General features: G+C 37.1%; 19 protein-coding genes, 1 non-coding gene and 4 pseudogenes across 27 annotated transcripts; 17 read left to right on the top strand and 7 right to left on the bottom strand.

The window, feature by feature from the left end:
- Positions 1-934: 934 nt before the first annotated feature.
- LOC149015286 (WD-40 repeat-containing protein MSI2-like) lies at positions 935-5,877 on the bottom strand. Its single transcript, XM_089156941.1, has 6 exons — positions 5,474-5,877; positions 5,010-5,333; positions 4,760-4,906; positions 3,860-3,984; positions 2,464-2,559; positions 935-1,646 (listed from the first exon to the last, which is right to left on the bottom strand). The coding sequence occupies exons 1-6, from the start codon at positions 5,795-5,797 to the stop codon at positions 1,439-1,441; spliced, it is 1,224 nt and encodes a 407-aa protein (XP_089013067.1). The 5' UTR covers positions 5,798-5,877; the 3' UTR covers positions 935-1,438.
- A 3,696-nt stretch (positions 5,878-9,573) lies between these two features.
- Positions 9,574-10,491, bottom strand: LOC149015285 (heavy metal-associated isoprenylated plant protein 26-like). The gene is made up of 2 exons (XM_089156901.1): positions 10,330-10,491; positions 9,574-10,225 (listed from the first exon to the last, which is right to left on the bottom strand). Exons 1-2 carry the CDS (start codon positions 10,405-10,407, stop codon positions 9,839-9,841), a joined length of 465 nt encoding a protein of 154 aa, XP_089013027.1. The 5' UTR covers positions 10,408-10,491; the 3' UTR covers positions 9,574-9,838.
- Positions 10,492-18,453: 7,962 nt separating this feature from the next.
- Positions 18,454-19,767, top strand: LOC149015284 (putative BOI-related E3 ubiquitin-protein ligase 3). Its single transcript, XM_089156390.1, has 2 exons — positions 18,454-19,022; positions 19,131-19,767. The coding sequence occupies exons 1-2, from the start codon at positions 18,702-18,704 to the stop codon at positions 19,659-19,661; spliced, it is 852 nt and encodes a 283-aa protein (XP_089012516.1). The 5' UTR covers positions 18,454-18,701; the 3' UTR covers positions 19,662-19,767.
- Positions 19,768-29,970: 10,203 nt separating this feature from the next.
- On the top strand, positions 29,971-31,415 carry LOC149015283 (putative BOI-related E3 ubiquitin-protein ligase 3). The gene is made up of 2 exons (XM_089156228.1): positions 29,971-30,412; positions 30,598-31,415. The coding sequence occupies exons 1-2, from the start codon at positions 30,107-30,109 to the stop codon at positions 31,132-31,134; spliced, it is 843 nt and encodes a 280-aa protein (XP_089012354.1). The 5' UTR covers positions 29,971-30,106; the 3' UTR covers positions 31,135-31,415.
- An 8,299-nt stretch (positions 31,416-39,714) lies between these two features.
- Positions 39,715-40,621, top strand: LOC149015282 (putative BOI-related E3 ubiquitin-protein ligase 3). Its single transcript, XM_089157324.1, has 2 exons — positions 39,715-39,987; positions 40,097-40,621. The coding sequence occupies exons 1-2, from the start codon at positions 39,715-39,717 to the stop codon at positions 40,619-40,621; spliced, it is 798 nt and encodes a 265-aa protein (XP_089013450.1).
- Positions 40,622-50,086: 9,465 nt separating this feature from the next.
- On the top strand, positions 50,087-51,358 carry LOC149015281 (putative BOI-related E3 ubiquitin-protein ligase 3). The gene is made up of 2 exons (XM_089156842.1): positions 50,087-50,570; positions 50,702-51,358. The coding sequence occupies exons 1-2, from the start codon at positions 50,301-50,303 to the stop codon at positions 51,236-51,238; spliced, it is 807 nt and encodes a 268-aa protein (XP_089012968.1). The 5' UTR covers positions 50,087-50,300; the 3' UTR covers positions 51,239-51,358.
- Positions 51,359-57,197: 5,839 nt separating this feature from the next.
- On the top strand, positions 57,198-59,275 carry LOC149015280 (putative BOI-related E3 ubiquitin-protein ligase 3). The gene is made up of 2 exons (XM_089156009.1): positions 57,198-57,875; positions 57,997-59,275. Exons 1-2 carry the CDS (start codon positions 57,591-57,593, stop codon positions 58,531-58,533), a joined length of 822 nt encoding a protein of 273 aa, XP_089012135.1. The 5' UTR covers positions 57,198-57,590; the 3' UTR covers positions 58,534-59,275.
- Positions 59,276-66,383: 7,108 nt separating this feature from the next.
- Positions 66,384-78,062, top strand: LOC149015279 (RING/FYVE/PHD zinc finger superfamily protein). Its single transcript, XM_089155012.1, has 10 exons — positions 66,384-67,584; positions 70,292-70,378; positions 70,471-70,599; positions 71,721-71,852; positions 72,447-72,512; positions 72,605-72,715; positions 74,742-74,834; positions 76,872-76,905; positions 77,357-77,427; positions 77,531-78,062. The coding sequence occupies exons 1-10, from the start codon at positions 66,595-66,597 to the stop codon at positions 77,606-77,608; spliced, it is 1,791 nt and encodes a 596-aa protein (XP_089011138.1). The 5' UTR covers positions 66,384-66,594; the 3' UTR covers positions 77,609-78,062.
- A 2,940-nt stretch (positions 78,063-81,002) lies between these two features.
- Positions 81,003-86,765, top strand: LOC149015278 (uncharacterized). The gene is given in 11 exon segments (XM_089156513.1): positions 81,003-81,303; positions 81,942-82,072; positions 82,444-82,677; positions 82,790-83,045; positions 83,171-83,354; positions 85,150-85,378; positions 85,380-85,473; positions 85,548-85,678; positions 85,795-86,028; positions 86,202-86,457; positions 86,575-86,765. Coding segments are annotated over 11 exon segments (2,241 nt in total).
- Positions 86,766-91,697: 4,932 nt separating this feature from the next.
- LOC149015277 (GDSL esterase/lipase At3g14820-like) lies at positions 91,698-93,704 on the top strand. The gene is made up of 5 exons (XM_089155063.1): positions 91,698-92,275; positions 92,351-92,481; positions 92,600-92,833; positions 93,008-93,263; positions 93,374-93,704. The coding sequence occupies exons 1-5, from the start codon at positions 91,972-91,974 to the stop codon at positions 93,562-93,564; spliced, it is 1,116 nt and encodes a 371-aa protein (XP_089011189.1). The 5' UTR covers positions 91,698-91,971; the 3' UTR covers positions 93,565-93,704.
- Positions 93,705-101,311: 7,607 nt separating this feature from the next.
- Positions 101,312-102,166, top strand: LOC149015276 (GDSL esterase/lipase At3g43550-like). Its single transcript, XM_089156511.1, is given in 3 exon segments — positions 101,312-101,568; positions 101,571-101,653; positions 102,053-102,166. Coding segments are annotated over 3 exon segments (234 nt in total). The 5' UTR covers positions 101,312-101,531.
- Positions 102,167-104,075: 1,909 nt separating this feature from the next.
- LOC149015275 (chloroplast protein FOR GROWTH AND FERTILITY 2-like) lies at positions 104,076-113,811 on the bottom strand. The gene is made up of 2 exons (XM_089155062.1): positions 112,904-113,811; positions 104,076-105,197 (listed from the first exon to the last, which is right to left on the bottom strand). Exons 1-2 carry the CDS (start codon positions 113,210-113,212, stop codon positions 104,358-104,360), a joined length of 1,149 nt encoding a protein of 382 aa, XP_089011188.1. The 5' UTR covers positions 113,213-113,811; the 3' UTR covers positions 104,076-104,357.
- Positions 113,812-115,147: 1,336 nt separating this feature from the next.
- FBS4 (F-box family protein) lies at positions 115,148-119,197 on the bottom strand. 6 transcript variants are annotated; one of them, XM_089157147.1, is made up of 6 exons: positions 119,027-119,197; positions 118,813-118,893; positions 118,212-118,693; positions 116,376-116,450; positions 116,144-116,253; positions 115,153-116,027 (listed from the first exon to the last, which is right to left on the bottom strand). In XM_089157147.1, exons 3-6 carry the CDS (start codon positions 118,596-118,598, stop codon positions 115,766-115,768), a joined length of 834 nt encoding a protein of 277 aa, XP_089013273.1. In that variant the 5' UTR covers positions 118,599-118,693; positions 118,813-118,893; positions 119,027-119,197; the 3' UTR covers positions 115,153-115,765. The 6 variants fall into 6 exon arrangements, with proteins under 6 accessions (XP_089013275.1, XP_089013273.1, XP_089013272.1 ...); XM_089157146.1 differs by having other exon boundaries at positions 118,813-118,862; XM_089157148.1 differs by having other exon boundaries at positions 118,212-118,671; positions 118,813-118,862.
- Positions 119,198-125,421: 6,224 nt separating this feature from the next.
- Positions 125,422-125,493, bottom strand: TRNAE-UUC (transfer RNA glutamic acid (anticodon UUC)). Its single transcript has one exon. It is a non-coding gene; the product is annotated as a tRNA-Glu (tRNA).
- An 8,251-nt stretch (positions 125,494-133,744) lies between these two features.
- LOC149015272 (putative aquaporin PIP2-8) lies at positions 133,745-135,448 on the top strand (annotated as a pseudogene). Its single transcript, XR_016173405.1, has 4 exons — positions 133,745-134,293; positions 134,395-134,690; positions 134,774-134,914; positions 135,043-135,448. The product of XR_016173405.1 is annotated as a putative aquaporin PIP2-8 (transcript).
- Positions 135,449-147,782: 12,334 nt separating this feature from the next.
- On the top strand, positions 147,783-163,175 carry LOC149015271 (la-related protein 1C-like). The gene is made up of 6 exons (XM_089154992.1): positions 147,783-148,538; positions 148,650-149,139; positions 149,225-149,372; positions 149,493-149,583; positions 161,079-161,168; positions 161,712-163,175. The coding sequence occupies exons 1-6, from the start codon at positions 148,074-148,076 to the stop codon at positions 161,769-161,771; spliced, it is 1,344 nt and encodes a 447-aa protein (XP_089011118.1). The 5' UTR covers positions 147,783-148,073; the 3' UTR covers positions 161,772-163,175.
- A 6,557-nt stretch (positions 163,176-169,732) lies between these two features.
- LOC149015270 (uncharacterized) lies at positions 169,733-196,677 on the bottom strand. 2 transcript variants are annotated; one of them, XM_089154959.1, is made up of 13 exons: positions 196,382-196,677; positions 195,387-195,524; positions 195,086-195,167; positions 193,528-193,604; positions 189,619-189,716; positions 188,388-188,520; positions 177,508-177,624; positions 177,241-177,326; positions 175,736-175,802; positions 174,742-174,820; positions 174,538-174,629; positions 171,795-171,938; positions 169,733-169,920 (listed from the first exon to the last, which is right to left on the bottom strand). In XM_089154959.1, exons 1-13 carry the CDS (start codon positions 196,508-196,510, stop codon positions 169,885-169,887), a joined length of 1,278 nt encoding a protein of 425 aa, XP_089011085.1. In that variant the 5' UTR covers positions 196,511-196,677; the 3' UTR covers positions 169,733-169,884. The 2 variants fall into 2 exon arrangements, with proteins under 2 accessions (XP_089011085.1, XP_089011086.1); XM_089154960.1 differs by lacking the exon at positions 196,382-196,677 and adding an exon at positions 195,637-196,019.
- A 4,947-nt stretch (positions 196,678-201,624) lies between these two features.
- LOC149015269 (CO(2)-response secreted protease-like) lies at positions 201,625-205,194 on the top strand. The gene is given in 9 exon segments (XM_089155397.1): positions 201,625-201,875; positions 201,960-202,222; positions 202,310-202,421; positions 202,493-202,988; positions 203,518-203,618; positions 203,715-203,957; positions 204,044-204,155; positions 204,237-204,450; positions 204,544-205,194. Coding segments are annotated over 9 exon segments (2,310 nt in total). The 5' UTR covers positions 201,625-201,672; the 3' UTR covers positions 205,110-205,194.
- A 5,293-nt stretch (positions 205,195-210,487) lies between these two features.
- Positions 210,488-210,852, bottom strand: LOC149015268 (SKP1-like protein 1B pseudogene; annotated as a pseudogene).
- Positions 210,853-217,034: 6,182 nt separating this feature from the next.
- LOC149015267 (CO(2)-response secreted protease-like) lies at positions 217,035-220,809 on the top strand. Its single transcript, XM_089155395.1, has 9 exons — positions 217,035-217,247; positions 217,334-217,596; positions 217,684-217,795; positions 217,867-218,401; positions 218,971-219,071; positions 219,168-219,407; positions 219,494-219,605; positions 219,787-220,000; positions 220,092-220,809. The coding sequence occupies exons 1-9, from the start codon at positions 217,042-217,044 to the stop codon at positions 220,655-220,657; spliced, it is 2,349 nt and encodes a 782-aa protein (XP_089011521.1). The 5' UTR covers positions 217,035-217,041; the 3' UTR covers positions 220,658-220,809.
- A 5,397-nt stretch (positions 220,810-226,206) lies between these two features.
- LOC149015266 (exopolygalacturonase-like) lies at positions 226,207-228,014 on the top strand. Its single transcript, XM_089156510.1, has 6 exons — positions 226,207-226,398; positions 226,569-226,706; positions 226,795-226,971; positions 227,064-227,353; positions 227,443-227,671; positions 227,778-228,014. The coding sequence occupies exons 1-6, from the start codon at positions 226,207-226,209 to the stop codon at positions 228,012-228,014; spliced, it is 1,263 nt and encodes a 420-aa protein (XP_089012636.1).
- Positions 228,015-232,354: 4,340 nt separating this feature from the next.
- LOC149015265 (exopolygalacturonase-like) lies at positions 232,355-234,081 on the top strand. The gene is made up of 6 exons (XM_089156509.1): positions 232,355-232,492; positions 232,636-232,773; positions 232,862-233,038; positions 233,131-233,420; positions 233,510-233,738; positions 233,845-234,081. Exons 1-6 carry the CDS (start codon positions 232,355-232,357, stop codon positions 234,079-234,081), a joined length of 1,209 nt encoding a protein of 402 aa, XP_089012635.1.
- Positions 234,082-243,728: 9,647 nt separating this feature from the next.
- On the top strand, positions 243,729-245,782 carry LOC149015264 (exopolygalacturonase-like; annotated as a pseudogene).
- A 4,120-nt stretch (positions 245,783-249,902) lies between these two features.
- Positions 249,903-250,982, top strand: part of LOC149015263 (exopolygalacturonase-like) — a 5,100-nt pseudogene continuing 4,020 nt past the window's right edge.

Here is a 250,982-nt window from a genome sequence, read left to right as displayed (position 1 = left end):
GGAAGATGGTATATATCTTCCCAATTGGAGATGTTTTCCCCTGTACCTACGATCCATATCAAACCCAAACTTAAAGCACATTCCTTCCTTTAACAAGACTCCTCCAACGACATGAAGGGTTTTTGCCCACTTTTGCCTTAAAAAAAAACCGCATTGTGCAGAGTAGATACTCTTCATTGCACGAGCCCAAGTAGACTCTGGTGATTTCAATAATCTCCAAGGATTTTTTTTGCTAACAATGCCTGATTAAACTCCAAGCCCACATTTTCTTTGGAGTTGTAAAGTTTCTTCTAAGATATCCAATGGATTTTACGCTTCTCGGACTCATCTACCCAGAAAAATTTGTTGCTGCTTTTCTGATTTCTTCTTGTTTGGATTTTGGAACTTCGAAATAAGAACAAGCAAAGTTCACTGCAGGAAGAGCTGAAGCCTTGAGAAGAGTTTCCTTTCCAGCGATAAACAATTGATTTTTTTTCCATCCTTGAATTTTTTGTCTTTTCCTTGGTATCTTGAAACAACTTCTTTGATATGCCAAAACCCATATGGAGACTTAAAGCCTAAAGGTACTTGGCTGGACCATCAACATAGAGCATCTTGAGAATCCTGGAAAACAACTTCTTGAATTTTTTTATGAATATTTTAGCAGAAAGTCATTGAGGACATTTTCAAATTAATACAGGTAGACTCCATGATTTGGCTGTGAATGTTATGCAAGTGAGATCATTACATATCCGTAGGAGTTTTCTCAGGGACATTCTTCCTGCAAATGGCCAACGAAATAACGATTTTGTTGACAAGTAACTTGAGACCAACCAAAATTGGACTAATCAGCCTTTAGCTCCCCCTGGTGTTCTCCTGTTCGTCCTTGTAGACGACGCCAAGCCCAGGTCTGTCAAGATTTACAAGATATTCCCATCATTTGAACTGGAAATCTTGTGTAAAATAGTGCCTAGTTACTTGCTTGTAGCTTCTGCTTGAAGAACAGACATCAGGAATGTTAGGGAGGTTGTAACCTTTTAGGATTGCCCAACAACATGTAATTTGTGGAATTTACTGAACAAATGAAGTCAAATTGATCAACAGAAACAAGATAACATGGGAGAATTGTATTTACGTAGTTAACACATTAGTTGTGACATGAATGCAATACACTGTTTGTAACTAAAAATCATCTTTAGTTGTCACTGACCATAAAGAAGAGTCAACAATTCAACATCACAAGATTCACAACACAGCTTCGAATAACCACACCTACTCATCACTTTCAAAATTTTGATTAGTAAAAAACAGGACAGATTATGAATCTAGTACCCTCTGATCATGCCACAAACTAAAAGGCATCTAAACTTGAACTATTAGGACATCCACTTCTATAAAAGGTCAAATCACTGCTCAAATGGAGGATCATGGCCATTTGTCTAATGCAGATTCATATAACCTATTCATCATTAAGTACGTCATCACGATAAATGCTCTGTGCCATCTGCCAGATCTGAAGAATGTTGTCCTCTGCCACACTTGCAATGACCCATGGTTCATTTTCATTCCATGAAAAATCTGATATCCTGGCACAGTGTCCCCCATGAGAAAAAAGAAGCTCAGGAGGCCCATCCTCAGCATCTTCTTCAGACTGCTCATCACCAATCCTGAATGTATCATCAATAAATGAGACATAAACATAATATATTAGATTAAAATGAAAAATAGGAAATGAACTAATGCTCAAGAAATTGTGAAATAATGCTCTTAACGGAAATCATGTAATCACATTTTAAGTCTTTCAACCATTTTTAGGTTTTCTCAATACCATAGCACCAAGCCTTAGTGAAATTTTGCCAACTGTGACAAACGATATGCAAGTTGATATGAAGAAAAAAGAAAATCCAATATTTCAGAAATCATTCATTTCAGCCCTTAAATGCACCATTTTGTTACTAGCTTAGGACACTTCATTTTGTATCTGCTCATTTTAACATCTTGTTTCTTAAGGTGGCTAAACATAACTCAGAAAAAACACAATTTTGGCTACTTCAGATCTTGGTCAAAGCTGAAATGACCTGCCTAAATGAGATTTATACCATGCTCATTACTTGAAATGGTTTGTGTACAGATTAACCGAGCAAGCTATGATAAAAATGGTGGTCCACTTCCCTTCGGAAATTTCATGCATTGATCATTTGATTCATCACCTCTTAAGAACCATTCAACCAGATCCCATTAGAGTTGCAAATTTCAATTCAGGGAAACTATTGGCATCGAATGTCTTAAAACAAATTTCTAGTGTTATAAATGCATATGGCAACAGAAGATGTAAACTATTCTTTTTAGTTCTTTTTGGTCGATTGGGGGAACACACGCATACAATATGAGAGGGACAGAGAGAGAGAGAGAGAGAGAGCCGTGGCCTGGGGGGTCTCCAAGACAAGGCTGTACCCCTAAAAGATATTTGTTAGTGAGACATACCTGCTGAGGTCCCAAATTATTATCCTTCTGTCACTAGCAGAAGATGCCAATACTGTTTCATGCTTAGGACTCCATTCTACCTGGAATGCCTCCTCTCTGTTAAGAAGTGAGAGCAAGAAAAATTATTAAGATTAGCATCATCATCAGGAAGAACCAAAAAAGGCAGCGAATTAACAAAGCATTGAAGATAATAAATTTTAGAAAAGAAACTCTATTTCAATGGAAATCAGTAATGGACAAACTCCATCTCCAAGAATTGCCATACCATATTTTCATGTGAATCAATAGGATTAGACATTCTAGTGAAGGACATTAAAACGAGGTATGGACTGACCCCCTAGAAAGTTACTTACAAGCCAATACCTTTAAAACTGATGACAATTAAGGGCAACAACTTATTAACTTGACATATTAAAATTAAGACCATTGAAAAAAATATAATATTGTGAATCAATGACTGCAAAACCATAACATGAAAAAAAGTTTCATCTAAAATTATAAAGGCAACAATACACAAAAAATTAAGTCAATAAAAAATAGATGTACGCAATCCAAACCAGTTCACCTCTTTTAGGAGAAGACATCATAAACGCTGACAAACTGAGCCCAACTAATCAGAAGATGTGATTCCTGATATAAGAAACACAATACAGATCTGACTACTACACAAGTAGGACAAGCTACCAACATTCCCCAGGAATTGATGCCTCCAAACAACAAATCCACATCATTCAGTGGTATATACCTCATTTTCTGATTGCCATTTTCTAGGTTACATGATACTGGCTTATAAATAGTCCATCATTGTCATAAGCTAAGAAATCCATGTGGGCAAGTTGATTGTAAGTTCATTTCCTTGCTCTATTCCATCCTTTTTTTCTGCAAATAAAGTTCAATCCATTCAAAATTTCTGGATTTTCAGTCACTCCAAAGTTGAAATGGATCCCCTGTTTGACTCTCAGCTCTGTAACTAATTAAAGCTTTGGTCATAAATCACAGCCATTTGTAGCCTTACCAAATCAATTATTTTAACCAGGACACTCCCTTGCAGAGATGTGAGACATTCAAGTGAACAAGTCTGAAACATTCAAGATCTAAGTTCTGTCGCAAATAGCACCACACTGATGAAAAGGGGAATACAGTGTAACATCAGAAAGTTCACTCACAGCCATGGACAGCCCCACACACACACTCTGCAGCACACTCACAGGAAGACTTTAATGATGATATCTTACAAGCACACAAAGAAAATAGTCTCATGCAGTTTTAAGGCACCCCAAAGAAAACCATAATGTAGCACAGACTTTCACTAAGACAGTAGGTTCCACTGAGAAAGAGTAGCTGATCATGTGTATTGAAGATCTAAAAGAACTATCAAACAGATAAAAAGTCATACGTGTGGCCAGAAAAGCTATGCAATGCAGTTGTTAGCTTCCGTAGATCGAACAGATTAACGGTCGTATCTGAAGATGCTGTGGCCAGAATCCACTCATTAAATGGATTGAAAGAGAGATAATTCACCTGGGACAAGAGAACAATCTATTAAATGAGGTACTTTTGCAAGCATACCAGGAAACATAAGATCATATTGAAAGAGGGTGGAGGGGAGGAGACTATGAACACAACCCATTAAGTATAAAATGTTAAGTTAAGAAATTACATTAAGCAAAAGACAGCTCAAATTATATAAAGTGATGACACAATTTTCCCTTTCGTAGAAGGGACTGAGACACTATTATTTAGACAATTGATACACATAATCCATCCATTACCAAATTGCCCCATACAAGAACTTTACCATGTTTTTATATTGGTAGCTTTGAAGGTAGAGCCGGTCCACACAAATAAAGGATCCATTTACCGAAAGGATTATCAGCGGAAGGAGAAATTAAAGAACAGACACAAAAAATTAACAAGAAGAAAACTTGGGCCGAGATACATAATATTGAACAAGATTATGAAATTGGAGATATGCATCAATACACAACACCTAGAAAAAGGTGCAACAGTGTGATCTCTGAAACCAAATGTACAGTTTTAGGTCACGTGTCAGTGGAAACAAGTGCCCCACATCTCAATATGAAGAATTTAATGTGGGACTGTCTTGTAGAATTGTTACCATTTTTTATAACCCTTCCATTCTATCACTAGACGATCCCATCAATATCATGTTAGAATATGCAACTTAATCCATTCCTTTGTGATAGCTAATATTCCTATATTGTCTCTCTATAATGGTTAAAATCTATAGAAAGATACTATTTAAATTAACTGAATCACTTCAGGATTGATTCACCTCTCTCTCATGAGCAGTAATTGAGTGGTGTGGCTTATTTGATGAACGAAAGTCCCAAATCATCAATTGCCTGTCATCCCCAACAGAACCAAATAAATTTTCATTCTTTGAATGCCACGACACATGTTCCACGACATCTGTATGGGCCTGAAACAAAACAAACGTAATTCAGCCAATCTATCAATGACTTTTAGTAGATGAAATAGATGAAATAAGGAGAACATTCAAAATAAGAACAGCACTAGATCACCTGAAATACAGTCATGGGCTCGAGTATTTTATCTTGTGGCGAAGCAGATATATCCCACAAGCATATTTTGGAATCATTGGAGCCACTGAGAAGGTAACCCTGCTTGAAGAGGCTCCACGATAGACCGTACCCTTCTTTAACATGGCCTTTCAGTCGCAAATCGGGACGGCAAGAACAACTCTGATTTTTCAGAGGGTGCTTGGAGGAATCAAAGACATAGACATCAGAACCATTAGTCTTGGCAGCAATTATAGAAGGGTTTTGGGGCATGTATCGAGCACGATTAACTTCCCCATCAACGATTATATCTTGTGTTATGTCCACCTGCATAATAACCAAAAATGAAACAAATAAGAAACACATACACGCATTCTTGTTATAATCCGGCAGTTGGTAATTTCTTCGAACAGGTTGTGTGCTGTAACAGCCGAAACAGCACGAATGGAAGAAATGAAGAAACTAACCCTAGGAATGGTGGAAGGATCGGAGGAAGAGGGTTCGACGATACTATTTTGTTGAGAAACAGGGAGATGTGCGTCGGCGATCATAAGGAAGTTAGGGACGTCATCATAGGTATGGGTTCCGAGGATGAGTTTGTGGGCGGCGAAAGGTGATGTTGTATCGCTGGAGGTTGAGGTGGATGGCGTAGGAAGCCATTGAACGGTGAGAGAAGGCCATTGAAGGGCGTGGGAGATCACAAGATCGTATAAGAAAGGTGTGTTCTTCTTCCACACTGAAAACTCCTCCGCCAGCTGCTCTTCGTCTCCCTTTTCTCCTTCTTCCGCCATTTCTCTCTCTCTCTCTCTCTCTCGTCTCGTCTTTCTTGAGTTCTTCTTTCCTTTTGTTTCCCGCCCAAATGTGGTCGCTCACTAATACTTGAACCTCTCCCGCCAAAACTTAGTAAGACCTTGGCTTTGATAGCGGGAATCTGTAACCCTCCCCGTTTTACATAGTGGTCAAACCGGACGATCCAAATGCGGTCGAACCATTTAGGTTTTGACCCTTTTGATAAATTGAACGAGTTCGAATTCTCTCAGGGCCAAGGGCGAAGCCTCTTTTTATATTAATTATATAAAAAGCTCTTTTGAGGATATAGTCGTGATGCGTGCAAGCTGGCTCGGATGAACCTCTGAAAAAAAAAAAATTCTCCATTGACGTGGCCTAGCTGATACACCCTGTTCTTATACTTTTTGAATAGTAAATGTAACTTACGGTGGTAGAAGCCAGAGGCTCAAGCACTTGCAATTTGGCTTGACACAAGGGAGCCCTCTCTAGTTCCTTGGAATTTTTACAGTATCTTAAAGGTTTAGTATTGTCCATCATCTTTGTTAGCTGATAATGAAGCTTGGCAATAGCTCAAATTTTACCACTTCATGTTGGAATTTTAAAATAATATTAAAACATGAGATTCAAAATATTTTTATGTGTTTTATAATTAAGATTAAGGTGTGCTTACATACCTAAATAGCAAATGGGTATTCTATAAAAATCATTGTTTGACCGACTAACAAACAAAACTTAAGGAAAAAGACATGGTTTAAGAGATCTCTTTTGGGCATAACCATTTATAGGTGTTTCTTCCTCTTCTGTATAAAGAGAGGAGTTGGACCCAGGGTAAAACACATCACCGAAAATCGGTAGTTTCATTGAGGAGCGATCTAGAAAGATGATCGAAAGCAACAATTTCGCTCTTTCTCCCCTTCTTTGTGCTTTTATATATGGGGAAATTGGGGATGAAAATATCACGTATGCCGTAGACAAGGGTTGAACCCACTGCCTTTCCACTGAGAAGTTAGGTTCTTATCGTTCTACTAGCCTTCCAATGGCACAATTTCAATCTTAAGTTTTAATGGTTGGATGTTTGAATTTCAACCCTTGATTTATCACACCTAATTATATAACCAGTGAATTTTTCTTTTAACTTGATTTATGAAAATTAACTGTCCCCCATTTTTAATTAATGGATTCAAACTTATTTTTTTCCTATAATTTCTCCCACAATTTCTCTCATCTCATTTGAGTATTTTATCTCTCTTTATTTCTTCCTCTACTTTCATGTTCTTATACATTGGGATTTTTCGATCTTTATGGTGCCATTCTTTGTCTTTGGTCTTACTTTTTTTATGATTTTTATTTACATTTAATTGTCTTGCTACCCTTTTTTATTACTTAAAATTAATTTTTTTCATTAATTTATTCCTAAATTTAGTGACCACTATTCGTGAATTGTTAAAGTTTTAAAGGTTACCAAATGTAATAGTACAATTATCTCCTCTGCCTTATTTTAACATATTTTTAATAATTTACGTAAATTGTGTTACCTATATTTGATCCTCCTAATAATTTAATTATAGATTTTTTTAAAGTGGTACCCATCCATGAATATGATAAAATAATTCAAAGACTTTAGTGCTTATTACAATACATGTAAACATTAGTGCTCCACACAATACATGTAGTGCAAAAACTTTAGTACTTGCCTGATGGAGAAGTGATCCATCAAAACTCTCATTATTTGCCACCCCCCTTCTATTAAAAAAAAAAACCCAAATGTTCAATTCTTAACTATACCTCTAGTTGTTGTATCTTGGAGATAATGACGCTAAGGTCAAACCCAACCTACATGATAAAGAGCATTCGAATATCTTAAGAGAAAAAAATGCTATTCTGTACTCATCAACTCACCCTGCTTGAGTTCATGTTGGGAGCAGTAGGGCAACAGTCAGAACGAGTGGTCGACATTTTATAGTTGAATATAGTCTAAAGAGTGTAATTAAAAAACAAATGTGAAATGACAGGTCGAAAATGGCTAAGGTTTCAACTTCGACCACTCATTTCCATCATCAACGTTCTCAGCCAAAATTTCAAATATCTTAAGAGAAAACAATACTATTTTGTACTCATCAACTCACCTTGTTTGACTTATTTGGGAGCAGCGTAAGGCAACAGTCAAAACGAGTGGTCGAGAATAAAAAACAATATGAAACGACCAGCCGAAAATGGCGAAAATTTCAACATCGACCACTCATTCCATCCTCAATGTTCTTGGCCAAGATTTCAACCTCGATCACTCGTTTCCATCGTCAACTAAGGGTGTCAATCGGTACGGTTTCGATATGGTACCAACTTTGAATACCGAAAACCAGAACCGTACCATACTGAATTTACACGGTAAGTTATGGTTTCGGTATTTGCCAAAATGGTTCGGTAATATTTCAGTATTAAATCGGTATGGAAAAATGGTTTAAATACAACATCTAATGCGATATACTTTTAGTACGAACAAACCCATGCCACTGTTGTTATTAGCTCATTAAGATCCCAATAAAATTGCGACCAAATAATTGATAGAATTTGATATTAATAAAGACCAAGCAAACAAATCTAATCAATAGAGACAAAAACAAGTAAATCTGAGAAGAAGAGTGAAGGACGAAACGAAAGTTGAAATAGGGTAAAGGTAAAATGTTTTCAATGTAAAATTACAATTATATCTCTTAATTTGATATGGTACCAATTCGGTAAGATTTCAGTACATACCAACGGTATGAAACCTAAAACCGGAACAGTACCCAAAAAAATTCAATTTCAGTACGTACCCTACCAAATTTTGAACGGTACAATTTTAGACAGTACGATTCGATACAGTTAAACAGTTTCATTACGCAATTGACACCCTTATCTTCAAGGTCGGCTGCCCAATGCAAGCAATTCGCGTTATTAGCTGTTTCCTGATTAGGTAGGCGACTATGACATGATAAAATCTTACTGATTTGCTTCTCTTTGGTCTGTCTCGTATGGTGCCCATAATACAATCTGATTGTAACACTTCATAAAAACACCGGTTCAACTTTGATAGCCAGAAAATTCAGTCCCCAGAGAATCTTTGAATCTAACAGAAAAAGAAAAAACACAAAACACCAAATGGAAAACCACTTTAAATTAAAGCCGTAAGTTTAACTCAAGTAGGAAACATCCATCACTGCAACTTCCCAGAAATTCTCGCTTCACATTTATGATATTTATAGGTTGGTAGGACGAGAATTTCATACTCCTCTGAAACAGGAAGAAGCATGCGAAAAAGAAAAAGCCTTCGATAAATTTCCGGTTAAGTGACAAAACATACCGCCTTTTTCAAAGAGTTACTTTAACTGCTCTGCTTCTGAGAGAGCGAAAATGGGCAATAGATGAACCGCTGCAACTATTTGGCAAGTGAAGGAGGTCACCGGAGACGAAGAAGGAGACGAATCGCTTTCAATTTTTCAAAATTCAGTAACCAACCTAGCAAATGCTTGACACACGATAATCAAACCACAATTTCCAAATAATAGAGAATCAAGGATGTCAACTGTGATTGAGATACCTTGTTTATCTGGCAGATTTGGAATTGGGAAGCAAGACATTCACAAAACAAGCAAACGAGCCTTCCGTATTCACAGACTATTTCTTCTGCAAAATGATTTTACATCATACTTTTAATTTTTATTTTGGCAGTTACAAGTCTACAACATCACATAACTCATTTCCTCCCATTATCTTATCACTACTGCATCACACCCTTACAAATAGAAAAAAAATGTACATTTCAAAAAAAATCTATGGAGAACCAGAGATTCAGGTACAAAGGAAGGTAGACATAGCAGCTAAAGCTTCCCTAAAACAAGCACAAAAGCCGCGACCAAATAAGCAAATAGATCGCAGAGACAGAAATTGCTTGGTGATAGATCTGAGATCAAATCACTTGAACAGCTACAGCTAAATAATAAAACAAGCGCAGCAGCCACAAGCAAGTAATCGATAGGGTAATAGATGGTGAGATCGAACAGATCTCACATGACGGAACAGGCGTTAGGGTTTTCATCGCTGAAAGTGTTGGAATACTTTTCCTCCATGGTACTAGCACGAGCCAACCTCGAAGCTTCGGGATTCTCCATGGTGTTCCTGACATAACCAGCTGGTGCCTTCTTATCATAAGAACCTGCAGCATAAGGATGAGCCACCACATCGTAAGGGACGTAAGGCCAGAACTCCACCTTCTTCCCTGTTCGATGTTGAACTCGTTTCAACACTTTCTTTGGATCTACATACCCTGTCACAGTAACCTTGTGGTGTTTCGCATCGATCTCCACCTGCGAAACTCCTTCCATCCCTCTCAACGCCTTCTCCACTTTCCTCTCACACCCTTCACAGTCCATCTTCACCTTCAACTCCACCGTCTGTTCACAAAAACCGTTTTCAGAAAAACACACTCACTAAATCTGAAATAAAAAAAAAAATTAAACTGAAAACAACAGATCTAATGGATCGAAAGCTTAATTACCTCGACCTGGTTGCGCTTCTTACTTTTCTTGTGCGATGAAAAAGAAAACATCTCGGATAGATGATCTAGAGCACCCATTTTGATCGAAAAACTAGCTTTTCTTGGCGGCTGAATCGAATTCACGAGTATCTGAAGAAACTCGAGCTTTGAAACTTAAGAGCTTCGAGCTACTCTTATATACAAAGGGAGAAGCTCGGCGACAAAACTTGGCTGCTGAACGCGTTCCAACTATGTTTTTACAGGACCAACCATAAGTGCATATTTGGAATCTTGAAGTGTATTTTGGAACTGTGGACCCTACGATCGTGGATGACACTACCAAAGTTCCCACACGAATAAGGCGCTTGAACGTAGCTTCCTGAATATTCACACGTGGCTAGTTTCGGTGAGATATTTCAGGGAAGATTCATAATTCATATATTATTCAGAAATCATTAGCGCAATAAAAAAAAATAAAAAAAGAGAAAAAGGTAGTGTGGAATGTGGATCATGTATTCATGTCCCTTCTGTGCTCCCGTTTTTTTTTTTTGTTCTAGTGCCTTGCAGTTTACGGTAGAGATTGAAACTTAGGTTGAGATTTTAATCTGGATCGTTGGTTTAGTAAAAGTTATTACTACACTTATGACCTAATCGAAAACTGTGTGTACTGTATATTAATTACGTAACACCTAAGTAAAACTCCTGTGGTCCCCACGATAGTCTACAAATAAAAAAATTAAAAAAATAAAGATCCATTATCGATATCCTGTTGCGGCGTTGTCGATACACGACGGAGAGCACAACCGGTAGGGAGAGGGGTCCACTCTTTAAAAATTAAAAAAACCTGAGAATTCTATTTCATGGTTGTTGCATGTTGGACGCGCAGATCAAGTGGAGTTCGTGAGTGGCTGTGCAGATTCCACGTGCCTTATGATTTTTGGATATGCAGAGGGGATGGGACAAATTGTCGGCCCCAACTCTAGATATTTTCTGGAGACGATGGGGTGGGCTCCACCGTCGAGACTTGATGGGCAAACAATGGTCAAAAGGTTCATTATCAGGGGCCAGGGGTACGGGAGGAAGCGTGATCGTTCACACTTCACATCGGCTGGTGGGCGAGTGGGATTTAGTGGGGAGCGAAGGAAAGAAACCCAGCAATTTCATGACCACACAAATTTACAGGGCTTACAAGAAAGATAAAAAAGAAAAAAAAAATGTCAATAATAGCCCTTTTAGATAAGATAGGAGGAGCACTGTAAAGTGAATCTTATAGTATCCGTGTGGGTATTTCCATATTAGAATACCCTGACGGTTTTTTCTTTTTGATAAAGCATACCCTTGATTCTTCATTTGGAGACGGCTAATGTGGACCCCATTTGGAGTACCCTACATTGGTTCACTTGGACGATAATGCTTCAGATCTGTGCCATAATGCCACAGGATGGTACTTGCTGGCTGTCGGATTAGGATCTGGTCGAGATTTTGACCGACATTTGGATCTCGACCATTGATTTTCAATGGCAGAGGTTGAAATCTCGATTCGACGGTCGATATGTAAAGCATGACCGTCATGCGCAGGAATGAAGCAAAGTCGCCACTTGGAAGACGTTGAATTTAATTAGACCAATTTGGAAGTGTTGAACTATTATTGCATACCACAATGCATTCATTTCGAACTCTTCTTAGTGAAATTCAGCATTATTGTTCATCAATTCATGGTAATATAATGGAAGAGGGAACTATACTTATCATTATCTTCTCATGAGCTTCATTTCTCAGGTATATGTTGACAGATCATAAGACAAGAACAATAAACAAAGAGGTAAAGAGTACATCTTGTGGGACGGATAAGGCAAGTTTTTTGTCATCAAGTCTTCAGCTGGTAGAGGTCATTTGGCTTTGGTGTAAGAGTTTGAGGCAATAAAAGATGTATCGTTGGGCAAGTTGTAGCCTGTCATTTGAGATTTTGAAACTTAGGCTGCGTTTGTTTGCAAAGGTGGGGTGGGAAAAAAAAACATGTGGGTCCTACATGTAGTGGGGTGAGGGAGAAGAAAAAGAAAGGAAAGGGTTTTGTGGAAAAGTGATTGGGTGGGTCCCACTTTTTACTTTTCCCAACTTTCCCACAAAATCCCATCAAATATGTGGGGTTTTAAAATAACATGGAGTGGGAAAGTTGAACTGCCACATCAGCAGACAAGGTTCCTTGATTCAAGGAACCTTGTCTCCCACTTTCCCACCCCAAGCAACTAAACACTCTACCATTTTAGGATTTAAAGGAAAAATAAGAAATTTACACATTTTTCAAGAATTTTCCCACCCCTTTTTTCCCACCCCACCTTTATTCCAGCAAACAAACGCGGCCTTAGGGTTGGGTTTGAGTCTTTAGCTTACAAATTTGTGAATAGGCCCAATAATGTTTTTGTGGATTATGGTACAAGATTCTTCTCTTTAACTGGGGAATGGTGGGGGAAACCTTCTTCTCTTTGAAGAATGCTTGGGCTTAGAGGGTGGTCCCCCTTTCTCTTCAGAATTCAAACACGCCGCGTTTTATTGGGAAGGATCAAACCATGGGAACGAACAGACAGGGCTATCGTCTTCTTCGGCCAGATCTTCCAACATTTTCACAATTACAGTTCACTACACGCGTCGGCTGTGAAGCCAGTTGAAAAAAGGCTAACACGCATAGCAAATAAAATGGATACACTAACGCGCAATAGCTTTTGCATGTCGCGATCAAGCGCTTGACATTAAAGTGGGTTCATTTTTTCATGATCAAACTTGCAACTTGTTTGATAAAATTAATCACTACCTTAAAAAAAAAAAAAAATCATAAAATAAATATGTTACAATATCAACATCACATCGATTATGAAATTGACCAGACATGCATTTTTTTTTTTGAAGATTCTTTGGCCAATCAGACTATGCTACTTTATCAATATTTTCAAAATTTTGGTAGAAAAAAGACAGATTATATTGCACCTCCTTTAGCCTGACATGTCTCTTTTTAGTCCCCTGGCCCAATTAGTATCCTTTATGCTTTAGCTAAGCCAAAGCATATACCCTAACCCAGGCCCAATTCCCCAGGCCCAGCCCATCCCAGTCCCAGAGCCTGACTCAAGGTATAAAAGGCTTGAGCCTCACTATGATGGGCTCACCCAATTCGGGCCCACCTTGATTAGTCTTAATTTTGTCAAGGACACCTTAATCATTTTTGCTCCTGATTTTGTCTAAAAAAAGAAAAAAACTGCAAAATTTTCCCTTGTGCCTAAGGTGATTAGTTTTAAATACAAATAGGAAGAATCTTCTCATAATAGAAAATGAAGTCCCCAAAAATAACATAGTACACTATATGGCATGTACAAAATGCTGTATTTGCTTGATTCAATCTGAAAAAAAGAAAGATCCAAAGGTTTGTTTGTTTTGGGCTTGAATGCTCTTCTTGGGCTTGAGACTAAATATTAGTTTTTGTTGGTCGTCATCAAACTAGTCACACAGACCAAGGGCCGTAGGCCCCAGGAGATGGGAAGGGGGACCCTCCGGGCCAACTTATGCGTATTTTGACCACATTCTCTGGGGTAGTTTTGCCCTTGGTCCCAATGAAATTCGAACTCTTGACCTATACTATGAAGCATTGGTCGTTTGCCAACTAAACGAACCCCTTGAGGTTACTAACGGTGTCAAGTTTCAGTAAAGGATCATTATGAAATTACATTTGTTCCTTTGTTCTTGAGGTTGTTTTATTTTGAAAATTGATCGACACATATATCCATTTGCTATTAAACAACCTTGAAGAGAATTATATTTATTCTAGCACAAGTTCAATGTTCTTCTAATGCGCTGTAAACTTTATGAATAAGCGTTTCCAACACATCATTAGGTGAATATTATTACAATGTTTAGCTTAATCTACAATTCCATCATAGACGTGTGAAAGTCGAATTTTCTTCAATTTCCCGATTGCACAAGTTGTACCTTAGAAGGAAGAAAATGTTCATCAAATTAATTATATCAAAAAATTAATGGTTGTTATCTGAATTAGTTATAAGTCATTTCACCAGAGATGACTATAAATATCCATATTAATGACTCAAACCTTCTTCCTTATTCCATTAATCAAACATAATTGCATTATTGAAGAGAAAGAAATGTAGAATTTTGTTAATTCAAACCTTAAACAATCAAGGTCAAACCTATCAATCTTTTGAGCAACTTTGTTTTTGTTGAATTGAGAAGGGAAGATAAGGTAGATAGTGACAGGAGTTATTTAAAAACTATAAGTTTATGTCTTTCATGAAAAAAAAGTCATTACCATCCAAGAAAAATTGTCATTATAAAGGGTCAAGGTTCAATGTCCAAGTATTTTTTTTTATATTAACGTAAGCCAAACGATATCAAACACAAAAAATATGAAATAAAAATTTTGTTTTCTGTGTTCTATATTTAAAGCCAAACCCATGGTCTGTTCCATTATTTCTTGGTTGCTGTTCTTGACCATAAGCATCTCTTAAATCTGATATTTATTTTGAAGTTTGGCAGACAAGCCACCAACCGTGTTTGGTAGATGGAGAAGTGTATCTTGTCTTTCTATATAGATGTCAATCAAGATATATCTTCAGCTGTCGACTTGGAGTTGGAAAAAGAAAGGTCTTGAAAATGAATTCTCCAGTCCAACGACCAAACCGATTCTCTGGAGATGGCTGGAAACTTCATGATGAATTCCTAACCAAATGACAAACTCTGATCTCTGAAGGCGTTCACATGGAAGAAAGGATAATCATGACTCAGGTCGACCATAAGTTCAGGAAGTGAAGCAACCAAGGTGGTGGGGCTGATTTTCTTTTTGGGTGATTAAAAGAGGGAGGTTTAGTAGCGGCGATCCTGTGTTGTCTGCTACGTTATGTTTAGATGTTCGAGTTCAACCTATGCAAGCATTAGCCCTGTGAACTATCAACACAAGCACGCTAGTCTATTAGCATAGTCTATCGAAGGCCTAATATAGTTTACATAAGCAGATAGTGATCCCATGCTCAGGCCAAAGAACACACAACTATCAAATGTAAAAAAGAGCAGAAAAGTCGTTTCGAATTTGAGATATGAGAACTACCAAACCGCTAGAGAGTGAGCTTGAAACCGGAGCTGAACATGGTGATTACAGGATTGATGATGCCTTTACATGGGCCCCTTTGATCTGGAAAACAGCATCTTTGTAATGAAGTAGATGCGTGAGACCTGCAACCATGCCAAAAACCAAAGCTTGGAAGCAACAATAAAGAGCTCACCTAGGGAACTGTAACCAGGAACCGTAACCCCACACCTGAATACATGTCTGATGGTGCCATCATCTTTGTCCACATTTGGGTTTTCCAAAACACATCTGTTTAGCAATGCCTGCAGCCTCTAATCTTGTCCTTGTTTGATCCATCTAGCTGGGCTTAGACCTATACAGATTGAACACAGGCAGTGAAAGAGAAGTAGAGAGAATACAGGAAAGCCAAGGACCCTTTCTTTCTTTCTTCTGTATGGTCTGTACAAGTCATTCACGCCACCCAATTCATTGAACAAATGTGGTGTTTGCAGTTTGTACTGTTAACCCAGAAATGGTTATCTGCTACTGCTAGTAGGGCCAACCGGCCAACCTTATCGTGCTTGCTTTATATGGGCCAACCCAGGACATTATCATCTTCAATGGCTTTTCTCTGTAAACAAGTACATTAATTAACAATGAATGAATGAATGAATGAATGAATGAAGGATGGGTCTTTCTTAACTGTTCAGATAATCTTCTTACTGCTTCCCCAGTAATTTATCGTCTTCAAGTCTCCTTTGACAGAAATGAATGACGGGTCTTCTTGGCCTCCTGAGCTAGGCATTTGATATTTATTATTTATAGTTGAAAACAGCAAGACTGGTTCTTGCATCAAAGTGTCTCCGTAGATTCTTTTCTTGATGGATCGAGTTGATCATACAAAATTTCAGGTCCCAACCTGCTAACCTCTCTCTCTCTCTCTCTCTCTCTGTGTCTCTGTAAACTGTGATTCACACACTATAGCGAGGTCAAAATTCCAACGTCCAAGCCTTAAATCCCCATAGATTCATTGTTTTGGAGGCGCAGCAGAGCAGACCAGTAGGGTAAACGAACAGTCCAGGCTACTGGCTAGAAAAGCAAGATAGGCTTCCCCAGTTTCTAGAGTCCCAAATTTTGGATAAAAACCCTCTCGGATCTTTAAACAAAGATACTATGTATAGCTGACAAAATTGGTACGATCAAAGTGAAGAAAGAAAATTGTGTATTATATTCTATAATAAAAAAAGAAAAAGGAAAAGAAAAGGGTTAAAGTTAGCTTATAGTCTTAGACTCTTAATGCATCTCTCAATGACTCCAATATCATATATATCATTGCACCTTAAATAAATAAAATAAATAAAATAAAAATCATATATGTTGCTAAACATAAAAATCTAGATTTCAAATATCTAGAGATTTCAAATCTATGGAGTCATGTGGAAATCTGTGGATTTATCCTAAAAAATATTTGATCGATATGATTTTTGTGAATGTGCAAATGTATAACTTTTTTGAAATCTCTTGATTTCACCCTTTACCCATAAATCTACAGCACATTTTTAGTGTAAAAAAGTGAATCTCTAGATTTCATGAATTTATAGATTTTTACAACCAAATAGGTATAATTCTCAGATTCATGAAATCTCTGGATTCATGTAACCAAACAGGCCCTTAAATTATTCTTTTGAGTTTGAAAAAAATAATCTTAAGGTAGTTGTGAAGCTCAAGTCTTTTAGATAGACCTATAAATGGATAGTCGAAATTTACCTCCAAATTTGCATGAAGGTATACATATCAGGAATTTTTTTTATCAAAAAATATCTGTATCCGTCTATTAAGCAATCAGATTCGGATAATTACTTATATAATATCGGGATAAAAATGTACCCAACTAGAGAAAAATATTCAACATTTTTTTCTAAAATGAGCTAATATCGGATTTGGAAACCAATAATAGGTAATCGAAAATTGAAAATTAGAAATCAAAAATAAAAAAAAATGACAATCACCAATCGGATTATTATTGGATATCCGATAAAGTTTCGGATTCAAATTCCAATGCCTTCTCTAAATTTATACGGGATTTGGATAGTGGTTTTGCTAATTGGATTCAAAGCCTCAAAAATAGTTTGCAACAGTTGAATTTTATATTTTTTTTGGGAAGGAAAATTGGTAGCTTTATATTAACGGGTTGGAAACTACTATATATATCAAAGGAAGTTTTGAATTTGTGACTTCTTTATTAAGAGGTGCTGATCATTACCAATAGAATAACTCTTCAATGGTCTATTCTGTTAATACTAAGAGATGGTTCCTTACTATAAATGTGGTAAAAGGATGTGAGAGGAGTATAATAGACGGATACAGAATCTGGATTGAAAATTTCGCCCTCTATTTGCCTAGAAGCTGCTTGAAAATTAAAAGAAGTTAAAACAATTTAGAAGAAACAATTTTTTGCGTGTGTATTGTAGTGACTGTCATTGAATAAACCTACGTAGATTGTATTAAATCTCAATTACACAAAAGAGAATATGCAAATTGTATCAATTTAAGTGAATTAAATTGATTTTTTTTCCAAACTGAATCATTTTTTTATGTGGCCGAAATTTAATAGAATCCACGTGACATCCATCAAGTAGTGGCACCGTAGGCTCCACCGCGTCGAACACACCAGCCTAGCAAGATCCAAAGAAACAGTAGTAGAATGAATAGAATAGTAAATTAAGGGATGAAAATTCTGGGGTCAAAGTCAAAGATGCTTGGTCTTCAATTATGTACCATAGCTTCCGTACCCGTCATTGTCTCCGATGATGTGGTGTTTTGGATGCGTTTGCCTATCCAAATTCCGAATTCCAAATCTGGGAAAAGTAGGAAACAAACAAACAGATTCCCATTCTCAAAATTCAAAATAAACAAACACTCCCACTCAAAACCTCTCAATTCCCATCTCTCCAACTCCCACGCGGCCACGCCAGAGAAATTCTGAAAATCGAGAAATTTTATATACCACTCCCTCTAATTCTTCAACTGTTCCCACTTCCCAGTGATCAGATAAAAACTGCCATATCTGACTCTTTCACGCCTCTCTCTCCTCTCCTCTCCTCTCTATAATTAAATTCAATTGAACATGTCTCTCTGACCGAGAGTTGTGTCACAATTTCTGCATCTCATAAGTTGTTGCTTTCACAGAGAAAAGAAAGAATCCAAATTAGCCCTTCCATCCATAGAACAGCACCGCACCGCCTTTAAATTCTTCCCCACAATCAACCAACCCAATACTGGAAGCAAAAAGAGATCAGGAGAAAAGGAACAAGGATTTTGGTTTATGATCATGGGTATTCAAGCTCAACAGTATCAAGAGAATCTGGGTTGTCCTTTGTTTAGTTCGCAGGAATTGATGGATTATTGTGGTGGGTTTTGTGATAGTTATGTCAATATTCCAGAGCAAGAACAGATGCCTCTGTTACAAGATATCAATCTCTTGAAGAATCACAATCTGGGTTTTGCAAATAGTCCCCTGTTTTCTTCTTCTTCTTTTGCTTCCTCATTATCTCAAAGCAATCCTGCGTCAATGGCGTCTTCAGAGTCTTTAGCTGCTCAGATTGATAAACAGACATTGGAGATGGATCAATATATTCTATTACAGGTACTGGGATGGATTAATCTCAAATGTGTTTCTTTCTTCTCCTTTCTTTTGATGATTAGTTGATGCTAAGTTGTTCTCTGATTGGATTTTTATGTCTTGTGAAAACAGAGCGAGACACTCAGACTAGCTGTGCAGGAGAAAGTGAAGTATCAAGTGGAACTGCTTCTAAAGGGGATGGAATGGAAGACCATGAGTTTACTGAGACAGAAGGATGAAGACATTGCAAGAGCAACTAAAAAAACAATGGAGCTACAAGAATGCTTGAAGAGGGTGGAGATGGAGAACCAAACATGGCAGAAAGTGAATAAAGAGAATGAAATCATGCTTATGACCCTCAACACCACCTTAGAACAGGTGAATAAGAACTTTTGTTCGTTTCCATATGCAGGAGCAGAAGAAGTGGAATCTTGTTGTGACATCTCTCCGGAGTATTACAGAGAAGAAGAAGAAGAAGAAGAAGAGAACGAGGAGGAACCAATGAGAAACATGGCTTGCAAGGCCTGCAGTTCTGAAAAATCGAGCTTTCTTTTCCTTCCCTGCAGGCATCTCTGTTCGTGCAGGTCTTGTGAAACCTTTCTCGATTGTTGCCCTGTCTGTAATTCTCCAAAAAAGGCGAGCGTGGAAGTTCTTATGGTGTAGAAAAATTAAAAAAGAAAATGAAGAAAAATATAGAAATTACAACTTTTTTTTCTTTTGTTTTCCTTCTTCAAATCCTCTGTACTCCGGGAAATGGATATGTTTTCCATTTTTAGTGGTTATTTTACTTTTTCTATTCATTTATTCATTTAATTCTTTTTAGAGTACAGTTTATACAATTTTTTCTCTTTAAATTAGAGCTATCTCCATTTTCTTATTGTCTCTACATGTAAATCTTCATTCATCATTGGCCATTTTCAACAAAAATCTTCATTCATCATTGGCCATGTTAATGAGGATTGAGTAATTTTGTTCAGGCGTTTTGGTGCTTTATATTTTTATCATATTCCATTTCTTCAACATTGCATTGAAGATGCTTAATAACATGTATAGGAGTAACATTTTCTGTTGTATGAACGTATATGCAACTGTTGGTTTTGGTTTCTTGTATTTGTATTTTGTGGGTTTATATAATTATAATAATATTGTATTTATAATTAGATCAAGGTTTGGAATAATTGTAATTATATGGGAATTAAAGTTTTAAGTTTTTTTATAAATAGTTTATGTGAGATTAACTTAAATGAACGAATCATCTTTGTAAGGGATTGGGATTGGGATGAAACAAATGGTTGTACTTTCTAAGGTGTGAGATTAATGAAACTTATTTTCTCTCTGGTGGATATAAGTAGGATTTTATCGAACTACGTTAAATTATTCATGTGTATTTTGTTTATATCTCCAACAGCGACTCTATGCTTCATATGAAAAGCCATGTTTATAGCAATGTTTGTAGGGTGGTTGTTACTTTCATCCATCCTATGCCCCAGAAGGCATTATTCTTGTTTGCAAAACAATTTTGCCATATTATATTTCGTGGTGTTTGGTAATATACCCAACTCATGTGTAATCCACGTCTTCTTAGTTGGATAATATTACTTACCTCCCCTCTTACCTAGCAAAGTTATCAAACGCCTCTTTTCTGTCAATTTTTTTGTTAAGTTCTAACTGTTAGGGTTAGAGTTTAAGCACGAGGTTGCTTAAAGCATTACACCCTGAGTGTCTAGATTGGAATACCAAGACCGTTGCTTCCAGCAGTATTTATAAACCAACACTAGGTTCTACAGTTAGTTGGACTCTCACATAGAGGCTCATTACACCGTTTGATAGTAACTAATCCAATGACCTATATTAGAACATACGTTGTGTATAACTCAAATACCTCAACCATATTTGAGTATGACTTAGATACTTCAACAATCTCCTCCTATGTTCTACATATGGCTTTAGCGTTAGTCCTATAAATGTAATGTTTAAACTCAATATAGAATCATTCATAACTTTCCAAAAGAGAATAATATTCAATAAAATCTAAAAGAATATTTTGAATCAAAACATGAGATTTAGAACAAATCTAAACCCAATCTAATTAGAAGTTTTTCTTGGGATTGAATTACTTATTCTCACAAAAAACAATACAACTATTCCTTGCATCCTTGAAAGATTTACTCATAAAGTAAATCATCCTTGTCAATATCTATCGATTCTATCCTGACAGCTTTGAGTGGTTTTACTTGTCAAATAAATCTTTCCATCAAGCCAGAGGATTGGATTCGCTCCTCCATTTTCGCCATCCATTGCAAATTTACCAAATATGAATTTCATAATATATGAATTCAATCATTTGCATAAGTATTTAGTTCAATCAAAAGAACTTAATACAACCCACATGATGATTGAAAATACCATTCGCATTCTCATCAAGTTTCTATACAAGAACAAGATCTAAATGGTTACTTTTACAAAGAATCATTCTATGTTTCTATTTGAAATGTTAGAATTATCATGTTCAACATAATTTGCATTCTCATTAAGTTTCTATATAAGAACAAGATCTAAAAATAACAATTCAATGTTTTTATTACAAAGAATCATTCCATGTTTCTATTTGGAATGTTAGAGTTATCATGTCCAATATAGTTTATTAGTTATATCATCAAATTTGGAATGATAAACTTTTCTATGGAAGACATATCATCAGATGTTGAATGATATAAAGATAACAATAACATCATCGAAACATATTAATAATTTTCATATTCCTTGAATGAAATAATAAGGTAATCAAGCTTATATCATCAATGTGGAATGATTTCACAAACCTCCATACTCCACAATCCTGCTAAATTATCTGAAATATGAAAATTGTCATGAATGCTAACTATGGCTAGATGAAATTCGAACAATTCAAATAAAATATAATTGGATTAAGACCTATCTATCTAAATGGTCTTTAACCCCATCTCCTCCACAATTTTGAATGTTCGATTTATATTTCAATCTCTTTGTAAGGGCATCTGCCATGTTCTATATTGATCACACATCAACTAAAATGATCAATTCAGCACAACCTGCATTAGCTTAATTTGTCTCCTCTTACTATTAAAGAGTGAGGTATTAGCTATTATCGCTGTTGTTTGATTATCACAAAACAAATCTGTAATTTAATCAAAGGAATATCTTGGATTAGATCTTTTATCTACTCTCCATCTTATCTCCTCTTGAGGCTAGAGAATATAATTCTGATTCCATAAAAGATAGAACTTAAAATAATATAGGTTCATCTTGGATTTCCTTTCAATAGTCACTTCACCTAGTGTAAAAATAGTCACTAGTAGATTTATTGTTTCTATTCTCTGAGCAATATAATGCATCATAATTATTCTTCCAAAATTTGAGGAGGTCAAATTTAGAGAAGATCAAAGTTTAAAGTACTCTTAAGGTATCTCATTAGCCTTGTAAACGCAAATCAATGCTTTATATTAGGATTACTAATGAATCAACTCAATATGCCTACTGTATAGGCTATGTCTGGTTTAATACAACTTATTGTATATAAGAGACTACCAATCAGTTTTGAATGATTTAACTAATTCACAGTTTTACCATTATTTGATACAAGCTTTTGTTATAATTATATGGCATATATACTGTTTGCATCAACTGTATTCCTATCTTGAAAATAGTTTTTCAATATAGCTAGATTGGCTAAAGGTTAGTTGCATCAACTATATATATCCCCATCTTGAAAAGCATTTATAGACCAATACTAGGTTCTACAGTTAATTGAACTCTCACATAAAGGCCTATTACACCATTGGATTGTAACTGATCCAATGGCATATATTAGAACATACGTTGGGTATAACTCAAATACCTCAACGGCTCAACCATATTTGAGTATGACTTATATACCTCAACACTAACTTTACTGTTAAATATTTTCCTAAAATCCCAAATACCCTGAATTAAAAATATATTTTAGTTTAAATTCTCAATTACTCGCAAGTAATATTATCATTGAAGTCCCAAAATACTCTTAATTGCCTTAGTAGTTAAAACATTAAATTACCCTAAATTAATTTTATTCCAAGACCCAAAAATACCCCCATGTCTTTTAATTTAGATGCATTTCTAAGAAAGACGATTAAATTTTTTTTGATTGATTTTTTAATTTTCATTTAGTTCTAATGAAAAAGAAACATATAGATAAAGAATATATGAGCATTTTGAAATTTTAATAATAAAACTAATTTATAGGGCCTGTTTGGCTACATGAATCCAGAGATTTCAAATCTCTGGATTCACAAATGGGAGATTTATACCTGTTTGGTTGTGTGAATCCCTGGATTCATGAAATCTAGAGATTCACATTTTTATACTAAAAACGTGAATCAGTAGATTTATGGGTATTAGGTGAAATCCAGAGATTTCAGCTCTACTATAAAAGCATTAAATATTTGAACCATGACTCCATAAATGATTTTTTATGATGAATTTATAGATTTCATTCCAAAGATTCACGCTAACCAAACAGTTAATTTTATGAACCATGACTCCATAAATTTGAAATCTCTAGACTCAAGTAACCAAACAGGCCCTTAGAGTTTTAACTATTAAATAATTGAGGGAATTTTAGGTTTTAACAATAATATTAATTGAAGATCGTTTAAGATTTTAACTACTGCAGTAATTGAAGGTCATTTAAATTGTAAAGTAAAACATATTTTCAACTGAGGGTAATTTGGGGTTTTCAAAAATATTTAATGATAAAAAAACAGTTAAAGGAAAAAGTTAATAGAAGGGAGATGTTTAATAACTTTGTCAACTAAGAAGGGAGGTCAATGATGGGTTAGTAAAGCGGTTAAAGACTCTACCTCCCACGGGGAGGTTTTGGGTTTGCACCCATTCGGCGGAATTAATTTGAGGATGTAATCGTGTGCGCAAACTGGCCCGGATGAACCTCATAAAAAAAATCAAAAAAAAAAACAAAAAAAAAGAAGAAGTTAAATTTGGCCAAAAAAAAAACTAAGAAGGGAGGTAAATGATATTATTTAACTAAGAGGGGGTCCAAGTGTTATTTGGCCAATTAAAAGAGGAGGTAAGTGATAGGATAAACTTATTGAGATAAAACAACTCAAAAGATAATCTATATGGAACGTAAGTTATCTAAATGATATTATTAAACTAAGAGGGGTCCAAGTGTTATTTGGCCAATTAAAAGAGGAGGTAAGTGATAGGATAAACTTATTGAGATAAAACAACTCAAAAGTTATCTATTCTTACTTTAAGTCGCCTTGGATATTAAGAGTCAAATTAAAGATCTCACAGGTCCTTATACAATGATGAATTTGAATAATCTCTTTGGAGGGGCTTCCCAATAAGTTATAAGATTTAGCTCTGCGTTTTGTTTGCTGGAATAAAGGTGGGGTGAGAAAATTCTTGAAAAAAACAAATTTTTTCTTCTTTTCCTAAAAGTATATATTGTTTGGTTGCTTAGGGTAGGAAAAGTGAGAGACAAGCTTTTTGAATCATCTTTTGAGAGATGGACCTCACCTCCCTTTGATACACCACTTCCCAAGCACTCATCCCAAACCTTCTCCCCTGCGGCGTCTAATAAGCGCGTTCTTTCACATCTTCACAAGCGCAACCCCTCTGCCTACCCAGCTCGGGCTAGCTCAGCTCTCCGCTCTTGCTTGATATGGCAATAGCTCTTGGCTTGTCGGCAGGTAGCAAGCAAGAGCTCAGTGTTCTCGTGTAAGCCCTTCGAAGACCTCTAAAAGCCCAACACCCCAAGGAGGTCTGGAAGGGTAGGAAGACAGAGTAGCAATCCATAGGGAACAAGGCCAGGGAAATTGCGAACATAGGTCCCAGTCCAACTTTCCCACCCCAAGGCTTTTTAAAACTCCACAAATTTGGTGGGATTTTGTGGAAAAGTTTGGAAAAGTAAAAAGTGGGACCCACCACTATCATTTTTCCACAAAACCCTTTTATTTCTTTTCCTTTCCTTTCCTTTTCTTTCCTTCTCCCTCACCCCAACTACACATAGGGACTCCTTTTTGCCCCACCCCACCTTTGCAAACAAATGCAACCTAATTTATTACTCAATGCATTGAGAGATTCCTTCCAATAAGAAGAACTAAATAAATACAGAGATCTCTTACCAAATTGACCACCCTAAATTGAGATTTCTACAATCTCTTCCTTAATTTTCATATTGAAAATTCAAAAGAGCTAACCTCATTGAAAGGGTGGAAGAACCCTTCAATCCAAGTCCTCTGATTGCAGCAAGAATCTTTGACATGCCATTGATAGAGTAAATTGATGAGATGGTGAAATAATTTATTGATAACCTCTCCATATCTATATGCATTTTAATATTCTGATCACAAATTATCTCAAAAAAAAAATTTCTTCACATTGGTGGCAGGTATAGGAGTCGACATCTAATGTATGAGATGACATAGAGGGAAGATATATATGAGTTTTCATTCATTATTAATTCATTTATGGTTTGAAATGAACTAATCTGAATGTCATCGATATCTCAATCGATTTAGGAAGCAAGTTTATCTATAACATAAACAAACTGTTCACCCCAAGAAGAAGGAAAAAAACAAAATTAATCCTCGTAATTAGGTTGTTCACTTCATTAAGTTGATGTGATTAACTAGTCCACTCCATTGCTCAACAACCAAAACCTTAAAAATCGCAACATCAATTAATTTTGTTTGCTAATAATCCTTATCTCTGATATAATATATAGTTTCTTATGCAATTGCGTTACGTAAACTCCATGCATAGGGAGATGCAAAAACACCAACAAACGACATTGACTGTTTGTCTGTTTATGTTTATCTTTGTTGGTGATTAATGACTTAAAAGTGATTAATCATATATGCATGGATGGAGATTAGAATCTAGATTATCAATTATGTATGCATACGTTAAGTGAAATTGACCCCAAATGCCATGCATACGTTGCATGATGCGACTCTTAATTATGTATGTATTGTTTTATTGGGAAACACTCTTAGATGAGAATTGAAAATTCTCTAAGTAGAGGTATCGATCAAGTCTTGTCTACCTAACAAGGTTGGGTAGGTTAACTTTAACCCTCAAACCAGCCCAACTTGACCTATCAAATCTTGTGTTAATCAATGAAGTTAAAACCTATTTAAATTGAGTCTATTGTGAATTTGAATAATGTTATCTAACTTCATAAATGTTGATTATGACGTATTGTTTTTGACAATCTCCTTCCATATGTTTATATTTAATAATTTTCTGGATTATAAGTACGTTGGGAAATTCAAAATTAGGGTTTCGTAAATTAGGGCTAGTTAAACCCTATCCAACCCTAATAAGTCAAATCAAGGTAGGCCGGGTTTAGTTATCCCTGACAAGATAGGATTTGGGTTGAGGATTCTTAAGCCATGGTAGGGCAAGAAAATTATAAGTAGTTGGGAAATTCAAAATTAGGGTTTGTAAATTAGGGCTAGTTAAACCCTATCAAACCCTAATAAGTCAAATCTTGGTAGGCCGGGTTTAGTTATCCCTGACAAGATAGGATTTGGGTTGAGGATACTTAAGCCATGGTAGGGCTGGTTAGGGTTAGGGTTTGGGTTTGGATTTGGGTTGGGGATACTTGAGCCATGGTAGGACTGGTTAGGGTTAAGGTTTGGGTTGAGGATACTTAAGCCATGGTAAGACTGGTTAGGGTTAGGGTTTAGGTTTAAATTTCTAAGATAGCCTTTGGGCTTAAATTGGTTATATCCAACTCGAACCATTGACACCCCTATTTTTGTTGCGTAAGATATATATATACATTGATAACTTATATTTGGTTATACAGGAAAAAAAAATGACTAATTTTATTTGGGCTTCCAGCATATGATACCATCAAATGGCTACTAAAATAAAGACTGTATAAAGCCACTAATTCTGGAAGAGAGGGAAAAAAAGGATTCTTAGTTCAAGTAATGTGGTTAAAGATCTGTTCAAGTTACTTTTTGGAAAGAAAATGAGAAAAGCTTACAAGCTGATCATGTATATACTTTATACAAAAGAATAAAGGCATGCAGAAGTCTGATCAGGTAAATATGAGTTCACATTCATAGGGAAGAGAGTAAACATGAGAAGCCGAGGGAATCATCGATCACTCGTTTTCTTCATGAAGGTGTTCACATGGAAAGCATAATGATAATGGGTCAGAACCAGATAAGTCAGGCATGGAAGAAGCAGCCAAGAAAGGAAGGAAGCAAGTGGGGGCAGAACATGGTGACAAACAGCCTTTGAAGGCTAACCAAAACTCTATTATTATATATAATATTCTCCAGCACAACTACATTGAGTTTTTACAGATACGTGTAACAGCCACTCACAAGCTGATTGAAACTTGTTAAAAGCTAAGGTTGGAAGGAAAGACGAAAGACCTTGGGAACAGCAATGAATGATCTTGAGCTCAACCCTTCTTCGTCCATATTTGGATTTTCTAGCATATCTGCCATATTATATGGGACCGCAGCCTGCCATTTTGCTCCTGTTTGATACTCTTTAGTTGAAGATTTATTAAAGATTGATGCAGAGAGCTTTCACTTATGTTGGACTTTTGTTCTCCATACATAGTGATTCTGTGACCCACCTCAAAATTCGACTCACCCACGCCACTAAGGTCTTTCACACATTTCATCAAACAGATGTACTACAGCAGTTGGTCTTTCACACATTTCATCGAACAGATGTACTACAGCAGTTGTGGTAGTAATCTATCTAGTCTTGTTTTTTTTTCCTAGGATTGGAAGTAATGAGTCATGACATGCTATTATTACCCAAAAAAAAGTCATGACATGCTAATTCCTATTTAAAAACTGTGAATGGGTCCAATAACATTCGGGTCCTTTTCATGCTCCTTTCATATTACTTTACCTGGGCCAGCAAACCTCATCATCAGTTTTCATGGTAGCTATATTGGTGGTAGGCCTTACTAGTTTTTACTTCAACTTGTTGAAGAACAGCATCGATAATCAATGAATTGGTGGGGTTGATTCAACTCTCAATTGCTCTCAAATTCATTGTTTCATGATTCAAACACATTGTACAGATGGTTGGTTGGTGGTTTTGCAGCTTTGATCAACCCAAGACCTTACACAATTCCATCAGACTTGACTAGGATTTGAATTTGAGGGTCATTGTTATTGGATCACCTCTCACCAACTGCATTTTGATAAAGACTTTACGACCCACTAAATTAAAGCCCTTCTCCTTTCCAAACCAAATCAGATTTTTTTTTCATGTTTGGTGGCATTTGGGTCTCAAACATATTAACTTAAAACAACAAGCTTGGCTGATTTTAGTGTTATATTTCTTCATCTGATTTTGGATCTGGGTCCCCATCTATACCATGCTTCATGCCCAACTAACAATCTTTACCTTACCTAACCAATTTATTTCTCTTGAATAATTACATGATGCAAGTCAAGAGGCACTCCTAATGAATGGTCTTGTCTTCTCACTTTATACAGAATGGTCTTGTCTTCCCACTTTCTACTGTATAGAAATTGGATCATCACATCTCCTTGATTGTCAAATTTCATTATCATCTCTAGTCTTTAGTTGCAAAACCACTAAAAAAAGCTAAGTATACTTTAATTATGAGAAGGGTGAATAATTACTATAACATAAGGCAAAATTAACCTAGTAGCCTTCTTTCTATCAAGAAACAGAGGAAACCATGCAAGGGTTTTGCCAGATTTGCTCAAATACTACCAAAGCTCTAGTAATTTGGGTTTGGTTCAAATTAGGGTAGGGGAATCCAACAAAGCTAAACATGCTTGATCGATTTGCACTCTTGCAAGTGGAGAACACAAATATCAAACAAAAAAAAAAAAGATATGTTCCCCACTTTTCCAGATTCTGAAATATATATATAGACTGACATAAAATAAAACCTGATGAAAATCTCTTTATCTCAAATCTCACTACAGAAGATTACACCTAAACAGCTTTTTACTTCTGCTACTGCTGCTGTGTGGAGCAGCAACACTTTATAAAACCTGGGTTTGAGCAAGTCTTGATGGGTCAAGGCCAGAGATGAGGTGCCCTAGTAATGTGATCAGAAGTGGGTCACTGTCAGTATGCTCACTTTCCTTCCAACTACCGACACAGTTGATCTGTATGATGATGATAATCCATGGATCTCACTTTCCAAAACCCTATTTAATTAAATATGTTTCAGTTTTCCACAACACTGCTCTGTTTATCTTTACTCACCTCTTCCTCTGTAACTACTGTTGTTATTTTTGTTACACACAGTAATTGTACATCACCCACTACCTAACACAGATCTGTCAGCACGGAATTCTACTCATCTGAAACCAGAGTTTGATTATTAAAAAATCCACCTATAATTATTTAAATTGTCTTATCAATGCAGCCCAGCTGCCACCATCCGAAGATGAGGATTTTCCAAGTTATTTCTTTGTCCCCGGCTTTATCGTTTTTCAATGCCCATCAAAAATTGAGAATCAAACAAAATGTTCATTAATAAAGGAAGAGAAACTTCCCAAACCTCACGCCAGGGAAGATTTAAACGGGTTTCCAAGAACACTTACAAAGAAAATAATGTTCGGTGTTCAAAACTGACAAATCTGACTCTTTCACACCGTTCCATTTTTTTTTCTCTTTCTCTGTTTCTTTCTTGGCAAACGTTTCTCTCTGACCGATAGTTTTGTCACAGTATCTGCATGTGTACGTTGCTGTTTGACCCCACCACGACACCCCATTAACAAGATAGAGAAACATCAGATTGGACCTTCTGGCTTCTTGAGATTGGACCCCATTGCCTAATCTTTCCATTTTTGAAAAAAATAATTGGGAAACAGCCACCAGGGAGAGAGAGAGGATGAGTTTTGATTTCTTATATAAGGCTGCCACCACCTTTTATTTTGATTTACTTTCTTCCCTACCATCACACCAGTGCTGAAAGCAAACAGAGGAGATAACAGGTGAGTTGGGATAGTGAAATTCAACTGCCAGTGATCGATTTGTATTCACAAAGTAAAGAAAAAGCTGCAAAGTTTGGTGATATATAGTTGGGAATTCTTTTTATGATGATGGCTGTTCAAGCGCAGCAGTATCCGGAGAATCTGGGTTTTACTTTGTGCGGTTCACAGGAATGGATGGATACCTATGGTGGCTTTTCTGATTTATATCTTAATCCTTTACAGCAAGATCAGATGCAGCTGTTGCAGAATATCAATATGTTGAGAAATCAGAATCTGGGTTTTCCTTCTACTCTCCAGGCTTCTGCTTCTTGCTCCTATTCATCTGAAAGCAACCCTCTGTCAATGGAGTCTTTAGCGGCTCAGATGGATAAGCATACATTGGAGATTGATCAGTTTCTTCTATTCCAGGTAAGAAGAATGGATTAATTTCAAATGGGCTTACAAAAATGGATTCAAAAATGATTATAGGAGTTGGGTATTTATAATATAGTTCTCAATAGAGTTTTAGTTGCTTCAGAGTTTGAATGAAACCCTTCTTTTATTAGTTGATTCTGATTTGAATTTTTCCCCTTGAACTGACGGATATTAAACAGAATGAGAGACTCAGACTAGCTCTCCAAGAGCATTGGAAGCACCAATTGGCTACTCTTGTCAGGGCGATGGAATCAAAGGCAAAGAGCTTACTGATACAGAAAGATGAATATATTGCAAGAGCAGCAAAAAGAAGAATGGAATTGGAAGAATACTTGTATAAGATAGAAATGGTGTGTCAAAAATGGCAGAGTATTGCAAAAGAGAAAGAAGCCATGGTTATGACCCTCAAAAATGCTTTTGAACAGAGCAAAGAGAATGCTTGTGGCTTTACATCTGCCCCAGCAGAAGATGCGGTTTCCTGCTGCGACATTTCTCAGGGACATTTCAGAGAAGAGAAGATCAGTAAAGATGGAGAAGAAGAAGAAGAGGAACCAATGAGAAAGATAGCTTGCAAGGTCTGCAATTCTCGAAGATCGAGTATTCTTTTCCTTCCTTGCAGACATCTCTGTTTGTGCAACTTTTGTGCACCCTTCCTCGATTCTTGCCCTGTCTGTAATTCTCCAAAAAAGGCGAGCATGGAGGTCTTACTGTCTTGAGAAAATCCTAAAACAGAAAAAAAATTAAGACTTTCTCTCTCTTTCCCTTATTCCGTTTCTCCAACTCCTCTTCTTCTGATCTTGTGTTGGGGAACTCTTGAAGTACAAATCAAACTTCATCAACAACGGATCAATGTTGAACATAAATGCTAGCAGAGAGCATCTTTTTCCTTTTATTAAAGGGTGAAGGCAATTTAAATTTTTTTCTTCAAACAATTTCCCCTCCTTCGCCATGGATGAATCCCATATCTTCTTAGTAAATAGTAAATGGTTGGTTCTGAGATACTATTGTTTTCAGCCATTGCAAGCATCACTGCTATGGATTTAAATCAAAATCTAATCTTGATAATCTAGATATGTCAAGAATGCTCTGGTTAGAACTTGGATTAAAGAGTTAAATCTTATAATTAGATTAGTTTGATGAGACAGTTCCAGAATCCTAGCCCAGCAAGAATGAAAGGAGGTCCCCCACCCATCATCAGCTAGCAATGCCCGTGAAAAAATCTTGAAAAAGTATAAGAACAGTGGGAAGCATATATTGGAATATCTTGTCTTTCTTTCTACAGATCCCAACACGAATCGTCGGTTGCAGAATGGGAAAAGTAGAAGTTGAAAATGAATTCTTGGAATGACCTAAAGAAAGCTGAAAAGTTGTGGTGTGAGAAACCCATTTATTGGAAAATGATACTCTTCACATCACAGAGCCAAGAAACTTCATTATGAAAGCCCTTACCAGATGACAACTTTCTTGGGATTTTTCTGAGCAGAAGCTTTAGTGCCTTGAACAACCCTTGCTTTCACACGCCATCTAAGCCCTAAACCTGCTGTCCACAGTGGCTTGTGGCCAAGCTCTGTGGTTACATATGAGAAAAATAATTGTGGGGTTGTGGGGATCATTAGTTAATTATTTTGGCAATTTGAGCCATGGTTCTTAGTATCAGTAGTGATACTTTTGGGGGTAAAATAAAAATAAAAATATGGGGCATGTGTGACATTGTAAATTCACATTGATGTCAATTCAAATGTCATATAGATTTATGGATTGATTTATAAGAATCCAAATCAAGAAATTAGTCTTGTAATTATAGAATTTAAATGTAAATTCAAATTAGTGATTGGGTTGTGAGAATTTCACGGGCAACTATAGTACAGTTGATACAATTATATGTCTCTCTGCTTTATTAAAAGACGTATTAGATACATCAAAATGTATTAATCAATATGATATAATACTTAGTACGAGACAATATCTCTTAAAATCACCTAAGCGATGCAATACTCAGTACCGATAATTTAAACCTTGCTCATAAAGGCAAACCATCTTTTCCCAACCCCCAACACTCAATTTAAATATCCAACCCATCTTAATCATTTATTGACATCATTCAAAATTAATCCTCATCAACTTCACAAATCCATCCAACCTTCTCAATCCTAGATTCTAAATTATCCTCATAAAATATTTTTAGACCCAAATCTCCCTTGGCATTGGGAATCATTGTAAGCATAAAAAAAAACTTCACACGAATGGATTCTCCACAAAACCTAGAATACCAAGGCATCAAAACCTAATCCTATCCCTAACACTATCTTTGACCTTAAACTTGAATATATGACTTGAACAACAAGCATAGGTTAGGGTTCAACCTTCCTTATGGAGATTGACTTGAGAGTATACCTCGATTCAGATCAAACACTCAACCTTGATCCATTTTTGATATACTCTCAAGGTGATGATTTTGAACTTAAACCTTATTTGGGTCTTTGGTGAAGCTATTCTCAGGCCAAGGGGGCCATAGCATTCCTCCTCTGAGTCTCTTTTTAGAATTTATGGCTCTGAACACATAAGTTACCATTTCATTAAAAACTTATACCTTAGAAAAGACCAGCTCAAAGATATACACACCAACAAAATAGTTGAATTAATTCAATGCAAATCAAGTAACCTTTACCATTTATCAGGAAAGCATGAGTTTAAACCAATATTGGTCATGCGTTTAGGGTTTTGTTCCTTAGGTTTAAGGATATTTTTAGTACCATATATACCAGTATTGACTTTGCGATGAATTATTGTGCTGTATCGTTTCATCTTCTATCTTCTGATAAATTGATCATGCATTATGATAGATGCTTTTGTTTTGCCGCTCAGTTACATGACTATTCATTTTGATGGTTTTATCAATGCATGGAGAGATATGACAGATTGGAGTTTTGCTTTGTATTTGCATTTCCCTTCACTAACCTTGTGCTGAAGAGCTTATCCATTGGCAAATATTTGAATTATCACAATGTTACAAGTATTACTTTAGCATTGTAGTAGTATTATTGAATGATGCAAGAAGAGACATATGCCCCTTGTTATGCATATGATGATGTGGGCACTAGAAAAGTTAATTATCCTTCTCACTTTGATCATAGATATAATTGACCTGTTCATTTGTGGCACCATCTAACAATGCTTTGAATGTAATAAGACACTAGATAGTACTCTTATAAACCTCAAAGGATTGGTTTAGTTGGCAGAGACCAATGCCTCATAGTTATCCCTTGAAAATGTAGTTCAAGTGCATGTAAAATGGCTGGACGTACCTCACTTTCTAAAAGAAAAATAACCCTTATATATTAGTTGTGAGCACCTTTAGATATTAGTTGTGAGAACCTTAATAATTCATTTATTGTAGTTTAATTCCTTTATGCTACTAGTGATTAACGAATTATCTTTATGCCATTAATATTGAGATCAATAGTGTTGATGTGAGATTGGCTCCAAAGCTATATGATATTGGATTGTGTGATCATATGGAGTGGTATACTACTCATGGCTTGAACCTATCAATTCAAGTGAAGTGTGACATAAGCAACCATTTATTATGAAAACAAAAGTTAAAAATAATGTAAAAAGAAAATGAACCAAAAAAAAAGGAAAAAAAGAAAAAGAGAAGGAAAGCTAGGGTTCACTGGGATCTACAGGAGTGTTTGGTTGTGAGAATCTTGATCATCTATTAGTGTATTTTTGCTAAGTCAGGTAAGGTACAATTACATATATTGCTGAATTATTTGATATGCTAATCTGATTACCATTCTAAGCATATCTAAAAATCCTTTAACTTAATTATTGTTATGCATGGTTAACTACTAATTGTGGATTATGAATGATATTTGTTGTGTGCTTTACTTCAGTGTATGATAAGGCTAGTGTGGTTTGACTTGGTGAATACGTGGATTGGTATCCTTATCCTTGAACATTATGGTTTGTGGTCTAGACCATTGTTCTTGGTGCGTTATGCATTTTTCTTAGTTGTTGTCCTTCATAATTAGGATGTCTAGATGCATAGTTAGGTTATCCATAAGTACTACTATCATTTTGGCAGAGTTATTAAAGCTAAATGACTTGTGATGGTAGTAACGTGGTTCTCTGGGAGTGTAATAGAGGAAATCAATCAGTGAGGAGACACAATGGCCGAGTATTTATCATGTAGTGGTAGGGTTGTATATGTTGAGGGTTGGACTCATGGGTGTCCAAGGACTGCTTCGGTGTTGTGAAGAGACATGAAAGACATCCATCTTAATATATGTGGATGACCATAGGGTTAAGGAATGTTGTTCAAAAGAGGTAATTAGTTCGTACGGATTAACATTCATAGGTGGAAAATGATATTTGACCAAATGGGCACTAGGCACTAGAAAAGGTATTTGGATCACATGTAGTGTGTGATCATATGATCTTACATTGGATTTATAATCCCCGACATGTGCCAGTACTCAGACCAATGGTTGATGATATGAATCATACTCTTTACCCCGGATCCCAATAGAGGTAGCTAGTCCGTGAGGGATCAGAGTGATGAGACATTTTTAGAGGAGTGTTGGTGTATATCTTAAATGCATGTCTACCTAACTAGAGACCTGCATAGTTAAATTTCTTTGATGCATACATAGCTTATCATTTCATTACTCATCTCTTTATAATTTTTTTATATGATTGTGACAACATGACTCAGCCACTACCTATCAGGGGTAACTCGGTTTCAATACCCATGCCAAATGGGTAGTAACGCTCATTAGGGTTTACTAGTCAATGCATCTAGACACCTATTGACTATGCACCTAATGAATCTAAATAGATGCATAGATGCCAAGGGTAATCGGCGAACCCACAACCCTGGGTTAGTTTATAATTACATAGTACATAACTAGTACCATACCACTCAACTTCATTACATTTGACATTTTCAAACATCAATTTAATAAAATTGAATTATAACATAAACATGAAATAACACATTACCTTATGTTTGTGAAGTCTCACAACAATTCATAAGATCATGTATACAATATTTTCAATTATAATAAATAGAATGAACTCAAATACACAATACATGATAATGTTTTTCCTCACCTGTCAACGATAATTCAGTGTTCAAGAGCCCAAGAAATCTGCAATCAAGAGTGCAAACTATTCATAGGAACTCTAGAAATCATGAAGACTAAATTATGTTTTAATTGAGAATCAAACCAAGTATCAAACAGACACGACTTGGGTTCCGGATAGGGGGCGGCATGTAAAGCCTACTAGGGCCGGTAGAACCCCCCTGGCTGCAACAAAAAACTCTAGTTTGAGTTTATTTTGAAATCAAATCGATTGGAGGTTTTTGGGACTTAAAAGGAACAATAGTATTGTCCAAAAAAACACCTTCCATCATCTTGATTAGTCCCAAGTCAAAAAGGTCCAAATTGGTTCTTAGAGAATCACCCGCGAGCATCTCAGAGATAAATCAATTTCAAAATGAAAAGATAGCATGATTCATCTCTTAATGGGATTGTGAAACATGAAGGGGGATAAGAATAAGCATTCATTACAACCCAACTTTTACAACTACCACCATTATTGCAATATCCATCAAAATACCATGAAAAAGTAGTTGGAATAAAGGGTTTCTAGAGTCCTCTTACCTCAACATACAATTATCCTCCCAAATTTTACTTCGGCACTACCTCACGTACAAAAATCTCTCCAAATTGCAAGCTCTTCTCCTCTCACACTTTCTTAGCCTCCCACTAACATAAACAATTTGTTTATGAGGTGAGTAAACCATAAAATAGGTTTTTTTTTTTACTCCAATTCTCCAAAATGCCCATTTCTTGGCAGGGGGCGGTCGGTCAAACTGGGCACCCACTCCAATCAACCGGCTCTATATATCTTTCACATGCTAAAATATATTTTGACGGGCTTCGAAGGGTAGCATTTTCCAAATGCTTCTGAATCAATGGTATAATTTACCTTGGCATTGAAGTCCTCTAGTATTGGTATTTGTACATGCCAAAATCTCATTTTTATATCTTTCGGACTAATTTTATCTCTCCTCATGATATCAATTAGGGTGGCAGGGTTTTTTTCTAGTTCATCCAAGTTCATAGGTTTGATTTTTGAACTTCCGGGTTCAACATGAATGATCCAAAGTTATTTTCTACTAGCACTCTGGTTTCGTGGACCTGAAATGACAAGTTATTAGATTAAGATATTAGGGGATTTTACAAAAGAGGGTCTTATGAATCATTTCACAAAGAAATTTGAAGAGAAAACCCTTAAAATGATGAAAGATGATTGTAAACAATAATAGGACATTTTTTATTCTTGCTTCTGCTTGTACATTCCTAGTATTCATTTTGAAATTTTGGAACTTTATTTCTTTTATTAATCAATGAACTAATTTTATTATTCTTGATTATGAAATTGTGTGTTTTATGTATTACTGATAGTGTAATTGAGATCTTGAGGCTGTGGATTACATTCATGAATTGTTAGGGCGGATCTGATACAGTTGTGTGGGGTGTGACACTATGACCTTTGCCAATAAGGGTTTAGGTCTTGGATGATTCTTAAAATACAATTATTGTTGATGAGATAATTGTCCCCAGTACTTGTCTTGGACAATGATTTTAATTCCCTTTTTCATAAACAAGTAGGCTTGTTGTGAGTGTGTTCAATGTGAGGCAATAGCACATGATTATCTTGGGGATTGCCAAGTGTCGACCTATATTGCTTCCTAGGGTTCACAATTTATGATTTGCTATGCCTCCTTATACGTGGAGAGATAGGTGTGATCTTAGTTAACCTATCATAGTGATGAATTGTTGGGTTGTATTATTTATACTGATACTTAGTGATGAATTGCTGGGTTGTATTGTTTCATCTTCTAATAAATTGATCATGCATTATGATAGACTATGTGATTTTGTTTTTTATGCTCAATTACATGGCTATTCATTTTGATGGTTTTATTGATGCATGTAAAGATACGATGGATTGGAGTTTTGCATTGCATTAGCATTTTCCTTCACTAACCTTGTGTTGTGGAGAGCTTATCTCTCGGCACATATTTGATTTATACAATGTTACGATTTTTACTTTAGCATTGGGGGAGTATTCTTGAATGATGCAAGAAGAAGAGATGTACACCCCTTGTAATGCATGTGATGATTGTGCATATAGCACTAGAAAGTTATCTTTATTACTCTGATCATAAATATTATTGACTTATTCAATTGTGGCCAAGGTTTAATGTATCCTACGATACTATATCAATACTAGTCGTATCAGTATTTGACCCAACGGTTAAGACGTTTGATACCCTCCATTGAAGTACACTAAAAACATTAGTTAGTATATTCAAATTATATAGGGCGACCCAAAAAAACACCCGAACAAAAAACGCCCACAAACCTGATGTGGCACCAATAACAATGCTTTGGATGAAAAAAGACATAAAAAAGAACACAAAAAAACCAAAGGGCTAGCTTAGTTTGCATAAATTAACGCCTCATAGTATAAGGTTAAGAGTTTGATTCTCCTTGAGACTAGAGGTGAAGCCCTATAGCATATTTAAATTATATAAAATATTACCTTTGAGGATGTAATCTAGGTGCATGTAAATTAGTTGGACCAACCTCACTTTCTAAACGAAAATAATACATCAATTTAGTTGTGAAAACCTTAATAATCCATTTATTGTAATTTAATTTCTTTGCTGCTAATAATTAATGAGTTATCTTTTGTACCATTGATATTGAGATCTTTGGTGTTGATGTGAGATTGGCCCCAAAGCTGAATGATTTGAATTGTGTGACTAATCATGGCTTGACCCTCTGTGACCATATGGTATAGCATACTAGTCATTGAATCTATCAATTCAAGCAAAGTGTGACATCGACAACCATTTCATTAAGAAGAAGAAGAAGTTAAAGAGAAAAGAAAAATGAAAACGAAAATGAAAAAAAAAATAAATATGATAAATTAAATGAGCATATAAAAGTACCTCGGATCTTGACCAAAAAGAAAAAGAAAAAAAAAGCAGGACCTAGGATTTTAATTGGTAAGAAATAATTAATGTTAGAGGCTGGCTTAATGCAGACACTAATATTTATTATTAACATTTATTAGGAATGAAACTAAAAAAAATAAAAATCACTAAGATGGAAAGCAAAGGAACATAAATCTATATAAGCATAATAAATAGGACACCAGGAATTGATTCTTGGGAAGAAATAACAAATAGAACAGGAGTGGATTTTTTTCTTTTTTCATCATCAAACTAGTTACAAGACTGGGGTCTTAGGCCCAAAGGATGAAAAAAGATGGGGGAGGGGAAGGTGTAGGGTATGGAAGCACAACAGTTTGAACCCAAGACCTACCTTTACATACGAAGCTTTCATCATTGTGCCAGAAGCATATTCACTAAAAACGAGATTCACAACAATACTAGTCCATAGAATTGACTAAATGACATCCGGGTTTAAACTGGTTTGGATTTAAAGCGTGCGTCGCTTTAAACATTTATTAGGAAAGCAATACAAAGACTAGTTTTGGTAAGAGATAATAAATGTGACAGACGATACACGGTTTTAAACCTGGATTCCTGTTGTTCAACGTACTTCCACATTATTTTCATGGAGTATCCTTTTATGAAGAAGCGGTTTAATCCAAATTTAAGGAATTAAATTTTTTTTAGGGTAGACCTATGATAATCTGATGAGAATTGGTGCAAAAAGATACTCATAGCTTAGATCTTGTATCTAATAGTGTCTCAAATCAATCGAATTAAAATACAAAATCTATATAACTGACCCTACTAGTTTAGCAAAAGCTTATTTTTTTTGTTGTCATATATATTCTTCTTTATGTTTACCTTCACATCCATACCATCGTGTGATCTTGTTTTTCAATGAGGCAAGGCTCACCAAACTAATTAAGAATCTAAAGGAAATCTCTGAAAATTAAAGAAAGTGAAACTTCCACAAGAGAAGATTTAAATAGATTCAAGGATGCAGAGAAAGAAATGAAAATTTAAATCTTATTGCCAGTCATGCACCAAAACTAACTTATTTGACACATTGCTTGTATTTCTATTTTCAAATATATTAGTGACAGTACCATGTACGTGTGTCATCCATTATCAAATTGGAAAACAGCGACGAAGTAGAGAGATTGGATTACTTATAAAAGGCTGCCCACCATCTTCTAATTCTCTTTGATCTTCTATTTCTTTTCCAACAAGCAAACCAACCCAAGAACAGAAGAAGATGCAGCAGCAGCAGTATCCGGAAACTCTGAGCTTTACTCTGAGTGGTTCACAGGAATGGATCAACCCCAATGATGGGTTCTATGATTTTCATCTCAATCCTCCACTGCAAGGACAGATGAACCAGTTTCAGAATGTCAATATATTGGGAAATCAGAATCTGAGTTTTGCAAATAAACCCCTTGTGTCTTCTTCTTCAATGGCATTATCTGATCCCTTAGCTGCTCAGATTCATAAACAGGCAATGGAGACTGATCAGTACATTCAATTTCAGGTACTAGAATATAGATCAATCTCTAATGGGTTCTCTTTATTTTTTTACATTTTTTAATAGATTTAGAGTTATTAATTTGTTTTTTCTGATATGGGTTGGTGAAAAACAGAACGAGAGACTCAGATTAGGCCTGCATGAATTAAGGAAGCATCAAATGGCTGAACTTGTGAGGGGCATGGAATCAATGACCATGAGTTTACTGAGGCAGAAAAACGAAGACATCGCAAGAGCAAATGAGAGAATAATGGAGTTGGAAGAACGATTGCGGAAGGAGCAGATAGAGAAACAAGCATGGAAGAGACAGGCCCAAGAGAATGAAGCCATGATTATGGTTCTCAACAACACTCTGGAAAACTTAAAAGAGAATGTTTGTTTCCTTCCCTATGGCGACGCAGAGGATGAAGAGTCATGTTTCGATATCCCTCAGGAACATCTAATAGGAGAGAAGATTGAAGAAATGAAAGACGAAGGAATGAAAGAGCTGACATGCAAAGCCTGCAATTCTAAAAATTCCTGCGTTCTTTTCCTTCCATGCAGGCATCTTTGTTCGTGCAAGTCCTGTGGAGCCTCTGTCGATGCTTGCCCTGTATGTGATTCTCCAAAAAATGCTACCATGGAGGTCCTCATGTCGTAGAGGAAAGCTTAAATAGGAGAAACTATACTGTTGTTCGTTCCTTCCTTCGTATTCCGACTTCTCTTTTACTTTAGGAAATGGGGTACTGTTGTGTTAATTTGTTAATTCTCCTTCACCATGGATGATCCTCAATTGATTTAATTTTGCAATTTTTTTTTTTCTTCAAGTTTTTGCCAAATTGTTGGCTCTGATATAGGATAATTCCATCTTTGCTTTTCGAAAAATTGTGATCCTGGATTATTTTCCTTTTCCTTCCTCTTTGATATAATAAGGTGATCTTAGATTGACCTGATAAGAAAGACTCAAGATGCTCCTCTATAAATGTTTTCTTAACCTTTGATTATTTGATGATTCTGGATGTGCTTCTAGTACACTGGTGGCAGCTTTTTATGTATAGACAATAAAACTATAGAGTTCTTGGGTTTGAATGTCTTTCTTTCCACAGCTTCCCCCTTCCCCTCCCCATCGCTGGACTTGTGGGCCCTAGTTCTTGCGATTGGCCAAATGATGACCTAAAGAAAAAAAAGATTACCTTTATGATTTAGTTGAAGCGTTGGGTGTGGGTTTTTCTTTGATGAGCTAGGGTTTTCAACACACAACGGGTGCATTATGTGGGGTTTGGGTGAGATTTATATTATATGGGTCCATTAGGGGTTGACTGTAATGGTAATTGGAACGGATTTTGAAGTGGAGATCTTCTCCACCTAAGCAAATTATCCTTTCATATTCACATAATGCTTAACATAAGGCCTGTGCTTGTACCATAGACATGCCCTATATAAATGTGGGGGGATGGCTTGCTTGGGTGTAGAGGAGCTGGACTCCAAATTTTGAATAAATTACCTATACATGATACAATTATATATGGAGATTAATGTATTGAGTTTTCCTAAATATGCTATATTCGTCAAATAATTCAAGTAAGATACAAGCAAAGGGTAGCATTTTGTATGGTGGAGAATGTTGTAAAGAAGTCCTCAAGAAATAGTGGAATCTCAAATTCTCTCTAGTGGACACAGACTATTTTGTTGAACTACGATAATTCCTTGTTATTGTGTGTTTGTTTTCTTTGTGTTCTTCTTTGTTGTTTGTCATCTGTCTTCAACATTTTACGGGTGTTGCAATGTAGTTAGCCCAACACATGAGAAGTACATGTAACCGTATACCAGGGCTAGTAGGATTGTCTAATGAATCTTCCAAGCTAGTTGGATAGAATTTTCTTGCCAGAGTTGGATGATATACATATTGTCACTCTCAATGATGATGTGATTCAATTTTGCTGATATGCCAAGAGTAGGGTTTTCAATACTGCTAGAGCTTCTGCAATTAAGGCCTAGAGCATCCTACCCAAATGATCTCTAATTACTATGCCTTCATAACCTGCACTATTGTGTTCATGGTCATGAGCTCCATCTATATTCATTTTTATCCATTGTTGTTAGGGGGTTTGCTACTTGATATGCTGATTCCTTTCCACATGTTGTCTATTAGATTTGTGTATTTTGAACTTCTTTTGTATGGAAGAAAGCTGCTTTCTAAAATTGTTGTGGAATTTTTGGATTTCTTTTCCATGTGTTACAATTGTGTGATTCATCCAAAGGAAATTTATCCAGTTCAATGGGTCATCCATTTCCTTATAGATGTGTGACGCGTTCCAACAACGGTCACATCCCGAATTCCTTTCCTACAACCGATTCCTCATAGGATTGTGCCATGTGGCATTTAAGGAATCCAATGGTTATCCAATTTAAACTAAATTTAAATTTTATTTAAACCCACCCATAACTTTGAATTTTATTTAAACTCTAGTTTGTTGGATAACCATTGGATTACTTAAATCCCCCAAATAAACCATAATAGGAATTGTGGGAATTACGAGGATATGATCAAATGGTTGAAGTCCATTTATAAGTCACATCAATCAGGGACACATGTCACACATCTACAAGAAAATAGATGGTCCATTTCTTGTCAGAAATGAGCATGATACTGGTCCCCCAAATAGACCATAATAAATTTTGAGCATATGTAAAAAACGGGAAAACATCCTCTGTGCACATCTCTCTGTTGTACATAATTAAAAGACTATTGAGAATTTTTTTCAATTTAAAATCAAGTCTTTAATCACAGTCTTCTATTTGGCATATAAGTGCACAGGACCAGGACCATTAAATCTGGTAATGGGAGCACTTTCTAGTACTGGGAAATGGCAGAAAATGGAGATTTACCTGGGATCTAATGATTCAGCCAAGCATTAGTGGATCTATCATCCCTAGTTACCTTTATCGATCACTTCAACAATAGTGATCCTGCAAAAACTAAGAGATTTCCATCTCTATGATGCACTTGTTGAAGTTTTTGCAGAAGGAATATCTCCATGTTTAAGGTATTACTTCTTCAATGATTCTTTTCTGAAGAGATTTATTGGGATTGAGGAGTTTACATTGCCTTCGAGACAAAAGAGCAATGTTCACATTTTCCATTTTCTTGATGTTGACACCATCACTTTTTCTTGAAAAGCAAATTTGGTTTAACTTATAATTGGAAGTAAATAATTGTTACTATTAGACTTTTTTAAAAAAAATTGGTCACTTTGAATCAGAGTTTCAGTGTTTTTGCTTTGATTTACCACTAATAAATGGTATATATATATACCCAATTTCATATCTAATATCCCTAAAACAACTCATGCTTAGGAGTGTCAATTAGTCCGATCCCTTAGTCGTTCTACTTCCATGACATCAATTTAAGCATGCCGGTTCTAATTCTAAGATTCAGAATCATTAATGTACATTTTAATTCCTTTTGGGATCCAACTTACCCGAGGCGGAACCAGAATTCAACATTTGGAGGGTTGAAGAATGAAAAATCATATCACCTTCATATTGGGAAGGCATTAATGTTTTTTCGTTACACATATTGTGTGGGCCCTTATAAAACCCACTGGGGTCCCAACTTTAAATTATTTTATTATATTAGGGCATAGTCCCCATATATATCTTGTGAGACCCACACGTATTTGAAAAAAATAGATAAATTATTGATAATGACCTTTTGTTTTCGAACAAAATATAAGTAAATTAAAACAATAATACAAAAAAAAAAAAAATGACCCATGACTTCAACCTAAAAAGTTAGACGCAAACTTTTTATTTTATTATATTAGGGCATAGACCCACATATATCTTGTGAGACCCACACATATTTGAAAAAAAATAGGTAAATTATTAATAATGATATTTTGTTTTCAAAAAAAATATAGGTAAACTAAAACAATAAAACAATAATACAAAAAAAAAAATGGCACATGACTTCAACCTAAATAGTTAGACGCAAATTTTTTTTTTTTTTTTTCTGAGGTTCATTCGGACCAGCTTGCTGGTGCCTCGATTACATCCTCAGAGGGAGCTTTGTCGTTCACAAAGGTCGAATCCATGACCTCTCCACTGAAAAGTATGGATCTTACCACTCTACAAACCTTACAAATCACAAATTTTCTTTGGTAGGAGATACAAACCAATGGTAATTAGTTACCTACTAGCTAACTATAGACATATTTTTTACCAAAAAAAACCTATAAACATTTTACTCACAATATAAAATTAAATAAAAAAATTGTAGAAAAAATAAAGATACAGAGAATATAAAATCAAATAAAAAGAATAACAAAAAAAAAAAATGAGAGAAAAGAAAGAATACCTAATTGTGAACAATATTTTTTCTAAAATTTTCTTCATCCATGCTTATAAAAGAGAAGAGAATAATGAAGAAAAGAGGAAAGAGGAGAGAAGAGAGAAGAGAATTTGATACGGGAAAAATCATTGTTGAACCGGGTCCGCCCGGTTCGACCCTTGACTCTAGTGTGGAAGAAACGGACCGACTCTCATCTAAGCGGGCCGGGTTTAAAGACAGTTTGCTGAGGAAGAAACTTGACTCAGTCAATAGACACGCCCGAATCCGTAATTATCGGAGTGGACGAATCGTCAAGGAGACGGCTAACGGCACTTACGGGAGCAAACGATCGTGCAATTATCCATTATCCCACCAACGAACGGTTCAATTATCAACGGATCTAATCGTTAAGATCGGACGGCCGCCCAAAGAAAGCTCAAGTAAATCCAACGAAGGAGATTCAAAAGTAAATACTATATAAGACATGACCTACGTATAAGAGAGGTATTTGAATCGTATTCTATACATTCGTATTCATACTTTTGCTCTGTACTCAAGCAGAGCCTTTTAATGATCAATTCATCAACTGACTTAGCCTTCGGAGGTGGACTCCCGACCCCCGCGGTCGGGCCACATCTAACGATTGTTTTTTGCAGGTCATTCATCCATGATCTAAGGGTTGAGAAGGTTTTGGATGCATCAGAATTACTAGGGATTGATGAGTTAGTTTCTAATTAGGAATGACATTTTGAATACTTAATAAGATGTTTTTTTTAAATTTTCTTAACCCACCTATATAGAAAGAGAAGAGAATAAATAGAAAGAAAATATGAGAGAAACGTGGAGAGAATAAATAGGGATGAGTTAGTTTTTAATTAGGAATGACATTTATACTTATTATTTTACATTTAAAATTTATTCTTAATATTCCATGGGGGCCAAATAGTGATATTTCACATTTGGAAAGAAAAAAATTAAAAAATTAAAGAAATTAATCAAAAATTTCAAGAAACAAGGTCATAGCCTCCTCCGGCTCTAATGTAGGTCTGCCTCTGAACTTACCTAAGAATAGACAGTTCCAAAGCTTCTCAAATAATCTTCTTTTAACATTCTGATAGTTGCAACTCATTAGAGAACATATGATCTCACCGGTCTTAGTTCTCATTGCAATACAAATGAAACCCACAAAGTTGCTCTTCATTATGCATTTGTCAATCGGTTCTATACTATGATCAGTTTGATCACTAGGAACACTTCCATCCCATTAACAACTCATTAAGGCTACATCTGTCCCAATAAACTATCAGGCTGTCTAATTCCTGTTCCTAGTGGGAGGATTCTAATATTGTTATTAGTTTGATACAAAATTGACACCTTAACTCTCAAGAAATATCAGGGGAGCATGCATTGGTTTTGCTTGATGTGTAGGTGCTCCATGTTGAGGTATTTGAGTCATACTCAAATGTGATTGAGGTATTTAAGTTATACCTAACGTATGGTCTTTATGGCAGAGTCCAACTAACCGTAGAACCTAGTGTTGGTCTATAGAAACTAGTTAAAAGCAACGGTTTGAATATTCCAATCTAGATATTCAGGGTGTAATACTTTAAGTAATCTTATGCTTAAACCCTAATCCTAACACTCCAAACTTGTGAAAACCCAACTTGACCTAACAAATCAAAGTCCAGATGAGTTTATCCGATCCACCATCAGTTTCTTGAACCTTAATATGAAGTAGTCTCCAGCCATCAGTTGGACTTTGGAAGGCAGGCGATACATACTATATATATAGTAGTAGTAGGTGGTCAGAGGCGAAACTCAAACCTCCAACAACAACTACAACAAGAAAGCCAAAGGTTTCCATCTCTCTTTTCTAAGGTTTTCAGGCTTGAGAATACAAAAAGAAAAAGCAGAAAGCGAATGAGGGAACTTCTTAGCAAAGGAAACAATACTAATTTTAAACAAGTCATGTGGAAAGTCATTAATTAGGAAAAGAGAAACATCAAAGTCAAGTTTGAATCCTGAAATCTTTCTGAAATAACAAAAAGAGATAGAAAAGCAAGAGATGGATCCAGATGCTTCACATGATCTCTATCTATCCTCCCTTACCACTTGACAAGAAGTAATAGAAAACAATGTCAAATTGACAGGTTACCAACCCTATAAGCACTATCGATGGCAATCTCATATGAGCTTTAATTAAATCCATATAATTTAGAATCATATGGAGATTCGTAGTTATAAGGACAAGTGAAGTTGACCATTTTGTCGAGCAATTAAGCATATTCCCATGCATTGCACGATAAAATTCTTCAAATTTTTATACTCTATCGATCAATTCATGCATTGCTTTGACCCTTATACCTATCTCTTTTTTGGAAATTAAAAATTCCCAGTGCAGAAACTTGATTACGAAATTGACAATCTATTGGAGTTATCTGACCAGAAACTGTTCACAGTGCATGAATTCATGCAGTGAGACCTGAACCCTATTTTAATTATCCACGTGTTCCGCTGCGAAGCTGTGAAAGTTACCTTCAGGTCATGGGTTTTCCAGAGATCAAAAAACTGTATAAAGCCGGCCATTATTGGGCACTGGAACTATGCCAGGAATGTAGTTGAAACTGAAATCAACAGAGAGACAAGAAAACCCAGAAGGGTGTTCACATGGAAGGCACAATGGTAATGACGAATGAGTCGGGCCCAGATGAGTTCTGGAAGGGAAGAAGCCAAAAAGGGCTGCTGGGGGTCAAGTAATGACGCATCTCTCATGTCATATAGGTGTCAATGACATCAAAACCAAGACAAGCAAAAGCAAGGAAAGGAGGAGGAGGAGGAGGAGACCTAGGGAACTGCAACCTTTAACTCATTATAACTCTAACCTGATACATCATATGATGTGATCACTTTCGTCCAGATCTGGTTCTTCTGGTTTATCTTCTACATGAGTCATCTCTATGACTATGGGGCTTTGCTTTGTCCATGGCTGGAAAGTTCCAATGGTGCCATCGGTTTTGCAGCTTCTGGCAACCCACCCAAGAGTCAAGACCCTGATCTTCATTTCCACAAAAGATCAGTTTCCTGAGTTTCTAGGCTGGTTTTTCTTGTTTTTCTTGTTCTGGGTCCCCATCTCTTCCCTTCTCCGTGTGTTCCTTGCTACTCTTCTTGTCTTAATGAATGATTTTGTCTTACCACTTTGATTACTGCATAGAATTTGGACAACCACCTCTTTATGATTAATGCCAATTTTGACCATTAAAAAAAGCTACCATCATTAGAATTTTCTACCTTTGAATTCTTAGTTGCAAAACAATTAGAAAAGGCTAAATGTCCTTCAATCATGATTTCAATGGATAATTACTACTTTTTCTTAATCTACAAGGTAAACTGGATTAAAGAAAGGAAAAATAATGTTACAATATAATTCTCACAAGACAAGGTGTTGCTCTTTGTCAACTGAATCAATTCTTATGATTAATTATCATAAATCTCATCAAACATCATTAGAAAAAATTTGCCCAATCTCATTCAATTTTGTATCTGATCTTACTCGTAAGCCTCCTTTCAAGACCATTGATTGGGACAAATTACTTACCACCTCTCAATGGAAAGCAACAACAATTAAATTATTTTTTGTGAAGAAAAAAAAACTTTTTATTTATTTTTTTAAATTAAAATATTACATATGATTGAATCTTATAATTCATTGGAAGAATTCTTCCAAAAGAGAATCTAATTGCTAAACCCATGAATATATATATGTATAGGTTATATATATATATTCTATGTGGATGCATAAATCTATATATGGAGATTTATATATATATATATATATGTATATATATATATATAACCACCGAATTAAAATTATCAGAGGTTGACTAAATACAAAAAAAAAAACTAATCTAAAAATGATATTTTTTCTGTAAGATACAAAAAAACTTAATTAGCAAGGAGGAAGGACTTCCTATCCATTTCACTGTTTGAGTTTCGACCTTGAGGAATCCAATATATAAAAAATGGTTAAATGAAAATGCTTAATATTCAGATAAAATAAGAAGAATATTATCTCAGCTAGTGAGATCTGCATTATTGTATTCACTTTAAGCTATTATTATATATGGTTGCCATTGGATATTGTCCTATGTCTCATATATTATATATTAATACAATAATACATATGAAATATGACACATGTGACATACATGAATTTAAAAGTGGAGCGGCCAAATAATGGACCATTTTGGATTCTTATTGAGATGCCACATGACATTATTGTTTCATCAACTATTTTCTTTTCTATGAATCATTCTCTTGGTAGGTGATTCACGTAATAAGCTCATCCTTGATAATATACCATCACATGAGGACATGACTTTTATATGTGATCTCATCAAGTTTGAAGCAGCAAAATCATTAAATTCTTCAAGCTTTATCTTCTTAGTTGCCTTACAAGGTTAGACACTTCATTGTTGTACATATTTTCTTCTTAACTCGATTTGGGCTCGAACCGGTGGTTCAACCGGGTCCATACTCTCTGACCAAGAATGTTCGAGTCGATTGGAGGCTCGATCCTTGTACTCGATGGAACATAAAGATGGATTTAGACAAGAGATTAGAACGCTAATCTAACACAAAAGACTGGTATACCCTTCGAGGAAGCATCCCCATGGGGATGAAGTCTAGGAATAAATATTGCCGAGAACATCAAGAGCCATAACTGGAAAGGGTTCGAGAATCTAGCACGATATCTAGCTTACACAAGATAATCGACTTCATATCAGTGTGAATGACGTGCCAACCGAGGAATCCAACTGTGGTAACTAGAATTCAGGCTGAGACCTACACCAATTAGAGTCCTACGTGTGAGGTTAGAAGATCAAGGCTAGCATAGAAGATCCAATAGACATTCGAACCCTGTATACATTATGGATACCCTAGTCGAAGGTAACTGAATACAACTTGAGATCAACTTACTATAATTTATTTTTCCTTTCGACTCTACAATTTTTTAGCTCTGATAAGCCCTTCATTCACAACTAATAGAGTCAATGTTGCTTTCATAGACTTTCCACTGGACAAGTTAGATCAATTCCAAAGGTTCAACCAAAATTCACCGGAAGGGTTAGATTTGGACACAACAAAACCTAACCTAAATAAAACAACAAACTCATTAGATTGAGTCGAATTGAAACTAATATGAGTTTTATCAGATCAGGATTTGAGTTCATATTTGTGACAACGAAAACAATTCGAATCCCACCTAAACTGAATTACAACAAAAGAGTTTACTCAACAGTAACCCTCAAATTCTTGAAGAAACAACTTCTATTTTCATTCTTATCGGTAGACTTATATGGTAAACCCAAAACAAAACTGATAATAAACCAATAAACAAAACCCATAAGAAGTTAAGAACTTAGAAACTAAAACCGAATACAACTCAAATCAGACGAAACAGATCCAAATCTACCCGTACGCTACCCATAACTTACTCTCCACACCATCAATGTCTCTGGAGGCTTCTGGTTTTCTAAATCCATGGAAACAAACAAATCCTAATTAACAGACAAAGAATATAAAAAGCTAGCAGAGAAAATAAATCCTATTTTTCAGCTGTTTCCCAGTGACCAAACTGACGTATCTGACATTTTTTTTTCTTCTTTTTCTCTCTTTTCTCTCTTTGTTGGAGTATCTGACTGTTTCACAATATTTGCATGTGTACGTTGCTGTTTTGACCCCACAAGCACGCCATTAACACAGTGAGAGAGAATCGTTAAAGGCTTATCAAATTGGAAAATTGCGACGAAGAAGCCAAGTAGGAGTTTTGGTTTCTTATAAAAGGCTGCCGCCATATTTCATCTCATGTTTCTGTGTTTCTTCCTCACAATCAATCCCACTACTGAAAGTAAACAGAGACAAGGAAAAGAGCAACAAGTTGAGTTTGGCTTCTGACTTGTGAAATCTGGTGTCGGTGATTTGGTTTGGTTTGCTATATCTCTCTGTAATGATGGCTGTTCAAGCTCAGATGCATCAAGAGAACCCGGGATCTACTTTGTGTGGTTTGCAGAAATTGATGGATTCAAGTGATGGTTTTTATGATTTATATTTCAATTCACAGTTACAGAATATAAATCCATCGAGAAATCACAATCTGGATTTTGCAAATTGTCCCCTGCTTTCTCAAACCAATACTCTGTCAATGGGGTTTTCTGAGTCTTTAGCTGCTCAGATTGATAAACAGACAATGGAGATCGATCGATTTATTCTATTACAGGTACCAGGATGGATTGATCTCTAATGGGTTCTCTTCGTTTTTCAATTTTTCTTATTAATTTATTGGGCTGATAGATTAGTTGTTTCTGATTTGTGTTTTTTTCTTTTTCTTTCTGGGCTGATTGAAAACAGAATGAGAGACTCAGACTAGCTTTGCAAGAACAGAGGAAGCATCACATGGGTTACCTTCTGAGGAGTATGGAATCAAAGATGCTGAGCTTACTGAGACGAAAAGATGAAGACATTGCCAGAGCGACTAAAAGAACAATGGAGTTGCAGGAATACTTGAGAAGGGTAGAGATGGAGAACCAAGCATGGCAGAGGGTAACTAAAGAGAATGAAGCCATGATTTTAGCTTTGAACAACACTCTGGAACAGGTCAAAGAGAACGTTTGTTGGGTTCCATCTGCAGGAGCAGAGGATGAAGAGTCATGTTGCGATAGCTCTGATCAGGGGCATTACAAAAAACAGAAGATTAGAAAAGATGAAAAAGAGGAATTAAAATCAATACGAAAGATGGCTTGCAAGGTTTGTAATTCTAGAAGATCGTGCATTCTTTTCCTTCCCTGTAGGCATCTCTGTTCGTGTAAGTATTGTGAAACTTTCCTTGATTCCTGCCCTGTTTGTAATTCTCCGAAAAAGGCGAGCATGGAGGTCCTCATGTTGTAGTAAAGGAAAAGCAAAAACAGAGTATTTAAAATCTCTTTTTACTTTTGGAATTGGGTTGTCTTGCTCTTTTGGAGATTCATTTGCAGTTGAAATGTTGAAGTACAGCTGCAGCAGCATCAAAATCGAACAGAACTACAGAGCAGAGAATATTTTTTCTTTATCAGATGGTAAAGTTTTTTTTTTTTTTTTTTCAAATTCTTTTCATACTTGTTTATTAAAAAAAACATTGTTTTGGCCTTTTGGGACAATTTCTAATTCTTGAAAATTGTTTTTTATCCCTTAACAAAAAGCACATTAGAAAATTTATTCAAACACATTAATTTTATACGTGTGAAATTTATGAAAGGAAAGTCAATTTTCCGTCCAAACAAACAAGGTTTTCTTTTCTTCAGTTTTTAAATTGTTCGCTCCAGTGTTATATTTTCTCTTACTCTTCGTGCATATAAAATTGGATTATTCTACTGGAAGATAGGGCTGCAATAGGGTCGGATTGAGCTGGGCGGGCTTTTGCAATTTCAAACTCAATCCTATATATTCTAATTTAAGCTCATTTTTGCCCTAACTTTAATTCAAGGCTAAGGATATTATCCCTAATCCTAAGCCCTTACAGGACCAAGCCAAACTCATTCTCTTCCTGATTTGCCATGTTCCTGTCCCTGATTAGCCATGTTTTTTTACCCTTATTGGCCCTATCCTTGGTCATAGCTTTAATTGACCCTATACTTGGTCTTAGCCTTGATTGACCCTATATTTAGTCCTATCACTAACCCTGATTGGCTCTATCTGGCCCTAACCCTGATTGGCCCTATGTTGGGCCTTGCTTGTCCCTAGCCCTGATTGACCCTATATTTATCTCTAGCCTTGATTGACCATATCGTTGTCCCTGTTTCTAATTCATTGAGATCAAGCATCAGGGACAAAATTAGGGCCAGAATCAGGGTTAAAATCAGAGTCAAGGTTAGGGTGAAAAATAGGAACGAGTTAAGACATGCCCGATGCGCCAAAGAGTAATCTCAAGCATGTCCTTGGTCCTAATCCACCCTCAAGGCCAAAATCTTGAGCCCAAACCCTATTTGGGCTTAGTGTGGGCTTAGGGTGGGTCGGGGCGTCAAGGCCAAACTTGCACCATTGATGAAAGATCATATATTGAAGAATAGGCGTTGAATCACTAAGTGGTAAGTATCCACGCACTCATCCAAGACAATTCACAAGTCATCGTAAGTCTTAGAAACCCTCCATTTGGTTTAAACTTGCCCTAAAGTTGGGCAAAATTCAAGCTCAAAATTCTGGCATTAAAGAAGAGTTTAGGTCTATTTCGAATAGCCCTTATTAAGATTAGGGCATGATCAAGATTGAGTGTTTGACACGAGAACAACCCGATTTGACTATCTTTTTTAGATTATTTTTGATAATTTAATTCATTAGGAAAAACTAATCGAAGGAAGGTTGAGATATAATTCAAAATATTTAATGGTATGATTTATTTACATAGCCGTTCAGCCATATTTATGCCTTAATTATTTATAAGATGTGATCTCACACCCCATGAATGATAGAATTCAACCTTAGTTATTAAATATCACCGAATAGAATTCCAATTCTAAAACATGGATCACATGAGGTAGGTGGTGATGAATTGAACCAAATATAATGAAACAATTTGAGATTCCCTTTATAGTTCATACATGATTTGACATTTGAAGTTGAATGGGTTCATCACGGCAGCCTCTTTTTTGGTTTAGAAACTTTGAACTTCAATTGATAGTGTGTTTTGGGAGACATTAATCATTGATTGGATAATTCATATAGATATTAAGAATGTTTTCTTTTTATTATCAATTGTTTATTTTCTTTGGTCAAATAAAAATTTATTTTAGACTCTCTAAAGAAATAATAATAAAGTAATAGTGACGTATCATCAAATTAAATTCATATTCTATTTTGTCAACTCTAATAATGCAATCAATAATTTTAATGATAAGAAATTTTATACAAAAATCTAGTCATCTATACCATCATGAACTCAAGGAGATTTGAACTCTTTATTTTATACTATCAAACGTTGGGTTTTTGTTATTTAATCCAATCCCTTGAGATCTAATACAAAATATTCTTGACCCCAACTGCAATTGAACAACCAAAGATTTAAACTATATTTGGCTTGCGAATCTATAAACTCTATTCCTATTTAAGTAATAGCGCAATTGTACAAAAACTTACGTAAAGCCACCATTGGGACCTTCACAGATCACTATCTCTTTATCTAAATTGTTTCTAGTTGATAGAACTAAATTTGAGAGACAATTTAGACTTGATTGTTCTTCTATGGGGATGACAACTTATGTAAAGATAATAAGACTAAGAAAATTTTAATTTCAAGCCTTTCTAAGGATCTGTTTGGTTATTTGAATCCAGATATTTTAAATCCCTAGATTTATGAATTGGAGATTTATACCTGTTTTTCGTTGTAAAATATCCCTGGCTTCATTAAATCCAAAGATTTCATTTTTTTTTTTTTTTGTTGTCTAAAAATGTGAATAAAGTCATTCTGGGGTATTGGGTGAAATCTATGAAATCTACCATAAATATAGAATTTATGAAATTTGTGGATTCATGCATAGTAACTCAACGGAACTTTATGAACTTGGATAGATTTGAAATTAATCAAATAATTAATTTTTTGAATTATAAATCTGTAGATTTGGTTGAGTCGGGAGATTTCAAATATCTAGAGATTTCAAATCTATAGATTTCAAGTCTATGGAGTTATAATTTATAAAATTAGATGTTTGGTTGTGGAATGAAATTTGTGGATTCATCCTAAAAAATTATTTGATTGACTTGATTTTTATGAATGTAAAATGTCTCTTTGAAATCTCGGATTACCACCCATAAATCTCTGATTCACGTTTTAGTGTAAAAATGTGAGTCTCTGATTTCATGAATTAGATTTTTACAACCAAACGTAATTCATAAACATTGAAATCTCTGATTCTTGACCCTAAATTCTAACTCCATAGACTGATCATAGATTTGAAACCTCTAGATATTTGAAATCTCCGCCATATACTAAACTGCCCCTAAAAATCTCTAGATTCATGTAACCAAGCAAACCTAAGATAATTCAAAAGAGCTCTTGTATCTCTTGTATTTTATACCCTCTACCATGTTCTTGTATCTCTTGTATTTGATACCCTCTACAATGTAAGGTATTTTCTACTGAGAAATCCAAGAATAACATGAAAGTTCAAATTGAGAGGGAGGCGATCATTGGAATTGAAAATCTTCCACAATCATGAGTCAAGAAAGGAGAAGATAGGTGGGGGCAGAAGCAGAACGCGTTGACAAACTCTCTTCTGGCCTTGTAGATTACGCCATTGATTGCAGTTTTCAAGGGTAACTTCTCCTTGGCCTATAAAAGTTGAAGAAGATGACATTGATCACAATTCACAATTCACAATTCACACCACGCGCCTGACTGATGAAGCTTCTTCTGAATCAAAGTCTGGAATAAGGAAAGAAAGACTTGGAGAACCGTGTAACTTGGAGCTCATCAACCTCTTACTTGTCTGGTGCTGTCAACATCTCTTTATCCATATTTGGTGTTTTTCAATGGAAATGGGCCATGAATGCTATGGAGCTTTCTTTGATACTTTCACTTCAAAGACTCTAGAAAGATACAAGCATGCATGGGCGATTACGCGGTGGGTTTGATCAATCATAGTGTGCTCATATACGATTTTGGTGGGTGACTTGAATGACTCGATTCGTGAAATATGTGATAGAAATAAAAGACATGGTCAGACCTTGAAGTCCATCAATGAACTCGTTCTTTGGTGGGTGGTGTAGGACTGCAAATACGCTACAACCCCACTTGATGTGTCAACTATTTTATCCGATTAAATTGTATAAATATATCTAATGCTCTCTTACAAGGTCGTCATGAGTTTTGTAATTTTTACCTCAATTAGGGTTTTGAATGAGAGTTTTGTAACGTGATTTTTGATATTGGTTGAAAGACTCCAATATAATCATCTTCCTACATAGCCTATGGACATAAACACCACATTAGTGTACGAACTATATTAAATCTCTGTATTCTTTCAATTTTATTTTCATGATTTACTACTCATGCTGTTGATACTTTCTCTTATTGTAACCCTATATTTGGATGCCCTCTACCGAGATGGTGGTCAAATTCCTTTCAACTTTTTATGTGGTCCATTTATTGGTCTAGTCTCATTCTTAGGCATCACTCACTTTTTTTTTAAATTTGGTTTCATCATTTTCTGTGATAAGATTCATTTAATCAATCCTATTTAATTGAGATAAAACAAGCTCTTATTGTTGTTATTATTATTAAAAGATGTTGGATTAGATCATTAGAGGTCATATCTCTTCTCCTAAACCTAATCATGTGAAATAATGACAAGATTATCTACAATAATTCTACGTGGGTGTTGTTGAGCTTTTTAAACAACAAAAAGGCTTGTATCTTTTACTTTGATTTTTTTTTAAAAACAAATTATTTTAGATTTTCATTTTGCAACATATGAAAATCTAATTTGTAACAATAACAAGAATATCCTCTCATTTAATAAAATTTAATTTAGACTATCATATCTTTCACATTTAATTTAGAGTATCATATTTTTTATTCACTGAATAAATTATTTTAATAAAATAGAATGGAAGAGTCAACAATCTAAGATAAGGTCCCTTCATGAAGGATTGGAATTCAATGAATTATAAAGCAAATGATATACCGTGCAACTAACGCACTGTCCATGTATCTGAGTATAACTCTGTGGTCTCTGCCCCTCAAGGAGAAGATTGAAATTTTAAACTTCCAACCTTTTATTCTTTGCTTACGTTATGACTGACGTAAGGAGCAACATTTTGGTTTTTGATAAGTTGATAGTTGATAGTTGCCTCATGGAAAAAGTGATGATCAAGTAAAAACACATGAATATAAAGTAGAGTAGCCAAATAATGGACCCCTTTTGGGTTCCTTAGTAGGTGATTCATGTAGTAATACATCACATAGGAAAACAATTATGTGATGCACATTTTTTGTTACATACTAATTATCATACATATAACACCCTCACATAGTTATAAAACTATACTTTCAATTAAATATAACCCCATATAGATTTATAGGTGACAACGATGACAAATCACAATCACCATATTCATCAAGTTTCAGAGCAAAAACGAATACTTTCACCATGACCCCACCCATATAATATTCTTTAGGGGGATGATTTTGGATGGAATTCCTAATGGTACAAGTACACATTAAGTTACATCTTATAAGTAAAGAATACCTTAAATTCGAAAAATAACAAAAATACATACAATACAATACTGATAAAAAAACTATCTTGAAGATGCATTCGAACGATATATAAGTAGCCCAGATTGATTAACCTCAGATCCAAAAAAAAGAATATTGATAAGTCAATCTCATTAACAACCATCAAATTTTCTTTTCTATCTTTACATTACCCATTTCACACCTTTACCCTTAACTTACCCAAAAGATTTGTTAAAGAAAATAATGAATTATATATTAAAAAAAATATGATAAAATTTATTTAATTAGGGTTCTTTATATAAACCATAAATTTTCCGTACTGTCATTGTCTCTTGTGAATTTCTTTTTTCAGTTAAAGATGCAAAACTGGAAAACGAATTTCTAATTAAACAAAGAAACAGAAACCTTCCCCACCTCACGCCAGAGAAGGTAGAGAAACAGATTCTCTTCTCAGAATACAAAAAAGGAAAAAGAGAAATTAAAAAAAATGTCCTATTCTTCAACTCTTTCTGAGTGATCAATCTGGCATTTTTCTCTTTCACAATTCTAATTAAAAATAGAAATTTAAACTCCAGTCTCCATCTCTCATCTTCTCTGTCTTTCTTTCATGGCAATGTTTCTCTCTGGCCGAGAATTTTGTCACAATATCTGCATGTGTACGTTTCTGTTTGACCCCACAACCACGCCATTAACAAAGAGAGAGAATCCTTTGCTCTTTCTTCAGATTGATTGGACCCTTTTGTTTAAGATTTTCGATTTTAATATCGGAATGCTACCCTGAACGTGTCATTAATTATTAAATTGGAAAACAGCGACGAAGTAGGAATTTTCAAATCTTATAAAAGCCACCCTCTACCAGTTTTTCATTTCTTGTTTTTCCTGTTTCTTATCTTCTTCCGCGCCATCGAAATCGATATTGAAAGAAAACAGAGATTAGGAAAAGAGAAGGAAGGTGGGTTTTGGCGTTTGGTTTGTGAGATCGAAGTCAGATAGGAAAGAAATCTGATCTGAGGTGGTTTTGGTTTTATTTTTATGGCTGTTCAAGCGCAGCAGTATCCGGAGAATCTGGGTTTTACTTTGTGCGGTTCGCAGGAATTGATGGATTCATGTGGTGGGTTTTATGATTCATATTTCGTTCCTCAACCACAAACACAGATGCAGCAGTTACAGAATACAAATCTAGTAAGAAATCACAATCTGGGTTTTGCAAATAGTCCCCTGTTATCTTCTTCTTTATCGTCAATGGCGTTTTCAGAGTCCTTGGCTTCTCAGATTGATAAACAGGCATTGGAGACCGATCGGTTTATTCTGTTACAGGTTAGTATTAGGATGGATTAATCTCTCTGATGGGTTTTCTCTGGTTTTCTTTTTTCTTGATTGATTTATAGTTCTTATTTAGTTGTTTCTGATTTTTCGTTTCTGGGTTGGTGGAAAACAGAACGAGAGACTCAGGATAGCTTTGCAAGAGCAAAGGAAGAATCAAATGGCTATCCTTCTAAGAAGTATGGAATCAAAGACGTTGAGTTTACTGAGACAGAAAGATGAAGACATTGCTAGAGCGAATAAAAGAACAATGGAGTTACAAGAATGTTTGAGAAGGGTTGATTTAGAGAATCAAGCATGGCAGAGAGTCACCAAAGAAAATGAAGCCATGATTCAGGCCCTCAATAACACTCTGGAACAGGTGAAAGAGAACAATTGTTGCTTTCCATCTGCAGGAACAGAGGATGCAGAGTCTTGTTGCGACATCTCTCAAGCACAGGCTCATCATCACAGAGAAGATGAAGAAGAAGGTGAAACAGAAGCAGCAATGAGAAAGAAGATGACTTGCAAAGCCTGCAATTCTGAACAATCTTGCATTCTTTTTCTTCCTTGTAGGCATCTCTGTTCGTGCAAGTCTTGTGGAGTCTTCCTCGATTCTTGCCCAGTTTGTAATTCTCCAAAAAAGGGAAGCATAGAGGTCATCATATTGTAAAGAAAAGCTAAAACAGAAATCAAAATCTTTTTCTTTTGCTTCTGGCATTCTGTTTTTTTCTTATTATCTCATCTCCACTTTGGGAAATGGGTTTTCTTTCTTTTCTTGTGGGGATTAAAGTCGAACTGTTCAAGTACAACAGCATCAACATCGAACAGAGTTTACAGACTGAAACAGAACAGAGAGGGCATCTTTTTCCATTATTAAATGGTGAATCCTGAAGGTACTATGTTCTTGACTCTTCTCTTTCATTCATTTTTATGTTTTCTTTTTCCCCCATTCGCCATTGATGACCTTGACTGATTAGATTTTCCTCTGAAACAGCATTGTTCGTTCATACATACTGCTGTTTCAATCGATGACTGAAACGATATAAAGCAAAATTAGATCAATTCAACAAATGGGTAATGATGTAAGGAGTGTAGTTTCCAGATTGGAATCGAACCCATGAGATTATCACGCCATGAAATCTGAAACGAATATGGTTTTTGAAGGAAGATTCCTTTTTTTTTTTTTTCTGTTTTCCCACCCCACATCTTTGCCGCCATGTTTGGGGTGGGGTGGGGAGTTAAAACGTATGAATCCCACTTGGGTCACGGACGGTTGAGAGTCATGTGAATTTGTGTGGATTAAGTGAGTGGTGGGTCCCACGGTCCCACGCCACCTGGGGTTGTGGTGGGCCCCTGGTGGCTAACTTTGTCAAGAGAGCGACTTCAACTACCCTTTTTATTATTTATTTATTTATTTATTTATCCGTTACTTCAATTCACGGGGTTCTAGAGGTTGCTGATGTGGATTGTTGACTTTTCAAACTTTAATTCCTTCTTTAATTTTGAATTTTAATTTGACTCATATTTGTTTCAAAATTTTATGAATAAAATGACCTCCTGGTCCCCATGAACATCAGAAATACCATTCTATGTTTTCTTTGCTAAATGCCTCCCTTTATGTGACAACATAGATACCCAAAAATCAAAAAATATTTTTGAAGCAAAGCATGAGATTTGGTTCTTACTTTATTCTCCATTGATAAGAATTTGCGGACTTCAAAGCTTTCCGTCGATGAAGAAGCAAATTGTGATTCTTCTTGTGATAATGAAATCCATTGCTTTGAAAATGAATCCTCTTTAGGAACCTTTTTCCGAAGAAGACATGAAACTGATGGAGAATCTTTACCATTTTAATTTATTGCACAAGGTTTCTGTCAGTGTGAGGTTTCACGAGAATTATAATACAACCTTATCTCTTGACCTGCGCTTCGGCCCTGTCTACGTACCCAAATAAATAAATAAATAAATAAAACAAAACCTTATCTCCTACCCATTTGGACAAGATGGAGTAACCTTATTAGCCACTGCTGCATGATGTAAACCATATCCTTAATTTGGGTTACTAGTTAAATAATTAGGATTAGTTTGGAACCTTCTCATTTAATTTGTTAGTTTGCTAATTTAGGTAACTTTTTATCATGTCTACTTCATCTTTATGATTAAGCCACTGCATGGGCCTCAATGTTTATTTTAGTTTTGGGGGCCCAGAAGCCTTATGCCCATCTCACATTTGGTCCACAATTAAATCAAAATCTTGCTAATTAGTCAATATGGAATGGGCCCTGCATTTGGTTCTTACGTTTTTCTTTTTCAAATCTTTAATTGTTGTTTTTCTAGGAATAGGATACTGGCACTGGACTCTTCCTTGGATATAATAGTAATTTCAAAGCCTCACCCATCAATCAATTTGGAATGGGCCCTACACTTGGTTCTTGAGTTTTCTTCTGAGTCAGATTTCCATGGTGAGAAAATAAAAAAAATTGACTTTGGATACAATCATCCAAAGCAACCTAAAAAGAGAAGTTGCTACTTGCTTCTGGCTCCCACAAAGCTAATCTCTTATCTTGATAGTAAATCTTCTCTAGTTCCTTTCTATCCCATTACTTTCATATCTTGGAGAAAACACCACCATAAATTAAATCTTTTTTTTTTTTTAGTTTGCCAATCCCTAGTTTCCAAGGCTTTGCCCTGACTAATCCGGTGTTACACCCGAGTCGCAATACCTGGCTGTGGTGGGTGAGTCTCCCAGTGAGAATTTTTTGTATTCACAAGGTTTCGATACCGAACGTTGCTTAAGCCAACCAATCTGCTTACCACTTGGACCAACCCCGTTGGTAAATCAAATCTTTTGTGAAAGGACAAAACTCACTCTTAATCGAGAAATAACATTTTATATTTTCCTCATTTGTAATATTCAAGATCACTGATTAAGGAGACCAAAATGTTCTTGTGCTTTGTTGATTTTCTTTCTCAATTGGTAGTATATTTAATTATTAAATTGTTGGTACTTTATACATTTGTTCAAGATCTAGGTAAGTCTAAGAAAAGAAATCAAACGGGCATGATGATGTGTTTTTAATTGGCATTTTTTGGATGAAAAATGGAAATTACATTGCCAAAAATTGAACCCGGCGCTTCTGGGTGAAGGCTAGATATCCTAACCACTAGACTACAATGGATTCTTGGTTTTTGAAAATTGAATTGGACTAATGCATAGAATACATGTTAAGAGAGGATCACTTAACGAAGCGTGAGGTCTTGTGTTCCATTCCTTGTCCTTGGAAGTAGTCACACGCGGTGTTTACTGCTCTTCATTGCTTTTTCTGAAAACTGATTCATTCTCGTTCAACAACTCATTGGTGATGATTGTGAGGTCAATTTGGACCAATAAGAATGGTTGGGCTAAAGTCGTAGAAACCCTTGTTAGAAGGAAAAAAAAAAAAAAGGTTAGACTTTTTTAGTTATATACATTCTTATCAATAATTGTTCCTGAAAAATAGATGTTTTAGATAAGTGTTTCTATGTTAAAACATGATGTTTTTATGTAGTTTGAAACTACAAATTTTTAATTTTGATTACTTGAGTACATACTAATAGAGAGTAAGTGAAATTGAATAGGCTTTTGAAAAGAAAGAAAAGAAGAAGAAGACTTGGTTGATGAATATAAAACAATGATCGTGATAGTGAGACTACCAAAAATTAAGATTGTGATAGTGACAATTGAACAAGAGCGACACAAAAATATATACATAAAAAGCAAACAACATATTTCGTATTTTAAACATAATTTTCATAGAACCTATTGTATCCAATTAGCATACATCTCTCATTTTTTTAGTCAGATATTATTTTCAATAATACTTTGTTTTCTTAAAAATTAAAATTAAAATAATAAAAGAACCCAAAAAAATTTTAATTTGTTCATTCATTATTCTATAACTAACAAATGAAACGTTACTTTCTTTTGCACAATATCCATAACTAGACAATAAAAAAAAAGTTCATTGACCATATAAAATTTCCACTTCCACAAAGGCACAAAGCAAAATTTCAGGTTTTGTGTGTTTTGTTGTTTTGTTTGCACCCTTTTTCCCTTTTTTTTTCCTTTTTTTTTTTTTTTTTTGTTTCCTAAACTCTTCCAATGAAAGGAATAAGTAAAAGGTTGCTTCAGACATTTAAATCCATTTAAATCCTAAAGCCCTAGTATGGAATCAACCACCTATAGATTGGGTCTTAGTCAATGGTGATGGCTTGATTCAAGGAGATCTAAGCTTTTATAGTGTTCTTGCTAGAGATGCAGATGGAATGGTGATTTTTGCCATTGTATGTGTTTATGGGTTCGATATTCTAGTGATGGAATTAACGATCACTAAAAAGGGATTGTAGCAGGTTTGAACTAGTCAATTGAGAAAAAGCAACTTCATTCTGAAACCCCTATGGCCAACTTGATCATGAGCATCAAGGATTTGAGAAGGATTGGAGATGGAGGAAATAGAAGATTGAACTGTTAAAGTCTCTCTTTAAACTTGAGGAAACTCATGTTGTTCTTAGGCTCCCCATCCAAAATACTTTTACTTGAAATGGTTATGGAGCCCAAACTACAGAGGAACTTTCTCATTAAAGTCTGTTTACAAAACTAGCATTGCCCATGATGGAGAACTAATTGACTAACTTGGCATCCTCCTTCTCTCCAAACAAGTATTGGAGCCTTACTTGGAATTGTTGGAATATGCTCTTTGTGCATTGAATGAATGAAAATCACTCATTAAGGAGTTTGTGGAAATAAGTGCATGAAATAATTATGGACAATTGGGTGTTTCAAATCTCAATGATGGTTCATGCATAAACTTTTGATTTTCTAAGCATTGTTCATTAACGGAGGGTTATGGGACATTAACTTTTGGACTTTTGATTTCCCAAGCATTATTCATAAATGGAGGATTATGGGACTTTTATTTCCCAATGAATTTCTCATTTCCCTAGCTTAATTTTAAATGACCAAAGCTTTCATTTTCAAAGACCTCCACTATAAATTGGGGTCTCCCCTTGATCAAGAGAAGACTTTTTGGTTTTTTCTCTTTTTTGATTGAAGAATTGTGCTAAGAGTTCGTTGAGTCTTCTTAAAATTTTGTGAGTCTTGTCAATGGTTTGAAAAGTTTATCGATTTGAAGTTTATGGTGATAGAAGGAAGACATATATCAAGTTCGTCGTAGCGGTCTGCTTTGTGAAGTATACTGTTGTTCGTTGTTCTATCAAAAGTTCGGCATGTCGGCCCGTGTCGCCGTGTCGGACCTTGGCGACATGGCGACTCGGGCGACATGTCGCCAAAAGTCGAGCAATCAATGGAGATGGAGCGATTTGGAGAAATCACTGTGGAGCGATTAATGCTAAGCGTTCAAGTACTCGGGCGACTCTTTGTTTCTGAGTTTCTCAGTTCTTACTTCTCACTTTCTCGTTTTCTCCTTCTCTCTTCCCTTCTCTGCAATGAAAGAGGCAAAGAGGATGAAGTGGTTAGAGGAGAGGCCGGAGCGCCGGAGTCGGAGGCTGGGTTTTCGGTGGAGAAGACGCTGATCCGGTGAGTGAAGCGTTGGAGGAGGAAATTAACCCTAGATCTCATGCTATGCTATTCATATCCAGGATTTCCAGCCTCCACTTGAAGATCAACTCGCATTAGGGAACAACCAAGGGTCGGAAAAAGAAATGTCACCGTTGTTAGAATCGCTACTCTCTAATTTTTTACTGTTTTTAAATTGATGGATTCCCCAAACGAAGTGTTTTCTCCAGGGTCAGGCGTGTTCTTCTTCTTCCCTTCCTCTTCCTCTTCCTCTGTCTAGCCGCTTGAGATTCATCGCCGCCCTAAAAGTCTCACCGTCCGACCTCCTCCTCCCAGAGATAACTCCATTTCTAAGTTCGGGATCTGAAAACCGACGGTGACGAAATTTGCCCTCAAAGGCCTCCTTCACCTCTCCTCCATCCATGGATGCCCGCAAGAATCGAAAACCAGCATGGTGGATGTCGCGACTTTGACCGTCGGCGATATATGCCGATTTCGCGAATATCGCCGACTTTATGTAAATTCGATGTCGGCAAGTGCGCCCTCCAAAAACGCCACACAAGGTACCTTGGTTGTATCATGGGAGAATAGACGTTCTTTGAGTCCTTAAGCACATTCCGGAGGGGATAAATCTGTTTTAAGGAAAATGTTTAACGCACCTCGACGATATTTTCTTTATTCTTCTCCTTTCGGTTCAGGTTCTGTTTACATATCTTTCCAATTCTTCTCTTTATTTTTTATTTCCCATATTATATATACAATATGTCTAACATGAATGTGGCCATCTCCCAAAATTAAAGACATTAATTTCTTTAGCGCTGTAGGCAAGATATTCTTGATTCTTGTGACAAACAAGGCTCTTTTTTTCATAAGTCCATCTGCTCTTTGTTCTTTGCTATGGAGAAGTAGAATCAGTTGTTCATGCTTTAATCCAATGTGATCATGCAAAAGTTTGCTGGACAGCTTCACCCCTTTGACTTTGAATTGATGTTTTCCATGGAAATTCTATTCAATATTTCATTTGTTTCGTGTTAGAACATTTGTAAGCATGCAGGTAACTGTGATGCGATTAGTAATATAATCTGCAATCTTCTTTGGCAAGCAGGGAAGTCTAGATTGAAGTTGTGCTTCACTGATTGTAATCCTTCACTTGAAGGCACCATGGCAGCACTTCGATTGTCTGTTATTAATGCTAAGAACCTAAAGTTGTTGGTGTTCTTTAGAGGAAAACAAGCACTGGTGGATAGTGGGGGCAGCTCTTCACGGCCCTAATACAAATGGCTTTCCAGAGGTGGCGCCACCACATGCAGTAGCATTAGCACCAACGTCTTTGCTCCTTGGTTTTGAAAATCTCAATTGCCGTTGCTACTCTCCTTTATAATGATCAATGGAATTGAAGTTGTTGTACCACTAAAAAAGAATAACAAATCAAACTTTGAGAAATTGTGATTCTTATCCACATTAAGATGGCTTGGCTTGTGTGTTGTAGTGCTCTACTTGTCACTGGCTTTGTCGATTCAATGAAAGAACCGGAAGTCACAGAGGAGGCTTTATCCAAGTTGGGTAAGCTAACTATGCACTTGACTCAAAAAAGTTGGCCTTGAATCGATGAAGCTGGTGGCAATTTAACTCAAGTACTTGGTTTTGAACAAACAAAGCTAGCTCGTGACAAATTTTGTTGTGGAAGAATCGGTTGTTGCAATTGAAAAGGAAGAAACCACAGAAGCTAAACTTGCATGTGTTGAAGTGAAAATGGCAAATGAAACTCATACGAAAATGGAAACCATGTGATACAGGAAGTTTGTACTTGACTGGGGTTAAACCAGTCGCCCAGCCGGGACTTTAGCTGACCTCCCTAATTGAAGGCTCCACTTACGCTAGACCTACATGACAACATCGCCTTGAATGGAAGGTCAACTATAAAGATGATTAGACGGGGTAATCAACGAGGGAGCCTGACTAAGGGAGATTAGGCAGCCACCGTAGGGGAAGAAGCATTCGAAAAGGCATTCGAAAAGGTAACCCACACACTATTTAAACAAGGATTCACCCCTCCGGTAAGCAATGAATTCATTTTAAGTAAACTCCTGTGTAGCTCTTGCATGGGATATTAACCTGATCATTTTCTAATTTAGCCATCGGAGGCGGTTACTCGACATCCTAACCGGCCCGCGTCTGACCTTTCTTACAGGACTCATCGTCTCAGGACTCGGAAGAGCACTCAATTATTAATGTGACTTAGTTGGAACCACGATCAGAATTGAGACACATCACCATGATAACGCGATATCCGAGATGCTTGAAGCACCTTCCCGTAGGGGAAGTAGAGTTGCTCACAATGAACATCCTCTCTCAGGGATTTTGTCTAATTACAAGGGAGATATTATCTTCAAGGGTAGAAAAATTACAAGGATAGAGAAGGAAATATCTAAAATGAAACCAAGAATCATTATTTTCACTCATTTTCTCCTCTCATCATAGTGCATGACACAAGGATTGTTCTCAATTCATTTGCTTTAAAACCTTTGTGACAAGAAAGCATCTATTTGTCGCTTTCTTTTCTAGGAGAATAAAAAATAAATTTTTCGTAAAAAATTGATGACCTAGAATAAAGGAGCCTAAAGAAAGGTACCTTGATAAATTTAAAAATAATTAAATCCTGAACCATCATTTAATTCCAGTTTTCCAACAATAAGGGCTGCAATTGATATATAATTTAAAATTCAAAAAACTTTAGAAAGTGTAAATATAATAATATTTAATTTGTAAATCCTAGGGTATATGTGTAATTTATCTAAAATTAAATAAAAATAAAAATAACGGATTTTTGGCGGGGTAAAGACGTGAATAGTGAAAGAGCACGAGGTACCGCCAAGTAGTGCCAGACTTCAGGAATCCTCATGACGCTGTTTATTAACGGTTTACACCTTTATCGAGCTTTTTCTTTAACGAGGAAAAGAGACTCCACAAGAAGCTTTAAATCAAAAGCACAAATTCCATCTCTGTCCCCTTCCTCTCTCTCTCTCTCACCTGCTCGCACACACGCAAGCCACGCAGCGACAGTTGAAGCGTTCTGTTCATCTTCAGTCTCTAGGGCGAAAGATTTCCACCGATCTATCAGTTGATCGGCCTTGTTCTCTCTGAAATTGGAAGAAGAAACCCTAAAATTCTGAGAAAATGCAACAGGGAGATTTCAGTTCTGCGTATTACCATCAGTACCATCCACCACCTCATCTCCAGAATCCAAGCCCTAACCCTAGCCCAATCGATCCGCAACCCAATCTTTTGCCGACAACCTACGCTTCTGCACCTCCCTTTGCCCCCAATTACTCATCTTCTGATTACCAAAGCTTTACATCTGGGTATCCTCCATATTCACAGGCTCCCGATCCTATCCCCAATCTCCCTCCCACCGCTCCGACTTACGCACAAACCCCTAATTTGCAATCCTCCTTCAATCCCTCACCTCAGCCTTCTTCTCCTTATCCAGCTTTTCCTCAGGCACCGGCACCGGCACCGGCACCGGAGTCCCAGGTGCCTTACCCAGCTCCGCCACAGCAATCTCCATATTACCCACCATACGATCAGCATCAGGCGGTCCCGAATTATGGTCCTTCTCCACCTTCTTCGGTTCCTCCCATTACCCCGGCTCCAATCTCCAACGCAAATCCCTCGTTTTCGGCGCCGTACTCGAGCTCCTACTCCCAACTTGGTTCATCTTTGCCGCCGCACATGTACGAAAGCTCTTATGACAATAGTGTGAAATTCGATCATGGTGGTGGTTATGTTGATCAAGGCCTATACGGGCGAAGTCGCTCTGATTTGTACGACAAGAGACCCGAAAGCTCGTTCCATTACGATCGAAGTGGCCTTCGTGATGATGGGCCTGGGGATGGTGTTTATCCTTATGATGGTGGGAAGGGGGATCTCTACGGTGCTCGAGGCACTTCCTCCAAGTCTTCGACTTGGGCGGCTTTCGATGATTATGGGAGGTCCCTGAACTTCCCCTCATCTGGGAAGGACCAGGCAAATTCTGCTTCTTCCAAGATTGTGAGAGCTGTTCCGAAGGCAGAGGCACAGTCGGATGTCAAGAATGGAGTTCAAAAATACCGGGTTAAGCTTCTGCCCGAAGGTTCTAGCCAGGGAACCACGGATGTTCTTTGCCAGGTTTGTGAGCAAAAACCAACCTGTAATAGACTCTATCGACCATTTTAAGTTATCATTGATATGATTCACATTTGTATTCCTAAGCATTATTGCCTATTAATTGTCTGTTTTTCTTATAAGTAGAAATTTTGTATTTGCTATTATTACTTTTAATTTTGAGTTTAGCTAATTCATGAATACTATCAATCTTAATCTTTGAGATTGGGATTTTGACTTAGGCTTGCATGTTCATCACTACTTACATAGCTGAGAAACCATGATATTGCAGACTAGAAATGTCAAACATTTTCGAGAAATTATATTAATAGGGCTTTTGGTTCTTTGCATATGCTTTATACCAACATGTAATATGTGAAGTTTTTAGAGATGTGACTGAAGGACTTGATACATATACATGCTAGTTATTCCCGCTCGACTGGCATAATTAGGAAACCACCAAATGGCAGAACGGAAATGTTGAAATTGTTATAGTGATTCACAATAGCTCATTCGATTTCACCTGCATCTGGAACAATGATAATTATAGCTGTAGGATATGAAAAAGACAGCAGAGTATTCTGTAATTTCAAGGCTCAAGTGCCAAATCCCAAGTGAAAGTGATGTTAGCATTGACCGAGTAAAAGTATGTTAAAATATGTCGAGATGCAGCTGCCTGATAGCCGATACTTGGACTGCAAACTGCCGGCAGGTTTTTGGATTGGTGGAAAATAGATCTAGGCTGATGCAGAATGTAGGGTGACATAACAGAGAATACCCCAATTAATGGAGTCTGACTTGTTGGTTCTGCAGAGAAGCATATGAGTGGACTGATAGAAGATATACAGAAGAAATAAGAACAGATATTGGCTGTTATGCGATTGACACCCGGAAATTTTGTTTCGACCAGATATCAAAGTTGTTGTACCAGGTTTCAGTGGGTTTGAAGTGGTTTTTTCACCTTTCTGGTTTTTGGTGTATAACCTAATTTAAGGCTAATAAACACATTCCCAATGTTATTTTTGGCTGAAACATGGCACAAATTGGTCTTCTTGCTTCGCACATACTTGGAAGTATGCAGACAACACTGTATCAGGTATTTTCACGGATCTAAACATGGATATCCAAGAAAACATTGAAACTTTCATCAAAAGTACAAGAACAAATGCAAGAACAATGAGAATACAAAAAGTCATGACCATGGTTCGAAAACTCATAACTGAGTTACAATTATCAAATTACAGGACAACTACTTTGCAACTCAGCAGTCTAGTAGGAACTTATGGTGGTACTACTGAAAAATGGGGGTAATGATGACATTATGGACTTATGTACCTGTGGTATTTAATTATGATTTTGTGATGTATTTTTCTTTGTTTTGTGTTATTAATTGTCCCTATATGTGGAACTTCTGGAACTCCTAGAAGTCAACCAGTTGTGTATTTATATGCACTGTGAATTGGAGTGTTGTTGCTTCTAAGATAATTTGAATATGTATGATGATGTGATGGCATTATACAAAGCTGCTATACAATGTGCATGCATGGTAAGTATCCATTTCTTTGTAAAATGTTTCAAAAGTTGGGGACAACCGGCAATCAGGGCAAAACATATTTTCTTCCGAGAAAGAGGGGTTCCACGAGGTGGATATTCAGTCAGTGGAGTCTCTTTTATGATACCTTGTTCTTTATTATATTTGAGTCTTCAGTTTCTATCAAAAAAGACAACTTTTCATCTCTGAGATCCCCCCTCCCATCTGTCTTGTCAGTTGGTTGGCATCACTCTGTTATGTGCATGTGCCAAATTCATCAACTTTGACCCTGCCTAACTGATTCCCCCAGTTCTAGGACATCTTTCATACAATAAGTGGAACTTCTCGCGACTTCATGGTCTTTTTGAAGGATTTTGTGGTTTACTGATAGGATATTTACTGTTGACTCACGTTCTTTATATGGTGTTGCATCACTTTATGTTCAAGGTGCAGTTACTCGTGCAATACTGGGTAAATATTTGTGTACGAATACATGAAAAGGATGACATGCTAGCATTCATGATCCATACATATGGGATACACTGGCACAGCCAGTGAGCCAGAGTTGTTGGGTGATGTTGGATTTCCCATTCTGAAGGGAATACAATGGGACAGTGGTGGGATGGAGAGAGTCGCCTGGTAAAGGTTTCCCAATTTAAGAAGTTATGTGAAACTACTGTTGATCCATGAGTTCAAAGATAAATAAATAAACCTTCTGCAATATCAGGATCTTTTAAGGGATATTACAGTGAAGTCTTTGACATTTTAGTCTGGTTCTACTAAGACATGATACTGTTGAGTTGGAGTTAAAGTGACTTACTCAGCTTTTAGATTTACCCTTTCAAGGGGCATATGAAGAGCTGCTACCGTAGATTCCTCTTTTGATTATCATATATCTTTATCTACTTTGCTGTCTAATCTATTGTCTGTCTCTCTCTTTTTTTCTTTTTTTTTTTTTTTTTTTTTGGGGGGGGGGGGGGTGGTAAAGTAATCTATTGTCTGTAATTAGGATACTAATATGTATATCAAGTTACACACGATAATGGAAACACAATTAATGATTATGTATTGGGAAGATATAGCTTATTAATTTCTCAGTTAAGTTCTTTTCTTCAGATGTTCTTATGTATGTATTTCCTGTTTCCTTTCCTATACCTTTTTATTGGGACTAATCTTTAATGTGTTTGACTTGTTCTCCAGATTGGTTTGGATGGGATTCGTATGCTTGATCCCAATACTAGTCGTACACTGAGAATATACCCACTTGAGACAGTGACAAAATGGGAAGTAAGTTTTTACTTTAACCCTTCAGGGGATTTGTGATACACATCCTGTGATTTTTCAAATAAAAATGATGAAATTTATTTCTTTACATTCAGGCAAACTCATCAATTTTCACCTTTTGGTCCAAAAACCCTGTTGACATTGAACCAAGACGCATTAGACTGCAGTCAAACAGCTATACGACCAACACTATTCTTGACACTGTGACAGCTGCAACTGTTCAGGTTCGTAGTCATATTTACAGATTGAGTTCTTCCTAAGAAATTTAACCTTATCTTTTCATTGTGTATGTTGGTAGACTGATGCTTTTGGATGCTGTTAGTTTCTGAGGCTTTCCCAAAACTCAATATCTGGCCCCTTTTGTGGGTTGCCACCATTTATCTCTTTCTCCATTAAAGTGGCAAGAAAAGATTTTATTTTGTTATTCCTATACAACCGGGATATTCATCTTAATTTGCAATCATAAAGGAGTATCCTCAACTGTCCGTCATGGAAAGTCCAACAAGGTCAAAGGCATGGCTTTGCTCAGATATGATATCAGTTAATACATAAGAAAAACGGGCATATCTGGTTCAGGGTCTGAGGAGGGTTGTGGTGACAGTCTTAACCTTGTTTACAGAGAGAGTGTTTCTTGACTCAAGTCAGTGACCACTAGGTTTACCAGTGCATCCTGTCCATTGTGTCACAATCTACTCCCTATTTAATAACTAATTCCAATAACGGCACCCCTGGGAAGGCTCAAGCATGTAAAATTTATTCAAACCAATTTGGTTGGGTCTAATGGAATTATTTAATATTTACTTTCTTTACTGGGGTGATGATGTACACTTCTTTATTTTTGGAAGCTTAGCTGCAGAGTGTATCTGGTTTCTCAGTTTGGGTTGTTTTTGGTTTCCTAATTAAGTGTTACTAATTCAAAGAAGTCCTTTTGTTAAGCATAATTGACAGTTGATTGAAATAGCACTTGAACTTGGGTTGGGTGTGGCATATGGCTGTGCTCCCTTCCCTCACTTTCTTTCCCTGTGGATAAGAGCTACTCTGACCCTGCAATAGTGGAAGCTGCAAAGTATTGGTAGTGAAAGAGATTGTTCTTTAAGGGTCTGTGTTGTTTAATTTAAAAGGCTTGCTTCTATTACTCTGGTCTAAAATTCAGTGTGAATTTAGTTCGCCCATTCATCTGTTTTTTTGTTAAATACACCGGGGGGAGGGGGTTCAAGAAACTGATTATGCTACTATAGTTGTTTGCGAATGAAGCTGTTGTAAGTTGCAAAACTCTAAAGAGCTAATATATTCTGGTTTTTTATAATCTTGTCCCTAATGATACCCAACCTTTTATTTTGGTCAGATAAAGGAGATGGGTGGAAGATTTAAACCTTCTGAGACTGTAAAGCCATCTGAACAATCTACTGAGAGGAAAAAAGGTTTTGCTGATTGGATGAACTTGATGAAGCCTGGCAATGAAGAGAAAGATCATTGGGTAAATCCTAAATTTTGTTTGGCCATTTCAAATTATATTAGTCCACAAATTGATTCCTCTTGCTTAATTTTATCACAAATCCTTGATAGGTTAAGCATATCTTTGACTGATTGGCTATAGTCATTCAGTTAATAATTTTGAGCATAATATACCTATGATTTTTTTTCTACGGATTGCTGAGCTGATTTAAAATATAAACTTGCCTGTTGTGCTCTTTCATTTCTCTTTGCTGTATAACCAAAATGAGAAATTGACTTGTAGGTTTTGGTTAAGGAACCCTGTATGTATAATTTCCTCCAGATCCTTCCAAAAGATTTGTCTTGCATCATGAAGAGAATGATGAATCCATAAATTTTGGGAATTGTGCCTGGCATATAATGCAACTAAAACCTAGTAGCTAAGTAGTGATTTTGAAGAGTTTGACGGTAGGTACTTTAGTGAGAACTTGTGTTGAAAGCTAGTTCATTTGAAATTGACTGGTATAAGGTTATAGCTGCTCATTGATTAGGATCTATCTTCAAGTGGGAGTCTGGAAATCGGTCTATTAAGAGCTAACTTCTGTTGTGTCGGCTTTGTTTTTGTTTCTTCCTACAGGTCCCAGATGAGGCGGTTAACAAATGCACAGCTTGTGGGACAGATTTTAATGCTTTTGTGAGGAGGGTATATCTGCTAATCTTACAGGCTTGTTTACAATAAAATGCATTTAGCCCATATTCCATGTGTTAAAACTCTTGTTTTCTTTCAATCTTCAGCATCACTGCCGGAACTGTGGGGATATTTTTTGTGACAAGTGCACCCATGGTAGAATTGCTCTTACTGCAGAGGAAAACGCGCAGCCTGTTAGAGTTTGTGATCGATGCATGGTCTGTACTTTCTACCTCTATATGTTGAGTTTGTTCATGCTTGTTCTATTTGTCAATTATGGTTGAATGCTATTACAAAATCGTCAGAGTGGGACAGAATCTGAGTTGTAAGATTGCAAGATTGATATTTTTCCTTAGAAGTAGGAATAAAAGCAGAAAGGAATAGAAAAACACTACATTACATACAGAGAAGATCATCTTTTCCCTTTAAAGTCATACAATCATCTGTTCTTTTCAAGTTTCAAATACTTGAGAGTTGGAAGAAAAAAAATCAGTTTGACAGGTGATAGAGACCCAAAGTTCTATTTAAGGCACTGCTGTACTAAGAATTGGAAGATAATTTGTTGAAAAATTTGATTGGAATTTAGTAAGAAAACTGGAATTGAAGTATAAAGTTGTAGAACTCACAACCGTAGGTGCAAGTCCTCCCTCTCCGTCAGGAAACCGGGCATCCCAACTCCTCTTGATACTTCATAACTGTCCTCTCTCCCCAGTCCACCTTTCAACAGAATCCTCGTGTGTAACCGTTGTCCCCCCCCCCCCCCTTCCCACTCACCCCAACTATTTCTTACATGTCTTCCACATCTCAGACCCGTGGCCCATTCTTCTTTTACGGGTATAGACATGTTTAACTAAAGGTCTAACAGCAGGTAACAATTTAGGTCAACCTATCATATATTCCAATCCTAATGATCAGTCTGTTTATTGTAGCTTCTTATCTTAAGCATTTTTCTTGCCTATTAATTTGTACCTTTTCTGGGTTTTTTTCTTTACCATCTATACGATGATTTATTCTTTCCGTATGTGGTCTATCACACTTGGACATTTATATAGTTCAGAAAAGGCATGCTCAATTAATTTAATTTGATATGGTTATTAAGATATCTTCTTCCTGAAAAGATTAAGGATTCTGGTGCATGTTAAGTTTTATGTGTACGCAAAAGTTTTGAGTTGCACAGTTTCTTCACAAGAAAATAGTATCTGTGGTTGATGTGACACAATGCAACCCTACTTTTAAGGTTTTCTTTGAGCTTATTATAAACTTCATCATACGAATATTTAGCTTTTCACTGTTAAAAGTTTGTATAGTTTTATACATGGGGTTCAATATGTTCTGGTTGGGATCAGATTAGGAATATGTGACAGTTTAAAAATTAGAATTGTAAATAACAGCTATTTCTGCTGCTGATGGGAATGTTTTGATGAAGGTAGGCAACTTTCTAATTGTATGCATGTCCTCTTTAGGGAGTTTTTGGTCCTTATCTGATTTGCCAACTGTGTTTTACCACTCAGAGTTTGTCTAAATTTTGTAGAATAATTTCTGAGGTGGAGCACAGTGATTGGGCTTTATTAGGTGAAGGAAAATGATTTAAGATGAGTAGCAATTTGTATGCATTTTGATTTAGGCCTGGTTGTAGATTCATCATTGCAGGGTAAAATTTATGAGATGAAAAAGATGGAAAGTCTCGAGGTTGAGCCAATGGCAGTGTGGTTATTGATGATTCAGGCACAACCTTGGACCTTCTTCATCTTCTTTCCTTACTCCCCCCCCCCCCCAAAAAAAAAAAAAAAAAGGGTAAAACACACACACACATACACCATTAATTTGATTTCTCGTTCACTCTGGACACTACGCCTGGTTTGGGTTACTATGGGAACAAAACTTGCAATTTATTAATTGTAGCAGGAAATGGATTTTTAATGATGACAAGCTTTTATACAGTTGTATTGTTTAGGCAAGCCCTCTTACTATGGATGCATCTCTGATATGCAAGAACTGAGTATATTCTGTTAATAGATGATTACAAACTGTTAAAAAAATGTATTGTTGGGAAAAACCTCTTTACTGTGGATGCATCTCTGTTATGCTAGAACCGAATATAATCTGTTCACTTATTTTTCATAGAAGAGCTCGTTGACTTTCATGGCCTTTTTAACAATTTTTTGTCTAAACATGTAAATATGAGTTTGTGATTCCAGATTTTAGCACAGTAAAAAGAGTTAAAAGTTTAATGTTCTTTTATAGGCGGAAGTTACCCAAAGGCTGAGTAGTGCAAAAGAATCAGCCAGCAAGCCTGCTGGATTGCAGAGTCATGAGGATCTTGCGAAGAAGCTTCAGGTGAATTACAAACTCAGAGAAAATGTTCACAATTCTGTGCAGCTTGATTCTGTTTATTTGCACAAGTTTTTGTGATTGTCAACTTTAGGCTTGATAATGTAATCCAAGTTTCAGAAAATATGTCTGCCGAGAATGAGATGCAAATGGCCTGAGACTTACCATTAGAGACTGTTTAGCTATAATAAGAGTAACATTCTTGGTTAGGCGCAAGGGGTGAAATACCATTATCGCAAAATGTCCTTTAACCCATATTACAACTCTCCCTCTCATGTTGAACATGTCCTGTTTGCCAACTGTAGTATTAATGCTCTAATGAATTATTCCAAGTGAGAATGATGGCTATGGTCACAGGAATGACTCGGGATGCAAATGACTCCTAGCTCTAACTACTCCTTGATGCAAATGACTCCTAGCTCTAACTACTCCTTGATGAAGTGGTGATTAATCTCTATATGCTTGGTTCAATCATGTTGAACTGAATTTGTGCTATATTTATTGCTGATTTTGCTATCACAATGAAGTTGCATAAGTAGTTCAACATCGAAGAAGTCCCTTGAGCCATATGGTACATATCCCATGAGCCATTGCTCAAGTTTCACCTTCTGCTCTAAACTGAGCAACAGTGGCCGGCTTCTTGCTATGCTTACTAGATTACCTCCAATGAAAGTAAAACAGCCTGAAGTAGACCTCTTGTCATCTGGAGACCCTACCAAGTCAGCATTGCCTTAACCTTTAACTGTTTCTGAGGAGTGAGGATCCTATATGCAGCCTGCCTTTCTTATTGCAGAATTTTCAGATTCCCGAAGATCCTATGGTGCAACCTCTGGATGAGTGGAATGAGGATAGTGCATGTACTGGCTAACACTACAGTGAGTGCTATGTCAAGCCTGCTTGAGGCAACAAGATATCCAACCTGTTTTGCATGTTAGTATACAGTAGAACTAAGGTTGTATCATTGCCAAACCTGAATTGGGATGGAAGCGTCTGTGAAAAAGTTGTTTTTTCTTCTTCTTCTTCTTCTCCTCGCTCTCTCTCTTTGGGTTTTTTGTGGGGTGGAGGGAGGGGTTGGTTTCAGGGAGTGGTGATCAATAAGATTTCAACTATCATAAGCAGTTCAACCTTACTTCTAGGCCTAGCCATGGCAACATTGGTGACAAAGCTTTTGCAAATGTCAGTTTTATCCAAAAGGGATCCTATATACTAGCCCTCCCTGTTCAAGAGTTAATTGGATTCAAATAAATTAATGATGGGAATGCATGTTAATACTCTTGCCATGACTTCGGTATTTGGGAATCCAATACTTTGTATACAGAGATGACAAACATTCATAGCAGGAAAAGGCCTCATTCCTGATTCAACCAAAATTTAACTAAACACAAAATCAGGCCAGACATGCAATTGGAATTTCTGTAATTATAATTTTCTTTTTATGGGAGTTCTTCCAAGAGTTAGATTCCTGAGTTATTGTTTTTCTACATGTTTCCGTGGTTGCTTTTGCCTCCTTGTTGGGTCAATTTCATAGTGAAGAATAGTTTCTGTTTCATAGGAGTGTCCTTTACTTTTGTAAACGGTACACAGATGTTGAGAATAATGAAATGAATTATTTTTTGGTTGAAGCGTGTCTGTGCTTGTGTGACCATCCTTTTCTTCTCACTTGTCTGCCCTCTTCTTCCTTGTTATTTTCTCTTTCCTCCATCCCTGGTTCATCTCTTTCCTAGTGGGTATCATTTTCCTTCTCTTTTCCCCCCTCTTCTTTCTCCTTCCCTCTTTTGTTAATCTGTTCAGAGACCCTGCCCTTGGTTCCAGCTGTATTTGATAGTCTTGAGTAAGTTAGTCATATGCCAACCAAAGCTTCAAGAGGGTTGGGCAGAACTGTGTTTTGCCTACGGACATATGGGCTCCCCTACGTGTAGAATTGATTCTGTTGCATGTATAAATGCCTCATGATAAATATCTTTTTGCTGATAGTGTAGTAATGTTTTTCATCAATTGTGAGTAATGTTGTCTGATGTATTTCATGGTGGTGATCTTTTACAGGAAGAAATGGAACGAAACCGCAAAGCCTCATCAGGTAATTAACTAATTATCTTTGCTGAAAAGTGTACATTGAAAACTGTAATATTTGATCCATTTTCCCCCCCTTAAGTTGATAATTTATGGAGAAGTGACTATGGAGGTGATTAGATGCTTGCTGCACCCACTCTTCCCCTCACCACCATCCCCCCTGCAAAAAAAAAATCCCTGACTGGAGTAATGCATATGCATATGTTGGGTGCAAGTAATGGTTGTCAAAATTTGCCCCCTGTTAAAAAAATGTCGATGGTACTCCACTGTTTACTAGATCCTATGGCTGGCATCGTAAGGCCTCTGTCAAGGGAGAGTGGCTGGAGGTGAACTCAGTCCTAAAATGTTAGGGCATGAAAATCGTATCAGTTATTTCATTTGTTGGCCCCTTTCTCTTAACACATCTTTCAAAGGGATAAGATAATGTGACTCTATTTCCAATAAATTGAATTTTACAGGTTCGAAATCTGATGGGTCTGGGAAACGCATGAGAGAAGTTGCTTGTCCTACTTGTACTGTACATCTGCAGGTTTGTTATCTCTGCCAATGCACTCGAGTGAATTATCATACTTTTTTGTTTTTCCCTCTCATTCTCAAATAAACCTCTCAAGGCATTTCGGTTATCACTGTAGGTCCAGGTTCCAACCTCTGGTTCTGAGACCATTGAGTGTGGGGTTTGCCAGCACCCATTTCTTGTCAGTGCTCATTGAGTTTCCTCACATAATGCAGCATTTAGTGTCACTGCAACGTCAGTCAAATTAAATCTGAAGCGGTGATATTCATGAATTTAGGTTCCGATTCTAATTTGTTTCGGCTCTGGTTGCTCCTGGTATTCATAAGTTTCTGGATCTCTGGAACTTGTTTATATTTTTGTCTCCAGTCCTGTACATTTCTGTTGAGCTTTCTTGGTTGGTTGATGTATTTACTAATGCAAATTGATGTAGTAAATGAACACCAGTTTTTGTTTATGAAGCAATAATTGTCCAACTCTCTATTATTTGCAGTTGGAGTTTGATTCCTCTTGTCCAAGTAGTGGTGATTCATATAACCTGGCACACATGTGGACTTGACTCTGTTATGTATTCAATCATTCAATTCTCTTTAACTAAAAGATGATATAAGCAAATTATGCTCAAAACATCTGATTCATTCCATTTTGGTAAACCAACACGCTGGACTGACCAGTTTACTAAACATGATTTCAGTTGATTCTGTGCCTAAAATGGATTCGGCCCCCTATGATCGTCTCTTCCATCCGTTCCCCCCCCCCCCCCCCCCCCCCCCCCCCCCCCCCCCCCCCCCCCCCCCAAAATCGCCTCCCTGCGATGATGCGATGGTAAGGTTTCCAAACAATTCCATGGGCTCTGTCCATTGAGGGAAGGTGATTTTTCGCCTTATGAGTCCCTGGTTGACATTATCAATCCGAAGAAAGATTTTACTTGCAGGGACCTTGAAGTCAGGCAAAAAACCAAGAAGATCTTTCAAACCAAAGCTCTAATTAAGTAAATAGCGTGATTCCGGAAACCAAATTGGTAGCTCGAGGTTGGCAACATTGTGGGATCCACATCCTCTGTAATTCCTTTCCCTTCAATTCCCTGTAACCTCATAGGATTGTGCCACGTGGCATTTAAGTAATCAAAAGGTTATCTAATTTAAACTAAATTTGAATTTTATTTAAACCTACCCATAAATTTGAATGTTATTTAAATTCTAGTTTGTTGGTAACCTTTGGATTACTTAAATGCCACATGGCACAATCCTATGAGGGAATTCGACATCGAGAAATTGTGAGGTGAAAAGTGAATCGTCCGAAACATAAGTCTTGAAGGATGCTCATTTGGATCAAACTAGGAAAGGCCCTACCCCCCAAAATTGTGACTATCTCCATTTTTAATACATCTACATGGTCAGATTTACTCTCTATCCCTCATCTTAGCATGTTAAAATAGCCCCCCTGAAAAATTTCTTGTTTTCTAAATGACTTTATCATCAACATCTTTAGTTCTTTGCCATTATGTTTATTCAATGGCAACTTGACCCACTACCCACCACCCGTCTAAGAATGGAGTATTTCGAAATATCCCGTTTGATCAATGTTGATTTTTTGTTGAATGAATGTGCAAATGTATAGCTTTTTTAAAATCTCTGGATTTCACATTTTTTGAAATCTCTGGATTTCACCCCTTACCCATTGAAATCCCCACCTCCAAAACCATATCCTCCATGAACATTCACATATCTTTAGTGAATAAACACAAACCACACAATAAACTTTACCACATATACCCACCCATTTTTTTTTTTTTTTGAAAAGGTAAATTTCTAGATATCATGAATCTAGGAGTTTTACAACCAAACGGGTATAATTCTTAGATTAATGAATCCAAAGATTTAAAATATCTGGATTCATGTAACCAAACAGGCCCTTAACTGATTTGGCATCTTTCACTCTAAACTCCTAGTGGTGGGAGCTTTCTTCATTAGGACTTGGGATATTTTACCCATGAAAGTAAAGGAATATGTTTTCTTCAAATCTTTCCATTTTTTTTAAGAGACGAGGTTTATCTACTTTGTCGGTGCTAAAATTTGATCCCTTAACTAAAAGATTTGAACTCTTCATTAGGTATGTCTTTTTTTTTTTTTTTGGTTTGCCAACCCCAGTTTTTATAAACCGGTGGTTCAACCCGCATCACACACCTGGCTGTGGTGGGTGAGTCTCCCAGCGGGAATTTTTTGCATCCACAAGGATTTGATACCGGAACCTTGCTTAAGGTAACCAAGCTGCTTACCACTTAGACCAACCCCGTTGGTATTAGGTATGTCTTTAATTTGTTAATATGTGAGCATTTTTATTGTTATCTACATTATTTAAGTGTATATGTGAAATGATAGCTTTATCCGTATCATATTAACTAATAACGAAATACTCCAATTTATTTATTTTTAAAATTTTTATTGTATAATATTGTTACATAAAATTATATAAATATTAAATATTCAAAAATCCATAATTTTCCCAATGATTTCTTTATATGCATCTAATTTCATATATGACAAGACACTAACATAGAGTTGCTTGACTGGTAAGATCAACACTTCTTAGTGAAGAAGTCGTAAGATTCAATATTTGCTGATGGCATATGTAATATCCCTCATCCCCTATCAGAAAGACTGGACTCAGTCACTCAATGACAGCAGTAGCATAACTACAAACCAACAAGAATCTGAACCAAATCAATTAATCGAGGCCAAAATTTCGTTATCTGTTCTGCTTACAGATTGGTTCCAGAACAAACAAAAAGTACTGAACCAACCATTTAGTTGGCACCTTACATCAGCTACAGAAAATATCATTATTAGGATATTAATTGGTTGAACTAGTTAAAAATTAAGCAAAATTTTCTCGAAAAACATCTTCTATTGTGCACATCTCTCTTCTGTGCACAACAGTGCACTTTTATACCAAACAAAGTGAATGAGAAAACTTAAAAATTAAAAGAGTATTGGAGATTTTTTTTTTAATTCAAAATCAAGCCTTTAATCACAGCCTTCTATTTGGGATAAAAGTGTACTGCTGTGCACAACAAATGATTTTTTTTTCCAAATTTTCTATATGCGGCTACGTAGGTATGTGATCTTAGATAGGCAATGTGGCATAAATGCAAATAGAAAATGACATAAATACCCTTGCACCGCGTATTTGATGAATTGATGGGAGGATCTCCCGTGTATGAATACCTTCTCCTAAGAATTGACATATCATGCACACATTTTCTATGGGTCATGAGTGTCGAAGAGAAAAAGCCTTGTTTGGACCATAAGCATTCATATTTTTTTCTCTGCAAAGGAAAAAAAACAGAAGCTACCTTTCTAGTGTCTCAACCACCTCACATCCTATTCCTTACCTAAATCTCATTGAGTAATGAGAATTGTAGAGCCATATTTATGGTAATAACTACAAAATAGCAGAAGGCAGACACTGCAGAACTAACTGTACATGATTTCATTCTCTCTACACTCACCAGTACAGTAAGGAGAAGTAGCCAAAGGAGTGCACTTCTCTTCACTTGTCTGGAAAGATTTCTCAGTTTCTGGGGAAAACCAATGCATTCAACCACTCTAAGGCCTGGTGGTGTGTCTTTTGCTTCTGCAAATATGGTTGTTCTCCTTTTCTTCATCGTTGGTTCCTGTTTCCTCTTTGATATCAACCAAGCACACATTGGCTTGCCTAATAACGTTACAATCCCGGCGTTGATTGCGTTCGGAGATTCGATAATAGATCCCGGCAACAATAATAATCTTCACACACTGGTGAAGTGCAACTTCCCTCCCTATGGCCGTGACTTCAAGGGTGGAATTCCTACTGGAAGATTTTCAAATGGAAGAGTTCCTACTGATTTCTTGGGTACGTACGTACTTAATAAGTTCATATTAAAATCAAGTATGTTTGGTATCCCAACATGCTTTTCTGTCTGTGAGAGGGGGTTGGTTAATCATGGGCCCATTTATTTTTCTCATTTTGGTAAGTAAAAGCCCATTAATTACTCTCTTAAGCCTCATAAAAAGTGATAAGAACAACACTATCATCTGTAGAATGAAGATTCAAGAGTAGGGTGTCCATGGGTTTGGTCTGGTTTGGTTCGATTTTGTATTACAAAATATCAAAACCAAATCAGCAATTTTAGGTGTTTGGATAAATTTGTATATATCAATCCGAGAGAGGGAAAATTCCAAATATTAGAAGCAAAGAAATAAAATCGATCATATAAAATGATTGAAATAGTCAAAAAAATTTTGATATTGTTGAAAATAGGCTGCATGATTTTATGCAATGGGCTGAATAAGAGTGAACATATTTGGTCAGATTTTCATCTTATAATTTGTGAGAGAGTTAGAGAGAAGTTTCTACCAAAAGAAAGAGAAAGGAAAATTATTTATTGGTTATCTTGACTGCTTGTGCTTGCTTTTCTTCTACAATTTGAAAAAGATAGAGAAAGAGAAATAATTTGTTGCTTATTTGATTCTGCTTGGTTTTGGTGTCAGCTGAATATTTTGGAGTTAAGGAGCTTTTGCCCCCATATCTGGATCCAACCTTGAAGCCCCCAGACCTCCTCACAGGTGTAAGCTTTGCCTCCGGTGGTGCTGGTTATGATCCACTCACTGCTAAAATGGTGGTATCAATCCATTCTTATTATTTTTTTCTTGAGGGTTTTGTAATTTTCTTCTCTAAAAGCATAAGGGTGGTGGGTGGACCTCGGTGCAGCGATCAGTTGTAGTCCGAGGTCAATATATTGAAATAAACTTTTCAATAAAAATTATTAAGGTAAGACTGCGTAAGAAAAATGCTTCAAAACTCTCATTGTATAGAAACCTTTGACAATGGGTTCACTCTCTGAGACTCTGGATTTCCACCTACCAAAGGAAGTAGGGTAATAATGTCACTCATCTTGTAAATGTATCAGTTGTTGCTACACTCTTGGGTAGACTTTTTTCCATTTTGATTACTGGGTTTCTTTTTTTACATGTTTCTTGTATGCATTGCCAGTCAGTGTTGTCTCTGTCGGATCAATTGAACTTGTTCAAGGAGTACAAAAAGAAGATAAAAGTGTTAGTTGGAGTAGAGAAAGCAAAGAGGATCATTGAAGAAAGCTTCTATGTAATCTGTACAGGGAGTGATGATATCGCCACCACTTATTTCTCTACTCCTTTCAGGAATATAAACTACAATATCCCTGCTTATACTGATTTGATGCTCACTTCAGCTTCCAAATTTATTGAAGTAAGATATATAAACCCTAAACCAAGAGAAAGTTTTGAAGGCATTGCTGTGATACTACATTTTGGCTTTCCTGCACTGTCTTATGCATTTTGGTTGATAATCTAACTGGCAGGATCTGTATGGTTTGGGGGCAAGAAACATTTCTGTATTAGGACTCCCACCAATTGGATGTGTTCCAGCCCAGAGAACACTTGTAGGAGGAGAAGAGAGAAAGTGTGCAGAGAAATACAATGATGCAGCTTGTCTTTTCAACACTAAGCTCTCTTTACTCATCAGCTCCTTCAACCAAAAGCTTCCACAATTAAAACTTGCGTTCATTGATATCTACACACCCTTACTAGATATCATCCAAAACCCTCATGCCTATGGTAATCATTAATCCATCCATACTAATTTATAAAGAAAAGAACACATTTTCCATTTTCCATTTTCCATTCAATTTACCATATTGAATGGACCAATTGATCTTGTTTGGTTTTGTTGCTTGTGTTAGGTTTTGAAGAAGTGAATAATGGATGTTGTGGCACTGGAAAACTGGAGGTTTCAATACTCTGCAACAACTTGGTCCCTCAGACGTGCTCAGATGACTACAAATACCTATTCTGGGACAGCTATCACCCCTCTGAGAGAACCTACAGCTTACTGTCCACCGGCATCTTTAAGGAGCATATCAAGCAGTTCTTCTAAGTTTTAATGTCTAAATTAAGACCTTTAGAGAACATGCTTGATTCTATTTCCCCCCAAACCCCAATTTGTAATTCCATCTGAGATTCGATTCTCTTTGTATCAGTTTGATTTCATTGTGCTTGTTAAGCTAATCTGGAAGACTTGGTAACACAAGTGCTACTATGCACTCAGTAGTCAGTAATGTATCCATTCTCTGACTTCAGTTCTTACGTAAAATCATTTTTATATGTTTTTTTGTTGAGATATTGTTCTTTGCTTGGAAATGGATGTTTGATAAACTCATTCTGCAAAATTTTCTAGTTCACCCATAACATGAAAATTCTAGTTTTCGAGCAAACCCACAATGCATGAGAGCAAGGTAAAAGGGTTTGCGAGTAGGATAGCGGGTGGAGTCTTCAGAGATTTCATCAATAAGACCATTTTATCAAATTTTTGTTTCCAAGTAAAACGCGTGCTTCAGGTTTGTGTTGTTTACACCCCCTCTCCCTTCTCTAATACAACTGAGCAAGCATAGCTCCCCCATTTAATAATGCTCTTCCAAGAGTTCCTTAGTTTTGATGTGAGATGAATCTCTACCCAGTACTCTTCCACTGTTCTTTTGTTCCCAAGAGAGGGGGGGGGGGAAATTCTATTCTCTTAAGATAAACTCTCTCCAACATTGCACATAATTATCTACTTACTATACCTGCACACCATAAATGATGTATCACTTACAAGAGCAGTTGAAGAATTCAGAATTATTCGTTACTTGCTACAACTACTATGAAACAAAGAAACAAAGGATCTCCACTGTATCTTTGATCTTCTGGACCTGACCTGTATCTTCAAGGTAACTCCTCTTTCTTAGTGTCACATTCATTAATTGATTGTATTAAAACCCATATTGTCATGTTTAAATCCCCAACCCTCCAAAAAATTTTTACTGGATAACTACCTTGGCAGTCATAAACTGCAACATGTACGCATGCTGTAATTGCATTTCCTAACTTTTATAAAGGTTTTGAACTATCAAAAAAAAAAAAAAACATTCAATATTTGATACTGGTTCTTGCAGCATTAATAGCTCAACTTTCAAGTTTTCCAAAAACTAAATGCATTCAGAGTTTCTGGACAGTATTCTGAAACAACCCTGCTGCATTTTCCTCCTCTGTTTTGTCCCTGCATCAGCTCATCGACAAGGATAACTCCTCTAATTTAAAAAGTTTAAGTTCATTCAAGGGTAGTGACTATGTGCTAAATCACCACTGGAGCAACCTACACACAGGCCATTACCCATCTCTGTTAAATATGTGGTCAAGTAACCTCATCACTGTCAACTGCACAGAAAATATGAAAGATCATGTGCAGTTCTATCTTTGGTTGAAGAGTATTTACTCTCCAACAGATCTATTGTCTCCCATGAAACTTCTATAAAGGAAATGGTTTGAGAATGGAATCTCAATCATTTGAGAAGCTCTTCATTGAGAGACTCAAGAGACCTATGCTATATGGATCCTAGAATCTCCTAAACTATCATCATTCAGATACATCAGCCAAATGCTGCAATCTTCACAATTCATGAAGATTCTTAGTTCAACCACCCTGACTACAAGAGGGTGACCACGGTGCTGAAGGCATTCCCACAAGCAGAGGCCGAGGGAGCAATCTTCTTACAGAGTCTTCCCGTAGCAATTTTTGCTGAGAGGTTTTTTCAATACATTGACCTCAAACTACAACTGTGGTCGACCAACCACTACGCCAAGGCCTGCCCCTACCATCCTGACTACAAAGGACCCAATTAATTAGTCTGGCACCAAGAATGAAAATGCAGCCACCCACTCTGAAGCTGGCTACTTCTGTATCTTCATGTGAATCTTCTCCCATTTTGGCTCTTCTTCTATCACTGCTTGTCTGTTTCACCTCTCAGATCATTCAAAAAACCATCGCAACACCTGCCCATTCAACAGTGCCAGCCATACTAGTCTTTGGAGATTCAATCGTGGATACTGGTAACAACAACTATTTCCCCACAGTGGCTTAAGGGCAATTTCCCTCCCTATGGCAAAGATTTTATGGGAGGAATCCCAACTGGTAGGTTCAGCAATGGAAAGGTCCCCTCAGACATCATAGGTATTCTTTCCATCTCATCCATGTTCAGTTTCCATACAATTGGTGCACTTAAAGATCCAAGAACTAATTTGCAGCTGAAGGATTGGGGATTAAGGAGCTTCTACCAGCATATTTAGACCCCACTCTCACCCTGCAAGACCTTCTCACTGGCGTAAACTTTGCCTCAGGTGGTGGAGGTTATGATCCTCTCACATCCAACATAGAGGTACAAAGCTCACAGTTACTGTACATATACAACTGTTGTGATCTATTTCAGGCATAAAAATGCGTTCCTTCATTTACTCTGATTCTGTTCGTTTCTTCTGTTTATGAAATAATCAGACAGCCATGGACTTATGGCAGCAATTAAAGCTATTTGAAAAGTACATAGAGAAGGTGAAGAGTGGGATTGGTGAGGAGGAAAGCAAGAACATTATATCAGAGAGTCTATATGTGGTGTGTACAGGGAGCAATGACATTGGAACTACTTACTACCTTACTCCTTTCAGGAAACTGCACTACGACATTGCCTCTTACACTGATCTCTTAGTCCAATTTGCTTCTAGTTTCATTCAGGTAACACTCTTCTTCCTATATATATTACTAGTACTACTACTACCACTATTGGAAATTTAAAACTACAACCTGAAACCCAAGTAGAAGCTTTAGAATTACAAAGTAACACAATGTAAAGGAAAATAAATTTCCTCCAAAGCTTGGGTTGTTTTATACACAGCTTCATCTTGCAGGAACTGTACAGATTAGGAGCACGAAAGGTAATTGTTCTCAGCATGCCACCAATGGGATGTGCGCCAGCCCAGAGAACATTAGCAGGGGGGAAAGCTAGATTGTGTGTGGAAAAGTACAACAAAGCAGCCATTCTCTTCAACTCCAAGCTTTCCTCCCAACTGAATTTGCTAAATAATAAGCTTCAAAAATTCAATTTGCTCTACATTGATATCTACAATCCTGTGCTTGATATCATCCGAAATCCTCACACATACGGTAATCACCACCAATGGATCACCATCATAGATTCAATGTTTAATTATTTTGGATTTTTATCCTTGCTGAACTAGCCATGGATGCTTAGTAAGAACAGCTGACAAGTGTTCTTCACAGGATTTGAACAGGCAAATAAAGGATGCTGTGGCACTGGAAAAATAGAAGCATCAATAGTACTGTGCAATGGAAATCCATTTACATGTACAAATACCTCCAAGTACGTATTCTGGGACAGTTACCATCCCACAGAGAGAGCTTACAAGGTCATCCTTGCTCCAATCCTCAACTACCTGAACAACATCTTCTGAAGCACATCCCGGAACAGGTGTTCCTTGTTATATATGCCGTTTCATAATCTCTATTTTATCAACCATCTCCGAAAACAAGGGTTGACCCTTAACTCAAAGATATCCAAGTCCCAATTTTCTATCTTCCATTTTTTTGTTTTCAAATTATATTGTTGACATGTTTAACACAATCAGGTTTGAGGACATGAGGTGGTCTGGTAAACACCAATCAATCAAAAATTAATCATATGAATCCAGCAGGTTGACAACACCATCATTCTACAAGCACATTATCACCAATGAGTTAGCCTTCTATGCAACATTGTACAAAGTTGTATCAGTTGTTACAAAGAACTTCATTCATTGGATCATTATACAACAGAGAATGTCATTGATTGAATCATTATAATCACTAGCTTGGATAATTTTCAATCCAAATGTCCCTTAAAAAAAGGTCATTCTACTTGTAGAGATATGTCATTCAAGCATCACTACCTACATGAAGTCCAATCTAAAGTAACAAGAAGCGCTTAAAGAGTGCCTATTTAATTTTGAATCTACTGAGCTACCAGGGAAAAACCAGATGCTTTAAATATTCATGACAATATGATTATCATCAAGATATTTGTCTTCATGCAAGACCCCACTCAGGAAACTAGAACATGTAAAAGTATTGAACGAGATGGCCTTAATCTTCAGAATCAACAAGAACCTGCATACCCAGGTTTATTTGACGGAGAGAGAAGATAAAATAGTGAAAGGGTTTTTAATAGTGAAAGGGTTTCTAATGAGGGTTAAGGTGTTAATTGCGTACGGAAACTATCTAACCATACTGAACCGTGCGGTCTAAATCAGTACCGTATTGCACCGTTTAAAATTCAGAAACTGAATTTCTTTGGTAGGATTCCGGTTTCAGGTACTCATATCTTCGGTATGTACCGAAACCGTACCAAATTAAGGAATATAAATATAATTTACAATTATGACACTTTACCTTTACCCTATCCCTAATTTCTTGTTTCAGTTTTTCGTTTCGTCCTTCACTTCTCTTCTTAGATTTACTTGTTTTGTCTCTGTTAATTAGATTTACTTGATTTGTTATTGTTAATATTAGATTCTATCGATTGTTTGATCACAATTTCATTAAGATCTTAATGAACTAATAACACAAATAGCATGGGTTTGTTTGTACCAAAATTGTACCGCACTAGATATCGTGTTTAAACCATTTTTTCGCACCGATTTAATACCAAAATGTAAAACTTTTTGTAAACTACCGAAGCTTGAACTCGTAAATTTAGAATTGAAATTTGGGGCATTCAAAGTTAATACTGTACCGATATCATATATTAATATACATATGAGATAAAAGAATGAATTGTCAGATCAAATCCTTATAAAATACAATCCATCATTTCCAGCTCATTAACGTCCCGGTCCCTATATATATATATATATAATAAAACAAAGGAGTAAAGGGCGAATTCGGACGATGTTATAGGGGAGATACCGCGGCCGGTTCGCCAAGGGGCTAATCAACGAATTTCGTCGAAAGTTTGCACTTTGAATGGAATGATCGAATGTTAAGAGTGTAAAACTTGTTATTTTGGGAGTGTGCAATTTGAAATTTAGGTCACTAAAATATGGTACCTAGAGTTTGAGCCACACTAAAGTGTGCAACCTATAAAAAAAAACTCAAAGATCTATGTTGTATAGACCCCAAAATCTCATAAACTATCACCATGCAGATATACATATATCCTGCCAAACGCTGCAATCTTCACACGATGCAGCAGGCTTTCACACAAGTAGAGCTCAGGGAATAATTTTCCTTTGTGGTCCTATCCCAGTAATTTTTGTTGAGAGGTTGTTTCGATACCTTAACGTCAGCCTACAATTGTGATGCACAAACATGGCACCAAGGCTTGGTGCCTGCCCTCACCGTCCTGACTACAAAGGGCTCAATTAATTAGTCTGGCACCAGGAAAGAAAATGGGGCCAGCCACTCTAAACCTGGCTACTTCTGTTTCTTCTTGTGAATCTTCTCCTTGTATGGCTCTTCTTCTATCATTGCATGTCTGTTTCACCTCCCCGATCATTCAAGAAACCATTGCAGCACCTGCCAATTCAATAGTGCCTGCAATACTAGTCTTTGGAGATTCAATCATAGATACCAGTAACAACTATTTACCCTTGCTAGTTAAGTGCAATTTTCCTCCCTATGGCAAAGATTTTATAAAAGCAATATGTTTGTAAAATAAAAGTAACCGTAAGCGCACGATATCGTGTAGCTAACGGGTTGATATAAGGGAGATATGTCCCTTTAGAATTTAATCTCTCAGTGGGAACAGGAGAGTGGTCAATGATGGGTTATTAAAGCGGTTAAAGGCTCTACCTCCTACGGGGAGGATAAGAAATTTGAAGATGTAATCGTGGTGCGCGCAAGCTGGCCCTGATGAACCTCATAAAAAAAATTTTCAAACATAAACTAACCATTTAAATTGGGGATGGGATATTACATATGTAATGATAAGAAAATAATAAATAAATATTAAAAAGTAAATCATAAGTTAAGAATATGGAAGGAATAGACAAAAGAGGGAATGGAGGGGGGGGGGAGAATATTACTAACGAATGTTACTTACTTGCATCCTCAAATCTCGAATGACAAAAAAAAAAAAACACCTGAACAATCGATTCAAATCTCAACCAACTCGAATTAGATTTATAATGATCCAAATTTGAAATTGATAGACCAGAGAAAGAAAGAGAGAATAAGTGGGGGAAAAAAAGAAAAATATATGTAAATTTTGAGTTTAAACGGGGAGAAGAAAGTGGAGAGGAAAGAGAAAAAGAATATACATATATTTTATTAACAAAAAATGATTTATTAAGAAAATAATAAAGTAAAAAAAATAGAAAGTGTGGAGAGAGAAAAATAATTAGGAAAATAAATGAAATCTAATAAAATAAAATGTCGTAGAAAATCTTAATCTTTGATTACTTGTGGCTCACATATTTTTCGATTATAATAAAGTAAAATAAAATAAAAATCCTAGCCGTATATCAAAATTGGCTTCTTTATTTCTAAGATATTATGGAGTTTGTCCAAAATCGCATACTTAGCCCATCATGCTCCAAATCAGGCCCTTTTCATACTTGAGAATTGAATGGACATCTTGATGTGTAAAATTGCATGTTTTATACCAAAAACTCTAAATATTTGCTCAAATTCTAAAAAAATTTAAAATATGCAAAAACAACATATAAAGTAACTCCACTCTAAGTATGTAAAAGGCATATTTTATGCCCTAAGATTTTACACATAAATGTGTTCACCAAAATCTCAACTAGTAGGTTCAGCAATGGATATTGTGGCATTGGAAAACTGGAGGTTTCAATACTCCGCAACAACTTGGTGCCTCAGACGTGCTCAGATGATTGCAAATACCTATCATGGGACAGCTATCATAGGCCGGAAACGGCCCGGAACACCCCCCCCCGGGGGGGACCCCGAAAAAAAACCCCCCCCCCCATGGGCGAACAACCGCCGGATTTTAAAGGGGGAAAAAAAAAAAAATTAAAAAAAATAAAAAAAAAAAAAACCAAAAAAAAAGGGGGGGGCCCTCCCCCCCCCCCCCCCCCTTATTGTTGCCCTTAATGAGAAAACCTTGTTTTCACAGCCAACATACAATGCATGAGAAGAATGTAAAAAAGGTTTGCAACATTTTTTTTTTTTTTTTTTATTTGGTCCGAGATTCACACGTTAGCTTGGCTGCACACCTTGATTACATCTCTCGAGGAATTCGAGAGTTCTTGACCTCTCCACTGAGAAGTATGGATCTTACCACCATACCAATCCTGCATTGACAATTTGCAACGAAATTACTTCAATATGACTTTCAAACGGAATTTTGAACCGTCAGATCCGAAATCTCGATTGAGATTTCGATCCAACAGCTAAAATTTCTTCACATGATGGTTATGTGCATTAATGTGCAAGAGAGACTTTCATCAGTAACACCATTTTATCAAAAAAAAAAATTCCCCATCGGTAAAACACGTTCTTCAAGCTTGTCTTCTTTACGCCCTCGTCTCCATTATAACTGTTGATGCCTATCTCCCCATTTAATAATTGAGTTCCATAGATATGAAGTGATAGGAATCTCTACCAATTACTCTTTCACTTCTCCATTCTTTTATTCCCAAGAGAGGGAAGAAAAATTCTTTTCTCTTAAAATAAACTCTCTGGAGCATTACACTTAATCATCTAATTAATATACGTGGACACCATTAATGATTTATCACTTCAAGGGCAATTGAAGAATTCAGAGTTCTTTCTTAATTAGTTGTGAACTACTATGTATTAAAAAAAATAAAGGTTCTCCACCACTTTCTTTAATTAAACTTCTCCATACGATCTGTATCTTCAAGGAATCTTCACTTTCCGTGTAACACATTCATTAATTGATATCGGTTCCTGCTGGCATTAATGGCTCAACTTTCAATTTCTCTCAAGAATTAAATGCATTCTGCTGTCAATGTCACTCTATAAGTTTAAGCTGGATTAAAAACAGTCAAGATCAAGATCTCGATCAAGATTTTGATTTTGACTATGACTATATGTTTTTTTTAAATATATAAATATAATTTTCAAAAATAGACAGCCGAGATCTCGACCATTTGTTATAAATGTTGCGCATTATTTTTGTATAATATCATCATCACATGCATCAATCCTCTAATTTAAAAAATCAAATCCTCCATTTTTGTATAAACAGCATTGAAAATATTGAGAAGGGTATTTGATCTCCAACAGATCTATTGTCTCCCATAAACTTCTATTAAAAAAATGGTTTGCGAATGAAACGTGTTATTTGAGAAGCCCTTTATTGAGAGACTCAAGAGATCCTAGAATCTCTTGCTCTTATTATCATACAGATATAAATATATCCTGCCAAATGCTGCTATCTTCACAATTCATGAAGCTTTTGCACTTCAACCAACCTGAATACAAGAGGGTGACCACAGTGTTGAAGGCGGTTCCCACAAGCAGAGGCCGAGGGCGCAATCTTCCTACGCAGTCTTACATTGATTGCTGAGAGGCTTTTTTTTAATGCCTTGACCTCATACTACAACTGTGATCGACCAACCGCTACGCCAAGGCCTGCCCTTGCCATCCTACTAAAAAGGGCCCAATTCACTAGTCTTGACACCAAGAAAGAAAATGCAGCCACCCATTCTGAACCTGGCTACTACTGTTATTTCATGTGAATCTTCTCCCTCTTTGGCTCTGCTTCTATCACTGCTTGTATGTTTCACATCTCAGATCATTCAAAAAACCATTGCAACAGCTGCCCATTCAACCGTGCCTGCCATACTAGTCTTTGGAGACTCAATTGTAGATACTGGTAACAACAACTATTTCCCTTCACTGGCTAAGTGCAATTTCTCTCCCTATGGCAAAGATTTTATAGGAGGAATCCCAACTGGTAGGTTCAGCAATGGAAAGGTCCCCTCAGACTTCATAGGTATTCTTTCCATCTCATCTATGTTCTGTTACCCCATAATTGGTGCATTTAAAGAACTAAATCCTCTTTTTCCAGCTGAAGGATTGGGGATTAAGGAGCTTCTGCCAGCATATTTAGACCCCAATCTCAACCTGCAAGACCTTCTCACTGGCGTAAGCTTTGCCTCAGGTGGTTCAGGTTATGATCCTCTCACATCTAACATAGAGGTACAAAGTTCACAATTACTGTACATAGTTATGATAGTTATGATCTACTTCAGGCATGCAAATGCATTCCTTCATATGCTCTGATTCTGCTTGTTTCTTCTGTTTATGAAATAATCAGACAGCCATGAACTTATCGCAGCAGTTAAAGCAATTTGAAGAGTACATAGAGAAGGTGAAGAGTGGGATTGGTGAGGAGAAAAGCAAGAACATTATTTCAGAGAGTCTATATGTGGTGTGTACAGGGAGCAACGACATTGCAACTACTTACTACCCTACTAATGTCAGGAAACTGCACTATGACATTGCCTCTTACACTGATCTCTTAGTCCAATTTGCTTCTAGTTTCATTCAGGTAACCCTCTTCTTCGTTCCTATATATATTACTAGTACTACTACCACTATTAGAATTTAAAACTACACCTTGAAACCTAAGTAGAAGCTTTAGAATAACAAAGTAATACGATGTAGAGGAAAATAAATTTTCCTCCAAAGCTTGGGTTGTTTCATACACAGCTTCATCTTGCAGGAACTGTACAGATTAGGAGCACGAAAGGTAATTGGTATCAGCATGCCACCAATTGGATGTGTGCCATCCCAGAGAACATTAGCAGGTGGGAGAGCTAGATTGTGTGTGGAAAAGTACAACAACGCAGCCATTCTCTTCAACTCTAAGCTTTCCTCCCAACTGAATTTGCTAAATAATAAGCTTCCAAACTCCACAATGCTCTACATTGATATCTACAATCCTGTGCTTGATCTCATCCGAAATCCTCACACATACGGTAATCACCATCATAGATTCAATACTTAATTATTTTGGATTTTTAAGCTTGCTGAACTAACCATGGTCCATGGATGCTTAGTAAGAACAGCTGACAATTATTCTTCACAGGATTTGAAGAGGCAAATAAAGGATGCTGTGGCACTGGAAATATAGAAGTAGGAATAGTACTGTGCAATGGAAATCCAAATACATGTACAAATACGTCCAAGTACATATTCTGGGACAGTTACCATCCCACAGAGAGAGCTTACAAGGTCATCCTTGCTCCAATCCTCAACTACCTGAACAACATCTTCTGAAGCACATCCGGAACAGGTGTTCCTTGCTATGCCGTTTCATAATCTCTATTTTATCAAGTATCTCGGAAAAAAATGGACACCCCTTAATGTTACCCAAGTCCCAATTTTCTATCCTCCATTTTGGGTTTTCAAATTATGTTGTTGACATGTTTAACACAATAATATGAATAATGTGAAGAGTTTTTTACTTGTCGCCCATTTATGTGGGGTGAAACTCTTGTAAGTGGGAAAAATTACTGGTTGTCTGCTTTCAACCAAACCTAAATTTAATCGTTATCCACGGTTAATTTTTCATTTAATTTGAAATTAAGATGATCATTCTATCCATAGGGAAGTGTTATGACTAAATTACCTTCCCATACCCAACCCTTAGGTGTCTCCCTTCACTCATCTTCTACCTAAACATCGCCTATGGTTCCTGCCACTACCAACCCCTTGTAGGAAATCATCCACCATTGTCCCCTGCCGACATGAGAGAGAGAGAGAGAGAGAGAGAGATTTACAGCATGAATCGATTCCCTTTTTCGATTCGATTGAACATCCAAAACCCAAATAACCCCTAAATCATCACAAACAACTTATAAAAAAGCTTTCTAGCCCTCCTGGAGAAGAAATCTCCACAGATTTTAGGAACAAAGGTTCCAAATCATTTTAATAAATGAAAAAAAGAAAGTCGGGTTTCTAATTTTTTCACTGTTAATCGTAGTGGGTGAGACCCAACCCACTACACTTTGCGCCCAAGGTGCAATGGCAACAAAGTCGTTACGTATTCCTAGGTTATTATTCCTCTATTTGGTTCAGTGTGAGCAGGACTCTAATATTACTTTCCCTCACTTAGTTGAGTCTAAATGAAACTCTAATTAAGGAATTAGGGTTGAGGGAGAAAATATTATAAATAGTGAGATGGAATACGAAATAGATCAGTGAAACGGAAACGTAAAGGAACAAGAACTCTAAAACAATGGAAAAAAAAAACTCTAATTTTGATAAATATGTTGCTTACCTTGATGGGTAAGCCTTATGTGTATATTTATAAATAAACTTGAAAAAATATGGCTGTTATACAAGAAACTTAATTTCAAATTTAAAAAACTTGAACTCAAAAATCATATTCAAACCATAACAAATCCGTTATGATCTTTCGAACTCAAAGAGGCATCTTCTGTGTCTAGATCCATTGCATTCAAGATCTCAAAGGTAAATGATCTTAAACCCATCTTTGAAGAAATTATTTAACATTAGTATCTGAGTCAGGTTATGATTAGGTCGCCAGCAAATAGCTGGCTTGTTATGTAGGTGTTGGTTAATTTATTATGAAATTTGTGGGTGTGAATTTGTTTTTCATTCATTGACTATTGGGAGCAAAATTGCTGCCTAAGACATCGTTGGCATCCTAATGTTGCTGGCCACTAATGTGTTAATTTTTTGTATGAATCTCACATATGAATCTTCAAAGTAATTGATTAATCAATTCAATCAGCAACTGGCTTGAATCGAAATCCTGAATTTATTTAAATTAAGATCTTCTGAACAAATAGAGTATTCACATGCTCCTCTAATTTCGTTTCTTAGTATTTTCTTTATTAAATATAATAATAAAATAAAAAAGAGGAATGATTTTAATCGATAGTCGGTTGAGTTGTTATCAATGACTTCTAGTGGTTTCCTTTTAAAAAAATTAAAAATCAAAAGAGAATTAAATGTGTACATCTCTAATAAGTGGTTCTTGTCACATTCTCCCTTGCCTTGTTGTAGATTAATTTCTAAATAAAATAAATAAATAAAAGAGGAGAAAGGACTTAGAAGTAACAATGGCAGAAATACTAATTTCAAATATTTTATTAGGAAAGAGTGATGTGATGTTCTATATGTCTCCTCTCATATGTGATGATGTCCATATGCTTAACATTAGTTTTATAGTAAAGTCTTTTTTGTTTGCTGATGTCAGCAAAAAGTGATTGACAAAAAAAAGAAAATATAACATCAAATTAAGAAGAAAAAAATCTTAAATTGTGTGTTTGTTTTTTTTACAAGGGGACGCCATTTCGATTGTTTTCTCCGCGCGTCATTTGGAATGGCGTCAAACTTACCAGGATGACTACCTGCTATGTTGACTGCCTGGCTAGGATGGTTGTCTCTGTGCCGAGCAGAGTTCATTGGCCAAGGTCCACTTCTTGGTTATCCAAGCTTTATAACTCAGATGTTTGTGCTATGAATTTGAATTACAAAAAAAAAAATTAAGAAAAAAATATTAAGAGGTTCATATTTGTTTTTGTAGATTGGATCTAACGATTAATATGAATTTTTTATTATTATTAGAAAGAAAAAAAAAGGGGTCTAAATACTAAAAGATAAAAGGAAAATTGACTCTCATCGAATCAATCTATATGCTTATAATTTGTTTGGAACATTTTTTTCTTTTATTTAAATCAATTGCCATTCATGATTTGATGCATAAATTTTTTGCTATAGTGTGTATTTTTTTTTAGAGACAATTGCACCCTTCCGAGGCAATTTAGACCTCTGATTTCGCTTTATCTGTTGAATGCATATCAATCTCTTTCAAATAGACCATAAATATTTATTTTTATTTTTTTTTAACAGATTTTATTTGGTACTTGTAAAATGACACATTCTTATGTATGAAGGTTAGAGTTTGTATTTGAAAGTGATGCGAAGTGTTGTACACCCTAGTAGTATTATAGTATGATTTTATGTGATATAATTAAATGGTTGTAAATTTGTTTTTTTAATCCATGTAAAGGGTTGTCACTACACTACTCATCACAATCTTGTACAAACTCGATATATCATTTCAAATACTAAAATTGTGGGCTCATTTTGTAGGACCTATGCACATTCTATGTATGGCGCAATCCTATGATTATGGAATATTAAATTCCTCTTTTTGTTCAAAACCAATTGAAATTATATGTTTTCAATTCACTCATGTGAGATTTGATTATGAACTTAATGAGTTGTTGGTCTCACTCTATGGGTCTGAAAACTATTAATTTTAATTAAGGTTTCTTAACCAAGATCTAAATGTGTACTAAATGTCCTATTGCACATTGTTGAATGTAATGATGACCAACCTATATGAAGTAGCTAACCTTAAAAGATGTTGTAAATTAGATGAGACCAACTATGACATATGACATCGTATGATTCTATCTATACTCAATGAACAAGGTATCTCAAACCCTTGAGTATATCCCTGTGGACATTGCAAACAATTAATGAGAAGGAAATTTGAAAATTATTTCTTCCCTATAACAAATAATAATAATGTAGTAGGGAATGGAGAAAATTTTCGCTTCTAGATACGTTTAGGATGGTAATGGCACAAGTCAACTTCTCAATATCTTCTTGGGGGGCTCTTTTGTGACTGCATCTAGCTACCATTATAATGTGTCATCACAAACAAAATCTTACGATGTTCATTTTTCTTGAGATTGATTTCCTAACACAAAAAACGCTAGTATAGATCTTGAACTTATGAGAAAAATATTGATGAAAGTATCTCATTTGTTCTAGGTGAGGGTGGGGAATTATAACCCATCATGTAATTGCTAGAGAAGATGAAATTGATCATCAATTTAGTGGGAATGAGCTACCAAGGGGGGCATACAACCAAATACTCAAGATCCTTTTGCGTGTAAAAACACATGAGAATATATTCATATTTCGTCATTTTGAGGTTGAAAAAAATGCTATTAGTCGTGTTTCATGAGATGAAAAGAGCTTGCTTAATTATGTGAAGCGCTCCTTTTAAGATAAAGAAATGGGATAAGCATCTATGGAAGATAAGATCAATCTTCTAGTGCATGCCTAGTAGCATAAGAATATGACTAAAGAGAGGGGATAGACAGTGGTATAGGCTACAATGATGAAAGACATTCTCACTTATTAAGAGAATAATCTCATTTTGAGCTCATGCTCGTCACAAAATTAGATTTGGAAATCTACCGCTAGTTGGACATTCATAATTTTTTCCCTAATGGAGAACTAGACGATGAGTCCTTTATGGCTCAACTAATGAGTTTTGTGATCAACGAATAAGAGCACAAAGCATGTTGTCTCATCCATTCATTCTTTGAACTTAAGCAATTGTCTAGATGGTGATACATGAAGTTTAATCATTCTATCACCTCTATTAAGTAAAAGAATATTTTTTTATCCAATTATGTTGACGATATCCTATATGTTGGGGATTTTTTGTCGCCACTTATAAGTGGTTGTTCGATGTTTTATTGAGATGAAGGACATGGGTGGGGCCAACTTTGTGTTGTGCTTTGAGTTGGTGAGGGAATGCATTAGAAAATTCCTTGGTATGGTAGGTCTTACCAGACTTAATAAGAAAAATCCCTTAAGTGATTCTATATGAGCAACTTAAAACCCATAGGCACTCCAATGGACAAGGCATGTGTTTTGAGCCTAGACCAATGTTCTAAGATTAATAAAAAGAGACAGAAACCACATGTCCAAGGTGCCCAATGCAATATGCAATCTGATGCACATGATGATATGCACACGTACAGGTATAAGTTGTGCAATTGGGATGTTTATTCATCACAGAGCATTCTAGGACTAGATCATTTATGAGCAATAAAGAGAATCCTTTGACATCTTGATAGGGCTATAGACCTTAGGCTTGCCTTCAATGGTTCACATTTGAGACTGAGAGGTTAAAGTATTTTTTCCAGTAAAAGAAATGGTGTAAGTCCACATTAGGATTTACTTTTGATAGATAAGGTTGTTGCTTGATGTGGTAAGAAATGGACCCACATCAGCCTATCTTTGGTTGAGTCAGAGTATTTTGCTAATTAGCAACACTTTATGATGCCATTTTACTTAATAGATGGTCGCTTGAGCGATGCTATATTCATGCATTAAGGAAGCATAGCAATGCTAACATGACATCCCAAAATTCTATAGGACAACCAAACATGTTTGATATCACTACATTTACGATATGGTTGCACAAATATAAAATAGTCCTAATTTATATCTCCAATGACAATGAGTTAGCTAAACCTCTTGATGAAGCTCATTGCTAGAGATATTTTTCCTGTTAATATATAAGAACTTGGGATTGAAGAGGATTAGATAAGTATCTTCTTAATTGGACACTTATATTGAACATATTTAGAGTGATATTGTGTGAACACATTTATTCAAGATGTCACCATGTATAGAATTGACCCACTCACACAGGTGATTTGCCTTAGCGCTTGAGAATAATGAGCAAGAAGAGCTTATGGTTTTGTAAGGCTTTAGGGGGCTTTCAAACCAATGAGAGGCACCTTAATAAGGACTAAGATGAGACCTCTTTGGTCAAACATGGAGACACCACATTTCCATGTTACCTGAGTTGAAGCCAAATGTGAATCTCTTACAATTGGTTGTTAGACAACTAGTTGTAAAATAATCAAGTTAGACGCTTTAGGTAGCAACTAAACCAAGATTTGTATGGTGTTTTTTTTCTTTTGTGACATTGCCCATTTCAGTGGGAGTTACGGCATAGCATGCATGATTGGTCGCATGTGTCGACCAACAATGAGAGTGACAAAATGGATCCCTGCTTTGTCACTGTGTGAGCCATCAGGATCACATTCAGATGATCCTACTTGTACCCTTTACCTTAGACTATGCCATGAAGAGGACACCCAATGATGCTACTTTAGCTTGTTCCTTAGGATCAGGGATGATACGGTCTCGTAGAACAAGACTAGGAAAGCAGTTGGAGATAATCCAAATGGCATGAGTGCTTTGGAAAAACTTTTCATTCTATACCCTACAGTGATGTGACTCATTGCTCGGGCGACTTGTTATCTTGACAAAGTCATGAGTACATCATATGAGATTAGTTCACACTACTCACTATGAGGGATTGAGAGTGTGGAACTAGATATAGTTGAATTGTTTAAGGTATATTGAGATAGTTCCGAATGATGTGCTATGTTGGTCAGATGGAGACTTGTTATAGCACTTCTGCCCTAGATACATCTCTTAGATCGCACGTTTCATTTTCACATTGAAAGGATTAGAATTGATGAAAACATTTGGATATCTCTGCCACTCTGTGGCGAGTGGGAGATGTTAATCGTAGTAAGTGGGACCCACTACACTTTGAGCCCAACATGGCAACAAAGCGGTTACATATTTCTAAATTATTACTCCTCTTTTTAGTTAAGTTTGAGCAGGACTCTAATATTACTTTTACTCACTTAGTTGAGTTTAAATGAAGCTCTAATTAATGAATTAGGGTTGAGGAAAAGAATATTATAAATAGTGAAATGGAATACAAAACAGACTAATTGAAATTTTTGAATGCTCACTATGTTTTTGTGGTTGGAAAGCCGTCGGGGAGCACAAAGACGGGAGATGATCCCGACTAGACATGACTTTTGTGAGGAGCAAACAGTCACGAAAAGCAATGAACTGCTACAACCAGAACAAGTCATAGAGCAAGAAGAGTTGGTAGCAGGATTCGGGGTAAATTCTGAGGATTTGATTACTCCTCTAGACCTTGCAAATGGTGAGAAGTTACAAAAAGTTTCTACTGCAAATCTGGCCAACAAGATCCAAGCAGAGGTACAAGGAATCGATCACAGGTTAAAGAAGGCACAGCATTGTGCCAGACAAGAAGTTGAAGGCTGATTTTATATGCAACAGTCAAGGGATAAATGAAGGAGAAGATCACTTTATAGAGGAGGAAGAAGAGGACGTCGGATCCCGGCGAAATCGCCTTGGAGGGCGGCGGAGACGACAGAGGGGACTTGCAGTCAACACTGAGAGTGGAGGAACCACGTCGCACGGTGGGGGCGGCCAAACCCTGAACTTTGGTCCGGTTGAGTGAATTGGGTCGGTATATTGAAACAGGTAATTGGGCCATAAGAAGCCCATCCACTCAAAAGATCAAAGGCCCATTATTCGGGTTATGGGCTGAACAATTACATCACAAGTCATGGACACTTGAAATGATATAATTTTTAGGCCCAGCCCAGATGGTGGGCTAGCAATCATACAGTTAGCCAAGAATCCATGCAGCCCACATGATATGCTAAATAAGAAAGGGCAATTAGGGAAAGTCACTATTCACTTACCTCTTAGCCTCGTCAGTCTTACCTTAACTCTCAACCAAGAAGTACCTTTGCTGTTCTTATGGACCGAGGGCTTGTGCAGTTCATATTCAAATGTTGGCTCAGCTTTTCCTGCTGGAACCAGACGAAAGTTAAAAGAAGAGGACCATCAAAAACAGGAAGCTGTAATCATATTTGAAGCTTGTAGGCCAGCATTTGAATTTGGAGATTCAAATCTTGGTGATCTGCATTTATACAGTTCAACGAGTATCTCCAAAAATACAGAAGAAAAAAAAGCTTCTTTCAGTGGGTAGCTTTAGCTGTTGCTCAATGAAGAAAATTTGTTTTCGAGGACTCCAAATTGGCATGGTTGTGCGACAAACATGTGAAATCCCTCACCTTTAACACTAGGTCACACAAATATTAGGACCATGGGAGGATGCCACATGAAAGAGAGATAAGGTGTTGGGTTATAAATTGGGGTTGGTGTGAGTAAAGTATGCCGGTTATGTGCAGTTACATCGTTGGTTGACGAGTATTTACTCTCCAACAGCTCTGTTGTCTCCCATGAAACTTCTATGAAAGAAATGGTTTGAGAGTGAAATCTGCAATCATTTGAGAAGCCCTTAATTATGAGAATCAAAAGATCTATGTGATATAGATCCTAGAATCTCATAAACTATCATCATACAGATATACATATATCCTGCCAAATGCTGCAATCTTCACAACTCATGAAGCTTCTGGTACTTCAATCATCCTGACTGCAAAAGAGCAAACACAATGCAGAAGACCATTGCACAATGCTCTTCTGCTACCATTGCTGGTCTGTTTCACCTCTCAGGTAATTCAGAAAACCATTGCAGCACTGCCCATTAAACAATGCCCGCAGTAGTAGTCTCTGGAGATTCAATCATAGATACGGGAACAACTATTTACCCTCACTGACTAAGTGCAATTTCGTTCCCTATGGCAAAGATTTTATGGGAGAATTAGGGAAAGAATGAGAAATCATCCTTATCCTTATCACGCCTAATAGGGAGGAATCCCAACTGTTAGGTTTAGCAATGGAAAGGTCCCCTCTGACTTCATAGGTTTTCTTTCCATCTCATCCATGTTCAGTTTCCATATCACTGGAGCATTTTAACAATCTAAGAACTAATTTCCAGCTGATGGATTAGGGATTAAGGAGCAGCTGCCAGCATATTTAGACCCCACTCTCAACCTGACCGACCTCCTCATTGGCATAAACTTAGCCTCAGGTGCAAGAGGTTATGATCCTCTCACATCCAATATAGAGGAACAAAGCTCACAGTCACTGTACATAGTTATGAATACTCAAGGCATGCAAATGCATCCCTTCATATACTCTGATTCTGTTTTTTAATTCTGTTTATGATCAGACAGCCATGAATTTATGGCAGCAGTTAAAGCTATTTGAAGAGTACATAGAGAAGGTGAAGAGTGGGATTGGTGAGGAGAGAAGCAAGAACATTATACCAGAGAGTCTAAAATGAATCAGCTGATAAGTGTTTTTCACAGGATTTGATGAGGCAAATAAAGGATGCTGTGGCACTGGAAAAATAGAAGCATCAACAGTACTATGTGACAGAAATCCAATTATATGTACAAATAACTCCAAGTACATATTCTGGGACAGTTTCCTTCCCACAGAGAGAGCTTACAAGGTCATCCTTGCTCCAATCCTCAACTACCAGAACAGCATCTTCTGAAGAACATCCCTGATGCTCCGCCATTTCATAATCTCTATTTCACCAAGCATCTCAGAAAAAAATGGTCACCCCTTAACTCAAAGATATCCAAGTCCCAATTTTCTATCCTCCATCCTCCATTTTGTGTTTTCAAATTATATCGTTGACATGTTTAACATAATCAGGTTGAGGACATGAGGCAGTCCAGTAAACACTGATCAATCGAAAATGAATAATGAATCCAGCAGGTTGACAACACCCTCATTCTACGAGCACAGTATAATCAATAAGGCAACCGTCTATGCCACAGTATATAAATTAGCATCAGTTGTTAGCATACAACAAAGAATGCCATTGATTGGATCATTATAATCACTAGCTTGGATACTTTTCAATCCAAATGCCCCTTAAAAAGGTCATTCTACTTGGGGAGATATGTAACTCAAGAATCACTACCTACAAGACATCCAATTCAAGTAAGAAGTAGTGCCTAAAGAGTGCCTATTTATGTTTGGATCTACTGAGCTACCGGGGAAAAACCAGATGCTCCAGACATTAGTGACAATACGATTTCCATCAAGATATTTGCGTTCACACAAGACCCTACTCAGAAAACTAGAACACATGTATAAGTATTAACTCAGATGGGCTTAATCTTCAGAATTAACAAGAACCTGCATATTCAGGTTTCTGATTATAGCTATTCAAGGCAGAGATAAGACTGACTCCAAACAATACTAAGTAATAGAACTGGGTACAACAAGCCTTTGTAGACCCAACAGTGCTACCAAACATGCAACCAAAGCATGTTGAACTGAACTGAGTACCAGGAAATGCTTGACCAACGACCATCATTTTTTTTCTGGGCCAGAACTTTGAGACACAGATGACATCATGCATATCTTGTTTTCCTATCTCAGTTGCATCTTGGGTTATCACATCTCTCATTAAAATGTTCAAAGCCACTAAAAAATAGCAGCAGCGGCAGATAAGCACCAATTAAAATTTTCTTCTCAATGACTCTTAAGTTTACCATTTATAAAGAAATGCAATCAACAGGGAAGAGAAATTGATAGAACAAAATGAAAAAGGAACTACTTAAATTACTCATTCTCACATCAACTTTTTCTCTAGAAAGCTCAAACAGGAGAAGTGTTGGCTAAAGCCAAAAGAGAGAAGGAGAAGAAAGAAAGAAAAAAAAAACAATTAAGTGCATCCAGTATATTTCTTTTCACTATAGCAGAGGCTACAAGTGACACCATAGAGTTGTCGCCATAGAACTCAACAGGTCCCTTGTTCAACAGCACATTAGGAACTTACGCCACAAAAGAACCAGGAAAGCAGCCAACGTAATCAAATAGATGCCCAAAGTTAGGCTCTGGTTCCTTGTGGAGATTAGCATCATTCTCTACATCTTATGCCGGGAAAGGGCACAATGACATTCTCGATTTGCATAGGATGTTATACACCCCCCCCCCCTTGGAACTAGCAAGTTCCCTCTCTTTCTTAGTGTTTTTTTTTTGGGGGGGAAAGGGGTGGGGGGGAGGAAGAATAAGATGGGGCGTGATTGGAGAACAGAAAGATGAAGTATAAGATTGTGTAAGATACTGGTCAATCAGGTGTTTCAAGTCATTCATACAATGATACTAACATTTCTGAATTAACCCTCTAATAAATCTCAGCAATTAAGAATGAAATTGATACAAAAAAAAAATTATAAAACCAGGCTGTCAAGATCATTTAATCATAAAGAAATGAATACAACTATTTCAGCAAATGAACCTGAAACTTAACCTTATATAAGGTATTCAAGGTTTAAGCCTGCAAAAGCTAAAAGGATTTATATGAAAACCTACAGCATTCCCTCTTCCTGAGCCATTTGTGATACAGGAAGATTTTAGTTGTGAACCTACACATTACTCTGTTTAAAGACCCTTTTTTCATACTAAACTACTGGAGTGCTTTGAAAAAGTGGGCAACTAAAAAAAGACCAAAATTAATACAGACTAATACCAAGGAATTGGCTGATGAGGATGGAACTTCCAAGAGCAATTGCTATAAGGGAAGAAGCCCATGTTAGTTTTTCCGTAATTCTAGGGACCCTTTGTTTCAGGGCCTGACTACAAGAACACAAAAACATGGTATAACTTCCCATGGCTAACACAGTTCCAAGCAAGAACATACCTAGAAAAGCTGCACCAGCCACACGTGAGGGAAGCGCCAATGCAGGCAACACCATTAACAGTGCATCAGGTTGCAGCCCGTGGACTACACCTGTAGCAAAAGTTGCAACCCCAATTTTCTTTTTCCCAGTTATTGGCATTTCCAGAGATTCAAGGACATTAACATCATACTCCCCATTCTCAAGAGTGACAGAAGCAGGGACTTCTGATGCTTCCTTGATTCCCATGGCACCAATGATCAGTAGAGTTATGCCAACTACTACTGTACCCCATGTGCGAAAAATTTCAATGTGAAGACGGTCCTTCAGTAGTAAAAAAAGCAAGCCAAAAATGACCTGGCCTGCATCATGACCACAACCCCATAGAGCTCCCATAGCAGCACTCTCCAACCATGTACGCCCAATGGAGAGTGGAGCCAAAGCAGCAAGGTGATCCGGCCCCGATAATGTGTGTAAGCAACCAGCAAAGAAACCAGTCCAAGCACTACTTAGCAGTTCAGCCCGAAAAAGTCTTCCTCCTACTGCAGCAACAGTAGCAGAGCCCCCAGTTTTAGCAGCAGTTTGCACAGTGGCATAGGCCAGAGGAGTAAGAACTGGATGAATTAAGAACACTATCAGAGCTGACAACAGCATAAACGCTCCAACAGAGATTTTCTGGATCAATTTGACAATAGATAAATCATATGAGAATTATCAATCTTGAAGGAGAAAACCAAAGAAACTGAATGACTGTAGGCCAATGTCTCTACATAGAATGTATGCGCTTCATCAAAAGTATTGAGTATGTAAAACTTGGAAACTTTTGGCATGCATATGGGAAACCAAAGAAACTGAAATGACCGTAGTCCAATGTCTCTACATAGAACGTATGTGCTTCATCAAAAGTATTCAGCATGTAAAGCTTGGAAACTTTTGGCATGCATATGGGAAAAAAAAGAAACTGAAGTGACTGTAGTCGAATGTCTCTACATAGAACGTATGTGCTTCATCAAAAGTATTCAGCATGTAAAGCTTGGAAACTTTTGGCATGCATATGGGAATCCTTTTAACTGTAGCAGATAGGAGACAGAAAGCTGGAGTAAAATGCCAAGCATTTCTTCAGTACCAAACACTGTTTCTCAAGCTTGACAAGCATAATCATCCATCAAAAGTATCCCAAAGAGTTAAATATACCAGACATCAACTACCAAACCAGTTGATGAGGAAATTTATGTTTTGATTGTTCATTAAAGCCAATTGGATCAGTGTTGGAGATCAGGAATGTTGTCTTACAGGAAATTAGCTATTTCGGTCACTTGACAAGCATAATATTGGACACTTACAGCTTCTCTGTTTTCCATAATATTAGTTCCATTGAGAAGTTGTTAAGTTGGATATCCAAGCAAGATCAATTCTTGTAATTCCATGAGTTGCAGTGGAAGTATAATGACCAATATACCGGTAGAGCATCAATCTCTATGATGTGAACAGCAAAAAGAGGCCCAGCAGAAGCCACATGACCCCTCTATGGCTATTTTTGTCCTTTTTGGTTTTTCCCTTCTCATTGGTTGAGTAATCAGTTGGGTTTCTAATCTGATTACAGAATCCTAATTAAGTTCTTATTGTAGTCAGGGTTGTCTAATCTAGTAAGGAGTCCAAGTCAAAGTCAGTTGGACCTTTTGAATTTGATTCTAATTTGGGGTCTTGTAAAGGCTATATATTCTCATGCCTACCAAATAAATCAGTTTTGATGAATAAAATTTTGAGAATATTACAGCCAAGGAGGTATTGGCAGGGTTCCTTTGAGAAGAACCCTGCAGTTGTCTTTTCAGACTTCTCAATTCAGTTCTGCAAATTCTAGCATTCATCTTCAGCTTTCAACCAACAAATCCAGCAATCATCTTCAACCTTATATTTGCAAATTTCAACTCAGATCAGTTCCAGGTAAGTCCAGCACCCTTACAACCCATTGCAGCCCTCCCTTACCCAGTTCTGCTCCTGCACAAGACAGAATCCCCACCCCCTGCTTCTGTAAACCACCTAGGTCCCCTCCCCTACCCTGCGCAGACCCCTAACCCCCTTCCCACCCTTCTATGATTCTCCTAGACCTAATCCAAACCTTTCCATCCCCAGCCATAACCCCTATAACCCTTACCCAACCTCTCGGCTTCTCTGCTTCTTGTGGCAGATCAGAAAAGAAAGAAAGGATAAGAAAAGAAAGAAAGAAAGAAGAGGAAAGAAAAGGATTTGGAAAGGTTCTCAAAGATCCACCCAAGAATTCCCCATGTGACCAACCCTTCAACTATTTCCTTCTCACCCATAAGGTTTTGGAAAGACCCCTAATCCTCTCAGACCCCTTGGATCACCAAAATTTACCCAAGTAGAGATCCCATGGCCTATCAAAACCAACCAACCAACCCAAACCCAAAACCCTAAATTCACCCAAGACCCAGAAAAATCTGAAATTTCATACGCCCACTACTCCTTCGTTTTCATCACTCTGACAAAATCAGAGTGGTGGAAATTTTTAGTTCTTACTATTTAGGAAAAGGATGGCCAAGCTTTGGCTACTTTTGCAAGATAATGCTTTCCAGTTTCCCCCCAAGGTTATTGTAATGGTTGCAAAGTACGGCGATCCCCTTGAATAATCGAATTGGAATAGAACAATAACAAGCCTTCTCCCAACTAAACAGGGTTGGTACAGGGATTCTTGCTTTCTAATCAGATCTGTTTGAGGCCATACTAGATACAAGGCCTAAGGTATGCACATCCTTTCTCACAACTTTTTTAAAAGATTATCTTAGGTCTGCCCCTTGTTCTTCTAATTTGTTCAATCTGGATTAAATCACTTCTCCGTACAAGTTCATTTAAGGGTCGCCACTAAATGTGGTCATGCCACCTCAATTGAACTTCTCATAGCTTATCATTTGTTGGAGCTACATTGAATGAGAATAGGAAAGGAAATTGTATCCCTAAACCCTAAACCTCAATAATCGGATTGGAATAAAGGGGGAAATCTTCTGCAAGAATTTTAATTTCTGCCTTTGGCCCATGGAAGTGGTTATTCCTTTATACTTTTCAAGGTCTGGTTGGAGAATTAGAAGAGAAGAAGACAGGTGAGGCAAATAGAAAACATGGCAGCAGGGAACATTTTAGTAGAAATAAGCCTTGTGTTGGATTCTGTGCATGTTGGGTCTTTAGTCCAACAAGTTTTCCTTGTAATAGAATGTATCAAAGTTATTGATAAGAGGTAGGCATACAGGAATTAGTTATTAGATATTCTAGTTAGCTACTTTGTTTTTAATGTGATCAAAATTCTTTATTTAGGTTGGAATAGGTTTCTATGAGTCCAGACCTGCTTTAACATGCTTTAGTCGGTAAAGTCTAGAGTGAGTTTAAAGGTACAGGAAAAAGCAATTGAGTCTCATATTGCATGTTTAGAACAACTCAGAATTTGAAGAAAATGGTCAAAAACCAAATAAGACATCTAGAGAATGGAAAGAATAAAAAAAAAACAAAATACAGGATTTAAACATTTAGATCTGAAAATATGGGATCACAAAAATGGCAATATCCTAATAAAAGTGTGGAACTACAACATATATGCCAGCAATCAAAGTTCAAAGCAACTAAAACATCCAACAAAATGCATTTAACTTTTGAGTGATGTTAGGTAATCCCATTACCACTGTCTTTGCTAGAAGAGATCAATCACATTACTCAAGAAGACCCACCTTAGAAAGGAGAAAGGGGGAGGGGTCAAAGAAAAAACCAGATTAAGATATGAGTGTGATGCAGGACCAGCAGCAGCTCTGCAGAATTCCAAATTTGCTCCCATATGAATTTATTTGTGGACATCAAGTGGCTGAAGGGTTCAATGAAATAAATCCAGAGTGGATATCTCTGGTAGCAGCCAAGGTGGACACCGAAGCTGAAAAACTGGTAGACTCCAGATCTACACCTATCTTCATTATCAATCAAAGCATCTCCTGAAAGATAGTGGATCTCCAGTTCACTAATCTTCAATATCCATCAAGCATCTCATCCTCTCCCTTATTCCCCCTCCCCACTTTTAAACCTCTCTCAGACCTGTACTCTTGAAACTGCAAATGACTGTTCAACTTTTAGCATCTGCACCTCCCGTCTTTCTACTCATGGCCTCAATAAAGAACAGGTCACGAACAACATGATCCCTCTTGCATTGTCTCCACATTGATCCTACCAGAATCCTTTCCTGGATTCTCCATTATTTTGATATCAAAGCTAAGTCTGGTGAAGAGAATAACCCTCAAACGACAGGAGCAAATTCGGTTACTGTGAAATATATTCTTTACTCCATACAAGCTTTATCCACTTGAAGGCTAGCCTTGGAACAAATTCCAAGAGTAGTTGGACAATGCGCATATACCAGTAAACCATTTGGAGACTCAGTTGACTAACTTAGAGCTATGGAACAACACTGAATGTGATGCCACTGTTGTCCTGTACAGGCAAAACAAGAGACCACTAGCCCTTAGGTACAGATTGCAGACTTAACCAAAGAAGTCCTTACTAGAGCAAATTTAGATGAAGTCAAGAATGATGAAACAACTGTTGAAAAATACAGCCATCTTAGCGAACCGAGTTTGTAGACTAAATGATCGGCTCTCTTCTTGAAGTGACCAATCCTACCAGTCAAATTTGCGTCGAAGCATCCTTGGTTCTCCTCTTGAAGTGACCAATTCTACCAGTCAAATTTGTGTTGATAGTATCCTTGAGACATTGGCTGTCAATGAAATCCCACAACTTCAGGAGGCTGAACCTGAAAGTGACGACCTACTCCTTCTGAAAGTTTGACACTTGTGGAAGCATAGCATGGCACGAGTTGACTTTTCAGTTTAGCATATGCAACAAGGGAACAAAACATGTTTACTGCATTCACTATAGTTCTTTTGGCACTCACAGGCAGATTGGAGATATTAAAGATGCAAGCCCTAATAGAATAAGAACCACATTCTAGGCCTTCTTAAGCTTAATGTAAATCTGGGACCAGTTTCACCAAAGAAGATGGGACTTGATGCTGAACTGTTGGCAGCCCCAGCCAAGCCTTCTCAGACAATCAAGCACCCCATAACATACCAGCTTAGGCCCAGGCCTAGGTCATATGAGCCCCCAGGCTACATGTGCAGCCCAGCCAAATTAGCCAAGGCAAGACCTAGCATGATCTTGCTAGGCCTAGTCTGCATGAAGCTTCTATAAGAGCCGATGAGTGGCCTAATTATTTATTTGGTCCCTTGATGTCATCTCTGTTAAATATCTAGGTAGGTATTTGCTTCCATATTCCTAACATTATTGCCTTCCCTTATCAGTCTTGTTTGTAGCTTGTATATCTAGGAACAGTTTTAAAAATCATAGGGTCAGTTTTTCTATGCATGGGATTTAGTTGCTAGGTGTTGGGGATTCCATCTAGCTTTGGAATTTCAGAAGTCCTTTTTAATTCAAGTTTACGTATCCAAGGAACTAATAATTTCCCTTATCTATATGATGAAAATCATGCGGGCCTGTTTTCAACATCCAGAATCTCCAGAAAAGAAAATCCTTTTTGTGAGACCCTACGGGCCAGTAAACTGCGGAACTCCAGTTCCACAACCTAGCTATATACTTCTATTCTTTATTCTTCCGCAGTTTTACCATATCAGATGAAGAAGAATTATAAATACCTCAAAATAACATACAAACACAGAAACCATCCACTCACAGTTCAAACTACAATTCTCTGTTCAGAAAAGGTTTAGCTTCATACAACAGAAGAAGATTTCAACTAAGCCGATGATTCCCACATTTCATGAGAGTAACAATCCCACAACATTTGGTGGATGCCTGAGTTCTCGTCAGTCTTGGAAATTGGATCAGGAGGATGAAGTAGATCATTCCCATCTAATGCCCTTCAGGTTGGGCTGGGCTTTTCAAAACCCTGACCCTGACATATAGGATCTGGCCGGGCCCGGCTTAGTTAGGCACTTAACCCTGACTCTGACCTTGACCCAAAAACCCAATGCATAATTCTATACTTGTGTCCTACTTTTACCAAAAATAACCTACAAAGTGATATTGGCTGGGCCACCTTAACAAAACACTCAACCATTAATGGCCCCACCCTTAGGGTCATAATTTTGAATTTAAACCCTGTTTGGGCTCAGGGTGGGCCAGGACGGCTATCAGGGCCAAACTCGCACCCCTAAATGCAGTAATAAAAGGCATTGCAATAGCCAATAGTACAAATGGAGCAACAATAAGATCCATATATTATAATTTGTTTTGATAATTCCTACAGAATACATGTTCATAGTTATGCATGAGCTGAAATCATAATTCGGAAAAAAAATCATCAAGACATGTCTCGACAGAAACATAAACTTTACATGCAGAAAGGTCATGTGGCTTGAAGGTAAACGTACCCAATTTTGCATCAGTGACACAGTTATGTGCACAAAAGTATCACAAACAAGTTTAACTGCACAACACAAACTGGGCCTACAGAATAACTAAGATTTGGCTACCAAATTTTCAGAAATACAACTACATAGGAGAGGCAACAGAAGAGGGTATCTGAAATTGGAGAACTGCATCGAAATAGCAATTTTTAAAGTCTGAAACCACTTCCACTCAACTTACCAAAAAGAAAGCCTAAAGCAAACAAATCCTCTGGAAAAAGTAACTACAGAAATTACTAGGAATGGGTTAATACAAAATACATCTCTAAGTAAACCAAGTAAGGCAGAAAAGATGGTTGCTAAATCGTGCTTCTCAAAACTGCTGAAAGTTCTAGGAGTTGAATCTTGAGGCCACTGAAATTCAAGAGGACTTCCCCTTTAGTAGGCACCCAATCATATCCTCTTAGTCAATTGAAAGATGAATGGGAAAAGTAATCACAAATAATTTTGAGTCTAGGAAAAGCATAAAAAGAAAAGTTTCCCTTGATTGACTCCAAGGCCCTCTAATTCCAGCTGGAACAGGTCTTCAAACTGATTCATATCCAAATTATAAAGCAAATATCTTCATGTCTTACCTGGGCCAAAATATAAGAAAATGCTCCTAAAGTTAGGAACCGAAAGAACAATCCTAAAACCAACGTCTTTATGAAAGTACAACTTGTGCAGATGGACTACCAAATCTAGATCTCCTGACCAGATATGGAAGGCCATCTGCAATGATGTTAGTTCTAGATTTTAGCTCTTATTCCCCCCCAAGACCCTTAGCTGATACCCGAGGAACAGGCATATCATTGTTAACTGGGGTTTAGATAGTTCTTTGTTAGCTTCTCCTCCGCTCTAGTAGCCAGGTTCCCCCTCCCCTTTCAGGGTGTTTGTAGTCTCTTTCCCTTCGGGGTTTTTATAATATATTTTTACTCACCCGGAAAGCACCATCTTTACAAAGTAGCCTAAATATGGGAATCCAGTTTATAATTTACTAAAAAGTGTCCAGTAATCTCAACAAATTAGATACATACACTTGACCAGGAAAGCTAGTTACCTCCAAACTCAAGGAAATTTTCCTTTTTGTAGGGAAAATTTTTTATTTTTATTTTTTAATCATGTTCTGGGAGTAAGTCTAAGAATTTACCATATGTGGGTCTACATGCAAGCACTGGTTTTTAGACTTTGGCCTTAAATATTGGTTCCTTATATGCTATCTTCTGCACAATCTCATTCCACTACCAACAAAATCTCTGTGTTACCAGTAGAAAAAGAAAGTGTTACGCAATCAAGTGCTAGGATCTAGAATTTTGCTTCTTATGTTTCTACAGCCCTTTTTTGTGTGCAACTAGATATAAATTTGCAATAGTATATAGTGAAGTTCTCTCCTCAGGGCACATATTTTAACCTAAAGAGCTCCTTTCTGGTGTAAAAAGGGTGAGTGGGGAGTTGAACCACTTAATAGAAATATTAGCTAAAAAATTAAAATTAAGAGCAGTAACGCTAAAACGAAAAAATGTGAAGTAGGGGGAAGACAATGCAAACAAGAGAGAAAATAAGATCCACACAGTATGAAGAGAAGGAGACACATGGCCAACAGCTTGCTAAGTTCACATCTTAAACATTCCAAGGCATCAAAACAATTTCTAGATAACTCCAATAGCTAGGACCCATCATCTGCAACTAATATCCTTAAAAACTTATAATCCAGGAAGAGACCAACTGATTAAAAGCCTAAAAATCAAGCAAAAACAAAATAAAAAGATCACTACGTCCCTATTCAAGGATTCCTTCTGCTATTTTGATATTACATTTATGTAAAGATGATTAGACAATTGGTGCAGACGGAGAAAAGTATCATAAGCCAACAAAAGAAAATTTTCATCCAAGAAAAAGGAGATATACGGGTTTTGGATTCAGACATACTTTCTGCCGCTTTGCATCTTCATCTGCAGTCGGGTCAAGAAAAGGAGTCTTGGGTGAAACCTGAGCAGGGACGGACAAATCCAGAGCCTTCTTAGAACACTGAACGAATAATCTAGACGAAAAACAAGAAGAAGATGGTGGGTTTTCCGCCTGCTTGTAGAAAAATGTTCCCACGTGTCTGAGTTCAGCACAAGGAACCGACTGAAATTTGAATCTTCTATCATTAAATGAAGCAGTTTGAGAAAGAAAAGCGTGACCCTTCAAAAGGTTTTTAGAAGGTATAGGAGCAGAATAAATAAGCTTCTCCATGGCCCTCCTCCTCTGCAAATTTCAAACCTGAACAGAGCTTGAAAGATGGAGATTTAGGCTGATCGAAAAAGACGAACTTTCAATCACATACCAAACCAATGAATCGTGTGAGATCTGACTTTGATTTGGAATAACTATAACAGGGCGAAGAGGGTCAACATCGATGGCTTCCTCTCTCTCATGGGTTCAACATTTCAAACGAAAAAAATGGTCAGACAACGGTAGTGGTTGAGCTTGTAATGGCTGCTTCAATTGCAGAAAAAGGAAAAAGTATTAATGAAGTAAAATCGTAAATGAGACCTAATAGAAGGAAGGCTTGGATTTCAATTTAATGTCCAAAGGGTCCCGTTCAACAGTACAAGCTTCTGGATTTTGACTGTTCCTTCTAAAAGTCAGAAGGTGTGATAAATAAACAAACAAGTCTCAGGAAAACTCACAACAATGGTGATTGATCACAATGAGATGACACGTTAAAACCCACAACAATGGTGAGAGCACCAGTAACGATCGTGCTTTTATCTTCACCAAACTTGCAACTAAATCTGTCTTAAATGTCTTCTCCCTAATACCTTTTCAGCCATATACAATTAGTGGTGGCGACCAAAACAAGTTGAAGCTTTGAAATCTCCACCTTTTCTCAAGTAATTGCTTTTTAAAGACCAAAAAAAATTGAAGCTTTAAAATCTCCACCTTTTTTCAACTAATTGCTTTTTAAGTATTCTTTGATGTGATCCAATTAAAGGTGTTGTGGTTGCAAAAATAGATTTTTTTTTTTTTTTTTGGGGGGGGGGTAAACATGGAGATTTTGGACCGCCCATGGAGGAGTTTGGCGGACACGTGCCTTCGTAGAGGAGTATTGATCAGCGCCTGATCGGGAGGTAATAATGTGCATCCCCATTAGAGGTTTTGAACTCTCTTCTATGTGGTTGTTAAACCGTGAGTTGAACACAATGTTTCCCGTGATGGGAAGGTAATCCAGACTCTTCATATAGACGTCCAATAAATAGAAAGATGAGTCTCGTAAGTTCAAATGAGGGGAGGGGGAAAGGAAAGATGTGAGCAATGATGACTTAAAGCCTCCTTGGTGTTAAAATCTTTATATAAAAAGATGCCACCTATCGTGTCCAACTACATAAGTTGGTTTATATTCTATCATTATTCGAAAATGCCATCCAATATAATTTTGCCAGTTTGGAACATAAGTTTATTGCCACATCAAATAGACATCCAAATGCATAAATATAATCTCTTATGTATATCTAATATTTCACAATCTTGACGTGTTTAGAATTACTATGGAATTTGTCCAATATCATCATCAATGAAATGGAGAAAGTGTTACATAAAATTGGATAAAGAACTTCTGCTCAAGATTATTCGCATTCAACGTTCAAGGTGCTTACTTTTTTTTTTTTGGTAAACCACATTTCATTCAACTGAAACAATAGGAAATATATCCGAGCTACAAAGCCTGGAAATCCAGGTAGTGGAATAGGCCAGTCAAACCTCCCCGATGAGGAGACAGCCTTCCGTGCTAGAGAGTCAGCTACACTGTTAATCTCCCTTGGAGAGAAAAGAAATTTACAACCTACAAATTTTCCAGCTAAGTTCAAGGTGCTTACAAATGCTAATGCAATCAAAGGTAAAAATGTTCCTGTGCAAAAAGAAGGTTGATATCATCCAATGCAGCCCATATGGTCAACCTGAAATCAGTATCCGTAGCAATCTTTTCCACCTATCAAATTGACAAACCTACATGCCCCAATATCCAGTTAATCAGATCAAAACACCAGTTAACGAAAAAGATTGGGAAAGTAGGAAATCAATAGAGAAGTCGAGTGAAACAAATGACTATTGAAACCATAGGGCTATATCATAACAGGGAATAAAACCACCACATTAGGAGAATTCCCTCAATCCCAACTCTTATTCAATTCTTTTCCCTACATTAGCATCATTGTGACCCTAGTCAAATTGGAACTACACTACATATCAAGCTCTTGATGTATGAAGCCAACCTCTTTGAGCATTATACTTTGCAAACTTGTTTGGGAATGAATTTAACAGTTAAAACAATGCTCAGGTTTAACTGTTTAAGCCACCAAGGAGTGAACCAGAAGAAAATTACATGGTTTGCAGCACGAACAAAATTCATGTTGTGCTATGAAAGGTAGGAACAACCCCGTGAAATGAAAGAACCATAAACATAAGCTGAATATATGAGGTCCAATTTTGTCAAGAAAGTCAGTAGGAGTGGCAATGTGGAAAAATATAAAAACTATTACTGTGAACTTCAAACATATAGAACATGCTAATATAAAACATGGAAGCTATACAATAACCAGTTCAAAAGACACTACACAAATAACTATAGCAGTACTAATAACTAAACCTTTAATTTCCCACTACAAAACAAGATTTCCCTTCATCAAACCTAACATACCCAAGGCAAGCAACAAAACTGCATCCTTTCTCCATTACTATAACCAGAAAAGCAGAGGGCCTATATACATATAAGGACAAAAGGGAGTAATAAGGGAAGTGTGAAGGCAATCAACGAAGCTTATTCTGAGCAACAGCATGGCATAACTCTTCTTCATAGAACAGGACCCTATTAGAAGCCACAGACTTGCATAGAGGCTTTGGCAAGCCTGGAGGAACCATGCACCTTGAAGGAAATGTTGACTCCTGGAAAAGAACAGCAGCAATTTGTCGCATCTCAGCCACATTGAGACGAGAAGGAGGTCGGGGACCATGTCTTGGTGCTTTGGGGGTGTGAGGACTTCGAACCAAAATACCCTTCCCATCTTGCTTACTGTGAATGAAGATACATAATCAACATATGAAACCAAGAATTGCATAAAATAACTGGACAAAAGTTTTGGATTTCCTAATATAAACTTGTGGATGTTCTATATTTATGTTACCAACCTTATAAAAGGCCAATGTTCTGTAGGAAGAGGAGTCTTTGTTCTCAACATTTCCTGGCGAGACCGATCAGGAGTTGTGTAATTGAAGTGGGATTGTCTAGCAAGCAATACCTGTTTGAAAAATCCAACAATCATTTCAATTTTTTAATGATAGATATAAATGAATTAAAGATGGAGAAATCATATTACCAAGTTTCTTCTGAAGGGCAGAGAGAGAGAAGAGAGGAACTTACAGCTTTCCTTACTCTCTGGGAAACATGGAAAACTGCTCTCAGCTGGTCATGGTGCAAGTGGCAAAGGATTTTAACCTCAAAAAGCGCAAAATTTGATAAATTAGTGACCTTGAAAAGCTTTTAAGTACAAGTAACGTTTAGCTAAAGCTATGAGATCTTATATCAAACAACCGAAGTGCAAAAACAGTTTTTCCAAATATAACTTTATCCTACATGTGTATAAAAACAAACAGTGGGGGTCCCAAATGTACCCAATCCAAAAGGCCATTGCATTATCAGTGTACATAGAGGGCAAATGTATGCAGCCTCCCCCTATTCAAAGGACGCTGTTTCCAGAATATGAATCTCTGATCAAGAGATTCAGCAGCACGTCTGTACTTGATGTGTGTCAAGCAAGACATTCATGTCTCACAAACATAGAAATGAGGCAACAACAAATAGTGAAGTAGAAAGGCATGGTGTGTATTGGGTGTTCCATATCCCCTAGTTTAATTTAAAATCCTATAGTTCATGCAGTTTATACTTCGAGTTTGAACTTCTCGACCAGAAAATTGAATGGAAAGAGCAGATGACCTCTTAAATAAATTGGTCAAGCAAGACAGTGAAATTAAATAAGACAGAGAAGATAAATATCGGAAGCAATAAACATCAATGAATTCACATTAAAAAAGAGGTACAAAAGGAATTCAAAACAAGCATTTAAAAGAGAAAATGAAAATCTGAATCTCACTGAATTTCTTCAAACTGGATAATATTAGTAAAAGGACATAATTTTAATTTTGACTACATAACTGTACAAGAGGAATATAACCATGATCTGAAAAGAAAATGTGAAAAACTAAATTAACTAAACTCCACGATACAGTAGTGATGTGGATAAAACAGCACCGAACCGGGTTTAACATGGTCCAGTCATTGATTCCGGGAGCGGTTCAAGCGTGGTCGGGACCGTTCCAAGGTTTAAACCCATCAGTTACGCAGAAGAGAAGGATCTTTACAATTGTGAAGATGAGCGTGATCCAGTAGGATTCAGGGCTTGTGATCCATGTTATAGAAGGTAGCTACCATTAATACGAGATGGGCGCGTGCTAAGTAAGAAAACCACTCTTACCATTGAAAGAGGGATAAAGCCCTAAGATCGAACGGCCACCAAGAGAAGGCACAAGAAAGATTAGAAGGAAACCCTATATAAATCATAAGCTTAGGCACAATTGAGGTATCTGAATTGTTAAGTAAGCCCTAAATAAATCATAAGCTAAGGCACAATTGATGTATCTGATTCCCTCATTGACGTTTTCAATCAAAGCTAGCGAGAGCTCTATGGTGCTTCATTACTGACTTAAGGTGGCCACCTGACCATGCGGTCAGGTCATTAATCAAGGATGGAGGGTCATTAATCAAGGATGGAGGATCAGTTTACACATCAAGGTTAGCAGCTAACCGGCAACAAAAAGTACAGAAATAAATGAAAGCTAAGAAGCAACATAGTAAACCTTACTCATGAAGAGGCTGAATGGAATAGCACATATGATCGAAAAGACAACCAAAAACCAATAGAACTTGCAAAATCAGAAAATAAATTTTCGAAATAAACTAAAGATTGATCTTCACACAGACAAAAATAGATGTCTTCAAAAACCCAAAATAAAGATACACAAATAAACATTAACAAGAACCAACAATAAGCGGAATTGATTAAACCACATGAAAGGAAATCAGGAACTGATAGTCAAGGCGTATAAGACTAAAGCACAAGTATTTAGTAGTGGGAAAAGATAACAGAACCAATTTTAATCTACTGTAAAAAGGAGTAAAAGCATGACGTTTAAGAAATACCAGAATATCCATTGGCAAAGATTCAAGCGCCGATTCTGATTCACAATCATCTGCTCGGGGAGTCTTGGGTGAGATTGGCAATATGTTCTTTTTTATTAGATCAAGCGGTCCTCCTATTGGACGGAAACTGATCCTTTCCGGCGACAACATTGGAGGGCTTTGAACGGCAGAGTTGTTTTGAAGACCTAAATCACTTTCCGGTTCCTTCGAATCCAGCACAACGACTCTTTTCTTGCCAATATCTGTGAAGGACTTGGCAGATGTCGCTTTGCTGTAACGAAGCTGAGCAAGTGCTCCAGGCCTTAGATACTTATGGGATGAGTTCCTCATTCGCCTCTTCTGTTTCGGAGTCATGGATCCATTATCCTTCGGAGAAACTTTTCCCATGCTATTCCTTTAATTTCTCTTAGCTTTCGCCCCTCAGAAACAACGCCTTTATACCTCTGACAAAGCTTCAATCCTAGTACCAATCAAAATAAAACCTGAAGCAGATAAGTTTAAGGATATCCATCAAACTATAACTGAAATGTTTCAGTTTCTTAGACTGAAACCGCTCTTCACAAATCATAAATCAAAGAAACAAGAAATACTCAAAACTTACAATAAAGCAGCTTTCAGAAAGCACAATCCATCACTCTGCCTCCTCCCCTGCTGCCAAAAACCGGGATTACCATCAAAAACCCTAATAAAAACCTCATGTTGAAAACTCATCCCAAAACAGAAATAAATGAACTCGAACTGTGACCACGATAAAAAGAGCAAGGAAGAAACACAGAAATGATCAAAAAATGAAGGAAACAGAGAAAAATACGAACCTTAGCGGAGAAGTAAATGAAGAACAACCCGCAAAAAAACTGAAATACTCGATAAACCAGAGCAGAACGAGAGAAGACTACGGAAATGAAAGCGAGTGGGACTGGAAAAGAGGGAAATCGCCAAGTGAGGGACCCGGCTTTCTAGGGTTTGCTGCTTTTGAAATTCTTGCGGTTGCCCGCCAAATTTTTCAAGGAACAGTTGTAAGAAAAACAAAAACCCTAAATTATATAAATAGAGCAAGTATGTATGTTAATTAGCAAAGCCTACGTGGCGTGCATCCATCGGTTTTACTGCTCAAAAAGAATGGTGATTAAATTCTCAATCTCTCAGGACGAGTCAATCGGACGGCGTAGACATCACTGATGGGACAAATAGATGGAGGGAGATAGATTAGCTTAAAGACAGAGTTTTATTTTTTACATTTTTTATCTAGTTTTTAATTTTAAAAAGGAAAAAGGGTTTTGGAGGGAAACCCAATATTGGAATCTTTTTTGCCCTGACCCTATATTGCCCTCATACATTCCTAAATTGGTCCACCCATTGCGTGAGTTTCGCTTCAATTTCGCGGTCACTAGCTGTCCTTCTCAGAAACAAAAAAAATATATATATATAATCTCCGATGAGCCTTCTATCTGGGGTGGACACTGGACAGGACCTGCACGTGGACCACGTGGTAAATTAATTTGGATTTTTGAATAATAACCAGGGGTATTCCAGTCAATCAACAGCTGGACTTGATTTGATTTGGATAACCTGACTCAGTGAGACCACATCAGCAGTTACGAGTGAGGAAGTTAATGCACGAAAGGACAAATTAAACCTCGAAACGTAAGAGAGAGCGGCATTCACGAAAGTCATAAAGGAGGGTGTTTTTGTCCAGTAAACTTTTGGTCGTGCAATCACCAGATTTCATTTCAGGAGCGTAGGGTACTTAAGACGGTGACAAAATAGAAGGGATCCGAGGCGAATCATCATTTCTAATTACTCTGACACTTCAGCGTCATCTACTCATCAGAAATAGATTCCAATCTAACGATACAGAAGAAGCACCTCACGTGATGTAACATAGGATTCCTGCATATGATCCAAACGAAATCATGGACGTAAGCGCACCGACGAAAATATTAAATGTTGGGGGTAAATATGAATTTTTATTTTTTTTTTAGATAAATTTGATCACGACCGTTTAAATAAGCAATTACGGTTAAGAACTCCGGTAACCTTCTGGCGCCCCTCGTGTGCAAGGCTTAACTTATGGTTAATTACAAGTGGGAAAGCATTGGATTCCACCTGCACATGATCCAATTAAACTGTACACCGCACGTGGCACACGATGACCGATGCGTAACTATGCTAACCGAGAAATTCCTCCCAATCCAGTCGCAATTCTCGTAACTGGGTCGTGGGTCGGTTAAAGTATCTAACTTCCGGGTCATGGGTTAGATTAGAACCGGCTGATTGACGGGTTGTTCCGCCTGACTAAACCCGGGTCCACTGATAATAAAACCAAAAGAACCGTGATACAGTTGCTAGCAAGCCTTCTAGAAGTCTTTTATTGGCAAGGGACTTTAAGAGACGTCCTGTATCTAGGATTGATCACCGGTAAAGAATGAGTGAAATTCAATGGAAAGAGTTATCAAGATGTAGCATACTAATTGAGTCAAATTGATAAGGGGGAATGTTGTTGGAGATACTTTAATCTTGATGTGCTAAGCCTTCTAGAGTCTTTTATGAGCGGGTTAATAGAATTGCATGAGGATTTCACCGGTAAAAGAAGAAGAAAAAAGAGTTGCACACTAGCACTAAGAGTTTATAAGGGGGAATGTTGTTGGAGCTACTCTTGTGGTTGAGTTTGATGACTAATAAATTCCGACAGTTTTCTAGAGGAAGGAGACTTCCTCAATTAAGATTTTGCAGGTATATATGACCATAATGTATAATTCATTTGCATAAAGAAGCAAACACCTCTGTGTCCACTGCTATTTTGTTGAACTGTTTTATTTATTTTTTATTTATGTAGACACATAAAATTATGGTTGTATCAAAAATAGTTTATGGTATTTCTTGCTTTAAGAATATAAATAATTTTAAAAAAGTTGAAAATTCTTTGATGGAATTGTCATGTTTGTAATATAAGTTAAAATTCATGAAAATGTATGTTTTCAAAAACATTATTGTATCTTGATACATCAACAAATTGGTTATTGCACTTGTTTTTTTTCAAGTAAAAGTTGAGTAAATAATGGGTTTAAGTGAAGTAGTTTTAGAGATGGATACTCACGGGATTTGACATCATAAACATAAAACATAGAGCAAATTGCACTAGCAAACTGGCATTCCAAAAAGGAGGCCTTAAAGCACTGACATCCTATTTTATGTTTAAAAAATACAGAGACTCCAAAATTAGATTTTCATTGGATATATTTATCTAATTTATCACTGAAAACAGTTAAATCACTGTTTATTATAAAGATGCTTTTGGAATTGAAATAAAATGAACAGTTATTTAATTGTTTTCAGTGATAAATTTGACAGATATATCTAATGGAAATTCAATTTTGGGATTTGATTTTTAAATATAAAGTAAGATGTCAGTGCTTTAAAGCTTTCATTTTGGGGTGTCAGTACCATATGCTCTAACAAATATGCTAAACCCTATTGCATATCATTTTAGGATAATCAGTGTTGTCCCTGAGCTAAAAAAAATTACTAATTTATTATTATTATTATTTTTTAAATTACTAACCCAATCTTAAACTTTGCATGTAATAACGAATACCCCCTTAACCTCCATTAGTTAAGGCTGTGTTTGGCACCGTTTTCCTTTTTAATTATTACTTAAAAATTTATTTTCGGCTGTGTTTGAGACTATTTATAGGAACTATTTCTGTTGTAAAAATAGAAAGTTGTTTTTAATTTTTGGTTTTCAACTCTTTTTGCGGAAACCCACGTAATATTATGAAGGGTAAAATTGTAAATGTAAAAAATTACTGTTTTCTGACTTAAAAGAATCTCAGTCGGCGGTTCCTCAACAGTCAACACCGTGCGGGGTCTCCATGTGGGAAGCTTGGAGCTGAGGCCTTGCGAAGGGAGAAGTGTTGAGCTGAACCTGAAGCAACGTCAGCAGAAGACAGTCAGAGAGTTATGGCGCTAAGCGTTTGTGCAACATCTAGATTTCAAAGTTTATTGAAGACCACAGTTATCCAGTCCATAAGCTCTCAGAGTTTTCATGCACTCGATCGAAACATGTCCAATGAGAAGAGCAGCCATTGCCCATTTTAGTGGACCAAATATAAAGATAGCACAATTGAAGCATTTCACAAGGAAGATCTGGGCTTCTCTTCCTGAGCCATTGAAAGAGTTTCCTTGGAGGAAACAAGAGGATCAGGTGCTGCAGCACTTGCTGATACTTGGAGAGAAGGCATTGAAATGGTCTTTGATATTAACAGTGTTCATTTATATGCTCTTATCAGATGTTATACTTGGTTGATGACAACTCTCGGTCTTTTCATTGGCCGCACGATGGTTGACTACTTCTTTAAGAGACTTCTCAGGTATTGTTTCAAAGGAACAAGGAAGAAGTTTTGAGATGGCACCTTCTAGGCATTGGTTCTTTCTTCTATTTGTTAAAATTGTCTCTATGGTTCTTACCCACGTTGGGAACCGCGGGTTGATGCTGGTTCCTTGGTTATGGAGAAAATTACTATAGGAACAATGGAACATGACCCTGTTAATGTAAATGTTTTGCACCAAAATATTTTAAAGCCAACAACGTTGATGGTTGAATGGGATCCACATATATCCTCTGTAATTCTTTTATCTACAATTCCCTGTAATTCCTCGTAGGATTGTGCCACATAACATTTAAGTAATCCAAAGGTTACCCAACAAACTAGATTTTGAATTTTATTTAAACCCACCCATAAATTTGAATTTTATTTAAATTCTAGTTTGTTGGGTAACCTTTGGATTACTTAAATGCCACGTGGCACAATCCTACGAGGAATTATAAGGAATTGTAGGTAAAGGAATTACAGAGGATGTGGATCCGGTTGAATGGCACATTCGGTTCTCGGCCTTTCCACGGTGGTCGTCTTGGTCATCTCGTGGTTCAGAATGGTCTTGTGATTTTCCAAAAGGAATTAATGATTTAAAAGATGGATGAAGAAAGAATATATTCATCATTCTTATAAAATATTTCATAAAATATTTTCAATTATGCTCTTTTTTTATCAATTATCATTCTCAATTACGAGAATTATTCATTATTTTAAATTGTTTGGCATCTGTTATGTGTTATCAGTTTTGTTTTTATTTAAAGTAATAGAAAAGCCTTCAAAATCCATAACAGACTTTTGTTTATTATAGATTATGGTGAGAATTTCATTCTCTTCATTTATGCAAAGTTTTATTTAAAATTTATAATTAAGATGAGGGTAAAATAGTCAATACATATTCACTTATAAAAAAAATCATATTTGAATAATTGAACCTGTAAATTTAAAATGAGGTGCATGGAGGTATTTACATAATTTACCATCAGGAGGGTATTTGAGTAATTTAACATTCAAATTTGTATTGAGGGTAATATGGTCATTTTACTCATGACATATCAGAATCTTGGATGGAATGTTAGGAGTGTGCAATTTTTAATTTCGAGAGTGTATAATTTGTAATATAGGGCAGTAAAGTATGCAACCTACACTATAAGCCCCACTAAAGCGTGCAACCTGTAAAAAACTCAAGAAAAAAAATACAATCTTCGAAAATAAGCTCTAAGATGCCCAATATCACCAATGATGGGCTAGACCACTGTTGATGGACTTCTAGCTAGCTCCAAGACAAGCCATTCTAGCCCCTTGTGATCTGTTTCCAAACACAATTGAGGGTGTCAAAAAAACCTATTGACCTGGCTTGGCCCAAGCCCACCCTAAGCTCAGCCCAATCTCAGCCCGATTTTTTCAACCCGAAGGGCGTGACTTGGGTTACAAAATAATCAACCCTAACAAGGTCGGTTTGGGTTGGCCTTTGGGCCAACCTAGCCCAACTCAACACAACCCTATGTTAGTGTAATTTAGTTATTAACACAAGCACAAAAATAAAATTAGTGCAGTGTTAAAGGTAGTATTTTCAAAATTCCACTACTAGTGAAGGTTGAAGGACCGATTCTACTAGATTGAAGGTTAAAATTAGGCTTAGTTAGGGCCATCCTGATTTTATTAGGGTTAATCCGGGCAGGCTAGTTAGATTGGGCCTTGTCAGGGTCAAGTTAGGGTTGGTGATTCTTAAACCCTAACAAGGTTGGGTAAGGTTTGAGTTTCAGTTTTAGCCTCTACGGTTGGGTTAGGTTTCTAGGTAGGCCTGACCCAACCCAACCCCCGTTAACACCCTAAACACAGTTTCCTAGGGCTTTATATAGGGCATGTAACATTTTTTTGGAACAAGTGATTTTAATTATTGGGGAGGGGACATTACGTAACATACCATCAGGCATAATCGAACCCATAACCTCTTCACTAAGAAGTGTTAATTTTGCCAACCGAGTAACCCTACAATAGTAAGGCATCTAGAGTTTGGACATTAGGGATTTAGATCTAAGGCCTCCTCCGTCAACAGATATTGGAAGATCTAAGGCTCGAAGAGGCAACAATGATATTCCTATCAAGATTTCTGATGACTAAGCCCAAACCCATACTATTTCCTACTCGAGTCATCTGAGTTTTCTTTATCCCACCCCCTAGGTGGAGGGTCCAACTTGGCCCATTTGCTGATGGGGAGTTTTGAGTCGTGAAGTGAGCCTGAAGAGGAGACCTAGGTGCCTGAGGGATTTGCATTCCAAAATTCCTCGTGGGCCTGGGTAGCTCTAGTTGCCACTTCAACTGGGTCCCACAATCTCCTCTTGAATGCCTGGTCATTCCGCACTAAAAGGGGAATTTTATCAGGTCCATTTCTTTGTCATAAATGGACTATCCATTTCCTTCTCGATGAAGCACACATGTCTATATGATTTCTTACACGAGGCATCGGAGTTTGCTTTATCCCACCCCTAGGTGGAGGGTCCAACTTGGCCCATTTGCTTATGAGGAATTTTGAGTGGTGAAGTGGGCCTGAAGAGGAGACTTGGGTGCCCGATGGATTTGCATTCCAAAATTCCTGGTGGGCTTCAACTAGGTCCCACAATTTCCTCTTGAATGCCAAGTGGCCAAGTCATTATGAGCTAAAAGGGAAATTTTATCAGGAAATGGACTATTTATTTCCTATTGAATGAATGACACATGTCCATCAATCACATTGAATTAAAATTAAAAAAAATTATGTCTTATAAATATTACCTCAACATTTGGCTTTGCCGAGGTCTCCTCCCAAAAAGGAAAAGTCTCATGATATGTATAAATTCCATTGCCGGGAATTGAACCCGGGTCTCCTGGGTGAAAGCCAGATATCCTAACCACTGGACGACAATGGATGAATTGATAGTTGATGAAAAATGTTAAAATTTTGGACTTAAATTTCTTCAAACTCATCAGTCCGCTTTGATACATGTTGGTTTGTAAAAAAATGGGTCTTCATCAATATTAAAATCTACTATGGTTAAATTGAAAGATTCCTTTTACCTATCCAGATTCTTCACAAGATGAGGCCAGCACAACCACATAAATTACAAAAAGAAACCCAACTTCCCTAGGGGAGGTCTTGGGTTCGTACCCACTCGGCGGCATTAATATAAAGCTCCCCCCTGAGGAAGTAAATCGTGGTGCGCGCAAGCTGGCCCGGATGAACCTCAGTTAAAAAAAAAAAAAAAACTTTTAATTTTGAACACAATTCACACTCCAAAGTTTTTTTTCTTCTTTTCCCCTAAACTAGGTTTTGGCCTTAAATAGGAATTTAAATTAAGGGCTTATTCAAGCAGCTCCAAGATCATTTATTTTTGTGTTGCTAACAAAATGGGAAAGAATTCCCAATTGGACAAATCTTCCCATTTCCTACCTTTTCTACGGCCAACTTTTTCTTTTTTCTCCTTCCTTGTGGGAAATGATGTTCTCTCAGGCTAGCTTAGGGCCTGTTTGGTTACTTGAGTCTGTAGATTTCAAAAATTTAGAGATTTCAAATCTACAGACTTCAAATCTCTAGAGTCATGGTTCGTAAAATTAACTGTTTGGTTAGTTTGAATTTTTGGAATGAAATTTCTAGATTTATTTGAAAAAAATATTTATTGAATTATGGTTCAAATCTTTAACGCTTTGATAGTATGGGTGAAATCTCTGGATTTCACCTCATACCCATAAATCTACAGATTCACGTTTTTAGTGTAAAAATGTGAATCTCTAGATTTCATGAATCTAGGGATTCACACAACCAAACAGGTAAAAATCTCCCATTTGTGAATCCAGAGATTTGAAATCTCTAGATTCGCGTAACCAAACAGGCCCTTAAGCACATCTCGATTACATCCTCATAGGATAGCTATATATTATATTATTATATAAACGCATGTATTATTCTTTCGTGGCAAATATTTTTCTTGACAATTATGTCATGTTTTTCTTCAAATATCATATACTATGTAATAACTTTCTTGTCTCACAAAATTGTTGGTACCATATTTTTTCTTTTTCTCAAATTGATAAAATCAAATAGAAAAGTGAATTCTTACCTACGATCATATTAATGATAAAAGATATTTCGGAATTTTCTCTCAAAGTCTTTGAAGTGATTTTCTCCTCTTAAAATTGCTTTGTATGTTTTGTTTTCAAAATTTTCTAATAATGAGTGTGATAATTTGGAAAATTCTATCGAATCTTTTTTTTTTCTTTTCCTTTTTTCAAGTCATGTTTCCCACTTAAAATCCCTCTTCATTTTTTTTTTCCCTTCTAATTTTACTAATAATTGTTATATGATATTTCGGGATTTTGTGTGAAATCTTCTTTCAAGTAATTTTTCTCTAACAATTTATTTCCATGTTTTGTTTTTTAATTTTTATAATATATATTCTTTATCTTTTTCCCTTTTTCTTTCTGAAATCTAGAGACCTTCAGTATTAATTTGATTCCATGAAATACATGGAAAAACAAGTAGAGTACCGAAACTTGATCAAGTAAATTAATTAGTGTATAATTAAATGTCCTTCTTCCCACCTACAGTGACTTATTATAGTTATAGAATTATTAGAAAGTAAATATTTCAATTTTATAATTTCACAGAGTGCGAAAAAAGAAGGATAAATTTTTCCTTATTTAGAAAAAAGAAACTATTCACTGAAAACCTTCAAACATTTAAGAATCCATACCATCTTTACTCTACTTTTCTTCTTTTCTCTTCTTTTCTCTTCTCTGTCGACTATTTTACTGAAGCTTCACAGCAAAATCCATAATCTGAAAGAGGAGTTAGGAAAGTCAGGATAATTGAAACCTGAAAGAAGAAGGTGCGTGAAAACTTGTGACAATGGGTTCTAGTAACAGCCGTTTCAGTGCTCGACCTTCTCGCCCCCGTGTTAACCGCTTCAATGACAAATTATTATCATTTCTCTACATTGGCTTCACTTCTTACGACCTAGTTGAAGCGATCACAACATCGTTTTTTCAAGTTGTTATTTGTTCACCTGCATAGATTCAATTGTGAAAGATTGCCACCAGTTTCTTTTGTATAGGCTTAGAATGTTCATTTGATTAAAAAAACATTTCAAGAAGAAAAAGAAACAATTCATTGAAATGGGAGTGCTGAAAGGTAAAGAGAAAAAAGAAAATCCCCTATTGTAGATGGAAGAAACCCTTGCCAATATAATTTGAACCTCAACACTCTAGCAAGCAACCAGATAACAAGCCCTTGCCAATATGCCAGCCAGATGAGAAGCCGTGAGGAAATAGAAGAAATAATGCTTGACTGGTTTCTTTTGGTAAAAGTTGATTAGAGAAAAAATATTGTAGGGAATAAATGGAAGAAATATTTAGGGGGCTTTTTGTTTTTGGTATTGAAAATAATATTAGGAGGAAATTAGGGATTTTTAATTTTTTTTTCTTCTTTTTTGGTAATTTTTTTTAATAGAAACGTGATATTGAGACATGGAATTCAATAGAGACATGAGAAAAATATTATTAGGGGCATTTTAAAAAATATGACTCTAAAACTTAGGAATTTTTAATTAATTAATGTCTCTAAATATCTATAAATAGTGATGTATATTAATATCGTCTCTAATATAAAGCATTACATGAATTTTCTTATTGTTATAAATAATATTTATTATGGATGTCCATTACCCCAAAGAGATTGTACTTCCAATTGAAGATCTCAATTACCTCAGGATGCAATAATGGTGAAGATCACAACCATCTCATTACACAATATTGGCAGTCAATATTTCCATTCTATGCACCTTCTATCTTGGGCGGCAATCTATGTTTCCATATCAAGAATATGTTATTGTGTGCAAGAATCATATATTGTATTTCCATATCAGAGTAGATGCTCCTTCTACTATAAATATGTAATGCACTCAACTGAATGAATTAGTTCTGATTGAACTCATCTTGTCTTTCTTCTTTGTATCTAATATATTTTCTCTTTATTTTATAACACGTTATCAGCACGATAATAAATTGGATCATTTTTATGCTTTTCATTTAGTAAATATCCACTAAGGAGATTACCATATATGCCTTGATAATCTTTGAAGCCTTATTGAACAAACTTCCTAGGAATTTTTATATGCTTCAGTCATTTTGAATCATTCAGGGAATTTTCATATATATTTCACACTCGAGTGAGCCATATAAATAGGTGTAATAATATCCATTAGCGCATGTCAAAATTTTCATATCGCCGATTAATAAGATATCGAAGGTGATTGCATCCACCACAAGAGAACATGTTTCCATGTAATCAATGCCGGCATCTGCGATAATTCTTGTGCCATAATTCATGCTTTATATATCACGATTTCATTATTTTTCTCATTTCATTTTTCGCGAAAACTCAATTGTACCCCAACGGCTTTATACCTTCGGATGTTGGACTACGGGTCCAAAAAGTTTAATTTTCAAGCAAATTCAATCGCTTGAATTGCGTCTTTACATTTTGGCCAATCATTTTTGATTTATATTCATCAACAAATTTATATTCAAGATCCTCGCCTTGATGTATTATTTCAACAATAACATAATATGCAAAAATGTTGTCGACAACTTTATCTTTTCGGTTCCATCTTTTTCTGCAATGACATAACTAATCGAGATCTCTTCATTATTTTCAGGTACCGAACCTCTTCGGGGTTTTATAGAAAGTTATGTCTTCGGGATCTTCATAATCAATTGTCTCCATATTATGACCATCTTGATCATTTGCTCATTTCATTTTCTAGGATTTTATCCTTGGAACCGATTGTTCTTCCACGCTTTAAACGTGGTTTAATTTCATTTGCATTGATAGATTGTCCTTGGGACATCAATTCTAATTGGAGCATTACAGTTGGAACATGAGATTTAGTAACTCTTAGCAAGTCAACAGCTTGATTTATAATATTTATTGCATTATCCTTTGAACTTCAAGTGCTCGATCGAGGATCTAATGAGATAATGATAATGCATACAATCAATCTCTTTTTCCAACTGTTTATTCTCTCCCCCTCATGTTGGAAAAACTAATTCATCAAAATAATACTTAGCAAGTATTGCATTATATAAATCTCCTATCATTAGCAATATATTGAATTATATAAGGAGATTTATATCCAACATATATTCCCAACTTTATTTTGGGACTCATCTTTGTACGTTGTGGTGGAGCAATTGGAACGTAAGCCGTACATCCAAAAATTTTAAGATGAGAAATATTTGGCTTCTGACCATAAGCCAATTGTAATAGGGAGAATTTATGACAACCTTTTGGCCTCATGCATACAAATGATGCTTTGTTCTCATAAACAATGGTTTAGCAATTAATTGGAGACAATTAATAAATAATTTTACCAAACCATTTTGGATATAAACATGAGTAACAGGCTATTTAACTGTGATCTAAGTTGTTATACAATAATCATAAAGCCTGAGATGTAAATTCACCAGCATTATCAAGACAAACTGTCTTTATCTTATAATTCATACATTATGCTCTTAATCTCATTATTTGAGCAAACAATCTCGCAAACACCAAATTGCGAGTTCATAATGAACATACATGTGACCACTTTATAGATGCATCTATTAAAATCATATATTATCTGAATGGTCCACATGATGGGTGAATGGGCCCATACATTTCACCCTCTATACGTTTCAAAAACGTAGAATGTTCAATCTCAACTTTAGCTGGTGAATATTTAATAATAAATATTTCTTGAGAACAAACAATACAAGAAAATTCACTTAATTGAAGAATTTTCTAGTTCTTCAATGGATGACAATTGAATTTTCAATAATTTTTTGCATCATACTTGATCCGGTATGGTCCAACCGGTCATGCCAAATAATAAAATTATTGGAATCAATGTTCATTTGATTTACCCAAGCATGTGTTTCAACCATGCGATATTCGTGTAGTACAAATTGGGGGAAATATCTAATAACTTTGTATAGATATTTACTTATACCATTATTTGTAGTCTCAATCTTATAATAATTTTGGCAAATAGCTTTGAAACTTAATAAGTTTCTTTGAGACTTACTACAAAATAATGAATTATTTATAACCAATTTTATCTCCCAGATAATAATAGATTAGCTCTTCCGGAGCTTCCAATCAATGTTGTACTACCGATTTTATATGAACATTGGCTTTCGCATCATCAAATAAAATAACCATAACCAAATCTTCAACTATTATCTTCAAAGGAGTTTGCAACATCTAGATGTGTAGTATCTATGAAGCCATTAAAATCATCATTTTATTTTATAAGCAAAAATTGCTCAAGTATCATGATTTTGGAAAATCCAATTTATCTCCACATTATTTTTATTTCTTTAATTAAGGCTTGACAAAGCTTAATTAAATATTGTGGAGTACGACATATGCATGTCTAATGGCTTTCATACCACATCGGTAATAAATATTTTTCACTCCTTGAATTGTTATATTGAGAATCCTTATTATTCTCTTATTTATTTCCATAATAATGACGGTAATTATTCCGTCTTTTGTCTCATCCTCTTCCACAGTCATGATCATAATTTTAATTTTGCCTTCTTTCAGGCATATCATTAATTGTTGCATTCACTTCAGGGAATGGAACAGAACCAATAATACGAGCTTCATGACTTTCCATTAATAGTCCATTATTTTACTCGGCCACAAATAGGCATGATATCATTCAGAGAATTAATATTTTCTCCTTATAATTTCAAAAGAGAATTAATCTCAAAAACTACAGAACTGTATTTATTTACAGTTTCAAATCTTGCAACTTCATGTGCATCTGCAGAACTGTATTCATTTACAGTTTCAAATCTTGCAACTTCATGTGCATCTGCAGAACTGTATTCATTTACAGTTTCAAATCTTGCAACTTCAAGTGCATCTGCAGAACTGTACTTATTTACAGTTTCAAATCTTTCAACTTCATGTGCATCTGTAGAACTGTATTCATTTACAGTTTCAAATCTTGCAATTTCAGATGCATTTAACAATATTTGTGGTGCAAAGCTAGCAGCCACTATATACATTAAATAAAACCACAATCATTAAAGCAACATAATATCTTATTATTTGATTGATTCTTAGATTCAATAAAACACATACCTTTTATCATGATGCACTTACATTTCAAGATGGACAAGGTAAACTCCATTGTTTACAAAAACGTGCGAGGAGGTCGATCATTATTTTCACTTTGGAATAGAAAACATAATGATACATAGTCTGCTGTCTTTCTTCTCAAAACGCAATACTTCGAGCGGATACGTGCTGCACTCTTTTTCCCTTAACCAAGGTTTTGTCCCACTGGGTTTTCCTGGTAAGGTTTTTAATGAGGCAGCTACCAATACGTATTATTTAGATATGTATACTCTTTTTCCTTCACTAAGATTTTTTTCCCACAGGGTTTTTCTTAGTAAGGTTTTAACGAGGTACATTATCTATTGATGGACATCCAAGGGGGAGTGTTATAAATAATATTTATTATGGATGTCCATTACCCCAAAGAGATTGTACTTCCAATTGAAGATCTCAATTACCTCAGGATGCAATAATGGTGAAGATCACAACCATCTCATTACACAATATTGGCAGTCAATATTTCCATTCTATGCACCTTCTATCTTGGGCGGCAATCTATGTTTCCATATCAAGAATATGTTATTGTGTGCAAGAATCATATATTGTATTTCCATATCAGAGTAGATGCTCCTTCTACTATAAATATGTAATGCACTCAACTGAATGAATTAGTTCTGATTGAACTCATCTTGTCTTTCTTCTTTGTATCTAATATATTTTCTCTTTATTTTATAACACTTATTTTATTTTCGGCAACAGTTCATAAGCGTAGCAAAAAAATATAAAAACCGTCACAAAAAATGAAAGGCTATGTTGCCTTTTTTGGCAACGGTTACAATTTGTCGAGGATAATGGGATCTTTGGCAATAGTTACAATTTGTTGCAACAGTTACAATTCGTCGCGGATAATGGGATTTTTGCGACGGTTACAATTTGTCGTGGATAAAGGGTCATTTTTAGTGACGGAAGAAATAAAATCGTCGCCAAAATTATTATTATTATTATTATTTTTTTTAATTTTAAAAAAAAATCGTCTTCCTAAGCTAGAAGAAACATACACCTGAAGTGACAAGTAACATTTAAAAATGATCAAAATCCCAATATGTATGCATTGTTTTTCATGTATCCAAAATAAAAATAAATAAATATATTCTAAAACAATCAAGAAAATAAAAAACATCCAAAGAAATATGACATGTTCCTATAAAAAAAGAAGAAGATCCTAGCTGTATCCAATGTCTCACTTTGCATATAAAAAACATCCAAGGAAATATGGTATGTTCCTATCATCTTTTGATCAACGATCCTAATTATATCCAATGTCTCACTCTGCATACTACCAGCAACCACCAAGTCTGGTCCAAAAAACTGCAAAAACAACAATATTACCAGAGAAAAATATTAAGTTTTGCAATAAAAAGAACAAAGAATATGCATTGTGTGCAAACAACAGAGAACAACCATATGAGGATTCGACAATAACAGAAACTAGCCTCAGTTTGCTATGCTAAGTACTTGGCAATGCCTAGTGCTGGAGCTAGATGTTTCACCAAATTCCAAGAGGCCTACATATGTAAGCAAATTTGTATTTCACTTCTTTCTTTAATTTTTTTTGTTAGCCACGAATATACCATAATAAACTCATGTTTTGGATTTGCATCTTTCAACCAGATAGGACTAATTCATTTTTGACAATGTAGAGACCATACGTATAGGCCCAACCCAAGCATTATGAAGAAGCAATTTATGATAGTTAATGATGGAATATCTTAGATGGAGACAAATTTAAAAGTGAAGAAACAGATAGGGTGGGAAAAAGATAAGGTTGTATCCTTTAGAAACTTTATAACCCTTCGTTTTCGTTTGGATGCTATTTGCTACACTTGAGTTGTGGGAACCATAGCGAGCTGATTACTTGTTCGCCTGGCTCTCATCGTGTATGGGCCCACCACTCTCTCCCTCACTGAAAAAGAAACCCCTTTTCAATACAACAATATATTTTTGTTTCCATAAATTTACACTGTTCTTCTCCTTATTCTGGTTTGGATTCTTTGATGTTAGTACTTTTGTAAAAATTTCAGGGCTTTAAATTCTTGTGCTTGATGCATTGGGACGGAAGGCCGTGTCCACGTGGCATAAAACATTTTGGTCACATTTTTCTCCCCGATTGTTGGATCTTCCTCAATTGAGTGTATAACACGACTTGCTTAATATAATTTATGTTTATGGAAAAAAAGCGTGAACACAACCAAGAAAGGAGATCAAACAAAGGAAGATGTCGAAGGAAATTAGTGACGATGGAAGAGCTCCTACGAAAGACTACATAGATCGTCCAACGGCACCTCTCATTGACATATTGGAGCTCAGGAGTTGGTCCTTCTACGAGCTTTAATCTCTTGAGTTCATTGCTACCCTTCTCTTTCTCTACATAACTGAAGCTACCATCGTCGGTTACAAGATCTCAATTGAACCTTGTGATGGTGTTGGTTTTCTGGGTGTCGCTTGGTCTTTTGGTGGCATGATCTTCTTTATCCTTGTTTATTGTACTGCTGGAATATCTGGTTAGTTCCTCCTCTGAAAGCTCAGTACTCATGAGTCACCCCTTCTCTGTTTGAGTTTCTTAATGGGTTGTTTGTTCTGTTCTTGTTTCTTTGGAATGCAGGTGGTCACATCAACCCTGCTGTGACATTTGGTTTCTTGTTGGCAAGGAAGGTTTCTTTGATCAAAGCTGTAGCTTACATGGTGGCCCAGTGTCTGGGTGCTATTTCCGGAGTTGGGTTGGTGAAGGCTTTTCAAAAGCACAACTACGACTTGCTAGGAGGGGGTGCTAACTCAATTGGTCATGGGTATTCAACTGGGAATTGCTCGAGAGCTGAGATGATTGGAACTTTCGTGCTTGTGTACACCGTCTTCTCTGCCACTGGTCCCAAGAGAAATGCACGCGATTCTCATGTCCCTGTAAGTACAAAATTAACACCAGTGATCAGTATGAGATGGATCAAAGAGCTCCGTTTAACATTATTTTCGTTCATGTATGGTAGGTGTTGGCTCCATTGCCCATAGGAATTGCAGTTTTCATGGTTCATTTGGCTACTATTCCAATCACTGGTACATGCATCAACCCAGTAAGAAGCTTAGGTGCTGCAGTGATTTACAACAAGCATACAAGCTGGGACGATCATGTAAGTTGATCCTTAATAGACGTTTTTTATTGGTAGATTTCAGTTAGAAAGCTTTGTGGTGTGTTTGGGGGTTTAGTAATGACTAATTGAATGAAACAAATTGGTTGCTATTTGCTAATGGTGTTCAGTGGATCTTCTGGGTTGGACCATTTCTTGGAGCATTCGCCGCAGCAATATTATACCACCAGTACATCCTGAGAGTGGCAGTTAAAGCTTTGGGATCATTTCGAAGCTACCCAGCATCTAAACCCTTGTGCTTGTGGGGGTTTTCCTTTTGTTTGGTTTGTGAGTAAGTAAGTTGCTGTGGGGCTTCTTTCTGATTACTGAATGTTACTTCCTCTCGTGTTAATAACTAAATGTTTTATCCCTAGAATAATGGTGGATTTTGAAATTCATTTATATGTTGTCATTTGTTAGTATTAATTCTCTCAGAACTTCGAATTCATGAGAACATGGAAGAAAGAGCATGGGGAAGATAATGGCAAGGAATGAAAGAAGACAAGAAAGTTGTTTTTTATGGGCTTTTTTTTTAATGATATTTTGTGCACCATTCACGCTGTAGTCTTTTTCTTTTTTTGGGTCAAGATAAGAATTATATTAGGCTCTCTAGCTTAACGCTAGAAGCCAAGAAAGAAAAGTATATGAAGAAGGCTAGAGAAGATTGCCGTTAGACCCTACAAAGTTTGTGTAACTTAGAGCCCCTAGTAATATATCAGCCCTCTCATTACAGGATAATAAGATATACTAATAAACATAAATCGATCAAATGGCCTCATAATATGTTAACTCAAACCACGGCTAGGGCAGTCTAGTGACTGGGTCCGCCGTTTAAGGCCATCAAGGCTTTGAGGCAATATGAGAACAAAGTTACATGAGTTATACAGAGTTCCAAAGCAGTCAAAATAGCATCCCTAATAGCTTCAAGTTCAAGTATTAAAACTAAAAACCAAAAGCATAGATGGCCTTAGCAAGTACAAAACCACTAGTAGGCTCCAAATGCAGGTTCTTCCTCCCTGTTTGGATGTTGTATCCCACTCTGCATCAGTGTATACTTTGAAGCTGAGAGTAAAAGAACTCTCATCCTCCACCTATGCGTAATTTAGACCTTAAATGGATGTGGAACCGTAGCTTGTTTGCAGAAGAATATATCATTAAACAACCTCTCAAAAAATACATAGAGGAAGTAAGAGAGGGAATCGTGCCATTAAAAATAAAATTATTACATACACACAAAATGACCCAGCATAATACACTATTCACAGTATATACAAGTTCCTTTTGGTTTGAATCTGCAAATCAACTATCAAGAAAATCCAGCTAGTCATGGTAGGAGTTACCCGAAAATTTATAAGAGTCAATCCTCAATGGCGGGGACCCTCCAACAACTCGTTGCGTGGTCACAATGAAAGAGAGCATGTACTACATCTTTCACCTGTGAAGAACATAATAAACACAAAGTAGTAGAACTGTTGTCCCTTTCAAATAATGTTGTCTGAGTTGGATACCATCTTGCGTAGCTCTCCACATAATTTTTTTTTATCTTTGGGAGAGTATTCATGTTCAAAATGCTACTCTAGTTAGGTATTGTGGAAGAGGAAACTCTATTGAGATCAGATTCTCAAAAACTAAAACAAGTGTGATAAGTTGATTCTACTTGAAACTTCCTAATACTAGTTTCCTTCCACATCCAATGATAGAATTGGAATGGTCAAGATTGCTTTCTTTTCTTCCTGGGTAAAGAGAGTCAAGCAAATTTTATTTCCAACACTTACCATTCCAATCAATAAGGTCATGCACAACAATGGGACCAGATAGAGGGTAACATGTAGGCAGAACCTAGAATCCAAGGATCATAAAATTCTAGTAGAAAGACCATTCTTGATACTCTTGACTAGTCCTCTTTTAAGAACTTCTCTGCCAGCCAAAATACTTTTCCAACCCCAAGAGGCTCCTTTTGGGACACTGGCATCAAGGAAATTCTCATTTTTAAGTTATTTTGATTTATTGTTCAAGCCCAAAGAGAATTTGAATATGATAGGAATCTCCAAGCTTGTTTTGCCAATAAGGCTTTGTTGAAAGCATGAAGATCCTGAAATTCAAACTTCCTTGATTCTTGGGCCTTTACATTTTATCGTAGCTTACCCAACAAATAGCAGAGTTTCCCTTGTTCTTCTACTAAAACTTCCCAATGAGCCATACTAATTTATTGTACATCTCCTTTAGAATAAGGAAATTAGACATTGTATAGGTGGGCAATGCATTTACCACTGTCTTAATCAAAATTTTCTTTCTGGCTTGGGAAAGCAATTTCTCTTTCCACCTTTCCAAATTTCCGTTTAATCTATCATAAAGGTAAGAGAAAATTTGGGATTTTGATTTTCCAATATTGGAGGTAACAATTTGAGAGATGTGGCTCTTGGTTTGTGTAGGGACATTGTTACTGTATAGGACTAATGATTTTGAGCTATTTATATGCTACTCCGATGCATCTTTGTACTCCCCCAAAATATCAATCAAATATTTTGCATTTTCAATTTTTATTTTTTTTAATCTTTGGGAGAGTATTCATGTTCAAAATTCTACTCTAGTTAGGTATTGTGGAAGAGGAAACTCTATTGAGATTAGATTCTCAAGAACTAAAACAAGTGTGATAAGTTGATTCTACTTGAAACTTCCCAATACTAGTTTCCTTCCACATCCAATGATAGAATTGGAATAGTCAAGATTGTTTTCTTTTCTTCCTGGGTAAAGAGAGTCAAGCAAATTTGATTCCCAACATCTACCATTCCAATCAATAAGGTCATGCACAACAATGGGACCAGATTGAGGGTAACATGTAAGCATAACCTAGAATCCAAGGATCATAAAAAATTTTAGTAGAAAGATCATTCCTAATACTCTTGACTAGTCCTCTTTTAAGAACTTCTCTGCCAGCCAAAATACATTTCCAACCCCAAGAGGCTCCTTTTGGGACATTGGCATCGAGGAAATTCTCATTTTTAAGGTATTTTGATTTATTGTTCGAGTCCAAAGAGAATTTGAATATGACAGGAATCTCCAAGCTTGTTTTGCCAGTAAGGCTTTGTTGAAAGCATGAAGATCCTGAAATTCAAACTTCCATAATTCTTGGGCCTATACATTTTATCCTAGCTTACCCAACAAATACCAGAGTTTCCCTTGTTCTTCCTCCAAAACTTCCCAATGAGCTGCACTAATTTATTGTCCATCTCCTTTGGAATAAGGAAATTAGACATTGTATAGGTGGGTAATGCATTCACCATTGTCTTAATCAAAATTTTCTTTCTGGCTTGGGAAAGCAATTTCTCTTTCCACCTTTTTAATTTTCCGTTTAATCTATCATAAAGGTAAGAGAAAATTTGGGATTTTGATTTTCCAATATTGGAGGTAACCCCAAATAAACTCCAAGAGATGGCCCTTCTTCCATGTTAACAATTTGAGAGATATGATGTGGCTCTTGGTCTGTGTAGGGACATTGTTACTGTATAGGACTAATGATTTTGAGCTATTTATATGCTACTTCAATGCATCTCTGTATTCCCCCAAAATATCAATCAAATGTTTTGCATTTTCAAATTTTGTTGATGTAAATAACATGCAGTTGTCTGCAAAAAACAAATAATTAATTTTGGGGCCTGACCTAGCAAATGTTAAACCTGGCAATTCAGGAATTCCATTGGAACTTGCAAGTCTTCTAGAGAGGACTTCATGGCACAAGATAAATATATAGAGACAAAGGGGGTAACCTTGACAAAGCCCTTTTGATGGAATAAGTTGGTGATCTGACCATTAATTTTGATATAATAATCTATAGTAGTTATGCATTACATTATTTATTTATTTGCGAAACCATAACTACTGAGAGTATCACGAATAAAACTCCATTCCATCTTATCATATGCTTTGCAGAGATCTAGCTTCAGTGTCATACATCTAGTCTTAGAAGATGATTGCTTCATGAAGTGGAGGCATTCATGAGTAAGATAGATGTTGTTTGATATGGACCCATCTGGAACAAAGGCACTTTGGGTTTCACTCACCAATGAGTTAAGAAAAGGTTTTAACCTGTCAGCTCGGCATTTGGCTATTATCTTATATGGAATTGTGCACAAGCTAATAGGTCTTAAGGGATTCACTTCTTGAGGATTTTTCCTTTTGTGAGTAAGGATTATAATTTTTCTATTTAGACTCTTCAAGAGCTAGCCCTTATTGAAGAAGTGTTGAATTTCATCAATAAGGTCCTCCCCAATGGTGTTTCAATTTTTATGGTAAAATCTTGTTGAAAGCCCATCAATTCATGTTGCTTTGTTCACCTTCATCTGGAACAAGGCAAACTTAATCTCTTCATTCGAGAAGGGTTTACAAAGCCTTTCCTCCATAGAGATGCAGGTTGGGTACTAGGAAGAAAAGGATGGGGAGACTGAGGAAACGAAGAAGTAACAATTCGCAAAGTAACTGAAATCCCCTTGGAGATTTTAGATTCAATTGACAACCAGTGCCTCTTCTTATTTTTTTATTTTATGTATGGCATTCCTTTGTCTTCTTTGATTTTTGATTGAGTGGAAGAAGACAGTATTTTTGTCACCTTCTTTTAACCAATGAACCCTAGATCTTTGATGCCAGTTTTTTTACTCTTCTCTCATCAAGCCATTAAGCTTAAGAGAGATTTTCGACTTAGTTTGGATCTGTTTGGTCATAAGGAGGGAGAGCTTGAACATCTTTCGGATATTATTGGAGTTTAGTAATTTCTAAGGGATGCCATAGATACAGTTGATTTGCTCCAATTTTTCAAAGTTTTAGTGCAAGGAAGGATTTTTTTTGCTAGAGCATATAGGTGGGAGATTGAAGGTTTGTTGACCAGCCCCTCTTAATTTAATCCTGGAGGTCTTGATAGTCTTCCCATTTTCTTTCATACATAAATGTCATGGGTTTCTTTTTTGTCAATAGTTTAGACCGTGTATGGGTAAATGTATTGAGACGTGCTCATCTCATGTGATCTCCAATGATGGAAAAAGCTTGGGTCAAGCGCATTAACTGTCAAGCCAAGATTTTGGCCGTCAGATCACAAATCTCTGTCGAGATCGAAATCTCGACCATTGAATTTCGACCAAAATCTCGATCTTACTGTTTGAAATGCTTGGCTTGATGGTCATGCGTATTTATGACCCAAACAAGACCCTCAAATGAATATAGGTGTTTTGATTACAAAAATAAAAAAGAAAATGATATAGGTGTTTTGGTTTGGCTTCGATTTTGGAAAAAATGCTTTTGTGGTAGGGCTGGAATCGAGCTCTGGTTAATATATCTCTTAATTCTTGCCAGTTTCTAGTGACAGAAGATAAGCCCAAAAGACACTGTGGCTGGGCCTAGGAAGGCGAGTTATTGGGCCTCCATTTTCTCTTTAGTGCTTACTGCTAACTCCTCTATTGCTGGAGTAAAAGCCAATGTGGTTATCGTGAGTGGAGTGTAAGGGTAAGAAATACAGCCAACACTAGGGGTTTAGCCCCTTGGCAAAACGGGTGAAACCCCCATATGTCGGCGATATTTAACCAACATTTAAATGGGGTTCCGACTTTCCAAGTTTCCACCGGTGCTAAAGCTAGTTAGGCAATCGTTGGAGTTGCTTTTGCATGTGTCAGTTTGAGAAGCAAAAAGAAACCTAAAAGACAGTACAAAGAGATAAGAGGGTGTAGATAGAGAGAGAATGGCTGGAAAATCGAGTTGAAGTAGCAAGTAGAGAAAAGAGATCACATGATTAGAGAGAAAATAGAGAAATATATCGCGATATTTTGAAGTTATTTGCGATACATCGCAATATTTTCCTCAACTTATCACCGACTTTTGGATTTCTCTTATCAGTTTGGCTTTTCGTATCGGTACCTGTCGACACTGCAAAACATCGTCAAGTTCCAATCATATTTTACCGACTTTTCTTACCTTAAGTGTAAAAGGAATTCAAGTTTTTTCTTTTTTAAAGTTGGACCAAAACTCTTGACTGCCTATTTAAGTGGCAAAAATTACAAACTGCCCACATTGGTCCTTTCCAAAAATTACAAGTTATCCACTATTATATTTTGGTTGTTTGACCATTGATTTTCAAAATAAAAAAATGTTTTAAGACAAGAATACCCTCATCTAGTTAAGTTACGTTAGTGCCCCTCTAAGTCGGGCTCAACTGCGGTGTTGCACATTTATGCCTTTTTCTAGTTTCAACAGTTATAGTTCAAAAAAAAAAAGGTGGTCGAGATCGAATCTCGCCACAAGATTGCATCATCACCATTCACAGCTCTGTTTTGCGCATTAGTTGTGCAGCACTGAAGCATGATTACTCGAAGTCACTTCTTTGCCATTGTCTCTCTCTTCACTAGCAAGTCATTGAACATATCTCCTCCTCTTCAACATGAGTCATGCTTTAGTGCTGCACAATACTGAGCGGTCCAAATCAATTCTAGTGATCGAGATTTACACGTTTTGGTTTTCTTCTTCTTCTTCTTCTTCTTTTTTGGCAGACCTCCTCCGATTCAGACTCTGGCCGCCAAAATCTATCAGTCACGGCCGCAACCACTGAACACCAGCAAGTGAGAAAAGAGTTGACAATCGGTTCTATTATTTATTTGGGTAATGACCTCTGAATGAAGGTCAAAAACTGCGATTTTAAGTTTAGGAAAACTGGCCAAAAAAAAAAAAAAAAGACTACAATGCACAAAAGCTTGGTGTTTCGCAAAAATGATTTTTATTTTTATTTTTGTTGAAAGAAGCAGATGAAAAATTACAGAATATAATTACAGATACAGTTCTATGGCGAGATGGTTTTTGTTCCTAAATCTGTGCCTTTGGGACCTTTTCCTGCAAGAGTTTCTACCCACAATTGGATGTTATGGTCCTGGAATGATGTGATTCGTGTAAAAATGAATTATTAACAAGACTTTCCTTTGACAAGATATCTAGTTTTTAAAGTGATTTTTTATTTAGGATTTTTTTCAAGTTCTAGCATCTCTGTTACCCAAAACAAAAAAATCTGGCATCTCTGGTTTTGGGTTCATTTAAAGCAGCAGTCTCTGTGTTAATTTTTCAAGTTCCATTTTCAATTTGCAAGCATAAACATGAGGTAATTTTTGCTCTGGTTCATTTCCACTGGGTTATTTTAGGTTCACCTGCCTTTTCGTCTCTAGATCTGGTAAATTGAAACCCTAATGTTGGTACCGGAAACCCTAGCTGTCCAAACCTCTAAAGTTCTTCAATTATCTATTATTGTGAACCAAGTTATCTTATTATAGAGAAGATTTTTGAAGAGCTCTTGGATCAATTAGACTGGTAAAAGTTACTGGGGGCGAAATCACTAATTGGTAGTGAAACTTCCAAGAGTCGTAACTTTTGACTTGGAATTAGGAAGCCATATTCCATAAGCACCAGCAGCTAATGCTCTAGTGGGGGTACTTCTAATGTTTTTAGATGGCTACTCTGTAAAAAGCTTAGCAAAATTGAAACCCTAATGTTTGTTTTCAGTGACAAATTGAATTAATGTATTCAATGAAAATTTAATTTTGGGGTATCTGTGTTTTTCAAACATTAAGTGAGGTGTCAGTGGTTGAAGACCTCTATTTTGAGGTGTCCGTGCAATTTGCTCTATATTGTAAGGCTTCGGCTTTGACCACAAGGAGATTCAAACCTTTTATTTCAATTATGAAGCGTTGGTCCTTTGCCAATTGAGCCAATCCTTTGAGGATAAATTGTAATTGTCTTTTAATCGTCCATTGGCTAAATACCAATAGCTGTTAGGAGATACTAGAAAAAGGTATGCAAAATAATCTAAAATAGGATACGATAATGCCATTTTCATTAATTGTGATTATCTAGGTCTTCCTAGTAAAAATAAAAATTGTAACTAATAAGGCCTAATGATCCCCTCTCACCAAGTGTTTTATAAGAGTATAAAAGTCTATCTTGAAGATGTAAAACCCATTTGATAACCCACCTAGTGTTTTTACTATAAGAAATACTAAAAGCAGTTGAGTGTTTATGCAAGTAGAAAACTTTTTTAGATGTTTGATAGAACTTACTTCTAGATTAGAAACAATATTAGCTAGCGATTTATTGCATTAACTAAAAAGAGAGAAGATGAAGAACATGGACCTCTTTCGCAAAGACAAGGACTAAGGGTTTCTTGAAGATAAAGAAGAAGAATAACTTGGGTCACCGGAATACAGAACATAAAATATCGAACGATCCTCATCATTAGGGTTGAAGAAGCAATGAATTGAAGAGATCTTTCATGATATGGGAGAGTTTCAACATGGTTCTTATGTTTAGGATGCTAGATTCCCTGGAGACCCTCTCTAAAATTGTTTCACTTAATCCCAACTCGAACCCAAATTTTACCAAAAAAAAAAAAGCACCAACATTTGTTTTTGTGCCAAAAGCGTTTCTTGAGGTAAAAATGTTCACATATTTCAATTCATGCTACAAAAATCCCAGAAACAAAATAATTTTGTCAACCGGTTTTTGACCAACTAAATCAAGAAACATTAGAAATTGTTTTTCATTGGGTTATCAACTGAGTCCTTAGATGTGGTGCGCATAACCTCGACAAACCTAAGATCCAAGGAAAAAAAAAACTTATCCTCTCATTACTATATATTTTATATTTTTAATAATTATATTATCCATGATTTTTTTTTTTTTTTTGATAATTTTTTCATGATTTGATGTTAACATGCTTGGCATGCCTCATGCATAGAAAGAAGTAGATCAGCTATGTATAGTAGGGAACATTTTATTTTATTATTATTATTATTATTATTATTAATAAAATTTTCTAGTTATGACAGGTGTGTATGCATTCCCACGTCGAATCTTGGTGTATTTACAATCTAAGCTTTAATTATACTTTTAATACATATTCAATTTTGTTGTATATCACAGTTTGAGAATCTATCAAATATAAGATGTCAAAACTGACAGATCTATAAATATTTTCATAATATATGACTTCATTTGACCTTCTCATCTTTTATCATATTCTCGAAAGATAAGTATAAAGTTGGATGTGGTAATAGAATATTTTAGATAACATTTTCAAAATAGAAAAGGGTTTTACTTACTTTTGTGTAACTTTTCTCATATTCTTCTGATAGAGTTAATTGTATTTTAAAGACTCTACCTCCCACGGGGAGGTCTTAGGTTCGAACCCATTCGGCGGCATTAATTTGAGGATGTAATCGTGGTGTGCGCAAGCTGGCCCGGATGAACCTCATAAAAAAAATGTAAAAAAAAAAGAAAAAGAAAAAGTTAAATTTGGCCAAAAAAAATCGTATTTGCTAATTCTTTAACTATACCTCTTTAAATTAAGATGCTTCGTGCAGCAAATGTAAAGTGTGTGCTCCAATTAGGTAACAATCAATAAATCACAATGTATGTGCTCCATTTGGTTAATAATCTATACATCACATTTGTAGTGTGATAATACGTGCACCTACAATAATTATTAGAAGGAAGAATATATTTTAAAAATAAATTACGAAAAATCATTGTAATAATTTCTCTTATTTATAGGGAGTGAAATGTCATAACACAAATCTCTTTTGTCTGATATTAGAAAGGATATGGCAAAAATCAACAGGGGTTGGTCCAAGTGATGAGCAGCTTGGTCCGCTTAAGCAAGGTTCCGATATCGAAACTTTGTGGATGCAAAAAATTCCCGCTGGGAGACTCACCCACCACAACCAGGTGTGCTACCCGGGTCAAACACCGGATTAGTCAAGGCAGAGCCTTGGAAATTGGGGTTGGCAAACAAAAAAAAGAAAGGATATCGCAAATTTTTATTGAGATGATGGCAATGGGAAGCACAAAATTCATTGAATATCTTGGCATAGATTATGTAAATCTAAGCAAAAGGTAGGTTGGGTATTAGAGATCCTATATTGCAAAATCAAGCTTTCGCAATGAAAAGTGTTTGGAGGTTGTGGTCCTATCCAAAAGCTGCTTGGGCTAAAATGTTTAAGAACACATATTATCCTAGTTCTTATTTTTTTGCAAGTCAAAGTTGGAAATAACCTGTCATGGGGATGGAGAAGCTTCGTTGAGAGCTTAAAAAGGGAAGGGTTTGGATCGTGGGAAATGGGGAAAAATACTCATATATGGCATGACAATGAGATTCTCAGTGTTGAACCTGATGGTTGTGGATTTTGCAAAGTGGTTGAATTGAGAGTCCAGATCATCTCTCTGTGCTCTCTTGACAGTGTTACAACTACAAATCATGTGAGGCTTACAGGTAAAAAATAATAAAACATAAAAATTAGAAGAAAAAAAACCCAATCACCCAAACCCTGTGGACCCCCTGTAATTTGTGGTCAATAGCGTCAGAGGAGCACTGATCCACACTCTTGAATTGATAGATACAAACAATAAATCTTGGAGGTTCGATAGTCTGAAAGAATTTTATTTTATTTTTTAAATTTGTCTTCCTCGTTTATTTTTTTTACTTGGGCATTGCCATTTGTTTAGTTTGAAATTCTAATATCTTGGGTTTGCACCCACTCGACGGCATTAATATAAAAGTTCCCCTAAAGATGTAATCGTGGTGCGCGCAAGCTGGCCCGAATGAACCTTAGATAAGAAAAAAATAAGATTTTATAGCATGAGGTTAAGAGTTCATGCGACTAGAGGCAAAATCTTTGGTTGAGAGAAATTTGGTTCAGCAAATTTCACTTCATCCAATTGAGGACATGGATTTTTTCCAGGTCTTTGTTGATGGCTCATGGGATAACACTTCGAAGAAGGGTGGCAGGGGTTGTATTCTGTGGGATTCAGTTGGCTTTTTTGTTGCAGCTCAAAGCAAGTTTGGATTAGGAGGTTCAGTAGCGGCTATAGAGTTGGAAGCAATTAGAGATGGTTTACTGCTCGGGAAATCTTTGGAGGTTTCAAACCTTCAAATTAATTCTGACTGTTTAGATGCAATTTATGCTTTGTAGGGTCTTTCCTCTTCACTAGATTGGAGGAGTCTTAGTTTAGTTTATGAGATTAAGAGGTTGTCCTCCTATTTTCAGCATGTTTTTTTGCATTACATTACTAGGGAAGGTAATTTGTTTGCAGACTTTCTTGCTAAAGGAGCTTCTAGGTTCTCCTTGGTTCGGTCGTGGTGGAATGTTCCACTTCTGTTTATCGTTGATACTTCTTTGTTATTATCCAGGTCCCTGTTTTGTCTGCTTTCAATTAATACAAATTTTAGTTGTTGACCAAAAAAAATCTCCACCCCTCATCCTATATATAAAGTAACCCACCTCCCACTTGGCTGCCTTCTTGGTGTCATGAGGCCCATGGGCCCGTGATAGTATTTGAGCTTAAATAATAATAATAATAATAAATAAATAAAATATTTTATTTTTAGACTTGTTTGCTGGCAGAATCTCTTGTTTGCGTGAACCAATGGCAATCCTAACCATGACTCTTAATGCTTGGGTTTAGAGACCATGCAGATGAGAAAGAGATGCACTATTCCTATGCCTAAAATTGAGTCATAACTCATAAGACCTTTGCCTTCTCATGGGTTATGATAGTCATTTTAATATTATAACCTTATCCTTGTGGGACCTATAATCTTAACATAGAGATCCCTAGCCTTTTCATGAGATAGCTAGGTAGTTAGTTTTAGATTATTGTCTTATCCTCGCAAGTCAATCTTATAATTGTTTTAATTTTTATCCCCTCCCCCACCCCCAAAAGGAAACCCCCAAAAGGAAAAAAAAAGAAAATAATGGTTTCAATTGAAACTATGGTATCAGAAGGATTGTTTCAATGGGTCTAGTTGTGGTCCTATTATGTGACAATTTTTTGAACCACCATTAGTGGGTCTGGCATGGGAGGATTCTCTTTGATGTGTCTTTTGAATCTATCACTTGTAATGGTAAAATGACAAAAGACTAGGGTGCTTCTCATGGAATTACGAGCTTAAATCTCCTCGCTAATTTTTATCGAAAAAAAAAAACTCATTGCTAATAAAGCTCAAGTTGCAAGTAATGTTGAAGTATTTTATGGTAGGGTATAAATTGCAGTATATATTTATATTTGATATAACCACTACAAAATCTATCAATATGTGTCTTTATTAGATTGTGTTAATTACATTAGTCAGTATAATACATTACTCGATAGAAGACAATATCCCTTTGTTCAAAAAAAAAAAAGAAGACAATATCCCTCTAAAAATCACTTTTTTTTTTTTTTTTGCCCAACAATTACAAATATTATATTAACATATTCCACGTAATAAACGGGAAGAAATATTGTTTACACAAATAAAACGAGGTGAAACCAACCACCAAAACTTAGAGAAAACAAACAGATTTGCTCTACGAGCAATAGTATTAGCAATAGATTTTGAAGATCTGCTAATAAACCTAAAATCAACGACGCAAGCTGCTAAATTTCTCTAATAATACTCATACTCACTCAATCAATGGACTAATTACTACCATTTAAAACATAAATAAGAGACTGACAATCAATCTGAAAATAAAATAATTCTATCAACAATCTTAAAATCACTTAACATTGTTTTATTTGTTTAAAATCAAAGTGCGCGCAAGCTGGCCCGGATAAACCTAAGCTTCTAGAAAAAAAAAGAGTAAAATAAAATGAATGGGTAAAAAAGACTTCTTCCGTCAAGGCCGAAATTCCACGCACGCGTCGGGAAGTGGGTCCATGGTGGACCGACTAGTACACTGGGGACGGCTCGTAAATGTAAGAAAAGCTAAGGGTATACCATTAATTAAATTATAAATTATTTTAGAAAAAAATTTATAAATAAAATAATAAAAAAAAAATAAAATAAAAATGAAATTGAAAAGGGTATCTCAAAACAGAATTCTCAGGACCTGAAAGCTGTGAAAGAGAAGAAGAAATAGGAGAGCGCAGACGCAGAGACACCCTCGCTTGTACGGGCGAGATCGGAATAATTGGACCGGCATATGCATTGCTGTTGTTGACAGAAACCCTAGACTTACCACCTGTCTTCTCTATTCCACACTTCTTTTACTTTTCCGAAATTTTATTTTTTCATTCCTTTTTGATTTCCTTAAATTGTTCTTTGTTTCGATATTCCATCACTGCGATTTGGGGGAAAATAAGTATTCGTTTGATTTACATGGCTACAACTGCGGATTCTGCTTCCGGTGGGTTATCAATCGATGGCCTGAATGGTCATCATCAACTCGGTCGGAAGAATTTAACATCACCGTGGGCTCATGTTGTTCGCGGTGAATCGGAAGCTGTACCTGCATCAGCTTCTTCGCCGCCTTCGCCACAGCCGGTGAGTGCTTCACCGGAGCAAACTACTCAATCCGATTTCTCATCTGCCAAGTCTTCTTGTAATAATTCTGGAGTAGAAGGTCAGTCGGATAACTCTGAGAATATCGATAATATGGATAACGGTAATGCTGGTACGATCAGGAAAGCGGCTTGGAATAAACCATCCAATGGCGTTTTGGAAGTAGGTCCTGTTATGGGAGCTGTTTCTTGGCCTGCTCTCTCCGATTCCGCTAAGGCTTCGCCAAAATCGTCGTCTGATTCATTGAAAGCTCTTTCCGATGGATCCACCACTGTCTCTCAGGTTGATTTCCACCCCATCCTTTTAGATTCTTTTGTAATTGATTGATACAGTTTGTTTGATTTATTTTCATCCTGTGACATTGTTTATTGTGATTGTGCGTCTTTGCGTTAGGTTCCCGTGATTCCATCTTCTCCGCAAAAACAATCTACTAATAATGCAAACCCTAATTCAAGTCTAAACCGCCAGAAATCAATGAAACGTGGCGGTGGTACGGCTAGTTCTGCTAATGGCAGCTTCACTCAGCCGCCACTGTCCTCATCGTCACAACCTGGAGAAATGCCTCAGATCAACTCCGGCACCGGTAAACACGCACCGGTGATTCCGGATGTTTCTCCAAGGGAATCCCAACACAAGAGCAATAGTAATTGGCAGCAGCGTAATTCATCCAGGAGGGGTAATGGTGGGCACCATCCGCGTGGAGATGGTCCTTTCCATAACAACAACACCAACCAGTGGAATCCTCATCGAAGTTTTAACGGTAGAGATGTCCACATGCAGCAGCAGAGAGTTGTTCAAAGGCCGGCATTTTTAAGACCTCCGCCGCTTAGTTCTGCCTCATTTATTAGTCCTCGCCCAATCGGGAGTCCAGTGGGTTTCCCTGGTAAGTTACTTTTGTAATGTTTCTTCTATGTTTCTTTATGGTTGTCTAACTTGTGATTTTCTCTAATATTGTAATCTCCATTCAGATATGACACAGCCAGTATATTATATTCCTGCACCCCATCCGGATTCCTTCAGGTTCATCACACCTGCGCCCCCTCCGGCAATATACGTCCCTGTACCGGATCCTGAGTTGCTTGACAAGATTGTGAAACAGATAGAATACTATTTCAGGTTTTCATAGTGCATTTCTGTTTTAAACGTCGCTCTTGTGATGAAATTTTCTTTTCCATCCATGTGTTCTTAGCTTTTAAGTACTGAGCACGCAATGCACCAACTTTCTTAATGTTGCAGTGTTGAGAATTTATGTAAAGATGTTTTCCTGCGACGGAATATGGATGAACAGGGTTGGGTTCCCATTTCCTTGATAGCTAGCTTCAACCGAGTGAGTGGTTTGGCATAATTGGCCATTTTTTTTCTCTGTTTTACTTTTGATGATTATTCTTGCTAGAATGCTCTTACATGGATTCAGTTCCAGAGGCAACAGCAGCTTATGTAAGCTAAGCGAATTTTGATTTTCCGATAAATGTTGGCAATTGTAAATGAGTTAAGTAAGTAGCACTCTGATTATTGCTATTATTTAGTCACTGATTTTGAGACATTGTTCTTACTTGTATGAAGCTGTGGTGAATTGTTATTATTGAAATGTGCAATTATGTATATAAATAATAGACATAACATTCACATTTGGGGTATGAAAACTTATGTATGAAGGATCTTGTTCCTTTATTTATTTATTTTTTTAAACATTAATGTAGAAGGATCTTATTTCTAATTTTCAGTCTACTGTTATCTCTCTGCTACTTTTATATCTCCACTATGTTAACACGTTTCACACCTTTATTGGTAAAATTACTTTTTAGTGCTCTTTGCTTTTGCTGCTTTCTGCAGAAGGTTGAATATTTAGTCCTATACCTAAAACAATAAGTATGTTTCTGTTGATGGCATAAGTGAGCCTGGTTCTATCTTTTGCTTTCCCCTTTCTGAAGTTTACTGAGTTGTCTAGTGATCCTTTGGTTCGGTGATAGAATCCACTGGAGCTACATGGGTGTATCCAGTGCACGAGGCCTCTGCACTGTGGGGTATGGGGAGGTCATAAAATGCTTGATGCTTGACATAGATACATTACCTTGGGCTCCAAACCCAAATTGACAACGGGGCCAAGTATGGGTTATAATCCAGTATTTATATATAGTCTTTTCCTCATTGAAGTGTGTGTCTTTTATTATTAAGTGGTTGTAGCTATCTGATGTAAGCAGGAATATTCCCCCAGCTGAACCTATAATTTGGGCCCTAAACCCACGCCAAAGTGTCACACCTAGTGGGCTGGCTGGACCCTACTAAGGGAATAGTGTTCATTTTGCCACTTCTTTTGCTGATTATTTTAGTCTAGTAATTTTTGTTTTATTTTTGTGAGTCCAAATCTATTTTACTTCTTCAATTGAGTTAATAATGAGAGTCCTAGTTAGAGTGAAAGTCCAATTGGAATCTATTTAAAATTAAGACTCCTTTTGGATAATTAGCTTTTATTTTGCGAGTTGTTTTCTTTTATTTGTGGTTGTTATTTAATTGAGTTGGAAAGTGGATCCTAGTCTATAAAGGATTCCCTAGTTGAGTCAAGTTATGATTCCAAGTTAGAGTCTTGTCTTTCCCTTCAATTATAATGGGATATATAGCCCACCCTACCTCATTGTAAAACAAGTTGAATTTAATTTCCGAGAATGTAAATCTTGAAGGAAATCAATTCGTGGCTTTTTTGGGAGGGCCACTGCAGTTTTAGAAGGTCTTCTTTGCCAATTCCAGCAAGCTTCATCCATTCTCCTGCATTCATTCAGCAGATTGAGCCGCAGAATTTCATCTCCTAGTAACTACAACAGTCAGCAGCCCCTTCCCTCAAACAACAACCTCACCCCCACCCTCCTTCCTTCCTGTGCAACCACTAAGAACCCCTCCCTACCCCCTATAGCTACCAAGAAACCCTCCCTTAACCCTGTTGAAACCTTAAAGACCCACCCCCATCCATCCCCCTTAGTTTTTCTCCCTTTGTGCCCTCTTTTCCCCCTTTTGGTTCATGCAGCAGTTCTGAATTTTCAGAACAGAAAAGAAAAGAGGAAGAAAGAAAGGAGGAAAGAAAGGGCTTACCCAGATCCCAACAAACCTATCCAAGAACCAAGCCTACACGTAAGAACCAATCCATAACATCCCAAAACCCTCCCATATCACTGCAGCTTTTCTTTTCAGCTCTAGGGTAATTCTAGGTATCTCAAACCATCACATAGGGACCGTATTAAAACCCTAACCATCTCAAAACCAACCCATATCAAATTAGTTAAATCCTAACTTGTCCTTAGGATCTTTCCTAAATCCTTTACACTCCATATTCCTTTGTTAAACCCTAAACTCATTTTCTTCTCAATTCCTGCAACCCATTAGATTTTTGGTAATCCCAATATTTTCCTAAAACCCTAGTTTTCCCATACTTAACATTCTCATCTAGATCTGTTAAGAATCTCCTATGCTTTTATTTAATTCTTTATTTGTTGGTTCAAAGGTTCAGGATTGTGGCTAACCCCAAATCTAGGGAAACAATCACATATCCCTTAACTCTAGAATCATGGTTACATCAATTTGGTATCAGAGCTATGGATGAACCAGCATTTGCCAGGCAACTTGAGACCATCTAGAAGGTATAGAATGAGATGCTGATAGAACTCCAACACATGGCAAATAAGGTACAACAATTGAACACCAGAGTAATCAATCTAGAGCAACCAAGACATGGAGAACCTATTCAGACTCCTCCACTAGCTCCATGTCTAGACTCTCTAGTCTATGTTCCCCATCACGAAGAAACTAATGGAGCCTTGGGGAACAACAATAAAACAGAAGGAGAACCATACCATCCTAGAGCTTCCAAAGATAGGGATGGTCATACCAAAGAGTTAAGGGATGACAGCCCTATGTATGACCGGTATGACTTTGAGGAGAGACAAAGAATAAGGCCACAACGGGCACCTAGACCACAAGGTAAAATTAGATTGAAAGAATTCAATGGCTTCTGAGACCCCCAAATTTTTTATGACTGGAGTGTGTCGTAGATGACTACTTTGACTGGTATGACCTATTAGAGGATAAGAAAATGAGGTTTAGCTGAGACCAAACTAGTAGGGGAAGCCAGGGATTGGTGGAACACTATGGAGAGAGAATTATATTATGAGGGTAGAGAGCCTGCTACATGGAATCAAATGAGGAAAGAGTCAATCGAGAGATACCTAGTTGAGCATTACAAGACTAGACTTTAGGAGCAGTTCTACTTGCTCAAACAGGGAACCATTATTCTAGCAGATTACATCCAGTAGTTTTGACTCCCTAGCTTTTGGGGTTGGTACCTGAGAAAGCAAACTCCAAACAATGACTAGGTTCAAACTAGGTCTAAAGTAGGACATACAAATGGCTTTAGGAGTTCAATATCCTAGATCTTAGAGATCTTTTTGGCAAAACCCTATGGTTAGATTTTCTTTTTTCACAAAAGATGCAGACTACTCAGGATTATAGAAGGGACCCCAGACCAATCACTCCAGCCACTAGTACTGCTCCAAGGGTGCCAAACCCTATCAGAGCAGAGAACAGAGGCTCAATCTTTAGCAACAACCCTGGTGAATGCTTTTACTGCCATGTAGAGAGGTCACTCTGCCAGGGAGTGCCTTAAAAGAAGAGGACTTGCAGTCCTAGATACTAGTCAACCAGACCCAGGGGAAACACATGAATGTCCACCATTAGAGCTTGAGCCAGACAAGGAGTAAAGTGAAGATCGGATAGATCCAGATGCTCAAATGAATGTAATGTCTAAAATTTTGGTGGCTGTGCTGAAGGAGAAGACTGGAGGAGGAATACTATTTTCCATACTAGACTGAGGGTAGAAGGATTCTCAGTTCAGACCATTGCGGACAGCGGCAGCAGTGTCAAAGTGGTCTTAGAGAGTTTGGTGCAGCGGACAGTATTGAAGCCAGAAAAGCATCCCCAACCATACAAAGTCTCCCTACCCAACAATGCCAGGATGGATGTCACAACCAGGTGCCAAGTTCCAGTTACGTTCCAGTTATAATCTTATTTTTGTGAAATCTGGTATGATGCAGTAGCCATGAAGATGTCCGTTATAATACTGGGAAGATCCTGGCTCTTCAACAACAATGTCACAATCACTTGTAGGGAGAACAAGTGTTTTTGAATATAGAGCCCAGATATTGCTTCTACCGTTGAACTTTGCAGAGGAAGCCAGGAAAAGATAGGCACTATGTACTAACCAGAAGGACCCAACTCAGAGCACCCCAATCTTGGTGGTCAGTCCAGTGGAGCTCCCAAGAAGCCCAGTCAGAGATCAGTATTTGTTACTCAAGGGGAACATGAAGAGGTACCCCATCGGGGGTGAATGTTTTCAGGAGGGGAAAATTGATGTAAGCATGAATCTCCCCTTAGTCGAACCCATAATTTGGGCCCTAAACCCAAGCCAAAGTTGTGCACCTAGTGGGCTGGCTGGACCCTATCAGGGGCATAATTGTTATTTTCCCACTTCTTTTGGTGATTATTTTAGTCCAGTAATCTTTGTTTTACTTTTGTGAGTCCAAATCTAATTTTACTTCTTTAATTGAGTTGGTAATGACTAATGAGAGTCCTAGTTAGAGTGGAAGTCCCAATTGGAATCTATTTTAAATTAAGATTCCTTTTGGATAATTAGCTTTTATTTTGCAAGTTGTTTTCTTTTATTTGTGGTGGTTCTTTATTTGAGTTGTAAAGGGGATCCTAGTCTATAAAGGAGTCCTCCCTAGTTGAGTCAAGATTATTCCAAGTTAGAGTCTAAGTCTTTCCCTCCAATTGTAAGGCTATATGTAGCCCACCCTACCTCATTGTAAACAAGTTTAATTGAATACAGAGAATCTGAATCTTGTGAGATATCAAGTCATGGCCTTTCTTGGGATTCTAATCTTAGGTTTTACATTAAAATCCTTATGTTTAATTATTGTCCTCCCCCCTCCCCCCTCCCCCCACCCCCAAGGTTTATTGGTTTAATAAGTTATAAGTCCATAACTGGGAGAAGTTACTCAGATGTCAATAACCTAGCTTCTAAGGGCCCAAGGAGGTAGGACCAACCAGATCCATCAGTTTGGAATCTTACTGCCTCTATGAGGAGCTCATAAGCTTGTGGCCTCCTTTGGGTTCCTAGCTAGTCAGGCTGCAGGTGAAAATATTCTAAGATGATGCATTTCATTGTTTCCTTGCCTCCTAAAAGCCCAAAAACAGAATCTTAATAAGTTTTAGCCCAAATTGCTGTACGTAGATACTGAGTTGTGACTAAGTGGCAATTTTGGCTTGGTTATTTTCATGCAATTGGAATGGGAAATTCTTGATAGAATATGGTTTTTGTTGATAATGGTAAGTACACTAGAATTGTGCATCTTATCCCATCAAATAATGGTTGTAAAATAACCTAAAATTGTTGCTGTTGATGTAGATAAAACATAAAAGTGGATGTATAAATGATCATAATCATCAGATCATCAGGTCGGATTACATATCTGTTCTGCCTTGACCCAATGGGTTTTCTTTGTATTGGGCTACACCTTAATGGGCCTAATATATGGGTGGGAGGAAAGAATATAAGATTTCATGTATTAGCTAGTATTGTTGGAGCCTTGTTTCTTTATTTTTGATTGTTATTAAACTGCTTTATTGAGGCTGGAATAGGACTCTGTGAGTCTGGCCTTGTTTTAAGCTATATTCTTTCACTTGAAATTTTTAGACTCTATCCACAGCAAACTGGTTGCAGGAGCTTTGGCATAGTTTGAGTTCCCTTTCGTGTATTTTACATGAGTTTAAGTTTGTAGGGGAGTACAGGCTACAGCCCTACCAATGAATCTGATGGATAGAAATTGGCTTTTGCCTTCAATTTTGTGAGGTTCAAAGCTCTCTGTTGTGGTGATTTAGTATAACTGGGTAGTGATTCTAGGAGAGCATTGTGGTTATTTCAAGCTGTGATTTTATGGAGTTCCAACTTTAGGGATCAGATGGTACTGGGCATAATTTATATCCTTATTCTAACCTATTATCAGGTAAGGTAACTTGATTATGTATTCTGCCTATGCTAGTTCTTCTCTGTGTTGAAGTCTCATTTGCTGTTCTGTTGGACAGGAATTCTGCACTCTTCTTCTGTTACTGATATTCTCTCAGTGATTCCTAGTTTATTCCTGCAGAATGGATAAAACTCTAGCTTTGCTACAAAAATCCAGTTACTCAAAATTGAAATTCTGATTTTGACATCTTGAGTTGGATTTTCAGTCTAGAAACATGATACTACTTTGAGCTCTAGATTGATGGAGCATCTTGGCTTTCTCTGCCTCTGGAATCAGGCGACTCCTGTCTTCAAAATCCTAAAATTTTGGCTGTCTGATGCAGGATGGGCAGCAGCCCATGGCACTTCCAAGTAGATGGTTTGAGAGCAGGGGCTTTTTTGGTCATTTTGGGCATTCCAATCGGAGCCCAGCTAGGTCTAGTTACATTCAGAATTTCATTCTGAGTCTAATTCTCTTTTTGGTTTGTTATTTGAATCAGTCTGTTAACTAGAAGCCCTATATTTTAAATAAAAATTGTATTTAAATTATTAGTCCTTTGTAGATCTTGTTTTGAAGTTAAGTCCTAGTAGGAATTTTTCAATAAATATATAAAGGCTATAAATACACAGCCTAATGCAGAGAGAGTTACATCAGAGATCAAGGGATCGAATAGGATACTAGGTTTCAAGTGAAGGGAATTCCTGCGAGAGCTTGGTTTGGTGTTTCTTTTTCATGCATTCTTCCTCCACAGTCCCTGAACTGTTAAGCCATCATCCCTAGCCTTCCCTCTTCTCTCCGTTAATGTGAAGCCCAATTTTAGGGTTAGGCTTTCTTGAATTGATTCCCTAAAATTAAGGGTTGCTCAGAATCTCCCAGCAAATAAGTCTAAAAATGTTATGGGATGCTTATGGATCTCTAAGAATCTATTGGAAAGCCCTATAGACAAGTTAGGACTGCTGACAAGTCACCCAAAGGATGGTTTGGGATAACCAAATTAATATGGATTGTTTACTGGGTAATAGGGTAGCAATTTTGGATTCAACCAAATAATGGTGAATGGGTAATATTGTTGAATAAGGATGGGACCCAAATGTGGTTTTTTTTTTTTTGGGGGGGGGGGGTGTTGGTATGGGTTTAACAAAATTATGTGGGATGGAAGGGAATTAGGTTTGAGGCTTGACAAAAGGGACACAGGTTGATCTTTGAAAGTAAAAGAAGTAGTTTTTTATCTCTTCTTTGCTCTTTCCCTTTTCTTTCCTTTCTTCTTTCTTTCTTTCCTTTTTCTTCTTTTTGTTTTCTGTTAGAGGGAGGGACTGGAGAGGTTTAGAGAAGGAAAGAGGGGGGGGGGTTAGATTGGGGGTGTCATCGGGTCCTAGGGAGGTTGCTGCCAAGGTGCAGCAGCTGAGGAATGGGGTGGGGAGCCTGCGCAGAACAGGGGAGGGGTAAGGAGGGTCTTGCGGGGGTAGGGGAATGCGAGGGAGGGCTGGGATTGAAGAGAAAGGGGGGGGGGGGGGGGGATAATCTGCGATGGAGAGGGAGGAGTCGTAAGGGGTTAGGGCTTGCCGTACTTACTTGGAACTTGTGAATGCTTGCTGGAATTTTCTGAAGAAGAGTGCTTCACAGAGTTGCTGATCATTGATGAAGAAAGCTTTTCTTAAAATCCGCTGTGGCCCTCTCAAATAGGAGCCACGGTCCTCAAACTCAATATTCTTATTCAAATAATCAGACTTGAAGAGTTACATAGAAAGAATAAGCTATTTATAGCCTACTAGGAGACTCTAAACCTAAGTGAGATTCCTTTATAGATTAGGATCCTAGCACATTAATCACAACTGACAAAAATAATAAAAGATCTAATGGACTCTAATTGACATATGTTGAAATTGAAATCCTAATTGGCACATGCTAATAAAAAAAAAGACTCACATGCAGGAATTACAAATTAATTACTAAAGACACATGTTGAAAAATAAAAAGAAGATTCCGGAATTTAAAATCAGCAATTATGTAGGGCTGGTTTTGACTAGAATACCCTTTTTAGGGTTCGGTGGGCTCTAGATGGGCCCATTTTAGGGTTATGCCAGGGAGGGTCAACCCCTGTTCACATCACCCGCTGCATGGCGCCTAGCAAATCCCTCAAAACACCGTTCAGCCCTTCTTCCTCCCCTACACCCTAAATTGTACTACTCCCAATTCCACCACCGAATTCCCTCACCTTTTAGAATCACCACCCCCTCACTCCCCCTGGCACTCGACTCCAATTAGCAGCCCTAATAACCCCTTGGAAACCCTAACTTACCAAAACCCTAGAACCTCTGGAATTTGAATTTGAAACTGAAACAGCAATGTTCAGGTTTGTGAAAAAGTCCATCAAACCCTAGCCGAACCTATTACATCCGTCTTACAAACCCTACAAACTCCAACAGCCTGTAATTCCCTAGCCGCAGGGTTTTGTGAACCCCAATTTGCCTGCTATTCGTCTAGGATCCTTGGTTTTGGCCCTAATCCCAGTGAGGCTACATCACTGTCTCCAGTTTGCGACTAACAGTCTACTTCAAAATCCCTGTACTCTGATCTGGTTATTTTAGTTTAATTTCAGTTTGTTGTTCTGGTTACTGGGTACCTTTAAATCAGTGATGAGTTCTATTTTAGAGCTCTGTTTTGAATCTGAAATTCTGTTTTCTGTTGGTTTGAGTTCCCTACTCTGGTAGAAAAGTCAAAGCACATCTCAGAATTTGTCCATTGGATCTAGATTATATTTCAGATCTTCGATACTGATTGATGAATCTAAAAGATCTCTATACACATTGATGAGTATGATCTTACTTTTTTCCCTGTGATCCTGTTGTCAGCAGATCTGCTGCTGGATCTCATTGTTTTGAGGTTAGCACTGTATAACAAACCCAAGATCTAGAGCAGTTCCTGCAAACAACAACAGAAAACTAGCCTTCCAATCAGATCCATTCAAGGTCATATTGGATCAACACTTAAGCCATGCATCTCACCGATTCTCCCGAGGTTATCTTAGGTCTGTCCCTAGCTCTTTTATTTCCTCAAATCTGGTTTCACTCACTCCGTATGGCGGCATTTAAAGGCCTCCATTGAACATGGCCATGCCATCTCAAATGGCTTTCTCGTAGCATATCATTTATTATAGATATTAACAAACCAGCTCTAATATGATCGTTCCTTACTTTAGCCTTGTTAGTTTTGCTACTCATCAAACTCAACATCTTCATTTGTGCTCTATATGATGCTAAACTCAATGTAGTGTAAATGATGATGTTGAGATGGATGACTGGCAAAACTAGGAGGCACAGATTGATAGTTCACCGTTTCTTTTTTATAAAAGGAGAATTATGATAGTTAGAAAGAGAAGTTTCCATAAAGTTGATGCGGAAACTCAATAAAACAAAATTGGGAAAATATGGACTCCTATATATCTAGTCTAACTACTCACGATAAGGATGCTCCCTTTATCATGGTTCACTTGTTAACTCACTGCATTGCTTACATCCTATAAGACAAGCCAAGAACTTGCCTCTTAATCCATTCAGGAGAGAACATTGCCTGCACCATAGCATTACTAAGTTTTGTCTTAAAACACGTAAAGCCTTGGTTTATTTGTGTTAAGATTTTTTGTATGGTGATGGCTGCTTAATATTTGTTGGGACTTCTGTGTATTTGCATAAAAATCTATCACTGGAAACAGTGTCTCCAGCAAAGCGAGGCTTAAGGTGCCTACATTTGCCCCTGAGATCCTGCAGCAGCAGGCCTTTTTTGTACTAGGACATTCTTTTCTTTGCTCTATTTGGTTTTAATTATGGAATTTGTGTGTGCTGGCCACGGTTTAGATTCATAACCTAAATGTCAGTGAGGTTGATCCTCTGCTGCCTGACACCCCTGGTGCCTCTTCTGCCCATCACTTTGATCATGCCATGTGTTTGAAAAACAATCCAGCAGTGCCTTATTTTGAAATTTAAAAATCAGCTGCAAATCCACTGTAATGTGAACCAACTCATCCTTGTCCAAACCAAACTGCAAACTAGCGTACCTTCACCCCATTAGGGAATCATCAAACCATCGATCTCAACAATTGCCTTAACCTCTCTATGCTCTCTGCAATTGATGATTCTAGATCTGCGCTAGTTTTTATTTTTGAGTTTTTAACACGGCACTCACTATTTTTGGAGTGAAACTAGTGACCACCTACCATTATGCTGTAAATTACATGGCACCCACTTGAAAAATTACAAGTTACCCACATTTAAGTTTTGCTGTTAAATGGCTTGTAAAATTTACCTAAATGGCTAAATGCCTTTACCCCCATTTAAGTCATTGAAAATGATCCCACCCCTTAGGTGGGTGAAGGGAGAATCCTTTCACCCATCTTCTACCTACATATGCTGTTAAGATACAAGCTGCATTCCGAGGCTATTTGGTTAGTCATTGCTCTTTTTCTTCATTTGTTCTTGAACTTTATATGCTATGTTCTTCATTTTGTTGTGTTATAATTTGGGGAAAAAAGAGGGTTTGCTCTAGATTTCCGAAAGAAGAGCTGCTGGGCAGAAATAGATCTGTATGAACATAAAACAGGATCCATGGAGCCTGGATTTGTTCGTTCCCCTCAGGATATGGTGATGATGGTGAAGTTGAGCTTTCTGAAATCCAGAGCCGTTCCACTTTTCTCTTTCTGCTTTTTCGGAAAGTAATAATAACCCGCTCTGTGCTTGAATGGGTTTCTATGCTCTCTTGGCCCCAACTGCGTTCAGCTCTTTCGTAAATTAATAAATAAAGCAGTTTGACTTCGATATCATAATCTAGTTCAGGATCAGAGCTCCTCAAATTCATATCCACCAGAACCTGAAAATCTGGACAGCATTTATTTGGTCCATAGGGAAGCATTAGAAGTCTTATCAGAAATAAAATCCATCAAAGGGTAGTAGAGTCCCAAGTACCATCTGGGCTTTGGTAATGCTGCAAAATGCTAAGATGGATTCCCTGGCAATGTGTCTGGTTCGAGTTATCTCTTTTGTGTTGAACTTGACTCCTTTATGTTAGAATCGTTTTTGCTGAAAAAACTTTTCTCATGTCGGGTTGGGTGGGATCATTTTAAATGATAATGGAGGTGAAGGTATTCAGGTAATTTTTCCTGCCATTTAATGCAAAACTTAATTGTGGGTCGTGTAGTTTTTCAAGTGGGTGCCATGTAATTTACAACATAATAGTGGGTGGTCACTAATTTCACCCCAAAAATAGTGGGTGCTGTGTAAAAAACTCTTTATTTTTATTGTATTATGTTTTAACTTTTAAACCCTAGCTTTTGGTTATCATTCAAAATTTAAGTAAATCTTTCCTCTGTAATGAGTTACCTTATGTTTTGTGTGTTTGTATGGTTGGTTTATGATTTTTGCGGTCGGATGTCTTTTTCTCGTTAAGACGTGTTTTCTCCTTGAGCAAGGTTGGTTGTAGGAACTTTGTCAATTTTTCACAGCTGTACTTGATTCATAGGCATGCTATGCCTAGTTTCCTACATTTCTGTCAGCTGTTATCCCTTTAATTGAGTGATGATATAATTTCATCAAATTCTCTATTGATCAGTGATAATATAAATTTTCAGCTCTGTGTGGTCCAAGTTTCTAATTCTCATGGAGCCCTTTTTAATTCTTGGTTTCTGTTTCTTTGCTTTTTTCTCCCCTTCTCATCAGAGGAGGGTTGAGATTATTTTATTGAGATGTGAAGATGAAATTGCTTGATGGTCATGTTTTTGCAGGTTAAGATGTTAACAGAAGATATCCCATTAACAGAGAGTATCCCGTTAATATTGTATGCAATTCGAAGTTCGACTGTTGTGGAAGTACAGGTATTCCTCTAGATAAACTAGTAGTGGTCCTTAAACACCCCCCCCCTCCAAAACAAAAAAAAGAAAGAAAGACTAGTAGTGGTCGACAATTATGAAAGTAACTTCAATTTGAGAAGCATCATGTGAACAAGTTATTGAGTGTTCTTGCATTCTCAGCTCAACAGAGATCGTATTGGAGGGCAAGCTAGCCAAAGTTTTATTTTTCTCAGGTGAACAGTAAATATAAATAAACCCCAAAAGGGAGAGACAAGACCCTGTGTGGTGAAAGTGATGGGGTTAGGGGGAATCCCAGTTCCTATCTTGAACCCAGTTTGCCCTTTATTGGTTGCTGTCACTACACTATTGAGTGCTTAAATCATGTTAAGGGTGAACATCTTATATGCCTGTAATTCATGTCTTTTCAGTCATGTGGGTATGTACCTTTATTCTTGCCAGAGGCAGCCATATGATGCCCTTTCAACTATTTATTACTAAAGATACCTGAAAGTTTTACACTGCCTTGATTTTTTTTTTGGTAGTTTACACTGCCTTGATTTGGTGCAGGGTGACAGAATAAGGAAGTGTAATGACTGGATGAACTGGCTACTGCAACCAGCTAATTAGTTTTGCTGCCACATCAAGTCCACCATCCCCAGGGGTATCTAGTTATGATATGCTAAGTTCTAGACTGGAGGGGAAGGGGGAAGGCTGTTAACCACAATGGTACCCAAAACAGGTCTTGTGAAAGCGTGCGGAGTTCTAGGTACTGGGGAGTTGACCAAACAACAGTGTCTTGCAGTGAAAGAAAAGGACAAACATGGTCCAAGCAGGTTCTAATCAATCATTGATGGTGAGAAGCTTAGCAAGGAGGGGTGGGGGTAGTGCGCCAGGGCCTACCTATTTTGTTTTTTGTTTTTTGTTTTTTTTCTTCTTTTTGATGACAGGACGTTGCTGACTACTATTGTGAGTGGTGGGGAAGGCTTTTGTTGGTCTTCTCACACACTATGGTCTTCGTCATACAATGGCAAAAATGTCTGAAGAGGCAAAAACTGGAAAAGAGGGATAAAAAAATAGAAAAAAGAGAGGAAAAAAGAGGGTGTTGGGGGAGAGAATAAAGGAAGAACAGAAAAAAGGAATGGAGATGAAGGAAAGGTTAAGTTTTTGAAGTTACGAGCCGGAGTAGTAGAGGTTTTGGGGCTGTATGGTTCGTTTGAAGATCACATTTTCATAAATTTTTTTTAATGGCTTTGGATTTTGGATGGGAGAGAATTTTGACGTCATTTCCCTAGCCATTCCCAAGCAATTTTGTTGCAAATTGAGTCGCATTATCTCCATTGGAAAGGAGAATTTGAAATGAGGTGTCAGCGGAAGAAAAGGTGCGGGCTTGGCTTGATGCTGCAGCTGCTACACTCACCTAGAACTCTCTGTTACTCTTCTGTGTTTAGTTTTATTACATAAAAGTACCCTTGTGTAATGCGGGTGGTGGCAACCTTCTGTGGCTAAACATTCTAGATGAAAGACTCAAACAGCATGTTTTTTTTTGGTGGGGGTGAAACAAACACTATTGCTACTTTGAACGCAGAATAACTGGTGGGTTTGGATCCACTGATCCTGAAGCATTGATACTGAACCATTTTTATGGAAAATTAGCACTGAACCTGAACTACTTGCTTGTGAACGCTTGGCATTCCCCCGCCCCCCTTTGCTCTTTTCCTTGAGGCCAAGTGAGAGGGACTGTCAATGGTCGTCTTGCTTGGGGTCATATTTTAACCATCTCAACCTTTCTTTCTTTGCTGTTGTTGCGTGTTGGAATGTTACTTTGGCTCAGGGTCATTAATGGTGCTGAACTATTGAACTGTTGAGCATTGGTTCTGGCCATTGGATCAAGATTTCAGTCTGGGCGAGATTTTAGCCATTGAAAATCAGGTGGTTGAGATTTCATCTCGGTTTCAGTTATTGGATCGAGATTTTGTTCTTAGAAGACCGAAATCTATTTACGAAGCAAAGTCCTGGGTGTTGTTGGCCTATGTTCAGAATTGGTAGTCAAAAACCTTATGAGTATAGGTAAATGCGTGCGTGCCTTTTGTTGAACCTGTGACAAATTCTGCCACAAAAACCGGACAATGGCCATAAAATCATTCCAGAGACTCTGGTCTGGTTGGGCCGGAGAGTTGTCTCTATCCTTTTCTCATTCTTGTTCTCAGGTATCAAATCTGTGTTCGAAACGTGGCAGAAAAATATCTATCAGTGCGGGCGGTGAAGATGAGGTGGTTTTGGATTCATACTGTTTCTCATTTCCCTATCAGCCTATCTGTACGACCAACTTATTCCCTCCACGCTGGACCAACGGTACAGTTATTCTATATGTAACTAGTGTGACGTTTGTGTACGGAAATCGGATTCAACCATTCAAAGGCCAGATTAAGGATTTTTTTCATATCAATTATATTTTCAATTATGAGAATTTTTTATATTTTAAATTGTTTGATATTTATTATCAGTTTTATTTACACATAATTCATTTATGTATACGTTTATTTAAATTTTTATAGTTAAGATAAGATAAAGGTAAAAGGGTCAATATATATATTTTTTTGAAAGTCGTATTTTTTTTTACTTGTTTACTGTTTATTTTTTATTTTGATATCAAACTATTTTTATTGTTTACCCAAAAAAAAAAAAACTATTTTATTCTATAATTCATTTTCGATAAAATTCATCAAATAATTTTTCATATATGACCAATAATAAATTTTTATACGTATTTCTTTTAAATAGGCATAATAGATAGAGAATGAGAATTGATACCTAAAAGAGATTCGAAGATATCACTCTCTTTGATTATCTATTTATATGCAGATACTGAGTGCTGCTCAACGCATCAACACCTCCATCTCCGCCAGCTCTGCCATCAGTTTTGAAGGCATGAACTCTCAGAACTTCCTTGCTCAACTTTGCAGCAACAGCCGTTCTTCAATCCCAACCGTCACTGCTGTACCCATTCAACCCTTTGAATATACTCCCTTTCTTGCTTCTCTTCCGTCATTACCACAATCACCCACCACCTCAAACCTCAGATTCATGCCAGGTGAGTTTCATTTCTTCCAAAACATTGATCATCCTCTCAGGCCTCCTCCGCGATCTCAAATCTCCCATTCTTCCTTTACTTCTTCTTCCTCTTCCTTGGATGAGTTGCCAACCTTTCCCAGAAAGAAAAGGGCTTGGGATTCTGAAGATAGTTCCCGCAAAGGACACCATAAGCGTCTGATCAAGAATAGAGAGTCTGCTGCACGTTCCAGGGCTAGACAACAGGAACCGCTCTTACCCTCAAATTTTTTTCCCTTTTGAACTTATAATTCTTTTCAATATGTTTATGTATTTTGTTCCTTTCCTCATATAGCAGGCTTATAAGAAAGGATTAGAGCTTCAAATTGACACATTGAAGAAAGAGATTGCCATTCTCCGACAAGAACAACATGAAAGAGAATCTGATCAAAAGGTATACTTGAAGTTCATGAATTGAATCCATTTATGTTGTAATTCATATAAGAAAGAAGAGAGTAGAAACGGAAATTTGAAATGGAGAACTGACTTGTTTTTGTATCTGTCTGCTGTGGATTTGTGTTAATGGCGGCAGTTACTATTACGAAGAACAACTCGATTTCCTGAAAAAAGAACGCTTTATAGAGCATCAACAGCTCCGTTTTGAGAAATATCCGTGACTCTGACGTTCTGTGCCATGCCTTATATATGCTGGGCATCTTTGCTTTCGCACTCCATTTGTGTATTCTAGAATCTACAGTAAAGTTATATAAAGATCGAGGAGAAACTATCGAACATGTGTTGGTTGTTGTTATTGTTGGTGCGGTCAATATGAATAGTTTGGAGAGGCGAAGAAGCAGCGACGTGTGGTCTCCTCCTACTCTATAAAATGTGTAGCTTTCTATCTGTCTTTTCGGTTGTCTCTGTTTGGACCTGGACCCTCTCTTCATTTTTATCCTTTTTTCCACTTCTGTACAAGAGAAAGTTGAGAGTAAAGTTAAATAAAATAGGAAATATGACACTAAGAATTACATCTAAGTGGTGGCCGTTTTATTTCCTTTTTTGTTTTTGTTTGTTTTTTTTTTTTTTTTTTTTTTTAAAAAAAAAAAACCCCAAAACGGGTGAATTGAATCTCAACCACTAGAATTGATCAAGACTGTAGACAGCTCAATATTGCACATTAATTGCGCAACATTAAAGCACGACTCAAGAATTACGATTCAACTTCAGTGGTGCGCATTAAATGCGTACCATTGAGATGCGTATGACCACAATTGAATGAGTGGTCGAAAACAAAATCTCGACCACTCATTTTGCATATATTTTGTTTTAGTTACATGTGAGTATGGTTTAAAAAAAAAAAAAAAAACACACGAAAAGAGTGGTCAAAATTTCGACCTTGACCACTCGTTCCATCCTCACCTGTACGCAACCAGACTGCGCATTAATTGTGCAATGCTGAAGCTCTATCCAAGAATTACATAATCACATATATGAACTTTGATTAAATAAATTGGTAGATTCATGGAGTTGGGTTATACTATATACTATTGGGGTTATGCCACCGCATCTCCACCATAAATTGAGATCAGTGATGGACTTCAGGTATAGGTTCTTTAGTCTAGCCCAACCCCTTTGCTTCCATCACAAATCTTCAGAATTAGGTCATTCGGGTTGTCCACCAAATAAATAGGTGCTGGTCCATCTTAAAATCGAAGTACAAGAATTTGATCACAATATAACACCCAAGGTTTAGCTTGAATTTAAATCCTCTCCACCCAAGTAGGCTGTCGCACCTTCCCCCACCCTCATAGTTGGTCTGTCACTAGCCTACTCATGTATTATGGCCAGATCATGTATGAGGGTAGGGAAAATGGGAGGATGGGCTGTCCGGGTGAAGAGGATCTGGACTCAGTTAGCTTGGCTGGTTAAAGGTGGCATGCAACATCACAAGGTTTCAGTATGAGTCTCTGATTTTCTTGGTCTTCTCTATCTAAGAATGAGATGATATATCGGAGTTTTTCGTTGAGCTGAAAGCATAAAACTAATTGGGTAGGTTAGGGCATGTTGGTGGATTTGTATTAAAAGTGACACTCAGGCAATGATCCTCGTTTCTCCTTACATCAATCCTTAGTGCTCTTGATTACTAAAATAAAAAAAAAAACCTTAGTGCTTGAAATATGAATTGAATCGGTCATTTTTTTTAGAGCAAATTGCACTGACACTCCAAAATGGAGGCCTTAAAGCATTGACACCCCACTTTATATTTAAAAAGCACAAATACCTCAAAATTGGATTTTTATTAGATATATTTGTCAAATTTATCACTGAGAACAATTAAATCACTGTTTATTTAAAAAAAATATTCCTATAATAAACCGTGTCGGAAAGGTTTTCAGTAACAAATTGGACAAATATATTTAATAAAAATTCAATTTTGGAGTCTATGTGCTTTTTAAACATAAAGTGGGGTGTCGTGACTTTTAAAGCCTCCATTTTGAGGTGTCAGTGCAATTTGCTCTTTCTTTTATATTATAACTTCTGTGTGACTAATTCACTATTAAATGCTTAAATTGCATAAAGCTTACATATGTAATTTCATCAAATCACTATGTATTTACCAAAAATAAAGTATCTAACTGGAAATGAGAAAATTAAGAGGCTAGACTAAGACATATTTGGTTACATGAATCTAGGATTAAATGAAATGAGATTTCAAATCTATGGATTCATAGTTCAAAATATTAACTGTTTGGTTAGCCTCAAATCTATTGAAGTTCATAGAGTTTCGTTGGATTACTTCGTTTGAATCCACAAATTTCATCTATTCGATAATAAAAATAATTTTGACAAAAAAAAAAAAAACTTTAAAAATCGTGTATCTAGTGAAAAGCCCCCACCCTAGAGAGATTAGAGGAGGGTTGTATGATTTGTATAGTTACTCTCATGGTTCTAGGCATCAGCATTGTATCTCCCAACACTATTTTGCATCTCATTGGATGTCTCTGTTCTAGAAACAAAAAGGATTCATGGGAGGAGGTAGAGACTAGCTACACCACCACCACCAAGAGACCAAATGATGTGATATGCGTAAGATGGCTCTAGATACATAGGTGAATGAGTGATTCCCCATTTCAGGTGTGCAGGTAAGGAGAATTGGGATTATTGCTGTTTCTCGTTATTTAGCTCCATTGCTGGAACTAGCAATTATGTTGTTATCGTGGCACTCCCAGCGGTCCAAAGGATGGGTTTCTGGCCCAGCCCGTAATCGCCAGCTGGGACTGGGCTTTCCTCAACTAGATGTCACCTTAAGGGTTCTCTTGCCGAGAAGTGACCTAAGAGCACTAGCCGGATCCTAATCTGTGACGGGGGAGAATGGCCTACGTGGCAAGAATCGCTTTATGTGGACTCAGTTCCTCTATAGCTAGTTGCTAGTGTCAGGGGATCTTACATATTCAGAGATCTCCTCGAGCCCAGAGATGGCAGCTTCCTCAGCCCCTATTCATGACTCTCCAGCACAAATGGGTGTGACTGAGACGTAGCCCTCGGATGTGACCCTCCTGACGGTTGAGGTGACTTTCTTGGTCGTGCCTTGGGCCCCTAAACCGTAGAAGCCATCTCCACCTTCCATCTCCAGAATTGATCATGCAAATGCCACGAGGTCCACTGCCTCTGGAGGTATGAATCCCACATATAATCCCTCATCGTAGATGAAGGGGATAAGCTCTACACACTCCAGCCATCTCTCATTATCTTTCTGACCCTTCAAGAGCATGATCTTCATCGTCTTTGGAGGCTCTTTACTCCTCAATGGAGTCTCTGATTTATTGGCTTGGACTAACTCGACCATTGGAGGTGGCTTCCCTCCTCAGAGGAAGCACACTTTCACTTTCTTTTGGTCTCAGGAGCAGGGGCTGGATCAGGAGCAAACCATGTGGTCAAGATCATATTTCTTACACCAACACATGTAGTGCAAAGCAATATACAATAATAAAGCAGTAAAGTTACAGAATGCTCCAGACATTCACCATGGACTCTGTATAGTATTTAACTCAACCCTAGCCATACGCGATTCCTCAAATTGATTCTTTAGGCTTGTCATCCAGAACTTCTTGGTAAACCCCTGATGAAAGGAACATAGGAGTTTGTTGCAAATATGATAGTTTAATTCCTATAAAACCTATCATTAAAATACTCCTAGAGGGGGATAGGGCTAAGAGTCTTCCATGAGATGAGAAATGAAAACTGTTAGCCCCACACGAGATTTGTGAATAAACAATTGTCTGATAATGAGCAAGGAATATCTGTCTTTCTGCTATACAGGATTTATTGAACTCATAATTTTTTACCATTCATTAGATACTTTTTATGAATGTCAACTAAGTATCGTAAGTAAATGGATCCTGGTTGTTCATCAATTGATAACCAGAGTCATTCTTTGACAAATTATCACTATGAGTCAAACTCGATAGAATTTGATCCATCATTTTTTCTATTGTTAAGGTGGAAAACTGAACCAAGAATTATCTTTCGTCATCATCAATCAAATAACTGTTTGTGACCAAGACCAAGATTCCATTTATATATATATATATATATATAAATATATATATATATATATATATATATGTTTTATCGTAATGAAATATTTAGTAATAATCCTTTTTTTTTGGCAAACGAATTAGTAATAATTCAAATAATACATAGAGGCGAGAGGAAATTTGGCTGTATTCAGATATGCTTCTTAAACATTGATATAAAATTTTTAATTAAGATAAAAATTATAACAGTACTAGAATTTTAAAAGAGAGAGAATAGTAAGTATACAATTTAAATTTCAACTTTTAAGTATTATAATAATTTTAATAGAATTTGTTCAGGAAAATTTTTCGAGAGATGGGGGAGTTCTATTAGCATTTTCATTAAATAGATTTGTTGAATTTTGTTTAATATGTTTTGTTTTTTAATAAATTATTGGAGACAAAAAGGAACGATTCTTTTTAAGCAGGAACATTATAGTCTATGGTGAATAAAGTGGGTTTGGAAATTCTTAATGAAGGAAAGAGGGTTGGAAGGAATGTCCGTTTAACTAGACTGTGGAAACTGACACCATTAAGGGTTTTGGAAGAAGTCTTTTTTCCCTTTCTTTCTTTCTTTCTTTCTTTCTTCGATCGAATGATTTAGTTGAGTGTAAGCAAGAGTGTCTATGGTGAACAGAGTGGGTTTGGAAATTCTTAATGAAGGAAAGAGGGTTTTGAAGGAATGATTCTTCGTTTTAACTAGATCTTGTGGAAACATAGACACCATTAAGGGTTTTGGAAGAAAGTGTTTTTTCCCTTTCTTTCTTTCTTACTTTCTTTCTTTCTTCGATCGAATGATTTAGTTGAGTGTAAGCAAGAGTGTCTATGGTGAACAGAGTGGGTTTGGAAATTTATTTGCATAACTGTAACTCTTAAGTGAATAGTGTCAAGAGGATTCTCTATAACATTATAATCTAAACTACAAAGAACAAGATAAAATCCACGCAGAAAAAAATATACATAAAAAAAGGAACAAATGAATTGATAACTTCTCATTCGAGGGGCAAAAATGTTTTCAGCTTCTATGTTTCCTCTTGAGGGCCTTCCAAGAAAGAAAGAATTTTTTAAATTAAGAACCTTATGTTGCCCAAGGAAAATTTTGAATATTTGTGGAATTACTTTTTCACTACGTGCGATACAATCCAGTTAATCTGTCAAAAAGTAATAAAGGGGATCACATGATTAAGGAAGCAAATTATAACAAGATATATGGCTAGAATTTACAGCAGAACAAAATCCATTACGTGTAATGTAGTAGCTAGGAATAAGAGTATAACTTACCAGGCACACTAAGATGTTAATTAAGAGAAATAAAAAAACAGCAGCATTCCAAAAATGAAGCTCTTGTAAAAATCAAACCCTTATCAGAAAAATCCTTCTCCAGAATTCCCTGAAGCACCTTTCAAGAGATTAAATTTTGAGATTTTTTTTTCTCAACTTTATTTATTCTCACCAAGGGGTCATATATCTTCTGGTAAGTTAGCCATCTTGCTTCACAGTTAACTAACCTATTTTTCACTTCTGAAATTGAAGATCCTCACTTAGTATCTCATGCTTCTAATTAAACAAAAAGATACCATGATAAGCTACCTCTCTCACACACATGAAATCCACTATCATGTGAATGCCAGAATAAACACCAAGTATCTAGCAGAATAATACCTGGTGTCTCTCTGTACTAAATGCATGGAATTCAAGACTCTCTGGACTTAATGCATGGAATTCAAGACTAAGTACTTCAGACATGCCTAAAGATTCTCACAAGTCAACTAGATTCCAAAAATATTCCACTTTCATGAAGATAAACATTTCCCTTTTTGTTTTCTCATCCTTGGTCTAGATTTTCTATGGTGAGTTTTCTTGTTTCATCATCTGACAGCAAAACCTCATACATTGCATGGTCCATTTGTAGGCAGTTCAATGTTTAAAATATCCAGGAAAAGAATGAATAATGAATCATTCTCAGAATCTAGTTTGGGATAATTAACATTGACTTTGGTACATTGGATAACTTCATCCAATGATTGCACCTCTCTATCTTATAGCTAAAGATTTGGTCAAATAGTTCAACAAATATTTGAACTTTTTTTCAGAAGAATGTAAGCAATAAGTATGCAAATAACAATTTAGTCAGACAATAAAACTTAGATGCAGTTTAGAGTTTTCCTTAGATATTCCAAAAAACTTAAATCTCACACTGATGAGAATCTGCTGACCCAGAGATTAGCAGATACATGTAATTTCAGCAATAAATGTGAATGCATGTCTGCAAGTTACCATCCTACTTGTGGTTTTGATATTCCAAAACAAATTCCAATAAGATCTAGTCAGCAACTTAATACTCTCTTCAAAATATCTGTGATTTCTTGGGGCATTTATGAGAATTTTCTATATATGAGAATCATGGATGATGTACAAAAAGTCCTGAACCACAAAATAGAATTGACCTCCCTTAGGATTCAGAGTCAAAGTGTTTGAATCTCTACAGGAAAAGAGCACATGCACATTTATTTTGCTCTCATCACCAGAAAACCTGAAAATTCTTGTCTCATTCCTTCATAATTCTCAGCATATAGCACAAGTATCCATACTATATTGGTTTTGATGACTTTGGAATTTGGATATCAGTGATAAAGGCTTGATAAGTATTTGAGTAGTAAATTCCCCATGGTGTGTTTTTATGTGATGAGTTGCCTCATTGTCGTTTTGCCTTTCCCCCCTTATATATGAAACTCCAGATTAAAATCTTCTAATGAAGAGCATCTTAGAAGAACCTTCCCATTTAACTTCAAATAAATCTGATGCTAGGATAGAAATTGTTAAGTGTACAATCGACCTGTGTTTGGAATTTGTATGCTCATCATAACTAGCAAAGCAACATTTTTAAGATATGTTTACTCATCCGAACCATAAATCATAAATTACTTATACGCAATGCAGTTCAATGGTGCAACACCTTCCACTGAACTTTCACTTTGTCTTCAAATGTAATGGAAAAGAGTAGTTGTAAGTACAATGGGCTTACAATGTTATTTTGAGGAGACTTCCAATAAAATCCTTGCGCTGCAATAACAACCAAATTAGAAGATACAAGGATGAAGATACTGAGAGAATGCTTCCCCATCAACTCCAACAAGGAAGTCAACCGTTTGTATCCCCTAACATCAACCTATAATGATAAACAGAGGACTTATAAAGAGCTCCATATAACCATTCATAATATTATAAAATAGTGTACCAAGATTTGGGTGTGAAAATTCCACCACCTACACATAATATGTTGTCAGCATGGAATTTTGGAAATCAGATAAGCCAAGACTAATTTACACAGAATTTATGATTTCAATGTTAAAACAGAGCAACCCTAAGAAGTATTGTCAACAGCCACTCCTACCATACAATAGAAAAAAAAAAAATATCAATGAAAAGATTGGTTCTCAAGGTATTCAGCAATTATGGAAAGGTTAGAAGGGAAACCAAATGTACATTGTCAATTTTTGTGGCAATTATATGTACGGGTGATATGACAAAACTCAGGTAGACAAATCATGACAGTTGGCAGTTTTAGGTTCCACTTGAAAGCAGTGTTTTCTCAAACTATTGAATTGACTACTCAGATATATGACCATTCATACATTATCCCTCCAAACAAGGTTGGTGTGTATGAACCCTATTTATGGAGGCGTTCTAAGCAGTGTTGTCTGGTCAAAGGTATGCATGATAAAAATAGATTTGGTTCATTAAAACAAGATGGTTGAATCATGAATCTCTAAGAGGCCAAATGTCATCCCCATTTATAAACAAAGATATATTCTTGCAGTGACATCAATATTAAATCCCAATACCACAGGTACCTGGCAGTTCTTCTCACCTTTCTTGCCTATAGTTGCATATGCCTTTAAATTTATTATATTTTTCAGCATAAACTGCCTTTCATCAATTGAGCTGTTCCAGATCATTAGAACTGAATAATTGGATCACTGACTGGCAAAAGTCAGAACATCTGGTACCCACTCTGAATTTGAAAACACTTAATGGAAAAGCAACTCTGAAGAATTCTAAAAACAGTTTCAATTTATGCTATTCCAGTTAAGCACTTATGTATTATGCAAGTAAAATTAAATTTTGTATATTCCACATTTTGAGTTTTGCAAACAAAAATGGATTTGGGAATCATGTCAAGGTCCTACGGTTAAAATTAAGAAATGAAGATAAAACAACTGCATGTTCTATAGAAATTTTTACTTGGATAGATAAATTTTACATGTCACCCAGAACCTGTAAAAATTCTGAGACAACTGGATCTGTATTATAGTCAAGTGAGACTTTTATTTTAAGGATATTCCAATCAGGAATCAGGAAGCCTTTAAGGAATCCAGAGATCCTCACCGCACTTCCAATAGAACCAAAACATCTGATATCTGCCATGCAGATCCAAAAAATAAGGACATTCCATAGATCAACTGTGATGGTTCAGAAAACAAGCCATCACTAGTGTCTGGCTTCTCACAGTGAAGCACTACTAAATCTCCATGTTGCAGTTATGACAAGAGGGATCTTATTCACCGGGAGTAGCAGTTCGATTAAGAAGCTCAGCTTCCTATACAGTACCAGTCTGAAAACTTTGGGTTGCTCATTATTTTCTAAAATACGAAGCACCAAAATAAACAATACATAACATGATAAACAAGCTGCCAGAATCCAAAGCCAGAAAATTTTTGTGGCTATAAAACTCAGCCTCAAACTTAAAAGATTTTTCTATAACCATAGAAAAGATTGTTGCCGATAGATATTGATACTAACATGAGAGTAGTCAAAGCAGTATGCAGCATCGTCATCACAGCACTGATAGAGGTTCCAGCTCAAGAATTTGGTCTTAGCAATAACAATATTGTTTGAAACTCACAAAGAACAGCCTTTGTCTAATCTTATTAAAGAGATGCTCCTAGATCAATCCTTTGATTTGTTGATAAAACATAAAGTGTTTATTCACCACTGGTATTTCATTTAGTAAGCAGGATACGTGGATGGAGCAGCCATAGGGTATCTATGGATGATACACCTACTTGTATCACTTAGAAGGTCAGAGGAGGGCTGAGATTTGTGGAGAGGTGGACAAAAATTTCTCCTTCTGGAGGTTACCAAGTAGCAAATATAAAGCTTTCAAAGATTCAGGACTACCAAGAGGGTCCATAATGATGCTTACATTACCAAGAGGTTGCATGATAAGAAATAGGAGTATACATGATTGAATTTAAGTGGCCAATTCAGACTATTCTGTAGATATCTAGTGGTCCATATCGCCCACCCACATGGTACCTCCTGCTCTATAGACGGTCGTGTCCATAAAAACTTTTGCCTTCAATTTATCCTACTTTTGGTTTTTTTTTTCTTCTTTTCTTTCTTTCCCCCTCCCCTTCTTGGTTTCATTTTCATGGGGATTTTTTTTTTTTGGGGGGGGGGGGGGGGGTGTTGGGGAGGAGAAGTGACAGGGTTGGGGACAGTGCTCTCAATATCACATGCAAAAGTAATTTATTAACTCACTGACTCTCACATAGGAGGATTTTCCACAAAGGTAGTGTAAGAAAAAAATGAGAGTGTGGAAAATGGTATCAAGTACAGGGGCAGGCACATGGTAAGAACAGTAAAGAGGATGTCAGCGAGGGGCTTACTACATATCATGTGAAAAGCATATAAAGGAATCTGTAGAAGGGCAGTTTAGCAATATTTTACCCGTCAAGATAATACAGTTATCAATCAGCACTCACCAGTAGGTACAAAGCACAAAATGTGATCCCAGCAGTACCTGACGTAAGTAACATGTAACTAATTGTGTATAGAGGTTTGTTTAAGGGGATCCCTGAAAAAAACAAGAAGATATACAGGAATCATCATCACTTACCATAACATCAAAGAGTATATCTTCAAAACTCGAAAATAGTTGATTCTGTTTGGTTCTTTAAGAGACTTACCTATAAAGGAAAGAAACAACCCAATGAAGAAAAGTGAAAGTGAGGATAGCAACCATTGAAGAAGCCGATCCTTATGGTCCTGAAATATATTTGAGTAACACCACATTCACTAAATGGGTAGTACGTTCAGGGTTTAATACTATTAATGGAGTCAGATAATCAGATAGCACTACAGGACATTCTTAAGCATATATAAATTTGCCCAAAAGCTTACATGATAATGATAAAAAAGAGATCAATCCCATGGGATTTTAAGTGGTGAGGCTTTATTAGAGGTAACAAACTCCCTGTCAACATTCTGATTGGACAAATCATACAGGATGCATTAAAAAAAACAGTTTTGCTAAACAGGAGAGAAACAAACACTTATGCTATCTATCAATTAATCTTGAAAGACCCTTGTCATTATCATTTCAGAACCCTTTTACTACACTATGCACCTTTAAATTCTAGAACAATTACTCTACTTATAAAAACTGTATCTCTTTTGCTGAAGGTTAATAAATCCTTGACGTCAAGGTTGACTTATCCTTCTGTATCTGCCGATACTAACCAAAATTTAGCATTACCTTTAAGGTATCAATATGATACCTAAAATATTTGGTACTTGTACAAGTTCAAAACTTGATCATTTATTTCTAATCAATCGAATGCACTTGTAGCATAGAAGCTATGCCTTAACGCAATGATAAAGGTTGCTCCATTCTCTCCAAGTGGTCATAGGCTTTGAGCCTGGAAAGGCTGCATCATTATCCTCCCCAATCCCTGCAGGGTGGGGGGGGGGGAGCATTGTGAACTGGATATGCCCTCTTTTAATGCACTCGTCTTATTTTTATAAAACATAGATTTTACATCTAAACTGTTCTGTGTTTTATGCTTCAAAACTGTATTTTGCACATATCCTAAACATTTCCTAAATTCAATGACCATTTCCATGTGTATAGTGTACAATGATGCAAGAACTGTTACATGAATATCAAAGCGAACAACTCACCTCTAACTTTACAAGAACATGACCATAGTGAAGTCCAATGATGCAGGTTATGGCTGCTGTCAGTGAGCTGGAAATATGCACCATCAGTAAACATAATACAAACAAGCATTAAGGGAAATTTTATCAAACATCCAAATTATTGACTCATGTTTCACCTACTGTAAAAATTTACATAAGAATCAGGTGTACATAATAAAAAGTTAAGAATCAATGGCGCAGATGAATGAAAAGAAAATTAAGGCTATCAGACAAGTCAACCTTATCCAACTTCTTCAATCATTAGGGCCATCTAGATCAACCTTCAGACAAAAACAAAGTAGAAAGACATGTACATGCTTTCCTATTTTTTTTTTATGGATAATCAATTCATAGTGATCTAATGCTGAAGACAATCAATTGGTTTTACATGATCACAATCATCACTGACAATTTCAAGAGTCTGAGTGCCTTTTAAGTTTTCATAGTCCACTAAATTACATCATGGTTTTTCAGCCTTTGAAAATGTTATTTGCATTAATAAGGAATAAGGATAATTAATTCAACCAATCAAGGGGACAAAATAATACCCTATCAATTAAGTTCAAAAAATTTCATAGCTCATCAATAAGTTGTTATTGTCTAATCTAGACCAAATTGTGCAACCTTCAATGTTAAAAACTCTCTAAACATGGATGGTTCAGACTTTTCCACGCAATCCTCATGGCACTTTAGCTGGAAGCAAAACAACAGCATGATTGTCTAACAGTTGGAGTGCTTTAATGTTTTGTCAAGTCAGCAGTTCAAAGCAACACATTTTCCACCAAAAGGAGTATTAAAAGTTTCAGAAAAATTATTTCTTATAGTGAGCTCATGGAATATATGCAAGGAAGTTAAGAAAAAGTGTGTAATGAAAATTAATTAAAATTTGTATTATAAAGTAATCTAACCTAAAAGAGATTCAAACCAGCATTGAAGGCCAGCTCAAACAAGCAAGCCCGCTCACAATTTCGACTAGTCAATATATAAACAAACTAAGTGTAGATGAAATGAGGATGTTGAGATGAATGAATGGTAAAACTATAAAAGTTATTAAGCTGTGATAAACTCATTTAAGGTGGCATGGGCATGTGGAATGTAGGCCTTTGGGTGATCTGTACAGAGGGATGATTTGATTCAGATTGAAAAAGGTAAGAGAACCAGGGGTCAGATGAAAAATGACTCCAGGGGAAGTACCAAGGAAAGAATGAATAACGACATTGCTAAATATCTTCCAGTTCTAATTTTTGGTGGAATTGATCATTTCTGGTTGCTCAACATGTTACATGTTTGAAAATATCTGATTCTATGAATCACCAACAATATCATAATCAATTTATAGAAAATTCAGTTAAATCCACTAATTAAGCATTGTAAGGTTGTCTGGAGAATTATAGGGAGAAATTGAAGCAACCCTCACAAAGTTACTGAACTCCAAAGCAGGGACTCGCAGACCTCTCACATAAAGCCCAGGATTTGGAGATATTCACCTTAAAATGCCTTCAGGGTCAAAAGGAGCATGGCACCATGAAGGTGAACTATCAGAAACTTGCCCATTCTTAGAATTTCTGCATTCCTACAGAACCAAAATTTCTTGTTAGTAATTGGAAATATTGGTTTAAATCAGGTTGTGAAATAAAAAAAAAAGCAAGTTTACCAACATATTATCTCTGTGTATTGTAAGTGTTCTTCAGGCTTTCACAAAAAATACAAAATGTTAGAATCATGGGTGACAGTTTCAAAGAAATTATATACACCTTCAAGTTTTTGTATCCAGGCTTCTGGTATAGATGATTAAAACCAAGAACATAGCGATCAATCATTCCAGCTGAGTTACATGCCGGTCCAAGGTCACCTCTTACTGAACACTTCACCTATATCCAGACAAAGCAAATGAATAGTCCTGTAAATGTCAGAAGACAAAGAAATTTACCAGACAACAATAACAAGAAGTCCATGCTGAATACCAAAATAAAAATTTTCTGAGACATAAGCAAATGGTTCTAGAACTATAGGTATAATAACAGTTGGAGTAACTAGAGTATTATTTAAACCATTATTGATATTATAGAAAGGTTTAGCATAAAGGAACAAAATCTCAGTTTACATGAAAACAAAAATAATTCAACAATATTGACTTGGAAAAGATTCATATGCTTCCATATCTGTTCAAGTAGGGCCATGAATATGTATTTATTAGTTGTTACAGTAGAATGCCCAGATAAGCTCTAGGAGAGGGAATGTCCCTTAATTCATGAGTCTGGTGCAAAAATATCCCATGCCTATAACAAGAAGGGTAACTTAAATAGAAGCATAAGGAGGTATACTACCCTAGAGTGGTGCAAAAACATCCCAAGCTGCTCCCAACAGTGGTCTGATTTTAGACCAATTATTGTTTGCAATTTTGTAGAATTATTGCGAAAATTATCACCAACAGATATGCAATCTTGCTTCTATTATCGATCTCTGAGGAATAGAGAGCATTTGTCAAAAGGAAGGTGTATACATGATAAAAGTGCTCTGGTTTAGGAAATAGTACAAGATCTCAGTCAGAAAACCAAAGGGGGAAATGATATTTTAAAGTTGGATACGGCAAAAGCCTTAACTGAATCAAATGATATTTTTTGGTTGATTTTCATGCCATAATCCTGAAAAACAATGAGAATTTATGATTCTCGGTGTTTACAGACTCTAACCCTACTTTTATTTTAAGTCAACAATAGTACTTCATCGAGAAGACCCATTATTTCTAATGAGGAAGTGCCAAGCTGGGACCCTAGAGCTCTATTTGTAAAGGGACATGCCATCTATCATCTGCCTCATGGATGCCTAGATATTTCTTAAATCTTTTTGTCAGTGATATAATTATTTTCCCCAAAAGTTATGGTTTTATTATCTGCTATAAGAACTATTTTGATCAGTGGGTCAACAGCCTTCAAGCTGTTTCATAATGGATCCCTAAACTTCAGAAGCATAGTTAAGAGTGATAAGGGATATAATTGGTTTTACCATAAAATATATTTGCCACCTAACTAGGTGCCCCACAGTAGGCTGGGAAGCTGAAAATTTCATATTTTGAGGATATTCTGCAAAGTCAGCAAAAATTCCTAGGCTGGAAAAATAGATTGCAAACCATAGGGGGTAAATTGACTCCATTGAAGTATGTTCCATCCTCTACGCTCATCCATTGTGTCTTGCTTAAGAGAATTCCCCAAGGTGGTATTGAGGAAATTTTACTTGATTGTTCCAGTTTTATTTGGGAGGAGGAGTTTGGGGAACTCCATCATTGGCTAAACTGGAAAAAGGTGTATAGACTCAAACTCAATGAAGAGGATGGCTTGGTTTTTGGTCCCCAGAAGAGTTTAGTGTATCTATGAGCCTTAAAGGCTTGTGGCTTATTTTATTAGAAAATCACAATATGGCTATTTCTTTAAAAGCAAATTCCTGAAAAACAATCATATAATCTTTTCCAAGGATGGTACCATGAGGTCAAGAACCTGGCAAGGTCTAGTTGGTTTGAAAGACTTCCTTTTATCCAACTCTTTTTGAATGGTTGAAAAAGGCAACATCTTATTTGGCTGGATGATTATATCGGGGAGGGCCCCTTTAAAAACTTTGTAGCTGGCACTACAATAGACTTACATACTTGGAGCAAATGTAATAAAAAGAAGGTCAATGGGGTTTGCTACAGCTAACCTCATTGACAATCAATTAATTTGCAATTAAATTTTTTAAATTGTAATATTTCTCTATCTGAGAAGATGGACAATATGTTTTGGGAGCCGGTTATTGATGGTATATTCTCTATTAAATTAGTTAGTGTTGGATTCTACTAGGAGTTAAATTAGAGTTTGTACTCATGTCAAATTCTATTCCTTGTAATAGTGTACCTTCCACTTAATTATAAATAGAGGGCTTGAGATCATTGATTGGTAAGCCATTCTACCAATATCGTGTTTCTCAACATGGCATCAGAGCCTAAATTTGATTAGGAGAGAAAAAAAAAAAGAGAAGAAAATCTCACTAAGGAAGACTTACCTCCATTGCCGACAAGATATCTTTCCAGAAGCCATCGCCTCCTGTCTCTGCTATCAACCCATTGCCTCTGTTTCTGCTATCAACCCAAACTGTCCCAAATCTATCGCCACTGCAATTTTATCATTACCGCTGCAACCCCCCTGCTTCAGCCATCTACCTCCAACCTTGCTTCCGCCATCGACCAAAGAAAAACAAAAAAGAAGGAAAAAGGACCATTGACCTTGCTTGCTTCTTCCAACGCCTTCTCTCCATCACCATCGCCAACCTTGCTTCCACCATCGAATAAAGAAAAACAAAAAAGAAGAAAAAAGACTATCGACTTTGCTTGCTTCTTCCAACGCCTTCTCTCTTTCACCAGATTGCATCGCTCCATTGCCATCACCACCGAAACTGCATCGCTCCTAAACCCAGGTAAACTCTCCATCACTTGCAATCTCCTTTACCAGTGCCAATGCTTCACGAGGGTTCTATTAGTACCCTATTAGCCAAACTGAACGAGACTGAACCACTTTTTGTCTATTAGCCCAAAACCATCTCTATTAGCCCATTGCATGAACTAAACCAGACCAAACCAAAAAGCCCTATTAGCCCATTGCATGAACTAAACCAGACCGAACCATTTTTTGTTTATTAGGCAAAAAAAAAAAAAAGATGTATTTTTTTTATCATATCATTCCTTAGAATTGTTTGGCTTGTTCGGCTATTGTATTCTGCGACGTTTTTGTCACTTCAAAAGGGTGAAGACTGAAGAACTGCAGATAATTTTGTCAACATGACAACTATTGATGGGTACTCTTGCTCCCACTAGCTCCGAACATTACCCCACTCTTCCTCCTGTTTCGGTGAGATTTGATGGAACAAATTATTTAATCTGGTCTCTATCTGCTTACCTGACTATTGCCGGAAGAGGAATTGTTGGACACATTACTGGAGCCACTATCAAACCTACTACCATAGGTGTTTTACAGGATAAATGGATTTCGAATGACTCTCTTATTATGTCATTTCTTTTGAATTCCATGATTCCAAATATTGCCCGTGGATATTTATTACTTGATACCGCAACCCAAATCTGGAAGGCTACTACTGAAACATATGGACAGTTGGGATTGATGCACAGATTTATGAGCTACGCAAAAAACTTCATGAGACTACCCAAAAGAAACTGACTGTGGCCCACTATTATCACCCCCACTAATTTAGATGATGTGGCTACTTATAAGAAGCACATTGATAAGATTCGAGTATATGACTTCTTGGCCAGTTTGAATGTGGAGTATGATCAAATCAGAGTGCAAGTATTAAGTCATTCTCCCTTTCCTACACTTGAACAGTCTTATGCCCTTGTTCAGTGTGAGGGAAGCCGTCGTTTAGCCATGCTTCATGCTCCTATTGTGGAGAAATCAACCTTACAGTTTGTTAGCACTAAATTTGATTCAGTAAAGGAGATTATCAAGTGTGAGTACTATCACAAACCATATTATACCAAGGCAAATTGTTGGAAGATCCATGGGAAGCCTGTTGATTTTGAGCAAAAAAGAGCACAAAAAAGAGGAAAACCGAAAGCTCATCTTTCTGAGACAGTTTCCACAACACCCTCTGCAGACATTGGTCTTTCACAGGAGGAGTTAACTACTTTGCGACGTATTCTGCAGTCTTCTATTGTCGGTACAACATCTACCACTGCTTTCTCTACTAACCAAACCAACTCCTACCTTACTACTTTAGGTAAAACTTTTACAGGCTTTCAAGTTTCTTCAGTTTCCACTCCTTGGATCATTGATGCAGGAGCCACAAATCATATGATAGGTTTATCCTCATTTTTCTTACAATATTCTCCAACTTTTGGAAAGGATAAAGTTCGAATTGTTGATGGCTCCTATTCTTCCATTGCTGGAAAAGGGACCATTCAACATTCTCCATCACTTTCTCTTGTCTAAAGTTTTACATGTTCCCTCTTTCTCTACTAACTTGCTCTCTATCAGTAGTCTTACACATGTCTTGAATTGTGAAGTGACATTTTTCCCATCTTACTGTGTCTTCCAGGATTTGGTCACGGGGAAGGAGATTGGACGTGGTAAACTAGACAATGGACTTTATTTGCTCGAACCGATTGAAGGATCTACTTCTGCTTTGACTACATCTTCTAATCAGGTGCATTTGGTAATATCAGACCTTCATCAGTGGCACCGTAGGCTAGGTCACCCCCCTCTAGGAACTTTTTAAGAAAATATTTTCTGATTTAGTTTATTCTTGTAATAAGGATGCTTCTTTCTTTCTTTCTTTCTTTCTTTCTTTTCTTTTTTTTTTTTTTTTTTTTTTTTTTTTTTTGTGAAGCTTGCATTTTTGCGAAGCAGACTCGTTCTACTTATTTACCTTCTCTTCATAATAGAAAAACTATTCATTTTATGCTAATTCATACTTATGTGTGGGGTCCCTACCAACGTGTGTTTATTACTGGCCATAGGTACTTTGTTACTTTTATTGATTGTCACTCTCGTTCTACATGGATTTATCTTTTAAAACAAAAAAATGAGATTTTTTCGATATTTTCATGATTTTCATGATTTTCATGATTTTCATGATATGATTAAAACTCAGTTCAATGCCATTGTGAAGATCCTTCTCAGTGACAATGGCACAGAGTATATTGATGGTGAATTTCAAAGATATCTCTGACTTTGGCATAATACACCAGACTAGTTGCGTTGATACGGCTGCCCAAAATGGGGTTGCCGAATGGAAAAATCGGCATCTCTTAGAGATAGCTCGTTCCATTATGATTGCTATGAATGTACCTAACCAATACTGGAGTGATGTTATACTCACTGCTTCTTACCTTATGAATAGGATGCCCAGTAGGATACTTGGTTTTAAATGTCCTAATGAGATTCTTCAGGGAGCCTTTTTTTTTTTCTATTATTCCCCCAAAGATTTTTGGATGTGTGTGTTATGCAGAACACCGCCCCCGCGGGGGGGCCCCGCTAAATCACGGCCTACGCTGCATATTTTTGGGGTATTCTGCTACTTAGAAAGGGTACAAATGTTATCATCCTCCTTCCAGGAAAACCATTGTATCCATGGATATAATTTTAATGAGAGTCTTGCCCTTATTATACACCTCTCTAGGGGGAGAGTCCTAAAAGAGAGGTGTTTTTTTTCGACTCTAGATCTTCTTATCACACACCAACACAACTTAAGAGTCCCAAAAGAGTTTCCTGACCGGGGGACTTCGCTTCGCGGCGAGATACCCGAGGACTCTAATCCTCCCCCTTCGTTTTCTCGAACCATGTGAAGAACGGGGGGCACTCTGGGGGGTGGTGAGGTCTTTCAAAACCAGATTGACCAGAATAAGGAGGTGCAGACTTCAAAGGATTTTAGGTCTTCTGATCTTCCTATTGCTGTTAGAAAAGGAGTTAGATCTTGTACTCAACATCCCATAGCTAAATATGTTTCTTATAACTCTTTGTTTGACTCCTACCGTGCTTTTATATCCTCTCTGTCATTTGTATCTGTTCCAAAAAATTGGCAGGAAGCCTATGCTGATAAGAGATGGAAGGCAACTATGATAGAGGAAATGCAAGCAATGAAGAAAAATGACACTTGGGAGCTGGTTACACTTCCTCCAGGAAAAAATCATGGCCTGCGAATGGGTATTTGTGGTTAAACAAAATATGGATGGATCAGTCAACAAGTTGAAAGCTAGACTAGTTGCAAAGGGGTTTACTCAGACTTATGGGATTGATTATCAGGAAACTTTTGCCCCTATTGCGAAACTAAACACTATTAGAGTTCTATTATCTATAGCTGTGAATAAAGACTAGAACTTGCACCAACTAGACGTAAAGAATGTCTTCTTACATAGGGAGTTAGCAGAAGAAGTCTATTTGGAAATCCCACATGGTTTCTCCGATGACAATACTACAGGGAAAGTTTGTCGGTTGAAGACGTCAATTTATGGGTTAAAACAGTCTCCAGATCGGTTGGACGCCTCCTAAAGGCAATAACCATTGGGACAAGCAAAGCAATGCGATCATATACTATTTGTCGAAGTCGTACTAACATCACACTCCTCATTGTCTATGTAGACGATATTGTTATCACAGGAATGATGGTGAAGAAATTCAAAAGTTGAAGGACTTTCTCGACGAGAGAGTTTGAAATTAAAGATCTGGAGAAGATTTCTTAGGATCGAGGTGGCTCGATCAAAGAAAGGTATATTCCTATCCCAAACAAAGTGTGTCCTAGATTTATTATCGAAGTGGGAATGTTGGGGTGTAAAGCGTTGACCCCTACCTAAGCCGGAGCTAAACTTAAAGAAAAGAGGGAGAACCAGGTGGACAAAGGAAGATACCAAAGGGCGATAGGGAAGCTTATTTACTTGTCCCACACAGGCTGACATCGATTATGTTGTAGGGATAGTGAGCCAATTCATGCATGATCCATATTTAGCCATATGAAGGGACGAAACTACAATAAAAGGGAACCGGAAAAGGAAACGCACCACCGATAACTAAAAGAGAAGCAACACCGAGCGACGGGCAGACTAGAAGAAGCAACAGGTACGACCTGGAGGTAATCAGACGGAGAAGTAAGAAAAGAATGGGTAGCACTAGTACCGAAGGAAATAGAGCAGGCGTGGAGGGAGCTACTATGGGAAACGCGAAGAAGGAGTCCAAGCCAAACCCATAAGTTATATCGGACAATAAGGCTGCATAGATGCAATAACAAAGGCAAATGACGAACAAGCACAAGAAATGAAGGGGCAAAGGAAAGTGGAACAAGGGCACCGCATGCCTGAAGCGGAGACCAAGAGCACATGCACTAAGGGGAAAGAGAGAGATCCCCATGAGGCAAGCAGGCAGAAATATCAGCCTCAACCGAGGGGAGTGTTGGATTCTACTAGGAGTTAAATTAGAGTTTGTATCATGTAAAGTTATCCGTAATAGTGTACTTCCACAATTATAAAAGAGGGCGAGATCACGAGATAAGCCATCTACCAATATCGTGTTCTCAACAGCTAGGAATGCAGCAAATGAGATCAATAAGATCCAGCAACATGGATTTGGAATAAGTCAATACCTATTTACCTAGTAAAATATTATTTTTGCCGGCAAATTTGAGTGGGAGTATCCCAATTGATGAGAATGTAATGAAAGTTGGAAATCCGCTAAATGCTCGTGGTATAGGAACCCAAGTGAATCAGTACTCATATTCAATGGTGTCATGTCATGCCTCTAAAGTTTAGAAATGTATTGGCTATGATGAAGGTGGAGGTTCTATAATACTAGGAGGTTAGAGCCACAATTAGTTCCTGGCACTCATAAGCAAGTGGAGGTGGTATTTGCAACTATTGAAAGCATTATGGTTTCCTTTATTATTTGGGAGCTACAGAAGGGAGAGAAGAAAATTGTTGGCAAGGGTCAGGTGTTCACAACATCATCCATTATTAGTAAAATCAAGTCATGGGTTAAAGGAATTTCCTACTCGTGAAAACTTGAGGAAGCTCCACTGAAAGATGAACTGGTGCTCCGCAAATGGCTATTTAGGATTCAAAATCTCACATGCCTATTTATCAATGCCCTCCTCTGATTCTCAAAGATTAATGTAGATGGAGCCAATAAAAGAAAGCCAAGAGTTGGACCAGGTGGTAGAATTATCTAGGATGGAAGGAGTGCCCTAATTAGGGCTTTTTTGCAAATTATCATGGCATGTGTACAAACTCTAAGGTGGAAATGAGAGCCGAGAGGATCCAAAATGTGCACCAGCGGGATATTCAAAACGCGCGTCAAATTCTTGGCCAGTCCAAAGGTCTACACTTAACAAAGTTGTTGGCATTGGTTTCATGAAATTCTCTCTTCAATGGACAGGCCAAAGAAAGCATATCATGGGAAAGCAACGCAGGCTGATCCGACTAACCAGTGTAAACAAACACACTGCTCATAGGAAATCCAAAAATCTTAGGAGATATTTACATGGGGATAAGCCGGTCTTCTGGTATTACCAAACCGGTTGTGGTCTACGGGGAGAATGTTGGGCCAGCCAAAAGGAGCCATCTAAATAAAATGATTGGAGCAGAGATGAGGATGTAGATGAAGCTGTGTGGCAAGACTAGGAGAGACAAGAGTAAGGAATGATTGTATTAGAATCAAATTGGGAATTGCACCAATCCAGGGCAAGCTAAGAAAGAGCCACTTGAGGTGGTATGGTCATGTCCAACGCAGACCTTTAGAGGCACCTAAAAGGAAGAGTGATCGGATCTGGTTAGACAAAGCTAAAAGAGGTAGGCACAGACCTAAAATTATTGGAGTAAGTAGTAAAAGAAGATATGCATGTGTTAGGACTAGATTCTAGTAGGACTGCTGATAGAGTTGTCTAGAAGACTAAGATTAGCACAACTGACCTCTTTAAAGAGATATACCAGGAAGCGACCACTCAACATATCTCGCACTAATAAAAACGTCTCTTGCTATAACCAGATGTGAAACAAAATTGCCCGTGGACAAACCAAGGGGGCCACAAGATGCCCCAAGAAGCCTCCCAGAGCCCAGGATTTGAGCATTCAGCCCATAGTCGGGAATTTTATCTAGTTAATCAGAGTCAAAGTAGGGTAGGAAGTCTTAATTTGAGGTAATAGTTGAGTCCTTAGTTCTTTTAAAGTCTAAACTAATGTAGCACTGTATTTGATTGATCAAAACAGAGCCAAATAGGACCTTCACGGGAATCGTAGATTGATGGACTTAAGGTGAAACGAGTTTAGATGGGAAAGAGGGCTGAAACTAGAATGGTATTATAACGATAGTAGCATGTAACGAAATGGGCTGAATAGATCTTCAAATAGGGGCAGAACTATAATGAAGAAAGTGATAATAACAACGTAACAAGTAACACCCGGGCTTCACACCGCAAGGTGGATCGATTTGATAGAACACCAACCTACCTTGATCAAACACAAGGGTTCTCCAAAGAGGAGGAATGCTAGCAAGCAATTTGATTTCAATTCATGAGTTGTGTGTTCACCTCTTACATAAGTCTCTTTATATAGAAGAGGCATAAACATTAATGGTAACATCCAACCACTAGCTAACACCACCTACCTATTAATAACTCAACTACTACCTAACTCTTTGACAAAGGAAAACTCCTTTGACAATGAGTTCTTTTATTTTCAAACCATAGCCCCTTTTATTGACTTTTCAAAACCTAGACTTGGGCTTAGGTATAAACTATGAAGTTTAACATATGTGGGCTAACTTTAACCCACTAAAACAGTCTTATCCCATGAAAGCCATGGGTTGATTCAAGTGATAGCTTTAGGCCGTTAATGGGCCTAACCCAATGGGCTTTTTCTTCCTTAAATATGTCTTTAATTCTGCATCACTCTCCCTATTGGCAACACCCCCTCCCTGCCCCAGCCCATTTGGCCCCCCTCTCTGCCTCTTCTTCCATACGGCAGCAGCAACACCCCTCCCCTCTTAGATCCGTGGTCCCAAACCCCTAGTCTCCCCTTTCCCTTCTAGGTGGATGGCAATCATGGCATATCACCCCTCACCCCTAATTCCACCTAAAACCCCAAACCTAATTCTGCACTTCATCTTCTTTATTAAAAATTTCAGCAATTCATCTTCAACCTCTAGACCTAAACCCAAGTTCGACCTAACCCTCACCAACACTCTAAATCCATTAGGAATAAGTCTGAAAATACAAAACAGCAATAACAGTCACATTCCAAACCCTAGAGCCCTAATTTTCAAACCTTTTTGTTAAAATTCAGATCTGAAATCAGCAATACATCAAGGTTTTGAGTGCTTAAAACCACCCTATACATCCTAGAATAATAGTTCAACTTGTGCCTTTCTTTTTGTTTCTATTAAAAAAAGCTAGGGGAATAACCAGGTCCCAGATAGTATTCAGGTCTTAAAAAGATAAAGCATTATGATACCACCTATTGAGATTATTTGCTAGTTCCCTCATATGCATTCCTTCTGATTGTATCCCAGCAGTACTGCCATTCGTTCCTCTCAACATCCTACATTCATTATAATATTCTACAGACATCTTATTTCCTTATTGTTAGTTTCATCAAGTCTAGTAAGTAAATATAACTTTTCCTTCAGTTTGACTTGAAAGCTCCACCTGACAAACTTTTACTGGATGTATTCTCCTTGATATCTCTACCGTTAAAAAAACGAAGATAGCATAAGTATTCATTTCAGGCATTTCTCGTAAAGAAATCAATTGCTTTTCTGAATCAGCAGACCGTGTCATTACATGCTCTAAAACCTTAGGACTCTATTAGCCTCTAGTTTTATTCGCCTTTTTTTTTTTTTTTTTTTTTGGTTGCTTCTTTGGTTTTGTTAGTCATCACTTAGCATGTCATCTTCTAAACAGAAATGAGGCCTTCTCTTTTATATGAACAGTTGATTAATCTATAACTAGTACCAAATTAGACAGGGTTAATGCTGAACAGAAATAACCAGAATACCAGGTAAGCAAAACCAATTGAATCAGAGATGTCCTTCTAATATGTAAAAAGGGGTAAAGTAACATATCAGAGAGGTGCCTGATTGGCATACAATGGTTCAGAAATTTTTTTTACCCTGTAAACTGTGTCACCATCACTGGAGAGAGAAACAGAGGAGGTTGACTCTGAAAGTTTAAATTGCCAATCCGGAACAAATAAACCATACAGTAGCCCCAAATATATGGCTGACATGGTAAATGCAACACACCTGCCAGAAAAATAAGTAATCCATGGACACAGGGAAGAATATGAGTGCTTTCATACAAATATGATAAATAGGACTAATTTGATTGACCATCTCAGATTCCAATCACTTCAAGAAACATGTGACCGAAAAGGCAGTCAGTAAGAAATTCTCGTCTAACAATGGATTTCACTGTAGGTAAGTAACATGATTTGATTGCCCAACTAAGGAGAACACAATAGTGGAATCTCACTTTTTGTAACACAAAAACAAAATTAAATCTTTAAGATACAAATCAGGAAATTCTTTAAAGGCAGTCATGTTTATAGGCTTGAACAAGGTAGACTGTAAAGAATGCATATGTCAATATGAGCCTACTCAACCGTGTAGGGTTGAGAGCCTCAAGCACTCGGTACACCCTTATTTATTCCATATTTTGAGAAATCATAAATTTTCCTAGGAATTTCAAGGTCTTTTACTTAGAAAGGGAAAAGGCAGTGTGTTATGATACATGTGCATTCCATGTGTTGTGAATATTTTATCTAACTACAAATAAAATCTTAATGTACAAAAGGAAATGTACACACTCACATAAATTCTTGTATTTGTGAATTCAACAAAAAGGTTTTTATCATCCAAGTAAGATATCCGTAAATTTCACATGAAAACTCAAATCAATTCTTATACTGACTTTCTGTCGGCTGCAGAAATTATTTTCCAACAATCCACTCTCTCTAGAGCTGCAACAGTCTTGGAAAATATTCACACTCTCCAATACCATTTTACCATTCCCAACTCTTACCAGGAATCTTATTTGGAGGACTAGACTGCCAAGGTAAATCAAAATTGTTAAACCTTCAGTTTCAGTTCATTGAATGAGATTATGCGAAGGATAAAATTAGAAGTTTTTGAAGGTAAAAATTGAAATGTGGAACTAAAGTTGAGCTACTAAGAGCTGAAAACTGTCTCATTGATGGTATCACCTCTTGCCCAAAAAAGAAGGTGTTAACTCCAATAACTGAAGGCATTTCATAAAAGAGAAAGCTAAAAAGAATGCTGAACTTAAGTACAAAATCCTTGAAGTTATGAAACGAAACATAGTATCAGAAATTACCCCATTACCAATGCAAATAATAGCTCTTGAAAAGAGCTACTTCCCTTTGCCTTCTAGACAGCCAAATTTCACATAAAGCTGCAACTAAGTATCCAATAGCTATCCTCTGTCACCAATGAAGCAATATAGATTTCAGTTCACCATTCTATTTGTTGAAAATTACATGCAAAAAGGGAAAAGGTGAATCAATAGAGAGAATTTAAACAGTTAAAAGGTTTCCTGCAACAATTAGAATTCATTAGAGCTTCTCTATGACGCTTGTTGACCAAACATGAAAGGAACAGAAACTGGCAATAATGGATGAATGGATACACTTTATTCCATTCAAACACTTAAATACCATTTGAATAAACCAGATTCAGCATTCTAATGTCCATGTGAGAGGCCTGAAGGAGGCAGACTATAGTAGGAAGCACCTTAGGATAGAATGCTAAACAACCAATATTTGCTCAAGAAATATTTTAATAAATTCAGCCTATGAGACATGAAAAGCCAAACAAGGAATTTGCAACCATAGTTTTGGTCAAAATTGTTGAAATGCAAACATAGCTTCACTTAAAAGGTTTCTATATCAAATGAAAAACCAATAGAAGAAATGAGACTAAATAATGTACCCACTGAAGCAATTTAAAAAATAATAATAAATAAAATAAAATCATTGCCTTGGTGAATTCACCACATGAACAATGGTTCATGTGAAGGATTTAATCCCAAATTAATGAAAAAGAAAAAAGGAAAATAAAATCATTATCATTGGAATAACAATGGTAACACTTAGTTGGGAATCTAGTCAGCATCAGCTACTGATTAGCCAACATCCCCACTTATACAACTGTGGTTCCATCCACCTACTTGTTCAAACCTTTCAGGTGAAAACGTTGTGATATCAAAGCAAGATTTCACCATATCCATACATCCACAGTACATAGAGCCACATGTGCAAGTGAGTGTTGGGATCATAGTCTCACCTCGGCTACTGATAGCTTATAGCCCCTCCCTCCCCATATACATACACCTAGGGGTCCCTTTACGGCTTTACCTACCAGTTAGAACTTTGGGGATGGATACTTTAAATACCAATGAAAATGATGATGGGTTATTGTTGCAATAATAACTACAACAATAACAATCGGCTGAACCAAATGTAGAACTGTAACTGAGTACTTGTTGGAAATAGCTGCACCGGATTTAGACAACACATTGTGAAGTAAGGATAACCATATCAACAGTGAATGATCTTTATCCTCAGCCTTTCATACTTTTATAAACAACCATATGGGATAATATCTGTACAATTGGGTCATGTTGACTTTGGTAAATTGAAGACTAGTGCTAATCCAGATACCAAGCATGCAGAGGTCAATGAGAAAAACTCGACTGAGTAATGAAGCAAAACAGTACTAGCAGTGGCACCAAAAGAAAAAACTGAAGGAAAAGGTAAAGCTAAAATATAAAACATTTAATTGGTATGGGTTACTTGATCAAGAAAACACAAAGCAAATATTTATAGGAAATACTGGAGACAAGAGTAAACATAAAACCCAAATAGAAGAACCCAAACCAAAAAAAAAAAAACTAATACAAAAGGTAAGCTGAAATATATAAAACATTTAGTTGGTGCAGGTTACCCGAGGAATAAAACACAAAGCAATTTGGAAAGGAAGCATTCACACCAAGTGTATACATATATTAAGGATAAACTCTTAACTGAATCCAACTCTATCTCTAACCCAATTTTGAATCCAAATAATCAAAATTCGAATTTACAAAACCAAATACTTGATGACTTATGGTCAATGCCAATCTAACAAAAGCTGGGTGCGAATTAGAAGAAACTTGCTTCACAGAAGCAAACAAACAAGAAAGGTGGAGGGCTGTGATGCTTCAGGAAATTAATGCATTATTGGAAAATGGACCATGGACTCTAGTTCCACCTATACCAAATACAAATGTGGTACGTTTAAAATGGGTTTACAAGATCAAAAGACATACTGATGGGACAATTAAAAGATATACAGTCCATTTGGTGGCCAAGGGTTACAACCAGCAAGAAGGCCTTGACTACAGTGAAACATTCAGTCCTATAGTGAAAGTGACTACTGTTTGCATAGTACTCTCTCTTGCAGATACTCAAAGGTGGAAGCTTCGCCAATTGGATCTGAGCAACGTCTTCCTAAATGGTAACCTAGCAGAAGAAGTGTATATGACAGCCATGGGGATTTGTCGATCCTGATAAGCCCTTATGCCAGCTCCAAAAATCTTTATATGGTCTAAAAGAAGCACCCAGAGCTTGATTCGTAGACTCAGTCACTTCTTAGAACAATTGGGCTTTCATGGATCTAAAACTGACACATCCCTCTTTATCCTGCACTGGCCAAAGTTTACTCTGTATATGCTGGTGTATGTGGACGACATTGTCATAATCAGCTTTGATCCTGCTATGATTCAACATGTGAACAATTCCTTAACCATGGAATTTTCAATAAGAAATTTGGGAGACCTACACTGTTTCTTAGGGATTCAGGTAGTCCAACATTCACATGGATTGTTTCTCTCCCAACAGAAATATATCACATACCTTATCCATCGTACAAAGATGGAAAGAGCAAAACCGGTTCACACTCCAATGGCCACGAAATCAACTGTAGCAGCAGGTTCGGCCAGGCCCTTGCAGATCTAACCAGATATTGGCATATAGTTGGTGCCCTACAATATGTCACAGTTCCACTTTTTTGGATACAAGGGGGCATTTTATATACTGGGGATGGGGATAATACATACACCATCAGGAGAGTTGAACCCACGACTTATTCACTAAGAGGTGTTGGTCATTACCAATTGAGCAACTCAGTGATGGTGCCACAGTTTCACTTTAACATGCCCAGATATTTCATTCGCTGTCAACGAGGTTTGCACATTGTTGAAAGAACTGAAGGAGGCCCATTGTATTGCTGTGAATGGATCCTATGCTACTTAAAGGAGACCTGCCCTAGGTTTGATGATCACATCCACTTCTTCAAATAACCTACATGCATACAGTGATGTAGATTGGGCCAGATGCCCTAATAATTGACCATCTATGAGAGGCTATGCCATTTTCCTGGGTAACAATTTAGTTTCTTGGTCAGCAAGGAAACAAAATACTATTGCTAGATTATCAACAGAATCCAAATATTGGCTGCTCCGGCTGAGGTGATTTGGTTACTGTTATTGCTACAAGAGTTATGGGTTCCTCCAATAAAGCCTGCTATCCTATTGTGTGACAACCTAGGGGCTACATATCTCACTATAAATCCGCTACTTCATGCTTGCACAAAGCATACCGAGGTGGATTTTCATTTTGTACACGATCTAGTGTCATAACGCAAGCTAGAGGTTCGCTTCATCTCCACTTATGACCAGCTCGCCAATATTTTTACAAAGCCTCTCTCTAGGTGTCGCCATGATGATCCGAAGTCCAAGTTAAAGATCACTCAAAACCCCATCTCCAACTAGAGTTGGCCTATTAAGGATACACTGCTAACCAAAATTAAATTTTATAAATACATATGCTATACCCAGTTTGAGGATAAGCAAAAACTCATCCACAAACCAAGTGGTAGACTTTCACAACATAGAACTCAAGTAGTAGGCCCATCTAAAGTTTAAATGCTCTTATCTTTCTAAAAAGCTGGGTTGAAGTTATATTTTATGCTATATAACCTTCGAAGAAAATTACTCAAACTTTTTTTTTTTATGAATGGCATTTCACTTTCTTAGCCAATACATTACCTATAGATGGTTTATGGTCAAACTTTGCATCAAATCGGATGACAAAGAAGAAATATAATATTTCATTGAACAGTAAATATACAGCCCATCTTTCAAATTCCATACATGATTTTAATATGTAAACATACATCATATTACTACTATACCTGTAAAATGCCAAGCCAACGGATCCTTTCAATGTCAACACCAAATGTCAAGGAATTTAATCCATGCAGATAACCACCTAAAATTAGAAGAATAACGTGAATGTACTGTCAGTATCCTTTATAATGTTGGTTTGGGGGGAAGGGAACCAAGGGTGAGTGAGGCAGATATCATCACTGACACTACAAGATGTCCACTACCATGATGTAGGAAAGCTTACGCAACAAGGTGATTTATTGGGTGAAATAGATGGCACTATTATGGTATCATGATAACAATCTACAGAACACAAAATAGCTTTGAACCCCAAGTAGCAAAATTGAAAGAAACACAATAACAAAATAGTTGGTTAAAGAATAAACTGATGCTAAACTTGAAAGCAGAACTGTTCTGATTAGGGGTTACAAAGAAAAACATATAAATAACTTTATAGCCTTTTGCCTTACTTTGACCTAGTTATAGATTTTAAAGGCCAGTTTCTCACTAGGGGATAGAGATAACCCACATTTGCAAAATCCAGGTGCAAAATCTTCTGTCTCAAGAAGACTATCCTTTTCTGGAAGCAACAGCATGGCAGAGGCTCAAATACATCAATCAAGTGCTGGAATCTAGATCAGGCCCTGCTAACGTTACTTATTACATAGATGATTTATGATCAAGGGACTATGAAATAGATAAGGACACCACCAAGGGACTTCATATAGAAGCATCCACAGTTCCTTGTGTTTGCATATTTTGGCAACATCGTTGAGTTGAGAACTTACTAAAGTTCCCTATACTTTCAAGCATCTCTTGGTTCTCATCTATATGCTTCTGCAGGTTTCCTCATGGTTGAATTTCAATCACAACTATGTGAAAAAGGCAGCCCTAGAAGGGGGGGGGGGGGGACCCTAACCTGTTGAGTTTCAAGATTCTCTCCAGACTGCTACAGATCTTCATCAATTTTAGAGACAGCAATGTCATACATATTAGAAACAGTATCAAGAAACCAGAAGCAAATAACCCAATATAACAAAGATTTAGGGGTTTTGTCCTATATTGCCTACAGCTCTAAGTTTTCTTTACATCATGGTTGTACCAGCACTACCTAATCATGTGTCACATATATTTGCCTAAAGCCACTAGAGAAACACCATTGACAACTTAAGAAGGTATGGTTACACTTTGGGAATTAAAACATCATTTAGTTACTAGAGAAGTGTTCTATGACTAATTGCATTAACATATGAATTTGATAAGTTCCAAAATGTATGATCATACCCAGTTAAAGGAAAGAATCACCATTTACTTAAAGCAGTTACATATCTGCTAAAAGATTAAACTGAAGCCTCATAAGGTCCAGCTGCATGTTAGGGGTCAAAGACTTGCACATTCATCATGCAACATTCTCAGAGGAAATTCAACCACTATCATCATGAAAAACAAAAGAAAGAGAAAGAGAAAAAACCAAAAATCCAATTATTATGACTAGATCTGATGAACTTCATCAAGGATCAATTTTTCTAGTTCTAATTGAAGTTCAACGGAAGATACTGGAATTGGTGGTATCCACAATGTTACCTTGAAGAAGGACACCAAGAAGAAAGAGTTCCACCGCCCTTACTATTGCCTTGTGTGTAGCTTGTACTTTGTTCAATACATTCTGCAATTAAGAAAAGAATCTTTATTGTCAACTAATCGACTAACTTAATGAATACTGAAGTGAAGGCAGATCAGAAGTGATCAATCAATACTAACGTAAAAAAACTGAAATCCAAATATTAAAAGAAAGGAAAGGAGAAAAGGAAACTCAGGAAAACCTGATTATTCAGTAAGTTTTCTAGTAAAAAAAAAAATATCCAAGAATTAAATTGTGAGATACCTTGTAGACAAGTGAGAGAGAAACACCAGAAATAAATAGAAAGAAAGGCATCACGAAATCAGCCAAGTGTACACCATTCCATGGAGAGTGAGCAACAAATGGAAGAAAGGAGCCACCATAGTCAACAAATATCATGAGCTGCAAAAGAATAACATCATGCAAAACAAGAATCACTGATAGAGAAAAGCTTAATTGAGAAGATCAAGAAGTAAAATTTCTGTTCACTTTCCATTGTAAATAAAACGGTAACCTGCAGATAAAATGACAGTAAGATAGTTGTGCATTCATATGGTTGCATCTTCTAATCCTTATGATTCATAGGTATACAATATTCATCCAGATTCAAAAGGTCCTGCATCAGCTTCAGCAGAGCGATAATTGTTCTCAATGCACCTTCCAGGTTACCAAAATTGGTTGCTTACGTATCTGATTTTGCTGCTCTTGGAGGTGTTGAAATTTTAAAATACATAACCAACTATCAATAACTATCAGTTCAAATTTCAATTGCCTAGTCGACATTGCATCATTCTTACTGATTTCTGATAATGTAGTTAGACTAAGGCATGAACTTGTCCTTAGTTCCGTAGTTCACAACTCTTGTCAGCACTATCTACATCTGTATATGGCAGTTAAAAACTGACAATCGAACTGACGAACTGAACTGAACTGATCTGAACGGAAGGAAATTTCTAATCAGGCCAAACGCAAAATTGATTCAGAGACTAATCATCAAGTAATAGTATCGTCCAGTGTTGTGATTAAGAATCAAGTTAAATAACTAAAGCGCAGTGGACAGCTGAATTTTAAATCTGAAGCACCGAAAGCATCGGTATCAGCAGATATCGAAATGGCAAAACAGAAGCAAGCTCAAAAACTATAGAAAATAAAACATTAAAAGATCAGTTCAAGCCAGCAAAGAAGAAAAATAAATTCAGTTGCTTCGTGTAAGCAGGGGAAAAAGAGCGATTAGGAAAATGAAGGAAGATCTGACGCACAAAGACGGAAAGACCACGAAAAACATCGAGTGAGGCGAGACGAGTGCTGGCTCTGATCCTTGGTATTGCTTTGGCTTCTTGTTCTTCTGATTCTTCAGCTTCTCCCTTCAATGGCAAATAATCCATCATCTTCACTCTTCAGCGTCGCTTGTAAGAGAGAAGCTGGATTTAGGAAGCTCAGAACTAGAGTCGTTTTCTCTGTTCTCTGTCGTATTGCGCTGTGGAGTGTTCTCCCTTGTCCTGGGCAGTTGGAAAACTTGGAAGCGGAGACGACTTTTTGTTGTTCCCTTTGTTAACGAAAAAAAAAATCTTATTCTCACGCGCTCAGCGCCGATACTTACGCGAGGCATTTGTGCAGTAGTAAACAAGGCGCGTGGAACCAAAGCACCCTTGATTTTTGGAAGAAGCCGATAAGGGTGGAAGTGTGGAACGTGTACATTTCTTATTGGATCCTGAAGAATTTTCCGTAAGAAGACCTACGCGAAAGAACATTCCCCGGGTGACTGCTACACCAATGAGTCAATGAAAATGAAAACCAACACAAGGTATCCGAGTGGGCCCGGGGAAATGGCTGCTTTTGTTTGTCTTTGCCACGACCAAAGGCATTCCAGACTGTATCACCTCATGGGATCCAGTATTCCGCTGTAAATGTAAAAAAATAATTGGAAGTAAAAGTCTCACTGGTTTTTATACGGGTCTCACCTCCTATTATGTGGTTAAAAAAATATGAAGAAACACAGATGTGATCCAGACAATTGTTCACTTATTCTCTCAGTTTTTTTTTTGTCGCTCATTCATGGTTTGAAGTATTTTGTAGTACGATAAGAAGGTAGTCGTTACGATTTCTAGGATATAGTTGATATGATATATATATATATATATATATATATATATATATACTATATAGTACATATACGTATATATATATAGATATAGTATATATGATATATATATATATATTAATAAGTCTATTTTTTTTTCTTTTAAATGATATGTATTAGATTACACTAAAATCTAATGATCAATAGGATTCAACAATTGATATGAGACAATACATCTTTTAAAATTACCTAACTAATATGAACTTGAGACCAAAATTTGAAAATTTTGCTCCTAATGATCAAAAGATAAAGATTTATGCTTTGTTGAAGCGTTGGACAAATATTTTCTAACTAAAACTTGACATATAATGAGTTTTCTTTTACTCATTGAGTAAAAATAAATACATAAAGTTTAAATTTATAAGTTGATCAGGTGGCATTCTTTCGTATAATCAGCTATCATACCATCAGCTATCATACCATGTTGTATTATCAAAGGTAGTTGATCTAAGTAAAATTACCGAAAAACAAAAATATAAATAAGCAACAAATTGATCAAGACTTACGGAAACCAATAAAATTAGAGCAAATTGCACCCGACACCCCAAAATGGAGGCATTAAAGCATTGGCACTCGACTTTATGCTTAAAAAACATAGAGACCCAAAATTGGATTTTCATTGGACACATCAGTCCAATTTATCACTAAATAATGTTAAATCATTGTTTAATTTCTTTCAATTCCAAAAAATCCCTATAATAAACAATGACTTAACGATTTTCAGTGACAAATTGGATTAATGTGTTCAATGAAAATTTAATTTTTGGGTCTCTGTGTTATTTAAACATAAAGTGGAGTGTTAGTGAATTAAGGCCTCCATTTTGGGGTGCCAGTGCAATTCGCTCATAAAATTATTGAAATTTATCAATAATTGTCAATACTATTGAAATTGAGTAGCTAAAATTTAACAAAACTTGTCAAAATTTGGTATTAATTATTTTTTTAAAGGAAAAAGAGCGGATGTAGTAGTGGCGATCTTGTGCCTCCTACTATACAGTGTTCGGATTTTTGAGTTAGAAATATGCAAGGGTTAGTCTTGTGAACCTAATGCAAGCATTGGCCCTGTCAGTGTAGCTCCATATGCCTCCACAATTGGAAGCTAGATGTATGCTTAGATTTGCACTAGACTTGTCATTGCTTTTGCTATGGGAAGGTTGGGAAGATATTAGAGTAACCCTGGTATAGACCACTAGAAAGCTACAAAGAAGATGATGAGGTACTTTCAAGGTACTTAAAATTACATGCTTGTGTATAGATGGATTGACAATCTGGAGGTAGTCAATTACTGTGATTCGAATTTCGTTGGTTGTGTTGATTCTCGTAAATTGATATTAGGATATATTTTTAATGCTTGCCGATAGAGCCATATCATGGAGGAGTGCCAAGAAGACTTTGACTATGGAGGATGAGTTCATTTCTTGTTTTTAGGCTACATCGCATGGTGTATGGTTGAAGAGTTTCATTTCTGGACTTAGAATTCTGGATTCTATCTCTAGGCCATTAAAGATATTTTGTGACAATTCAGTTGCTATTTTCTTGGATAAGAATAATAAGAGTAATAGTTAGAGCAATCACATCAACATTAAGTATTTAGCCATAAGGAAACATGTTTTTTTTTTTTTTTTTGGTAAACCATAATGAAACATGTTAAGAAAAACAAAGTGGTCATTGAACACATCAACACTGAATTGATGATAGCTGATCCCTTAACTAAATGCATGCCATCAAAGAATTTTAAGGATCATATAGTTAAAATGGGACTTGGTTCCCTTATGTGATTTTACTGTATGAATGATCTTTGATGAAACTCTTATTCATTATGATGTTATTCTGAATTTTGGTGTACACATTCATTACTTGAGAATAAACAATTATTGTTGAATCTTGAATAAACATTGGGTTTATTCATTAAGTTAAATGAGCAGATTGGAAGGAAAATGCATTGCAATACATGGAATATAATACTCATTCTAAGAAGACTTGTCGCCATGATTCGTGTGTTTTTTGATCCATTGAGTAGAAATGTGAACATGGTATGATAACCCACATTGTGAATATTAGGATCAAGTGGGAGAATGTAGTATTTCACAAGTTATAATTCTAATATTGGGAGAACATTACAATTTACAAACTGAACCATAACTAAGTGTCATAAAGTGACCATTAGTTATGGGTTATTGTGAAAGGTTACTTCTCATAAATTACAATAATCCCAATTTTTAATAAGTTCTCAATGGTATTGGCAGTTAATGTTTTTTATGGAAAAATGTATGTGAGCCAACGTATATATATTGGGTCCCTGAACATAGTAAATGTATTAAATTAGACACTATTATTCTGGGGTTGCTAGGGTTCTGAAGAATCCTTTACATTGTTTTATTATATTTGCAAAAATCTCTAATAGCTAGGATCAATGGCAGGAGGTATATGAAAAGATACTCGCTTCCGCAGTTTTATCGCATGAATTTAGATTTTCATGCTTATTATTATTTCTAATAAATTAATATTCCCAAAGACTTGCCTGTATTAATGAGTCCCACTTCCAGATGATTTTTTCCCTCTAGTAAAAGTATTAATATCTCATGTATCTGATTGAGCTTTTAAAAGTGTGATTAATTCCTTTACTTTCAAGATGATGGATAGATAGTTGTCAAGTATTGACTAACCTGATTTTTGGGTTTAGTTTTTCCTGCAATGCTTACTAATTTTAGCTTTTACTGGTTGCACAATTAAGCAGTTGGGACATTCACTTTATGACTACTTTTTCTTCACTATTTCTTTCCAAAATTGTCTTTGATCATCTTCCTATGTAATTTTTTTATCTAGTTGTAATGGTTGAAGCAGGTCCTCAGAGAAAGCTGGAAATAGATAATCTGGTAAGCTTTTCCATGATAATGATTTTGGAATAATAGTCTTAATTTGTCATCCATTTATTTCAATTTTAGGAATTCAATAAGACCAACAAATCTATCAATAGTTGTGCCAAACAACCAGGATGCGGCCCGCAATAAAGGCGGACCACAAGCCAACACGGTGGGATTGGAATTTCGGTCAAAATTCGATCTCAACAGCATGGAAATTTTCCAAAATTCGGATTCCGGCGAAATTTCAGCTTGACGATCTTGTGCATTTAATGCACAGGATCCAAGCTTTTTCGATCGGCCACCAGCAAGGAACAGTCCATGTGAGCTCTTGACTCTAAAAATTATTTTCTTACTTTATTTCTCATCTGATGACATATTCAAGGAACTATTTTTCGGCCAATTTCGGCGCTGCTCCGAGCTCTCTCAACTCTTTACTACTTCTACCTCCTCTGTGACTTGTGCTTAAGATGCCATTCAATCCCCATCAAAACCAGTTTGATCCAATCGATCGACACCCTAGTATTCGGTTTCAACTGTTGAACTCCAGATAACAAACATACTTGTAAAAGTTGTCATGGCATTACCTTTCAGATGATCGATGTTACAATTTGCTTCATTTGGAAATTGACAAATAAGGTTGGCAAAGTGCTTGTTAGCTCCTTTGAGTGAACGAAATTAATTGTTGGATCATAAACCCAAATTGGAATGTTTCGAAGTTTCAGCTAAAAGCGAAATCCCATCTTCCAGAAATGTGCTCCAAATCCTCCAATCACCAGAATTCTGTTCTCAATTAATCCTAAATCGGTTCTCCCCATGACCCCAAAGAACTTCAGTGCGGGTAAGAAATCATCCAATTCTTCCTCTTCTTTCTTCTCAGTAGTGTCAATCCATTGTCAGATCCTCCTCTCTCTCTCTCTTAGAAGTTCAAACGGTTATTTTTCAAATCATTCTAAAATGGAAAACCAATCAAGATAAACATCAAGCAAATGGGGAAATCCTGTTTAAGGGTAGTATTTTATTTTGAAAACCAATCCCTTTCCCAGTAAACAAATAGGCAAATTATACGGCTTAAAATGAACTGAATTCTTGACTTGTGGTAATGGAAGACTACTTCCAATTTGGTTCTTAGGTGAACAAGTGCATAGCGCACTGATGCCTATAGAAATTCATTTTCTGGTTCATGCCTTCTTATCCTTTCTGATAAATTGCATTATCTGAAACCTACAGAGGTCTGTGAAAGGTCATTCCATCACCATTAGTTTCAAGTCAACATCTCCCACTAGATCTCCAAAACTATCTCTGTTAGTGAGGGTACACTTTTGCAAGTGCCTCTGTGGTGGGTAAGCACAGTGCGCTCGTGCATGAACCCACCCAGCAGCCTGGCCAGCTATGCGCTCACCATGTATAGTCACTCACTGCTCTCCATCACCCATTCACCGGGCTTCCACCACTTCGAGAAATACCGTAAGCAATGCTTACTTCTATAAATATTCTTCACAGGCTTAAACTTACAGCACTGAACATCGAAGATCAGTAGGTAGCAAAGATGGAAAAAGGCTCAGCTTCCTTCTGCTGTCTACTCTTTTCATTGTTTATTTTTCTTCTCTTTTCATCTGGGGTGAACGCAGATGGAAGAACAGCTACCAACACCTATATCGTTTACATGGGAGCTGCTACTTCTTCGTCTTCTTCTTCTCGGGGTTCAATACCAGTTGATCAAGCTCGACTTCTAGCTTCGGTTTTGAAAAGGTTATTCATTAATTACTCCGCTCTCTACTCACAAAACATTCATGAATGTTTCAAGATAAATTTAACTGTTTGTCTTTTTACCAGGAAGGAAGCCATAGAAGGATCACTTCTTCATAGTTACAAACACGGATTCTCAGGATTCACGGCCCGTTTAACGGCTGATCAAGCTCGCATAATTGCTGGAAAGCCCGGAGTCGTTTCAGTATTCGTGGATCCCATCTTAAAGCTCCACACCACTCGATCATGGGATTTCTTAAATTATGAAACCGGTCTTGTAACAGATTCAACTCCTGATTCTGACTCGGTTACTAGTGGGTCCGACACCATCATAGGCCTCCTTGATACAGGTTCATTAATCTACAGATTAGTACATTAGATTAACAAGATTATTGGGTCGGCTTATTACTTCAATTAACCTAAACTCAATGAATCAGGAGTATGGCCCGAGTCGGAGAGTTTCCAAGATAAGGATATGGGACCGATTCCAACCCGGTGGAAGGGAACATGCATGGAAGCCAAAGACTTCAAAGCTTCTAACTGCAACAGGTAACCATAGTGTGGATTTTGATACTAACGTTATTGGTTCCAATCTAACTGTTCAAAAATTGAGGGGATAGGAAGCTTATAGGCGCAAGATACTACAATGATTCACAATCGGCAAGAGATACAGTAGGGCATGGGACCCACACGGCATCGACGGCCGCTGGGAGTTCAGTTGCCAATGCATCTTATTATGGCCTAGCTGAGGGAACAGCAATAGGTGGGTCCTCAAATTCGAGGCTAGCCGTCTACAAAGTATGCGCATCCTACGGCTGTCGTGGATCTTCAATCCTAGCGGGGTATGATGATGCTATACGTGACGGAGTTGACGTGCTATCTCTGTCGCTGGGTGCATCATCATTTATGAAGCCGGATTTGAGTTCCGATCCAATCGCAATTGGAGCTTTCCATGCAGTGGAGAAAGGAATCACAGTGGTTTGCTCAGCTGGGAACGATGGGCCGGATTCATCAACGGTGGTCAATGGTGCTCCATGGATTCTGACCGTTGCTGCAAGTACTATTGATAGGAAATTTGAATCCGATTGCGTCTTGGGTAGTAACAAGGTGATCAAGGTAAATGTCTTGCAAAATTCTCTCACTGTACCTAAGCCTCATTTACCATAGTTTAGGTACTCTCTACCGAGTCTGCTTATCAGACATCTTCCAACTCACATGAAGTGGTCTGATATATCCATGTCAGGTTGTGTATGTGGAACTTACATTCACGTGAGTATAAAAGGATGATCTGACGAACAGATTTGGCGTAGAGGATTTTTACTATATTTAGCTGAGTCCAGATTACCTTCCCTGACGGGTGTTTATGACCACAAAACTAGGAGAACCCATATGAAAAAAATTATAAAAAGAATTTAAAATGGGATTCCTAGTATGCCTCTTGTGGGCTCCCTATTTTTGTGGTTATAAAGCATTCTTTGCTTCCGATCAGACATTGATTTGGACCCCATTTAGTTAGGTGAAACAAAGTTATAGTCAGACCCCAAGAAAAAAAGAAACAAAGAAGAACAAGAAGAAGAGTTATAGTGGACCAAAGTTTTCAAATTCTAGTTGAACCCTAGCGTCATGTTCTGCTTCACTTTTATAGGGTGTAGGCATAAATTTTTCTACCCTCCAAAAGTCTCCCGCATATCCCTTCATCTATGGATTGTCAGCGAAATCGAAATCAAGCACAGACGGTGATTCGAGGTAGTTAAAATCTGCGCTCATCTTTCCTCTACAACTCTCCGAGTTTTCCATTTCTCACCAGGTTATATCTTTTTCGCCCTCTCCAAAATTTTTCAGGAACTGCAACCCAAGTGCATTGGATGGAACTAAGGTCAAGGGCAAGATTGTCCTATGTGAAAATTCAGATGGAGGATATTCCAAAACAGATAAAATTGATGAAGTAAAAAGCTTAGGGGGCTTGGAATAGTTTCTGGTAGATGACTTAGAACTATCCGTAGCTGTTATTTCGGTTTCTTTCCCCATGACTGTTGTCACTTCCAAGGACTTGGATGATATCCTCTCCTACATTAACTCAACCAGGTAGAACATGGAACAAATCAAGTGTTTCGTAATTTCAATTTTGTTTATATGGATTATCATATTGATGCCATTTTGGGTTAATTTAGAAACCCAGTTGCAACCATTCTATCAACAGTGACTGTGACCAACTATAAGCCTGCACCAATTATTGCGTACTTTTCATCTCGAGGCCCTTCTGTGATCCCAAACATTATGAAGGCAAGCTTTCTCTCTCACACACACTTATCTCTAAAGTGTTCTGGAAAGGATGGCTAATTGGATACTCAAATTTGTTTGCAGCCAGATATAGCTGCACCAGGTGTGAACATTCTTGCAGCATGGATTAAAAACAATGATACTTCAAAAGTCCCAGAAGGGCAAAAGCCAATCCAATTCAATCTTGTCTCAGGGACTTCCATGGCATGCCCACATGTCTCAGGCATTGCAGCCTCTATCAGGTCTCAAAACCCCACATGGAATCCCTCTGCTATCAAATCTGCCATCATGACAACAGGTTTGGATCTATAGAATTTTGAGTCTAATACTTGGACAAATCAATTTGCTATAATTATTGCTGACTTGGACATTGCTACAACTTGGTGCGAAGCTTCTCAGTCAAACAACGCAAATGGACCAATTATAACGGATTCAGGCTTAGCGGGCACACCTTACGATTTTGGTGCAGGAGAGATGATCCCATCCGGAGCATTGCAACCAGGGCTTGTGTATGAGACTGATACAGAAGACTACTTACTCTTCTTGTGTAATTATGGGTACAAGCTTTCTACAATCAAGACTATTGCATCTATGATACCTGATGGTTTTGATTGCCCAAAGAATTCGAGTGCAGATTTAATCTCCAATCTCAACTACCCATCAATTGCCATCTCCAAACTCAGTGAGAAAGAGAGCAAGAAAGTGACAAGAAAGGTCACAAATGTTGGTCCTGATGAGAACACAACTTATGTTGCAAGCATCATAACACCACCAGGAATGGATGTGAAGGTAGTTCCTGACAAATTGCAATTCATGCAGGGAACTAAGAAGTTGAGCTACCAGGTTATCTTCTCATTGGCTTCTTCGTCTCCATTAAAAAATGATGCATTTGGGTCCATTACTTGGACCAATGGAAAATACAAGGTTAGAAGTCCATTTGTGGTTAGCAGTGGTTAGCAATGGTTGATTGCAAATGGTTATATTTTTAATGTAGATTCTAATAATGAGACCCAAGTTCTTTTTCTGATAAATCTGTTCAAGTTTTGTTCACACTTTGATAGGGGAGTTATCCTATTCATGTAAGCACCTAATGACACCATCAGTGATGTTCCAGAGAATGCAATCAATTGCATTCTCCATCACCTCAGTCCTCAACACAGGGTCTATGCTTTCAAAGAAAGCATCATGATTGCCCTAAGGAGTCTTTGTTGGGCCATGAGAGCTCTTATCTTCTTATTCCATATTCCAAAATCCCCAGTCCTATCAAACTTTTCTATGTCTACCCTGAAAATCCCCATTGAAACTCCCAAATCTAAGTACTTAGGGTTTTCACCTAGACCTACAGCTCTACTAGAGCTAGTGGTAACCACATTGGGAGGAAAACCCTCCACAGGTAGACTCAACCCCTTACTAAACTCCACTTTTAAGCCGGTAAGCCTCACAGATCAGTATATACAAGAAATAATTCAAGAATACTGATATGAACAATTCTAAAAAATTAATTACAAGAATTAATCAACCACAATCCGTTAGGTAAACATATACAATTTACAGCAGCATTAAATTGTACAAAATTGTTAACACATGCAGCCTATATAGACTAAATACAGTGCCAGGTTAATAAAAAAAAAAAAACAAATAAATAATGCAAACATGTATCAATATCTAACACATTGTATTCCAAATTAAATCAATAATTAATTCTAATATAATTCAATCCCATACATAAGTTATCAATTACAGAATCAAATAGGGTTAACCAAATTAGAATCGAATACAACAATCTGTAGACAACAGAAGCAGGAGCAGAAGAATTTATAACCGAATTTGAATTAGCAATCTAACCTATATGCCATATGAGATTATATGAACCAAAATAAATATGAAACTCATAAGAAAAAAAACACTAATCTGGTTCCACCGAATCACCTAAACCACCGAAACGGAAGCTTTGATACCAAATTTTGATCGCAGGGGTGGTTGATTCGATCGAGATTTTACCAAAGCATGCAAATAAGAGACACAAAGATTGATTACGGAGTTCGGTCCAAGGACCTACTCTCCGAGACTCAGGTGTGAGTCCAATCAACTATGAGAAATCATATGAAATAATTAAAGATCTCTTGGAAGAAAAATACAAGACAGGGAGGGATAACAACAGAACTATATAGCTCCTCCACAAGCCATCGAAAAGACACCTTAATACCAACAACAGTCTTCAATTCTGAGAAATATCATTCCCCCCAGATCCAAGGCGAGATTATTGGATAACTGAACCTCAACACAACCCTGGCGAGGCCCTAAATCCTCCAATAATCCTCCTAAATAGCACCATGGGGATTCGAACACGAGACCTCCTAGCTTTGATACCACTTGTAGGATCAAGCGCTTGCCGTTGCTCCAAAAGTCTGGACCAGGTACTATTAATATTTCTTATAATGTAGTCAGCAACTACCCCGCTTCGAGCCTTGATCTGGACAGGACCTTGGGCAACCTCAGCATAGCCTGGCAAGGTCCCAACAATTCCCCCCAAATCCAAGGCGATTGAACCTTAGCACAACCCTGGCGAGACCCTAAAATCCTCCAATAATCCCCCCAAATAGCACCATGGGGATTTGAACAAGAGACCTCCTAGCTCTGATACCACTTGTAGGATTAACCAGGATCGTAACATTGCCGACCCCTTATGAGAACCTTGTCCTCAAGGTTTAGATGCAACACCCTCCCAATTCATTGGAAAGAAAGCTGCTTTGAATGTCATTAAAGGAAAAATCCTCTACGATAATCCAACCAAAGTAATGGTTTCAAGTAGAAGAGCCTTTGTAATCAATCATCTAGGCCTGCATCTAGCAACAGTAGGAGAAACAAAAGGCCCAACATACCATTCAATTACAACAACAGAGGGGTACTTTCTAATTCCATGGTTTTTGTACAAGACAAGTCTCATTCCTTTGGGAGCCCAACCATTCTTGTGCACACCCACAGACAGCAAATGCACTACTTCAATAGAAAAAACAAAATCTGGAACCAGGTATCTCAAGGTACAAGCATAGGGCAATTCAAGCCCTCCAAGGCACGGATCAACATGATAATAGATTCCAAAATAAGGGTCATATGCTGAGTGTGTTGAATCGAGTATCATCATTTCAGATTTCTTGATGCCCTTCATCATCTTCATGTAATTACGTGAGGAGATGACAGCTAACATTATACCTTCAATCCTTCCAAATTTCATATTGCCACAAATCTGACCTCCAAACGTCTTCTCTTTACTGTCAAATGGTGCAGCTATCATTGCAATCATTTTCCCTTCAAAGTGTACAATGCCTTGAAATACATTCAGACGCAATAGATTGGTATGGGAGAACATTGAATCTACCAAATGGCCCTCCAAGTGCAAGAAACACCCTTCTGGAATCAACACAGAAGTCCAGAGCACAACGTCCATGCCCATATGGTCTACCAAATGAAGGTGGAAGGGAAACGCTCCAATGAATGCAACATCAGCTACTTCTGATAGATCAAGACTCCCTGCTTTAAATTGCTCTGTTATTTTGAATGAGCTGCATATCACTGCTAGCACCCAATTCTTTACACTGTCCAAGTTGAAATGCTGGTCTGTGATTGTTTTGAAATGAAAATGATTATTAGTCGCATGAGTTAACCTTGCATAGGATGAAAAATCATGTGATTGAATGGCAACAATGAATCCAATTCGGTTCCCCTTCAATGTCCAATGGAGATAGAGGACAACCAAAGCAAACATAAAGGCAATCTTGAAGGAAAAGCCCATCGATTGAGCTGTAATCTGCCCAGGTAAATCAATGAAAACCACCATTAACCAATGCCAAAGAACCACATGGCCAAGGGAAATATGTATATGGACCCTTACAATTCTATTCACCTCCTCAAGTGCATTCATAATACTTGTAATGGAAATCCACCCAACAGTAGTGAAGAGATTCTGTTGGAACAACTTTTGACCATAAATAGCAACGGCTAATAGGGGCCATGTGCTAGATGTGCCAAGCCTATGCAACTCATGGCTAAACTCTTTATAGAACAAACCAAACAACCAGGTAGTCTTTTGCAGCATTTCTTCAATCACCCTTGGGTCAGGATGTAGGGGTCCTCCACCGGGATCAAAAGGCTGAAGTGTTTGGTTCAGTCCGACATTTTCATAAACTCATGGTGTGGAAAGTTGTTGGGTCCTCAATTGAAACTTTTCAAAAGACTGAAGTGCCTGGTTTAGTTCAACATTTTCATAAACACCCGGTATGCCAAAATGTTGCTTTATTCTTAACGTAAGTACTTGTGTAATCAAGATTCTGTTGCAAACAAGAATAACACCCAGCAAGTAACTCGTCCCAGGGTCAAATACAAAATTAGAAAATCGAGACAAATAATTTTGATCTTGCAAGAACTGTAGCATGGTGTTCCTCTCAAGGTAGGTTTCTCTGGAGCTATTCTTCAAATCACCAAGGGATAATTGATTTTTAGAAACAAAGGAAACTAATTCTAATTTTCGAAGAGCTTTAGTGGTAGCTGTTGAAAGTTGAATACTAATGAGGAAAGAGTGACAAGTCATTGCATGAGATGAGATTACCGTCAGTGGCTTTGAGTGTGGCATGGAATCTTCCATAACAGAGGGTAGTGTTTGGTCCTCCATGTGTTATGCGTTATCAACAACTTCATCACCTAGAGAAGCAAATGAAGTTAGATCTAGTTCATCATCTTGTTCTTATACCTTGTCCTCCATAGCTTTGGTAACCGTCAATGAAGTTAGATCTAGAGAAGAAGTAGATTTCAAAGTCGAAGTCAAGAGAGTGGTTCGTTCATCTTCTCCTACCAAGCACATCTGATCCTCCTCTACTAGGTCAGGAGCTTGACCAAATCGTGATTGCCAAGCTTTGGTAAATGCCGACCAAGAAATAAATTGATTTTGGCATTTCATGGATCGGAACCATTGTAATGCTTGGCCATCCATATGAAGTGAGGAAATCAGAAGACGATGTTCATCGGAAACACAATGATAATCAAAGAACCTTGTAGCCTGCAACATACATCTCAACGGATCAGTGCCATCAAACTGTGGAAAATTTAGGGAAATTGTTTTGGCTTGAAGATGTTGCTCCAGTGCCGGCGATGCTACTGCAATGGATGCCTCAGGTAAGGGAACGATGCCTCTTTGTGCATAATACAGATCGAGCTTCTTTTCCATCGATGATACAAGAACACGTAGCTCATTCATGGTGGCTGTCTGTGTTATCATGGTTGCCTGTAAATCGTAGAGTTGCTTCCCTTGATGTGCAAAAGTGATGCGCAAGTGGCTCACAGTATCCTCCATTCCACATAATTCAATTCGCTATCCATTCAGATTCGGCAGGTCGGACCAATGATACAAACCAGTATTTGAGCTTAGATAAAAGAAGAAATTAAGAGGGAGAGAAGCAGTAGGTCAAAAGAAACAAGGGTTGGGAAAGAAGACAACCATGGATGAGAGGGAGATAGGAATTAGGAAATCATTATTCATTACTTTTCATTGCTTAACCCTTTTACATTTATAGCGTGGACTATTAACTATGCTAACCCAAATATTCCCTTACAATTACTCTTTTACCCCTAACCAGGATCGTAACATTGCTGACCCCTTATGAGAACCTAGCGCCGACCCCTTATGAGAACCTAGCTCAGACTTTTGGAGCAACGGCAAGCGCTTAATCCTATAAGTGGTATCAGAGCTAGGAGATCTCGTAACTCTGATACCACTTGTAGGATCAAGCACTTATCGTTGCTCCAAAAGTGATTCAATTACAGCATTTGTCGCTTCAAGTAATCAAGTCTTTCTCCCCCCCCCCCCATATATATGGGCAATTAAACAGAAGAAAACCCAATTAAAACAATACGACAATGCTTCCAATGAGATTGTTTTTCATTCGAAATTTGACCATTCTCAAATCCCAAGATTTAATCAAAGTAGCCTCACACAAGCAAATACACATGACACTCTATACAACAATACCTAAATTTTTGTTTTGCCCACTCTATAGTGTCTCTCTTGGAGCATGTTAATCAATGTCAAAACAAATATTTAGATCTCCAAATCAAAGAATGAAAAATGTATCAACGACAGACTACCAACGTCTAAATAAATTCCTCACCGAAAACCCTAATTTATCCAGACAAACTTGACGTAGAATGTATAACGGAGAAAAGAAACAAGAAAGAACAAGAAAAAAAATCAAGAAACCCTAAACAGGTAATGACAACGATAATAAATTAATTAATAAATCTAATAATCTACCATAAAAAACCATGAAAACCAACAAAAGATTTTATGATCCACCCATCACAAAGAACCTGCAAGAGCATAAGTAGTAAAAGACAAAAAGGAATACAGGAGAACCCCTTACCAGGGTGAGCTCGAAGAGTGTATCCTGACAACCTTAACAAATTCCGTATTGAAACTCTCGAGATCTTCGTCAAAACTTTGGTCATTAGAATTGGGAGTGGCAACATGTTTCTTATAGTATTCGACTACTTTCGATAATATCCTACCGTTGACATTGAGCAAAGGGATCACAATATCCGCGCAAACGTCCTTGAAGATGTGTCTAATGGCCTGCGACTGAACTACGACCACCTTGTCAACATCAAAGGATTCACCATCACAACTCTTCAAAGTCACCTTCGAATACATGATAGTCAAATTGAGAAATGAAGAAAATCCTATAAACGAAACGGAAAAGTAGCCCCTTATTTATAGATGAAATGAAAAGAACGTGATGATGTGAAAAAGACACAGCTCCTTATTTATAGATATCCTCAGTTGGAGAGACTCTGGATGAGGATTCTGTCTTCGTGTATTTCCGTTCCATGTTTAATTCCTTTATCCTAGTGTTAGAAACTTAGAATTATTGTTTTATGCAAATACTTCTTTCTTTTTTTTTTTTTTTATTATTTTTTTTTAATAATGTATGAAATTTTTTTGTATTCTAGTCCCTTATTTTGGGAGTCCATATTCTCTGCCTTGGGACTTTGCTTCAGTTGGACTGTCAAGTGAGTCATTGTGGTCCGTTAGATCGAATGACTCAAGTAATTTTGTCTGCCATGACTATTCCCATACTCAATTTACCAAAAAATAAAATAAAATAAAGACTATTTCCCATACTCTCAATTCTTTTTTCTCCTCTTACAATCTACCATACATAGGTAGGCTAGGTGGTTTGTGTCAACTGGACTGTGGGAAGGAATTCTGGGGGCATGAGGATAATGAGAGTAGAAGATTTGTTTCTTTATTTTGGGGCTAACATTTGCTGTATTCCTTGTTGGATAAATTAGGTTTGAGTCATGAGAAAAAAGGATTTTTATCAACATCAGTTTTGACAAACTCGAGTTCATCTAATGCACTATTAGATACTTGACACATGTTTTATTCTAATCCTAAGTTCAACATTTTTTCAACCTTAACTATCATGGTCTATATATCATCTCTAATCGATCCTCTCTCCTCTAAGGGTTCTCATCTCCTCTGCCTTCTTCCTCTTCAACTTCGGCGGCTGCGCTAGTCTCATCACCACCACCTACATAATCAAGGAATGAACAAAGACTTAGGTGGTGGTCTTGTTCCTCTTCCAGCATTTTGAATGGATCATATAAAGACTGAAGGACTAAGGAAAGTGTTCACTGTAGAAGATCACTCATCAGAAGAGTGAAAAATTGTGAGGGATAAATCTAGCTTTACAGTTACGATAATTTTTTGGAAGAAAAATATCCCAATGATGAAGCACCCATCAAGGGCCGCCATCTTTGCAAATTTGTGCTTTCCTCTAATCTGTTTGCTTTTCTTGGACAATAAATAAAAGCAATCTTTTGGATTCCTATGAATCAGTGTACCATACCATTGAAACTTGAAATGGCAACATTTTGAAAGGTGTTGCTTCAGTATTTAATGCGCAACACTGAGCTGCGAATGCTCCAGATAAAGCCACGTTACCGAAATTAATTCTGGCCCTTGATGGACACCATGTGATATTTTGTTTGTTTTAAGTAAAGTAAAACCGGTTCGACTCAACGAAGAAAAACCAAACATGTTGGACCGGTCGATTGCTCTTGTCTCTCCCTTACCTCTCGCTCCTATCTGTCTCACTCTCTCACTCTTCCCTGAAGCTGCTGCTAGAACCCTAAACCCACCTTGAACTTGCTCGACTTAGGCAGCTATTTCCTTTCATTGTCTCATGCCATAAAGACACACCCACAGAGAGAGACAGAGAGAAAGGACAAGCCATCTAATTGCTTCTGCAACCTCCGCTCCACCTTTTCAATAACGCAGCCTTACTTTGGGAAAGACTGAAGATTGGTTTTCATGGTTTAAATTATCAGGTTTTGCCCAACTTTTGTTGGCGATTTGCAGCCTAATACTGGATATTGGACTTAGTCCTGTCTTTCCATACTCGATCTTCTGCAAATAAAAAAAAAGCTTATAAATTATGATTTCCGCTTTCTGCAAGTACTACATGAGAGATCCGTCTTCTTCTGTTTGATTTGTAAGAAAAAGGGAGTATGAGGAGGAGGTGCAGAGGAAGTTCCTCCTCTTTTGTCTCCTTCTCCATTGTTTTCCCATAAAGTTCCAGTTCCATAGGTCTCTTGCCCAGGGGCAGACCTATGAAGGGGCCAGGGGTGGCCCCCGGATTTTTTAAATTTTTATATAAATTCTCTTAATTTCCTTAATTTTGCCAGTTTTTTTTCTTTCGACATGTGAAATGTTGCTGTTTGGCCCCCCAATATTAAGAACAATCTTTAAAGGTAAAATGATGGTTATAAATGTCATTCCTGATTAAAAACTAATTCCTCAATCCCTATTTATTCTCCCGTCTCTTTTCTCTCATCTTTTCTTCCTATTTTTTCTCTTCTGTTTCTATAAACGTGGTGAAAGGAAATTTTTGAAAAAAAATCATATTAGGTTTTCAAAAATCAAAATGTCATTCCTAATTAGAAGCTAACTCTTTAATCCCTATTTATTCTCCTCTTTTCTTCCTATTTAATATCTTCCCTTTCTATAAGCGTGGGTTAAGAAAATTTAAAAAAAGATCTATTCTACAATTAAATACTCTTTCTATTTCTCAATGTATTTATCGTTTCTCCTTTTTTTTTTTTTTTTTGTTAATTTTTTATTTGATTTTATATTATATGTTTTTTTATTTCTTCTGCAGTTTTTGTTATTTGATTTTGTATTGTGAATAAAATGTTTATTAACTAACTATCATTGGTTTGTATCTCTTACCTAAAAAAAAATGAAAAATTTGGTTTACATCTCTTACCAAAGGAAATTTGTCTTGCATCTAGCTTTTTAGGGTTGAAGTCATGTGTATATATATTTTTTATATTGTTGCTTTAATTTTACCTATATTTTGTCAAAAAAAAAAAAAATCATTATCAATAATTTACCATTTTTTCAAATATATGTGGGTCCCACAAAATATATGTGGAAAAAACGTTAGTGCTTCTTCAACCGGAAGGTTATTTGACTTTCATTCTTCGCCCCCCCCCCCCAATATTCCATCCTGGGTCCGCCCTTGCTCTTGCCTCTCTGTTTCATGTTCTTTCCAGGCGATTTTGACCATCCTGCTTCAATCCGTCGCTCTATGCTAGGATCACTTGGTTAGTACACAACAAGAAGTAAAGGTGTTTTCAAAACAAGAGAACTTCTGAGTTAAGCGAGACATTGACGAATAGTAACGGATCTGCTGCTTCTTCTTTTTCTTCACCTTCTCCTAAGTCTAGCCTTGAACTGCGTGGTTTCCTTCATTGAGCCGAACTGGTCTATCGGTTTTACTCCACTTAAACAAGAAAAATACCACATGGTGTTAATCAAGGACCCGAATTCATTTTAGTGACATGGCTTCATCTGGAGCGTTCGTAGCTCAGTGTTGCACATTAAATGCGCAACACTGAAACAAAATTGCATTATTTCTACATGGTTTCTCTCTCTTGATATCATTTGCTTTTACCAACAAAAAATGACCGCATTCTCAATTGATCCATCTTCTAACTCCCTTTATTTTTTTGAGTGCAATTTGGGTTTTCAATTCCATTTCTCTTTTGAACTCTCAAATCCTAGTTCATGTAAGCTCCGATCACCATGGAAAGGGAAGCAAGGGTTTCGTAAACCAAAGAATAAATTTTAATAAACAAGGATTTGAGTCGTAGTAGAGATAGGATTACAATAGAGATGAGGTCTTAATAGAGATGGGATCTTGGAAGAATGGTAATAGGAGGGATTTTAAAACGATGCTAGTGTAACATATATAGTGAGAGATGAAGGGATGAGTTTGATGGCTAGAGAGGGTGGGAGATGCAATAATAGGTGATGGTGCTGAGTTTGGTGCTGCTGGAGCCGAAGATGGAAATGGTGAAGCAGAGGATAATCAAGTGAGGAGAGAGAATAAGCCAGATTGATCAAACCAATATTAAGGATTAGAAAAATACTGAGTTTAGGATTAGAATGAAACACGTGTCAAGTATCCAACGGTGCACTAGATGGAACTTGAGCGTGTCAGGACTGGAGTTGATAAAAATTGGGTTCATGTTCCATCAAAATCCGTTTGAAACTGTTACAAAAATTCAATTTAAATTCATTGTATAACCAAATTAGCCTTATGTGTTCAAATGACTCAAATGCATGTAATTTAAACCTTATTTTCAAAGTAGAACTCTAAACTTAAAATTACAATTATATCCCATGTAAACCCAATTCCCCCTTCACCCATTTTCTTCCTTCAGCCACCATTGCCCAAAACCATCCACCCAAAAAAAGTCCAAGGGAACCCATGGTTTGAAGCATTTTCAATTCAATTGGTAGCTAACCACTGCAGTAAATGTAGAGTTTCTGATTATTTTCTAGAATTAACAAGCAGTTCTTTGGAAGGCAATCACAAACAATCCCAGCCAAAGAAAGGCCAAGAAAAGAACAAGGGGGCACAATACATAACTATGATCAAACCCCAAAAGCACAAAACAAAACTATGCAGCTATAAAATTTGCACCACCTTTGTTCGGTCAGACAGATCCCTCATGTATGCTCAACCCCAAACAAAATTTGCAGCTATAAACTGAAATTTTCTGAGAAAAGGATAGATGCTTCAGTTCCTAATCAAACTTTGATCTTCCCTTAGAATTACATTTTCATAAGGGTATTCACAACCAACTCTGCAATAATTTTACCCTAAACGTAGTGTTATTAATGTCAACTGTTCTCATTATTGGATGGTTTGCAGTCAATTACCCAAAGTACCCATATAGTAAAATATAATGACTAAGAGTCCCTAACAAATCCCCATCAAAACCAGTTTGATCCAACCGATTGACACCCTAGTATTCGGTTTCACCTGTTGAACTCCAGATAAAATACTTGAAGAAGTTGTCATGGCATTACCTTCCAGATGATCGATGTTACAATTTGCTTCATTTGATAAAGAAGGTTGGCAAAGTGCATGTTAGCTTCTATGAGTGAACGAAATTAATTGTTGGATCATAAGCCGAAATTGGAATGTTTCGAAGTTTCAGCTAAAAGCGAAATCCCATCTTCCAGAAATGTGCTCCAACACCAGAATTCTGTTCTCAATTTATCCTAAATCGGTTCTCCCCATGACCCCAAAGAATTTCAGTGCGGGCAAGAAATCATCCAATTCCTCTTATATCTTCACAGCAGTCAATCCATTGTCAGATCCTTCTCTCTCTCTCTTTAGAAGTTCAAAAGGTTATTTTCCTAATCATTCTAAAATGGAAAACCAATCAAGATAAACTTCAAGCATGTGGGGAAATCCCGTTTACGGGTAGTATTTTATTTTGAAAACCAATCCCTTTCCGAGTAAACAAACAGGCAAATTATATGGCTTAAAATGAACTGAATTCTTGACTTGTGGTAATGGAAGACTACTTCCAATTTGGTTCGTAGCTGAACAAGTGCATAGCGCACTGATGCCTATAGATATTCATTTTCTGGTTCGTGCCTTCTTTTCCTTTCTGAAACCTACGGAGGTCTGTGAAAGGTTATTCAAATCACCATCAGTTTCAAGTCACCATCTCCCACTAAATCTCCAAAACTATATCTGATAGTGAGGGTGCACTTTGCAAGTGCCTCTGTGGTGGGTAAGCACGGTGCGCTTGTGCATGAACCCACCCAGCAGCCTGGCCAGCTATGTGCTCACTCACTACTAGGGGTGCAAGTTTGGCCCTGACAACCTTGACCCGCCCTAAGCCCGAATATGGCTTCGGGTCAAGATTTTGGCCCTGAGGGCGGATTAGGGCCAAAATATTCTGGTCCTGATTAGGACCCAGGGTAGGCCTGGGAGGCTAGGATTACTCTTTGGCCTGTCGGGCTTGTCCCGATCCGTTCATGATTTTTTGCCTTGACCCTAGCCTTGATTTTGGCTTTGATCCTGACCCTAATTTTGACCATAATGTTTGATCTCAATGAATTAGGATCAATGACAATGATAGGGCCAATCAGGGCCAGGACTAGGGACAAGGCCAAGTATGGGGCCAATCAGGGCTAGGGCCAAGGATAAGGTCAATCACGGCTAGGGACAGGGCCAATTAGGGCAGGAATGGACTTAGCTTGGCCTTGTAGGAATTAGGGTCGGGGACAATAATCCTTGGTCATAAATTAAGTTCAGGGCAAGAATGGGCTTAGATTATAATACATAGGGCTGCGCTTGAGATTGCAAAATCCCTGCCCAGCCCGACTCTGTTGCAGCCCTGCTCACTGCTTTCCATCACCTGGCTTCCACCACTTGGAGAAATACCCTAAGCAATACTTACTCCTATAAATATTATTCACAGGCTTCAACTTACAGCACTGAACATCCAAGATCAGTAGCTGGTAAAGATGGAAATAGGCTCAGCTTCCTTCTGCTATCTACTCTTTTCATTGTTTATTTTTCTTCTCTTTTCATCCGGAGTGAACGCAGATGGGACAACAGCTACTAACACCTATATCGTTTACATGGGAGCTGCTACTTCTTCTTCTTCTTCTTCTTCTCAGGGTTCAATACCAGTTGATCAAGCTCGACTTCTAGCTTCGGTTCTGAAAAGGTTATTCATTAATTACTCGCTCTCTACTCACAAAATTAACATTCATGAATGTTTCAGGATAAATTAACTGTTTGTCTTTTTACCAGGAAAGAAGCCATAGAAGGATCACTTCTTCATAGTTACAAACACGGATTCTCAGGATTCACGGCCCGTTTAACGGCTGATCAAGCTCGCATAATTGCTGGAAAGCCTGGAGTCGTTTCAGTATTCGTGGATCCCATCTTAAAGCTCCACACCACTCGATCATGGGACTTCTTGAAATATGAAACCGGTCTTGTAACAGATTCAACTCCTGATTCTGACTCGGTTACTAGGGGGTCCGACACCATCATAGGCCTCCTTGATACAGGTTGATTAATCTACAGAATAGTACATTAGATTAACAAGATTATTGGGTCGGCTTATTACTTCAATTAACCTAAACTCAATGAATCAGGAATATGGCCCGAGTCGGTGAGTTTCCAAGATAAGGATATGGGACCGATTCCAGCCCGGTGGAAGGGAACATGCATGGAAGCCAAAGACTTCAAAGCTTCTAACTGCAACAGGTAACCATAGTGTGGATTTTGATACTAACGTTATTGATTCCAATCTAACTGTTCAAAAATTGACGGGATAGGAAGCTCATAGGCGCAAGATACTACAATGATTCACAATCGGCAAGAGATACAGTAGGGCATGGGACCCACACGGCATCGACGGCAGCTGGGAGTTCAGTTGCCAATGCATCTTATTATGGTGTAGCAGAGGGAACAGCAATAGGTGGGTCCTCAAATTCGAGGATAGCCGTCTACAGTGTATGCTCATCCCGCGGCTGCTTTGGATCTTCAATCCTAGCGGGGTTTGATGATGCTATACGTGACGGAGTTGACGTGCTATCTGTGTCGCTGGGTGCATCATCATTTCTGAGGCCGGCTTTGAGTAACGATCCACTCGCAATTGGGGCTTTCCATGCAGTGGAGAAAGGGATCACAGTAGTTTGCTCAGCTGGGAACGATGGGCCGGATTCATTTACGGTAGTCAATGGTGCTCCATGGATCCTGACCGTTGCTGCAAGTACCATTGATAGAAAATTTGAATCCGATTGCATCTTGGGTAGTAACAAGGTGATCAACGTAAATGTGACATCTATTGCCAAAAAAATAATAATAAAGGTAAATGTCACATCGACATACCTCAATTCTCTAATTTTAACTTTTTTTTTTGCAAAATTCTCTCACTGTTCCTAAGCCTCATTTACCTAAGTTTAGGTCCTCTCAACCGAGTGTGCCCGGTCGACATTTTTCCAACGCTCACATGAGATGGTCCGGTCTGTTCATGTGAGATTGTGTAACGTAGAACTTACATTCATGTAAGTGTAAAAAGCTGATCTGATGAACAGATTGGGCATAGAAGATCTTTATATATTTAGTTAAGTCTAGATTACTTTTATATTGACTATTAATGACCACAAAATTAGGAGAACCCATATGAAAAAAATTGTAATTTTTTTTTAAAGTGGGATCGCATTATGTCTCTTGTGAGCCCCTTATTTTTTGGTTATAAAGCATCTTATGCTTCTAGTAGGCACTGATTTAGACCCCCATTTAGCTGGGCGTGAAACAAAGTTGTAGTAGACCTCCAAGAAAAAAAGAAAAAAAGGACAAGAACAAGAAGAGTTAGTGGACGAAAGTTTTCAAATTCTAGTTGAACCCTAGTGTCATGTTCTGCTTCACTTTTATAGGGTGCAGGCATAAATTTTTCTACTCTCCAAAAGTCTCCTGCGTATCCCTTCATCTATGGATTGTCAGCGAAATCGAAATCAAGCACAGACAGTGATTCGAGGTAGTTAAAATCTGCGGTAATCTTTCCTCTCTAGCTCTCTAGAGTTTTCCATTTCTCACGGGTTATATCTTTTTTGCTCTCTCCACAATTTTTCAGGAACTGCAACCCAAGTGCATTGGATGGAACTAAGGTCAAGGGTAAGATTGTCCTATGTGAAAATTTAGATGGAGCATATTCCAAAACAGATAAAATTGATGAAGTAAAAAGCTTAGGGGGACTTGGCATAGTTCTGGTTGACGACTTACAATTCGAAACTCTTATTTCGGCTTCTTTGCCCATGACTATTGTCACTTCCAAGGACTTCAATGATATCCTCTCCTACATTAACTCAACCAGGTAGAACATGGAACCAATCAAGTGTTTCGTAGTTTCAGTTTTTTATATATTGATTATCATATTGATGCCATTTTTGGTTAATTTAGAAACCCAGTTGCAACCATTCTTTCAACAGTGACTGTGACCAACTATAAGCCTGCACCAATTATTGCGTACTTTTCATCTCGAGGCCCTTCTGCGATCCCAAACATTATGAAGGCAAGCTCTCTCTCTCTCTCTCTCTCTCTCTCTCTCTCTCTCTCTCTCTCACACACACACACACACACACACACACACACACACACACACACACACACACACACACACACACACACACACACACAGATATCTACAGTGTTCTGGAAATGATGGCTAAGTAGGTACTCAAATTTGTCTGCAGCCAGATATTGCTGCACCTGGTGTAAACATTCTTGCAGCATGGATTAAAAACAATGATACTTCAGGAGTCCCAAAAGGGCAGAAGCCATCCCAATTCTATCTTGCCTCAGGGACTTCCATGGCATGCCCACATGTCTCAGGCATTGTGGCCTCTATCAGGTCTCAAAACCCCACATGGAATCCCTCTGCTATCAAATCTGCCATCATGACAACAGGTTTGGATCTATACAATTTCGAGTCTAATATTGGACAAATCAATTTGCTATAACTATTACTGACTTGGACATTGTACAACTTGATGCAAAGCTTCTCAATCAAACAACGCAAATGGACCAATTACAACAGACTCAGGTTTAGTGGGCACACCTTACGATGTTGGTGCAGGAGAGATGATCCCATCTAGAGCATTGCAACCAGGGCTTGTTTATGAGACTGATATAGAAGACTACTTACATTTCTTGTGTAATTATGGGTACAAACTTTCTACAATCAAGACTATTGCATCTGTGATACCTGATGGTTTTGATTGCCCAAAGAATTCGACCATAGATTTGATCTCCAATCTCAACTACCCATCAATTGCCATCTCCAAACTCGGCGGGAAAGAGAGCAAGAAAGTGACAAGAAGGGTCACAAATGTTGGTCCTGATGAGAACACAACTTATGTTGCAAACATCAGGACACCACTAGGAATGGATGTGAAGGTAGTTCCTAACAAATTGCAATTCATGAAGGGAGCTAAGAAGCTGAGCTACCAGGTTATCTTCTCATTGGCTTCTTCGTCTCCATTAAAAAAGGATGCATTTGGGTCCATTACTTGGACCAATGGAAAATACAAGGTTAGAAGTCCATTTGTGGTTAGCAGTGGCTAGCAATGGTCGATTGCAAATGGATATATTTTTAATGTAGATTATTCTAGTGAAATGGATATAAAATGCAAACCGAATACGGATTTTTAACTATCCATTAACATCTATTCATTTTACTAATGAATGTTATGTTTGAGAACTAAAAATGTAGTAACTCTCCCCATTCTTCTATTCTTACTAGTTTAATTTTCTTTAATTTTTTACTATTGGTGTTCTCCTTCTTTTCATCATTTTAATAAAAAAAATCTAGAATGAATAATTCCATTATCTTAACTTATAAATTATAAAAATCCGAAAAGATATCCAACAATGTGATTTTCAAAATAAGATAATTAATCAATTGTATGAAGATATAACATATCTACATCGAATTAGCTTTTGACCTATTGCTCCAAAAACCTATTGGGTCTGCAAGCGAACTGACTTGCAAAACATGTGCTCGACCTGATTGGTCGAGTAAAGTTTCCGATGATAAAGTCAGTGGAAGCACACAACTTTAGAAGAAAACAACACAGGTTGTAGAGTTCAAAATGCTAGGGATTAACCAATGAGTGCATCCTTGTTCATGGTGAAGGGATGAGTATTTATAGATCTCAAGAAATTAGCTGCATAGTGGTTGTAGAGTCCGACCTAGACTCATGAATAATTTGAATCTCCTTGGTTCTTATCCCAAACCTTAAGGAAGTTGATTACGATTGAAACAATGCACAATGTATTGCTTAGTGTACACATTACATGTATTGGTTTGTTTATGGAGTGTCCACCATTCTGAACTGTTAAATATCAAATGGATGAAGTGGTCGAATCTCGACCGTTGGCAGCTGCAAGCCGCAAATAAAAATCCCTCCTAATGGGTGGTGGCAGGATTGTTGGCATGATGAGCCAAGGCCCACGTGCAATCTAGGCATCAGCCTTGCCCACGTAGGTGTTGGCTGCCCATAGGCCATATTAGTGGGAGTCAGTATCCTCTACTTATAGGGTTAGAGGAGTGTCTGCGTCACATATTTAGAAAGGAGATCCAGAGTTTGGATCAGCTCCCGGCAAGGGAGAACAACGTGCTTCCTCGATAGTTTTAAATCACATAGTAGGAATGGGGTCCACATGAGACTTACTGAAATTTTTACTTTATTTTTGTAAAAATATTTATAAGTAGGCCCCACCTCTTAGTGTGGGGTTTAAAACCATTAGGAGAGCAAATTATTCTCCCATAACAGAGAGGAGATCCAAACTTGGAGTTCCACCTCTATGGTGGTGGGGTAGTCCTCTATGTGAACCTCATACCAATAGTAGCCCATGTGAGTGCATAGGATTATTTTTATTTTTTAAATTTTTTATGAGAAAAGGTAGAATATATATAACTTAGAAGAACTATTACGTAGCTTAGTGATATCCAATACATTCCATCCATGCTAATGTTCTACTGTGGAGTTAAATGCTAAAAAGGTGAAACATGGTTGACTGCGGGGGAGATGAATGGACTCATTTTTTTTGTCCCTAATACAAATAGTTAATTCTATCAAAAATGAGACAAATGTTAGTGGCCATTGTTTGTGTTTCAGAATTAGGAGTAGATCAAACACGTCTTCCGATTGTAGTAAATCTCGGTGAGTTGGATATTTGAAAGCCGGGTTTGATCTTTTCTAACATGAAGTCCAAAAATTAGTCCCTCAATGGCATCTCTATTCTTTAATCCTCTTGTGTTGACGTACTTTATCTGGCTCTTCCAACAAAGTCCCGCACTCCATCCATCTAGTGTTGTTTAATTGTGAGTTATATACTTCTGTACACATTAGAATTGGTGAGTGAAACAAGTTAGTCATATTTTCCTTTCTAACAAAAACAAACAGGTGATTGGGCTTTTTCTAGTCCTTAATTTAGTCTTGTAATCTATGGCATCTAATGGAACCTTTGGTTTGAGACTTAGATTTTTAATCCAAGTAGATATATTATTTAAAATACGTGTGGTGTTTGGGGGTTGTTTACTTAAAACTTTATTGTTACAATGTTACGTTTACTCCATCCATAATAGCATGTTATTATGAAGACAAACAACAACCACCGTTGACATGTCTCATATAAAGACACATCTTCTGAAATAAAAGAGTGGCATAGATCCATGATGGATTGTTGGGTGAATCCTTCTATTCTCAAACCTAGGAGAGCTTGCTACCTAGATGTTCTTGGTCCATTCTTTTTTTTGATAAATCTTGGTCCATTCACAACAAAGAAAAATATGCTAGTGAAACCCACACAATTGCCACAAAGTTCACACATGAGTAGACAATTTAAATGTAGAATCAGTGATAGTCGATTCTTAAATAAATATTTCATTTCAAGGGTTCACATTCAAGTGTTAATAGTTTAAATTCGTATATAATGGATTGTGATGCACCAAGAATTGTTGCGAGCATTTTGACATATATTTTCTTTCTATAGGTCGATGAAGTCCAACATTTAAGAAAATTGATGCAACAATTGAGAAAACACTAATGACAAAAAAATTTCATTTTCCAAAAGCAATTATATAGGTTCAGCATGATCAATTAAGTTCACAAAAGGTGTTTTGAGCCATATTGAGTGAAATGGTTATTTTTCAAGAAGTTGCTAAAATTGGCCGAGACTTTTAGATTAAGATTTAATATGACCAATTATGCTCACCAAAAGTGTATTGCTTTACCAGCAAAAAGAAAATTTCCCTTGTTAGAATGGTCGAAAATAATGTATGTCATCTCTCTTTTTTGGTTATCATAAATTCGTCACACAAACTGAAGGGTCTGTAGGCTTAGAGGATGGAGCAGAGGGATGGATCGGAGAAAGTGTGGATGGACATATATGTTCGAAACTAAGACCTCTTTGGTTTTACTACTTTTATATAAGAAGCTACTGCCACTATGCCAGAAACTCTTATTATCATCTACAAATGGTTTAATAAGGTTACTAAGACTTTCGAATCTATCTTTAGAAAATAAATGAAATAAATAATATGAATTTTCTTACCATCTACTTATATAGGACAAATAAGTTTGACCTCCATCATTGATCATCCTCAGGATAATATTTCAAGAAACCAAAATGTGGGGTTTATACGCATTATGCACCGACAAAACTAGTAATGAAAAACAAAAAGAACAAAATAAAATAAGGAGCCAAATGATCCTCTTCAGATGGAGGGTTCCACACCTACTAAAGAGAGTTCTTCTCTCACATATACATCTTTCTTTACAAATCTCACCAACATTTCAGGTCCGATAGTCCACTGATGATTTGTCTTTGATTTCTGATATGGCTCACCACCAAATAATTAGAATCTGGCTTAGGATATTCTTCTGGTACTTGTGTGTGTTCTTGGACCAGTTAAAAGAACGGGGGGCTGAGTTTCCTGTATTCAGGGAAAGCAATTGGAAACTATAACCTAAGCATGCAGTACGTGTTGCCCTTCAGAAAGCAAAATCTATTTTTTGGTATATAGGGGATGGGATATATTATATCATGAGTGATAGTTGAACTCACGACCTATTTACTAAGAAGTATTAGTCTTACCAACCGAACAACCCTACTTTGGTGAAAACAAAATCTATTAATCTAGCAATGGAAAGATGAGTTAGAATCCATCACTCGTTGGGTGGATAATGATACTCTCCTTACACCGATCAAGATTTTTTCTGTCCAGCCCTTTCGTGCCTTGGACGTGTGATGGATTTAAATAGCACCCATCGGCATTTAGGTCATAACTTAAGTTCACTTTTGAAGCATGCCTTCAGATCCGATGATTGTGATTAAATCTATCCACACGTCATCCATTTAATGATTGGACGCATGGAAGCACAAAGGCACTGGATGGAGGGAATCGAAATTGCCCTTACACCTTCTATTGCATTTTTAGACTATGAAAAGACATGCACAAACAATTGTACTTAAAACACTCTTCCTGGCCAACGCAGAGCTGTTCTAGTGGTTGAAACCAACACCTCTTAGTGAAGATGTCGTGGATTTGACTCTGCTGAGGCATAATATTATCCCTATCCCCGGACTTTTTGTACCACCAAAAAAAGAAAATCTTCTGGCACTTAACATGGTTTCCACGTTATAATTGGACTTTGGATATGCATCTCTCCATCTACCAAGAAAAAACATTGGAAGATCATCCGTTGAATTCTTTAGGGACTTCACCAACAAGTCAGATTCCAAAATCCACTTGTCAATTCTCTCATGTTACCATTGAATTGGAATTTCATTCAAGATGTTGAATTCTTAACGGACTTCACCAACAAGTCAGATTCCATAATCCACTTGTCAATTCTCTCATGTTACCATTGAATTGGAATTTCATTCAAGATACTTTTTCCGGTATCGATCTGCAGGTTCTTGTCCCATGGGTAATGGTAGCAAAAGAAAGTGATTGAAAACTTAATCTGGGCGTTACATTTTGAGCATCATTAAACAACATCTATCAACCTGGCAATGGAAAAGATATACATGCATATGGTTTTTTAGCTCAACCAACATAAATTAATTTCCCTTTTGTTTGATTTCTCAACTAACTTGTGTAATCTGACTTTCTGTAATAGCCTCTGGCCCAGAGTTTCTTTACTGTGTAGCTAAAATTATTTGCTCTTTCCCTTCTCTCCTGGCTTTATAAATATGGGTTGAGGCTGAGTGCAATAAAACATCTACGACAGTAGTAAATGCAATACTCAAGTTGAAGGTAGTTAAGAAGTTTTCATTGGGTTATGCAATCCCTGCAGAGTTTCAAATCAAGGGTTTGCGATTCAAGGCCGATGGATTTGGCTTGAGAGTGAATGAAATGTGCAGCAGCATAGTATTCAGGGCAAGGTATTGTTGGAACCTGGAGATTATCTCCGTTGAATCACCTGGTAATGAAACAACTACTGTCGATACGAATAAGAAGAAGAGCATAATGGAATTTCTCTCCATTTTTTTTTCTTTCAGGAGAGAGAGCACTGAGAGTAGTGAAGTTGTTCTTCCGGCTCACTCTTTAAAGAGGTGAACTCTCCAGTTTGAAACCATTGCTCTAAGAGATTTCGAGAGATCAAACCAATGCAAAAGAAATCGCACGGAACAGAACCAAAAGTTTCCAGTCGACTAATTGGAGCAAAAACCATGCATTAGAAGGTTGTTAACGTAAAAGATGCATGTAGGAAATATATATTGTTTGATTTAGCGATTTAAGGATTCTTTTTAATATTAAAAATAAAAATTTATGCATTTGATTCGCTTTGTGAAGATGTCACCAAGGTAGAGTGCTTACATCCGCAGAAGTAGAAGGAAGGGAGGAAGAGAGGGATAATAGGTAGTTCATTCCCGATTTCTGGTGGATATTTTAGCTGACGATTGTGGCTACAGAAAAATGTAGATATTCTTGGAAGAAGTTAGTTATGGCCGTTGGTATCCAACCCAAGTATTACAATGTTGAATTTCATATAAATTCGAATCTCCTGTTGAGAGGAAAATGGGAAAGATCATCCTGAAAACAAATTAAATTCCATCCAGGAAAAAGAAAAAGAAAAAGCCAAATAAAAAAGGGAAGAATTATGCAAGGTGCTATTCTCTTCTGGCTTTTCTTAACTTCTTTTACCTGGATTGTTAATGGAGAAAGAATCCTTGGAGAAAAAGCAGTTGCAACGACCCCTAAAAAGACAGCAGCTGCACCAGGAGGCTCCGGTGGCACTTTCGACGTTATGCGTTATGGCGCTAAAGGAGATGGACGAAGCGACGATACCAACGTAATGAATCCTCAATTCTTAATTCTCATTCTTATTATTATTATTATTATTATTATTATTATTATTATTATTATTATTATTATTATTATTATTATTATTATTATTATTATTATTATTATTATTTTTGTTTATGGTTTGTAGAGAGAGATTATGAAGCCTAAATTTTGCAGGCTTTCATGGCGGCTTGGAAAGAAACATGTCAATCTTCAGGTTCAGCGACACTTTCCATACCAAAAGGAAGCTTCTTAGTTGGTCCCCTTAAATTCAAGGGGCCCTGCAAAACTGGTTCCCTTACTGTCCAGATGCAAGTGTATTTCTATAGCAAAAAAACCATTTCTTTCTTCTCAAAACAGATTGGATTGTCCCCTAACATGAGGTTTTCGATTATATGTACAGGGTGACTTGAAGGCAATCACGGATTTGGGCAAGTATGATTCGGATGATTGGGTCGAGTTTGGATGGGTGACCGGATTGACGTTGACCGGAGGTGGGACTTTTGATGGCCAAGGCGCTGTATCATGGCCTGCCAATAAATGCCCTAAAAGTCTCACCAATTGTAAAGTTCTTCCAACAGTAAGTGGATACGGATTCAACTATTTTACTTGCTGGTTTTGTGTAATCTATCGTTAGGGTTTCATTAACAAAGGTAACTTATTTTGTTGCAGAGTGTGAAGTTTGTTAGCATGACCAAGACAGTAGTGAAGGGGATAAAGTCTTTAAATAGCAAGTTCTTCCACATTGCTTTGCTCAGCTGCACAGACTTCCAAGGGAGCGATATCACAATCATCGCACCAGGAGACAGCCCTAACACGGATGGAATCCACATAGAACGAAGCGATGGTGTTAGCATCTCTAACTCTGTAATTGGTACCGGCGATGATTGCATCTCCATCGGACAAGCCAATTCCAATGTCCACATCAATGGTATCACCTGCGGACCTGGTCACGGCATCAGGTTGGTGCATGAATCGATCTTGATCTTAAATCCTGCTACAAAACCTCAAATTCATTCACGAATTTTGTTGATATGATTGCTTCTTGTAGTGTTGGAAGCTTGGGGAAATACCCGAAGGAAGGTGATGTGAGAGGGCTTACTGTTGAAAATTGTAAATTAAGTGGAACAACGAATGGAATTAGGATCAAGACATGGCAAAACTCACCTGACGCCAGTGCGGCTTCTAACATGACCTTTGAACACATTGAAATGAAAAGTGTTACTAATCCAATCATCATCGACCAGACATATTGTCCTTACGCCAAATGTGATGAAAAGGTTAGTAGCTAGAAACCACCAAATTCGTTCATTGCTGCAACTTTTTTGCTTCGTTGAGGCGTTTTAACAAACACTTTGGAACATGACAAATGGATTAATAATGCAGGCACCATCAAAAGTTGCGTTGAGTGACGTGTCCTTCAGGCACATTACAGGAACTTCAGCTTCTCCAGTGGCGGTGACATTGGAGTGTAGCCAAGGGGTGCCATGTAAGAATGTGAATCTTGAAGATATTCACTTGGAACCTGCAACAGGAGGAGCCGCAACTACGTCATCGTGTCAGCATGTCAATGCCAAATATGTTGGAACCCAGATTCCTCCAGCCTGTAAATCCACCCTGTAAACATAGGGTTCGGCTCCTCTCCAGAGGGTGAATATCTCCCCCGGGGGGCCCATTGAAATCTAACATCTTGCCAGGTGGAATATACCGATTCAAGGATTCTTTTTACCATAATTTTAATCTATGCGGATGGCCAGGAACCTGATTTCTCTCGAAAGTGAGAGGTCGTGGGATCAACCCTGCCGGCGGCATATGTAATATCTCCATCCCCAAATTTCCCTATGTATAACCAACTAAGAACACTCAGTTGGTTAACAGTTAATTCAATAAATTTTATGATGAAAATACCTTTGTGTCCTTTTGGATTTCGTTTATTTCTTTACTAATGTTGGGTCCCCTTAATGTAATATATTATGTGTGGGTCCCAGTCAGACTAACAGTATTTGTCGTTATTAAGTATATTCAAATTTCAAACGCGACGGGACCAAAATGCCCCTTAGGTTATTTAATACATTGTGTTAATATATGGTTTTTTTTTTTTTTTTTGGGGGAGAAAATTAATATATGGTTTTAAAAAGAGATAATTGGTCATTAAGCGTTAATTATATGGTTAATATATATAATAATACAATGTATTAAATAATATGAGGGCATTTTGGTCCTTCTCCGTTTGAAATTTGAATATACTTATTGGCGGCTAACAATGTTTGTCTAGTTGGGACTTGGGACCCACACGTAATGTATTACGCTAAGGGGACCCAACATTAGTTTGTGGTCCACTAAGCGAACCCACATGTATGAAACATTTTTTTTTAACCTACCAAAATAAATACGAGGAAAAAAAAAAACTTACCAAACTAAACAAAATCACATCTTTCTTTCGTTTTGATTTCTTTTATTTGATCTTTATCCTTATTTTTTGGTAAGGGTTCTTACTTTTATTCGACCTACCAAACAAATCTACGAAAAGAACAAAAAATAAGAACTTATCAAAAGATTCCCTCACAAAAACGCAAGTGAAGTTTGAAGCTTCAAACCTCTGCAACTTAAGGCGGAAGGCCAAGAATCTACTTCGAATCCATTGATTTAGCTCTTCATTTTTTGGTATTAAAGTATTGGTTTTCAACTTGATCAGAGGTTTTGATCCTCTTCTTGAATCCTTTGTTGAGTTCTAAATTTCAGCAACAAGAGCTCTGATCACCATGAAAGAGAATCTGTTATGGGCGACGGTAGAGGCCTAAGTCATTATGGAGATTATTGTCAGAACAAACACCGCAAAATAGCGAATCGGAAAAGAAACAAAAATGAAAACATATAGGGATTTAACGTGGTTCACACACCGATGTGGTAAACTACGTCCACGGGAGAAGAATAAGAGATTTTCCACCTTGTAAATGAAAGACAAAATGAGATCTTACAACCAATCGCTAAGAACGGCGTTACAAGAACTCTAATCGAAAAATCTCAAATCTCTCAGTAATGTGGTAGGCGAACATAAGATACATATCTATAGACTCTAATCAGGTAAACGGGTCGGGCCCAAGCCCACCTCTTCAATCATAAATCTCCCCAAACGGGTCATTCAGTTCGCCCACTAAAATATGTCGGTGTGGGTTCATCTTCCAAATCGGGTATAAGAATTCGGGTCAAGGCATAACAATTCTAAGACCAGATTTTTATCAGAGGTTGCAACATTGAAGAATTACTATTTACCTAACTTGATATGTTCTGATAAAATTTTAATTCATTTTGTTTTGTGTTGTACATGCTCGAGCGCTTTTGGTTGTCAAAATCCATGAGGAATAAAAATGAGATTTAACAGCAAAGGAAGAGACGTTTTTGAACTCTGGGCCTTGACATTGAATAGAAAGTTGACTGCAGAGAACAAGTTCTTCTTTCGCAATTATCAGGTTTGGTGAGTTTTTTTCCTTCTTATTTATTTGAAGAGATAAATGATGGATTTAAGTGAACAATGGATTTAAGCAAACAATTGGTCTTCCTCTTTGGTTTGAGAAGTTGCAGAGGAACGGTTGGTTTTTCACCATTGTTTTCAAACCCTACCATTTATTTGCAGGGAGTTAGTTTGATGATTGGGTTAAATAAAAGAAAGAAACTCGAAATAATACAAGGGTATTTTGGTCACAAAAATTGTGAAATCAACGGTTTTTGTAAAGTTGTATATAGTTGCTCATTTCTGAAAACCACAGGGGAACCAAATGCAGAAGAAATCTATTTTGAACAAAAGGTGACTGGAACAAACTTCAAAATGTCCAGATGAAAATTACTTTTTATCTTATTTTCTTTCCTTGTACCCTAATCAAGAGGTCCAAATTACCTATGCGAGAGAGAGAAATTGTACCAAATGTGCAGATGAAAATTACTTTTTATCTTATTTTGAACAAAAGATGACTGGGCCCATTGTCTAGTTATTTTGAACTGATAAGACAGTGACCAACTAATAAAGCTGTAACTCTTTTTCTCTGTTAGGAACCCGCGAATCGAATGCAAAATTGTTAATATTAGAGCGATCAATCACACACAATCGAATAGAAAACAAGGAAGAAGGAGACACGGATTTTACCCTGGTTCACCTCAGTGTGAGGCTATGTCCAACATTAGTTTTTTCACTATATTATTCATGAAAACAACTACATACAATGCTCTGTTAGAAGAGAGTAAGTATATAAAAGCTTAGAAACCCTAAGCCACCGCTATTCATGGGCCCAGCCCCAAACTAAAAACAAACTTCGAGGCCCACAAAAACATGGACCCTCTACAGGCTATGGAGGCGTTGCCTCCACACCTCCGCCCGCTCACCGGGTAGCGGGACCCGTGCCTGTCAGCAACACAATGAGAAGCATGAGCCATACTCAACAAAAACTAATGTTATTTACTTGATAAAATAATGATAAATTGGTTATAATTTTGCCAATCACCCTCAAAGCACACCGTTAGCACTCATATAAATAATCCCCACTATTCACATTTTACCGGTATTTATAACCCATAATCAACCTTAATCCCCCCCTCTCTCTCTCTTTCTCTGCCACTTGGCATGATCCTAGGGCCTATCATTCTCCCTTCCTATTGCTTATATACAATTTTCTCCTCCCCTTATTCTTCTCTTTTGTTGTTTTTTTGGGTAATTTGACATTCTATGCTCCCCTGTTTTGCTCAAATTTGAATTATTAGTTTATGTTTGAAACTTCTAATGAGTTTTAGGTCTGGAATCAATATATTCATTCAACCTTTAAGAATTCACTACTTTTTGAGACTTTAGCTTACAGTTGGAGATGGTGCCCCAGCCTTCAAGAAGTCTATGTTCACTGAAATGACATCGCCTTCTTCCTTCAAACCTGCCTTCACCATGTCCAGTTGGGCAGCTTGGAACCTCCTCACAATCTCTATGCTCTTCAATAAGTTCTCCATGGCACCGTCATCGTAAAGTTTTGACCCCAGTGGCTTTGATCACTAACCACCATGGACATCTCTCCGCAAAGAAAACACGATAATTTTCATTGGGTGATGCGATCCCTGCAGAGTTTCAAATCAAGGGTTTGCGATTCAAGGCCGATGGATTTGGCTTGAGAGTGAATGAAATGTGCAGCAGCATAGTATTCAGGGCAAGGTATTGTTGGAACCTGGAGATTATCTCCGTTGAATCACCTGGTAACGAAACAACTACTGTCGATAGGAATAAGAAGAAGAGCATAATGGAATTTCTCTCCATTTTTTTTTTCTTTCGGGAGAGAGAGCACTGAGAGTAGTGAAGTTGTTCTTCCAGCTCACTCTTTAAAGAGGTGAACTCTCCAGTTTGAAACCATTGCTCTAAGAGATTTCGAGAGATCAAACCAATGCAAAAGAAATCGCACGGAACAGAACCAAAAGTTTCCAGTCGACTAATTGGAGCAAAAACCATGCATTAGAAGGTTGTTAACGTAAAAGATGCATGCAGGAAATATATATTGTTTGATTTAGCGATTTAAGGATTCTTTTTAATATTAAAAATAAAAATTTATGCATTTGATTCGCTTTGTGAAGATGTCACCAAGGTAGAGTGCTTACATCCGCAGAAGTAGAAGGAAGGGAGGAAGAGAGGGATAATAGGTAGTTCATTCCCGATTTCTGGTGGATATTTTAGCTGACGATTGTGGCTACAGAAAAATGTAGATATTCTTGGAAGAAGTTAGTTATGGCCGTTGGTATCCAACCCAAGTATTACAATGTTGAATTTCATATAAATTCGAATCTCCTGTTGAGAGGAAAATGGGAAAGATCATCCTGAAAACAAATTAAATTCCATCCAGGAAAAAGAAAAAGAAAAAGCCAAATAAAAAAGGGAAGAATTATGCAAGGTGCTATTCTCTTCTGGCTTTTCTTAACTTCTTTTACCTGGATTGTTAATGGAGAAAGAATCCTTGGAGAAAAAGCAGTTGCAACGACCCCTAAAAAAGACAGAAGCTGCACCAGGAGGCTCCGGTGGCACTTTCGACGTTATGCGTTATGGCGCTAAAGGAGATGGACGAAGCGACGATACCAACGTAATGAATCCTCAATTCTTAATTCTCATTATTATTATTATTATTATTATTATTATTATTATTATTATTATTATTATTATTATTATTATTATTATTTTTGTTTATGGTTTGTAGAGAGAGATTATGAAGCCTAAATTTTGCAGGCTTTCATGGCGGCTTGGAAAGAAACATGTCAATCTTCAGGTTCAGCGACACTTTCCATACCAAAAGGAAGCTTCTTAGTTGGTCCCCTTAAATTCAAGGGGCCCTGCAAAACTGGTTCCCTTACTGTCCAGATGCAGGTGTATTTCTATAGCAAAAAAACCATTTCTTTCTTCTCAAAACAGATTGGATTGTCCCCTAACATGAGGTTTTCGATTATATGTACAGGGTGACTTGAAGGCAATCACGGATTTGGGCAAGTATGATTCGGATGATTGGGTCGAGTTTGGATGGGTGACCGGATTGACGTTGACCGGAGGTGGGACTTTTGATGGCCAAGGCGCTGTATCATGGCCTGCCAATAAATGCCCTAAAAGTCTCACCAATTGTAAAGTTCTTCCAACAGTAAGTGGATACGGATTCAACTATTTTACTTGCTGGTTTTGTGTAATCTATCGTTAGGGTTTCATTAACAAAGGTAACTTATTTTGTTGCAGAGTGTGAAGTTTGTTAGCATGACCAAGACAGTAGTGAAGGGGATAAAGTCTTTAAATAGCAAGTTCTTCCACATTGCTTTGCTCAGCTGCACAGACTTCCAAGGGAGCGATATCACAATCATCGCACCGGGAGACAGCCCTAACACAGATGGAATCCACATAGAACGAAGCAGTGGTGTTAGCATCTCTAACTCTGTAATTGGTACCGGCGATGATTGCATCTCCATCGGACAAGCCAATTCCAATGTCCACATCAATGGTATCACCTGCGGACCTGGTCACGGCATCAGGTTGGTGCATGAATCGATCTTGATCTTAAATCCTGCTACAAAACCTCAAATTCATTCACGAATTTTGTTGATATGATTGCTTCTTGTAGTGTTGGAAGCTTGGGGAAATACCCGAAGGAAGGTGATGTGAGAGGGCTTACTGTTGAAAATTGTAAATTAAGTGGAACAACGAATGGAATTAGGATCAAGACATGGCAAAACTCACCTGACGCCAGTGCGGCTTCTAACATGACCTTTGAACACATTGAAATGAAAAGTGTTACTAATCCAATCATCATCGACCAGACATATTGTCCTTACGCCAAATGTGATGAAAAGGTTAGTAGCTAGAAACCACCAAATTCGTTCATTGCTGCAACTTTTTTGCTTCGTTGAGGCGTTTTAACAAACACTTTGGAACATGACAAATGGATTAATAATGCAGGCACCATCAAAAGTTGCGTTGAGTGACGTGTCCTTCAGGCACATTACAGGAACTTCAGCTTCTCCGATGGCGGTGACATTGGAGTGTAGCCAAGGGGTGCCATGTAAGAATGTGAATCTTGAAGATATTCACTTGGAACCTGCAACAGGAGGAGCCGCAACTACGTCATCGTGTCAGCATGTCAATGCCAAATATGTTGGAACCCAGATTCCTCCAGCCTGTAAATCCACCCTGTAAACATAGGGTTCGGCTCCTCTCCAGAGGGTGAATATCTCCCCCGGGGGGCCCATTGAAATCTAACATCTTGCCAGGTGGAATATACCGATTCAAGGATTCTTTTTACCATAATTTTAATCTATGCGGATGGCCAGGAACCTGATTTCTCTCGAAAGTGAGAGGTCGTGGGATCAACCCTGCCGGCGGCATATGTAATATCTCCATCCCCAAATTTCCCTATGTATAACCAACTAAGAACACTCAGTTGGTTAACAGTTAATTCAATAAATTTTATGATGAAAATACCTCTGTGTCCTTTTGGATTTCGTTTATTTCTTTACTAATGTTGGGTCCCCTTAATGTAATATATTATGTGTGGGTCCCAGTCAGACTAACAGTATTTGTCGTTATTAAGTATATTCAAATTCCAAACGCGATGGGACCAAAATGCCCCTTAGGTTATTTAATACATTGTGTTAATATATGGTTTTTTTTTTTTTTTTTTGGGGGAGAAAATTAATATATGGTTTTAAAAAGAGATAATTGGTCATTAAGCGTTAATTATATGGTTAATATATATAATAACACAATGTATTAAATAATATGAGGGCATTTTGGTCCTTCTCCGTTTGAAATTTGAATATACTTATTGGCGGCTAACAATGTTTGTCTAGTTGGGACTTGGGACCCACACGTAATGTATTACGCTAAGGGGACCCAACATTAGTTTGTGGTCCACTAAGCGAACCCACATGTATGAAACATTTTTTTTTTAACCTACCAAAATAAATACGAGGAAAAAAAAAAACTTACCAAACTAAACAAAATCACATCTTTCTTTCGTTTTGATTTCTTTTATTTGATCTTTATCCTTATTTTTTGGTAAGGGTTCTTACTTTTATTCGACCTACCAAACAAATCTACGAAAAGAACAAAAAATAAGAACTTATCAAAAGATTCCCTCACAAAAACGCAAGTGAAGTTTGAAGCTTCAAACCTCTGCAACTTAAGGCGGAAGGCCAAGAATCTACTTCGAATCCATTGATTTAGCTCTTCATTTTTTGGTATTAAAGTATTGGTTTTCAACTTGATCAGAGGTTTTGATCCTCTTCTTGAATCCTTTGTTGAGTTCTAAATTTCAGCAGCAAGAGCTCTGATCACCATGAAAGAGAATCTGTTATGGGCGACGGTAGAGGCCTAAGTCATTATGGAGATTATTGTCAGAACAAACACCGCAAAATAGCGAATCGGAAAAGAAACAAAAATGAAAACATATAGGGATTTAACGTGGTTCACACACCGATGTGGTAAACTACGTTCACGGGAGAAGAATAAGAGATTTTCCACCCTTTAAATGAAAGACAAAATGAGATCTTACAACCAATCGCTAAGAACGGCGTTACAAGAACTCTAATCGAAAAATCTCAAATCTCTTAGTAATGTGGTAGGCGAACATAAGATACATATCTATAGACTCTAATTAGGTAAACGGGTCGGGCCCAAGCCCACCTCTTCAATCATAAATCTCCCCAAACGGGTCATTCAGTTCGCCCACTAAAATATGTCGGTGTGGGTTCATCTTCCAAATCGGGTATAAGAATTCGGGTCAAGGCATAACAATTCTAAGACCAGATTTTTATCAGAGGTTGCAACATTGAAGGATTACTATTTACCTAACTTGATATGTTCTGATAAAATTTTAATTCATTTTGTTTTGTGTTGTACAGGCTCGAGCGCTTTTGGTTGTCAAAATCCATGAGAAATAAAAATGAGATTTAACAGCAAAGGAAGAGACGTTTTTGAACTCTGGGCCTTGACATTGAATAGAAAGTTGACTGCAGAGAACAAGTTCTTCTTTCGCAATTATCAGGTTTGGTGAGTTTTTTTCCTTCTTATTTATTTGAAGTGCTAAATGATGAATTTAAGTGAACAGTGTATTTAAGCAAACAGTTGGTCTTCCTCTTTGGTTTGAGAAGTTGCGGAGGAACGGATTGTTTTTCACCATTGTTTTCAAACCCTACCATTTATTTGCAGGGAGTTAGTTTGATGATTGGGTTAAATAAAAGAAAGAAACTCAAAATAATACAAGGGTATTTTGGTCACAAAAAATTGTAAAATCAACGGTTTTTGTAAAGTTGTATATAGTTGCTCATTTCTAAGAACCAAAGGGGAACCAATTGCAAAAGAAATCTATTTTGAACAAAAGGTGACTAGAACAAACTTCAAAACGTCCAGATGAAAATTACTTTTTATCTTATTTTCTTGCTTTCCTTGTACCCTAATCAAGAGGTCCAAATTACCTATGCGAGAGAGAGAAATTGTACCAAATGTGCAGATGAAAATTACTCTTATCTTATTTTGAACAAAAGATGATTGGGCTCGTTGTCTAGTTATTTTGAACTGATAAGACAGTGACCAACTAATAAAGCTGTAACTCTTTTTATCTGTTGGGAACCTGCGAATCGAATGCAAAATTGTTAATATTAGAGCGATCAATCACACACAATCGAATAGAAAACAAGGAAGAAGGAGACAGATTTTACCCTGGTTAACCTCACGCGTGTCATCATTCATCAAGAAATAAATCAACACATTGCCTCATTGGCCATCAGAATTGACCCTCAGGTGATGATAAAATCTGGATTAGAACAATGTTCAGCAAGGGGAATACACGTTACATTTAATCAAGTACACTGGGCATCGGAGATTGTGACCTCCATTTATGCATCTCTCTGTGTTGTGATTACCAAGTGAGGAAAATCCCTCTTCCCTACACACCACAATGAAGCTGAAGCATCTGTGATTGCTATAGGATATTGGCCATGTTTACTATTTTCACAACTCGTCTCTAGAAGCAGCATTCCTTGTGTTCTCAGTGTAGGATGTGTATGCTTCGATGATTGACTCATATATTTCAATTCCTTTCAGGTATTCCACTTGATTTAGAAACTGCAAAATCATATAAAGTAGTTAAGAACAATATTAATTGGATACCAAAAAATAGTTTGCTGGGTCAAACAAATAAATATAATAAACGAAAATGAAAAGATCATCGAACCCGGCAAGAAAGCGGATAAATAGCAACGGGAAAGATAATTGTATCGGTTAAGGAGTCCAAAAGTGTATAAGAAAATGTAAATAAAGGCTGCAATGTAAACATGCAAGTGAAAGAAGATTGCACTTCGACTTTTAAGACTAGCACTGAAACATGCTCAAGGAAAAGATCTTTAAGGTTATATCTAACCCGGTCCAATTCCACATCCGATCTAGCCGGAGAACATTCCAGCCTAATGGCCTCCTGGCATGGAGGCAGGCTGATTCCTGAGTCACCATTATCTGTCACACAAACTCTTTTTGTAAACTTAGAAACATCAGAGATTTAGAATTCAAAAGGAATCGATAAATGAAAATTTTATCTAAAGTAAGAACTAAGGAGGTAGGTATGTTATAAAGTCAATAAATTGATATCTTTATTCAATACAAAAAATTATATCAAAATGTTAAAAGTAAATAAGATAATTTAGTATTCAACAAAAAAAAAAGTATTTTCATAGTTAAAAAAAAATGATGTTTTAGTTACAAAATAGCATATGTTTTAATAATTTTGAAATATCAGAAGATTTGTTAGATATTCATGATGAGAAGTTGGGGTATAGATTTGTTAGATATTAATTTTTATGTAATAGTTTTATTATATATAATATATTATCTGCTTAGTCAAAAAACAAAATCAATATTTTATTGAAGTAAAAATGACTTTGTTGGAAAAATAAAAATTACCTTAAAAATAATATAAAAAGTGAATTTATAGTTTAATATGATCAAAGTGACTAAATGAAAATCAAGACTATATCAATGTTAGTATGAAGACGGGGTAAAAATCTAGATTGTAGTACATGATATCGAAATTAATATTAAGATTAGAGCAAAAATTAGGGTGGGATCGGGGCAAAATCAAATAGATGCTTATTACATTGGTAATGAGGTTATAATTTATTTTTATTAATTTTCTACAAAAATGATCATGTTCAAAAGAAGGAAGTATAATGGTATTACAATTAATTCCCTCCAGGGGGGAGGGTCAAGAGTCTAGACCAAACGGGACCAGGAGGGGGGGACGGGGAAATCGGGGAAGATCGGGGGGGATGGGGGAATAGGGAAAAGGGGGAAGATCGGGGAAAATTAGGGTGGGGTGGGGAAGATCGGGAAAAGGAAGATAAGGCAAAATCAAGGAAAAATCAAGGAGGGGGATGGGGGGGGGGGAGAGAAGGGGGAGTTAAGGGAAAGGAAGCAGGGCAAAATAAGCAAGCCCTATTCGGGCTCGGGGGGGCTTAGGGGGGTTAGGGGCAGGGGAAATGACCCTAGTTCTACCTCCAGTGAGAGGCGTTCCCCTTCCCTAATCTACCCTTGTATTCTTGGCGTTGTTTTTAATATATTTTTATTCATCCAAAAAATAACTTAAGCTCTTTTATCGAAACACTTTAGGTTCTCAAATTAAAAAAAAAAAACTATTTTGAATGAACTCTCTAAGTTGTAAGGTTTTTATTGAGAACATGGATTTGGAAGAGAAATCTCAATGCAGGAGAAGTATAGAAAAGTATTCAGACAGAATTTCAGCCTCCAATAAATTAAATACGAAATATGAAAAGATGAAACATATTATTTGATAGAATAATTTCTTAGAAATCAGAGCAACCAGTTACTGACTAAGATTGAGGAATTGTATATGAAGTTCGTCAGATTAAATAGGATATCAAGTGTTCCAATTCAATTAAAATTCTCATGAGGCAACCCAATTTGAATTCTATGCACTAAAAAAATGAATATCTATTAGATGATATCCAAACCACTCAACTCAGTAATATGCAAAAACTTGTACACGATTTATAGGGCAATGAAGCTATGATCAGAGTGAGAGCACCTATGAGACAGCAGCAGAAGCGTGGTGGTGCTTATGAAACCATTTAGGAGTAGACTTTGATTGACAAAACGATCAGTGAGTCTCAAAATCTGTTATCCAACAACTTGCATAATTGCAGTGAACTAGAAAGAAAAAAAGAAATCAGGACAGAAATATTGTTGTTACCTGAGAATAGATTTGTCCTCTTCCGTTTGGGTAATGTAGTATCATTCATCCAAAAAAATAGCTAATCAGGAGCACCGTGGAGATGGGGAGCTCAGGGAGAATATCACTGAAGAGAGCTCCTAAACTGCTCACCATGTCAAATGGGAGCCGGAACTCATCACATCTGATGCTCTTCATGAGGTTCTCCATGCACTATTGTGTAAAGTTTTGACCCATGACCAGGGGAACCAGTAGCCTGATCACAAGCCAAGGGCCTTCGAAAGGAAACGTGGTAATTTTATTCGAGGATGCAGTCCTCAGAGTTCAAATCAAAAAAGAACCTAATCTATAAAATTCTAACTGATCACCTTCATCAAGAACGATGCGACGTTCATTTTCTTGAATTCTTCCGACTCAGCTAATTTTTCAGCCCCACAGGGCCATTTCTGTCTAGAAGAACGAAAGTAAAAATCCTAACGGTTGAAACCCAGATTTCTCAATGGCGATAGCTTCCAGGTATTGCATGCAACACACTTCATGTCCTGCGATCCTCTGGCATAGATATTTCCAGCCTCATCGATGTGAGCATCAAAAGGAGCATGAACCCATTTATGGTGCTTGGCAGGCACCACGTCTGTATGGCGGTATGGGAATACAGAAGAATGGGAGGAAGATCAGGGTTTGCACCAGGCCATTTCAAGAGAGCAACAGGCATGCCCTTGACGAATTCAAGGGATTGCGATTCGAGGCCGATAGCTTTGGCTTCAGAGAGGATGAAATCGGCAGCTGCATGGTAGTCAGGGTTAGGGTGAGCTGTGAATTTGAAGATACTTTGGAATCTTGAAATTATCGCGATGAATCCTCTGGCAACGAAACAACTACTCTCGATGTGAAAAAGAAGCAGAAGAGAATGAAAATTCGAAACCTACGAACTGAAGAGAGAGAGTAAGTTCCATAAATTCCCAACATTTTTTCTCACAAGAGAGGTCACTAAAGAGAGGTGAAGTGGCACACTGGCACTGAGCTTTCAAGAGCTGAACTCTTCTTCAAAAAGAGTAAGAACTACAGAGACCAAACCCACCGAAATGGCGTGGCAATGGCCCCGTAGCTGTATCACTATCCAAAGTGACGCCACGCTTGGGTCAGTTTTGTTAGATTTCAGAATTCAGATACATTCAAACTGATGATGTAAATTGATACAAATCTTTTTTTGGTAAACTAAATTGACACATTTTACCTCATAGCAGAATAGCAGTGTTTGCTATTGGAGAGAAGCCAATTGCTTCCAATCCTGCTTTTGTGTAGTATCGAGCATCTGTTAGACGTTGGATAAAGCTCTGGTTTGTCAAGTTTCCCATTTGCCTTCTTTACTGCTCCTTGTAAAAGTTCCCACCATGGATTAGAGTTATCTGAAGCAGTGAGGATTGGCTTCCCAAAGTCATCGAGAGTGGAAGCCTTGCTTTTGAAATGTCCCAAGCAGACGAGTTTAGAATCGAAAAATGCATTCCCAAAACACAAAAATAACAAATTTGATGCTTCTGATCTTACTACGGATATTTGACACTCATGAAGGATTGCAAAAAATATATTAACAGTGACCAGAAGTAGCAAACTATAGATGGAGGGAAGCAATTTGCTTTTACACTTTTCCTTTCACTGAACTTGTTCATACGAAAAATATTTGCAACTGCTCCATTACCAGTTTAATTGCAAAAGAAAATAATAAATAAAATGCTTCAAATTAATAAAATCTTTCAAGTTCTTCCATACCTCAAATGTCCTGTTGCGAGAAGAAAGTGCCCATTCCTCTACAATTCTTTTCTCCAATGCTTTCTCATCAGCAGTTGGTGGGATTTGTATGTCAAAACCTGCCTCAGCTTCGGATGGCTGCAGATTCATAAGGAACCCTTGAAGAAAGGAACATGAACATCAGAAAGGCTTTATCCCAACTTGTGGGTATGCAGAGTGCTAAGCCTTTGGCAAAATAATGCCTACACTACTACATGGCAAAATGGGCAGAAAACCTAGTGGAAGGTTCCAGGAGAAAACCAAGTGGTGTTTGAGGTGGAGAGCGGGTATGCTTTGTCCTGTTAGTTTTTTTGAAGTCTGTTTATCTAGTTTTCTGTTTCGTTTTTTTCTTATTCCTCTTGACTTTTTCTCGATCCTCTCTATTTTAGTTGTTTTTCGCTTTTCTCGTTTTTATCTTTCCCTAATCGGTGTAAGTTTTCAGCTATTAAAAAAATAACAACAAAAAATAAAAATTTATGAGTTTCTCTTTCTCTTTTCGTTTTCTGTTTTTCCCAACAGGTGGAAGTTTCTGGTTATCAAAAAAAAAAGAAGAGAGATGCGAGATCCAATCGTGCATTCCGCACATCTAAAGTTTTTACGCTGGAGCTAGAAGTGTCTCCCGCGGATCTAAAAGTTTTGTTACTATGAACGTCTCTTGTAGTTGGTCACCTTCAGCATTTCTACGCTGGCTTTTGTTTCCGCCCTTGTGGCGTGTACTTCTCTCCACCCATGTGGTGTGTATTTCCGTCCTGGCGTGTATGATGGAGGATACGTATATCGTATTTTTTGTGCTTATTTGTAGTTGTGGTTGTTACAATCCTTATTCTATGGACTTATTGGGCTCGATCTATTCCTTAGCCTGGATGACCTTGTCTATTGCATTTATTACATTTGGTCAATTGTTATTCCTTGGTTTAGACCGAACCTTGTGTTTTCATTCATTTATCTTTTGTATTTCTTATTGTCTTTGGTGTATTTGTATTTCCTTTCGAATTCATGAATGAAGATTTCAACTTCTTACCCAAAAAAAATAAAAGATCGGGCCCATTGTCTAGTTATTTTGAACTAATAAGAAAGTGACCAAGTAATAAAGCTGTAATTCTTTTTCTCTGTTAAAAACCCACGAATTGAATGCAAAATTGTTGATTTTAGAGCGATCAATCAACACAATCGAATAGAAAACAAGGAAAAAGCAGACATGGATTTTACCTTGGTTCACCTCATTGTGAGGCTATGTCCAACATTAGGTTTTTCACTATATTATTCATGAAAACAACTACATACAATGCCCTGTTAGAAGAGATCAAATATATAGGAGCTTAGAAACCCTAAGCCACCGCTATTCATGGGCCCAGCCCCAAACAAAAAACAAACTTCGAGGCCCACAAAAACATGGACCCTCTACAGGCTATGGAGGCGTTGCCTCCACACCTCCGCCCACTCACTGGGTAGCGGGACCAGTGCCTGTCGGCAACACAATGAGAAGCATGAACCATACTCAACAAAAACTAATATTATTTACTTGATAAAATAATGATAAATTGGTTATAATTTTGCCAATCACCCTCAAAGCACACCGTTAGCACTCATATAAATAATCCCTAACTATTCACATTTTACCGGTATTTATAACCCATAATCAACCTTAATCCCCCTCCTCTCTCTCTCTGCCACTTGGCATGATCCTAGGGCCTATCATTCTCCCTTCCTATTGCTTATATACAGTTTTCTCCTCTCCTTCTTCTTCTCTTTTGTTGTTTTTTTGGGTAATATGACATTCTATGCTCCCCTGTTTTGCTCAAATTTGAATTATTATTTTATGTTTGAAACTTCTAATGAGTTTTAGGTCTGGAATCAATATATTCATTCAACCTTTAAGAATTCACTACTTTTTGAGACTTTAGCTTACAGTTGGAGATGGTGCCCCAGCCTTCAAGAAGTCTATGTTCACTGAAATGACATCGCCTTCTTCCTTCAAACTTGCCTTCACCATGTCCAGTTGGGCAGCTCGGAACCTCCTCACAATCTCTATGCTCTTCAATAAGTTCTCCATGGCACCGTCGTCGTAAAGTTTTGACCCCAGTGGCTTTGATCACTAACCACCATGGACATCTCTCCGCAAAGAAAACACGATAATTTTCATTGGGTGACGCGATCCCTGCAGAGTTTCAAATCAAGGGTTTGCGATTCAAGGCCGATGGATTTGGCTTGAGAGTGAATGAAATCTGCAGCAGCATAGTATTCAGGGCAAGGTATTGTTGGAACCTGGAGATTATCTCCGTTGAATCACCTGGTAACGAAACAACTACTGTCGATATGAATAAGAAGAAGAGCATAATGGAAATTCTCTCCATTTTTTTTTTCTTTCGGGAGAGAGAGCACTGAGAGTAGTGAAGTTGTTCTTCCAGTTCACTCTTTAAAGAGGTGAACTCTCCAGTTTGAAACCATTGCTCTAAGAGATTTCGAGAGATCAAACCAATGCAAAAGAAATCGCACGGAACATAACCAAAAGTTTCCAGTCGACTAATTGGAGCAAAAACCATGCATTAGAAGGTTGTTAACGTAAAAGATGCATGAAGGAAATATATATTGTTTGATTTAGCGATTTAAGGATTCTTTTTAATATTAAAAATAAAAATTTATGCATTTGATTCGCTTTGTGAAGATGTCACCAAGGTAGAGTGCTTACATCCGCAGAAGTAGAAGGAAGGGAGGAAGAGAGGGATAATAGGTAGTTCATTCCCGATTTACGGTGGATATTTTAGTGACGATTGTGGCTACGAGAAAAAGTAGATATTCTTGGAAGAAGTTAGTTATGGCCGTTGGTATCCAACCCAAGTATTACAATGTTGAATTTCATATAAATTCGAATCTCCTGTTGAGAGGAAAATGGGAAAGATCATCCTGAAAACAAATTAAATTCCATCCGGGGAAAAAGAAAAAGAAAAAGCCAAATAAAAAAGGGAAGAATTATGCAAGGTGCTATTCTCTTCGGCTTTTCTTAACTTCTTTTACCTGGATTGTTAATGGAGAAAGAATCCTTGGAGAAAAAGCGAGTTGCAACGACCCCTAAAAAGGCAAAAGCACCGGGGGCTCCGGCGGCGGGGCACTTTCGACGTTATGCGTTATGGCGCTAAAGGAGATGGACGAAGCGACGATACCAACGTAATGAATCCTCAATTCTTAATTCTCATTCTTATTATTATTATTATTATTTTCTTTTATGGTTTGTAGAGAGAGATTATGAAGCCTAAATTTTGCAGGCTTTCATGGCGGCTTGGAAAGAAACATGTCAATCTTCGAGGTTCAGCGACACTTTCCATACCAAAAGGAAGCTTCTTAGTTGGTCCCCTTAAATTCAAGGGGCCCTGCAAAACTGGTTCCCTTACTGTCCAGATGCAGGTGTATTTCTATAGCAAAAAAACCATTTCTTTCTTCTCAAAACAGATTGGATTGTCCCCTAACATGAGGTTTTCGATTATATGTACAGGGTGACTTGAAGGCAATCACGGATTTGGGCAAGTATGATTCGGATGATTGGGTCGAGTTTGGATGGGTGACCGGATTGACGTTGACCGGAGGTGGGACTTTTGATGGCCAAGGCGCTGTATCATGGCCTGCCAATAAATGCCCTAAAAGTCTCACCAATTGTAAAGTTCTTCCAACAGTAAGTGGATACGGATTCAACTATTTTACTTGCTGGTTTTGTGTAATCTATCGTTAGGGTTTCATTAACAAAGGTAACTTATTTTGTTGCAGAGTGTGAAGTTTGTTAGCATGACCAAGACAGTAGTGAAGGGGATAAAGTCTTTAAATAGCAAGTTCTTCCACATTGCTTTGCTCAGCTGCACAGACTTCCAAGGGAGCGATATCACAATCACTGCACCAGGAGACAGCCCTAACACAGATGGAATCCACATAGAACGAAGCAGTGGTGTTAGCATCTCTAACTCTGTAATTGGTACCGGCGATGATTGCATCTCCATCGGACAAGCCAATTCCAATGTCCACATCAATGGTATCACCTGCGGACCTGGTCACGGCATCAGGTTGGTGCATGAATCGATCTTGATCTTAAATCCTGCTACAAAACCTCAAATTCATTCACGAATTTTGTTGATATGATTGCTTCTTGTAGTGTTGGAAGCTTGGGGAAATACCCGAAGGAAGGTGATGTGAGAGGGCTTACTGTTGAAAATTGTAAATTAAGTGGAACAACGAATGGAATTAGGATCAAGACATGGCAAAACTCACCTGACGCCAGTGCGGCTTCTAACATGACCTTTGAACACATTGAAATGAAAAGTGTTACTAATCCAATCATCATCGACCAGACATATTGTCCTTACGCCAAATGTGATGAAAAGGTTAGTAGCTAGAAACCACCAAATTCGTTCATTGCTGCAACTTTTTTGCTTCGTTGAGGCGTTTTAACAAACACTTTGGAACATGACAAATGGATTAATAATGCAGGCACCATCAAAAGTTGCGTTGAGTGACGTGTCCTTCAGGCACATTACAGGAACTTCAGCTTCTCCGATGGCGGTGACATTGGAGTGTAGCCAAGGGGTGCCATGTAAGAATGTGAATCTTGAAGATATTCACTTGGAACCCTGCAACAGGAGGAGCCGCAACTACGTCATCGTGTCGGCATGTCAATGCCAAATATGTTGGAACCCGATTCCTCCAGCACTGTAAATCCACCACCGTAAACATAGGGTTCGGCTCCTCTCCGGAGGGTGAATATCTCCCCCGGGGGCCCATTGAAATCTAACATCTTGCCAGGTGGAATATACCGATTCAAGGATTCTTTTTACCATAATTTTAATCTATGCGGATGGCCAGGAACCTGATTTCTCTCGAAAGTGAGAGGTCGTGGGATCAACCCTGCCGGCGGCATATGTAATATCTCCATCCCCCAATTTCCCTATGTATAACCAACTAAGAACACTCAGTTGGTTAACAGTTAATTCAATAAATTTTGTGATGAAAATACCTTTGTGTCCTTTTGGATTTCGTTTATTTCTTTACTAATGTTGGGTCCCCTTAATGTAATATATTATGTGTGGGTCCCGGTCGGACTAATAGTATTTGTCGTTATTAAGTATATTCAAATTTCAAACGCGACGGGACCAAAATGCCCCTTAGGTTATTTAATACATTGTGTTAATATATGGTTTTTTTTTTTTTTGGGGGGAGAAAATTAATATATGGTTTTAAAAAGAGATAATTGGTCATTAAGCGTTAATTATATGGTTAATATATATAATAACACAATGTATTAAATAATATGAGGGCATTTTGGTCCTTCTCCGTTTGAAATTTGAATATACTTATTGGCGGCTAACAATGTTTGTCTAGTTGGGACTTGGGACCCACACGTAATGTATTACGCTAAGGGGACCCAACATTAGTTTGTGGTCCACTAAGCGAACCCACATGTATGAAACATTTTTTTTTTAACCTACCAAAATAAATACGAGAAAAAAAAAAAAAACTTACCAAACTAAACAAAATCACATCTTTCTTTCGTTTTGATTTCTTTTATTTTATCTTTATCCTTATTTTTTGGTAAGGGTTCTTACTTTTATTCGACCTACCAAACAAATCTACGAAAAGAACAAAAAATAAGAACTTATCAAAAAATTCCCTCACAAAAACGCAAGTGAAGTTTGAAGCTTCAAACCTCTGCAACTTAAGGCGGAAGGCCAAGAATCTACTTCGAATCCATTGATTTAGCTCTTCATTTTTTGGTATTAAAGTATTGGTTTTCAACTTGATCAGAGGTTTTGATCCTCTTCTTGAATCCTTTGTTGAGTTCTAAATTTCAGCAACAAGAGCTCTGATCACCATGAAAGAGAATCTGTTATGGGCGACGGTAGAGGCCTAAGTCATTATGGAGATTATTGTCAGAACAAACACCGCAAAATAGCGGATCGGAAAAGAAACAAAAATGAAAACATATAGGGATTTAACGTGGTTCACACACCGATGTGGTAAACTACGTTCACGGGCGAAGAATAAGAGATTTTCCACCTTGTAAATGAAAGACAAAATGAGATCTTACAACCAATCGCTAAGAACGGCGTTACAAGAACTCTAATCGAAAATCTCAAATCTCTCAGCAATGTGGTAGGCGAACATAAGATACATATCTATAGACACTAATCAGGTAAACGGGTCGGGCCCAAGCCCACCTCTTCCACCACAGATCTCCGCAAACGGGTCATTCAGGTCGCCCACTAAAATATGTCGGTGCGGGTTCATCTTCCAAATCGGGTATAAGAATTCGGGTCAAAGCATAACAACTCTAAGACCAAATTTGTATCAGAGGTTGCAACATTGAAGAATTACTATTTACCTAACTTGATGTGTTCTGATAAAATTTTAATTCATTTTGTTTTGTGTTGTACATGCTCGAGCGCTTTTGGTTGTCAAAATCCATGAGAAATAAAAATGAGATTTAACAGCAAAGGAAGAGACGTTTTTGAACTCTGGGCCTTGACATTGAATAGAAAGTTGACTGCAGAGAACAAGTTCTTCTTTCGCAATTATCAGGTTTGGTGAGTTTTTTTCCTTCTTATTTATTTGAAGAGATAAATGATGGATTTAAGTGAACAATGGATTTAAGCAAACAATTGGTCTTCCTCTTTGGTTTGAGAAGTTGCAGAGGAACGGTTGGTTTTTCACCATTGTTTTCAAACCCTACCATTTATTTGCAGGGAGTTAGTTTGATGATTGGGTTAAATAAAAGAAAGAAACTCGAAATAATACAAGGGTATTTTGGTCACAAAAATTGTAAAATCAACGGTTTTTGTAAAGTTGTATATAGTTGCTCATTTCTGAAAACCACAGGGGAACCAAATGCAGAAGAAATCTATTTTGAACAAAAGGTGACTGGAACAAACTTCAAAATGTCCAGATGAAAATTACTTTTTATCTTATTTTCTTTCCTTGTACCCTAATCAAGAGGTCCAAATTACCTATGCGAGAGAGAGAAATTGTACCAAATGTGCAGATGAAAATTACTTTTTATCTTATTTTGAACAAAAGATGACTGGGCCCATTGTCTAGTTATTTTGAACTGATAAGAAAGTGACCAACTAATAAAGCTGTAACTCTTTTTCTCTGTTAAAAACCCACGAATCGAATGCAAAATTGTTGATTTTAGAGCGATCAATCACACACAATCGAATAGAAAACAAGGAAAAAGCAGACATGGATTTTACCTTGGTTCACCTCATTGTGATGCTATGTCCAACATTAGGTTTTTCACTATATTATTCATGAAAACAACTACATACAATGCTCTGTTAGAAGAGATCAAATATATAGGAGCTTAGAAACCCTAAGCCACCGCTATTCATGGGCCCAGCCCCAAACAAAAAACAAACTTCGAGGCCCACAAAAACATGGACCCTCTACAGGCTATGGAGGCGTTGCCTCCACACCTCCGCCCGCTCACCGGGTAGCGGGACCAGTGCCTGTCGGCAACACAATGAGAAGCATGAACCATACTCAACAAAAACTAATATTATTTACTTGATAAAATAATGATAAATTGGTTATAATTTTGCCAATCACCCTCAAAGCACACCGTTAGCACTCATATAAATAATCCCTAACTATTCACATTTTACCGGTATTTATAACCCATAATCAACCTTAATCCCCCCTCTCTCTCTCTGCCACTTGGCATGATCCTAGGGCCTATCATTCTCCCTTCCTATTGCTTATATACAGTTTTCTCCTCTCCTTCTTCTTCTCTTTTGTTGTTTTTTTGGGTAATATGACATTCTATGCTCCCCTGTTTTGCTCAAATTTGAATTATTATTTTATGTTTGAAACTTCTAATGAGTTTTAGGTCTGGAATCAATATATTCATTCAACCTTTAAGAATTCACTACTTTTTGAGACTTTAGCTTACAGTTGGAGATGGTGCCCCAGCCTTCAAGAAGTCTATGTTCACTGAAATGACATCGCCTTCTTCCTTCAAACCTGCCTTCACCATGTCCAGTTGGGCAGCTCGGAACCTCCTCACAATCTCTATGCTCTTCAATAAGTTCTCCATGGCACCGTCGTCGTAAAGTTTTGACCCCAGTGGCTTTGATCACTAACCACCATGGACATCTCTCCGCAAAGAAAACACGATAATTTTCATTGGGTGATGCGATCCCTGCAGAGTTTCAAATCAAGGGTTTGCGATTCAAGGCCGATGGATTTGGCTTGAGAGTGAATGAAATCTGCAGCAACATAGTATTCAGGGCAAGGTATTGTTGGAACCTGGAGATTATCTCCGTTGAATCACCTGGTAACGAAACAACTACTGTCGATATGAATAAGAAGAAGAGCATAATGGAAATTCTCTCCATTTTTTTTTCTTTCAGGAGAGAGAGCACTGAGAGTAGTGAAGTTGTTCTTCCAGCTCACTCTTTAAAGAGGTGAACTCTCCAGTTTGAAACCATTGCTCTAAGAGATTTCGAGAGATCAAACCAATGCAAAAGAAATCGCACGGAACATAACCAAAAGTTTCCAGTCGACTAATTGGAGCAAAAACCATGCATTAGAAGGTTGTTAACGTAAAAGATGCATGAAGGAAATATATATTGTTTGATTTAGCGATTTAAGGATTCTTTTTAATATTAAAAATAAAAATTTATGCATTTGATTCGCTTTGTGAAGATGTCACCAAGGTAGAGTGCTTACATCCGCAGAAGTAGAAGGAAGGGAGGAAGAGAGGGATAATAGGTAGTTCATTCCCGATTTCTGGTGGATATTTTAGCTGACGATTGTGGCTACAAAAAAACGTAGATATTCTTGGAAGAAGTTAGTTATGGCCGTTGGTATCCAACCCAAGTATTACAATGTTGAATTTCATATAAATTCGAATCTCCGTTGAGAGGAAAATGGGAAAGATCATCCCGGAAAACAAATTAAATTCCATCCAGGAAAAAGAAAAAGAAAAAGCCAAATAAAAAAGGGAAGAATTATGCAAGGTGCTATTCTCTTCTGGCTTTTCTTAACTTCTTTTACCTGGATTGTTAATGGAGAAAGAATCCTTGGAGAAAAAGCAGTTGCAACGACCCCTAAAAAGACAGCAGCTGCACCGGAGAGGCTCGGCGGCACTTTCGACGTTATGCGTTATGGCGCTAAAGGAGATGGACGAAGCGACGATACCAACGTAATGAATCCTCAATTCTTAATTCTCATTCTTATTATTATTATTATTATTTTCTTTTATGGTTTGTAGAGAGAGATTATGAAGCCTAAATTTTGCAGGCTTTCATGGCGGCTTGGAAAGAAACATGTCAATCTTCAGGTTCAGCGACACTTTCCATACCAAAAGGAAGCTTCTTAGTTGGTCCCCTTAAATTCAAGGGGCCCTGCAAAACTGGTTCCCTTACTGTCCAGATGCAGGTGTATTTCTATAGCAAAAAAACCATTTCTTTCTTCTCAAAACAGATTGGATTGTCCCCTAACATGAGGTTTTCGATTATATCGTACGGGGTGACTTGAAGGCAATCACGGATTTGGGCAAGTATGATTCGGATGATTGGGTCGAGTTTGGATGGGTGACCGGATTGACGTTGACCGGAGGTGGGACTTTTGATGGCCAAGGCGCTGTATCATGGCCTGCCAATAAATGCCCTAAAAGTCTCACCAATTGTAAAGTTCTTCCAACAAGTAAGTGGATACGGATTCAACTATTTTACTTGCTTTGGTTTTGTGTAATCTATCGTTAGGGTTTCATTAACAAAGGTAACTTATTTTGTTGCAGAGTGTGAAGTTTGTTAGCATGACCAAGACAGTAGTGAAGGGGATAAAGTCTTTAAATAGCAAGTTCTTCCACATTGCTTTGCTCAGCTGCACAGACTTCCAAGGGAGCGATATCACAATCATCGCACCAGAGACAGCCCTAACACGAGATGGAATCCACATAGAACGAAGCAGTGGTGTTAGCATCTCTAACTCTGTAATTGGTACCGGCGATGATTGCATCTCCATCGGACAAGCCAATTCCAATGTCCACATCAATGGTATCACCTGCGGACCTGGTCACGGCATCAGG

The sequence above is a fragment of the Hakea prostrata genome, chromosome 5 (genome assembly GCF_041222555.1).
Source record: "Hakea prostrata isolate BN-2017 chromosome 5, UWA_Hpros_2, whole genome shotgun sequence".
Lineage (NCBI taxonomy): Eukaryota > Viridiplantae > Streptophyta > Magnoliopsida > Proteales > Proteaceae > Hakea > Hakea prostrata.
This window is presented reverse-complemented; position numbering and strand designations above follow the sequence as displayed.

Excerpts from the sequence above, each read along its gene's own strand:
- LOC149015270 (XM_089154959.1), bottom strand. The coding sequence starts at position 196,510 with ATGATGGATTATTTGCCATTGAAGGGAGAAGCTGAAGAATCAGAAGAA. Across the intron at positions 195,168-195,386 it reads CTCTCTCACTTGTCTACAAG|AATGTATTGAACAAAGTACA; the intron begins GTATCTCACAAT and ends TCTTAATTGCAG. Across the intron at positions 174,821-175,735 it reads ATGTTCTTGTAAAGTTAGAG|GACCATAAGGATCGGCTTCT; the intron begins GTGAGTTGTTCG and ends AATATATTTCAG.
- LOC149015283 (XM_089156228.1), top strand. The coding sequence starts at position 30,107 with ATGATGATGGCTGTTCAAGCGCAGCAGTATCCGGAGAATCTGGGTTTT. Across the intron at positions 30,413-30,597 it reads ATCAGTTTCTTCTATTCCAG|AATGAGAGACTCAGACTAGC; the intron begins GTAAGAAGAATG and ends GATATTAAACAG.
- LOC149015285 (XM_089156901.1), bottom strand. The coding sequence starts at position 10,407 with ATGGGTGCTCTAGATCATCTATCCGAGATGTTTTCTTTTTCATCGCAC. Across the intron at positions 10,226-10,329 it reads AGAAGCGCAACCAGGTCGAG|ACGGTGGAGTTGAAGGTGAA; the intron begins GTAATTAAGCTT and ends TTTTGTGAACAG.
- LOC149015267 (XM_089155395.1), top strand. The coding sequence starts at position 217,042 with ATGGAAATAGGCTCAGCTTCCTTCTGCTATCTACTCTTTTCATTGTTT. Across the intron at positions 217,248-217,333 it reads CTAGCTTCGGTTCTGAAAAG|GAAAGAAGCCATAGAAGGAT; the intron begins GTTATTCATTAA and ends TCTTTTTACCAG. Across the intron at positions 219,606-219,786 it reads CGATCCCAAACATTATGAAG|CCAGATATTGCTGCACCTGG; the intron begins GCAAGCTCTCTC and ends ATTTGTCTGCAG.
- LOC149015282 (XM_089157324.1), top strand. The coding sequence starts at position 39,715 with ATGCAGCAGCAGCAGTATCCGGAAACTCTGAGCTTTACTCTGAGTGGT. Across the intron at positions 39,988-40,096 it reads ATCAGTACATTCAATTTCAG|AACGAGAGACTCAGATTAGG; the intron begins GTACTAGAATAT and ends GGTGAAAAACAG.
- LOC149015275 (XM_089155062.1), bottom strand. The coding sequence starts at position 113,212 with ATGGAGAAGCTTATTTATTCTGCTCCTATACCTTCTAAAAACCTTTTG. Across the intron at positions 105,198-112,903 it reads AAGATGCAAAGCGGCAGAAA|AAAATCTCTGTTGGAGCGTT; the intron begins GTATGTCTGAAT and ends AAATTGATCCAG.
- LOC149015286 (XM_089156941.1), bottom strand. The coding sequence starts at position 5,797 with ATGGCGGAAGAAGGAGAAAAGGGAGACGAAGAGCAGCTGGCGGAGGAG. Across the intron at positions 3,985-4,759 it reads TTACTGCTCATGAGAGAGAG|GTGAATTATCTCTCTTTCAA; the intron begins GTGAATCAATCC and ends CTCTTGTCCCAG. Across the intron at positions 2,560-3,859 it reads CATAGCTTTTCTGGCCACAC|AGAGGAGGCATTCCAGGTAG; the intron begins GTATGACTTTTT and ends ACTTCTTAACAG.
- LOC149015284 (XM_089156390.1), top strand. The coding sequence starts at position 18,702 with ATGATCATGGGTATTCAAGCTCAACAGTATCAAGAGAATCTGGGTTGT. Across the intron at positions 19,023-19,130 it reads ATCAATATATTCTATTACAG|AGCGAGACACTCAGACTAGC; the intron begins GTACTGGGATGG and ends TTGTGAAAACAG.
- LOC149015280 (XM_089156009.1), top strand. The coding sequence starts at position 57,591 with ATGGCTGTTCAAGCGCAGCAGTATCCGGAGAATCTGGGTTTTACTTTG. Across the intron at positions 57,876-57,996 it reads ATCGGTTTATTCTGTTACAG|AACGAGAGACTCAGGATAGC; the intron begins GTTAGTATTAGG and ends GGTGGAAAACAG.
- LOC149015265 (XM_089156509.1), top strand. The coding sequence starts at position 232,355 with ATGGAGAAAGAATCCTTGGAGAAAAAGCAGTTGCAACGACCCCTAAAA. Across the intron at positions 232,774-232,861 it reads CCCTTACTGTCCAGATGCAG|GGTGACTTGAAGGCAATCAC; the intron begins GTGTATTTCTAT and ends TTATATGTACAG. Across the intron at positions 233,739-233,844 it reads ACGCCAAATGTGATGAAAAG|GCACCATCAAAAGTTGCGTT; the intron begins GTTAGTAGCTAG and ends TTAATAATGCAG.
- FBS4 (XM_089157147.1), bottom strand. The coding sequence starts at position 118,598 with ATGGGAAAAGTTTCTCCGAAGGATAATGGATCCATGACTCCGAAACAG. Across the intron at positions 116,254-116,375 it reads CCCAGAGAGTAAGGAAAGCT|GTATTGCTTGCTAGACAATC; the intron begins GTAAGTTCCTCT and ends TTTTTCAAACAG. Across the intron at positions 116,028-116,143 it reads GAACATTGGCCTTTTATAAG|TAAGCAAGATGGGAAGGGTA; the intron begins GTTGGTAACATA and ends CTTCATTCACAG.
- LOC149015266 (XM_089156510.1), top strand. The coding sequence starts at position 226,207 with ATGCAAGGTGCTATTCTCTTCTGGCTTTTCTTAACTTCTTTTACCTGG. Across the intron at positions 226,399-226,568 it reads GACGAAGCGACGATACCAAC|GCTTTCATGGCGGCTTGGAA; the intron begins GTAATGAATCCT and ends TAAATTTTGCAG. Across the intron at positions 226,972-227,063 it reads ATTGTAAAGTTCTTCCAACA|AGTGTGAAGTTTGTTAGCAT; the intron begins GTAAGTGGATAC and ends ATTTTGTTGCAG.
- LOC149015271 (XM_089154992.1), top strand. The coding sequence starts at position 148,074 with ATGGCTACAACTGCGGATTCTGCTTCCGGTGGGTTATCAATCGATGGC. Across the intron at positions 148,539-148,649 it reads GATCCACCACTGTCTCTCAG|GTTCCCGTGATTCCATCTTC; the intron begins GTTGATTTCCAC and ends TCTTTGCGTTAG. Across the intron at positions 161,169-161,711 it reads CGACTGTTGTGGAAGTACAG|GGTGACAGAATAAGGAAGTG; the intron begins GTATTCCTCTAG and ends GATTTGGTGCAG.
- LOC149015277 (XM_089155063.1), top strand. The coding sequence starts at position 91,972 with ATGCAGCCACCCATTCTGAACCTGGCTACTACTGTTATTTCATGTGAA. Across the intron at positions 92,482-92,599 it reads CTCTCACATCTAACATAGAG|ACAGCCATGAACTTATCGCA; the intron begins GTACAAAGTTCA and ends TGAAATAATCAG. Across the intron at positions 92,834-93,007 it reads TTGCTTCTAGTTTCATTCAG|GAACTGTACAGATTAGGAGC; the intron begins GTAACCCTCTTC and ends TTCATCTTGCAG.
- LOC149015279 (XM_089155012.1), top strand. The coding sequence starts at position 66,595 with ATGCAACAGGGAGATTTCAGTTCTGCGTATTACCATCAGTACCATCCA. Across the intron at positions 67,585-70,291 it reads CCACGGATGTTCTTTGCCAG|ATTGGTTTGGATGGGATTCG; the intron begins GTTTGTGAGCAA and ends CTTGTTCTCCAG. Across the intron at positions 77,428-77,530 it reads CTTGTACTGTACATCTGCAG|GTCCAGGTTCCAACCTCTGG; the intron begins GTTTGTTATCTC and ends TTATCACTGTAG.
- LOC149015281 (XM_089156842.1), top strand. The coding sequence starts at position 50,301 with ATGATGGCTGTTCAAGCTCAGATGCATCAAGAGAACCCGGGATCTACT. Across the intron at positions 50,571-50,701 it reads ATCGATTTATTCTATTACAG|AATGAGAGACTCAGACTAGC; the intron begins GTACCAGGATGG and ends GATTGAAAACAG.